The sequence below is a fragment of the Mesoplodon mirus genome (assembly GCF_964341445.2).
Source record: "Mesoplodon mirus genome assembly, chromosome: 7".
Classification (NCBI taxonomy): Eukaryota; Metazoa; Chordata; class Mammalia; order Artiodactyla; family Ziphiidae; genus Mesoplodon; species Mesoplodon mirus.
In genome coordinates this window covers 87056780-87345137 of record NC_138983.1, presented here as the reverse complement: position 1 = coordinate 87345137, position 288358 = coordinate 87056780, and the positions used below count along the sequence as shown (strand labels likewise).

At 42.1% G+C, this 288358-nt stretch overlaps 5 protein-coding genes across 15 annotated transcripts; 2 read left to right on the top strand and 3 right to left on the bottom strand.

The window, feature by feature from the left end:
* Nucleotides 1-76319: 76319 nt before the first annotated feature.
* Nucleotides 76320-94028, bottom strand: LOC309807681 (interferon regulatory factor 6-like). Of its 2 annotated transcripts, none has more exons than XM_082627534.1 (5): nucleotides 93348-94028; nucleotides 85477-85605; nucleotides 83910-84096; nucleotides 79064-79309; nucleotides 76320-78616 (listed from the first exon to the last, which is right to left on the bottom strand). In XM_082627534.1, exons 1-3 carry the CDS (start codon nucleotides 93421-93423, stop codon nucleotides 83999-84001), a joined length of 303 nt encoding a protein of 100 aa, XP_082483660.1. In that variant the 5' UTR covers nucleotides 93424-94028; the 3' UTR covers nucleotides 76320-78616; nucleotides 79064-79309; nucleotides 83910-83998. The 2 variants fall into 2 exon arrangements, with proteins under 2 accessions (XP_082483660.1, XP_082483659.1); XM_082627533.1 differs by lacking the exon at nucleotides 93348-94028 and adding an exon at nucleotides 86634-87033.
* An 8129-nt stretch (nucleotides 94029-102157) lies between these two features.
* LOC309807846 (uncharacterized protein) lies at nucleotides 102158-114939 on the top strand. Its single transcript, XM_082627792.1, has 3 exons — nucleotides 102158-102699; nucleotides 103822-103861; nucleotides 114690-114939. Exons 1-3 carry the CDS (start codon nucleotides 102575-102577, stop codon nucleotides 114843-114845), a joined length of 321 nt encoding a protein of 106 aa, XP_082483918.1. The 5' UTR covers nucleotides 102158-102574; the 3' UTR covers nucleotides 114846-114939.
* A 2451-nt stretch (nucleotides 114940-117390) lies between these two features.
* Nucleotides 117391-273163, top strand: LOC309807115 (uncharacterized protein). 10 transcript variants are annotated; one of them, XR_014294516.1, is made up of 7 exons: nucleotides 117396-117790; nucleotides 157913-157977; nucleotides 192252-192942; nucleotides 193954-194018; nucleotides 263369-263514; nucleotides 268526-268664; nucleotides 272279-273163. XR_014294516.1 is itself a non-coding variant. In XM_082626347.1 (5 exons), the coding sequence occupies exons 3-5, from the start codon at nucleotides 192470-192472 to the stop codon at nucleotides 249416-249418; spliced, it is 588 nt and encodes a 195-aa protein (XP_082482473.1). In that variant the 5' UTR covers nucleotides 117396-117790; nucleotides 157913-157977; nucleotides 192252-192469; the 3' UTR covers nucleotides 249419-249535. The 10 variants fall into 10 exon arrangements, 6 of the variants coding, with proteins under 6 accessions (XP_082482472.1, XP_082482473.1, XP_082482476.1 ...); XR_014294517.1 differs by having other exon boundaries at nucleotides 268424-268664; XR_014294515.1 differs by lacking the exon at nucleotides 268526-268664.
* LOC309808853 (speedy protein E4-like) lies at nucleotides 172495-179624 on the bottom strand (the record flags this gene model as incomplete). The annotated part of the gene is made up of 9 exons (XM_082629425.1): nucleotides 172495-172626; nucleotides 173277-173444; nucleotides 173767-173821; nucleotides 175161-175405; nucleotides 175566-175734; nucleotides 177250-177335; nucleotides 177820-177878; nucleotides 178774-178995; nucleotides 179516-179624. The coding sequence occupies 9 exons, from the start codon at nucleotides 179622-179624 to the stop codon at nucleotides 172495-172497; spliced, it is 1245 nt and encodes a 414-aa protein (XP_082485551.1).
* On the bottom strand, nucleotides 249551-255242 carry LOC309808033 (NUT family member 2G-like). Its single transcript, XM_082628045.1, has 7 exons — nucleotides 254540-255242; nucleotides 253768-253843; nucleotides 253457-253585; nucleotides 252293-252416; nucleotides 251499-251963; nucleotides 250984-251100; nucleotides 249551-250463 (listed from the first exon to the last, which is right to left on the bottom strand). The coding sequence occupies exons 1-7, from the start codon at nucleotides 255225-255227 to the stop codon at nucleotides 249672-249674; spliced, it is 2391 nt and encodes a 796-aa protein (XP_082484171.1). The 5' UTR covers nucleotides 255228-255242; the 3' UTR covers nucleotides 249551-249671.
* Nucleotides 273164-288358: the final 15195 nt, after the last annotated feature.

The following is a 288358-nucleotide window of genomic DNA, read 5'->3' as shown; positions in this document are numbered from 1 at the left end:
GCTTGAAGCCTGGAAAAAAGACAGATACAATGTAATGATTATCCTAAGGATCCGGATAATGATTCCTATGATTTTCTTTTAAATAATAATGGCAGAGGATTCTGGGGAAATGATGGTGGCTACAGAGAAGATTTTTATCCCTGAATATGCCACCCCTCCCCTAAACACACAAGCCCCCACCCCCACAAAGAAGAAAGAAAAGCATCTAGAATAGCAAGATCAAAAACCCACAGACAACATCTACAACAAGGTGTCCACATTAACTGCAACATACAGCCAGGTAGGAACAAATCAACAACAGGAAAAAGACCTACATATGTGTATCCCAAGGTGTGTGGGAGGAAGACGAGGGAAGGACTCTCTCTCTCTTTCAGGGGAGCCAAAGGTTACTATGGTTCAAGAACTCACTGAGATTGAAAAACTCACTGAGAACAGCGACAGAAACCGGGAGTGAACGTTGCAGGCTCCACTTTGCAGCTGAGTGCAAGAACTTTGAAATGTTCTGAGGATGACAAGTGTTCTGGGGTCTGTGAAACCTTGACACCTATCAAACCAAAGCACCATTCCAGAACAAACCCCCATACTCAACAAGGACAAGAAAGAGGAGCCCTGGGTAAATGGGCAGAGGAGGGCCGAGGAGGAAGATTTGAGAAATTTTAAGGTCATTTTTAAAAATTATGTTGTGAAAATAATAGAAGATAGTGAGCCCTGGAGTTCTGAAGCTAGAAATTATATTCTGATCTATGATTCCCTCCTAAAGTGGAAACTTATTTCATTTAAAAATGAGTGACAGAAGAGTATTCCAATCACATCCTGTAGAAAATCAGTGAGAAAAAAAAGAAAAAAGAAGGGTGAAAAGAAAGTTCCAGCAAATCCTGAAAACGTGACAGAAAGACACGTCCACAGAACAAATGAAATTTATTGCCTGATATTGCGGAAAAAGTAAAAGAAATTTTAAAAGGAATAGAAACTGGTTTTAAGAAAAACATAAAAGAAATTAGAAAAAATCAGAAATGAAGTGATTGGAGAATAGCAAGATTTGAAAAGGTGAAAAAATTCAGTAAGTAATTTGTTTAAAAAAAAACATGTCTCGAGAGAAGGTTAAACTAGAAGGAACACAAGTTTGAATAAACACAGTGGATAATGCCTCCTTGGAGAAATAGCTGATTTCAAATCCAGCATAAGAAACGAATTAGATGTTCCTGTTACACCTTGTCGTACAAGAGAGCTGGGAAGACTTCAGACTACTGTGGTTGTGTGGAAAGGACTCAGGAGCCAACTTGAACAGGATCCGTGAACCTAAGAGGGGACAATCTCTGCATCAATATTTACAACAACCTCACTGAAAACAACAACAAAGAAAGAAAATACCTCATTAGTCATCTTTGGAAGCTACTTTGCAGTCAACCTTTCTCTCTCCTGTTCTTTCGTTTTTTGTAAAACTGGTAAATAAAATAAAAGAAACATTTATTCTTCCTTTCCTAATTAAACTGTAACTCAGGGCAACCAAGTAGTTGATGAAATAATCTTCTAGCTAGTAAATGAATAATAATCTAATTAGTAGAATATCACCATTTGGTACCCTTAAGAAATTAATGGATCTAGACATTGATCATTAATGGCTGCAACATCACAGTAAGACAGACACTTTATAGTTCCTTTTGGAATTCATCAATATTATCTATGAAGTAAACGTAACAAAAAATCACACCTGAATTATGTCAGTGCTCTAGATCTATCTACCAACTGACAGTAAATACATGGGCCAAAGGAGCATGATAAATATATAAGCATAAAGGGGATGCAATCAGCATAATCCAGACAGTTGGGAACCCTACTGGATGAATGCTTTGAATTCAATGACAAATACTTGCAAGAAAAATGAGCAAATTGAGTTCTTTTAAACCTATACTTTAAAAGAAATTGTGTTTGGATCAGCAATCAAATAAATAATGGTTATTAAAATAAAAATACGTTTATAGGACAATCAAGGAAACATGAACTGACTGGCTATTTGTTGATATTAAGGAATTATTATTATTTGCGGATGTGTGATAATGACATAGTTGAGCTTAAAAAGGGCAGTTCTTGCATTTTAGAAATATGTATACTGACGTTTTCACTGAGAAAAAGAAATCTGGGATTTGCTTTAAAATTGCTGGGGATTATGGCGGTAGTATTCAGAGAGGGTGTAGAGAAAATGTATTGGCCTGAAATTGACATTTGATGAGAACAATTGATGAAAGTTTCTACTTCTTTCTTTTTACTTCTGTAGATGTTTGAAATTTTCCATACTAAAACATGTTTTATAAATGTAGATGGCTTGCAATTTGCTCTTCTGAGCTCTCAGAAGGCAAAAAGCCATTCTTAAATTAGGAGCTTTCTTCTCTAGCCAAGAATTCTAATGATAATTGTGTCCCAACTGGCCAGTGCACTCAGATTGCTCTGAGATCTGTTGGTGGAAGACAATAAAGAAACTCTTTAGTCTTAGAAGAAAACAACAAAGAGTAAAGGCTGCTGCTAGGTCTAGGGCAATAGTGTAGTATCAGTATAAGGCAAAATATTAGTTCCTTCCAAAATCCACTTGTTACTACTGTGTATACTCTTGCAGCAAAATATCTTTTCTACATTGTCAGCATTAAAGTAAATTTACTATTTAGGTGGCATTTAAATTATCATATGCTCAAAGCCTAGAAAGAATCCCCTAGGCTGAAATGACATTAAATCTTATTTTGGCCATTGTAGTGTATTCTCCAGTCCTACTTGCTTTGTCTATAACTGTCCTAAAAAGGTGTGAGGAGATCTGCCAATATTAATGCCAGGATTCAAAATGAGTTCTTTGCAGCTTGCTTCCTTCAGGATCTTCTGCCCTCAGACCCATGTATTTACTTAATGCCTCGGATTATTGTATATGTCACATCTTTCCAACTAGAAGACAAGCTCCTTTAAGGGCAGTGACTAGTCTCATCAACATCGAATTTACTCCAACACCAGTGCTTTCAAAATGTGTGTTGCTTAGTGTACGTCTGACCGTGAGAAGTTACAGAAACAATTCTACTCTGACTAAATAATAATGATACTGCTGCTACCATTTCTACTACTGCTGCTAATAAAATGTATGAAATAGAGTATACATGGGAAGATAAAGATCACACTGGAAATCCCAGACTGTAAAATGAATGACCCCAAAGCCACTTGCCAATCCATTGACTGTAAACAGTTACTTGTGAATTGGTCAACGTTTAAATGCATAATTGAGAGAAGGGTTAAAACAAATTTTATTACCAAAAAACACAATTTTTATACCTACAATTTTTGAGCTCAACTAACCTGTAGTTTTAACAGAAATAGATGAGATTCAAAGTATTCATTCAGGTTCCTAAATGATCCATTCCCTACCTTTCCTTATGAAACAATCAGTTATACCTCTAATAATTTGTCAAGGATTCACCAATCTCTACTTCCTTTATTTTCCAAGGTTTGGTATCATTACAAAATCAAGTCCTTTGGCGGAATTTAATAGTTTCAAAATCCCTCATCAGTATTATTCACTGGGATAAAATAATATGAAAATTTAACAAACACTGACTATGTGCTGAGAAATGATCCTTCAGTGATTCACTCCAGGTGGAGACTAGCATTCAGGCTGCACCTGAGGTAGAACTTGAATTCCAAAGTGGACCTTTAAACCACGGCTCAGCTTCTCTTTTTAAAACCATCAGAAATAAGCCTGTTGCCTGACCTTTGAGATTCTGCAAAGAGACCATATTTACATCTTTTGTCTCTTTTAACTTCCCTAGTCCCCTTCTCTACTTTCAGAATAGTGATTCCCAGATAAGTACAATGAGTTCAAACAGTGTGGTTAAAGGGGTAATTAGTCTGCTCTGCAGCCAAGTTACTCACAGAATAAATAAGTTGGCTTTCACAGTTGTTAGTTTCTTCCTGGGCTTTGTTTAGAGGGGTCTCAGCTCAAGCAAGCAGCCTGTCAGCAGCCTGAAATAACTCTGTGGAAATCTAATGGCATATATGTAAAATATGTCTATGAAACCTTTTATTCAATCTTAGATCCATAATTTTATTACTTCTTTAGGCCTGGAAAAGGATATTCAGCTACAAAAGGACAGAAAAGAAAATGTGTATAATACCTCATGCCTGCCGCACACCCTAGAACCGTATTTTACCCGTTTCATCAGAAAATGATGTATACTGTAAGAAACATTTTTTAAATTATTTGATCAAATATTTAAGTGCACCAAGTCTCTGTATTTATTAAAGCAAATAGTTACCTTTCTGTCCCTTTCTAAAAGAAAGCAAAAGATACAGTTCTTTTTTCTTAAGACTCAGGGTTTATGGATATTAATTATTACACTATATTGACACCCAGACATGTTTATAGGAGGCTTTTGAGACATACAGAGCTATTTATTCCCATACCAAATGGCACTTCTTTTTCCTCTGCCTTCTCCTTCTATTTTTTCTGTTGTGATTATATCCTACTGAGGCTGCTACATGTCTTTGTTTGATTTGAGGTTCTAAAGGTAAGACTGTATAGTCTCCTTTTTACAGAATAATAATGGGTTTTATGACTGCCTTCAGAAGCCTCCTTTTCCACTCATTCTCATTTCATATCTATGGTGAGGTGTCTAAAACAGATGAGTTAGTTCTGAACTGGTGATATATAAATCAATTATTATTTGATTCATATTCAAAGCAGCTCCTCCTAAAATAGTGGCCTTCCTGCCTGTGGGATGTAGTCTAACCTACTGCCTGGATCTACACCCACCAACATCCATATTTTGTCTATTGTTACCTTGGACACTTGTAGGAACTGAGTGAGTTTCTGTTTCTATAGTGTCCATTGACAGACAAATGAATAAAGAAAATATGGCACATATGTAGAATGGAATGTTATTCAGCCTTAAAAAATAAGGGAATCTTGCCATTTGCAACAACTTGGATGAACCTTGAGGGCATTATGTTAAGTGAAATACTCAGAGAGAGAAAGACAAACACTGCATAATCTCACTTTTACGTGTAATCTAAAAACGCTGCTCTCACAGAAACCGAGTAGAATGGTGGCCGTCAAGGGCTGGGGAGTGGAGGAAATGGGGAGTTGTTGGTCAAAGGGTATAACCTTCCGGTTATAAGATGAATAAATCCTGGGAGTCTGATATACAGCATGGTGACTATAGTTAACAACACTCTATTGCATACTCAAAAGTTTCTGAGATAGTAGATCTTACATGTTCTCATCACACACACACACACACACACACAAAGGTAATTAATTGTGTAAGGTCATGGATGTGTTAACTAACCTTATTGTGGTAATCATTTTGCAACATATACATGTATCAAATTATGATGCTGTACACCTTAAACTTATACAGTGTTATATGTCAATTACATCTCAATAAAACTGGAAAGAAGAAAAAGATTCACATGGAGAAGGGCGAGGCTGGTAGAAAAAAGCCACTGCCTTGAGCAGTACCGAGGTGGGCGGAAAGCCATGGGGCTCTATTAGCACTGCTGGGGAGGCTCTGTTCCCACGTGTGGGGAGGGGGTAGGACAGCACAGCTGTGATCCTCATTGCAGACCCTAGGCAGCCTCAGGCAACTTTTCAAAGTTAGATGCTGAAAACCAATAAATGAAATTATAAGGAAGAATTACATAAATGCCTTTATTCTACTTCTGGTCCTCTTGGCAACCTTTTCCATCTAAAAGCTGCGCCCTGCAGTTCTCAAAGCAGGAACATTAACATGGACCAGAAGTTTCCAAACTTTTCATCATCAACCCCTACACCAAAAGAAAAGTTGAAATTTTATGACCCCTAGTATATGAAGTATCTTGTGTGTTTTTAATATTTATCAAGAGAACATTTAACGGTTACCTACTATGTGCCAAGAGAAAATAAAAATAAGACACAGACTTTAAATGCAGACTTTGTTCCGGTATTATTCTTCCTTTTAACTTCAGTATAAGAACTATTGAGCTATTTGCTGTCCCAGTAAGGGGATAAGCAGACGATTACAGAATCCTGTGATCTCTTCCCAAGTTTGCAACTATAGGGTTGGTCCTAGAATTGCTCAATAACTTTGTATTTTGATTTAAGGGGAAACTAAAAGAACTTCCTGTCCCAAAGTAACTCTGCTTTGCGGAGACTGGAGGTGCCGTGCAACTGACTCAAGATACTGTTTATTTGTTTAAACAGTTAAATAAGTAGTTTCTATTTAACAAGTGAGCACAAATTTTCACAACAGTACCTACCCCATGACATAACTCAGACAAAAACTCTGAGGGAAAGGAAAACTATATGGGCAAAAAGTCCAGGTTCCATCCACTGTACATGGGATATTGATAGGCTTGTAAAACTTACAGAGGTACCTGGGGGTACCCAGGAACCCTGGGTATTTAGTATACAGATCAGCAAAGGATGGTGGAAAATAAGACGACACCAGGTCAGGGGAGAAATTAAGCAGGTGAAGCTGGTCCTTTATACTCTTTTCCCTTCTGATACACCACTGCTCGTTCATGTCCAGAATATGTTCTGTATCCTCAGTAGACCTACACACACACACACACACACACACACACACGTGTGTAGCACACAAACATGCACGCATGCATGCATGTACACATACATGGAGTCCCCAGTCTTCTCAGTTAAAATTCAGCTTGTAGTAACTAAAGAAAATTTATAATGCCCTATATTTTATAGATTTTAAAAATACTTGCACTTTAAGAGAAAACTTTTAATGTCTGAAAATCCCTTCTCACGAAGGAAGTTATTTCTGATATTGGAGGTTGACAGTTTCACAGAGAAAACTTCAGGAGCACAGAGACATGCCTGACCCTCTCCCCACGCACCATCTGGGGAGAATTCACCAACACAGAGGCTCAATCCCTCTGCTAAGTCAAAATCAAGTATACCAACATCATTATTTCACAGAGAATACCCTACCTCATGTTAGGCATTCATATGTATTTTATTTGTTGAAGAGAGGAAGAAGATATAAAGGAGGGAATCATCCGAAATTACAGAGGACAGCATTTAAGTCAATATAGATATTTCAATTTAAGGTAAAATTCAATGATAATTTGAAATTATATGTGGAGTTTTATTTACTAAAAAATATTTTGCAAAGTTCAACTCCTATTTTAACTTATATTTTCAGAGAAGGTATTTGGTCCAAATGAAGAATACCTTCAATCATTGTTCTTTTATTGCAAGCAAAAAAGGATTTATACTTCTTTTCATGAAATATGCTTGTTTGACAACAGAAGGATAAATATTTTATATTTTTAGAAACAACAGTCAGGCTACTGATATTCTTAATTAGTTTTAATAAATATGAATGCTTCTTATCATCTACTCTTGAGCTTGTACCTGAGGAGTTGAATACCTCCGGAAAGATATGTGCTCCAGACCCGTAAATATGCAGTTCACAGAGTCTACCACCAGAGGGCAATAAAGAAGTCAAATCTTGAAACCCTGGAGTGAAAATAGTGGGAGTTTAAATAAAAGCAACATTTCACAGTATGCTTTTCTGACCAACGTTATATCTAATAACTTAATGGATTGTATGTACATGGATTCTGAAAAGTCAGCAGCACACTTCACTGGTCAATTTCTATGATAAGGGGAACATAATTGGAGTGTAGAAAAACAGTATACTTACATCTTAAAATTCCACCCCTACAGAATCTACTACTCACTATTGAAAAATGATAAGAAGAATAGCTTTCTGTGTCTCAGTCACCAGTTAACATTTTCAAGAGTAGAATTTATCTTCCTATGATGCTCAAATACACAGGAAAAATGCATATCTAGGACAATGGATAAACTCTATATGACATGTGAAAATAATTCTTCAAATGGAAAAAGTAAAAGATCTAAAAGGAACAGTTTTATATGCATTAGTGTGGATATATACATAAAGAGGCTCTAAGAAACATAAAAATCACTTCCAGGAAGTAATTTTAGGTAGAAGAGAATTAACATGGATGAGGAAGAAAAGAGAGTTGGTTTTAAGATAGTTTCATTTACTTGTTTTTTTGTGTGTGTTTATTTATTTGTTTTATTTATTTGGTCTTTGGAATATAAGGAAACAGTGGCTTTCACATCCGTATCCCAGTGGAACAAAGGGACCGAGGTCTATACTGGAGCCCAGCCATTGTTTGACTAGCTTGTAATAATACTGGTGAAATACAGCCAAATCATTTGAACTACAAGCATCCTCTCTGACAATAATCTTAAGACATCAACATTATAAATTAAAGAAAGGAAAGAGAGAATACTGTTTTCTTTAGTGAGAAAATACAGATTCTGGATCAAATCAATAATGTCAGCAAACCTCATGGCTATAAAATATTCTGCTGCCTATCATTTAGATCATGCCTCTGGAAGAGGGAAACTGGGTGATAATTTCCCCACATTTTATATTTAATTCAAATATTTTAGGTAAGAGGCATCTCTAGTAAAACAATGTATCATTGATTTTTTCCAATAGGATAGCTCACAGGAGTTCCTCTTTCCTTCTCAAATACATATGGGGAAATGGAGGTGGGTGTGGGTTAGAGGAACTATCTAAATAGAGCATAGTAATCAACAGTTTGTTTTTTTTAAATTGACATTTCTATTTAAATTGTTTCCAGAGACAGGAACACACAGAGACAATTCCATGTGACAACAGTGGAAGAGACCAGAGTGATGCAGCTGCAAATCAAAAAATGCCAACACCAGTGATTGATGGCCACCACCAGAATCTGGTTAAGACAAAGAAGGATCCTCCCCTTGAGGCGTCAGAAAGAACATGGCCCTCTCAACACTCTGAGTTTGATCTTCTGGCCTCTAGAGCTGTGATAAAATACATTTCTGTTCTTTTTTTTTTTTTTTTTGCTGTACGCGGGCCTCTCACTGTTGTGGCCTCTCCCATTGTGGAGCACAGGCTCCGGACGCACAGGCTCAGCCTGTGCCATGGCCCAGCCGCTCCGCGGCATATGGGATCCTCCCAGACCGGGGCACGAACCCGTATCCCCTGCATCGGCAGGCGGACTCTCAACCACTGCGCCACCAGGGAGGCCCTACATTTCTGTTCTTTTAAGCTAACAAGTTTGTGGTATCTTGTTATGGTAGCCCTAGAGATAACAGTATTTGATTCCTGAGATGGCAACTGTATTCTGACTATGTAATGACTATTCCAAGATGATCAACAGACACAAAGATAAAGAAAGGCAAAACTGAGACTAAGCCCAGTTCTTTTTATTCCCAGAATAATAAATGATTTTTTAATTAATTTAGATCTCTTTGTCTAACCTCTCTGCTTTTCAAGACTATGTGCGACCAATCAAGTATTAATATGTTATACTTTCATTTTAATTCATCTCAAATTATTTCTAATTCCCCTTATGAGTTCTTACTTGACCCATGAATTATTTAGGAATATATTGTTTAATTTCCATTTGTGATTTTCAACAAATTTTTTTCTGTTAACGATTTCTTATTGCATTCTGTTGTCATCTGAGAGCACTCTTTGTATTGCTTATATCTTTTAAAATGTACTGAAATTTGTTTTATGGCCTAGAATATAGTATATCCATATGCATTTGAAAAGAATGTATATTCTGATGCTGTTGGGTGGAATGTTTTATAGATGGCTGTTAGGTCTAGTTGATTGATAATGTTGTGCAAGTTTTTTAAATTTCCTTGTTGATTTTCTGTCTGTTCTGCTATTGAAAGAAAGGTATTAAAGTATCCAACTATTATTGTAGAACTGTCTGTTTCTCTTTTCCGTTGTGTCGATTTTGCTTCATTGTATTTTGAAGTTCTGTTGTTAGGTGCATATAAGTTTATAATTATTATACATTCTACATGGTATAATCATTTTATCAGTTTAAAATATCTTTGTCTCATGGACTTGAGGATATGGGGAGGGGGAAGGGTAAGCTGTGACAAAGCGAAAGAGCGGCATGGACATATATACACTACCAAACGTAAGGTAGATAGCTAGTGGGATGCAGCCGCATAGCACAGGGAGATCAGCTCGGTGCTCTGTGACCGCCTGGAGGGGTGGGATAGGGAGGGTGGGAGGGAGACGCAAAAGGGAGGGGATATGGGAACATATGTATATGCATAACTGATTAAATTTGTTTTAAAAAATAAAATGAATAGTGAAAAATAAATAAATAAAAAAAATAAAATATCTTTGTCTCTAGTAAAAATTTTCGTCTTAAAATATAATATTTTTCTGATATTTTCTTAGCCACTCCAGTTTTGTTGTTGTTGTCTTGTTTTGTTTTGTTGTTACTGTTATGGTATATCTATTCCAACCCTTTTACACTTCACTTATATATTTTCTTGACTCTAAAGTGGGTCACTTTCTTGTTGATGTTATATACATATGTAAATGTATATTACATTCAAAAATTACATATATAATAACAAATTATGGCAGACTTTGAACTGGACCTTTTATTTTTTTCGATACGCGGGCCTCTCACTGTTGTGGCCTCTCCCGTTGCAGAGCACAGGCTCCGGACACGCAGGCTCAGCGGCCATGGCTCACGGGCCTACCCGCTCTGCGGCATGTGGGATCTTCCCAAACCAGGGCACGAACCTGTGTCCTCTGCATCGGCAGGTGGACTCTCAGCCACTGCACCACCAGGGAAGCCCTGAACTTCACCTTTAAATGAGTATGATTTAGACAGTAGAGCTTCCCTACCAAATGCAAATAACTCACTTGAACTCTCTTTTTTGTAAAGAACAGACCAATTCTTCCAAGGGGAATTCTTGAACTCATTTGATATGTGATATTCATTATACTTAGTTGCATTTAACACCACAGAAAAGACTTGGTCAAAGGCTATTTTACTCTTTTCTTCCTCACTGGATGATTAGCTAGGTTCATTTTTAAATGGAAGATATACTCTAGATATTTAAATGTAGGGTATCTCTTCCTTTCAAATCTCAGAAAGAAAGGTGTGCTTCAGTTTCCCTGCAGAAACCTCTAGTATCTTGCCCCCCTTTTGAAAGAGGAACTAATCCTTCTTTCTCTATTCTTCTTTGTCTTCTTCCCTTCATCAGCAATGAGCCTCTTTATCATTTTTGTCAGCCCAAAGAATAATTTTTCTCTTTCCGGGCCATTCAAAAATTGTACACTACAAAGTAAACGGAAAGAGCTTTATTTATAAAAATAAAACAGCTATAGCATTAGTTCTTAAAGAGTATAAAACTTTGATCCCTCATTCCAACAAAAAGTCTTGTTAGCATTTAGGGTTCAATGAGAGGCAGTACACAAAAATGTTTTGGTGACTCATTTGACATCTTTACTCAACGGTTTGAATTCATAATGGTGAATATCAGACATATTTGTGTTAGGCAATTAAAATTAAATTATATCTAGACGTATTTTAAATTACCACATTAACATTAGCAAGTAATCTTAGAACTCATCTTGAAAGTAAAAGGTACTTTTATACTTTATAATGAAAAAATCAATAAAATGTGCCTTTATGCAGAGAAAATGTAATTATAATACCAATTAATGTTAACTGGTCACTTTTTATTGAAGTAGAGTTGACATACAATATTATGTTAGTTTCAAGTGTTCAACATAGTGATCCAACATCTAAATACATTTGAATTGGTCACCATGATAAGTCTAGTAACCATATATCACCATACAAAATTATTACAGTATTATTGACTATATTCCTTACGCGGTAGATTGCATCCCCAAGACATTTATTTTATAACTGGAAATTTGTACCACTTAATCCCCTCACCTATTTCTCTCAGTCCCCATCCCCCTTCCCCTCTAGTAATCACCAGTTTGTTCTCTGTATCTACAAGTTTGTTTCTCTTTGGTTTTCTTTTTTAGATTTCACATGTACGTGAAATCGTACAGTACTTGTTCTTCTCCGTCTGACTCATTTCACTTAGCACACCTAGTACTCTAGGTCAAGCCATGTTGCTGCAAGTGAAGAGATTTCATTCTGTTTTAGGACTAAGTACTGTTTCATTATATACGTGTGTATACATACACCACATCTTCTTTATCCACTCATCTATTTATGGACACTAGTTTCTTCCATATCTTGGCTAGTATAAGTAATGCTCCAATGAACAGAGGGGTGCATACATCCTTTCTTATTAGTGTCTTTGTTTTCTTTGGATAGATACTCAGAAGTTGAATTGCTGGATCATATGGTAATTCTATTTTTAACATTTGGGGGAACCGCTGTACTGTTTTCCATAGGGGCTGCACCAATTTACATTCCCACTAACAGTGCACAAGGGTTCCCTTTTGGATGATGGCCATTCTGACAGGTGTAAGGTGATATCTCACTGTGGTTTTGATTTGCATTTCCCAGATGATGAGTGATATTGAGCATCTTTTCATGTGTCTTTTGGTCATTTGTATGTATTCCCAAAGCAATGTAACCCCTATCAAAATACCAATGGCATTTTTCACAGAATTAGAACAAATAATCCTAAAATTTGTATAGAATCATCCAAACAAACAAACAACCTCCAATAACCAAAGCTATATTGAGAAAGGAAAACAAACCTGGTGGTATGACATGCACTGATCTCAGACTATACTACAAAGCTATAGTAATCAAAACAGTATGGTATTAGCATAACAACAGACACATAGGTCAGTGGAATAGAATAGGGAGCCCAGAAATGAACCCACAGTCATGTGATCAATTAATCTACAACAAAGGAGGCAAGAACATACAATAATAAAGACAATAAATGGTGTTAGGAAAATTGGACAACTACTTGTAAAAGAGTGAAACTGAATTATTTCCTTATACCATACATAAAAATAAATTTAAAATGGATTAAAGACTCACATTTGAGACCTGAAACCATAAAACCCCTAGGAAAAATACATTGACATCAATCTTAGCAATATTTTTGGGGGGTCTATCTCCTCAGCCATAGCCAACAGAAGTAAAATTAAACAAGTGTCATTATATCAAACTGAAAAGCTTTTGCAGAGAGGAGAAAACCATCACAAAATGAAAAGGTAACTTACTGAATGAAAGATTTTTTCAAATGATATATCTGATAAGGAGTTAATATCCAAATTATCTAAAGAAATCATACAATTTAATACCAAAAAACCCCAGATATTCCAATTTAAAAATGGGCAGAGAACCTGAACTGGTCACTTTTTAAAGTGTTTGATACAGTACTTAGATGCATTCTTTTTTCATTAGCCTTGAATATCAATACTCTTAACATCTCCGTTTATAAATGAAGAAATTAAGGAATGGAGAGATAAATGACTTGTCTAAGGTACAAAGCTTATTACAAAAAAGATTATACTAAACCAGACCTCTGATTCAGATTCCTATACTTTAATCATTATGGCTTACTGCAGAAGATTAGAGACAGAATTTGACATTGAAAGCTTAGATTCCAGTTTTTAATGAGACTTCTTCACCATGCCTTTATGTCTAAGGGAAAAAATTCTGGTCTGTACTGCCATTAATGGTAATACTGCCTTAGAGAAATGTTCTGGAGGGAAAGGATATTATTCAAATTTATTTTTAAAGTTTTTTTTTTTGGTTTGACTTTGTTTCTTAGTTTTCTCATGCTAGGATGGGAGGGCAAACAAAACCTAAACTAACAATACCAACTATACGTGTGTGTGTGTGTGAGTGTGCCTGTACTTATAAGTATGAAAATACAACTTACAAGCAAAGGCAAGGCCAGAATCTATAAGGCTAAGGATTTTGACTTTATCTTAGATGCAAGAGAAAGCAATTAAATGAAAAGATAGTTGTGTAGATACTAGGCTGTTCAAGTAGAGCAAAGGAGAAATGGTAGTGGCTAAGACGGTGGCAATGAAGATGAAGAGAAACATTATATAAGTGATGAGAGAGAGAGAGATGAGATTCCAGAGGACCTAATGATGCAGTCTATGCAGAAAGTGAAGAAAAGGAAGGAATTGAGGACCATTCCCAGGTTTTTGCATTGAGTTACTTTTTGTGTGAATCATGGCACCATTCACTGAGGAAGAAAAGATTTGCAGGATGGGACAGTTTGGAAGAAGGAATAATTGAAGTTTCATTTTAGACATCTCAGTTGTACAGACGTCAAGCAGTGTTCCTCATATTTCTCCAATGAAAAGAATCACCTGGGGATCTTACTGCACATATGGATTATCACCTTTTCTGCTAGAACTTCTGGTTTGGTAGTCTGAGTTGAACACAAAGTACTGGATTTTCTCACACTGCAGAAGAAAAAAAAACACACTGAAGGAGGTGGGAAAGAGCTAACCTAAGTAACTTTGGAAAACAGTATTTTAATATACTGTAATTAACCATGCACAATATATACTGAAAGGCTAAAGACAAGAAGAAATGTACACAGAACCCGGAGGAAGATGGCGGAAGAGTAAGACACGGAGATCACCTTCCTCCCCACAGATACATCAGAAATTCATCTACACGTGGAACAACTCCTACAGAACACCTACTGAACGCTGACAGAAGACCTCAGACCCCCCAAAAGGCAAGAAACTCCCCACATACCTGGGTAGGACAAAAGAAAAAAGAATAAACAGAGACAAAAGGATAGGGACGGAACCTGCACCAGTGGGAGGGAGCCGTGAAGGAGGAAAGGTTTCCACACACTAGAAGCCCCTTCGCGGGCGGAGACTGCAGGTGGCGGAGGGGGAAAGCTTCGGAGTTGCGGAGGAGAGCACAGCAACAGGGGTGTGGAGGGCAAAGCGGAGAGATTCTGGCACAGACGATCGGTGCCCTCAGGCACACACCAGCCCGAGAGGCTTGTCTGCTCGGCCACCGCGGGGGGGCGGCGGGGCTGGGAGCTGAGGCTCGGGTATCGGGTTTCAGTTGGAGCGCAGGGAGAGGACTGGGGCTGGCGGCAGGAAGAGAGCCTGAAGGGGTTAGTACACCACGGCTAGCCCGGAGGGAGTCCGGGGGAAAAAGTCTGGAGCTGCCGAAGAGGCAAGAGACTTTTTCTTCCCTTTTGTTTCCTGGTGCGCGAGGAGAGGGCATTAAGAGAACTGCTTAAAGAAGCACCAGAGACGGGCGCGAGCCGCGGCTAAAGGCGCGGACCCCGGAGACGGGCGTGGGACGCTGGGGCTGCTGCTGCCGCCGCCACAAGGCCTGTGTGTGAGTGCAGGTCACTGTCCACCCCGCCTTCCGGGGAGCCTGTGCACCCCGCCACTGCCGGGGTCCCGGGACCCAGGGATGGCTTTCCCGGGAAAGTGCACGGAGCGCCTCGGGCTGGTGCAACGTCACGCCGGCCTCTGCCGCCGAAGGCCCGCCCCACACTGCGCGCCCCTGCCTCCCCTCTGCCTGAGTGAGCCAGAGCCCCCGAATCAGCGGCTCCTTTAAACCAGTCCTGTCTGAGCGAAGAACGCACGCCCTCCGGCCACCTACGCGCAGAGGCGGGGCCAGGTCCAAGGCTGAGACCCGGGAGCTGTGAGAGCAGAGAGGAGACAGGGAAATCTCTGTGCAGCCTCGGAGGCAGCAGATTAAAGCTCCACGGTCCACTTGATGTGCCCTGCGTCTGTGGAGTGCATGAATGGACAGCGAATCATCCCAAATTGAGGAGGTGGACTTTGAGGACAAGATTTAAGACTTTTCCCCCTTTTCCTCTTTTTACAACGAATTATCCCAAATTGAGGAGGTGGACTTTGAGAGGAAGATTTTCGATTTTTCCCCCTGCTCTCTTTTTGTGAAGGTGTATGTGTATGCTTCTGTGTGAGATTTTCTCTGTATAGCTTTGCTTCCACCATATGTCCCAGAGTTCTATCTGTCCGTTTTTTTTTCAATAATTACTTTTTAATTTTAATAACGCTACTATATTTTATACTTTATTCTATTTTACTTTACCTGCTCTTTTTTCCTACCTTCCCTTCCTCCCTCCCTCCGCCCCTTCTTTCTTTCCTTCCTCCCTCCCTCCCTTCTTCCTTTCACTCTTTTTCTTTCCTTCCTCCCTCCCTCCCTCCTGTCTGTCTTTCCTTCCTCCCTCCTTCCCACCTTTCTTCCTTTCACTCTTTCTCTTTCCTTCCTCCCTCCCTCCCGCCTGTCTTTCTTTCCTTCCTCCCTCCCTTCTTCCATTCACTCTTTTTCTTTCCTTCCTCCCTCCCTCCCTTTTCTTTCTTTCCGTGCTTCCTCCCTCCCTCCTTTCTTTCTTCCTTCCTTCCTTCCTTTCTTTCTCTCTCTCTTTCTTTCTTCTACTAATTCTTTCTTTCTACTTTTTCTCCCTGTTATTCTGAGCCGGGTAGATGAAAAGCTCTTGGTGCTGCAGCTAGGAGTCAGTGCTGTGCCTCTGAAGTGGGAGAGCCAACTTCAGGACATGGGTCCACAAGAGACCTCCCAGCTCCACATAATATCAAGCGGCGAAAATCTCCCAGAGATCTCCATTTCAACACCAGCACCCAGCTTCAGTCAACGACCAGCAGGCTACAGTGCTGGTCACCCTATGCCAAGCAACTAGCAAGGTAGGAACACAACCCCAACCATTAGCAGAAAGGCTGCCTAAAAACATAATAAGGCCACAGGCACCCCAAAACACACCACCAGACATGGACCTGTCCACCAGAAAGACAAGATCGAGCCTCAACTACCAGAACACAGGCACTAGTCCCCCCCACCAGGAAGCCTACACAACCTACTGAAACAACCTTAGCCACTGGGGACAGACACCAAAAACAACGGGAACTACGAATCTGCAGCCTGCAAAAAGGAGACCCCAAACACAGTAAGAGAAGCAAAATGAGAAGACAGAAAAACACACAGCAGGTGAAGGAGCAATATAAAAACCTACCAGACCTAACAAATGAAGAGGTAATAGGCAGTCTACCTGAAAAAGAATTCAGAATCATGATAGTAAAGATGATCCAAGATTCTATTTCCAAGATCCAAAATCTTGGAAACAGAGTAGACAAAATGCAAGAAACAGTTAACAAGGACCTAGAAGAACTAAAGATGAATCAAGCATCGATTAAAAACACAATAAATGAAATGAAAAATACTCTAGATGGGATCAATAGCAGAATAACTGAGGCAGAAGAACGGATAAGTGAGGTGGAAGATAAAATAGTGGAAATAACTGATGCAGAGCAAAATAAAGAAAAAAGAATGAAAAGAACAGAGGACAGTCTCAGAGACCTCTGGGACAACATTAAACGCACCAACATTCGAATTATAGGGGTTCCAGAAGAAGAAGACAAAAAGAAAGGGACTGAGAAAATATTTGAAGACATTATAGTTGAAAACTTCCCTAATATGGGAAAGGAAAGAGTTAATCAAGTCCAGGAGGCACAGAGAGTCCCATACAGAATAAATCCAAGGAGAAATACGCCAAGACACATATTAATCAAACTGTCAAAAATTAAACACAAAGAAAACATATTAAAAGCAGCAAGGGAAAAACAACAAATAACACACAAGGGAATCCCCATCAGGTTAACAGCTGATCTCTCAGCAGAAACTCTACAAGCCAGAAGGGAGAGGCAGGACATAATTAAAGTGATGAAGGAGACAAACCTGCAACCAAGATTACTCTACCCAGCAAGGATCTCATTCAGATTTGATGGAGAAATTAAAAACTTTACAGACAAGCAAAAGCTGAGAGAGTTCAGCACCACCAAACCAGCTTTACAACAAATGCTAAAGGAACTTCTCTAGGCAAGAAACACAACAGAAGGAATATACCTACAATAACGAACCCAAAGCAATTAAGGAAATGGGAATAGGAACATACATATCAATAATTACCTTAAATGTAAATGGACTAAATGCTCCCACCAAAAGATACAGATTGGCTGAATGGATACAAAAACAAGACCCATATATATGCTGTCTACAAGAGACCCACTTCAGACCTAGAGACACATACAGATTGAAAGTAAGGGGATGGAAAAAGATATTCCATGCAAATGGAAATCAAAAGAAAGCTGGAGTAGCAATTCTTATATCAGACAAAATAGACTTTAAAATAAAGACTATTAGAAGAGACAAAGAAGGAAACTACATAATGATCAAGGGATCGATCCAAGAAGAAGATATAACAATTGTAAATATTTATGCACCCAACATAGGAGCACCTCAATACATAAGGCAAATACTAACAGCCATAAAAGGGGAAATCGACAGTAACACACTCATAGTAGGGGACTTTAACACCCCACTTTCACCAATGGACAGATCATCCAAAATGAAAATAAATAAGGAAACACAAGCTTTAAATGATACATTAAACAAGATGGACTTAATTGATATTTATAGGACATTCCATCCAAAAACAACAGAACACACATTTTTCTCAAGTGCTCATGGAACATTCTCCAGGATAGATCATATCTTGGGTCACAAATAAAGCCTTGGTAAATTTAAGAAAATTGAAATTGTATCAAGTATCTTTTCCGACCACAATGCTATGAGACTAGACATCAATTACAGGAAAAGATCTGTAAAAAATACAAACACATGGAGGCTAAACAATACACTACTCAATAACGAAGTGATCACTGAAGAAATCAAAGAGGAAATAAAAAAATACCTAGAAACAAATGACAGTGAAGAAACGACGACCCAAAACCTATGGGACGCAGCAAAAGCAGTTCTAAGAGGGAAGTTTATAGCAATACAATCCCACCTTAAGAAACAGGAAACATCTCAAGTAAACAACCTGACCCTGCACCTAAAGCAATTAGAGAAAGAAGAACAAAAAAACCCCAAAGTTAGCAGAAGGAAAGAAATCATAAAGATCAGATCAGAAATAAATGAAAAAGAAATGAAGGAAACGATAGCAAAGATCAATAAAACTAAAAGCTGGTTCTTTGAGAAGATAAACAAAATTGATAAACCATTAGCCAGACTCATCAAGAAAAAAAGGGAGAAGACTCAAATCAATAGAATTAGAAATGAAAAAGGAGAAGTAACAACTGACACTGCAGAAATACAAAAGATCAGGAAAGATTACTACAAGCAACTCTATGCCAATAAAATGGACAACCTGGAAGAAATGGACAAATTCTTAGAAATGCACAACCTGCCAAGACTGAATCAGGAAGAAATAGAAAATATGAATAGACCAATCACAAGCACTGAAATTGAAACTGTGATTAAAAATCTTCCAACAAACAAAAGCCCAGGACCAGATGGCTTCACAGGCAAATTCTATCAAACATTTAGAGAAGAGCTAACACCCATCCTTCTCAAACTCTTCCAAACAATTTCAGAGGAAGGAACACTCCCAAACTCATTCTACGAGGCCACCATCACCTTGATACCAAAACCAGGCAAGGATGTCACAAAGAAAGAAAACTACAGGCCAATATCACTGATGAACATAGATGCAAAAATCCTCAACAAAATACTAGCAAACAGAATCCAACAGCACATTAAAAGGATCATACACCATGATCAAGTGGGGTTTATTCCAGCAACACAAGGATTCTTCAATATACGCAAATCAATCAATGTGATACACCATATTAACAAACTGAAGAAGAAAAACCATATGATCATCTCAATAGATGCACAGAAAGCTTTCAACAAAATTCAACACCCATTTATGATAAAAACCCTGCAGAAAGTAGGCATAGAGGGAACTTTCCTCAACATAATAAAGGCCATATATGACAAACCCACAGCCAACATTGTCCTCAATGGTGAAAAACTGAAACCATTTCCACTAAGATCAGGAACAAGACAAGGCTGCCCACTCTCACCACTCTTATTCAACTTAGTTTTGGAAGTTTTAGCCACAGCAATCAGAGAAGAAAAGGAAATAAAAGGAATCCAAATTGGAAAAGAAAAAGTAAAGCTGTCAGTGTTTGCAGATGACATGATACTATACATAGAGAATCCTAAAGAGGCTACCAGAAAACTACTAGAGCTAATCAATGAATTTGGTAAAGTAGCAGGATACAAAATTAATGCACAGAAATCTCTGGCATTCCTGTACACTAATGATGAAAAATCTGAAAGTGAAATCAAGAAAACACTCCCATTTACCACTGCAACAAAAAGAATAAAATATCTAGGAATAAACCTACCTAAGGAGACAAAAGACCTGTATGCAGAAAATTATAAGGCACTGATGAAAGGAATTAAAGAAGATACAAACAGATGGAGAGATATACCATGTGCCTCGATTGGAAGAATCAATATTGTGAAAATGACTCTACTACCCAAAGCAATCTACAGATTCAATGCAACCCCTATCAAACTACCACTAGCATTTTTCACAGAACTAGAACAAAAAATTTCACAATTTGTTTGGAAAAACAAAAGACCCCGAATAGCCAAAGCAATCTTGAGAACGAAAAACGGAGCTGGAGGAATCAGGCTCCCTGACTTCAGACTATACTACAAAGCTACAGTAATCAAGACAGTGTGGTACTGGCACAAAAACAGAAAGATAGATCAATGGAACAGGATAGAAAGCCCAGAGATAAACCCACGCACTGCTCAACTTATCTTTGATAAAGGAGGCAGGAATGTACAGTGGAGAAAGGAAAGCCTCTTCAATAAGTGGTGCTGGGAAAACTGGACAGGGACATGTAAAAGTATGAGATTCGATCATTCCCTAACACCATACACAAAAATAAGCTCAAAATGGATTAAAGACCTAAATGTAAGGCCAGAAACTATCAAACTCTTAGAGGAAAACATAGGCAGAACACTCTATGACATAAATCACAGCAAGATCCTTTTGGACCCACCTCCTACAGAAATGGAAATAAAAACAAAGATAAACAAATGGGACCTAATGAAACTTCAAAGCTTTTGCACAGCAAAGGAAACCATAAACAAGACCAAAAGACAACCCTCAGAATGGGAGACAATATTTGCAAATGAAGCAACTGACAAAGGATTAATCTCCAAAATTTATAAACAGCTCATGCAGCTCAATAGCAAAAAAACAAACAACCCAATCCAAAAATGGGCAGAAGACTTATATAGGCATTTCTCCAAAGAAGATATACAGACTGCCAACAAACACATGAAAGAATGCTCAGCATCATTAATCATTAGAGAAATGCAAATCAAAACTACAATGAGATATCATCTCACACCAGTCAGAATGGCCATCATCAAGAAATCTAGAAACAATAAATGCTGGAGAGGGTGTGGAGAACAGGGAACACTCTTGCACTGCTGGTGGGAATGTGAATTGGTACAGCCACTATGGAGAACGGTATGGAGGTTCCTTAAAAAACTACAAATAGAACTACCATATGACCCAGCAATCCCACTACTAGGCATATACCCTGAGAAAACCATAATTCAAAAAGAGACATGTACCAAAATGTTCATTGCAGCTCTATTCACAATAGCCCGGAGATGGAAACAACCTAAGTGTCCATCATCGGATGAATGGATAAAGAAGATGTGGCACATATATACAATGGAATATTACTCAGCCATAAAAAGAAACGAAACTGAGCTATTTGTAATGAGGTGGATAGACCTAGAGTCTGTCATACAGAGTGAAGTAAGTCAGAAAGAGAAAGACAAATACAGTATGCTAACACATATATATGGAATTTTTAAAAAATGTCATGAAGAACCTAGGGGTAAAACGGGAATAAAGACACAGACCTACTTGAGAATGGACTTGAGGAGATGGGGAGGGGGAAGGGTAAGCTGTGACAAAGCGAAAGAGAGACATTGACATATATACACTACCAAACGTAAGGTAGATAGATAGTGGGAAGCAGCCGCAGAGCACAGGGAGATCAGCTCGGTGCTTTGTGACCGCCTGGAGGGGTGGGATGGGGAGGGTGGGAGGGAGGGAGATGCATGAGGGAAGGGATGTGGGAACAGATGTATATGTATGACTGATTCACTTTGTTATAAAGCAGCAACTAATAAAAAAAAAAGAAATGTACACAAATATTGAACGTTAGTAAATTTATTTTTCACACGTGTACAGGTTAATGATTTTTAAATATTTTATGTGTATTCCAGAATTGAGCAAATGAATAAATAGACTGCAAATAATGAGAATCAGGTTTCTAATTGTTAAAGAAAAGAGTTACAAATAAGGAAAGGGTAAGGGAGGCTAGAATAAACCCTGTGGTGTTGGATTGGAATCAAGGTATCAATTTGAATTCATATATCAATTTGAAGTTATATATATATGTAGATAGATGATAGATAATGTGTGTGTGTGCACACGTGTGTGTGTATACACACACACCCAGATAGATAATATGAAAATAGAGATACTTGTACATTTTTATGTATTCGTATATATATTTTTAGCTCTCTCTGCTGAAAACACAATGAGGTAGCTTGGATAGTGATAAATCCACCTCATACCAAGATTCTGGTTTCTGAATACCATTATTAATGCAAGGAACAAGAACTCCATGGAGAAATGACTGATTCAAGGCTGAGACAGAGGAAAGTAAAAGATGGGTCTGGAGCATTTTGTGGTGTCAGAAAATAAGATATTACTCCAAAAATTGTATGGCCATGTAGGAAAAATATAGGAGACAGCTGGAAGGAGTACCAGTGACCAAATATGGAACACTTTGAGAAACAAAACTATTAATGATAGTAATAAATTTTAACCCGTAGAATAAAATAAATATCCACAAGTTCACACTGATGTATGTATATATATGAACAAATAACCAGATAAATACATAAATGAAGGAGAAGAATAGCTCTTTCTTATACTCAAATTATAGTTAATAAAGGTAGAGGGAATGATGGGAATAGAAAATGAACAATCATCAAACACCACAGTAATGGGTGGAGTCAAAAATTATTGATGGATGCTAAAATTAGTATGCGAAAATTAAACAAGAAGCAGAATATTTGAACAATCTCAAATAATTACAAAGGGAAAAATAGTGATTTTGCAGCTATCATTATAACTAAGTCATCAAAGTTAATATCCCCAGTAGTGAGACATACCTCTAATATTTGTACCTCTAATATGTACTGAAAATGGCATATCTCTCCTGAAGTGTTCTTGTCAAGAAATACATATCCTCAGTCTAACCATGAGAAAATATCAAACAAACCCTATTTGAGAAAAATTCTACAAAATGACTGGCTAGGATTTTCCATTAGTTCAAGGTCATAACAGACAAAAAAAAGACTGAGGAACTATCCTAGATTAGAGAAGAATGGGGAGATATGACAAGCAAATGCAATAAGGGATCCTAGATTTGAATCTGGACCACAAGACAACAGGCAATATTTGAATACGAGTCTATAAATCGTTAGTAGCATTGTGACAATGTAAACTTTCTGCTTTCAATAATTATACTCTAGTAATAGAAAATGTTAACATTTGGGGAAGCTGAGTAAAGGGTATATGGGAACTCATACTGCTATGTTTGAAGTTTTTTGATAAATAAGATTTGATAACACAGTTTTATAAAACCTTAGTTTGGACATTTCTGAACCTCTTTTTTGTTTCCTTATGGAAGAAAGCTGCTTGTTTAGGGTTAATACTAATTCAATGGGGGTAAAATTTACACAGGACCAACCCTAACATTCATAGTGTGTGGCACAGGAAACAACTTTGAATGGCCATTTCAAGGAACAATATACTTAAGTGTATACAATGAGTAAAATGGATGAACTACACAAATTAATGAGTTGAAAAACCATAGAATCATAGAATTTTCTCACTGTAAAGGCTCTTACTTTCATAACTTTTCAGAACTTTTCCGTTCCTATGGGTAAATACCAAAGAGCAGGATTACTAGATCACTGTATGGTAAAAGTACGTTTATTTTGTAAGAAACTGCCAAGTATCCCACTAGCCACAAATGAGAATTCCAATTGTTCTGCATCATCACCAACTTCGGTATTTCAGTTTTGGGATTTTAGCCATTTAAATAGGTGTGTAGTGGTATCTCATTATTGTTCTAACTCAAAATTCACTGATGACATGGAATGTGTAGCATCTTTTCATATGCTTATTTGCCATGTGTCTATTTTCTTTGTTTAACCATAGTAGTTTTGTTGTTTTTTTTTTAACCAAGGCCTGCTAACTCTTGTCCTGCTGTGTCTATTTATGTTGTCTTTTTTCTTTCTTTCTTCTTTTTTTGAACTTTTGATCATTTAGTCTTTTTCCTGGTTATGTCCAATTATTTTTTATACTAAAATTGGGCTTAACTTATTTTAGGAAACTATAAAGATACCTCCACATTCTGGATGTTGTTATTGTTCTCTTGAAAAGATTTACTTTGGCCCAAGGCAGACACTTACTATAGGGACTGGTAACCTTAGTCCATTCTCAGTTTGAGCTCATTCAAAGCCATTTTTCAGTCTGTGTGAAGGTTGGTCTATTTCTGTCTTGTCCTTCCCTACGGGTGTTGCCATTTGGGATTACCATGTGAAAGTTCGGATTCTCCCTGTTCCCAGCTACCCTTGTATTTGTTAGGCTTTAAATGTAATGGTTCCCACAGCCCTGTGAGACTAAAGATACACTTAGCTTCTCATTCCATTAGTTGTTGCCTTTAGCTTGAGCTGTTGCCCTTTGGCTTCTGTGGTTAGAGTCTTTTGAACTCCTTGGCTTTTCAGTTCCTAGGCTGTAAGATTTGAATCAGCAAATGCCCAAAGGAGAAAACCTGCACCAAATGTCAAGCTTGCGTCTGTGTTTCCCTTCTCTCCACAACTTGGCCCACATGTCTTGGTGTCTCTCTAACATTCAGATGCCAGCGAACAGATGTTTTCTTACTTTGTACAGCTTTTCTAAAAGCTGTAGACTTCACCTGATCTTACGTTATTATTGAACTATCATCTCAATTACCCCTAGGAAGAAAATTTACAATTTTATGTTTTATTTTTTATTTTCTATATTACCTCAGTTTCTGTAGAGACCTTTTACCTCACTGTTCGGTCTAGTTCCTGTGTTAGCAGTAAGATGGAGATAAGCTGGAGGCTAAGAATACTGGGGGGAAATCACTGATGAATGATATGTCTCATTCTTTTTGTTTTTCCTCTCCTTATTTATTACTCTGGCAGCCTACACCTGCCTTTCTTCATTTGACCCAGTTGCCCAAATAAGAAACCCACTCTGGTAAAGACCTGACTTTACTCTCATAAATGTCTGCATGTTAGGATTAGCTAGATGATGAACACCATGCCAGAGTTCTTTGTGTGAGACTTTTGCAGACTTTTGTTAGCCCTTTAGTTTGCCTCTTGCCAACGCTGCTCAGATTGTTGAGGTTTTCTAAGATTCTGTAGGTCAAACCTCTCTACCTGCATACCAGATGAGCCCTTCTCTCTTTCCTGACCTCACTTGTGGGAGGTTAGCCCTCGGTTCTTCTTTTTCCCCATCCAATCATAATCGTTCATGAATTCTAAAAGGCCCTCAAAGTATCTGTCATCCCTTTCTCTCTTCTCTTTTCTATCAACACTGTTAAATATTAACCATATATTTGCATACCTCTTTCTTACTTACAGTGGAATATTGGAAGGCTCGATCATTAAGTGTGAGTCCCACCAAACTAGGACTCATACAACACTCTCCTCCAGGCCAAAACTTTTGATATCCACTGGGTTTTTCTTATACTATCTTATATGTAGCTAAATTTGTAATGATTTAGTTAATGCCTGAGTTATGTGACAATTAAGAAATCAGTCAAATTAGCACTACAGAAGTGCAGCTTAGACCTAGGGACCAGAACCAAGGACCACAAAAACCTGTTAACCAATACGTTTCACTTGTACTTCATGTTTAACAACTGCTGAGGGTGAATGGGAAGTGAGGGAAAAAGAGTTTAACTTCATATCACAGAAACTTGCGCTAAAATGAAGAGGAAAATGACCCAGTTCCTGGTTCAAGTCACTGTAATCTGCTTCAATAAATAATAACAGCACACAAGGAAAACAAACACTATATGATAGGAACAATGGATAATTAAATACCAGATCAGGGAGGACAGATTACACTTGCTATGGGATTTCATTAAAGAAGGATTCCAAAAAGTACTGGCTTCTTCTGAGAAGACTTCTCAGAACAGGTAGCATTTAAACTGAGTCTTGAACAAGTATATAGAGGGTAGGGAACAGGCCTTCCGGGCAGGGAACAGGCACAGTGTCAGGAATGGCACAAAGGGCTTATGGAATAGGGGACAAAACTGGCTGAACACAGGACTGCTACGTGTTGGGGAATATGGAGGAAGGCTGGCTGAGGTTGGTTAAATGAAACATAATTAGATGGAAGAGAATGTAGGTGCAAAGACACATGGAAGACTGTGGAAAGCCCCTGAAGATGGAGGTCAGCATAATAATATGAAGAACTCAGTGGTACTTTGACACTGTATGAATGTCTAGGTTTAAAAAATCAGGAAAACACAATAAAACAATAAACTACTGATATAATGATATGTAACCAGAGGCCAGATACCAAAGAATACACACTGTGTCTTTCCATGTATGTCATATATGGTGATAGAGGTCAGCTTAGGTGTTGCCCTGGGAGAGTATGGAACAGAAAGAAGTAACAGAGAACCGTGTAGGGTGTTAGAAATATTTTATAATATCTTGATCTGGTGTTGCATACATGGGTGCATAGAGATGTAAAAATTCAGTTATTAGCAATGCAGTTAACCTACTAGAGTTTTTTTTTTAATGTATGCGTACATTAAAAAAAACTCTAGTAGGTTAATTAGGCTGTCAGTTGTATGAAGTAAATTTTGGTCAAGGAATAGCCAAGGTAGTAATGCAGTAATAAGTTATAAATGTACTCACTGTGCTCTAGAATGTCACAATTGGAATACAAGAAATATGTGTAAGAAAAAAGACAAATATTCAACATTGATGGTTGGATGAGCTGAATCAGTTAGATCACTCTACTTTCAATTTAAGAACTTGGCCAGTGTTTGGATACCTCTGAACAAAGAAAAAAAAGAAATACAATTTTTATTATGCATATGCTATGTATCAATCCCTGACTTATATTTTGACACATATAAACATGGGAAATATTATTGCACCTTGTAACTGAGACAATGAAGATGAGTGAGGTAGCTGGTTTTGACACTAGAGGCTGAGAAAACCATCAGCTCATAATCAATCGTAAGAAGTCTGAAGTCGGAGGAAAAGAATCAAGAGGAAATAGTGGTAAGTGCCAGGAGCTTCTGGAAACTACATCAGAGATGAAGACTCCAGGACTGTTGAGCTTTCTAAGATTCCCAATAACTCAGGTAAAAACAGAGGGCTTAAAACTGAATCCTGGGGATATATGTATGCATATAGCTGATTCACTTTGTTACACAGCAGAAACTAACACAACACTGTAAAGCAATTATACTCCAATAAAGATGTAAAAAAAAAAAAACTCACTCCTGCAAAGTAACAATTGTTACGACAAACAGTAAAGAATTATAAGAAAAATAATCACATGCCTGTCCCAACAGAGAAATATCCTAAGCTCCATCTCACCATTTCTCCGATTGGCCTTTCACAAAATACAGTCCCATCAGCTGAATATAGGTTTGTCAAGTAACTGTAAGACTGAATTAAACAAAAATAAATCAATTCCTTCCTCCAAAACTTTTCAGAGTATGTAATGTAACAAAGTGAAACTTGAATTTCATGTCGGGATGTAGAGTACAGCTCTTCCCAAATGCTTCTGTCTTGTAACTACATTAACATCATCTAAAACCAGTGTTCTGCAGGACAGAGATTGTGAAATGCTGCTCTCATCATGTAAGATATCAAGTCTTTCTGAAAATCCATTCTTCCTTCTGCCCTTTCTCCTGTTGTCCCTGTCACCTGGAATGTCTGTCCTAAGCTCCACCTGCCAAAACCCTACCCATTTTTAGGATCCAAGAGATAATAAAAGGCTTACATTACTGAAAGGCAGAGAAAGAAATCCCTTCCTAGGGATCTACATTTCCTTCCTAGGGAAAAGAAAAATTGTAAAGTATACCACAGTGACCTTAAGTCTATGAATGTAACTATGTTGTGTTACTTGGAGTTCTGTAAAAGTCAATGTGCTACAATATACATGGATATGAATGTTTGATCTCTTACAAGCAGAACTTGCTGATAACTTTCATCATGAGCGAGGTTAATGATTAAGGGAGCCATTGTATTTGGCTCAGCCCTTATAACTAGGGAATATTAAAATTGGAAAGGTCCCTAGATATTAGCAAATCTATCCACCTCGTATTCTAAGTAAGGAAACTGAGACCTTCATAGATTGGATACTTACGTTAACAAAGGAAAAGGATATAAGATTGGCAGACCTACCTTTTAGATTAAGAATTTTGAGATTTTTATAGACTACTAGGACATTATGTCCACTGATATTGAGACAATGTGTTTCTTAGTCATCATTTCCTATTGCACTGACCAAGCGAGGTGCCAGTCAGTAGTTGTACAAAGGGAAAAAGAAAACTTTAGAAACTCCCAATTTATATACACAGGGAAATTCATCATTCATGTTATTTAAGCTAACTGGATGCAGTTTATCAGCTACACTGAGGAATGGTGAAGTGAAGTGTCTATACAATTAACATGTTAGTTTGTGTCATGACCTCCCTGGTGTTCAAGTGAGTTAACGGTTAGCACTCAACTAGGCACTTAAGAGTCCATTATAAATCTGGACTAAACGTTTATTTGTGGCATCTTTGTTCTTCTTTGGTGCCCTTAGGCAGAATTAGCCCTCTTATGTTTTGATAAATTCAAGTATTAAACAGGGCTAAGGTTTCACAAGTTCTTTGGCCTAAACATGGGGGTAAGGGAGACCAATGAGCTGGAGTACTTCTAGATTTAAGAATAGTCAGATTGAGGAAGAAGAGTCTTATGCCAGAGGTGAAAGAAGACTGATTATAATTACCTATTTTTAAAAATTCCAACCCTTTTCAATGTTCTAAAGTGACCAGGAAGTACATGGGTATGCTAGGAAGTAAGGGAGTCAAGCAAGAATATTCTCTAAGAGTTTGTGGATGGCAATGAAGAGGAAAGGAAGATAGAGACAATCCTAGAAAAGGTTTTGGTTGGCCATAATAATGAAGTCAGAAGGAGAAGAAGAAAAAGAAGAAGAATGACACATGCAATGGGAAAGAGAAAGCAAGAATAGAGAAGCAAAAGGGAGAGTAGAAAAATGAGACAAATTTGGAGAAGGAAATGAGGAAGAAAACTGGGTGAAAGGAAGCACTGATGGTAGACCACCTGACACTCAAATATTAACACGATGCACATTTAAGATGTGTCATCAATGGCCATGGTCATTACCCTCAAATAGTTTACAGTATGTGTTTCAGAGACATTTATAAATTGAAAATGCCATTAAAATAAGTGCCAGGGTATAAGTATTCATGCAATTGTATGGGAGAATAAAAAGTCCCCCATCAAAGAGCCTTCTGAGACATTGGAAAAAAAGGAAAAACCTAAAAAGCATAAGACTCTTCCTATTTTCATTTCCAATGATACATCCCAATCTTGATGATCAATCAGCGATTTAAATATCAACTATAAACACAGTATTTTATGAGCTGCTATGCAGTATACTATACTAGAGCAATAGAACAGAGAGGACCTCAAACCCTCTGTTCCCTCAAATTGAAAGGCACGCTTCCTGACCTCTCCAGACCACTACTGGACACAGGGAACACACGCTAATGTTTCAGGACCCCAACCAGCAGTCACCTGCTTTGTGATTACTTCCATGACACACCCTCACTAACACCACTGACTTTCCTGCTCCTACGGGACATGACACATATTTCCTATTTTAACACATACCACAGTGCATTATGATTGCAGGTAGGTGTTCTAACAACTTAAAAGAGAATGATGACTTTTTTCTCTTTACGTCTTGTTATTTCCCTACTCATAATATTTCTTGAAGAGAAACCATAAAAATATAAGCAAACACAAAAAACAGATAATATACAAAACGTGTGCTTTGCACCTTAACACAAACTTAAGTAAAATTAGTTCTGACAGTATCCGGCATGACAAACTTCCATGGTACAAATGAGAATGGACCAAGGTTTGAGCAGGTACAGGAGACAATCCACGCATGAACAACACCAAGGAAAGGTAGACAGGAAGTAACATGGTGTGTAGGAAATCACGAGACCAGTCTGATGGGAAGAGACTTAAACAAGACTGAAACTCACTTTCTAAACCTCCATCTCCAATTGGACAATTCGCAAGACACAGGTGCACCAAAGTGGCCAAATATTCAATCCCTTTAATGGGGAGGAACAGTTTAAAATTTTATAAATTTAGTTTGCCCAAAAGCAACTGTCAAATGTTGGCAGGACACAATGAAGGCTTACCTTTGTTAACATAGTTAAGTCTCTCTCTCTCACAACTAGCCCACTTGGCTCCACGTTCCTTAGCGCACCTGACGCACTTACACAGCATTGATGGGCTTTACACAACTGGAAGGTCACATCTTTATTTCTTATTGCAGGAACACAACATCTGGAAACTTTATTTCTATCAGAAGCTAAAGCAAAATTATTGTAAAATGAGTCATTTAAACCATACATTTTATCACCTTTAAAAAGCATCTGCTCTGTGCTAAGGATTAGAAATGACTCCTGTCCTTAAAGCCTCATTAAGGAGGAAGATCTATAAAGTCAAAATTTCAATCACATGAGATAAAGCACAGAAGCGCCTATGGAGGCCAAAAGTTGTATCTAAGTGACGGCTTCATGATAACCCTGAAGTACAGTCTGGAAAGATGAGGCTACGCAGAGGTGGAGTAGGAGGTGCATTAACTGCACAGGGAGCACCTGTGCAAAGACACTCAAGCCTGACACCTGCTGGGCACTGTAAATACTGCAGGTGGGGATGACTAAAGAACAGGGGTCCAAGTGTGAGAAGAGACAGAAATAAAAATAGAGATGTTGGTCCAAGCAAGCCTGGGAGAGAGCATGGCTTGTATCCCACAGGTGATGAGGCCTGGGGCTACCACTGGCTGAGTAAGGGTGCCTCCGCTGATGAGAAAAAGGCGCCCTGCAGCTGAAGGACCGACTAGATAAAGGGAGTGATCACAAAAAGCTCCCCTTCCTCAGGGCCAAAGAGCCCCAGGAGGCTTGGCAAAGCACAGTTCAGATTACAGGCCTCTGTGCAGAGCACACGCTGGGCGGCTAGTATGCACTAACTCTGTGTGGGCAAGCCATTAGCAGCATTATTTTAGGCATATCTTGTCATGTTAGAAGATCACTCAACCCGAGTAGGCAGATGAACTTAGAGGAACTGAGACCAGGGGCCGCGAAACCACCCAGGAGTTTCTGCCAGAGTCGGGGCAAAATGTAATGTGGATGAAGAAGCAAATTTAGGAGGAGGCCAAAATTTACAAGCTAGACCCACTGGATGAAAGTCATAAAGAAAGTTCAGTGAAGGAATTCTGAAGAGAATGGGCTCTGCATTTTTCTTACAATCAATGTAAAATATTAGGCAAAATTAAGTACAGTGGCTTTTAAGGTCCCTTCCAGCTCTAACTTCTTTTGATTTCTAACTTATTACTCTGGTTAAGTAAAGTCCCTTCAGAGGTACAGAACAGTTCCTACACCTGAATGGGATGCAAAGAATAATCTGACTTCTCTTCACCAGGGAATGAGTTGAACTGTCCTTGCAGAAGAAGTAACACATGGTGAGAACCCCAGATCCTAGAAAAGGGCCAGGCACACGATAAGTATTCAGCTTTTTGAAAACAAATGAACAATCATTTCCTCTCCTAGATCTCCACACCCTTTCTCTGCTGGCTGCTTTCTTTCAGCTTATAAACTTCCTCAGTATACCCACTTAAAAAGCCCTCAGACCTATGATTCTTTGGATCTTCTTGTGGGTAACCTAAGTCTCTCCCATGCCTTCAAACACCTCTCCTCCCCAAAAGCCCACATCTGAACCTTGGGCCCAGACCTGTCTACCAGGCCCCTCTAAAGCACTGAAGATGAAGTAAGATCCTCTCCCCACCCCCAATACCTTCCTACTGTGCTCTGTATCTCTCAAAAAGATGCAGCTGTAAACTGTCACCCGCGCTTGCTGCCCTCCCTTTTCTAACTGGTCACCAGGCCCCACCCATTCTCTCTCAGATCTGCAAAATCCAGTCCAACCTTTTATAACTTAAGTGGGAACCTTAGATTACAATTCACCCTGCACCCAATCAAGTGCCTTGCACATGGAGGTCCAAGTGAGTCTCTAAACCAGAAGTCCATCTCACTGTTCTTTAGGGTTTCCCACAGCCTTCAGGATAAACATCTAAACTTCTGACAGGACAAACAAGGCCCCGTTCTGTTGGGCCCCACTAGGTTTCCAGTATCAACTCTCATTTCTTTCCCAAACCCTGAGTTTGAGTCCTATACCTTAGTTTTGCCATATTTTCTTATATTTCTCAAACTTTGAGACACACTGCTCCCTCCTGCCACCCCAGGAGCTTCTACATATCCTTAGAAAGGATGGCACCTCCTCCAAGAAGCCTACCCTGAACTTTCCCTTCCAAGATTCTGTGCTCTGCAAAGGGGGAAGGTTGGGGGGGGGAGGGATACATTAGGACTTTGGCATTAACATAGACACACGACTCTATATCAAACAGATCATCAACAAGGACCTACTGCACAGCACAGGGAACTCTACACCATGGCCTGGAACAAACTGTACGGGAAAAGAATCTGAAAAGGAATGGATATATGTATAACGGAATCACTTTACTGTACGCCTGAAACTAACACAATATTGTACATCAACTATCCTCCAATATAAAATAATAATTAAATTAAAAAGAAAGATTCTGTGCTCTGTAGCACCAGAACTCACTTCTTCCAGAGCACTGACTACTGTGCTTGTGCTTACCTGCCGCCCAGTAGAAGGGGAGATTACCTAGGGCAGAAGCATCGTCTCCAGCAGCCCTTGGTTCTGACAACTCATTCAAGTGCCAGGCTACTTTACACACATAACCTGCTTAATTAATTCTAAGAACCCACAGAAAGAGTGGTTTTTAATGTCATTTTACAAGTGTGGGGATTGCAGTTCAAAAGAAACCTGCCCAGGCCACAGACAGCATAAGCCCTGGAATTCAAACCCTAGGCTGCCTTCACACCAGTGCTCTTTCCACTATATGATACGACTACTGAAAAACAGATTTTTTTTCCTGAGCCCTGTTTTAATGGAAAGGAAATGAAGCTGGGATATACCAATTTCCTAATCGCTTTGGCGTGTACCAGGCAAAGTCGTTCAACAGACCAGGTAATATCTGTGGAACAATTAACGATGCTCCAAACTGTCCTAAGTGTTCTACATTGTAGGGTCTACAAGCATTAACACAGTTCGACCTTGTAACCTCCAGAGAGAGTGAGTCCTGTTCAGCCCATGCTATAGATGAGAATACTGAGACCTAGAAGCCTTAGAGCACTCGGCCGGGGTCACCGAGCCGGCAGGAGTCCTAGGCCACACGCCCCATCTAGCGCACGCACACCCGGACACTGGGCACCGGTTCTAGTGCCCACCCTTCACCTTGCACCATCTAAAACCCCGCTTCGCAGCGCCCACACAAGAGCCCCTGGAAGCGGGAAGTACAAAGCTGTCTCAAACAGATGAACCAGTTTGCACGGCAGAAGTTGAGACACGGATGTAGAGAACAAACGTATGGACACCAAGGGAGGAAAGCCGTGGGGGGTGGGGATGGTGGTGTGCTGAACTGGGCGACTCGGATTGACGTGTATACACTGATGTGTATAAAATTGATGACTAATAAGAACATGCTGTATAAAAAAATAAAATAAAATTCAAAAAAAAAAAATACTGTCTACTGTCCTCCGCGCCCCCTGGAACACTCACTGTAAATATCCAGGAGGTGCTTGCAGAATGAATGAATCCATGAACAAACAAGCTCACTCATTTCAAACGTGCAGTCACATGCGAAATCTGACCTTCTGAGAAGTTAACCTTCTGGAAGGAGCCCATTTTCTTAATGTATTCAGCATCGAGTCATCACAAAATATGAACTCTTATAAAGTACTGGCCCCTCACTTCCCATGAGAAAGCAAAATTTCTCAGCAGAGAAATGGGAGGGTAGCAGACATTACCCGCAAAGCTTTAGGAAGGCTGCGGCTCGCTGAGCACGTCACTAGGGCCCCTGACCGCCTGCCTGGTAGTAGGACAGACACACCAGGAACGGCTGCTGACCGGCAGAAAGAGCGCCCGGCCAGGCAGGCAGCACACCGCGCACCCTGCCAAGCGAGGTCTGGCCAGCAAGGGAAAGACGCTCTCCACTGCAGAACCGCCCATCACTAGAAAGCCAGGTCCTGCCACGGCCTGGACACACGAGGCCTTCCTTACAAGGGTTACACATCTGTGGCCTTGCTCTGCCTCGAAAAAAAGACAGTGACGGCGACAACGTGACCATCTCCAGATGAACTTTCAACTTCGTTTCAAGTGCCTGGGTGCTGGGTCACAGTGGATTTCTAAACTCTTCCAATATTCAAAAATACCAATTTCTAAGATGCAGAAGGGGTGTTAAACATACACTTAGCACAGACCCCAGTCCCACTCCTGAGTATTTTCTCAAGTGAGGTAAAAACCCAAGTTCACATGGAAACCTGCCCTGGGATGTTTACAGCAGCTTTATTCCTGATCCCCTCAAAACTGGAAACATCCCACAAGTCCTGCCACCCGCACGCGAATGGACAAACGGAAAATGGAATACAACACAGCCAGAAAAAGGAGTGGCTTCTCATACCCGCAACAACAGGGATGACGGACTTCCCTGGTGGTCCAGTGGCTAAGACTCCACACTCCCAATGCAAGGGGCCCGGGGTCCATCCCTGCTCAGGGAACTAGATCCCCCACGCCGCAACTAAAACATACTGCACGCGGCAATGAAGATCCCATGTGCCGCAACAAGACCCAGCACAACCAAGTAAATAACTACCTAAATAAATATTTTAAACAACAGCAAAAAAAACAAACCCGGGAGGAATCTCGCATAGGTTTTGCTGAGCCAAAGCAGCCAGAATCAAAAAGCTACATGCTGTTGTTCCGTTTATCTGACTTTCTGGAAAAGCCAAAACCTTCGGGACGGAGAGGAGATTAGTGGCCAAGAGGCTAGAGGCACCCTGGCGCCAAAGGGCAGCAAATGGGATGACAGGATTGCTCTGCCGCCTGATGGCGATCAAAACTCCTACAACTGTGCACTACAAGTGAACTATGCTTCACGGCTACTAAGGACACACAAATTCGTACATTTTGAAAAATGTGCCGGCCAGCCATCCCCGGCATGACAAGTGCAGTAAGAGGGGCGGGGAGGTGAGGCAAGTGGATCAGCTGGAGTTCTGAAGGTTCTCCCCACTTTCAGTTTCCCTCCCCTGGCATGTCTCCCCGCCCGGCCCACTGCTGCTCAGGCCGCCCACCCGGGCCGCCTGGAGTTACCCAACCGGAAAAGCCAGAGCCCAGGCTCAGCCGCGCCTCCAGGCACAGGAAGGGCAAAAATAGAAAGCGCCAGTGCGCAGTGGAGGGCTGGAAACCCTCGGACCTCAGATAACTGCGGAGAACCGGGGCTCGGAGTCAACATCGGCTCCAGGCGGTCCCAGCGTCCCGACCCCGGCCGCGACACACTTTCCACAAAACTGACACACACGCGCGGGTCGCGCGGGCTTCCCCGCCGGGTCGCCTGGAGGCCGGTCCCCCGCAAGCTGAGCGCACGAAAGGGCGCCGGCCCAAGCCGCCCGCTGCGTTTTCCCTCCGGAAGGTGGGCTGCGGGGCCCAAGCGTAAACCCGGAGACAAGGTACACGCACACCACGCCGCCACAGGGGACGAGAGGCCGGGCGCCCACCTGGCCGGACACCCTGCATTTCTGCAATCACCGGACTTGTGTGTAAATTTCCCTTTGGCGTGTCATTTTCCAAAGGCCACTCAAGATCAGGGGACAGCACGCCTCCTCTCCAAGTGTCCTGCCAGCCCACCCACTCAAGATCAGAGGGACAAAATGCCTAACTAAAACAAAACAAAACAGAAACACAAAAAACTGGAGAGAGGGAGGAAAGGGTGCCCTCAAAAAAAACACACAAAAAACCTAAGCACGTTGACAGCGCTAAGAATAAACTACCAGGCAAAAGAAACCCTACATGTCAAATCCTAAAGTACAGAAGGGCAAGCCCGCCGGCAGTCCAGGCCCGGGGAGACCGGGGTCCCCAGCCCTGCAGAGCCAACCGCAGACCGGCTCGGGCGCCCCTCAGAAGCGCGGGGTCCCCGCGGCCGAGTCTGCGCCCCCGGCCGGCGCCGGCTCCCCTCTGCCCACCCTGCGCGCGGGGGCTGGAAAAGGCCGCGGAGAACCACGGCGGGGCGGGAAGGGGGGCTCCAAAGAAGGTCTGGTGACTCGAGTGGCTCCGTTTCTCGGTGGGCTCAGCGCCCGCCGTGGGGGAAGAGGGGCGGGGGTCCGGGAGGAGGGGACGGGTGGCACTTACGTAGAACGGCAGCGGCCACGGGCAGACGGCGGGCTCGGCCCCCACGAGCGATTCCAGCCTCAGCTCCAGCTTCTCCCCCATGTCTTCGCGCGCCGCCCCCGCACCGTGCTAATCTGCCGGTTGGGGGAGGGGCGCGGCGCCGCCGGCGGGGGCGGAGCAAACAGGTAGGCGGGCAGTGAGGGGAGGGGGCCTGGCCTGGGCCTCAGCCGCCTCCGCCGCGCTCCTGTCCGGCCCCCGGCTCCCTCTTTGTGGTCACAGGCCCCGGGCCTCCAGCGCTGCTGCGAACTCAGGCCTGCGTGAGGCGAGCACAATGAGCCGGGGACCGGGCCGAACCACTCGCGGCGCGCGCGGCCCACCCTGTGGACACGCCCGCTCTCACGCACGCACGCACGCACGTCTTCGGCTGCCCCCAGCCACACCCACCGGCCCGAAGTGGGGACCCGAGGAGACCCCTCGGGGCCTGGGGTGGAGGGTTCGACTCCCGCCCTTGCCGTACCGTGACCCCCCCCCCCCAATAAGAAGACTATAATTCCTCATTAAATATGACAGCTGGAATCCCGGCTTCTGTTCACAAAAATGCCGTGTATTTAGCCTATGCTAGGCACCAGACCGCGGACGCTCAGTACTGGCAAAAAAGGAAATGCCCTGCCCTCGTGGCACTGCCATTTTAATTGGAATAGTAGGGACAATGGTCAAGGGAGAAAATAAAGTGTCATCATCGCCACGGGGATGGTTAATCTCATGTGCGCACTGCGTGGGGCCCCGGCAACCACAAACATTATTCCAGATGTGGCCAGGAAGGTATTTTTCAGAAGAGATTAACACTGAAATTGGTCCACTTTGCCTAAAGGAGACTGTCAATGCCGCGGCGTGGGTGGGCCTCGTCCATCAGTTGAAGGACTGGAGAGAAAAATGAGGTTCCCTAGAAAGAGGGAACTGTTCCTCCAGTGGCCTTGGGACATCAGCTCTTCCCTGTGTCTCCAGCCCAGAGTCCTGCCCGGACTTGCCTGCCTCACAGTCACATGAGTCAACTCCTTAAAACAAAACTATATATGTAAAAATACTGAATATATACAAGCCTATTAATTTGTATATGTGTATACATATTATATATATGTACACACGTTTATATGTGCGTGCGTTTGTATTATATGTGTAAGTACTATATACAGTATACATACAAGCCTATATATTTGTGTGTATATATTGTATACATGTATGTATGTGTATATATATAGTATACATATTATAAATGTGAACATGCTGTATATATACACACACCCATATATTGATATATGGGTGTGTGTATATATACAGTATATGTACGCTGTACGTATGTATGTATACAGTGTATATTTATATATAGGTGGGTATATATGTTGTATACCTGTATGTGTATATGTTGCATAGGTATTATATGTATATATATATATACTATATATAGACACACTTGCATATGTATTTATATGCGTATGTACATGCGCATATTTACACATAGGTGTGTGTGTGTGTATACATTGTGTATATGTATGTGTATATATCTTATATATATGATATATATGTATATATATGATGAATTTATATGTACAGTACATATATATTTTTATGCTACATGCTTTTGTATGTAGGTGTATATATGTGTCTCTATGTATGTACGTGTATTGCATATATTATATATGTATGTATACTGTATATATACACATCTAAATATCTTTGTATGTGTGTATATATGTATGATATATATGTACTAGGTGTGTCTATTGCATATGTTATATGCATGTGTACATACTGTATATATACAAACTATGCATTTTATGTGTGTATGTATAGTGTATATGTGTAATGTATGTGTGTATACATACTGTATATATACAAACGATGCATTTTATATATGTGTGTATATATGTATGTGTGTATTGCATATACTATATGTGTATATGTCTGTATGCATACTGCATATATACACAGCTGTATATTTTTGTATGCGTGTACATATGTATGTGTGTGTATATACACACACACACCCTATGGATTCTGTTTGTCTGGAGAAGCCTCACTGATACGGACACTTATGACAATTGAGCACCTGCTCTTTGCCAGCCAGGGAGCCAAACACTTGTCTTTTCAGTGTCTGCCTTAAGTGTCACAAGTCCCGGGAGGGAAGGTGATGCCGCTCCTACCAGTTGAGGTGCCTCAGGGTCAGAGAGGTGCACAGGGCTGGGGGCTGGAGCCTGGTGGAGCCCAGGTGGAGTTCTAGCAGCAGTACAGCCGAGCAGTGCCACTTCCCCAGGTGCTTCTCACAAAGATGCTGAGGGAGAGACAGGGTCTGAAAGAGGGGATGAGGAAGTTTCCATGGGTCCGCAAGCCCAGACCAAGGCTGACTCGTCAAGGGTGTTAGAGGTCAGGACTGTGGTTTCCCTGGGGGTGGGGTTACACAGAGCCATTCCCATTCTGAAAAAGTATCCATTCTGCTCTTGTTTGTATGTTTACCCCCCTCCCCCAAATCTTTTAAAAACAGATTCTCTTGGCTGCTGGGAGCACACATGGGGAAGTTGTGTGTGAGGCGGTGTGATCCAGGGGACAGGGAGGATAAGCCCCCCACTCGTAGGGCCAGGAGTGGCTCAGCTTTGTGAGCTAAGGATGGCTCGCGAGGTCCCAGAGAGAAGGGTCCCTACTCCGTCCCTGCTCCGTGCATCCCATTCCCAGCCTGAGAAGCCCAGAGCTACCCACACACACACACACCAGGGAGGAGAGCCAGTCACCCTGGCTCACAGGCTGCGGCTCCAAGGCTCCTGGCACTAGGAGCTATTTTCAGCTTTCATGCCCTAGGACATGGCCAGAGCTATTGTCTCCGGAAACTCTCTGTCTGTCTCTCGCCCGCCCTCCCCCCCTCCCTCCTCCGCCTCTTCCCCTCCCACTCCAGCTGTCCTGCCCTCCACCCTGCATTTCTACACAGGATGGCTCACAGAGAGCTGCTCCCCGTGTCCACCCGCCACCATTCGATGGATGTCAGAGCAAGCCCTGGGGACTTCCCTGGAGGTCCAGCGATTAAGACTCCGAGTTTCCACTGCAGGGGGCGCGGGTTCAATCCCTGGTCAGGGAAATAAAATCCCACATGCCGCACGGCACAGCCAAAAAAATAAATGAATAAAAAATAACGTTAGAGTGATGAAACATCCCTAGTGGTGCAAGGATGGGACGTACAGCTCTATGGTATAGAATGAAGGTCCAGAAACAGATATGTGAGAACCGGATATGACAGAAAGTGGGGAAATTAAGGAGTTTCCAATAAATGGCATTTGGACAATTGCATACCCATGTGGGAAAAAGTAAACTAGAAAAAAAAAAAAGCAAGCCCTGGTCAGCTGTGACCTTGGGCCCAGGGCCATTGGCACACATTGTCGTGTGGGATGTTCTTCCTTAGACTCCTCCCTCCCTCCTGTGTCACCTTCCCCGCCAGGTAAAGAACTTTGCCTGGTCAGTAAGACCCTAGAGGTCCTTGGCCATTGCTATTGCAGTTGGAATTGTTACTGTTTACATAGGGTGACCAACACCCACCCCCAGTTTGCCCAGGACCGCTCAGGTTTGAGCGCTGGAACTGTGGGGAAACCCTCATTCCCGGGGAACCCCAGAGGGCTGGTCAGCCTATTTAGCACGGATCTCTCACTTGATCTCCCAACCCCCGAGAGCCAGAAAGGGAATCTCCCCCCTCCTTCCACGGTAACCTTCATTCATTCATCCACTCATCCCTTTATTCAACTCCTTTATTCAGCAAGTATTTATGAAGCATCTACTACACATCAGACACTCCTCTACGTGCTGGGGACAGTAAACTGAGAAGGTGTGATGGATTACATGGGGATGATGTCTCGGAGACCACTGCAGGGCAGGGGAGGTGGGAGAGGGAAGGGGCAGTTCTAAATGCAGCCTCTGACGGGATTGGGGCAGACCTTGCCCTGGGCCAGGCTGGTTGCTTCAACACAGCTGTCCTCACCCAGGGCCATCCTGCCCCCGCCTCCCCCAGTTTTTTGGTGATGTCTGGGAAAATCTGTGGTGGTCACTACTGGGGTGGAGAGGCCCCTGGAATCAAATGGGTGGGGCCAGGGATGCTGCTGAACCCCACACAGTGCCCAGGAGGGGCCCCCAGCAGAGGATGACCCGCCCCAAATAACCCCAGTGCCGTGGGGGAGACCCTGCACTAATATTATTCAGACCCGCTGGTGCCCCTAGATTCCTGCACAGGCAGGGACTCTAACCGGGTCACCTCTGTATCCCGAGGTGACCTAGAGTGGGGCAGCCAGGAGGACTGAGTATCGGGGGTGAAATGACAAATCTCTGTGCCCACTCTCCCCGCCACACCCCAGGGTCGATGGCCTCTATCTCCTCCCTGTGCAGGTAGCTTTTCCCTGAGCCATTTCTTCTTGTCAAGGTCCCTGTCACAGGTTGGGTTCCCCGAAGATGACGTTGAGAGCAAGGATTGGAGTGCAGGTGGTTGATGTGAGACGTGCAGAGAACAGATACAGCTGCCATAGGGTCCCGCAATTCCACTCCTGGGCGTAGACCCGGAGAAAACTCTAATTCAAAAATACACATACAACCCTGGGATTTCCCTGGTGGTCCAGTGGTTAAGACTCCGTGCTTCCAGTGCAGGGAGCATGGGTTCCATCTCTGGCCAGGGAACTAATATCCCACATGCCTTGTGACAAGAAAAAAAGAAAGAGAGAAAGAAAGAAAAAGAAAGAAAGAAAGAAAGAAAAGATACATGCACCCCAATGTTCACTGCAGCACTATTTACAATAGCCAAGACATGGAAGCTACCTAAATGTCCACTGATGGATGAATGGATAAAGAAGATGTGGTACATATATACCATGGAATATTATTCAGCCATAAAAAGAATGAAATAACGCTATTTGCAGCAACATCGTGGATGGACTAGAGATTATCATACTAAGTGAAGTAAGTCAAAAGAGAAAGACAAATATATGATCTCACTTATATGTGAAATCTAAAATACGGCACAAATGAACTTGTCTACGAAACAAAAACAGACTCACAGACACAGAGAACAGACTGATACGGGTTTGGGTCTCTCAGGGCCTTGGCTGTTTTATCAGTTTATCAAGCCTCTCATGAACCATGCTGAGTCTGAAGAGTTACTACGATACAATTTGATTTTACAGCACTATCCCCAAAATTTAAAAACAATCTCAAAAGCAAGCCAATCCCCCACTCCTAGAAGAGTGAAACTAGGCACATTTTTGTTCCCAGAATCCAGTACAGAATTTGACCAAAGAACATAGCAGAAACTCAATGGCATTTGAGAGAAAGAGAAAGTCTCTTTGGTTTTAGCCTCACTAGGATGTCCATTAGTCTATGCCATTTCTTTGAAATTTCTGACCTGCAAACCTCGAACCAGGAGGAATCTTTTAGCCTGACGTTGATTTGTCACCATGAATTTGCCATGTGCAGTGCACAGCCCTGAGCATCTATCACACGTGGACTCTTGAGCTATCCTTCCTGTTTGATGACCTTGTGGTTCATACTGCAGTACTGAACTAATTATGGGTTCTGTCTAGTGACATTACACCTCCAGGTCTGAGGCGTAGATTTGACAGTCCTATGCCGCCATGGCCATTTTCACTGCCTTCTGCTATGGAACTGCCTAGACCAAAGGCAGCTGCCTTGAAGAGAACATTTCTTTCTCCAACATAATTGACAAATCCAGTGTCAGCTTGGGTCCACATGTAAGGGGAGTCACTTGAGCCTACGGTAGACCATATGTGTCAATGCCGACAAGTTCTATAAAACATGTTTTCCTTACAATTGAGTCTTTGTCTCAGTCAAGCCTGCTTGGGAAAAACTGGACCTGAAGGGTACAGTTGGCTGTGGCTGCTATTGCAGCAGCTGGCTGATGGACAGCTGCCTGAGACGTTTCTGCCCTGTAAACTCCTGCACACTCTCAAGTCAAGTGCCAGGTATACTAAAGACCCTCCAGGTGCCTTATTCATTCCACTCCAGGTATTGCTCAGTCACCTGCAACTCCCTAATGCCCCTTTTCTTTATGTCAGACCTTTACTTAAGTGGCTTGAAAGAAACAGCCACTTTCCCACACCATAAGCTGCAGCCATCAGCCAAAATCAAAGTATCTTATGGCTGGTAGAGTGGGTTGGATGATGGCCCCCAAAAGGATATATCCATGTCCTCATCCTTGACGGTTACTTCATTTGAAAAAAAATGTTTTTGCAAATATCATTAAGGATCTTGACATGGGATTTCCATCCTATATTATCTGGATGGGTCCTAAATAGGATGACAATTGTCCTTATTATACAAGAAGGGCAGAGGGACATTTGAGACAGACAAAAGAGAAGATACAGACACAGAAAGGGGGTGATGTGAAGACAGAGACAAAAACTGAGTGATGTGGCCTCAAGCCAAGGAAACTGGCAACCACCAGAAGCTGAAAGAGGCAAGGGATAGAACCTCCCCTAAAGCATCTGTAGGGAGAGCAGCCTTGCTGACACCTTGATATCAGACTTCTGGCCTCTACAACTGTGAGATAGTAAATTTCTATTGTGTTAAGCGTCCAAGTTTGTGGTAGTATGTTACAATAAGCACGGGAGAATAATACAGCATGTCTTAAACCTTTTCTAGGCTTCAGCAGTTTACTGCACAAACTTAAATATTTTCAAACAGTCAAAGGTCCCAACATCCCACCATACATTAAAGACCAAGGCACTGGAATACCTTCCTTGGCAGTACCAAAGTATTTTCCATGTGGGCATTTTCCTCTCCAAAATGTCTGCTCCTTTCTTTTTATTTCTCAGTGTTCCCAAGTAATGCACCAAATGTTAGGGTCTTTTAATTACCTTTCAGCAGCTACAATGCCTTAATTCCATTTGGTTTGGCATAAATTAGAAAATAAGAGAAAAGATGGAGGGCCGAATATTCCTGTTACTGTTGATAACCCTGTCTTGAGAATCCAGTTTGAATGAAATGATCACATAACTGAACCCCAGAATGGGGCAGATTTACTAACTAGTAATACACAGAATGAGAGAAACAGAAGACACTCACTCACTCTCAAGGGAGAGAACAGAATTAGTCAAGGCAAGCATGCACGCTTAATTCTTTTCAAGCTTTCTATATAAGTCACTTGATCACCCTGGGGCAGAGTCAGTAAAGAAGCAGCGCTGATAGGGCCCTACGAGCTCTCTTGACAGGACTAAAACATCACGAGCAGGAAAGGAACATGCCCTCACTCCCCACCACCGCCACCCCCAGCAGTAAAAAATGATCATCCACATTGACAATGTAAAAGAAATCAGAAGCTACGTTAACTCTGATTTACTCTTAGTATACCAAAAGCTTATCAGGAGCCTTGTGCAAAAGCATCTTGATTGGGTTTCTCTGGTGGCGCAGTGGTCCGGGAAGATCCCACATGCCTCGGAGCGGCTGGGCCCGTGAGCCATGGTTGCTAAGCCTGCACGTCCGGAGCCTGTGCTCCGCAACGGGAGAGGCCACAACAGTGAGAGGCCCACGTACCACAAAAAAAAAAAAACCCAAAATCCCATCTTGATTAGTTGCTAATAAAAGTCTTTAGAAGCAGAACCCTCCACATGCAGCAAAGGGAAGATGCAGACCTGTATGCTTCAGGATTTTCTCACCAAAACCCCACACAATTCCTTTACTATTCCAGCCAAGTATGGCCTAGCCCTACTCTTATCCCTGTTTTTCTTGGTGTAGTAATAAAGAAACATAGGTGGAAATAAAGAAGACATATCAGGTAGAAAGATATAAAATAGTGGGGAAAATAATATGTGAAGTCAAGTACCACCACCATTTACTAGCAGTGAACTTTCAGCACCAACATTAATATTTTTTCCTGTTATATCTGTAAATGATAATAACTAATATGTACATAACAATTTTCAATTTAATCAAATCTCATTTTTATAACTAACTACTTCACAACAAGTAACATGCTAAGGCAACATCAATAGATGAAAAAAGGTAGTCCCTGGCCCCAAGGAATGTTGCCCAGGAGAAGACAGAGATATGTAAAAAATACAATTATAATACAGTGTAGCGAGTGCAGCAATCAGGAATGAAGAAGTGCAAGGGTAGCAAAAAGGAGCGTGTGATCACAACACTCAAAAGAAGACTGCACAAAAGACATAATATGTAAACTGAGGTTTGAAAAATGAAGTGGGTTGCCCAGGTACCCCATAGGGAGAAAGGAATTCTTGGAGGAGGGAAAAGCATAAATGAAGACAGTGAATTGTTCATATAATCCAGAAGTGAAGTAGGCAATGGCAGGAGAAATGATTGGACACAGGCGTCATGAATACTTGCAGGTCTGCATTTTAGCAAGTCCATTCTAAAGGAAACTTTGAGGATCAACTCGGGGGCGGGGGACAGTGGGGGGACAGAGCTAGTCATTCCTGCCAGAAACACTGGAACCAGTTTCTACCAACCCACCAATAGAACGGCTTCAAAGGCAACATGGTATCACAGAAAGGGCTTGTTCTTTTGTTTGTTTTTAGTTCATTAGGCCTCACTTAAAATTCTGATTCCACAATGCACTTGCTTTGGGATCTTGAACAACACTCATAACCTCTGCAAGTCTCAGTGTAGTAAGTTTATGTGATTACCTTCATCTGTAATATCCCTGCATTGCAATCTTAATGGAAACTCAAGTTCAGGTCAAAGACAAGTTTCTCTGTGACTTCTCCTCCGAATTGATTCAAAAGCCGTCTCTCCCGTCCTCATATGGCTTCTCTTATGGAATCTCATAAAAACTTCTATGACCTCTTTCGGGTTCTTTTTGTTGTTGTTGTTTGTTTGTTTTTTAATTTAAGTATAGTTGATTTACAATGTTGTGTTACTTTCAGGTATACAGCACAGTGATTCCTTTTTCACATTCTTTTCCCTTATAAGTTATTACAGAATATTGAGTAGAGTTCCCTGTGCCATAGAGGAGATCCTTGTTGTATCTATTCTACGCCTTCTTTGAATGACCACAGCACTTGTTGTCTGTATCAGTTTTATGTCTCTGGTTGCTTTGTGACTGAAAATGAAAAATTTCTATTTGTTCATGTCCTGGCCCTTCCTTAAAAATGTGTTCATTTATGTATTTCATATTTATTTATTGACTACATCTTAGACACCGTGTTAACTGCTGGTTCTAGATGTTAGTAAAATATAGACCTTCCTGCTCAAAAGGTCACAGTATTTGTGGGAAAACAAAAAAATGAACAACCTATGTCTCAAAGAGCTTTGTACTTCCCAAAGAGAACACACCTAGTAGGTACAATAAATACATGTATCATACATAAATGTATAAATAGTTAATGGGATTGAAAACTAGAGATAACTGCTTTTCGATTCTGAGGAAATGATGATTATATTTCACCAGGAGCTCAATACCACTCTGAGAATGAGGGCTTAACCCCCGTCCTCACTCACTGCATCGCTTTTCTGTATAAAAATACACAAGTCTGTATATACGCTCTAGAAAAAGGCTTATCTGGCATGAATTTCAGATAGCAAGAAGAAAACTTCAAGAGGTTCAGAGAAGCATCCGGAAGCTCACGTGATTATCTGGCACTAATACAACTTGCTTGACAGGAAAATAGAGCTGTAAATCTCACAAAATTAGATCATCTTTGAAGAATTTCAAAACCTCCTGCTATTAATTGGAAATCCTAGAAGAACCGCTTCTTTTAAAGCATACTGATAATATGCTTTACAGCTTAATATTCAGAAGCCTATGTTTTGGCAAAGTGAGCTTCAGGAAAGAAGGAAACTTGAGGTTCAGTTCCGTCTACTCTGGAACCTCTGGTCAAGACATCTACTTCTGTGCTCAGCCATCTTATCATCTGTAAAATGGAGGCAACTCGAAGAACACATAGTTACACAGATGTTGCACAGTTTCACGTGTCATTGTCCTCATTTGTTTCAGAAAAACCAGTAACATCTAAGCTACGACTGCAAAGAGTGCAGTGTTCCTTGGGGTCATCTAGTGCAGCTCTGTCAAAGGAAAGAAAAGGAAAGGGGCCTAGAATAACTATAATTTTCCCAAGAGGACACTATTATTTTATGGTAAATCTGAGTCAAGAACCCTGATCTCTTTGATGACATTCCATTGTTCTTTCGCTGGGTTCTGAACAACCCAGAGAAAGAAAGAGAAATAAAACTCCTATATGCTGTGTCACTGGTACAGGACGTGACAAGATTGGAATTGGAGAACTACATATTAACAGGTATTTGGGAAATTCTTCAAACTAATTAAGATATATACCAGGTCCATAAAAAACAGTATGTTTTCTCAATATGATTCTGTGGAATGAACAGAACTGGTAACTGAAGGTGTCTGTGTGCTGCAGTTCCAAACAGGATGGGTGAATGCTTGTCTTCTGGCACCTTGAAGACTCCACCCCAACATACACATTAAAATAAAATTAATATTTCAACTGGGTCATAGTTAATTCTGCATGTTCTTGTAAGTCAGCAAAATATTCCATATATCATTTAAGTTGTCACTCACTTTTTTTTTTTTGTGCGGTACGCGGGCCTCTCACTGTTGTGGCCTCTCCCGTTGCGGATCACAGGCTCCGGACGCGTAGGCTCAGTGGCCATGGCTCACGGGCCTAGCCACTCCACAGCATGTGGTCCGGGATCTTCCCGGACCGGGGCACGAACCCGTGTCCCCTACATCGGAAGGCGGACTCTCAACCACTGCACCACCAGGGAAGCCCCATATCTGATTTTTGTATTAGGACTCTTCTAATTTTTTATATACATTGGAAAATAACTCATATCTTTCTAAGGTGTATATCTTTGATTATATTTTCTATTTTCATAAAGCTTCTTGTATTCTCTACTCAAAAGAGGTATAAATAATGGCTGCATGGAACTAATCAATAATCAGCCATTTTGTCCAGATTTTCAAATGTGTTGGTATAAAGCTACCATAGTATTCTTTTGTAATTAAAAAAAAATTCACTCTGTTTTATAGCTAGTCCCATCTCTATCATATTTGCCAAATACTGCTTATTTTATTGGTCTTTCTAAAGAACAAGCTTTTGGTTTTATTTGTCAAGTTTACTGCTTTTCTTCTCTATTTTTGACTTTTCTCTTGATTAATTTTGTCCTTCCACTCTTTGGGATTTACCTTGTTCTTTTTCTATGTCTACTGTCCATTTCCTATAGCTTCAAGAGCCATTTTCAACAACTCAACGAGTTCTGCCGGCTGTGTCATGGCCACTTCATCATATGCCATTAAAACTTAATCTCATACACGGGGTGAAGACTCAGCAGTCTTATTTTGCTTTCAAAATTGTTCTATAGCCTGGGATCCTTCTTCTTCTCCTAAATTAGCACTATCATCAGGGAAAATTCTAGTGGGCCTAGAATTCTAGGCTTGCCTCTCCTGTAGTTTCATAATCAAAGAAAAAACATTTCCACCCTTTTTTTGATGTTGATTGAAAATTTAGCAACACTTCTTTGCACTGTATTCAAATCCCAAAATATAAGCAAGCCTTCATGCACACAGGCGCACTGAAATGTCATAATTTTAAACTTTGTATGACCTGGAACAATGACCTTTCCAAATACTCCACACTCTTCCTAGGTGTTCAGACTTTTTCATTCCTACAACATCTTTTACACATGGTCGAATTGTGTCATAAGTTCCTCCTCACTCCCACTTCTGAGTATATACCCAAAGGAAACATCATCATGATTTGAAGAGATATCTGTACTCCCATGTTCATTGTAGCATTATGCACAAGAGCCAAGGTATGGAAACAACCTAAGTGTCCATAGTAGATTAATGGATAAAGGAAATATGGTATATATATACAATAGAATATTATTCAACCTTAGAAAAGAAGAAAATCCTATCATTTAAGTCAACATGGATAAAACTGGAGGACACTATGCTAAGTGAAATAAGACAAAGACAAATAGTGCATGATGTCACTTATATGTGGACTCTAAAAAAATAATGAAATAAATCAACTCTTCCCTCCCTGGACATTTTCCTCAGCAGAATCTAGCAGCCTCTACTATGAGTCTTATCTTTTTTTTTTATTGTTGTACCAGATCACAACCCCAGGGAACCTATGTATTTGCCGATGTATATCTACATTATAGTTTACCATTGTTCTTTTTCTTTGTAATTCATTCCTTCCACTTCTGGCATCAGAACCTCATTTTTACTTTGGAGAAGTCCTTGTGATTCAGGTAGGCTGTGTGTCTCCTCCCTAGGCTGTGTGACTTGGGGCTGGCTAGACACAGTGTTTTACATATACTCTATATGTCTTAAGTACTTATTTCTCTGTTTTCCATCATTTTCCCTCCAAATTTTTGTGTAGTTATTTTTTAATTGACATTTGGATTCCTTTCTTTTGTTTGACTAAGGTACTGTTCAACCGATCTTCTGAGTGCTTAATTTCAGCTTTTTTAATTCTAGAAGTTTCTTTTGGTTGCATTTCACAGATCATTTTTGCTTAAATTGTACATGTTGTCCTTTTCTTAATACATAAATCATAATTTTAAATAATAGTTTCATTGAGATATAATTTACTTTCCACATTATTTAAAGTGTACAATTTAATGTGTTATGCATCTACCACCACAATCAATTTTAGAACTTTCATCCACCCCCCAAAAGAAAAAGAATCTATTATAGGTCACTCACTCCCCCATTTCTCCAAACCCTAGGCAGCCACTAATATACTTTGTCTCTACAGATTTGTCTAGACTGGACATTGCTTACAAATGGAATCATACAATTACTTAGCATGTTTTCAAGGTTCATGCATGTTGTAGCATGCATCAGTACTTGATGTCTTTTTATGGCTGAATAATATTCCATGGTGTGGATATTACTATGTTTCATTTATCCATTCACAGTAAATGGCCATTTGGGTTATTTCCACTTTGGGGCTCTTATGAATAATGCTGCTGTGGTTGGATTTACGTGCAAGTTTTGTATGCAGGTCTAGATTTGTTTTTTCAATTAACAGACTATTTCGGAGCAGTTTCTGGTTTACAGAAAAATTAAGCAGAAAGGGCAGAGTCTCATACCTCCTTACCTCTCTACCCAGTTTCCCCTATTATTAACATCTTACATTAGCGTAATACATTTGTTATAGTTACTGAACCCATATTGATACATTATTACTAACTAATGTCCATGGTTTACTTTAAACTTCATTCTTTGTTTTGTACATTATATGATTTTTTGACAAATGTGCAATAACCTGTATCCACCATTACAGAACCATACACAGGAGTTTCTTTGCCTTTAAAATTACGTGCTTCACCCATCCTTTTCTACCTCCCCACAACCTCTGGCAACCACTGATCTTTTGACTGTCTCCACACTTTGGCCTTTTCCTAAGGTTCATATAGCTGCAATCATATAATATACATGTAGCCTTTGCAGATTGGCTTTTTTTCACTTAGCAATATGCATTTAAGCTTCTTCCATGTCTTTTCATGGCTTCATAGCCTTTTCTCTTTATTGCTCAATGCTATTCCTTTGTACCGATATACCATAGTTTGTTTATCCATTCCCCTACTGAAAAACATTTGGTTGATTTCAAGTTTTGGCAATTATGGAAGAAACTGTTATAAATATCCATGTGCAGGTTTTATGCGGACATAACTTTTCAGTTCCTATGGGTAAATACCAAAGAGCATGATTACTAGATCACTGTATGGTAAAAGTATGTTTGGTTTTGTAAGAAACTGCCAAGTATCCTGCTAGCAGCAAATGAGAATTTCAGTTGTTCTGCACTGTCAACAACTTTGGTATTTCAGTATTTGGATTTTAGCCATTTGAATAGGTGTGTAGTGGTATCTCATTATTGTTCTAATTTAAAATTCCCTGATGACATGGAATGTGTAGCATCTTTTCATATGCATATTTGCCGTGTGTCTATTTTCTTTGTTTAATCATAGTTGTTTTGTTTTTTAACCAAAACCTACTAACTCTTGTCCTCCTTGTCTATTTATATTGTCTTTTTTCTTTCTTTCTTTTATTTTTTTTGAGCTTTTGATCATTTAGTCTTTTTCCTGGTATGTCCAATTATTTTGTATATTAAAATTGGGCTTAACTTATTTTAGGAAACTATAAAGATACCTCCACATTCTGGATGTTGTTATTGTTCTGTTGAAAAGATTTCCTTTTGCCCATGGCACACAGTTACTATAGGGACTGGAAACCTTAGTCCATTCTCAGTTTGAGCTCATTCAAAGCTGTTTTTCAGTCTGTGTGAAGGGTGCTCTATTTCTGTCTTGTCCTTCCTCTATGGGTGTTGCCCTTTGGGATTACCATGTGAAAGTTTGTATTCTCCCTATTCCCAACTACCCTTGTATTTGTTAGGCTTTAAATGTAATGGTTCCCCCAGCCCCGTGAAACTAAGGATATGTGTAGCTTGTCATTCCATTAGTTGTTGCTTTTAGCTTGAGCTCTTGCCGTTTGGCTTCTGTGGTTACAGTCTTTTGAACTCCTCGGCTTTTCAGCTCCTAGGCTGTATGAGTTGAATCAGCAAATGCCCCAAGGAGAAAAGCTGCACCAAATGTCAAGCTTGCATCTGTGTTTCCCTTCTCTCCAGAACTTGGCCCACATGTCTTCGTGTCTCTCAAACATTCGGATGCTGGTGAACAGAGGTTTTCTTACTTTATCCAAGTTTTCTAAAATTTCTTTAGACTTCCCCTGATCTTATGTTATTATTGAAGTATCATCTCAATTATCCTTAGAAAGAAAATTTACAATTTTATATTTTATTATTTTATTTTCTATATTACCTCAGTTTCTGTAGAGACCTTTTACCTGATAGTTCAGTCTAGTTCCTGTGTTACCAGTAAGATGGAGATAGGTGGAGGCTAAGAATATTGGGGGGAAAATCACTGATGAATGATATGTCTTGTTCTTTTTGTTTTTCCTCTCCTTATTTACTCTGGCAGCCTACACTTGTCCTTCTTGATTGGACCCAGTTGCCCAAATAAGCAACCCACTCTGGCAAAGACCTGACTTTACTCTCATAAATGTCTGCATGTTAGGATAAGCTAGATGATGAACACCATGCCAAAGTTCTTTGTGTCACCAGTCAGAATGGCTATCATCAAAAAATCTACAAACAATAAATGCTGGAGAGGCTGTGGAGAAAAGGGAACCCTCTTGCACTGTTGGTGGGAATGTACATTGATACAGCCACTATGGAGTACAGTATGGAGGTTCCCTAAAAAACTAAAAATAGAACTACTGTCCGACCCAGCAATCCCACTACTGGGCATATACCCTTAAAAAAACGTAATTAGAAGAGACATGTACCACCATGTTCATTGCGGCAGTATTTACAATCGCCAGGACATGGAAACAACCTAAGTGTCCATCGACAGATGAATGATAAAGATGTGGCACATATATACAATGGAATATTACTCAGCCATAAAAAGAAATGAAATTGAGTTATTTGCAGTGAGGTGGATGGACCTAGAGACTGTCATACAGAGTGAAGTAAGTCAGAAGGAGAAAAACAAATATCGTATGCTAACACAGATATATGGAATCTAAAAAAAAAAAATTGTTCTGAAGAACCTAGGGGCAGGACCGGAATAAAGACGCAGACATAGACAACGGACTTGAGGACACGGGGAGGGGAAAGGGTAAGCTGGGATGAAGTAACAGAGTGGCTTGGACATATATACACTCCCAAATGTAAAATAGATACCAGTGGGAAGCAGCCGCATAGCACAGGGAGATCAGCTTGGTGCTTTGTGACCACCTAGAGGGGTGGGGTAGGGAGGGTGGGAGGGAGACACAAGAGGGAGGAGATATGGGGATATATGTATATGTATAGCTGATTCACTTTGTTATAAAGCAGAAACTAACACAGCATTGTAAAGCAATTATACTCCAATAAAGATGTTAAAAAAACCAAAAAGTTAGAGAGTAAAAAAATTCAAAAGAATTGGCCACACTCCTCCAACAGATTCTCTAACCTTTAGCAGAACAGAATTCAAACTGAATCTGGTTTATGAGTAAAAGACAAGTCAACTTTAAAGTGGATCAGAGATGACAACATTTCTTTTCCATGTGCCTGCTTTGGAGCCATATTTATGCTGACCACTCAAAACCTTCCTCTTGAGTATTCTGTGATATATTAGAACCAGGAATAAGGGGTGTTAGTGCTGCAAGGGTCAGCCAGTGGTCTGCGATTTAATTCACATATCCTTTCTGCACCAGACTCTTTAAGATCATTGAGTTAGCCTAAGAATTTTGAAGCTGTAGAATTCAAGACAGTACATTACAATAGGCCAATATTACTATTCTCCTGCTCTGACATTCTCCACTGATGGACAGATGAAGGAGAAGGAAGGGCAGTCACCAGTAACTGAGAGTAAATGAAACTGGAATATTGTAATTCAGTATCATTTGAGTGACTGAATTGGCTGGCAGAGTGTTCTCCAGTTAAGGGTGAGGGAAGATTAATTCTGCACATGACACCACTACTGTATTTATACAAGTCTACTGGGACAGTTGTTTGCCTTGAATTGTTTTCTTCATTCATTTCAGTCAGACAGTTGTGTTGACTGATTTTCCTTTCTGATGTATGAAATGACTGTTTGACTGAATTTACCATTTAATTTACACTAATGCACTGTAAAAACGATACATTAGTCAAATTGGATTGGCAGGTATGAAAATGTTTACCCCAGAACTAGACAGAAATATAATATTGCCTTCTACAGAAATGTAAGTCATATGCCCTGGATTCTGGGGAAATGTTCCAATTTTAACGATTTTACCACGTTTCAAAAATGTAGGGTCACTGATCCCATAGTAAAAATAAGAAGATCTGTGAAGTCCAGAAAAACAGTTTTGTGTGACTCTGACAATCACATAACACAAAAGAAAAAACTATGATGAGATAAATTTTACTGAGTTTCATACTTATCAAGAGGTGTGTCTATGTTAAACTTCTGAGTCTTATTCTAGAAGTTCTTTAGGAACAAACACTTCAAATATATTCATAGAAAACCCTCTTTATTTGTAATTTCATTCTTCCAATATTTATAGTTACTATGACAGGCCATTTCTCCACGTCCCACCCCATGATTCTCTGCTCCTATTGAACATTTGGAAATTCGTGGCATGAGCAGGAAAGTGAAGCAGTTTTTGAGATTATTGAATAATGCTGATTTTATAAAGACTGCTTTGTTCCATAGTTGACAAACTTATAATGGTACCGATGGTTGGATACTACTCTTAGAGATGAAAAAGGTCTTAAGGAACCTTCCGTATTCCATTCACCAATCTGTGTTCTTATTCAAAGCAAAATTAATTCCTTTGAAAATTATCATATTACCTTAATTTTTAATCTTAAAATAAGATTAAAAATTAAAATAATTAAAAATAAAAAATAAAATTAAAAATCTTAATTTTTAATCTTAAAATAATCTATCTGTGAGAATGGGAATTTTGGGTAGGAAAAAGTGACAGAAGATGGGACAAAAAGAGAATTCATAGAAAGACAAAACAGAATTGCTTAAATGGTGGGTACAAACTTCTGTTTCCAACTATATCAGTTTACCTTAGGAAAACGTACTAGAAAGGCCAAATAAATCATAAGCAACATTGGACTGTGAGCGTTAGAAAGCTACTGAGGTAGCCATGACCTAGAAAAGTAAAATAGAGAAAGAAACTCACTGAAGTGAGAACAATATTCTGCACATGCTTTTCTAGCCCAGTCATTTAGAAACTACTGATGAAGAGCAAAAGTCTGAGAAACCAAATGTGGCTCCTAAGAGGTAGAAACGCCAGTAGATCTTAGGACAATGTCATAGGACTAAGGAAACCAGGTTGGAATTGAGAAATAACAAGGCAGCTAGAATTTTAAGGACCAAACTCACAGAGAGAGTAAAGATTCAGAGAACAGAGCTGGATTCAGCAACAGTGTTCCCTTGCAGTATTTTCCATGTATAATAGGTAGATAAGGCAAGATGCTAAGAAGTCAAACAAAAGCTAACTGAAGTCAAAGCAAAGACTTAGTTGGCTCATAATGCTGAAGAGACAAAATTGGGGTTCAGAACCTATGAAAGATTTGTGGGCCAATGGAAAACGAATGATATGAATTAGGACATTGAAAGTCTCTACATGTGTGTGTGTGTGTGTGTGTGTGTGTGTCTGTGTGTGTCTGTGTGTTAGGAAGGTTGATGCAACATCTACACTGAACCTTATAAAGAAGGAAAATGAGTATGAAGTTGGTCCAGTGACTGAGGTGATCTTCCCCTCTGCTCCCTACCTAAGAATAGGAAATTCTCTCCTCAAGAAAATACAGTTGACCCTTGAACAAGGTAGGGGTTAGAGACACCGACTCCCCGTACAGTCAAAAATCCACATATAACTTTATGGTCGGCCCTTCTTATCTGTGGTTCTGAATCTGAGGATTCAACCAACCACAGATCATGTAGTACTATATTACTTATTGAAAAAAAATCCATGTATAAGTGGATCTGTGCAGTTCAAATCCAGGTTGTTCAAAGGGCAACTGTAACGTCATTCAGGTTCCCTACAACTTGTCATATCCCAAGTCTGGTATTCACTGAAGAACCACCAAGACTACCAAGAAAAGGAGAATTAGAATAAAATACAAAACAGAATCAGAATCATAGATGGCCTAAACATTAAAGTTCATACATATTTTGGTAAATATTATCAAGTTCAAGAAAATAGATGACAAGGTGGAGAACTTAACTTGACAACTAGAAACTATAAACTGATTGAAGTTGAACTGATAGAATTAAAAATTATACAAAATTTAAAATTCGGTAGTGGATTGGACACAGGTAAAGAGAGGTAAGTGAACTGGAAGATAGCATAGTAACAATATTAAGACTAAAACATGGGAAACAAAAAGAATAAAAAGTACACAAAGGCGCATTTGAGACATATGGGCCACAGTAAACATTTTTATCATATGTGTAAGCTGGAGTCCAAAGAAAAAAGGAGAGAGAGATTGGGATGAAAACAATATTTCAGAAATATTAACAGCTGAGAGTTCTCTAAAACTAAAAAGAATATGTGGAGCCATAAATTCAATAAGCACTAAAAAATGCAACAAGAACAAATACAAAGAAAAGCACACCTAAGATCACCACAGTACAATTCATGAATAGTAAAGAAAATCATGACATATTAAAAGCAGCCCAGGAAAAAGAGAGAGATTACTTTCAAAGGAACAATAGGATTAAGATTACAGCTTTCTTCTCAATGAAACTGGATACTAGAAAATAATGGAATAACATTTTTAAGTGCTAAAGAAAAGAACTGCCCATTGGGAATTCTAGAGGCAGAGAAAATGTTGTTTGGAAGGAAAGATGAAATAAGAAATTTGCAGACAAACAAAATTTAGAAAATATGTTCTCATCAGAACTGACTTAATTAAATTATAAAGGGAGACCTGCAGGTAAAAGGAAGATTATCAGAGACGAAAATAAGGACTTTATAAAGAATTATGTATAACAGAAAGGATAAATAAGTGGATAAACCTAAATAAAATCTAACAGCACAAAAGAGTAATAATAAAATATATCAAAAATTAGAATGCATTAAAACAAATGGAAGAGGAAAAGTAGTAAAAGAAATTTAAGATCTCAGCATTGCTTGAGAAGCAGTAAAAGAGCTAATAAATCATGGTACATGTGTAACTGCTACTTATGTAAAAATAACAAGCTAATACAAGGGAAAATGGAATTTGAAGAAATCTAAAAGGAAGAAAGAAGAGCAAAAAGAACATAACAAGGTGGGACAAATACTAAACGAAGAGTAAATGGTCTATAAGAAAATACATTAACTGTAAGTACTCAAATTAAAGGACAAGGATTATTGAAACAAACAAAAAACCTAATTCTATGCCACCTACAAGAGACAAGAGTCAGATTGAAAATTAAAGGATTCAAAACTTACGTCCTAACAACAATAAGTAAAATTAAAGAAGAGTTTTTAATGTTAACATAGATTTGAAAGGAAAAAGTATCACTGGTGATAAGGCAGGATAATAAAACCCACTGTTACTTTACAAGAAATATATTATAAATCTAAACTTCAATGAAATAGATGAAGGGAAATTCCAAAAATCTAAGTAGAAATAGAAAAATCTAAATTACCTAGATCAGTAACGTAGAACCACAAGAACAAATGAGCAGATTAGAGAAGATCTGAATACCATCATTAAAAACTTTGGCCTACATTTACATAAAACACTGCACCAACAATGATGGAATATATATATTATGCAGAAATTTTTAGGTGCATATGGCACATTTATAAAATTGACTATATTCCGGTTATAAAACAAGACTCCGAATAAGCAAGAAATTTAAAAATATATAACCAATATTTTACCAAATAGTTGGATATTAAAAACATACTTCTGATCATTATGTAGGTCAAAGATAAAGTCGCAATGGGAATTAGAATTTTATTAATTGAATGATAATGAAAATATGCCATAACAAAACCTGTGGGTTGCAAATAAAGCTGTGGTCACAGAGAAGTTTATGTATTCAAATTAGATTCTCTAAAGTAAAAGGGACAGGAATAAAGCAACTAGAAGATAACCTATCACCCTGAGGTAGGCAGCTCCTGAACTGTACCTGGTGGGGAAGGCAGGGCAGAACTTCAGGAGGCCAGCTGAGAGCACGGTGAACGCCACGTCAGGAGCAGTCTCCAAGAGAGAGCACTTAATGTACAAAGGGATGACTAAAATATATTTAAGAGCTAGCACCTGACTCCTCTTAAGGATGACTTAACGTTGCTGGGGAAAAAATAAGAAGTGCTCGATGTAGAAGGTAAATAGCTTTATAATTCCCAGGAGAATCTGGGTACCAGGACCACACAATGAAGAACTTGGAGTCCCCGTGGCTAATCCAGCAGAGAGAAAAGGAGAAACAGAGATGCGAGAGAAACTAAAGGGAACTCTTGGTGCAATTTGGTGCTGCTGCAGGCCCAAGTCCAGGTATGTGCTCTCTAGCTCCCCATCTTAAATAAAAGCCACCATGTTCCTTAGTCTTTCAGGTACTTAGAATTTCTCTTTAGAACCTGAAAATGGGGTCAGGTTTCCTGTCTGCATTGCTACAGTTCAAAATAGAGGCAGGATGGTTGAAATAGTTCTCCATCTGGCAGAGGAGGCCTTGAAGATGTGAGCCACTCACTGCAAACCAGCAGGACATGAAGGATTCTTGAGCAGATCTGAAGCTACTGGGAGGCCTTTCAGGAGTTAAATCCCATAGTAAATACTGTACCTTCAATTCTCCCTCTCTGTCCAGTCTTCCTCCACTCCCATGGGGGCCCAAAGGGGCTAAATGAGCACTCTTAGACTTGTACTTGGTGGTCCCAGAACTTGACTAGGGCTTGGAGACTTCCATGAAAAGTCTGCCTTCCACCTACTGGCTTGGGTATCTAGGTCTCTCTGCTCCAGGCTAATCCCTTCAACCTGATTTTTCCATTTCTGGAAAAAATGTCATTTTGTTTTTCTTTAAAAACATAGCTGTGTGACCTTGGGGAAGTTAGATTATTTCCTTGAGACTTGGTTGCCTTCTCTGTGACTATCTGGGTATAATTTTAGTATTGCTCAATAGAATTTTGGGTGATAATGAAAATATTCTATATCTGTACTATGCAAAGCAGTATTCAATAGCTACATGGAGCTAATAAACATCTTTGAAATACGGCAAATGCAACTGAGGAACTGAATTTTTAATCTTAGTTTTAAATTTGTTTACATATGAATAATGCCACATAGCTAGCATCTGTTGACAGTACAGATCTACATATTTTAAGGACACTCTCCACTCAAAAACTCTACCATTCATTAACTCAATCTAAATATTTTTGCCCTCTGACAAACAGAAAATAATTTATGCTTCCCTTGAAATTATCTGTCAAGACCTTTATCAGTTTGGGGACATTATATTCTTAAAATTGACTTTGCTTTATGAAACTTTAATAATGTTGGAGTTCCCTGCCCTTGCTATCACCTTTGTGATGATGGGAAATATTGTGGATGATCAAGGACCATTTCAAGAGATCATGGAGAGAAACCTCCTTCTGGATTTAATTTCATTATGACGATGTCAAAATGCTTAATTACTTAAAATAAAACCCATACCGTTTTTATGCTTATATTCTACATGTAGCTGGAAAAATGTTAAAAATATTTTTAAAGAACTGCACATCTATTTTTGAAGCTGATTTGGCTGTTCAAGGCTTGCTAGCGCTTTATCCATCTCAGTACTATTTCACTTAGTAAATAAATGCAGTTGCCATAATTGCTGCACATGTGTCTGTGTTCCCTTCTAGGTTATATGTTTTTGAAGTTAGAAACTATATTTATATCACAGCCCCTATGTATAGCACAATATCCATTGCTAATTCAGATTGTGTTTTAAGATATGAGACAAAATTTAAGACTTTTATTATAGTCATAAACATCTAGCAAACCAACCAGAAAATAAAAGCTAATTTTCAGTTGGTTGGCCAAGAACAAAAAACAGAGGAATACCTAGTGCAAAGCCATATCTCTAATAACTACTGTTGGATTTAGAGCATGCAGATGCTAAACTTCTTTTAAAATATCTTCTTATCAAAGATTTGAGGTTGGACCTGAAAAAATTATATCAAAAGTGAAAATAATCATGTGGTCTGACCAGCCTGGATCACACAAAGTAAGTGTATACTATATATAAAGTAGATAAACTACAAGGTCCTCCTGTATAGCACAGGCAACTATATTCAATGCCTTGTAATAACCTATAATGGAAAAGGATCTGAAAAAGAAATATATATATCTGAATCACTTGGCTGTACACCTGAAACACAACATTGTCAATCAACTATACTTCTAGTAAAACAAAACAAAACAAAACAAAGTAAGTGGAAAGGGAAGTATAGTTTTATAAATTCACCTCTGATATCCAATGGACCAACTTAAAGACAACAGAAACTACAACTTTCTAGGAGACAGGACATGGACAGCAAACCAGGCTGTTACCCTCGGCCATACCTGCCCAAAAATATACAGACTAGCCTGCATTCATGATTACATAGGAATTCTTCATTTATCTGGCATTATTAGGCAATGAGGTATTGTATGTTAGGAGAAGTTTTTTTAAAATGACAAATTTAAGAGGAGTTATTTTAACCTTCACTCGGTAATTTTTTTCTAAAATTAAGAAATGTATCCACTGGTGTATCTAATGTTTCCGTGATAACTCGGGGCCATCAGTTCAATCAACGTTTGCATGAATAATGCAAATGGAAACAAGAGAGGCATGCTTACTGAAACTGAAAATGACATAACACTGGCTGGAATAACTGATGAGAGAGCAAGAAAACAAAAATGAAAACAAACCGTGATCAAGAAACAATCAGTCAAGTTCTGACTTTCTGTACTTACTTTCAAAAAGAGATACCACAAATCCCAGCGAGAGACTCCAGCAGCCTTAGCTGTCTTTCTCCTTTGTTTCCACCTTCCTTTCCTTTTCCTTCTACCCTAGATTGTTCCAGGAAATGTTTATAGCTGCTTCCAAGACAAATTCTAATACTTTCTCTCACACAAACTTCACAATATTTCCATGGGATAAGTAGTGTGGAGGTAAAAGACAATTCATCACAGGGACATCTCCTATGAAAATAAAATTAGAAACTAGCTTCTAAACATGCAGAGAGAAGGGCGTGGTGTCAGGCACTAATTTCCTTGAGAATTCCTCTCCATTTCTAATAGACCTTCTTATTTACCAAGATCCCTTTTTATTGGTGTCCTATTCCAGACTGTTCCACTCTGCCCATCCTCATCCTGTCAAATACATTCACACTCTTTTGTGACCCTACTTATTTGCCCATTAAATAATCAATCATAGAACTGTCGGAATTAAATATAGAGTGAAATTAAAATACTGGAGTCACTTGGAGGGTTTAAGCAGCTCCACCAGAAAATACTGGGCATGGATTTAAAGAGGCTGTGCGGGACTTGCTCTTGTCCAAGTTCTTTCTCAAGAAGTCTCTGAAATAAGCCTAAATTCAGAGTTAATCACATTGGCCTGCTTTCTCAGGTGGACTGGAATTCACTGCTCTTTCCCCTCAACTCCCTGATGTCAGTGGCACTTTCCGGAGATGAGGTGGACTTCTCTGCCTACTGCAGAAGCTCAGTTCCCCCCGGGCCCACTCCCTGTCTGAATCCCACACTTGAGGCCAGATGCCAGCCTTCCCAGAACATTCGTGGTCTCATTTCCGTTTTTGACCTGCTCAGGTTGAGTCCCTGTAGACTCTTTCTCAGCTTGAAACCTGATCTTCAACCCCTTTCCCTGACCTCGATGGTTACCTTCCTACATTAGGCCTCAGGTGCTTTAGCTATAAAATGATATAGTTGCCCTTAATTCTAAAGTCTTCTTCCTAAAGCTCTACAATGTGCTGGCTCCTTGAAAATGTTTCTCTTTGCTGGTTTTAATTTTGTAGAGAATTAAAACCACAGCTACTCTAAAAGACAGTAAGTTACACTGGATAAGGAAAGTGTCCTTTTGTAGTTAGATTAACAGGGATGGAAGACGACTTAGTATGTTTTAAGATACTCATGATCCATTCTCGTGAGAGTCAGGGGAAGAAGGGCAAGAGAGTTAATAAAATACCAAACGATTGTGACAAATTAAGTTAACAAACATGTAGCTGATTAGTTACTACTTGAATAAGCCACACATATCCAATTCAAGTTTTCCTTTATTTTTCTAAGAAGGGATCCCAGTGAACTGAGTCCCATGTTCAGGAACTCCACGTTCAATGGCTTAGTCTTTAAAAACTGTTCTGTTGCTGGAAGGTGATATATTGCCCATCAGTCCTAACTGATGTTTAGCTATCACGCACATTTGAAATAAATTTATTACTTTGCCTGATCTCAGCGTAATACATTCCAAAGGGGCAAAGAGCACACGAAAATTTATGGAGTCTCCATCTTCTACAATAAAGTGTGCCATAAATTACATAATATTTGGCCATGAAATTCACAAGCCATAGAAACCACACCATTAGCAATGTATACAGTGGTAAACAGCAAGTAATGATAATGATATAAAACAAAATAGACTGTGTATGTTGGCACTGCTGCCAATAAAGCAATCATTAAATACATTCATATGCATCTACGCTAGGTAAGCTCTTTGAGGGCAATTGCTGTGAATTCTACATACCTGTCAGGATATTATATATAGCCCAGTTTCTATGGCCCTTATTCAGAGACGCTGAGAAAGGGTTACTGTGGGTAAATTCAGACCTTTTCTCAATATAGAATTTGGTCAACATGCATTCTGAACAGCAAAATTTCACACTGCTTTCAATTTTCCTACAGTAATTGCCACCTCAACAAATGCAGGATTAAGTAGAATGGATTATAAGAAGTTAGAAAGGAAAGATGGAAGAAAAGAAGGAAGGTAGAAAAAAGGTGGGTATGGAGTACTTCAACATTTACATAAAGAGTGGACCTAAAACTAACCTGAGGTTACCCTAAACTATTAGCATATGCTATAGAAACTTAAATGAAAAAATAAAAAAAACCCAGCAAGGGAAACTCAAAGATTCTTTGTTTTTTTCACTCTATTGCATATACACGTCCAACTTAAACAATCTATATGCTCATGTGCAATAAGAGAGCATTGTTTTGCAAGGCTATTTGGGTTCTATCAGCATGTAAAGGTCGGACAACTCAACTTTAGCAGAGCTAGCCTTCAGGTGAATAACTGCTTCTTTCAGGTTGTGAGCACCTGAATTTTCCGGAAATATTTCCCAAAAACTGAAAACTAAAAGAGTCCTAGGACAGCGTCCTTTAGAAGTTTTATAGTATCAGAGTTTTGGGGGGAAGAGTATCTTTGTCGATTATCAACACGATGATTCCAAGCAGGTCAATTTATGCTGAGAAGATTATATAACAGAACCCACTTCACCTCCATTATACTGACAATGGTCTTCCTTACTTCAACCTTGTGCTTCTTAGTAAAGTTGAAAATACTAAGCCAAGAACAGACAGTGACAATGCCAGAGACTCAGATGTACCTATAGGTGCCTTCAGACAACATCGCCACCCAGGCTAAAGTCCTGGTTTAAAACATCCCAACATGAATGACTCTCAAAAACCGTAGGCTGAGCAAGTGAAGCCAGATCAAAAGGGCACCTACTGTATTATTCAACTTACACGAAATTCTAAACTGGGCAAAATTCATCTCTAATGATAAAAAACAGATCTGTGGTTGCCTTGGGTTGGGAGATGGGGATACTTTGGCAAAAGCCTAGGAGGAAACTTTCTAGGGTTTTAGAATTGTTATCGATCTTTATGGGGGTGGTAGTTATACAAATGTATACATTAATTAAAAGTCACTGAACCGTTGACTAAAAATGTCTGCATTTTATTGTATGTAAATGATACCTTAATAAGGTTGATTACAGAATGAACCAAAACCAAAACAAAGCAGAAGAAAAACCTCTCAAGACCTCAAAGGAAATACACTGTTTTCTTCCAGGGTACCAGATTGGAAATGAGGCATTGGTCTGTTCGACCTCAGATTATCCCTAGGATTATCTAGTCTATTTTAAAGCACTAGAGTCCCGTATCAGAAAAACTCACCCCATGTTTTATTACTTTGATTTCTTCTCTGCCTCTTCTCCCAACATGATGAAGTCATTTACGGAAGAAAAACCCGCTTTTTCCAACTTTGCATCATCACATATTCTTTCCAAAGCTATTATTTATGGAATAAAATTTGGCTACACTTTGTAAAAATCTAGCTTTTTGAGCCTTACAAATCTTAACAGTTAACCTATTGCCTCCATTGGAATTTGGAAAAAAAATATTTTGAAAATGAATAGCTGAGATTTGACATTTTTGTTTTTTGTGATTTTCTCTTTCCCTAAGTGACAAGTGAGTAGGAATGAGAAACACATACATAAAGAAAAAAAATTATCTTGCTGCCTTTGCATGGTTATAATTTATAGGAGGCCCTTTTCAACAATAATCTATTATCAGAATCAATAAAATATAATCTCCATGAAGCCCAGGCCAGGATATTTGTCTCTTTTTCAGCAGATTGCAATACAAACCACATTCATGGATTTGCTTCTTGATGATCTTTGTGATACTGTAACAGCTGACCATTTCCTCATGCCTCTTCACCTTAACTTAAACCTGGTTTTTCACTAATGACCTCACATTTCCTTCTCTATCACTTGGTTGTCGGCCTCTTTTCCAACTCCAACTCCAACTCACATTTCACTCTGGAACCAAAGGAAGACTCCCACCTTCCTGCTTTTTAGTGATACCTCAAGGTCATTACCATATTGTGATCACCCTGAAGAATAGCCAGACAATTGCTATTGCAGAGCCATCTGACAGTTTGTAGCTCTAAAAATTAACTAAGGACCACATTTGTCCAAAATATCCTAGTTTAAGATTTTGGTAATACAGCAACAGTAATTCCGAAGTCGTCTATGACAATCAGTGTGGGAAGCACCCTCCTTCAGGAAGATCCTTTGCCATACAATACTCTTTCCCTGTCAGGTAATAAGGAAGCACGGCCGTGGAAAGTAACCTCCTGTGGAAAGAAATACTTGGCTTCGAGACGGCTTGAAGTTCATACATTTTTCTTGAATTAGATTCCCCATTAATTACTTTATCCACAAAGAGGTAATTATCAGAATTCTGTAAGCAATTAAGGAGACACTACTGCACATTCTTTCAGCTTGGTGACCTTTCTCACTTTATTTCATGTGGCTATCTGAAACATCAGTGATTTACATGTCTTTCTTTTTTTTTTTAGCAGATTTCTGTGTGTGTGTGTGTCCCCATGATGAAAACATCATTAAAATAAGATATCATGAATAGACTCTTAAGAAGCAGAGTCTACTTAAAGTCCCGGAAAATGTGAACGCACTAACATTCATGGACAACTCTACATTCTGAAAGTTACTCCAAATTTTATTGATCTCTATTTTGTCTAGGAGTTTTTCAATTTTATACCATGATCATTTGTTAGTTTTATAATTACATAATAAAGGCATTACATCATACAATCTTTTGTAATCCATTGCCGTTTTAAAACTATTTGTTTCCTTGTCCTCAGCAGATATGTCATAGATTATTAGTACACAAGCCAAGACTTTCAACATAAGAGTACTTTATAGTGAGAAGAACTATACTGAGCTATCTCTATCCTAAGACAATGCACTAGGAAAGCACTAGGAATTCTTAAGCACTAGGAATACAGACACGATCAAGGGGCAAGTTCCTTGCCTTCGAGTATACATAATCATTATAGCAAATGCTTAAATAGCACTTAGTATATAACTCACCACAGCAGTCTTTATACTCCTTTTTAATAGGTGAGCAGAGGAAGCCACAGGGAAGTCATAGGGTAAAGCCAGAATTTGAACCTAGGTAGACTATAGTACACTCTCCACTGCTTTAATTACTACGTTAAAATATGTATATATAAGTTATATATATATATATAACTCCAAGTATTTGAAAGTTACAGAACACTTATCTTCCAAAACTCAAAAAGGAGCACACAAACTTGCATAGAAAATAAACATGTAAAAGTTCATGAATAAACCACAATATAACCTGCTCCACATAATATACTGACTGCAGTGTCCTGGGCCTCTCCCATCCTTAGGTAGCTGGAAATTACAACAAAATAACACTTTTCACCTTTGGAAGCCACACCATCTCTCATACCAACCAACCAATTACTTCCTTAAAGAGAATAGGAAATTAACCAGAATATCATAAATATATATATATATATATATATATATATATATATATATATATATATATATATATATAGCATTACTGATGTAGAATCTTTGTTTAAAGACAATAACTTCAATAGCAGAGGGAACTTTACCATTGCAGGCTTCAGATAACCTCTATATTTCTCAGGTTTTATGCTAAATCATAAAATGCCATATTGTGTCTGAAGCTATTTTTTCAATAGTCCGTTTTCTTAAATGGACTAGCAAAGCAATAAATACTGAGGAACATTTTGGCTCCCAAATCCTAACAAACAATAGAGCAGGGGTCAGTAAATTATGGCTAGTGGGCCAAATCTAGTCCTCTACCAGCTTTTATAAATGAAGCTTTATTGGAACACAGCCATGTTCCTCAGTATATGTATTGTTTGTGTCTGTTTTCACATCACAGCGACAGAGCTAAGTAGTTGCAAAAGAGATTGTATGGCTTGTAAAGCCCAAAATATTGACTGTCTGACACTTTATGGAAAAAGGTCTCCAACGCCTGCAATAGTATTTAATGAAAGTGATGCTATGTAACATCTAAGACTAGGTCATAAAAGGTCATGCAGCTTTTGCATGATTCTCATGGAATGCTTGAACCCTGGACACTCATTCTTGGGATACTCTACCTTGAATCCTAACTACCACATTATGAGAAGTCCAAGCCACATGGGCAGCCATCTATAGGCACTACAGTCAACAGTCCTTGTTGGGCCCAGTCTTCAAGTCATCCCATCTCAAGGGCCAGAAATGGGAATTAAAATTATCTAGATGATTCCAGCCCCAGCCATTTCAATCCTCATGAGCTGAGGTTTCAGACATCAGTCATGGAGTAGAGACAAGCCATCTCCTCTGTGTACTGTTTGAATTGCTGACCCACAGAATCTGGGCACATATTAACATTTTTTTTTTTTTCAACACTAAGTTTGGACTTCTTAATTATGTAGCAGTACATAACTGTATTATCTATTAGATAACACAGTTAGATATCTATTATCTAATAGATAATATAGCACTGTGTCTGTACACAGGAGATCTACATTTCACAGAGCACATACTTTTAGATGTGAACGTTAACTGCTCAATTTCTAAGAAGAAAGTATACACACATCTAGGTAAAAAATGTTTATGTATATGTAAATATTAGACCTATATAAACTAATCTATATTATCCATAAAATGAGGGGCCCTTGATAATGGCTAACATTTCTTTCTGGTATTTATTGTGTTCCAAGAACTGATAAATTCTTTCATTGTATGAATTTTCTCTTTTAACCCTCATAGTAACTCGCTGAGAGAAGTAATGTTATCTCTATTTTATAGATGAGAAAACTGAGGCAAAAACAGATAACATGCTCAAGAGTACTCAACAAGTAAATTTGAGAGTCAAGATTTGAACCCAAGTTCTCAAGTTTTAGATCCCTTACTCATAGTCACTAAGCTATATATTGAGGGAGGGGATGAAAGCTGAAGCCATTACCTCATGCTCAAGAAGTTAGACAGAAACTTAGCAGGTATGGTTGAAAGAAGACAGGACTCGGAGTCGTAAGTCCAGAGCCTGAGTGATGAAATGAATTCTCCTCTCATCTAGATCTAGGTTTGTGTTTAGAAAATGAAGAAGAGCACTGCACGTTTGGATTGTTGATTTCTGGACTTAATGATGACCAAAGAATGGAAGTTTACCAGGTAGCTATTTTGCAATGACATAAATTATTGATTCAAAATCAAACCTTTATTATAAATTACTGATTCAAAATCAAATCTTTATCATGTCTCCCTTGCATCAGAAGTCTTTCCCACTCTTCATTTCTTTTTAAACCCTTTCCTGTCTACTCTTGGCCAAAGCTTGAAGCCTGATTTAACATTTGGAAATAAAATAATGAAATAGTCATAACACAGCAATTCCAATGCCTACTGAAACAGAAGCTCTAAATAATTTTTCAGATAATTTAGGAAATTAAAAATATTTACATCATAGATGCAAAGACAGAAGTTACTTGTGTAATAAAATAAATGGTGAGACAAAAGGTTTCTGGTCAAGTAGATTTGTTTAAATAGGAACACTAATCTGAGTTGTACCCCTGTGCTAAAACCCAGTGACAGGTTGCATACAGCTTCTAAAGGGATAGTTCAGTGGATTGGGTCAAATTCATGCCCCAAAATGTGGTATTATTAGTAGTACTAGAAGACAGAGTGTGACTGTCTTCTTTGGGACATAGATGAAGACCCCAAGATAGACAATATCAAGGACAAGTTATGTAGAGTAAGATATTATCTCAGTCCTTGGGACATGTCATCCAGGATAGAACAAGAAGTAGATTTATTATCAAGTACATAAAGCCAGAGACAGTAAGCAATGAGTGGTAGTTGGTTCAAATAGACAGGTGTTAGAAGTAGAGGCACGGATGTAGAAAACAAACTTAGGGTTACCAGGGGATTGTGGAGGGGAGGTTAAAATGGGAGATTGGGACTGAAATATACACACTACTCTACATAAAATAGATAACTAATAAGAACCTGCTCTTCTTATTAGCACAGTGAACTCCACTCAGTACTCTGTAATGGGCTATTTGGAAACGACTCTAAAAAAAAATACATGTGGGGCTTCCCTGGTGGCGCAGTGGTTGAGAGTCCGCTGCCGATGCAGGGGACACGGGTTTGTGCCCCAGTCCGGGAAGATCTCACATGCTGTGGAGCGGCTGGGCCCGTGAGCCATGGCCACCGAGCCTGCACGTCTGGAGCCTGTGCTCCACAACAGGAGAGGCCACAAGAGTGAGAGGCCCGCGTGCCGCAAAAAAAAAAAAAAAAAAGTGGGTATATGTATAACTGTTTCACTTTTCTGTACACCTGAAGCTAACACAACACTGTAAATCAACTATACTCCAATAAAGTTTTTCTCAAAAATAGGTTTTAAGAACCATAGTCAGGGAGCAGTGTGGATTGGAAAGACCTGACAAGAAATATTTCTGCATCCTCAGACGGTGCTCCCCAAGCTGGCTATTGCAAGGGTGAGCATTTAAGAGATCTTTGACATAAGGAGGACATGAGATTAACAATCTATCCCAATGTGCATGAATTATTCTCCTCGGGGCTATCAGAAATCAGATGGCATCCTAGAGCAAGGGTCAGCAGATCTTTTCTGTAAAGGGTCAGAGAGTAAATATTTTGGATTTTGTGTACCATACGTATCCGTTGCAATTGCCTATCTGCTGCTGTAGCACAGAAACAGCCATGCACGATACCTTAATGAATGGGTGTGGCTGTGTTCAAGCAAAACGTTATGCACAAAACCAGGAGTCAAGCGAGATCTGATCAGTGGGCCAGAGTTTGCGGACCCCAGTTCTGGGTCAGTGTTCACAGCTGAATGAGTCATGAGGCCTTAAGTTCCAGTTCTCATTGTACTACTTTCTACCTGGGTGAACTTGGGTTCATCCTTGTATTTATATGGGCCACTATGTTAGTCAAGTTTCTCCAGAAAAACAGAACCAACAGCAGGTCTATACAATGTGCCCATATATATTGATATAGATCTAGATATCAATATTGATACCTAGATCTATATCCATATCTATATAAAGATAGAGAAAGAGAGAGAGAGATTTTAAACAATTGGTTCACACAATAATAGAGGCTTGGTAAATTCATAATCTGCAGGTTAGGCTGTCTAGAGACTCTAGGAAGAGTTGCAGTTCAATTTCTGTAAGTCTTCTGGCAGAATTCCTTTTTGCCACAGGGAAGTCAGTCTTTGTTTTATTAGAACTTTAACTGATTGGATGAGGCCCACCCATATTATGGAGGATAATCTGCTTTACTCAAAGTCCACCACCAATTTAAATATGAATTTCATCCAAAAACACCATCACAGGGACTACCCTGGTGGCACAGTGGTTAAGGATCTGCCTGCAAATGCAGGGGACACGGGTTTGAGCCCTGGTCTGGGAAGATCCCACATGCCGTGGACCAACTAAGCCCATGCACCACAGCTACTGAGCCCATGCACCTAGAGCCCATGCTCTGCAACAAGAGGAGGCACCGCAATGAGAAGACCGTGCACCACGACGAAGAGTAGCCCTCACTTGCTGCAAATAGAGAAAGCCCACGGGCAGCAACGAAGACCCAACACAGCCAAGAAAGAAAGAAAGAAAGGAAGAAAGGAAGGAAGAAAGAAGGAAAGAAAGAAAGAAAGAAAGAAAAGAAAGAAAGAAAGAAAGAAAGAAAGAAAGAAAGAAAGAAAAAGAAATTAAAAAACACAAAAACGCCATCACAGAAATATCCAGAATAATATTTGACCAAATAACTGGGCATGGTGGCCCAGACAAATTGACATGGAAAATTTACCACCTAAGCCATAGTTTTGGCATCTTTTACTGAGAAATTTGACTTATCTGAACTATTTTCATACCTAGAAGATACCTTCCACAGGTAACATGATTTGGTGCCCAAAGCCATAAGCTAGAGCATTTCATTCCAGGTCCCTCCTCAAATATCCATGATAGGTAGAAATTGGACATCAGTAGTTCTTTAAATCTCCCCAGTGAATATAATATGCAACCAGGGCTGAGAATCTGGAGATGTAGAGAGAATTTAAATTGAACTTTAGTTAAACAGGAAAACAAGCTCTGACTCTACTGGCTGGAGCTAGACAAGGGATATGCATTTAGTGGGATGAGAAGATAAAGAACACTAGGGAGTAAATCAAATGCTTTACACCTGTGCTTAGCTAATTGTTACTCAGATAATTCAGACAATCTTACAGCATCTGAACCCTGAAATTCCTTAGTTCTGTTTACAAAAAAGTAACTCTTCAAGTAACTGAACTCTGAGAATCATGTAAATCATAAAGAAAAAGAAGAAATCTTATTTTCTGAAGTAGTTGATTTCATATATACTGTTTCACTTTCATGATATTAACTAGTTATCTTTCTTTCCATTTTATGTTTGAGGAAAGTAAGGCTTTAAAAATCTCAGTCATTTTCTCAAGGTCACTTGTTAAGGGTGTGGTAGGCAGCATAATGGCTCCTAAAAATGCCCTCACCCTAATCCCTGGAACCTATTAATATGTTACCTTACATGGTGAAGAGGACTTTGCAGATATGACTGAAGTTACAGACCTTGAGATAGAAAGATTATCCTGGATTACCTCATGGAACAAATCTAATTGCATGAGTCCTTAAAAGCAGAAAACCATTCCCAACTGTAGAAAGAGAAAGATAGAGATGACTTAATAGAAGCAGAATCACAGCGATGCAACATTTTGGGTTTTGTAGGTGGAGAAAGGGGACTCTGAGTCAAAGACTATAAGTGACCACTGGCAGCAGATAAAGTCCAGGGAACAGAAACACCCCTAAGAGCCTCCAGAAAAGAATGTAGCTCTGCCAACACTTTTTTTTCTTTTTTAACCATCTATATTGGAGTATAATTGCTTTACAATGGTGTGTTAGTTTCTGCTTCATAACAAAGTCAATCAGCTATACATATACACATATCTCCACATCCTCTCCCTCTTGCGTCTCCCTACCACCCTCCCTTCCCTATCCCACCCCTCTAGGTGGACACAAAGCATAGAGCTGACCTCCCTGTGCTTTGTGGCTGCTTCCCACTAGCTATCTATTTTACATTTGGTAGTGTATATATGTCCATGCCACTCTCTCACTTCATCCCAGATAACCCTTCCCCCTCCCTGTGTCCTCAAGTCCACTCTCTATGGCTGCATCTTTATTCCTGCCCTGCCCCTAGGTTCTTCATAACCAGTTTTTCTTTTTTTTTATATTCCATATATATGTGTTAGCATATGGTATTTGTTTTTCCCTTTCTGACTTACTTCACTCTGTATGACAGTCTCTAGGTCAATCCACCTCACTACAAAAAACTCAATTTCATTTCTTTTTATGGCTGAGTAATATTCCATTGTATATATGGGCCACATTTTTTTTTTTTTTTTTGTGGTACGTGGGCTTCTCACTGTTGCGGCCTCTCCCGTTGCGGAGCACAGGCTCCGGACGCGCCAGCTCAGCAGCCGTGGATTATGGGCTCAGCCACTCCGCAGAATGTGGTATCTTCCTGGAGCGGGGCAGGACCCGTGTCCCCTGCATCAGCAGGCAGACTGCCAACCACTGCGCCACCAGGGAATCCCTGTGCCACATCTTTATCCATTCGTCTGTCGATCCTGCCAACACTTTTACTTTACTCAATTGAGACCAATGTCAGACTTGTAAGGTAATAAATTTACCTTGTTTTGAGTCACTAAGTTTTTGGTAACTTGTATGAAAGCAATAAAAAACAAATACAGAGGTTCTACAAGAGCCAGGCTATATATTTATACTTAAGTATTTCTGAAATGAATTTAACATTGTGACTGAGAGCAACAGCAGCAGCTTCCATGGGATCCCATCACACACCTGAGGAAAAGCAGCCTAATACAAAGCAGTGACAGCAGCAGGTCACTGCCCCACACTTGGAGTAGAGGGGCACTTGCTCTACTGTAGCAGCAGCATAGCCTGAATGGGAGCCCATCCTCCTGTGGCACTAGTCCCATCAACATTAGTGTAATCTGCTAGCATCTGATGAGCCAACAGGCCCCACATATACAAACCCTCCAACTCAGCAACATTAGGTGAGCCAGGCTCAGGGTTTCCTGAAACTCATATCCAATGGCACTGGAAAGACCAGATATCACCTACACTTATGAAAACATAAAAAAACAAAAACAGAACACTGGGAACTTCAGAAAGAAAAGGGGAACAATGGAATGGGTGAAAACAAATGGGGTAAATAGAAGAGACTATCATTAGTCTCATGAGTTTCTTAAATACTATATGATGGTCCAAGCAAAAATTAGGACACCATCTGATGTGGTTCTCAATGTAGAGAAAGGAAATACTACAGAAAAGCATACTTTAAAACTGGGGAATATTAAGAGACCTAAATGGAAGTAAAATTTTGAAACTTCACTTGAAGTCATAAAACACTGATTCCAGTAGACTATGATACAGTATACATATGTATACTGTAATGCCAAAAGCAACCACTAAGAAAACTATACACACGATTATAAATAAATAAATTAAAATGGGCTTATTAAAAAATGTTTAAGTAACCCACAAGAAGGCAAAATAAGAGAAACACAAGATTGAGAAACTAAGGTAAAAGACAAAACAAAAAATAAAATGGTAGACCTAATCTTTAACATAGCAATAATTACATTATCTGTAAATGGTCTAAGTAACCAAGTCAAAGACAGAGATTGGAAGAGTAGATTAAAAAATCACAAGCATGATCCAAGTATACACTGTCTATAAGAAGCTTACTTTAAACATCATGATATAGGTAGTTCAGAGTAAAAGGATGAAAATGATATATCATGTGAACATTAATCAGAAAAAGCAGGAATGGATAAATTAATATCAGATAAAGTAGATTTCAGAGCAAAGGAAATTATTAGGGGCAAACAGGGTCATTACATAAAGATAACAGGAATAATCCACCTAGATGACCTAGTGATACGAAATGTGTGTGCACCAAACAACAGAACTTCAAAATACATGAAGCAAACACTGAAAAAGGTAGTAAAAGGAGAAAATTTTAAATCCACAATTATTATTGGAGACTTCAACACAGCAATTAATAGAACTACCAGACAGAAAAATCAGCAAGGAGATGGAAGAGCTGAAAACATCATCAATCAACAGGACATAACTGACATTTAAAGAACACACTCAATAAGAGCAGAATACATATTCAAGTATCCGTGGAACATTCACTCATATACCATATACTGGGTGATAAAAAAACATTAGCAGATTTAAAAGAATTAAAATCATAGAGTATGTTCTCTAGCCATAATGGAATCAGACTAGAAATCAACAACAGAAAGACAACAGGAGAATCTTCAATCACATGAAAACTAAACATCACAATTCCAAAGAACTCATGGGTAAAAAAGACAGCGTCAAGGAAAAAATTTGTAATGCATAGAATAAAAGAAAATGGAGATATAACAGATCAAAGTTTGTGGAATGAAGTGAAAGTAATGCTAAAAGGGAAGTTTATAGAACTAAATTGGGAAATAAAATATTTCAAAGCAATAATCTCATTTTCTATATTACAATAGTAAAAAAGGAAGAGGAAAAAACACTAAACAAGCAGAAAGAAGGAAATAACAAAGATGAAACAGAAATCCATGAAACTGAAAACAGGAAAATGGGGGGGAAAATCAATGAAACAAAAGGCTGGTTCTTGGAAATAAACAATTTAATCAATAAAGATCTAGCAAGACTGATAAAGGTAAAAACAGAGATGGCACAAATCACAGATGTCAGATATGCAACCAGGGATACCATGACATATCCTGCAGGTTAATAAGGGACAAGTTATTATGAACAAGTCTACACTCTAAATTCAAAAATGTAGATGAAATGGGCCAATTCTTCTACACCCAAAACTACCCAAACTCAGCCAAGATGAAATAGATAATCTCAATTTTCCTGTAACCATTAGAAACACTGATTTTTCATATAAAAACTCCCAAAAGAAATATTCAGGCTTAGATGTTTCACTTTTACCCAAGACTTAAAGAATGAAAACCAATTTTACATGATTTGATAAGAAATAGAAGTAGAGGGAACCGTTCCTAATTAATTTTATGAAGCCAGTATTACCTTGATACCAAAACCAGACAGGAATAGTATAAAAAGAAGAAGACTATAGACCAATATGTTTTATGAAATTGCCTGTAAAGATCTTCAGCCAGATATTAGCAAATTAAATCCAGAAATATATAAAAATAATATATCATGACCAAGTGGTATTTATTCCAGTTATGCAAAGTTGGTTAAATATTTGAAAATCAAACAATGTAATCTACCATATCCAATAGATTAAGGGGGAAAAGTCATGTGATCCTATCCATTAATGCAGAGAAAGCATTTGACAAAATCCAATCCCATTCATGATTTGGCACATATATACAATGACATATTACTCAGCCATAAAAAGAAACAAAATTAAGCTATTTGTAATGAGGTGGATAGACCTAGAGTCTGTCATACAGAGTGAAGTAAGTCAGAAAGAGAAAGACAAATACCGTATGCTAACACATATATATGGAATCTAAGAAAAAATATGTCATGAAGAACCTAGGGGTAAAACAGGAATAAAGACACAGACCTACTTGAGAATGGACTTGAGAATATGGGGAGGGGAAAGGGTAAGCAGTGACAAAGCGAGAGAGAGGCATGGACATATATACACTACCAAACGTAAGGTAGATAGCTAGTGGGAAGCAGCCGCATAGCACAGGGAGATCAGATCGGTGCTTTGTGACTGCCTGGAGGGGTGGGATAGGGAGGGTCGAGGGAGGGAGATGCAAGAGGGAAGAGATATGGGAACATATGTATATGTATAACTGATTCACTTTGTTATAAAACAGAAACTAACACACCATTGTGAAGCAATTACACTCCAATAAAGTTGTAAAAAATAAAAATAAAGTTAAAAAATTTAAAAAAAGAAGAAAAAAACCCCCAAGCAAACTAGGAATAGAAAAGGAACATACTGAAACTCATCAAGAGCATCTACAAACAACCTACACCGACATTATATTTAACTGTGAAAGACTGAATGCTTTCTCTGTAAGATCAGAAACAAGGCACCGATATCTGCCCTCACCACTTTTATTAAATATATTAATGGAGGTTCTAGTAAGAAAATAAAGCAAAAATAAATAAATACATAAATTTAAAAGGTAAATTTTTAAAACATTTATTTAAAAGATAAAAGGACTATTCCTACTACGTTGAATAGGAAGGAATATATCCTACTGAATGTTGAATAGTAATATATACTACTATATTAAATAAGAAAAAGTAAAACGGTATCTGAACAGGAGATGATAATCTAAATGGAGAAAATACCAAGGAATTCACAAAAAGCTTGAGAAATAATATTAGTTTGTAAATGTTTTAGAGTACAAATCAACACAGTTTTATCAAATTATATATTAATAACAAATGTGTAGAAGCTTAAATAAAAATGTGATGCCATTTACAACTGACCTAAATAAATACTTAAATATAAGCCCAATAAGACATTTATAGGTCCTCTATACTGAAAATTACAAAATGCTGATGAAGAAAAATGTAAAAGTCCCAAACAAATAGTGAGACATACCTTGTTCATGGATTAGAAAACACAACATAATAAAGATGTCAATTCTCCCCAAGTTAAGAGGCTTAACAGAGTTACTCTTAAAAGGCCCTCAAGGTTTTTGTGGATATAGACAAGCTTATTCTAAGATTTATATGGTAAGAAGAGGCTGAAGAATAGCTAAAACAATTTGTAAAGGAAGATTAAAATGGGAGGAATTCATCTACCCAATTTCAAGATTTTGCAGTAATGATGGAGGGTAGATACACAGATCAATGGAATGGAATAGAGAACCCAGAAATAGACTGACATAAATACATTTAACTTGTTTTTGACAGCAGTGTGAAAGCTATCAAGGAAGAACAGACTTTTCAAAAAATGGTACTGAAACAGTTGGACATCCCTCCACAAAAACAAACAAACAAAAAATGAACCTTAACCTAAACCTCCACACCTTACACAAAAATTAAATCAAAGTGGATCATAATCTTCAATGTAAAAGCAGGACATTTTGAGAAAAAAAAAATAGGAGAAAATCTTTGGCATCTAGAACTACGTGAATAATTCTTAGACTTGACACCGAAAGTATGATCAATAAAAGCAAACATTGATAAATTGGATCTCATCAAAATGAGTTAAAAAGGCTTCATAGAAGATCATTTTAAGTGGATGAAAACTCAAATTACACAGTGGGATAACATATTTGAAAATCCCACATGAGACAAATGACTTGTATCTATAATATACAAAGAACTCTCCAAACAACTTAAAAAACCCAACTAGAAAATAGGCAGAAGACAGGAACAGACATTTCATGGAAGAGAATATACACATGGCAAAGCAGCACATGAAAAGATGCTCAACATCATTAGCCATTAGGGAAATGCAAATTAAGACCATAATGAGATATCAGAGAATAACGAAAATTAAAGTATAGTGACAACATCAAATGCTGGTGAGTACATAGAAAAATGATATCACATCACTGGTGGGAAAATAAAATGGTTTAGCCACTCTGAGAAACAGCTTGACAGTCTCTTTTAATCCTAAAAGTAGATTCACCCTACAACACAGTAATTGTACTCTTGAGCATTTATCCAAAAGAAACAAAAACTTCATTAAGTTCCCACAGAAACTTACACATAAATGTTCATAGCAGTTTTATTTATAACAGCCCAAAACTGGCCACTACCCAATTGTCTTTCAATGGATGAATGTTGAAACAAATTGTGATAAAATCTTATGATAGAATACTACCGAGCAACAAAAAGGAACAAATTATTAATATATGCAAAAATTGAAATGAACTTCAAGGGAATGATGCCGAGGGAAAAATTTTAAAAAGCCAATCTCCGAAGATGAAGTAATTCATGATGATATTTACATATTATTCTTAAAATAACAAAACTGTGGAGATGGAGAACAGATTAGAAGTTGCCAAGGGTTAGAGGTAGAAAGGGGGTAGAAAGTACAGCGGGGGATCTTTGTGAGGTTTTTGTGGTCCCAGTACAAATAATACAGCAATCTTGGTTTTAACCCCGAAAGATGTTTAAAAGCAATTCCTAATAAGAGGTGTCCAGATATTTAGCAATGGCAGCAGATTAGAGGTATAGCTACCCAACATGACAGCTTCAAAACAGATGGTACTAATTCAATGCATATGTTCATTTTAAAAAGGCCAATCACAATACTTAAATGGTATATATCTTAACGATATTATTCTAAGGATCCAGCTATACCAGATGGACTAGCAGGATTTTCTGTACATTCAATCTTATTTAAGACAGTAAATCTTATAATAAGACAGTTAAAAAAAGAAAAAGAAAAAAAACCAAACAAACCAACGACAGTTGGATATTCTCATAGGAAGATGAGGTGAAAATATGTAGCAGCGGTTCAAAAGCTTAAGCAGTGGCCCCTAAATTTGGCTGCACATTAGAATCATCTGAAGCACTTTTTTAAAACCCTCACACCAACAGTTGGTCATCCTAAACCAATAAAATCATTTTAAATCTCCTCAGACGATGCCATTGTCTAGCCAGAAGTGAGAACCAGCGGACTAAGCAGAAGGGGATGTTTCTACAAAGATTTCTTAACAATAAGTTCTTTCACCCCATCAGATTTACCTTCCTGCAAAGGGGTAAAGAAGGCTAGATGTTGTCCATACTTGCTTAGCTTTAATGAGCACTTGTGACTTGCCCAAAACCTAGATCATGTTTCCCCTAAATTTCATGTTATTTCCTAAATTTTTCAAATCCAGGGCTAAGGGGTTTGCCAGGATGAGATTTTAAGTGCTCACACAGGGGAAGTCCCTGGCAAACCAGGACAGAGGTCACTCTACATTGAAATGTAAAGCATCCTAAAGAACCCTGCCACTGCCCCCAGATACTCGTCTGTGCCAACCAGTGGAGAAAAGGCATTCTCCATTACCACCACGGCAAATGCTGCTCTACTTGCCTTGGCTACTCCCTATCTTTTCCAGGCGTCTCTCCCCTTCACCTGCTGGTGGACGCTTTGGCAGCTGACAATGCAGATATTTTCAAACTTTAAGGTGAATAAAAATCATCTGGAGGGCCGGTTATAACAGAGATCACTGAGCCCCACTAGAGTTGCTGATTCCATAGGGCTGGGACAGGGCCCTAAAACTTGAATATCTGACACATTATCAGGGGACGCTGGTAAAGCTGGTCAGGTTGTGACCGAATGCACGTTCGTGTGTCTGAAGCACAGTGAGGCCAACCAAACCGAAAGGTTGCAGTCTGGAGCAGAGAAAGGTTTATTGCAGGATCGAGCAAGGAGAGGGGTGGCCCGTGTTCCAAAAACCCTGAAATCTCCAAAGGATTTCAGCAAAGCATTTTTAAAGGCCACGTGAGGGAGGGACGTCCCAGGGAATGTGATCAGCTCGTGCACAATCATCTGACTGCCGTTTCCCATAGAGGGCGGGTGATCCACACTCCAGGAGCGCCCCCCGCCCCGTGCGTACCTTGTTCATTGTCACTGCATTTAAGGGACTCCTCCAACCAGCTGCTGTTGCTTTTGGCCTCTGCCCTTTTCCTGCCAGGTTTCTCTTCGGAGATGCTATTGCCCTGGGGGGTGACCGTAGGGTGAACCGCCTGGGTCACTTCCTTCCTGCCCTGCCGGCCAGGTTTGCTCTCTGCTCCCGCAGTCCTCTAAGGTGCAGCAAGCGGCGCTGCTTTCTGGGATGGAGCCCTGTTAATTCAATGCACACCTCAGGTTGGTCAGCTCACTATAATGTGGCTCTTCTAAGTGGTTAGAGGAACTGTTTGTCATTTCCTTCTCAGGCCAGTCAGCTAATGGAGAAATAACTACAAATTAATGAAGAAGCCCCCCGGGGCGGTGGGGGAGAACAAACTGTCTTACACATCACTCACAGGGGTGGGGGAGGGGAGGGGTGTGGTCACTGTGTTGGCTGGAACTTGTCACCAAGTCTCGGGAGGGGGCCTATTTGCCTTTGGCCACCTTTGGGCTCCAGCCCCGGCACCCGGCTTTGGGGGGGTGGGGGGTGGGATGAGGGTGGGGGGTGGGGAGGTGTGAGTGGCTCCCCCCAGGGATCCAGGGTGGGACTGGAACTTTCCACTGCTCCGCTCCAGGACTTCCGTAGGGTGCCCTGCGGGCCCGAAGCCAAACCGAGCTCACCTTTGGAGACCCGTCTCCGCTTGGCTTTCAGCAGAGAGTCCTCCGGGAGCACAGTGGTCTCAGTGTGGTTCCTATTGCCAGAGACCTTGCGCTTTCTGTTCAGCCGGAGGGTGGGGCTGCGTGACGCGTCCGGGGCCGCCTGGTCAGCAGGGGACTCTCTGGAGGGCTCCGTGTCCATGTCCTCAGGAAGATCACTGTCTTCTGGGGCTTCAAAGCGGTCAGCTTTGCTTCCATCATAACACTCCCCTAGGGGAGGGGAGACAACCCGGAAAGGAGGGAACAAAGGTCACCAGGAGCAGGCAGGACCCCCATGCCCAAGGCAATCTGCTACCAACAGACCGCCCCCCTTTGGAGACCAGGGGCCTCACGCGCCGGAAGCACAAAACCCTCAGAAAGACGTCCCAAAGGAAGGACAGCTGAACACAACCAGCAAAGAAAGCAGAAAATGAGGCGCGTAGCCCACTCACAATCCATCCTTCAAGGGTCAAGGTGAGGCATCTACACCATCCGTCTATAGGCATGTGAGATCACTCCCTAACTGCTTAACTCTCCAAGGTGGCTTACTTTTAAAGGGGGGGGTGAGTGACCTCACAGTAAGATCCAACCAATCAGGGCAGAGCTACAAATGACTATGGAAACAGCTGCTAGTCAACAAAAAAGGCTGATGTCATCAAGAGACCAAATAGCCCCCAACTGCCATCTACACAGACATAGCACCAATGTTCACTTGGGTCAGCAGGGGCGAGGGTGAAGAAAAAGGGTAGGGAAAGAATGGTGGGAGGCTGGGAAGCTGGGGAGACCAAGGCAAGAGGAGCCTGGCAAAGGGAAAGGAAAGGCTTCCTGGTGCACACACAAGGGTCAAGGGCAATTTCAAAGAACTCAACCAGATTGCTACAAGTCCGTCTGTCCTCTTTCCACACCCGTGGGGGGAAAAGCATTTCACTGCCATCGAGGGGCTGCTCCTATTTCCTGTCTAGGAAGAAGGCCCTCAGTGACACCAGTCACCCACCTGGCACGTCTCCACGCCTTCCTTCCCAGGCAACAAGCATCTAAGGACATTTCAAAGACAAGACTCCAACCCCCTTCATGGGGGTGGGGTGGGGGGCTGCGGCGGGCAGGGCTGAACTGCTCACACCCCAGCTCCGCCTGTGTTGCTCCTGCTCCCTCTGCTCAATCTAGCATCCACTTGGGGCTTTTCCTCCAATCAGCCCAGCCTAACATCACTCCTCACTTTTGCTCTAGCCAAAGAAACAGTTCAACTGCTTTGCTAGTCACATTGTTTCTAACACACAAAGAATTCCATAATGATCACTGTGCTGTTAAAGAGTTCCCCGAAGATGACCCTGTGTCCATCACTGGCCGGGGGTGGGGGTGGGTGTATGAGTTTGGTATTTCGTTAACACCTGAGCTAAGCTCCCACAGCCCGTTTTTCTAGATGAAATCATGGACACACCCCTCACATGCTGCTCGCATTCCTCCTCTCCCTAGACCACTTCAAGTATCACTCCCACTTCTGCCCAGCCGGCTGGTCCCCTGATCAGACTCTCTTGGGGGCATTCCCAGCATTTAATGGCAGCCAGTTGTGGGGATGAACCTCACCCTGGCCTGGGCTAGCCTGACCTGTGCTCTCAATGGTGGAACACATTTAGCTTTTCTCCAAGGGTATCCCAAGGTGGGGCAGATCCCCATCTACTCTTTGCCGGAATGGTGGAATCACCCCAACCGCGAGGGTCTCCTGCCATGGCAGCAGGAGAAACCCCAAACTCCTGGCCTGTGCTCACGGGTGATGCAGCCCAGGCTACCGCAGGCCCGGTGAAGACGGCGTGCTGCAGCTCTCACTCCGGCTGCTCTGTGACCCTCTTAAACACTCGGGCAGGAATGGCGCCGCTTTACAACTCAGCCCCCTTCACTTGTAAAGTGGGAATGTTACTGCTAGCCTCCCTCCAGGGTGGGCTTCATCATCACGGGCCGGGCTCAGCACAGAGAAAGGCTGGAAAAATCCCTTTAACCAAAAGATGCCAAGACTTTCAGACCAGCCTGAATCTCAGGCCTGAAATGTAGGAAATTTTAAGAGGTGAGCCCTGCTGGTTACACCATTGGACTTCTCGGGTCCAATCTGGTCCAATCAGCCTTCCCTAAAAGCTCCGTGGGAGGGCATCCATGGAGGAATGGAAGGGCTACCTTAAGAACCCCCATGTCCAATTTGAAAGTTTCTTTTTCCAAACTAGGTCCATCCACCCTTCCCCCAACCCCAGAGCCTTTTAGGGCAAAGATCTCAATTCCCCTCAGCTAAGGCCCCCCAAGACCTTACGCTAGTGTGACCTTACCCAGGCCACTAATAACCCTGAAGGACACCCACCCTGACTGCCCAAGATGCCCATGGCCACCAGCTATGGGGCAGAGGCTCCGTGTCACTTGGAGCTTCTCAAAGACTGTTCTAACCACGACCCACAGGAGGATGACTGACCCTTGAGGGCAAAGGAGATGGGGAGGTAAATAGATACACGGGGATCCTAACCATCAGGCTTTGCCATCATTGCTACTTTTGGCCCTTCTAAAAGTGGGAAGCCATGTGCCCTTGGTCACCCAGTCTAAGCAAGATGTGAACGTGGTCCCTGCAGCATGGTCCTATGACTCACAGCACCTATATCCCAAATGCATTATGGTTGTACCATAGCATCACCTCACAGAAGCATCACCACAGCAACATTTACAAGTCACTGTGGCAGCAAAGCACCCTCACCACTGTTGAGCCATGCCCAGTGAGGCCTAAACGAGGTGAGAGGGTTCTGAGTCGCTGGAAGGCTCCCCAGGATTAAAATCCCCTTCTCTGTAGCTTAACTATAGCACCTCCAGTCAGGGCTAACCTTGTTCAAAGTTACACCCGCTACACAAGGAGTGCAGGGGCCTCTGTTCCAAAGGAGTTTACAAACGTGCAGGTGCTCAGCTGGAAGAGAAGTTCCCTGAGCAAAGAAGTTTCATGAAGCCCCTCGACTGAGGCTTCCTCCAGCTCCTGGCCAGGCACTGCCACTGAGCAGGTCCTAGGCCTGTCCCAGCCAAGTGGTTGGCAAGGGAGATGGTTACTCCAAGTTTGAGAAGGAAGGGACCAATGCCTCCTTGCCCCGCCCCATCTTCAAATGCCACTGAGGGTTCCTAGTGATGAACTTCCAAGTCTGAGGAACCTCCAAACTCATTTGGTGAACTTCCAAAATAAAAATTTCACTCAGCCACCCATGTGATCATAAAGAATAAATGAGTATCTCGGCCACTGTGTTTTCAAGTTAATTTCTTTTTTAAACAAGCCCCTAGCAACAAGATGCACCCGCACCAGGACAACCAGGGCCGCGCAAACAGCACCCACCTCCTTAGAAGTGCATCCCCGTGAACTTGGCCTTGCCCACTTTCATCACATCTCTCTGAGAAACTTCCCCAAGGGCTGAGTTATGAGGCCACTCAGGAGGGTAAGGGCTGCGTGTCAGCTGTGAGCACAGGCAAGGAGGGAGGCCTTCTTGCTGCTTCACTCCAGGGTGGCCTGGACCCTCCGTTTTTCATTCCAATCCCGAGGGGGAGGAGCTCGGAATCGTCTACTCCAGGCACATCAAGAGCCCCATCCCTCGGGTAAGGCCGCCACTGACTAGCCCCAGAAATCCCCTTCTACGGGAGCCACGTAGGACACACCGGTCCCGGTGTGGCTTACCCAGAACCCTGGCCACAGGCCTTTGTCTGACCCCAAAGATGAGCTGGGGGAGGGTAGTGCTCCAAGCAGCAGAGAGAAGCACACACTGTGGCTGACCACAATTTTCCCAAACTGCATCAGGCACCCACGACCTAAGCGTGTGGGCGAACGCCGACCCTACGACTGGGTCCAAGGGCCTGGGCCTCCCAAACGTGCCCACCACCCCCGACTGTCCCGTCTCAGGAGGATTTCACGCCCACCCTGTCCTCGACGTTCACCTAGGTGCCCTCACTCACCATCACCGGTGAGGTTTCTGGGGTCCGGAGCAGGCTGCAGGCCACAGGCCACAAGCACGCACACTGAAGAAAGCGGCAGAAAGACCTCCACTTGCTGCCAACACATCTCATTAGCCCAGGAAGTCTCGAGGGCAAAGCCCGAAGTCAACCCCAGTGGGGGAGCAGCTGATGGGACCGCAGAGTGTGACTCGAGGCAAACACTAGCTTTCTCTCCAATTTGGCCTCCAAAACAGAATACACCCCGTCTGGTAGGAAGAACGCCCTCGTTGATCCCACGCCCTTGGAGCGTGCTGTCAACTCCTAATGACTGCAAACAAGCCTGCCACAGAAAATAATTATGCTCATCTTTCTGGTGCCTTCATCAGCCCTCACCTCATTTTAACGAAACCTCTGCCTTTGGAGGGAGAATCCGAGTACTCTCCACTCCCTCCCATAGGACACTGTCACTCTGGAGGGTCTGGCTCTGGCTGCAAGTGTCATTCCACTGCTACCAAAACCCCGTATCCGTACCTGCTACAAAACAGAACACATACCTGCTACGCTGGAGGTCTTGCACCGCCATTCCTCTGCTCTACTGTATCAGACTATTACTAACTACAGGACTAGCATTGCTCCGGAAAAAGGAGATGCGTGCCAGGAAACAGCATTTCATAGGTGCTTCACTCCTGGATGCCGCAACGCTCAAAAGGACAACCAGCCTTGCAATCCACAGCTGGGAAGGGTGGCCAAAGCAGCCCGTTCTCCGAACAGCCAGCACCCAGACGCTGGGCCGTCGGAAGCGTACTGTTTCCTCTCACCTCCCTCGGCACTGGGAGCGGAACCGCCCCGTTCCCACCGACGTGGTACCACACGCGAGCCGCCTGGGTTCACTTACATCTCTCACTGTCTTTCTGGTCGGCAATGGCCTCCTCCGGGGCGACCGACTTTGGCTTTTTGTCCTGACTTCCTTTCAGCCTTTCCCAGTCAGCGGGGCTGAATTTGCGCACCTTGGAGTCTTTGGTCGTGGGGTGGCCACCTTCTCACTCTTTCATCTCCAACTCTGAGAAGCGCATCACTGCACGCTAGAAAGAGAACGGAGATGGAAAAAAGACACACCTTACCACCAAAGCTATTTCACTGCCCTTACCTTAAAGGAAAGTATCTTCAAAGAAAAGTTTGCCCAAAACCAACCACAATTTATGATACAACTGAGATATTTTAAAATTGAACGATAAAAATGTAAGAGTGTCTATGTGTAACTAGTCACACACTCTTTCTTCGTAAAGCCATACGTATGTAGAGATATATGTGGTGTGTATGTATAGCCATACATACACTGTGGCATACAAACAGACATTCTCTTTCGAAGGTAAATAAAACAAAACAAAAACACAACACAAAGAAAGCGAAACAAAAACACAACAGAAAAGAAAACAAATGCACAATGAATAAAGACGACCATGGCCCACAAACGTCCCTTTGTATATTTGGAAATGAAATTTAACTCAAAAGGTTTATGTAAGATTCTAGCTACTCAACTGAATGCACGTCATATGACTAGGAGCATGTCAGTGAAAAGTTCAAGGGAAGATGCTGTGGAAGAGCAGTTCACCTTGTGGTTGAGCGTCCTCAGAACGTGCAACGGGAGGTGCAGTACCTGCTCTGTCTCACAGGGACCCTCCAACCTCTAAACGCATCTTTCCTGGGAAGCTGAATTCAAAAAGTCAATTTAAAAAAAAGATAGGGCTTCCCTGGTGGCGCAGTGGTTGAGAGTCCGCCTGCCGATGCAGGGGACACGGGTTCGTGCCCCGGTCCGGGAAGATCCCACATGCCGCGGAGCGGCTGAGCCCGTGAGCCATGGCCGCCGAGCCTGCGCATCCGGAGCCTGTCCTCCGCAATGGGAGAGGCCACAACAGTGAGAGGCCCGCGGACCACAAAAAATAAATTAACTAATTAATTAATATAAAAAAGATAAAAGTCTCTAGTAGAGAAATTTTATCAGAGCCTAGTATTAAGAGCTGTAGAGCCACAAGTTTCCCACGATACAGCCTTAGCAGAGCCTGTTAAGGCAGTGACAGAAAATTTGTACCGAGGGAAATAGCAGAAGAGTTTGCCTACAATTCACGAAAAGGATCCCTGCACTTGGCCTGAAGGAAATCAGCAAAATTTGTAACAGCTTGTGTATTTGTATGCGGGATTGAGAATGAATTTCATTTTTTAATTTCTCTGAATTATCACATAAGATTCAGAAGATGCTCTCTCTGCCTAGAAGCCACGCCACTGGGATAACTATGCCTACGGAGTTCCTTTGCCTATGACTCCGACTTGCTAACAGACTGGCAGCCTGGCCCCAGGGCCTGGTCGCTGCTCCCAGTGCAATGGTGGATATGGTGTCAACGCTTGCAAAATCAAAGCCCCTTACATCCTCTCCATGCCTCGGTCCCACCCCCCACCCCACTCACCATCGATGTTCAGGAAGGGGAAGGTGTCCCGGATGGGAACGTGGTGCTGTGACTGGTCCAGCTCATCTTCCTCATCTTCTTCATCCACATCATTATCTTTCTCATCCCAAGGAGCAGATCCAGTGGATCCTACCCGAGAAACACACACACACACACACAAAGGTCAAAAGTGAGGCGCTCACGTTGCACTGTCATCCCTGCAGCTGACCCACTGTTCAAGCTAGGCACTGCCAACACAGAGGTTCCTTGGGTTCAGTGTGCACCCTCAATGCCAAAGAGTGGGAACCAAGGGTGTTCACCCCACTCCCAGCTTCTCCTACGGAGCCCCAGTGCAAGCTCTCATCCCCTCCCCTATCCAGGAGCTGCAGACCCTGCTCCCTTCTCCTAGGAATCTTTTAATTCCTACTCTAAACCCCTTTCTACACATTCGCATCCCTTCTAAGGACCCAAGGAGCACAGCTTCTCTCCTTTATAAGCTTACTGTGAAGACAGACCCTTCCCTCATGGCAGAGCCTCACTAGATGCACTGGAGGTCAAGTCTAAATTATCTGGCTCTTAGTCGGAACTGGCTCAACATTGAGTAAATATAGGGATCAGGTGGTATTCTCCTAGGAAAAATACCATACAAATTAAATGATCACTTACCCATCATTTATAAAGAGAACTTAACAGCCTTCATAATGTCATGGCAATTGATTCTTAGAACAGCCTTTGAAATACGCAGGAAAGATGAGACCCCAGATTTTATAGTGGAAGAAGCTGAGGCTCAAAATGTTGAATGACTTGATTCAATGTCCCACAAGTAGTGAAATGGAAAGACCGAGGTTTATAACTCAGACCTTCTAAGTTTTAAGCCCTCCTTCTTCTAAACTACCTGGCCTCTCTTCTCAGTGTTGAGTCCCAAGAGAAGTTATTTTTTATAGAACTCAATACCCCCTCTTCTTTCTAATGCTTTACTGTTCCACTGGGTGGGCAGGAAGACTGTGCTGAGTTTATATCTTTTGTTCTCTGGGTTCTTTCTAGGGACAGGATTTCTTGCTTTATTTACCAGTCTTCAACTTTGTAAGCGAGGCGACTTTCAAGTCGACTATCGCTTTAAGGGTCCAGCCCGGAACCTGGCACACTGTCCCCCTTCTCCCCAGCAGCTGGGGCCTCACCTGGGTTAATGATAGAGCCCTGGGGCTGGGGGATGTCACACACTTGATATATCTTCACTGGGTTCATGGGCACCTCCTTGGTGCCGTCGTACATCAGGTTGAATTCCCTGCTCTTGTTGAGCGCACAGCGGAGCTGGGCCTTCCATTTAGCTGGGTCGGGGTCGTCCACCCCTTCCTGGTACTTCCCCTGTCTCCACAGCTCAGGCCAGAGGGATAGGAAACTGCAGTGAGTGCCTGCTTGTTGCCCAGAAACACTGGAAAGTGTGGCCACCCTCCCTCGTACAGACACAGATACACACAGCCCTGCCTGACCGCCCCATCACCCCAACTCCAATTTAGAGACTGCAGCAGAAAACACCACGCTGGGGACCAGGCAAGGCAGGGCCCGAGAGAAATTAAACCAAATGCAAATACAGTATTTTAAAAAGAGGAGCCTCATCTCAAGTGCTTGTGCCAACATCATCTGTCAACACTACAATGGCCTTAATGAAGGGTTGAAAATAAAGAAAAATCTGGAACAAGTATACACCAAAATACTAATGGTAACTTTTGGATAGCAAGATTTCAGGTAATTTTGTTCTGGTTTGTTTGCCTTATTTGTTTTTCACATGAATTGCTTATATAATAAGAAGAGAAAGGGAGGTGGCGTATGATATGAAGAATTTAGGCTTGCTGTTCCCTCTCCCTTCAGTCTTTAACCTGATGCACAAATAACTGTTGAAACCAAGTACCTTTAGGAGTAGCAGCCCATAGGAGGGCAGGAAGCACGCTCTGGGGGTTCAGCTGGCCTCGGTGCGAGGCTGAGGGCCTCAAGTCCTAATAAACTCACACCACCTGCCTTTCCCTGCTTCCTCAAACTCCCACATTGGGAACATTTTGCTGGGAACACCAGTGGCTGGTGGCCTGGGCCAAAACCAGTGTGGCCCCGCCTCTCTGGTTTTCAATTTCCAGGTCTAACAGGCATTTATGTGTCTGTTCACGGGATATCAGCCCTCCCCCACTGTTAACGTATCTCAGATGTCTACACTTTCTTCAGGGCTGTGACGTATGTGCTGGTGCAGAAAAGGGGGAGGTCTTTGGCAGAGGACTCAAGATCAAGAGAACGAGATGGACCGGCCAGACTGCTCCCACTTGATGTTAGGAAGATAAGGTGGCCATGTAGTTAGAATTCTGCAGGGGAACATAGCCTATAGAGTCTATGGGTTTGTGGATCCACAACTTTTATTTTTTCAGTAATGCCAACCAAGCTCGTAAGAGACTGACATATAATCCAGAATGACAGTCTACTCGTTTTCAAAGGGGGATAAAGCTGGTCAGTGACCAGCATGGTTAAGTCCAATAACCTGGACATAACCATGTATGATCTCAACCAGTAACTCCTGTATCTGGTTTCTAATGACAATTCCAAGAACATAAGACCCACTCAACATTTAAATCCAAATTTTCAGATGACTCCAAAGCTAAATGGAAATGATTTGATATTGAACTCTAAATCTGCATTATCTAGACTATCTCTTACCCAGTTGGGTAACCCAGAATCGACAGTAAAAGGCTCCTGCTTTCCCAAAAATCACAGGGCATAAAAATGAAAAGCACTGGAAAGGCAAGACCCCCAGTGAATTTGCAAAGCTGCTTTTGTGTCTTTTTCTTTTTGACCTTGAAGCCAGGAGAAATTCTAAAAATACAAATGTATTAATTTTTAAAACTTGACTTTACTGAATATTGTTCAGATCCCCAAGCCTACAAAAATAATTTTATTTTTTAAAAAATGCTCCCTCTTCAGACTATACTACAAAGCTACAGTAATCAAGACAGTGTGGTACTGGCACAAAAACAGAAAGATAGATCAATGGAACAGGATAGAAAGCCCAGAGATAAACCCACGCACATATGGTCAACTTATCTTTGATAAAGGAGGCAGGAATGTACAGTGGAGAAAGGAAAGCCTCTTCAATAAGTGGTGCTGGGAAAACTGGACAGGGACATGTAGAAGTATGAGATTAGATCATTCCCTAACACCATACACAAAAATAAGCTCAAAATGGATTAAAGACCTAAATGTAAGGCCAGAAACTATCAAACTCTTAGAGGAAAACATAGGCAGAACACTCTATGACATAAATCACAGCAAGATCCTTTTGGACCCACCTCCTAGAGAAATGGAAATAAAAACAAAGATAAACAAATGGGACCTAATGAAACTTCAAAGCTTTTGCACAGCAAAGGAAACCATAAACAAGACCAAAAGACAACCCTCAGAATGGGAGAAAATATTTGCAAATGAAGCAACTGACAAAGGATTAATCTCCAAAATTTATAAACAGCTCATGTAGCTCAATAGCAAAAAAACAAACAACCCAATCCAAAAATGGGCAGAAGACTTAAATAGGCATTTCTCCAAAGAAGATATACAGACTGCCAACAAACACATGAAAGAATGCTCAACATCATTAATCATTAGAGAAATGCAAATCAAAACTACAATGAGATATCATCTCACACCAGTCAGAATGGCCATCATCAAGAAATCTAGAAACAATAAATGCTGGAGAGGGTGTGGAGAAAAGGGAACCCTCTTGCACTGCTGGTGGGAATGTGAATTGGTACAGCCACTATGGAGAACAGTATGGAGGTTCCTTAAAAAACTAAAAATAGAACTACCATAGGACCCAGCAATCCCACTACTAGGCATATACCCTGAGAAAACCATAATTCAAAAAGAGACATGTACCAAAATGTTCATTGCAGCTCTATTCACAATAGCCCGGAGATGGAAAGAACCTAAGTGTCCATCATCGGATGAATGGATAAAGAAGATGTGGCACATATATATAAAACAGAATATTACTCAGCCATAAAAAGAAACGAAACTGAGCTATTTGTAATGAGGTGGATAGACCTAGAGTCTGTCATACAGTGTGAAGTAAGTCAGAAAGAGAAAGACAAATACCGTATGCTAACACATATATATGGAATTTTAAAAAAATGTCATGAAGAACCTAGGGGTAAAACGGGAATAAAGACACAAACCTACTTGAGAATGGACTTGAGGATATGGGGAGGGGGAAGGGTAAGCTGTGACAAAGCGAAAGAGAGGCATGGACATATATACACTACCAAATGTAAGGTAGGTAGATAGTGGGAAGCAGCCGCAGAGCACAGGGAGATCAGCTCGGTGCTTTGTGACCGCCTGGAGGGGTGGGATGGGGAGGGTGGGAGGGAGGGAGATGCATGAGGGAAGGGATGTGGGAACAGATGTATATGTATAACTGATTCACTTTGTTATAAAGCAGAAACTAATAATAAATAAATAAATAAATAAATAAATAAATAAATAAATAAATAAATAAATAAAACACAAAAAATACAAAAATAAAAATGCTCCCTGCCTCAAAGGAGTTTACAATCCCTTAAAGGAGACAGATGAGTCAATAGATCAGAAATACAGATACTATGTGAACACCAGTAAAACTGCCTAATAAATAAAGAGTCGGGGGGTAGGTATGGTTGGCCAAGTTTATCGGAATTTATGATTCTAGGGCTGAATCTTGAACATGGGTAGAAGTTAACCAGGTGAGAAGCGTGGGTCACGATACTCTAAGCAGAAGAAGCTTTATGGGCAAAGGCAGAGGCTGAAAAGCACAGTGCTTAGGGGGCCTACAAGCAGTTCAGCTTGCGTGGAGGCAGCATGAGATGAAAGTCTGGGCTTCTAAGTAGGAACCATGCCAAGGAGTTTGGACCTGATTCTTAGAACACTGAGAACCACTGAGAGATTTAAGCAGGTTGTGATGGGATCAGATTTAAGTTTTAGAAAGAACCCTCTAGCTGCAGGACTGAAAAGGGTTTGGAGGGAGGCAAGGCATGAAGATAACACATAGTCTCTATATAATCCATATAATAGTGTCACTAGGGTCTGAACTAAGGAGGTGGCGGTAGGGATAGAGGATACAGGTAACGAAGGAACCGTTAAAGACGCTGACTTGACAGAGCTTGATGAGGAACTGAGTCCTTGAAGAAGGTGAGAGAGAAATCAAGGATGATTCCCTGGTTTAGGGTTTAGGAGACTGGGTGGGGGGTGATGCTGACCACTGAGATAGGAGCAGGTTTAGAAAGATGATTTCCCTTTGGAAATGTCGGATTTCAAATGCCTGTGGAAGGCCTAGGGGAGAATGCCCAGCATGCCCAGGGCAGTTTTTTATCCCCACTCACCTCTCACATCACCTGAGGGACTCTCCCTGCCTGCCTCCAGCCTGGAAGAAGGTCCACCAGATTACTGACATCTCTGCCCTGTGGGCAAGGACCAATTTCTTTTCATTTCTGTATCCCTGCTCAGGCTTTAGCACACAGTAGGTCAATGTGTATTTGTTGAATTGCCTCAAATTTACAGAAATACACTTCTTGGGGAATGAATAAGTTGCTATTACACATGGAAGACCAGAAAAACAGCTATGAGCAGAAGGCCAAGGAGACACTGCAGAAAGTGCTGGAGGAGAAAATGCGTGCAGGACAGCAACTGCAGAGCAAACAGGTGTGGGGATGCTCCATAATCCTTGGGGCTGGGAACCCTGGGGCAGTCTGGGTGGCAAGGGAGCCAGCTGCACAACCCCCTGGAACCCCCAAGGCACCACCCTCTCCTCTGATCTCCCTCAGCGGTCCCTGGCCCTGGCCGAGCACAAGTGTGAAGAGTGGAAGAGCCAGTACGAGAGCCACCCCCAGCATGCAACTGTCCCCTACCCTGCCAGCCCAGTAATCATGAATGCCGTCTTCCTTCTCTTTTTTACAATGTGGTACATATGGATTTTTTAAAAATGAGATTTAACCAGCTTTTCAACCTTTCTTCTTTCTAACAATATCAGTACTCTCTGACTCTCCAAATGCGCCTTTTAAAGTGGATTTAATTTATGGAAAAATCACCCTTCATACTTTCCCTTTCTTTTTTAAACCTCCCCATGGTAGTGTAATGTAGTAGAAGGAGATTTGGCCTGGGAGTTTGGACACCAGGGTTCTAGCGGCAGTAACCCACAGTTACACACGTTATATTATTAAAGAAAAAAAGTCACTTACAGAAATGTATGAGGCCATTATGCACATACACACAAATATATATTCACTCATATATCCATAAAAAAGTAGTCTGGAAGGTTCTATAAAATGTTAAAGGTGTTCATCCCAGGGTGGAGGAGATATACGTTAACTATATTACCCTCTTAAATTTTTACAGTAAATATATATTACTTTTATAATTTAAAAAGCCAAACTTTTCATTTTTAAAAACCTAAAACATGAAAGAAAACTGGAAAACCAACAAAATTAAAACAATCCCTAAGTCTGAGGCAATGATTTTTGTATCCGAGTACAAGTGATGAATGAAAATACTAAGAATGGTGTGTGACACCTTAAAGTATAGAAAAAAATACAGTAAGGCAAGTAGGCATTAAGATAATAGAATATAAAAAGTTACCCAGATATATTCAGACAATGGACTACTATTCCAGTAATAAAAAGAAATGAATTACTAATATGAGCTACACGGATGAGTCACAACAACATGAGGAGCCAAAGAAGCCACGTGCAACAGGGTACTTATTGTATGCTTCCATTCATATGAATTTCTAGAATAGGAAACACTAATACATAGTGAAAGAAAGCATGTCAGTGGTTGCCTGATGCCAGGCCTGGGAAACTGACTGTAAAAGGACAAGAAGGAACTTTTTGCAGGTATTGGAAGTGTTCTGTATCTTGACTTTGGCGATGACAATATAGATATACACATTTGTCAAAACTTATCAAATTACATGCTTAAAATGGGTACACCTTGTTGAATGTAATTCATACTTCAATAAAGTTGATTTTAAAGTTAAATTAAAAGTCACCTATGGGGACTTCCCTGGTGTCACAGTGGTTAAGAATTCGCCTGCTAATGCAGGGGACGTGGTTTCAAGCCCTAGTCCGGGGAGATCCCACATGCCGCCGAGCAACTAAGCCCGTGCGCCACAACTACAGAGCCTGTGCTCTAGAGCCCGTGAGCCACAACTACTGAGCCCGTGTGCCACAACTACCGAAGCCCACGTGCCTAGAGCCCATGCTCCACAACAAGAGAAGCCACCACAGTGAGAAGCCGGCGCACTGCAACAAAGACACAACGCAGCCAAAAATAAATAAATTAATAATAATTTTTTTAAAAATAGTCCCCTAGACGTCTGAGTGAGACAGAGTTCCTTTAAGCTTTCAGTCCCAGCTCTTCTCTGAAGCCTCCCCTCATTCACCCTGGCAGCATGTGACCACTTTGCATCTCTTTAACACCTTATATTTATCGGTTCCATTCAGATTTGATGCTTGAAAAGTTTTGTATATTTTATGTCTATCTTCCATTCAACTTGGTTCCTCTAAGGCAGGAACAATAATCTCTTTCATAAATTGAGACCATTACAAAAACAGAATTATGTTCCCTTTCCTCCCAATCAGGGGAATTTGAAGTAGGATTGATGAAATCCTGGAAATCATAAGCAAAAATGTCATTTCTGCATTTTTATGGCCACAGGGTCCTGTGTTTTCATCAGATTCTGGAAGATATCACAGAGCCCAACAATGTTAAGAATCTCTGCTTTGAATCCATGTGCTTTCACCCAGCTCTGTGGTACAAGGCACCCTGCCCCTGGGGCAATCTGTCTGTGGTCCCTGCAAAGATGATAAACCCACATCAAAGACACTTACTCTTGTGCATGTCAGTGGACTCTACTGCCATCTCTTCCTCCACAATGACGTCACTATCGCCATCTTCAAGATTCATTTCTGTCTCATCTAGAACACTGTCTTCTTCCTCTTCCTCCTCCTCATCTTCCTTGGAGACATCCTTTAATGTGGCAAGTAGTCTGTTGTAACCAGAAACTTGTTCTGGTTCACTCTATGCTTCACTTTCAGAACTTGAAGTATCTATAAACTCTCTGACTAAAAGGAAAATGGGGATTTTAAAAACAAAACTTATACTGTTCTTGTTGCTACCCCACGACTATCATCAGGCCCACAGTGGAACCAAGTTCAGACTTTTCTAAATAAAAACTAGCTTTTCTGCAAATATGCAACCCTATCTATTCAACCAGACCTAGCACCAAATTTGTTTAAAACAGCTAATCTAGCTATGATTCTAGAAGCGCTTCCTCTTCTTTGAACTGCTCATGTTCCACATGGGAAGACAGCAAACTAAACACATGGAGCTTTAGGTTATAAGGCGATCTAACCTATGTGTCAGACATTTGGCACCTTTAAAGGAGCAACAGGAAAACTTACAACAAAAAAGTGTACTTTATTTCTGAGTCTGTGGTAATGAAATAAGACCTTTGATGATTTTGCACTCTATTTTATGTTAAGCAAACATGACATTCCCTCTTAGGATTCACCAAGAGCCCCCTGGTAAGCCTCCTTAACAGGTTCTAACAGGCTAATCTCTCAGGACAGTTTCATACTTTATACGATATTAGTTATCACAATGGCATTTTAACAGACATCTGCACTTAAAACTAAGCAATATTACTAAAGTATAGCTTACATCTAAAATCAAAGAGAGTGGAAATGTAGCCAAACTTTAGTACCATATATAATCTTAAAAGTAACAGTCCAGAATCTACTATCATAAAGAAGGTATAAAGCATTACCAGTTGACAAGTCTGTGGTTTTGCTTCCTTTCTGGAAACCCTGAGAAGAAACAGGCAATGTTAAACTTTAACTACTAGTATGTAGCAATTAGGAAAAGTCTAATGATACAACTTTAAATGAACGTGGCAGACTATACCGTTATAAATACATTATATCTATTGTCAAGTAAAAACTCCATATGCATTTGGACAGGTTTTGGAAGGATATGCCAAATAGATAATAAGAGACGAATGAAAAAGTCTAACAAGACCACATGACAAATACTACAGTCACACAGTAACAGGCTCTCATCCAAAAGATGGGAAATTTTGGCAAATAAAAGCCCTCGGGGTTCACCTTTTCTAGCAAATTTCTTAAGTAGACTATCCCTCTAACTGTTGATAAAGCAGCCCAAAGGGGTGGGTTGAGCACTAAGATCATAACTGAGAGTCTGGACACTTAGAGAGGAACCCACAACTACCCAAACATTAGTTTCCTCATGGTCATTGAATAGATAGGTGATGTCGAGGGTCCCAAGCAATTTTTTTTTCATTTTTTTTAACTTATTTAATTTATTTATTTTTGCCTGCTATGGGTCTTCGTTGCTGCGCCCGGGCTTTCTCTAGTTGCGGCGAGAGGTGGCTTCTCTTGTTGCGGAGCAGGGGCTCTAGGCTCGCGGGCATCAGTAGTTGCACCACCCTGGCTCAGTAGTTGTGGCTCGCGGGCTCTGGAGTGCAGGCTCAATAGTTGTGGCGCACGGGCTTACTTGCACCGCGGCATGTGGGATCTTCCCGGACCAGGGCTCGAACCCCTGTCCCCTCCGTTGGCAGGCGGATTCTTAACCACTGCGCCACCAGGGAAGCCCCCAAGCAATTCTTTAAAAACATAGAAAACGGGGCTCCCCTGGTGGCGCAGTGGTTGAGAGTCTGCCTGCCAATGCAGGGCACACGGGTTCGAGTCCTGGTCTGGGAGGATCCCACATGCCGCGGAGCAACTGGCCCCGTGAGCCACAATTACTGAGCCTGTGCGTCTGGAGCCTGTGCTCCGCAACAAGAGAGGCCGCGATAGTGAGAGGCCCGCGCACCGCGATGAGGAGTGGCCCCCACTTGCCGCAACTAGAGAAAGCCCTCGCACAGAAACGAAGACCCAACATAGCCATGAATAAATAAATAAAAATTTAAAAAAAAACATATAAAACGAACACAAGCTTATAAAATCTCTGCCCAATCGCCACACAGGAGGCGTGCCGTCTAGCATCAAACTACAGGCTCAACAAAGGGTAGGAAGACCGGCGAAGAACCCCATCTCAGGCGGGAAGCCGCCAGGATCCCCGGGCGAGCTAGGCCGGCGCCGGGGCAGCGTGGCACGCGGCGGGAGCTGCCCTGTCACTACCCCCGGGGCACCGGCGGACCAAACGCGGGGACACGCGGGCTCCCACCGGGAAAGGACGCCGGCAGGGCCGGTCCCAGCCTTGCCTCTCCATACCTGTCATAGAAGGGATGCTCCTCGCCGAAATCCCTCAGATGCTTCTTCTGCTTTTTAGTTAGGGAGTCGAGCAGCTGGCTCTGGCTCCGGCTCCGGCGCCGGCTCCCGCGTTTGCCCATGGGGAAGACGTCAAGTCAGCCAACCTCCAAGAATCGCGTTTTTCACCTGGAAGTCGTCTCCTCAACCCACTCACGCGGGATTGCCAACGGCGCTTTACGGCGGAAGCAGGGTGCCGTAAAGCAGACCCGCTTTACGCCGCGCTTGTACGACAGGCGTTAGAACTTCCTGTTTCCCATTTCGCCCCCGAGCGAGGCTCTTTGGAAGCACGCGCACGCATGCGCAGCTTTTCTCTGAGCCCCGTAAGGCAGGCAGGCAGGGAGGCTTCGAGCTTCCCCAGGTGGGTAAATGGGTGGGTGTACTTTGTGCGTCTGTTTTGGCTGTGAGAATCAGCCTGCATAAACGTGTAGTAACTGAGATGGTTGAATGCAGTGCCTTTCTATTATGCCATAATACAAATACCAACTAACATTTAAGGCTGCCGGTGCATCTCAATTCATCCTCACAACAGTAAACAACTAGGCCTTGTTAATAAGCCTGATACTGGAGATGAGAAAGCTGATGCTTACAAAAGGTTACACACACACTAGCAAGAGAGGAGATGGAAACCTAATTCTCTCTGATGCGACCACAGGCTTTTCCCACTAGGATCTGCCACATGCGTGTGCTGTGTGAAGAATGAGGACGCAAGGCTGAGATTCCCGCCCTTACCCTACCCCCTCATTTTCTGAAAGTATTGCAAGGGCCCTTGGTAACACATCTGTTCTGGCATTTTTCATGTTATAAAAGCAAAAACACATCCAGAGAGGTAAAGTGACTTTCCTAAATCACCCGGAGAGTCGATGTTAGAGAAAGCAGTCAAACTCAATAAAGTGTCTCAAAACTGAATTGGGGCAAATTGGGATGGAAAACTTTTAAAGGGTAAGTAACTTTTCTATATCTGGGTCGTGGTGGTGGTTACACCTGGTATACAATTACCAAAATTAATCAGACTGTACCTTTGAAATTGGTACATTTTAATGCAAGTAAATAATAATCTCAATAAACAAAGAGGTCAAAACAGCGCAACTGGACTTAATACTCTAGAGACAGGCAGAGTGTGCAGGGATACTTAAAAACCACAGGATAGGGCTTCCCTGGTGGCGCAGTGGTTGAGAGTCCGCCTGCCGATGCAGGGGACGCGGGTTCGTGCCCCGGTCCGGGAAGATCCCACGTGCCGCGAAGCGGCTGGGCCCGTGAGCCATGGCCGCTGAGCCTGCGCGTCCGGAGCCTGTGCTCCGCAACGGGAGAGGCCACAACAGTGAGAGGCCCGCGTACCGAAAACAAACAAACAAAACATGAAAATGTCTCCAAAGTCTTTTGGAGGTGGGCAGCATCAGTAGCGAATCGGCTGCTCCAGGAAGGCGTCGGAAAGGAAGATTTAATGTCCTTGTCACCCATACAGACATCACCGTGATTTCGCTGAAGTCCAAATCGGTTCACATAACCCCCTTGCTTGAAATCCTTTAAGAGTTCCTCACCTTACATGGGATTGGGCCTCAATGCCCCAGCAAGGCATGCAAGGCCTTTAGTGGGCTGAATCCTCACCTGTCCGTCTCTCCAACCTCTCTACTCCCACCCACCCACCTCAGCAACAGGGTCCACAGGCAGTTCTCCAAACACATCCTTCCACCTTGCTCATGCTATTCCCTCTCCCTGGAACCTTCTTTCCCAGGAAACCCTGACTCGGTGCATCCTCTGTGCAACTCCCCATGACCTTTCCTCTCTCCTCCACAGCAAGAGGAGCTTCTTTATCTTCTGGGTTCCTAAAACCCTTTGTAGACACCCTTCTAATCTAGCCCATGACAACATAATTATTTGTTAATTGCTTTGTCTCCCCCAACTAGACTATGAGGTCTTTCAAGGGGAAAGCCGGAGGTCTGAGCTTTTTAAATCATTAATGCCTAACATTATGACAGGAACATGGTAACTGTTTAGAAAATGTTTGATAAATGAATGAAGGTTTGCCTGCTAAGCCTCTGCCAGAAAAATGTGAAAAACAGAATGTAGTTACACCAACATTCCACTAGAGAGAGGGAGGTAAAACTTTATCCCCTCTAGTGTAGCATTTTAGCCTTGTTCTCAGTCAGGTGAATATAATCTGATAAAATATTTCAGTTTTAGGCTAGGCCTAATATAAAACAACCTCTGATAAGCTTGAGGAAACATAATTATTACAGGTCACTCTATGCCAGGCTCTGGGTTTGACAATGGATAGTTCTTCTGGGTACAGATGAATACAAAGTGAATGAATAGGCACTATATATAATATGAATAGGCACTATATATAATAGTGTTTTACATTTTCAAGTTATGTAGAGTGCATTGAAATGCATTACAAAGCTTTTCTCTTTTCAGACATAATCTCGTTATCTAAAACATGTTCCACCTAGAAAACTCATTGCTCCTTACACAATAAACGCTGTGGAATCCGATGACTACCCAGCTCTCTAATTTCCTGTTCCCCTATATCCCTCATACCCTGTCTTGAACACACACACATGCTGTTCATGAAGTCAGCTGAAACAACTCATACAGCCTAAAATCTAGAATCTAGATTAATCTCAAGTTCAATACCGATGTTCAATGAGCGTGACAGGCTGACAAACGCTCAAAGGCAGCAGATGACCCTCCCCCACCGGCCCCCAACCCCCAGCAGCACCAAAACTCTGACTGAGCTGCTTCCTTAGCACCCAGCATCTATCAGTTTAGCATTTATCACAGTGTATCGTAAGAGTCTGCGTACTTATCCATACCTGGATGAGGCTGAGAGCTCCTTGAAGAGGCTAGAATGGATCTTATTCTTTCCCCCAGCCTCAGCTACTAGCACAGCACCTGGCACGTGGTGTTTAGTACTTTTTTTTTTCAATGAATAAACAAGCTCATTTCATTATACAGGTAGCGAGAGACTGATTTCTGCCAGCACTCTCAGGAAGAGGCTGGATGGCTTTGGGGTGTATACAGACATGTATGCATACATGTGGTGGAGGAGACTGTCTGATTTGAGGCATCTAGGAGGAGACAGATGTGTGGGTGCACACACACCTTCCCCAGAATCTTCCCAAATCAGTAGCTGAGGTGTCGGAGCTTTCATAATTAGAGAGTCATACCTTTGGATTATTTATGGCTCCCTGTCAACATATCTTGAACACATGTGCCCTTGTTACCACTTATATTATCACATAAATTTCAAAACTCAAACTTCCCCAGCATCTGATCTGTATCCTCAAATTGTGCTCCTTCCCCACCTTCCCATCCCTGCTCTGTTGAGAATCTCAGATAGACTCCTGTTTACTTTCTGTGGTTTGTATTAGGACATAGTTTGTCTTTTCAAATACATCACTATATGTCAAATATGCTCTTTCAAATCATGTACACCATAATACTTGCAAGGGATTAAAACACATCAATTTGTATAATTCCATGAGTTCATAATGATACTAAAAATTAAAAAAAAAAACTTGATTGGTCAACATGAGAAGATCCAGTGAATTGACTCCTTGTGTTGAAAATTAGTAAATGAAGGGAGAGAATCAAGCATTTCTTCTGCTTTTCCTATACAAACAGTACCACTGGGTAAGCAAAATTTAGGGGAAGGAAAAGCTTCCTTTCATAGAAATAGTCCAGCAAGTAAGTGAAGAAGAAATGATAGAATTAGAATATCACCTCATGATAGAATTAGAATGTGACCTCTAATGAATTAACGAATTTAGACATTGACTACCAATGACTGGTAACATCACAAAATGAAAGACAACCAGACGGTATACGCCTCCTGATGGAAGTCTAAAATATCAGCTATAATGAAATCTGATCAAAGTTCTAAATCCCACAATGTATTCGCGAGAGACACAGAGAACAGCAGAACATGTTCAACTGACAGTGTAAAAAAAAAAAAAGACGACATTTATGAGACAATCAGAAATCTGAATACTGACTGGTTACATGATGATATTAAATAATTGTTATCATCTTTTTTTTTAGGTGAAATAGTGCCATTGTAGCTATGTTAAAGAAAGAACCCTTATCTTTTAGATATTTAGAAATAAATATTTACAGATAAAATAATACAATGTCTGGGATTTGCTTCAAAAATAATACAGGGGCGGGAGTTAGGGGTAGTGGGTGGGCATACCTTGCATTGAAGCCGAGGGATGGGAACATGGGAGTGTATTATACTGTTTTGTCTACTTTTGTATATACTTGAAATTTTCCAAAGAAAAAGTTTTTAATAAAGAAAAACTAACACTTTTCTGAATACTCTGACCATCTTGTCTTAAGGGACAGCCACCCCCCTCCCACCCCTTGAGATCGTTATCCTAGGGAGTCTCCCCGAATTGAAAATACCCAAGTAACATTAATTCATCAGCCTCTCTTTACAAACTAGTATAAAAGATTATTTCCTGGATTGTTTTTACCCCTGAAAATACTGAGTCCCTGAGGGCAAAGGGCAAAGAAAACCCTGCAGAGGGAAAAGGAAGGGCTGAGCGTGAGAAGAAGAAAGGGAAGAACAAATTTTGCCTTTATTACAATTTTCCCAGGGCCTTCACTAGTTGGCACATGCATCTTCTTTGTGTGGGTTTTACTAAGAGAACTTTCACTGGAGGCATGAAAAATATGTTTCAATTCCAAACTCTCAGGTTAAAATTTCACAAAGCATCCCCTTTTATGTTGTCAAAGGCTAATATAAATATTTTCAGAAGCGGGCTCAGTGAGCCAATGATGAGAGCACTTGGGTGGAGCTAGGGCACAGTTGTGTCTGAACCTGGGAACAGTCTAGAGCTGTCCATAGGACTACAATGACATGGAAAGCAGGAGAGAGTAAAGAGTCACATCAAGTGCTCAAGAGTATAGCTTTTTATAGCAGATCTCTGGAAGAACACCAAGAAACTGGTTGCCTCTGGGGAGGGAAGCTGGGGCACTTGGAATAGGGTGGGAGGAGAAAAAACATTGTATGACTTTATTGTCATAGCCAGGTTATACTGTGGTTAGTGCCTTAGTATGTATGATGACATTTGCAAGCAGCCTTTTGTTTACGTAAGTGACTGTACTTTTTATCTTGAAATGAGACAGAAGACACATGTCTGTTTGTTTATGGGTTCCTTGGCTGGGCCACCTGCTGGCACTACCTGCTGTTTGCACATTTTCTTGATACTCCCTCCCCTTGCCTCCGTACGCCACCCTAAGCTCCCAGAATCTAATTAGGAGTAGATGGTCCCCAGAACGACAAAACTAGGATTTTAATAGTTGTAGTGCGACTTCTATAGGTGTGACATGGTATTGGACAAGGCTCCAGTTCTCTCACAGACGCTCCTCTAATAGCAGAGGCAGTGAACACTATCTTTGATGGCTCCTATTTTTACCTTAAATATTCAGGTGAATTCTGTGGTTTATGATTGACATTGTAAGTTACTATTAGAAAAAAAGTGTCTCTGTGTTTATCCTGTGGTTTTTGTTTTGTCTTGTTTTTTCGGTACGCGGGCCTCTCACTGCTGTGGCCTCTCCCGTTGCGGAGCCCAGGCTCCGGACGCGCAGGCTCAGCGGCCATGGCTCACGGGCCCAGCCGCTTCGCGGCACGTGGGATCTTCCCGGACTGGGGCACGAACCCGCGTCCCCTGCATCGGCAGGCGGACTCTCAACCACTGCGCCACCAGGGAAGCCCTATCCTGTGGTTTTTAAGTATCCCTGCACACTCTGCCTGTCTCTAGAGTATTAAGTCCAGTTGCGCTGTTTTGGCCTCTTTGTTTATTGAGATTATTATTTACTTGCATTAAAATGTACCAATTTCAAAGGTACAGTCTGATTAATTTTGGTAATTGTATACCAGGTGTAACCACCACCACGACCCAGATATAGAAAAGTTACTTACCCTTTAAAAGTTTTCCATCCCAATTTGCCCCAATTCAGTTTTGAGACACTTTATTGAGTTTGACTGCTTTCTCTAACATCGACTCTCCGGGTGATTTAGGAAAGTCACTTTACCTCTCTGGATGTGTTTTTGCTTTTATAACATGAAAAATGCCAGAACAGATGTGTTACCAAGGGCCCTTGCAATACTTTCAGAAAATGAGGGGGTAGGGTAAGGGCGGGAATCTCAGCCTTGCGTCCTCATTCTTCACATAGCACACGCATGTGGCAGATCCTAGTGGGAAAAGCCTGTGGTCGCATCAGAGAGAATTAGGTTTCCATCTCCTCTCTTGCTAGTGTGTGTGTAACCTTTTGTAAGCATCAGCTTTCTCATCTCCAGTATCAGGCTTATTAACAAGGCCTATTTGTTTACTGTTGTGAGGATGAGTTGAGATGCACCGGCAGCCTTAAATGTTAGTTGGTATTTGTATTATGGCATAATAGAAAGGCACTGCATTCAACCATCTCAGTTACTACACGTTTATGCAGGCTGATTCTCACAGCCAAAACAGACGCACAAAGTACACCCACCCATTTACCCACCTGGGGAAGCCCGAAGCCTCCCTGCCTGCCTTCCCTACGGGGCTCAGAGAAAAGCTGCGCATGCGTGCGCGTGCTTCCAAAGAGCCTCGCTCGGGGGCGGAATGGGAAACAGGAGGTTCTAACGCCTGTCGTACAAGCGCGACGTAAAGCGGGTCTGCTTTATGGCACCCTGCTTCCGCCGTAAAGCGCCGTTGGCAATCCCGCGTGAGTGGGTTGAGGAGACGACTTCCAGGTGAAAAATGCGATTCTTGGAGGTTGGCTGACTTGACGTCTTCCCCATGGGCAAACGCGGGAGCCGGAGCCGGAGCCGGAGCCGGAGCCGGAGCCAGCTGCTCAACTCCCTAACTAAAAAGCAGAAGAAGCATCTAAGGGATTTCGGCGAGGAGCATCCCTTCTATGACAGGTATGGAGAGGCAAGGCTGGGACCGGCGCTGCCGGCGTCCTTTCCCGGTGGGAGCCCGCGTGTCCCCGCGTTTGGTCCGCCGGTGCCCCGGGGGTAGTGACAGGGCAGCTCCCGCCGCGTGCCACGCTGCCCCGGCGCCGGCCTAGCTCGCCCGGGGATCCTGGCGGCTTCCCGCCTGAGATGGGGTTCTTCGCCGGTCTTCCTACCCTTTGTTGAGCCTGTAGTTTTATGCTAGACGGCACGCCTCCTGTGTGGCGACTGGGCAGAGATTTTATAAGCTTGTGTTCGTTTTCTATGTTTTTAAAGAATTGCTTGGGGGCTTCCCTTGGTGGCGCAGTGGTTAAGAATCCGCCTGCCAACGGAGGGGACAGGGGTTCGAGCCCTGGTCCGGGAAGATCCCACATGCCGCGGTGCAAGTAAGCCCGTGCGCCACAACTATTGAGCCTGCACTCTAGAGCCCGCGAGCCACAACTACTGAGCCAGGGTGGTGCAACTACTGATGCCCGCGAGCCTAGAGCCCCTGCTCCGCAACAAGAGAAGCCACCTCTCGCCGCAACTAGAGAAAGCCCGGGCGCAGCAACGAAGACCCGTAGCAGGCAAAAATAAATAAATTAAATAAGTTAAAAAAAATGAAAAAAGAATTGCTTGGGACCCTCGACATCACCTATCTATTCAATGACCATGAGGAAACTAATGTTTGGGTAGTTGTGGGTTCCTCTGTAAGTGTCCAGACTCTCAGTTATGATCTTAGTGCTCATCCCACCCCTTTGGGCTGCTTTATCAACAGTTAGAGGGATAGTCTACTTAAGAAATTTGCTAGAAAAGGTGAACCCCGAGGGCTTTTATTTGCCAAAATTTCCCGTCTTTTGGATGAGAGCCTGTTACTGTGTGACTGTAGTATTTATCATGTGGTCTTGTTAGACTTTTTCATTCGTCTCTTATTATCTATTTGGCATATCCTTCCAAAACCTGTCCCAATGCATATGGAGTTTTTACTTGACAATAGGTATAATGTATTTATAACGGTATAGTCTGCCATGTTCATTTAAAGTTGTATCATTAGACTTTTCCTAATTGCTACATACTAGTAGTTAAAGTTTAACATTGCCTGTTTCTTCTCAGGGTTTCCAGAAAGGAAGCAAAACCACAGACTTGTCAACTGGTAATGCTTTATACCTTCTTTATGATAGTAGATTCTGGACTGTTACTTTTAAGATTACATATGGTAATAAAGTTTGGCTACATTTCCACTCTCTTTGATTTTAGATGTAAGCTATACTTTAGTAATATTGCTTAGTTTTAAGTGCAGGTGTCTGTTAAAATGCCATTGTGATAACTAATATCGTATAGAGTATGAAACTGTCCTGAGAGATTAGCCTGTTAGAACCTGTTAAGGAGGCTTACCAGAGGGCTCTTGGTGAATCCTAAGAGGGAATGTCATGTTTGCTTAACATAAAATAGAGTGCAAAATCATCAAAGGTCTTATTTCATTACCACAGACTCAGAAATAAAGTACACTTTTTTGTTGTAAGTTTTCCTGTTGCTCCTTTAAAGGTGCCAAATGTCTGACACATAGGTTAGATCGCCTTATAACCTAAAGCTCCATGTGTTTAGTTTGCTGTCTTCCCATGTGGAACATGAGCAGTTCAAAGAAGAGGAAGCGCTTCTAGAATCATAGCTAGATTAGCTGTTTGAAACAAATTTGGTGCTAGGTTTGGTTGAATAGATAGGGTTGCATATTTGCAGAAAAGCTAGTTTTTATTTAGAAAAGGCTGAACTTGGTTCCACTGTGGGCCTGATGATAGTCGTGGGGTAGCAACAAGAACAGCATAATTTTTGTTTTTAAAATCCCCATTTTCCTTTTAGTCAGAGAGTTTATAGATACTTCAAGTTCTGAAAGTGAAGCATAGAGTGAGCCAGAACAAGTTTCTGGTTACAACAGACTACTTGCCACATTAAAGGGTGTTTCCAAGGAAGATGAGGAGGAGGAAGAGGAAGAAGACAGTGTTCTAGATGAGACAGAAATGAATCTTGAAGATGGCGATAGTGACGTCATTGTGGAGGAAGAGATGGCAGTAGAGTCCACTGACATGCAGAAGAGTGAGTGTCTTTGATGTGGGTTTATCATCTTTGCAGGGACCACAGACAGATTGCCCCAGGGGCAGGGTGCCTTGTACCACAGAGCTGGGTGAAAGCACATGGATTCAAAGCAGAGATTCTTAACATTGTTGGGCTCTGTGATATCTTCAAGAATCTGATGAAAACACAGGACCCTCTGGCCATAAAAATGCAGAAATGACATTTTTGCTTATGATTTCCAGGATTTCATCAATCCTACTTCAAATTCCCCTGATTGAGAGGAAAGGGAACATAATTCTGTTTTTGTAATGGTCTCAATTTATGAAAGAGATGATTGTTCCTGCCTTAGAGGAACCAAGTTTAATGGAAGATAGACATAAAATATACAAAACTTTTCAAGCATCAAATCTGAATGGAACCGATAAATATAAGGTGTTAAAGAGATGCAAAGTGGTCACATGCTGCCAGGGTGAATGAGGGGAGGCTTCAGAGAAGAGCTGGGACTGAAAGCTTAAAGGAACTCTGTCTCACTCAGACATCTAGGTCACTAGTTTTTAAAAAATTATTATTAATTTATTTATTTTTGGCTGCACTGTGTCTTTGTTGCAGTGCGCCGGCTTCTCACTGTGGTGGCTTCTCTTGTTGTGGAGCATGGACTCTAGGCACGTGGGCTTCGGTAGTTGTGGCCCACGGGCTCAGTAGTTGTGGCCCACGGGCTCTAGAGCACAGGCTCTGTAGTTGTGGCGCACGGGCTTAGTTGCTCGGCGGCATGTGGGATCTTCCCAGACTAGGGCTTGAAACCACGTCCCCTGCATTAGCAGGCGAATTCTTAACCACTGTGCCACCAGGGAAGTCCCCATAGGTGACTTTTTAATTTAGCTTTAAAATCAACTTTATTGAAGTATGAATTACATTCAACAAGGTGTACCCGTTTTAAGCACGTAATTTGATAAGTCTTGACAAATGTGTATATCTATATTGTCATCGCCAAAGTCAAGATACAGAACACTTCCAATACCTGCAAAAAGTTCCTTCTTGTCCTTTTACAGTCAGTTTCCCAGGCCTGGCATCAGGCAACCACTGACATGCTTTCTTTCACTATGTATTAGTGTTTCCTATTCTAGAAATTCATATGAATGGAAGCATACAATAAGTACCCTTTTGCACGTGGCTTCTTTGGCTCCTCATGTTGTTGTGACTCATCCGTGTAGTTCATATTAGTAATTCATTTCTTTTTATTACTGGAATAGTAGTCCATTGTCTGCATATATCTGGGTAACTTTTTATATTCTATTATCTTAATGCCTATTTGCCTTACTGTATTTTTTTCTATACTTTAAGGTGTCACACACCATTCTTAGTATTTTCATTCATCACTTGTACTCGGATAAAAAAATCGTTGCCTCAGACTTAGGGATTGTTTTAATTTTGTTGGTTTTCCAGTTTTCTTTCATGTTTTAGGTTTTTAAAAATGAAAAGTTTGGCTTTTTAAATTATAAAAGTAATATATATTTACTGTAAAACTTTAAGAGGGTAATATAGTTAACGTATATCTCCTCCACCCTGGGATGAACACCTTTAACATTTTATAGGACCTTACAGACTACTTTTTTATGGATATATGAGTGAATATATATTTGTGTGTATGTGCATAATGGCCTCATACATTTCTGTAAGTGACTTTTTTCTTTAATAATATAACGTGTGTAACTGTGGGTTACTGCCGCTAGAACCCTGGTGTCCAAACTCCCAGGCCAAATCTCCTTCTACTACATTACACTACCATGGGGAGGTTTAAAAAAGAAAGGGAAAGTATGAAGGGTGATTTTTCCATAAATTAAATCCACTTTAAAAGGCGCATTTAGAGAGTCAGAGAGTACTGGTATTGTTAGAAAGAAGAAAGGTTGAAAAGCTGGTTAAATCTCATTTTAAAAAAATCCATATGTACCACATTGTAAAAAAGAGAAGGAAGACGGCATTCATGATTACTGGGCTGGCAGGGTAGGGGACAGTTGCATGCTGGGGGTGGCTCTCGTACTGGCTCTTCCACTCTTCACACTTGCGCTCGGCCAGGGCCAGGGACCGCTGAGGGAGATCAGAGGAGAGGGTGGTGCCTTGGGGGTTCCAGGGGGTTGTGCAGCTGGCTCCCTTGCCACCCAGACTGCCCCAGGGTTCCCAGCCCCAAGGGTTATGGAGCATCCCCACACCTGTTTGCTCTGCAGTTGCTGCTCTGCACGCATTTTCTCCTCCAGCACTTTCTGCAGTGTCTCCTTGGCCTTCTGCTCATAGCTGTTTTTCTGGTCTTCCATGTGTAATAGCAACTTATTCATTCCCCAAGAAGTGTATTTCTGTAAATTTGAGGCAATTCAACAAATACACATTGACCTACTGTGTGCTAAAGCCTGAGCAGGGATACAGAAATGAAAAGAAATTGGTCCTTGCCCACAGGGCAGAGATGTCAGTAATCTGGTGGACCTTCTTCCAGGCTGGAGGCAGGCAGGGAGAGTCCCTCAGGTGATGTGAGAGGTGAGTGGGGATAAAAAACTGCCCTGGGCATGCTGGGCATTCTCCCCTAGGCCTTCCACAGGCATTTGAAATCCGACATTTCCAAAGGGAAATCATCTTTCTAAACCTGCTCCTATCTCAGTGGCCAGCATCACCACCCACCCAGTCTCCCAAACCCTAAACCAGGGAATCATCCTTGATTTCTCTCTCACCTTCTTCAAGGACTCAGTTCCTCATCAAGCTCTGTCAAGTCAGCGTCTTTAACGGCTCGTTCGTTACCTGTATCCTCTATCCCTACCGCCACCTCCTTAGTTCAGACCCTAGTGACACTATTATATGGATTATATAGAGACTATGTGTTATCTTCATGCCTTGCCTCCCTTCAAACCCTATTCAGTCCTGCAGCTAGAGGGTTCTTTCTAAAACTTAAATCTGATCCCATCACAACCTGCTTAAATCTCTCAGTGGTTCTCAGTGTTCTAAGAATCAGGTCCAAACTCCTTGGCATGGTTCCTACTTACAAGCCCAGACTTTGATCTCATGCTGCCTCCACGCAAGCTGAACTGCTTGTAGGTCCCCTAAGCACTGTGCTTTTCAGCCTCTGCCTTTGCCCATAAAGCTTCTTCTGCTTAGAGTATCGTGACCCACGCTTCTCACCTGGTTAACTTCTACCCATGTTCAAGATTCAGCCCTAGAATCATAAATTCTGATAAACTTGGCCAACCATACCTACCCCCCGACTCTTTACGGATTAGGCAGTTTTACTGGTGTTCACATAGTATCTGTATTTCTGATCTATGGACTCATCTGTCTCCTTTAAGGGATTGTAAACTCCTTTGAGGCAGGGAGCATTTTTATTTTTGTATTTTTTGTATTTTATTTATTTATTTATTTATTTATTTATTTATTTATTTATTTTTTATTAGTTTCTGCTTTATAACAAAGTGAATCAGTTATACATATACATCTTTTCCCACATCCCTTCCCTCATGCATCTCCCTCCCTCCCACCCTCCCTATCCCACCCCTCCAGGCAGTCACAAAGCACCGAGCTGATCTCCCTGTGCTATGCGGCTGCTTCCCACTATCTATCTACCTTACATTTGGTAGTGTATATATGTCCATGCCTCTCTTTCGCTTTGTCACAGCTTACCCTTCCCCCTCCCCATATCCTCAAGTCCATTCTCAAGTAGGTTTGTGTCTTTATTCCCTTTTTACCCCAGGTTCTTCATGACATTTTTTTTTTAATTCCATATATATGTGTTAGCATACGGTATTTGTCTTTCTCTTTCTGATTTACTTCACACTGTATGACAGACTCTAGGTCTATCCACCTCATTACAAATAGCTCAGTTTCGTTTCTTTTTATGGCTGAGTAATATTCCATTGTATATATGTGCCACATCTTCTTTATCCATTCATCCGATGATGGACACTTAGGTTGTTTCCATCTCCGGGCTATTGTGAATAGAGCTGCAATGAACATTTTGGTACATGTCTCTTTTTGAATTATGGTTTTCTCAGGGTATATGCCTAGTAGTGGGATTGCTGGGTCCTATGGTAGTTCTATTTTTAGTTTTTTAAGGAACCTCCATACTGTTCTCCATAGTGGCTGTACCAATTCACATTCCCACCAGCAGTGCAAGAGTGTTCCCTTTTCTCCACACCCTCTCCAGCATTTATTGTTTCTAGGTTTCTTGATGATGGCCATTCTGACTGGTGTGAGATGATATCTCATTGTAGTTTTGAGTTGCATTTCTCTAATGATTAATGATGTTGAGCATTCTTTCATGTGTTTGTTGGCAGTCTGTATATCTTCTTTGGAGAAATGCCTATTTAAGTCTTCTGTCCATTTTTGGATTGGGTTGTTTGTTTTTTTGCTATTGAGATGCATGAGCTGTTTATAAATTTTGGAGATTAATCCTTTGTCAGTTGCTTCATTTGCAAATATTTTCACCCATTCTGAGGGTTGTCTTTTGGTCTTGTTTATGGTTTCCTTTGCTGTGCAAAAGCTTTGAAGTTTCATTAGGTCCCATTTGTTTATCTTTGTTTTTATTTCCATTTCTCTAGGAGGTGGGTCCAAAAGGATCTTGCTGTGATTTATGTCATAGAGTGTTCTACCTATGTTTTCCTCTAAGAGTTTGATAGTTTCTGGCCTTACATTTAAGTCTTTAATCCATTTTGAGCTTATTTTTGTGTATGGTGTTAGGGAGTGATCTAATCTCAAACTTTTACATGTCCCTGTCCAGTTTTCCCAGCACCACTTATTGAAGAGGCTGTCCTTTCTCCACTGTACATTCCTGCCTCCTTTATCAAAGATAAGTTGGCCATATGTGCGTGGGTTTATCTCTGGGCTTTCTATCCTGATCCACTGATCTATCTTTCTGTTTTTATGCCAGTACCACACTGTCTTAATTACTGTAGCTTTGTAGTATAGTCTGAAGTCAGGGAGCCTGATTCCTCCAGCTCCGTTTTTCGTTCTCAAGATTGCTTTGGCTATTCGGGGTCTTTTGCTTTTCCAAACAAATTTTGAAATTTTTTGTTCTAGTTCTGTGAAAAATGCCAGTGGTAGTTTGATAGGGATTGCATTGAATCTGTAGATTGCTTTGGGTAGTAGAGTCATTTTCACAATGTTGATTCTTCCAATCCAAGAACACGGTACATCTCTCCATCTATTTGTATCATCTTTAATTTCTTTCATCAGTGTCTTATAATTTTCTGCATACAGGTCTTTTGTCTCCTTAGGTAGGTTTATTCCTAGATATTTTATTCTTTTTGTTGCAATGGTAAATGGGAGTGTTTTCTTGATTTCATTTTCAGATTTTTCATCATTAGTGTACAGGAATGCCAGAGATTTCTGTACATTAATTTTGTATCCTGCTACTTTACCAAATTCATTGATTAGCTCTAGTAGTTTTTCGGTAGCCTCTTTAGGATTCTCTATGTATAGTATCATGTCATCTGCAAACAGTGACAGCTTTACTTCTTCTTTTCCAATTTGGATTCCTTTTATTTCCTTTTCTTCTCTGATTGCTGTGGCTAAAACTTCCAAAACTATGTTGAATAAGAGTGGTGAGAGTGGGCAGCCTTGTCTTGTTCCTGATCTTAGTGGAAATGGTTTCAGTTTTTCACCATTGAGGACAATGTTGGCTGTGGGTTTGTCATATATGGCCTTTATTATGTTGAGGAAAGTTCCCTCTATGCCTACTTTCTGCAGGGTTTTTATCATAAATGGGTGTTGAATTTTGTCGAAAGCTTTCTCTGCATCTATTGAGATGATCATATGGTTTTTCTCCTTCAACTTGTTAATATGGTGTATCACATTGATTGATTTGCGTATATTGAAGAATCCTTGCATTGCTGGAATAAACCCCACTTGATCATGGTGTATGATCCTTTTAATGTGCTGTTGGATTCTGTTTGCTAGTATTTTGTTGAGGATTTTTGCATCTATGTTCATCAGTGATATTGGCCTGTAGTTTTCTTTCTTTGTGACATCCTTGTCTGGTTTTGGTATCAAGGTGATGGTGGCCTCGTAGAATGAGTTTGGGAGTGTTCCTCCCTCTGCTATATTTTGGAAGAGTTTGAGAAGGATGGGTGTTAGCTCTTCTCTAAATGTTTGATAGAATTTTCCTGTGAAGCCATCTGGTCCTGGGCTTTTGTTTGATGGAAGATTTATAATCACAGTTTCAATTTCAGTGCTTGTGATTGGTCTATTCATATTTTCTATTTCTTCCTGAGTCAGTCTTGGCAGGTTGTGCATTTCTAAGAATTTGTCCATTTCTTCCAGGTTGTCCATTTTATTGGCATAGAGTTGCTTATAGTAATCTCTCATGATCTTTTGTATTTCTGCAGTGTCAGTTGTTACTTCTCCTTTTTCATTTCTAATTCTATTGATTTGAGTCTTCTCCCTTCTTTTCTTGATGAGTCTGGCTAATGGTTTGTCAATTTTGTTTATCTTCTCAAAGAACCAGCTTTTAGTTTGGTTGATCTTTGCTATCGTTTCCTTCATTTCTTTTTCATTTATTTCTGATCTGATCTTTATGATTTCTTTCCTTCTGCTAACTTTGGGGGTTGTTTGTTCTTCTTTCTCTAATTGCTTTAGGTGCAGCGTCAGGTTGTTTACTCGAAATGTTTCCTGTTTCTTAAGGTGGGATTGTATTGCTATAAACTTCCCCCTTAGAACTGCTTTTGCTGCATCCCATAGGTTTTGGGTCGTCGTGTCTCCATTGTCATTTGTTTTTAGGTACTTTTTAATTTCCTCTTTGATTTCTTCAGTGATCACTTCGTTATTGAGTAGTGTATTGTTTAGTCTCCATGTGTTTGTATTTTTTACAGATCTTTTCCTGTAATTGATGTCTAGTCTCATAGCATTGTGGTCGGAAAAGATACTTGATACAATTTCAATTTTCTTAAATTTACCAAGGCTTGATTTGTGACCCAAGCTATGATCTATCCCGGAGAATGTTCCATGAGCACTTGAGAAAAATGTGTATTCTGTTGTTTTTGGATGGAATGTCCTATAAATATCAACTAAGTCCATCTTGTTTAATGTATCATTTAAAGCTTGTGTTTCCTTATTTATTTTCATTTTGGATGATCTGTCCATTGGTGAAAGTGGGGTGTTAAAGTCCCCTACTATGATTGTGTTACTGTCGATTTCCCCTTTTATGGCTGTTAGTATTTGCCTTATGTATTGAGGTGCTCCTATGTTGGGTGCGTAAATATTTACAATTGTTATATCTTCTTCTTGGATCGATCCCTTTATCGTTATGTAGTGTCCTTCTTTGTCTCTTCTAATAGTCTTTATTTTAAAGTCTATTTTGTCTGATATAAGAATTGCTACTCCAGCTTTCTTTTGATTTCCATTTGCATGGAATATCTTTTTCCATCCCCTTACTTTCAATCTGTATGTGTCTCTAGGTCTGAAGTGGGTCTCTTGTAGACAGCATATAGATGGGTCTTGTTTTTGTATCTATTCAGACACTCTGTGTCTTTTGGTGGGAGCATTTAGTCCATTTACATTTAAGGTAATTATTGATATGTATGTTCCTATTCCCATTTCCTTAATTGCTTTGGGTTCGTTATTGTAGGTATATTCCTTCTGTTGTGTTTCTTGCCTAGAGAAGTTCCTTTAGCATTTTCTGTAAAGCTGGTTTGGTGGTGCTGAACTCTCTCAGCTTTTGCTTGTCTGTAAACGTTTTAATTTCTCCATCAAATCTGAATGAGATCCTTGCTGGGTAGAGTAATCTTGGTTGCAGGTTTCTCTCCTTCATCACTTTAATTATGTCCTGCCACTCCCTTCTGGCTTGTAGAGTTTCTGCTGAGAGATCAGCTGTTAACCTGATGGGGATTCCCCTGTGTGTTATTTGTTGTTTTTCCCTTGCTGCTTTTAATATGATTTCTTTGTGTTTAATTTTTGACAGTTTGATTAATATGTGTCTTGGCATATTTCTCCTTGGATTTATTCTGTATGGGACTCTCTGTGCCTCCTGGACTTGATTAACTATTTCCTTTCCCATATTAGGGAAGTTTTCAACTATAATCTCTTCAAATATTTTCTCAGTCCCTTTCTTTTTGTCTTCTTCTTCTGGAACCCCTATAATTCGAATGTTGGTGCGTTTAATGTTGTCCCAGAGGTCTCTGAGACTGTCCTCTGTTCTTTTCATTCTTTTTTCTTTATTTTGCTCTGCATCAGTTATTTCCACTATTTTATCTTCCACCTCACTTATCCGTTCTTCTGCCTCACTTATTCTGCTATTGATCCCATCTAGAGTATTTTTCATTTCATTTATTGTGTTTTTAATCGATGCTTGATTCATCTTTAGTTCTTCTAGGTCCTTGTTAACTGTTTCTTGCATTTTGTCTATTATATTTCCAAGATTATGGATCTTGGAAATAGAATCTTGGATCAGCTTTACTATCATTATTCTGAATTCTTTTTCAGGTAGACTGCCTATTACCTCTTCATTTGTTAGGTCTGGTAGGTTTTTATCTTGCTCCTTCACCTGCTGTGTGTTTTTCTGTCTTCTCATTTTGCTTATGTTACTGTGTTTGGGGTCTCCTTTCTGCAGGCTGCAGATTCGTAGTTCCTGTTGTTTTTGGTGTCTGTCCCCAGTGGCTAAGGTTGTTTCAGTAGGTTGTGTAGGCTTCCTGGTGGGGGGGACTAATGCCTGTGTTCTGGTGGTTGAGGCTCGATCTTGTCTTTCTGGTGGACAGGTCCACGTCTGGTGGTGTGTTTTGGGGTGCCTATGGCCTTATGATGTTTTTAGGTAGCCTCTCTGCTAATGGGTGGGGTTGTGTTCCTGCCTTGCTCGTTGCTTGGCATAGGGTGACCAGCACTGTAGCTTGCTGGTCGTTGACTGAAGCTGGGTGCTGGTGTTGAGATGGAGATCTCTGGGAGATTTTCGCTGCTTGATATTATGTGGAGCTGGGAGGTCTCTTGTGGACCCGGGTCCTGAAGTTGGCTCTCCCACTTCAGAGGCACAGCCCTGACTCCTGGCTGCAGCACCAAGAGCCTTTGTCGTTCTTCTTAAAGTCTAGGACTTCAGAAGATCATCTCAAAGGCCGCCCGGCACAAGCTTCAGAGGACCATGCACAGTGAAGTAAGTGCAGCTCAAATTAAGACGAAAGGCCAAGATTCAGCTCTTCGGTCCATTCACTCCCCTCGTGATGAGGATAGGTTTCAAAACACCCCACTTAGCCTTTGGGCACACCAGAAGCCAGTTAAACCTGATGAGCTAAATTGGATACACTTGATGGTGAAGGGCACGGTGGGCGTGAGTCGTGGCTGGTGGCTGCGTGGAGGTGGGCGACGGAAGCGGCGTCACCAAACGTTGGCTGCCCTTGCTCCGGCCTGCTGTCACTGCCCCAGAGTCGGAGCTCTACAGTGACCATGGGAGAGAGCTCTCACTTGGACTGGGAGTCCAGGGGACACTGGCCTCGCTGGGTTCGGGCTGAGCGATCTCAATATCTTGTAATAACCTGATTGGAAAACTTCTTGTCCTCAATTCATTGGCTATACTGGATTTTTTTTCTTGGGTCAGACCTTCAGACTTCTACCAGAAATCGTTCCTTTGGGGAAACCAGGCCTTCCCAGAAATTCAGGAAACTTGAACAAAGTAGCTTCAGGTGCTTCCACTTTTGAAGCTGAAAGACACCATAAGCAAGGCCAGTGGTGGTCGTCAGGGATGGTCCTCTTCCATGTGCTGGGCCCACTTCTCCTCCTCTTGAGCTTCCTTTCTCCAGGGTGCAGACACCATCTGGTCTCTCTCCGTAGACCCGGAATTCAGCACCTCACAGGCCGAGAACCAGAGAATGAGAACCCAGGGCGCTACGCAGGTTAAGTGAACTCGCAACCTCTAACTTTATTTTTTATTCATTTATTTTTTTGGTTGTGCCGTGCAGCATGTGGGATTTTATTTCCCTGACCAAGGATCGAACCCGCGCCCCCTGCAGTGGAAACTCGGAGTCTTAATCGCTGGACCTCCAGGGAAGTCCCCAGGGCTTGCTTTGACATGCATCGAATGGTGGCGGGTGGACACGGGGAGCAGCTGTCTGTGAGCCATCCTGTGTAGAAATGCAGGGTGGAGGGCAGGACAGCTGGAGCGGGAGGGGAAGAGGCGGAGGAGGGAGGGAGGGAGGGTGGGCGAGAGACAGAGAGTTTCCGGAGACAATAGCTCTGGCCATGTCCTAGGGCATGAAAGCTGAAAATAGCTCCTAGTGCCAGGAGCCTTGGAGCCACAGCCTGTGAGCCAGGGTGACTGGCTCTCCTCCCTGGTGTGTGTGTGTGTGTGGGTAGCTCTGGGCTTCTCAGGCTGGGAATGGGATGCACGGAGCAGGGACGGAGTAGGGACCCTTCTCTCTGGGACCTCGCGGGCCATCCTTAGCTCACAAAGCTGAGCCACCCCTGGCCCTACGAGTGGGGGGCTTATCCTCCCTGTCCCCTGGATCACACCCCCTCACACACAACTTCCCCATGTGTGCTCCCAGCAGCCAAGAGAATCTGTTTTTAAAAGATTTGGGGGAGGGGGGTAAACATACAAACAAGAGCAGAATGGATACTTTTTCAGAATGGGAATGGCTCTGTGTAACCCCACCCCCAGGGAAACCACAGTCCTGACCTCTAACACCCTTGACGAGTCAGCCTTGGTCTGGGCTTGCGGACCCATGGAAGCTTCCTCATCCCCTCTTTCAGACCCTGTCTCTCCCTCAGCATCTTTGTGAGAAGCACCTGGGGAAGTGGCACTGCTCGGCTGTACTGCTGCTAGAACTCCACCTGGGCTCCACCAGGCTCCAGCCCCCCGCCCTGTGCACCTCTCTGACCCTGAGGCACCTCAACTTCCCTCCCAGGACTTGTGACACTTAAGGGAGACACCAAAAAGACAAGCGTTTGGCTCCCTGGCTGGCAAAGAGCAGGTGCTCAATTGTCATAAGTGTCCGTATCAGTGAGGCTTCTCCAGACAAACAGAATCCATAGGGTGTGTGTGTGTATATACACACACATACATATGTACACGCATACAAAAATATACAGCTGTGTATATATGCAGTATGCATACAGACATATACACATATAGTATATGCAATACACACATATATACACACATATATTAAATGCATCGTTTGTATATATACAGTATGTATACACACATACAATACACATATACTCTATACATACACACATATAAAATGCATAGTTTGTATATATACAGTATGTACACATGCATATAACATATGCAATAGACACACCTAGGTACATATATACATACATATATACACACATACAAAGATATTTAGATGTGTATATATACAGTATACATACATATATAATATATGCAATACACGTACATACATAGAGACACATATATACACCTACATACAAAAGCATGTAGCATAAAAATATATATGTACTGTACATATAAATTCATCATATATATACATATATATCATATATATAAGATATATACACATACATATACACAATGTATACACACACATACACACCTCTATGTAAATATGCGCATGTACATACACATATAAATACATATGCAAGTGTGTCTATATATAGTATATACGTATATACATATAATACCTATGCAACATATACACATACAGGTATACAACATATATACCCACCTATATATAAATATACACTGTATACATACGTACAGCGTACATATACTGTATATATACACACACCCATATATCAATATATGGGTGTGTGTATATATACAGCATGTTCACATTTATAATATGTATACTATATATATACACATACATACATGTATACAATATATACACACAAATATATAGGCTTGTATGTATACTGTATATAGTACTTACACATATAATACAAACGCACGCACATATAAACGTGTGTATACATATATATAATATGTATACACACATATACAAATTAATAGGCTTGTATATATTCAGTATTTTTACATATATAGTTTTGTTTTAAGGAGTTGACTCATGTGACTGTGAGGCAGGCAAGTCCGGGCAGGACTCTGGGCTGGAGACACAGGGAAGAGCTGATGTCCCAAGGCCACTGGAGGAACAGTTCCCTCTTTCTAGGGAACCTCATTTTTCTCTCCAGTCCTTCAACTGATGGACGAGGCCCACCCACGCCGCGGCATTGACAGTCTCCTTTACGCAAAGTGGACCAATTACAGTGTTAATTTCTTCTGAAAAATACCTTCCTGGCCACATCTGAAATAATGTTTGTGGTTGCCGGGGCCCCACGCAGTGTGCACATGAGATTAACCATCCCCGTGGCGATGATGACACTTTATTTTCTCCCTTGACCATTGTCCCTACTATTCCAATTAAAATGGCAGTGCCACGAGGGCAGGGCATTTCCTTTTTTGCCAGTACTGAGCGTCCGCGGTCTGGTGCCTAGCATAGGCTAAATACACGGCATTTTTGTGAACAGAAGCCGGGATTCCAGCTGTCATATTTAATGAGGAATTATAGTCTTCTTATTGGGGGGGAGGGGGGGGTGTCACGGTACGTCAAGGGCAGGAGTCGAACCCGCCACCCCAGGCCCCGAGGGGTCTCCTCGGGTCCCCACTTCGGGCCGGTGGGTGTGGCTGGGGGCAGCCGAAGACGTGCGTGCGTGCGTGCGTGAGAGCGGGCGTGTCCACAGGGTGGGCCGCGCGCGCCGCGAGTGGTTCGGCCCGGTCCCCGGCTCATTGTGCTCGCCTCACGCAGGCCTGAGTTCGCAGCAGCGCTGGAGGCCCGGGGCCTGTGACCACAAAGAGGGAGCCGGGGGCCGGACGGGAGCGCGGCGGCGGCGGCTGAGGCCCAGGCCAGGCCCCCTCCCCACTGCCCGCCTGCCTGTTTGCCCCGCCCCCGCCGGCGGCGCCGCGCCCCTCCCCCAACCGCCAGACTAGCACGGTGCGGGGGCGGCGCGCGAAGACATGGGGGAGAAGCTGGAGCTGAGGCTGGAATCGCTCGTGGGGGCCGAGCCCGCCGTCTGCCCGTGGCCGCTGCCGGTCTACGTAAGTGCCACCGGTCCCCTCCTCCCGGACCCCCGCCCCTCTTCCCCCACGGCGCGCGCTGAGCCCACCGAGAAACGGAGCGACTCGAGTCGCCAGACCTTCTTTGGAGCCCCCCTTCCCGCCCCGCCGTGGTTCTCCGCGGCCTTTTCCAGCCCCCGCGCGCAGGGTGGGCAGAGGGGAGCCGGCGCCGGCCGGGGGCGCAGACTCGGCCGCGGGGACCCCGGGCTTCTGAGGGGCGCCCGAGCCGGTCTGCGGTTGGCTCTGCAGGGCTGGGGACCCCGGTCTCCCCGGGCCTGGACTGCCGGCGGGCTTGCCCTTCTGTACTTTAGGATTTGACATGTAGGGTTTCTTTTGCCTGGTAGTTTATTCTTAGCGCTGTCAATGTGCTTAGGTTTTTTGTTTTTGTTTTTTTTTTTGAGGGCACCCTTTCCTCCCTCTCTCCAGTTTTTTGTGTTTCTGTTTTGTTTTGTTTTAGTTAGGCATTTTGTCCCTCTGATCTTGAGTGGGTAGGCTGGCAGGACACTTGGAGAGGAGGCGTGGTGTCCCCTGATCTTGAGTGGCCTTTGGAAAATGACACGCCAAAGGGAAATTTACACACAAGTCCGGTGATTCCAGAAATGCAGGGTGTCCGGCCAGGTGGGCGCCCGGCCCCTCGTCCCCTGTGGCGGCGTGGTGCGCGTGTACCTTGTCTCCGGGTTTACGCTTGGGCCCCGCAGCCCACCTTCCGGAGGGAAAGCGCAGCGGGCGGCTTGGGCCGGCGCCTTTGGGGCGCCCTTTCGTGCGCTCAGCTTGCGGGGGACCGGCCTCCAGGCGACCCGGCGGGGAAGCCCGCGCGACCCGCGCGTGTGTGTCAGTTTTGTGGAAAGTGTGTCGCGGCCGGGGTCGGGACGCTGGGACCGCCTGGAGCCGATGTTGACTCCGAGCCCCGGTTCTCCGCAGTTATCTGAGGTCCGAGGGTTTCCAGCCCTCCACTGCGCACTGGCGCTTTCTATTTTTGCCCTTCCTGTGCCTGGAGGCGCGGCTGAGCCTGGGCTCTGGCTTTTCCGGTTGGGTAACTCCAGGCGGCCCGGGTGGGCGGCCTGAGCAGCAGTGGGCCGGGCGGGGAGACATGCCAGGGGAGGGAAACTGAAAGTGGGGAGAACCTTCAGAACTCCAGCTGATCCACTTGCCTCGCCTCCCCGCCCCTCTTACTGCACTTGTCATGCCGGGGATGGCTGGCCGGCACATTTTTCAAAATGTACGAATTTGTGTGTCCTTAGTAGCCGTGAAGCATAGTTCACTTGTAGTGCACAGTTGTAGGAGTTTTGATCGCCATCAGGCGGCAGAGCAATCCTGTCATCCCATTTGCTGCCCTTTGGCGCCAGGGTGCCTCTAGCCTCTTGGCCACTAATCTCCTCTCCGTCCGAAGGTTTTGGCTTTTCCAGAAAGTCAGATAAACGGAACAACAGCATGTAGCTTTTTGATTCTGGCTGCTTTGGCTCAGCAAAACCTATGCGAGATTCCTCCCGGGTTTGTTTTTTTTGCTGTTGTTTAAAATATTTATTTAGGTAGTTATTTACTTGGTTGTGCTGGGTCTTGTTGCGGCACATGGGATCTTCATTGCCGCGTGCAGTATGTTTTAGTTGCGGCGTGGGGGATCTAGTTCCCTGAGCAGGGATGGACCCCGGGCCCCTTGCATTGGGAGTGTGGAGTCTTAGCCACTGGACCACCAGGGAAGTCCGTCATCCCTGTTGTTGCGGGTATGAGAAGCCACTCCTTTTTCTGGCTGTGTTGTATTCCATTTTCCGTTTGTCCATTCGCGTGCGGGTGGCAGGACTTGTGGGATGTTTCCAGTTTTGAGGGGATCAGGAATAAAGCTGCTGTAAACATCCCAGGGCAGATTTCCATGTGAACTTGGGTTTTTACCTCACTTGAGAAAATACTCAGGAGTGGGACTGGGGTCTGTGCTAAGTGTATGTTTAACACCCCTTCTGCATCTTAGAAATTGGTATTTTTGAATATTGGAAGAGTTTAGAAATCCACTGTGACCCAGCACCCAGGCACTTGAAACGAAGTTGAAAGTTCATCTGGAGATGGTCACGTTGTCGCCGTCACTGTCTTTTCTTCGAGGCAGAGCAAGGCCACAGATGTGTAACCCTTGTAAGGAAGGCCTCGTGTGTCCAGGCCATGGCAGGACCTGGCTTTCTAGTGGTGGGCGGTTCTGCAGTGGAGAGCGTCTTTCCTTTGCTGGCCAGACCTCGCTTGGCAGGGTGCGGGGTGTGCTGCCTGCCTGGCCGGGCGCTCTTTCTGCCGGTCAGCAGCCGTTCCTGGTGTGTCTGTCCTACTACCAGGCAGGCGGTCAGGGGCCCTAGTGACGTGCTCAGCGAGCCGCAGCCTTCCTAAAGCTTTGCGGGTAATGTCTGCTACCCTCCCATTTCCCTGCTGAGGAATTTTGCTTTCTCATGGGAAGTGAGGGGCCAGTACTTTATAAGAGTTCATATTTTGTGATGACTCGATGCTGAATACATTAAGAAAATGGGCTCCTTCCAGAAGCTTAACTTGTCAGAAGGTCAGATTTCGCATGTGACTGCACGTTTGAAATGAGTGAGCTTGTTTGTTCATGGATTCATTCATTCTGCAAGCACCTCCTGGATATTTACAGTGAGTGTTCCAGGGGGCGCAGAGGACAGTAGACAGTATTCTTTTTTTTTTTTTTGATTTTTGAATTTTATTTTATTTTTTTATACAGCATGTTCTTATTAGTCATCAATTTTATACACATCAGTGTATACACGTCAATCCGAGTCGCCCAGTTCAGCACACCACCATCCCCACCCCCCACGGCTTTCCTCCCTTGGTGTCCATATGTTTGTTCTCTACATCCGTGTCTCAACTTCTGCCGTGCAAACTGGTTCATCTGTTTGAGACAGCTTTGTACTTCCCGCTTCCAGGGGCTCTTGTGTGGGCGCTGCGAAGCGGGGTTTTAGATGGTGCAAGGTGGAGGGTGGGCACTAGAACCGGTGCCCAGTGCCCGGGTGTGCGTGCGCTAGATGGGGCGTGTGGCCTAGGACTCCTGCCGGCTCGGTGACCCCGGCCGAGTGCTCTAAGGCTTCTAGGTCTCAGTGTTCTCATCTGTAGCATGGACTGAACAGGACTCACTCTCTCTGGAGGTTACAAGGTCGAACTGTGTTAATGCTTGTAGACCCTACAATGTAGAACACTTAGGACAGTTTGGAGCATCGTTAGTTGTTCCACAGATATTACCTGGTCTGTTGAATGACTTTGCCTGGTACACGCCAAAGCGATTAGGAAATTGGTATATCCCAGCTTTATTTCCTTTCCATTAAAACAGGGCTCAGGAAAAAAAAATCTGTTTTTCAGTAGTCGTATCATATAGTGGAAAGAGCACTGGTGTGAAGGCAGCTTAGGGTTTGAATTCCAGGGCTTATGCTGTCTGTGGCCTGGGCAGGTTACTTTTGAACTGCAATCCCCACACTTGTAAAATGACATTAATAACCACTCTTTCTGTGGGTTCTTAGAATTAATTAAGCAGGTTATGTGTGTAAAGTATCCTGGCACTTGAATGAGTTGTCAGAACCAAGGGCTGCTGGAGACGATGCTTCTGCCCTAGGTAATCTTCCCTTCTACTGGGCGGCAGGTAAACACAAGCACAGTAGTCAGTGCTCTGGAAGAAGTGAGTTCTGGTGCTATAGAGCACAGAATCTCTTTTTTCTTTAATTTAATTTTTATTTTGTATTGGAGGATAGTTGATGTACAATATTGTGTTAGTTTCAGGTGTACAGTAAAGTGATTCCGTTATACATGTATCCATTCCTTTTCAGATTCTTTTCCCGCACAGTTTGTTCCAGGCTATGGAGTAGAGTTCCCTGTGCTGTGCAGTAGGTCCTTGTTGATGATCTATTTGATATAGAGTCGTGTGTCTATGTTAACGCCAAAGTCCTAATGTATCCCTCCCCCCCCACACCTTTCCCCTTTGCAGAGCACAGAATCTTGGAAGGGAAAGTTCAGGGTAGGCTTCTTGGAGGAGGTGCCATCCTTTCTAAGGATATGTAGAAGCTCCTGGGGTGGCAGGAGGGAGCAGTGTGTGTCAAAGTTTGAGAAATATAAGAAAATATGGCAAAACTAAGGTCTAGGACTGGAACTCAGGGTTTGGGAAAGAAATGAGAGTTGATACTGGAAACTTAGTGGGGCCCAAGAGAAGGGGGCCTTGTTTGTCCTGTCAGAAGTTTAGATGTTTATCCTGAAGGCTGTGGGAAACCCTGAAGAACAGTGAGATGGACTTCTGGTTTAGAGACTTACTCGGACCTCCATGTGCAAGGCACTTGATTGGGTGCAGGGTGAATTGTAATCTAAGGTTCCCACTTAAGTTATAAAAGGTTGGACTGGATTTTGCAGATCTGAGAGAGAATGGGTGGGGCCTGGTGACCAGTTAGAAAAGGGAGGGCAGCAAGCGTGGGTGACAGTTTACAGCTGCATCTTTTTGAGAGATACAGAGCACAGTAGGAAGGTATTGGGGGTGGGAAGAGGATCTTACTTCATCTTCAGTGCTTTAGAGGGGCCTGGTAGACAGGTCTGGGCCCAAGGTTCAGATCTGTGCTTTTGCGGAGGAGAGGTGTTTGAAGGCATGGGGGAGACTTAGGTTACCCACAAGAAGATCCAAAGAATCATAGGTCTGAGGGCTTTTTAAGTGGGTATACTGAGGAAGTTTATAAGCTGAAAGAAAGCAGCCAGCAGAGAAAGGGTGTGAGGATCTAGGAGAGGAAATGATTGTTCATTTGTTTTCAAAAAGCTGAATACTTACCGTGTGCCTGGCCCTTTTCTAGGATCTGGGGTTCTCACCATGTGTTACCTCTTCTGCAAGGACAGTTCAACTCATCCCCTGGTGAAGAGAAGTCAGATTATTCTTTGCATCCCATTCAGGTGTAGGAACTGTTCTGTACCTCTGAAGGGACTTTACTTAACCAGAGTAATAAGTTAGAAATCATAAGAAATTAGAGCTGGAAGGGACCTTAAAAGCCACTGTACTTAATTTTGCCTAATATTTTACATTGAATGTAAGAAAAATTTATTGTAGAGCCCATTCTCTTCAGAATTCCTTCCCTGAACTTTCTTTATGACTTTCATCCAGTGGGTCTAGCTTGTAAATTTTGGCCTCCTCCTAAATTTGCTTCTTCATCCACATTACATTTTGCCCAGACTATGGCAGAAACTCCTGAGTGGTTTCGCGGCCCCTGGTCTCAGTTCCTCTAAGTTCATCTGCCTACTCGGGTTGAGTGATCTTCTAACATGACAAGATATGCCTAAAATAATGCTGCTAATGGCTTGCCCACACAGAGTTAGTGCATACTAGCCGCCCAGCGTGTGCTCTGCACAGAGGCCTGTAATCTGAACTGTGCTTTGCCAAGCCTCCTGGGGCTCTTTGGCCCTGAGGAAGGGGAGCTTTTTGTGATCACTCCCTTTATCTAATTGGTCCTTCAGCAGCGGGGCGCCTTTTTCTAATCAGCGGAGGCACCCTTACTCAGCCAGTGGTAGCCCCAAGCCTCATCACCTGTGGGATACAAGCCATGCTCTCTCCCAGGCTTGCTTGGGCCAACATCTCTATTTTTATTTCTGTCTCTTCTCACACTTGGACCCCTGGTCTTTAGTCATCCCCACCTGCAGTATTTACAGTGCCCAGCAGGTGTCAGGCTTGAGTGTCTTCGCACAGGTGCTCCCTGTGCAGTTAATGCACCTCCTACTCCACCTCTGCGTAGCCTCATCTTTCCAGACTGTACTTCAGGGTTATCATGAAGCCGTCACTTAGATATAACTTTTGGCCTCCATAGGCACTTCTGTGCTTTATCTCATGTGATTGAAATTTTGACTTTATAGATCTGCCTCCTTAATGAGGCTTTAAGGACAGGAGTCATTTCTAATCCTTAGCACAGAGCAGATGCTTTTTAAACGTGACAAAATGTATGGTTTAAATGACTCATTTTACAATAATTTTGCTTTAGCTTCCGATAGAAATAAAGTTTCCAGATGTTGTGTTCCTGCAATAAGAAATAAAGCTGTGACCTTCCAGTTGTGTAAAGCCCATCAATGCTGTGTAAGTGCATCGGGTGCGCTAAGGAACGTGGAGCCAAGTGGGCTAGTTGTGAGAGAGAGAGACTTAACTATGTTAACAAAGGTAAGCCTTCATTGTGTCCTGCCAACATTTGATAGTTGCTTTTGGGCAAACTAAAGCAATAAAATTTTAAACTGTTCCTCCCCATTAAAGGGATTGAATATTTGGCCACTTTGGTGCACCTGTGTCTTGTGAATTGTCCAATTGGAGATGGAGGTTTAGAAAGTGAGTTTCAGTCTTGTTTAAGTCTCTTCCCATCAGACTGGTCTCGTGATTTCCTACACACCATGTTACTTCCTGTCTACCTTTCCTTGGTGTTGTTCATGCCTGGATTGTCTTCTGTACCTGCTCAAACCTTGGTCCATTCTCATTTGTACCATGGAAGTTTGTCATGCCGGATACTGTCAGAACTAATTTTACTTAAGTTTGTGTTAAGGTGCAAAGCACACGTTTTGTATATTATCTGTTTTTTGTGTTTGTTTATATTTTTATGGTTTCTCTTCAAGAAATATTATGAGTAGGGAAATAACAAGATGTAAAGAGCAAAAAAGTCATCATTCTCTTTTAAGTTGTTAGAACATCTACCTGCAATCATAATGCACTGTGGTATGTGTTAAAATAGGAAATATATGTCATGTCCCGTAGGAGCAGGAAAGTCAGTGGTGTTAGTGAGGGTGTGTCATGGAAGTAATCACTAAGCAGGTGACTGCTGGTTGGGGTCCTGAAACATTAGTGTGTGTTCCCTGTGTCCAGTAGTGGTCTGGAGAGGTCAGGAAGCGTGCCTTTCAATTTGAGGGAACAGAGGGTTTGAGGTCCTCTCTGTTCTATTGCTCTAGTATAGTATACTGCATAGCAGCTCATAAAATACTGTGTTTATAGTTGATATTTAAATCGCTGATTGATCATCAAGATTGGGATGTATCATTGGAAATGAAAATAGGAAGAGTCTTATGCTTTTTAGGTTTTTCCTTTTTTTCCGATGTCTCAGAAGGCTCTTTGATGGGGGACTTTTTATTCTCCCATACAATTCCATGAATACTTATACCCTGGCACTTATTTTAATGGCATTTTCAATTTATAAATGTCTCTGAAACACATACTGTAAACTATTTGAGGGTAATGACCATGGCCATTGATGACACATCTTAAATGTGCATCGTGTTAATATTTGAGTGTCAGGTGGTCTACCATCAGTGCTTCCTTCTTTCACCCAGTTTTCTTCCTCATTTCCTTCTCCAAATTTGTCTCATTTTTCTACTCTCCCTTTTGCTTCTCTATTCTTGCTTTCTCTTTCCCATTGCATATGTCATTCTTCTTCTTCTTCTTCTTCTCCTTCTGACTTCATTATTATGGCCAACCAAAACCTTTTCCAGGATTGTCTCTATCTTCCTTTCCTCTTCATTGCCATCCACAAACTCTTAGAGAATATTCTTGCTTGACTCCCTTACTTCCTAGCATACCCATGTACTTCCTGATCAGTTTAGAACATTGAAAAGGGTTGGAATTTTTAAAAATAGGTAATTATAATCAGTCTTCTTTCACCTCTGGCATAAGACTCTTCTTCCTCAATCTGACCATTCTTAAATCTAGAAGTACTCCAGCTCATTGGTCTCCCTTACCCCCATGTTTAGGCCAAAGAACTTGTGAAACCTTAGCCCTGTTTAATACTTGAATTTATCAAAACATAAGAGGGCTAATTCTGCCTAAGGGCACCAAAGAAGAATAAAGATGCCACAAATAAATGTTTAGTCCAGATTTATAATGGACTCTTAAGTGCCTAGTTGAGTGCTAACCGTTAACTCACTTGAACACCAGGGAGGTCATGACACAAACTAACATGTTAATTGTAAAGACACTTCACTTCACCATTCCTCAACGTAGCTGATAAACTGCATCCAGTTAGCTTAAATAACATGAATGATGAATTTCCCTGTGTATATAACTTGGGAGTTTCTAAAGTTTTCTTTTTCCCTTTGTACAACTACTGACTGGCACCTCGCTTGGTCAGTGCAATAGGAAATGATGACTAAGAAACACATTGTCGGGGCTTCCCTGGTGGCGCAGTGGTTGGGAGTCTGCCTGCTAATGCAGGGGACACGGGTTCGAGCCCTGGTCTGGGGGGATCCCACATGCCGCGGAGCAGCTGGGCCTAGTGAGCCATGGCCGCTGAGCCTGTGCATCCGGAGCCTGTGCTCCACAACGAGAGAGGCCGCGGCAGTGAGAGGCCCACGCGCTGCGATGAAGAGTGGCCCCCGCTTGCCGCAGCTAGAGAAAGCCCTCGCACAGAAATGAAGACCCAACACAGCCAAAAATAAATAAATTAATTAATAAAAGAAACACATTGTCTCAATATCAGTGGACATAATGTCCTAGTAGTCTATAAAAATCTCAAAATTCTTAATCTAAAAGGTAGGTCTGCCAATCTTATATCCTTTTCCTTTGTTAATATAAGTATCCAATCTATGAAGGTCTCAGTTTCCTTACTTAGAATATGAGGTGGATAGATTTGCTAATATCTAGGGACCTTTCCAATTTTAATATTCCCTAGTTATAAGGGCTGAGCCAAATACAATGGCTCCCTTAATCATTAACCTCGCTCATGATGAAAGTTATCAGCAAGTTCTACTTGTAAGAGATCAAACATTCATATCCATGTATATTGTAGCACATTGACTTTTACAGAACTCCAAGTAACACAACATAGTTACATTCATAGACTTAAGGTCACTGTGGTATACTTTACAATTTTTCTTTTCCCTAGGAAGGAAATGTAGATCCCTAGGAAGGGATTTCTTTCTCTGCCTTTCAGTAATGTAAGCCTTTTATTATCTCTTGGATCCTAAAAATGGGTAGGGTTTTGGCAGGTGGAGCTTAGGACAGACATTCCAGGTGACAGGGACAACAGGAGAAAGGGCAGAAGGAAGAATGGATTTTCAGAAAGACTTGATATCTTACACGATGAGAGCAGCGTTTCACAATCTCTGTCCTGCAGAACACTGGTTTTAGATGATGTTAATGTAGTTACAAGACAGAAGCATTTGGGAAGAGCTGTACTCTACATCCCGACATGAAATTCAAGTTTCACTTTGTTTCATTACATACTCTGAAAAGTTTTGGAGGAAGGAATTGATTTATTTTTGTTTAATTCAGTCTTACTCACAGTTACTTGACAAACCTATATTCAGCTGATGGGACTGTATTTTGTGAAAGGCCAATCGGAGAAATGGTGAGATGGAGCTTAGGATATTTCTCTGTTGGGACAGGCATGTGATTATTTTTCTTATAATTCTTTACTGTTTGTCGTAACAATTGTTACTTTGCAGGAGTGAGTTTTTTTTTTTTACATCTTTATTGGAGTATAATTGCTTTACAGTGTTGTGTTAGTTTCTGCTGTGTAACAAAGTGAATCAGCTATATGCATACATATATCCCCAGGATTCAGTTTTAAGCCCTCTGTTTTTATCTGAGTTATTGGGACTCTTAGAAAGCTCAACAATCCTGGAGTCTTCATCTCTGATGTAGTTTCCAGAAGCTCCTGGCACTTACCACTATTTCCTCTTGATTCTTTTCCTGCGACTTCAGACTTCTTACAATTATGAGCTGATGGTTTTCTCAGCCTCTAGTGTCAAAACCAGCTACCTCACTCATCTTCATTGTCTCAGTTACAAGGTGCAATATTTCCCATGTTTATATGTGTCAAAATAGAAGTCAGGGATTGATACATAGCATATGCGTAATAAAAATTGTATTTCTTTTTTTTCTTTGTTCGAAGGTATCCAAACACTGGCCAAGTTCTTAAATTGAAAGTAGAGTGATCTAACTTATTCAGCTCATCCAACCATCAATATTGAATATTTGTCTTTTTTCTTACACATATTTCTTGTATTCCAATTGTGACATTCTAGAGCACAGTGAGTACATTTATAACTTATTACTGCATTACTACCTTGGCTATTCCTTGACCAAAATTTACTTCACACAACTGACAGCCTAATTAACCTACTAGAGTTTTTTTTAATGTACGCATATATTAAAAAAACTCTAGTAGGTTAACTGCATTGCTAATAACTGAATTTTTACATCTCTATGCACCCATGTATCCAACACCAGATCAAGATATTATAAAATATTTCTAACACCCTACACGGTTCTCTGTTACTTCTTTCTGTTCCATACTCTCCCAGGGCAACACCTAAGCTGACCTCTATCACCATATATGACATACGTGGAAACACACAGTGTGTATTCTTTGGTATCTGGCCTCTGGTTACATATCATTATATCAGTAGTTTATTCTTTTATTGTGTTTTCCTGATTTTTTTAAACCTAGACATTCATACAGTGTCAAAGTACCACTGAGTTCTTCATATTATTATGCTGACCTCCATCTTCAGGGGCTTTCTACAGTCTTCCGTGTGTCTTTGCACCTACTTTCTCTTCCGTCTAATTATGTTTCATTTAACCAACCTCAGCCAGCCTTCCCCCATATTCCCCAACACGTAGCAGTCCTGTGTTCAGCCAGTTTTGTCCCCTATTCCAGAAGCCCTTTGTGCCATTCCTGACACTGTGCCTGTTCCCTGCCCGGAAGGCCTGTTCCCTACCCTCTATATACTTGTTCAAGACTCAGTTTAAATGGTACCTGTTCTGAGAAGTCTTCTCAGAAGAAGCCAGTACTTTTTGGAATCCTTCTTTAATGAAATCCCATAGCAAGTGTAATCTGTCCTCCCTGATCTGGTAATTAATTATCCATTGTTCCTATCATATAGTGTTTGTTTTCCTTGTGTGCTGTTATTATTTATTGAAGCAGATTACAGTGACTTGAACCAGGAACTGGGTCATTTTCCTCTTCATTTTAGTTCAAGTTTCTGTGATATGAAGTTAAACTCTTTTTCCCTCACTTCCCATTCACCCTCAGCAGTTGTTAAACATGAAGTACAAGTGAAACTTATTGGTTAACAGGTTTTTGTGGTCCTTGGTTCTGGTCCCTAGGTCTAAGCTGCACTTCTGTAGTGCTGATTTGACTGACTTCTTATTGTCACATAACTCAGGCATTAACTAAATCCTTACAAATTTAGATACATATAAGATAGTATTAAAAAAAACCCAGTGGATATCAAAAGTTTTGGCCTGGAGGAGAGTGTTGTATGAGTCCTAGTTTGGTGGGGCTCACACTTAATGATCGAGCCTTCCAATATTCCACTGTAAGTAAGAAAGAGGTATGCAAATATATGGTTAATATTTAACAGTGTTGATAAAAAAGAGAAGAGAGAAAGGGACGACAGATACTTTGAGGGCCTTTTGGAATTCATGAACAATTATGATTGGATGGGGAAAAAGAAGAACCGAGGGCTAACCTCCCACAAGTGAAGTCAGGAAAGAGAGAAGGGCTCATCTGGTATGCAGGTAGAGAGGTTTGACCTACAGAATCTTAGAAAACCTCAACAATCTGAGCAGCGTTGGCAAGAGGCAAACTAAAGGGCTAACAAAAGTCTGCAAAAGTCTCACACAAAGAACTCTGGCATGGTGTTCATCATCTAGCTAATCCTAACATGCAGACATTCATGAGAATAAAGTCAGGTCTTTACCAGAGTGGGTTTCTTATTTGGGCAACTGGGTCAAATGAAGAAAGGCAGGTGTAGGCTGCCAGAGTAATAAATAAGGAGAGGAAAAACAAAAAGAACGAGACATATCATTCATCAGTGATTTCCCCCCAGTATTCTTAGTCTCCACCTTATCTCCATCTTACTGCTAACACAGGAACTAGACCGAACAGTGAGGTAAAAGGTCTCTACAGAAACTGAGGTAATATAGAAAATAAAAAAATAAAACATAAAATTGTCAATTTTCTTCCTAGGGGTAATTGAGATGATAGTTCAATAATAACGTAAGATCAGGTGAAGTCTAAAGAAATTTTAGAAAAGCTGGATAAAGTAAGAAAACATCTGTTTGCTGCCATCTGAATGTTAGAGAGACACCAAGACGTGGGCCAAGTTGTGGAGAGAAGGGAAACACATACACAAGCTTGACATTTGGTGCAGCTTTTCTCCTTTGGGCATTTGCTGATTCAAATCTTACAGCCTACGAACTGAAAAGCCAAGGAGTTCAAAAGACTCTAACCACAGAAGCCAATGGGCAACAGCTCAGGCTAAAGGCAACAACTAGTGGAATGACAAGCTAAGTGTATCTTTAGTCTCACAGGGCTGCGGGAACCATTACATTTAAAGCCTAACAAATACAAGGGTAGTTGGGAATAGGGAGAATCCAAACTTTCACATGGTAATCCCAAAGGGCAACACCCGTAGAGGAAGGACAAGACAGGAATAGACCAACCTTCACACAGACTGAAAAGCGGCTTTGAATGAGCTCAAACTGAGAATGGACTAAGGTTACCAGTCCCTATAGTAAGTGTCTGCCTTGGGCCAAAGTAAATCTTTTCAAGAGAAAGATAACAACATCCAGAATGTGGAGGTATCTTTATAGTTTCCTAAAATAAGTTAAGCCCAGTTTTAGTATAAAAAATAATTGGACATAACCAGGAAAAAGACTAAATGATCAAAAGTTCAAAAAAAGAAGAAAGAAAGAAAAAAGACAACATAAATAGACACAGGAGGACAAGAGTTAGCAGGCCTTGGTTAAAAAAAAAACAACAAAACTACTATGGTTAAACAAAGAAAATAGACACACGGCAAATAAGCATATGAAAAGGTGCTACACATTCCATGTCATCAGTGAATTTTGAGTTAGAACGATGATGAGATACCACTACACACCTATTTAAATGGCTAACATCCCAAAACTGAAATACCGAAGTTGGTGATGATGCAGAACAATTGGAATTCTCATTTGTGGCTAGCGGGATACTTGGCAGTTTCTTACAAAATAAACGTACTTTTACCATACAGTGATCTAGTAATCCTGCTCTTTGGTATTTACCCATAGGAACGGAAAAGTTCTGAAAAGTTATGAAAGTAAGAGCCTTTACAGTGAGAAAATTCTATGATTCTATGGTTTTTCAACTCATTAATTTGTGTAGTTCATCCATTTTACTCATTGTATACACTTAAGTATATTGTTCCTTGAAATGGCCATTCAAAGTTGTTTCCTTTGCCACACACTATGAATGTTAGGGTTGGTCCTGTGTAAATCTTACCCCCATTGATTTAGTATTATCCCTAAACAAGCAGCTTTCTTCCATAAGGAAACAAAAAAGAGGTTCAGAAATGTCCAAACTAAGTTTTTATAAAACTGTGTTATCAAATCTTATTTATCAAAAAACTTCAAACATAGCAGTATGAGTTCCCATATACCCTTTACTCAGCTTCCCCAAATGTTAACATTTTCTATTACTAGAGTATAATTATTGAAAGCAGAAAGTTTACATTGTCACAATGCTACTAAGGATTTATAGACTCGTATTCAAATATTGCCTATTGTCTTGTGGTCCAGATTCAAATCTAGGATCCCTTATTGCATTTGCTTGTCATATCTCCCCATTCTTCTCTAATCTAGGATAGTTCCTCAGTCTTTTTTTGTCTGTTATGACCTTGAACTAATGGAAAATCCTAGCCAGTCATTTTGTAGAATTTTTCTCAAATAGGGTTTGTTTGATATTTTCTCATGGTTAGACTGAGGATATGTATTTCTTGACAAGAACACTTCAGGAGAGATATTATGCCATTTTCAGTACATATTAGAGGTACAAACAAATCTGTATGTCTCACTACTGGGGATGCTAACTTTGATGACTTAGTTCTAATGATAGCTGCAAAATCACTATTTTTCCCTTTGTAATTATTTGAGATTGTTCAAATATTCTGCTTCTTGTTTAATTTTCGCATACTAATTTTAGCATCCATCAATAATTTTTGACTCCACCCATTACTGTGGTGTTTGATGATTGTTCATTTTCTATTCCCATCATTCCCTCTACATTTATTAACTATAATTTGAGTATAAGAAAGAGCTGTTCTTCTCCTTCATTTATGTATTTATCTGGTTATTTGTTCATATATATACATACATCAGTATGAACTTGTGGATAATTATTTTATTCTACGGGTTAAAATTTATTACTATCATTAATAGTTTTGTTTCTCAAAGTGTTCCATATTTGGTCACTGGTACTCCTTCCAGCTGTCTCCTATATTTTTCCTACATGGCCATACAATTTTTGGAGTAATATTTTACTTTCTGACACCACAAAATGCTCCAGACCCATCTTTTACTTTCCTCTGTCTCAGCCTTGAATCAGTCATTTCTCCATGGAGTTCTTGTTCCTTGCATTAATAATGGTATTCAGAAACCAGAATCTTGGTATGAGGTGGATTTATCACTATCCAAGCTACCTCATTGTGTTTTCATCAGAGAGAGCTAAAAATATATATACGAATACATAAAAATATACAAGTATCTCTATTTTCATATTATCTATCTGGGTGTGTATGTATATACACACACGTGTGCACGCACACACATTATCATCTGTCTATCTACATATATATATAACTTCAAATTGATATATGAATTCACATTGATACCTTGATTCCAATCCAACAGCACAGGGTTTGTTCTAGCCTCCCTTACCCTTTCCTTATTTGTCACTCTTTAACAATTAGAAACCTGATTCTCATTATTTGCAGTCTATTCATTTGCTCAATTCTGGAATACACATAAAATATTTAAAAATCATTAACCTGTACACGTGTGAAAAATAAATTTACTAACAAGTTCAGTATTTGTGTACATTTCTTTTTGTCTTTAGCTTTTCAGTATATATTGTGCATGGTTAATTACAGTATATTAAAATACTGTTTTCCAAAGTTACTTAGGTTAGCTCTTTCCCACCTCCTTCAGTGTGTTTTTTTTTCTTCTGCAGTGTGAGAAAATCTAGTACTTTGTGTTCAACTCAGACTACCAAACCAGAAGTTCTAGCAGAAAAGGTGATAATCCATATGTGCAGTAAGATCCCCAGGTGATTCTTTTCATGGGAGAAATATGAGGAACACTGCTTGACGTCTCTACAACTAAGATATCTAAAATGAAACTTCAATTATTCCTTCTTCCAAACTTTTCCATCCTGCAAATCTTTTCTTCCTCAGTGAATGGTGCCATGATTCACACAAAAAGTAACTCCATGCAAAAACCTGGGAATGATCCTCAGTTCCTTCCTTTTCTTCACTTTCTGCATAGACTGCATCATTAGGTCCTCTGGAATCTCATCTCTTTCTCTCTCATCACTTATATAATGTTTCTCTTCATCTTCATTGCCACCATCTTAGCCACTACCATTTCTCCTTTGCTCTACTTGAACAGCCTAGTATCTACACAACTATCTTTTCATTTAATTGCTTTCTCTTGCATCTAAGATAAAGTCAAAATCCTTAGCCTTATAGATTCTGGCCTTGCCTTTGCTTGTAAGTTGTATTTTCATACTTATAAGTACAGGCGCGCACACACACACACACACACGTATAGTTGGTATTGTTAGTTTAGGTTTTGTTTGCCCTCCCATCCTAGCATGAGAAAATTAAGAAACAAAGTCAAACCAAAGAAAAACTTTAAAAATAAATTTGAATAATATCCTTTCCCTCCAGAACATTTCTCTAAAGCAGTATTATCATTAATGGCAGTACAGACCAGAATTTTTTCCCTTAGACATAAAGGCATGGTGAAGAAGTCTCATTAAAAACTGGAATCTAAGCTTTCAATGTCAAATTGTGTCTCTAATCTTCTGCAGTAAGCCATAATGATTAAAGTATAGGAATCTGAATCAGAGGTCTGGTTTAGTATAATCTTTTTTGTAATAAGCTTTGTACCTTAGACAAGTCATTTATCTCTCCATTCCTTAATTTCTTCATTTATAAACGGAGATGTTAAGAGTATTGATATTCAAGGCTAATGAAAAAAGAATGCATCTAAGTACTGTATCAAACACTTTAAAAAGTAACCCGTTCAGGTTCTCTGCCCATTTTTAAATTGGAATATCTGGGGGTTTTTGATATTAAATTGTATGATTTCTTTAGATAATTTGGATATTAACTCCTTATCAGATATATCATTTGAAAAAATCTTTCATTCAGTAAGTTACCTTTTCATTTTGTGATGGTTTTCTCCTCTCTGCAAAAGCTTTTCAGTTTGATATAATGACACTTGTTTAATTTTACTTCTGTTGGCCATGCCTGAGGAGATAGACCCGCAAAAAATATTGCTAAGATCGATGTCAATGTATTTTTCCTAGGGGTTTTATGGTTTCAGGTCTTCAATGTGAGTCTTTAATCCATTTTAAGTTTCTTTTTATATATGGTATAAGGAAATAATTCAGTTTCACTCTTTTGCAAGTAGTTGTCCAATTTTCCTAACACCATTTATTGTCTTTATTTCATTGTATGTTCTTGCCTTCTTTGTTGTAGATTAATTGATCACATAACTGTGGGTTCATTTCTGGGCTCTCTATTCTATTCCACTGACCTATGTGTCTGTTGTTATGCTAATACCATACTGTTTTGATTACTATAGCTTTGTAGTATAGTCTGAGATCAGTGCATGTCATACCACCAGCTTTGTTTTTCTTTCTCAATATAGCTTTGGTTATTGGAGGTTTTTTGTTTGTTTGGATGATTCTATACAAATTTTAGGATTATTTGTTCTAATTCTGTGAAAAATACCATTGGTATTTTGATAGGGGTTACATTGCTTTGGGAATACATACAAATGACCAAAAGACACATGAAAAGATGCTCAATATCACTCATCATCTGGGAAATGCAAATCAAAACCACAGTGAGATATCACCTTACACCTGTCAGAATGGCCATCATCCAAAAGGGAACCCTTGTGCACTGTTAGTGGGAATGTAAATTGGTGCAGCCCCTATGGAAAACAGTACAGAGGTTCCCCCAAATGTTAAAAATAGAATTACCATATGATCCAACAATTCAACTTCTGAGTATCTATCCAAAGAAAACAAAGACACTAATAAGAAAGGATGTATGCACCCCTCTGTTCATTGGAGCATTACTTATACTAGCCAAGATATGGAAGAAACCAGTGTCCATAAATAGATGAGTGGATAAAGAAGATGTGGTGTATATATACACACGTATATAATGAAACAGTACTTAGTCCTAAAACAGAATGAAATCTCTTCACTTGCAGCAACATGGCTTGACCTAGAGTACTAGGTGTGCTAAGTGAAATGAGTCAGACGGAGAAGAACAAGTACTGTATGATTTCACTTACATGTGAAATCTAAAAAAGAAAACCAAAGAGAAACAAACTTGTAGATACAGAGAACAAACTGGTGATTACTAGAGGGGAAGGGGGATGGGGACTGAGAGAAATAGGTGAGGGGATTAAGTGGTACAAATTTCCAGTTATAAAATAAATGTCTTGGGGATGCAATCTACCGCGTAAGGAATATAGTCAATAATACTGTAATAATTTTGTATGGTGATATATGGTTACTAGACTTATCATGGTGACCAATTCAAATGTATTTAGATGTTGGATCACTATGTTGAACACTTGAAACTAACATAATATTGTATGTCAACTCTACTTCAATAAAAAGTGACCAGTTAACATTAATTGGTATTATAATTACATTTTCTCTGCATAAAGGCACATTTTATTGATTTTTTCATTATAAAGTATAAAAGTACCTTTTACTTTCAAGATGAGTTCTAAGATTACTTGCTAATGTTAATGTGGTAATTTAAAATACGTCTAGATATAATTTAATTTTAATTGCCTAACACAAATATGTCTGATATTCACCATTATGAATTCAAACCGTTTAGTAAAGATGTCAAATGAGTCACCAAAACATTTTTGTGTACTGCCTCTCATTGAACCCTAAATGCTAACAAGACTTTTTGTTGGAATGAGGGATCAAAGTTTTATACTCTTTAAGAACTAATGCTATAGCTGTTTTATTTTTATAAATAAAGCTCTTTCCGTTTACTTTGTAGTGTACAATTTTTGAATGGCCCGGAAAGAGAAAAATTATTCTTTGGGCTGACAAAAATGATAAAGAGGCTCATTGCTGATGAAGGGAAGAAGACAAAGAAGAATAGAGAAAGAAGGATTAGTTCCTCTTTCAAAAGGGGGGCAAGATACTAGAGGTTTCTGCAGGGAAACTGAAGCACACCTTTCTTTCTGAGATTTGAAAGGAAGAGATACCCTACATTTAAATATCTAGAGTATATCTTCCATTTAAAAATGAACCTAGCTAATCATCCAGTGAGGAAGAAAAGAGTAAAATAGCCTTTGACCAAGTCTTTTCTGTGGTGTTAAATGCAACTAAGTATAATGAATATCACATATCAAATGAGTTCAAGAATTCCCCTTGGAAGAATTGGTCTGTTCTTTACAAAAAAGAGAGTTCAAGTGAGTTATTTGCATTTGGTAGGGAAGCTCTACTGTCTAAATCATACTCATTTAAAGGTGAAGTTCAGGGCTTCCCTGGTGGTGCAGTGGCTGAGAGTCCACCTGCCGATGCAGAGGACACAGGTTCGTGCCCTGGTTTGGGAAGATCCCACATGCCGCAGAGCGGGTAGGCCCGTGAGCCATGGCCGCTGAGCCTGCGTGTCCGGAGCCTGTGCTCTGCAACGGGAGAGGCCACAACAGTGAGAGGCCCGCGTATCGAAAAAAATAAAAGGTCCAGTTCAAAGTCTGCCATAATTTGTTATTATATATGTAATTTTTGAATGTAATATACATTTACATATGTATATAACATCAACAAGAAAGTGACCCACTTTAGAGTCAAGAAAATGTATAAGTGAAGTGTAAAAGGGTTGGAATAGATATACCATAACAGTAACAACAAAACAAAACAAGACAACAACAACAAAACTGGAGTGGCTAAGAAAATATCAGAAAAATATTATATTTTAAGACGAAAATTTTTACTAGAGACAAAGATATTTTATTTTTTTTATTTATTTATTTTTCACTATTCATTTTATTTTTTAAAACAAATTTAATCAGTTATGCATATACATATGTTCCCATATCCCCTCCCTTTTACGTCTCCCTCCCACCCTCCCTATCCCACCCCTCCAGGTGGTCACAGAGCACCGAGCTGATCTCCCTGTGCTATGCGGCTGCTTCCCACTAGCTATCTACCTTACAGTTTGGTAGTGTATATATGTCCATGCCGCTCTTTCGCTTTGTCACAGCTTACCCTTCCCCCTCCCCATATCCTCAAGTCCATGAGACAAAGATATTTTAAACTGATAAAATGATTATACCATGTAGAATGTATAATAATTATAAACTTATATGCACCTAACAACAGAACTTCAAAATACAATGAAGCAAAATCGACACAACGGAAAAGAGAAACAGACAGTTCTACAATAATAGTTGGATACTTTAATACCTTTCTTTCAATAGCAGAACAGACAGAAAATCAACAAGGAAATTTAAAAAACTTGCACAACATTATCAATCAACTAGACCTAACAGCCATCTATAAAACATTCCACCCAACAGCATCAGAATATACATTCTTTTCAAATGCATATGGATATACTATATTCTAGGCCATAAAACAAATTTCAGTACATTTTAAAGGATATAAGCAATACAAAGAGTGCTCTCAGATGACAACAGAATGCAATAAGAAATCGTTAACAGAAAAAAATTTGTTGAAAATCACAAATGGAAATTAAACAATATATTCCTAAATAATTCATGGGTCAAGTAAGAACTCATAAGGGGAATTAGAAATAATTTGAGATGAATTAAAATGAAAGTATAACATATTAATACTTGATTGGTCGCACATAGTCTTGAAAAGCAGAGAGGTTAGACAAAGAGATCTAAATTAATTAAAAAATCATTTATTATTCTGGGAATAAAAAGAACTGGGCTTAGTCTCAGTTTTGCCTTTCTTTATCTTTGTGTCTGTTGATCATCTTGGAATAGTCATTACATAGTCAGAATACAGTTGCCATCTCAGGAATCAAATACTGTTATCTCTAGGGCTACCATAACAAGATACCACAAACTTGTTAGCTTAAAAGAACAGAAATGTAGGGCCTCCCTGGTGGCGCAGTGGTTGAGAGTCCGCCTGCCGATGCAGGGGATACGGGTTCGTGCCCCGGTCTGGGAGGATCCCATATGCCGCGGAGCGGCTGGGCCATGGCACAGGCTGAGCCTGTGCGTCCGGAGCCTGTGCTCCGCAATGGGAGAGGCCACAACAGTGAGAGGCCCGCGTACAGCCAAAAAAAAAAAAAAAAGAACAGAAATGTATTTTATCACAGCTCTAGAGGCCAGAAGATCAAACTCAGAGTGTTGAGAGGGCCATGTTCTTTCTGACGCCTCAAGGGGAGGATCCTTCTTTGTCTTAACCAGATTCTGGTGGTGGCCATCAATCACTGGTGTTGGCATTTTTTGATTTGCAGCTGCATCACTCTGGTCTCTTCCACTGTTGTCACATGGAATTGTCTCTGTGTGTTCCTGTCTCTGGAAACAATTTAAATAGAAATGTCAATTTAAAAAAAACAAACTGTTGATTACTATGCTCTATTTAGATAGTTCCTCTAACCCACACCCACCTCCATTTCCCCATATGTATTTGAGAAGGAAAGAGGAACTCCTGTGAGCTATCCTATTGGAAAAAATCAATGATACATTGTTTTACTAGAGATGCCTCTTACCTAAAATATTTGAATTAAATATAAAATGTGGGGAAATTATCACCCAGTTTCCCTCTTCCAGAGGCATGATCTAAATGATAGGCAGCAGAATATTTTATAGCCATGAGGTTTGCTGACATTATTGATTTGATCCAGAATCTGTATTTTCTCACTAAAGAAAACAGTATTCTCTCTTTCCTTTCTTTAATTTATAATGTTGATGTCTTAAGATTATTGTCAGAGAGGATGCTTGTAGTTCAAATGATTTGGCTGTATTTCACCAGTATTATTACAAGCTAGTCAAACAATGGCTGGGCTCCAGTATAGACCTCGGTCCCTTTGTTCCACTGGGATACGGATGTGAAAGCCACTGTTTCCTTATATTCCAAAGACCAAATAAATAAAACAAATAAATAAACACACACAAAAAAACAAGTAAATGAAACTATCTTAAAACCAACTCTCTTTTCTTCCTCATCCATGTTAATTCTCTTCTACCTAAAATTACTTCCTGGAAGTGATTTTTATGTTTCTTAGAGCCTCTTTATGTATATATCCACACTAATGCATATAAAACTGTTCCTTTTAGATCTTTTACTTTTTCCATTTGAAGAATTATTTTCACATGTCATATAGAGTTTATCCATTGTCCTAGATATGCATTTTTCCTGTGTATTTGAGAATCATAGGAAGATAAATTCTACTCTTGAAAATGTTAACTGGTGACTGAGACACAGAAAGCTATTCTTCTTATCATTTTTCAATAGTGAGTAGTAGATTCTGTAGGGGTGGAATTTTAAGATGTAAGTATACTGTTTTTCTACACTCCAATTATGTTCCCCTTATCATAGAAATTGACCAGTGAAGTGTGCTGCTGACTTTTCAGAATCCATGTACATACAATCCATTAAGTTATTAGATATAACGTTGGTCAGAAAAGCATACTGTGAAATGTTGCTTTTATTTAAACTCCCACTATTTTCACTCCAGGGTTTCAAGATTTGACTTCTTTATTGCCCTCTGGTGGTGGGCTCTCTGAACTGCATATTTCCGGGTCTGGAGCACATATCTTCCCGGAGGTATTCAGCTCCTCAGGTACAAGCTCAAGGGTAGATGATAAGAAGCATTCATATTTATTAAAACTAATTAAGAATATCAGTAGCCTGACTGTTGTTTCTAAAAATATAAACTATTTATCCTTCTGTTGTCAAACAACCATATTTCATGAAAAGAAGTATAAATCCTTTTTTGCTTGCAATAAAAGAACAATGATTGAAGGTATTCTTCATTTGGACCAATACCTTCTCTGAAAATATAAGTTAAAATAGGAGTTGAACTTTGCAAAATATTCTTTAGTAAATAAAACTCCACATATAATTTCAAATTATCATTGAATTTTACCTTAAATTGAAATATCTATATTGACTTAAATGCTGTCCTCTGTAATTTCGGATGATTCCCTCCTTTATATCTTCTTCCTCTCTTCAACAAATAAAATACATATGAATGCCTAACATGAGGTAGGGTATTCTCTGTGAAATAATGATGTTGGTATACTTGATTTTGACTTAGCAGAGGGATTGAGCCTCTGTGTTGGTGAATTCTCCCCAGATGGTGCGTGGGGAGAGGGTCAGGCATGTCTCTGTGCTCCTGAAGTTTTCTCTGTGAAACTGTCAACCTCCAATATCAGAAATAACTTCCTTCGTGAGAAGGGATTTTCAGACATTAAAAGTTTTCTCTTAAAGTGCAAGTATTTTTAAAATCTATAAAATATAGGGCATTATACATTTTCTTTAGTTACTACAAGCTGAATTTTAACTGAGAAGACTGGGGACTCCATGTATGTGTACATGCATGCATGCGTGCATGTTTGTGTGCTACACACGTGTGTGTGTGTGTGTGTGTGTGTGTGTGTAGGTCTACTGAGGATACAGAACATATTCTGGACATGAACGAGCAGTGGTGTATCAGAAGGGAAAAGAGTATAAAGGACCAGCTTCACCTGCTTAATTTCTCCCCTGACCTGGTGTCGTCTTATTTTCCACCATCCTTTGCTGATCTGTATACTAAATACCCAGGGTTCCTGGGTACCCCCAGGTACCTCTGTAAGTTTTACAAGCCTATCAATATCCCATGTACAGTGGATGGAACCTGGACTTTTTGCCCATATAGTTTTCCTTTCCCTCAGAGTTTTTGTCTGAGTTATGTCATGGGGTAGGTACTGTTGTGAAAATTTGTGCTCACTTGTTAAATAGAAACTACTTATTTAACTGTTTAAACAAATAAACAGTATCTTGAGTCAGTTGCACGGCACCTCCAGTCTCCGCAAAGCAGAGTTACTTTGGGACAGGAAGTTCTTTTAGTTTCCCCTTAAATCAAAATACAAAGTTATTGAGCAATTCTAGGACCAACCCTATAGTTGCAAACTTGGGAAGAGATCACAGGATTCTGTAATCGTCTGCTTATCCCCTTACTGGGACAGCAAATAGCTCAATAGTTCTTATACTGAAGTTAAAAGGAAGAATAATACCGGAACAAAGTCTGCATTTAAAGTCTGTGTCTTATTTTTATTTTCTCTTGGCACATAGTAGGTAACCGTTAAATGTTCTCTTGATAAATATTAAAAACACACAAGATACTTCATATACTAGGGGTCATAAAATTTCAACTTTTCTTTTGGTGTAGGGGTTGATGATGAAAAGTTTGGAAACTTCTGGTCCATGTTAATGTTCCTGCTTTGAGAACTGCAGGGCGCAGCTTTTAGATGGAAAAGGTTGCCAAGAGGACCAGAAGTAGAATAAAGGCATTTATGTAATTCTTCCTTATAATTTCATTTATTGGTTTTCAGCATCTAACTTTGAAAAGTTGCCTGAGGCTGCCTAGGGTCTGCAATGAGGATCACAGCTGTGCTGTCCTACCCCCTCCCCACACGTGGGAACAGAGCCTCCCCAGCAGTGCTCATAGAGCCCCATGGCTTTCCGCCCACCTCGGTACTGCTCAAGGCAGTGGCTTTTTTCTACCAGCCTCGCCCTTCTCCATGTGAATCTTTTTCTTCTTTCCAGTTTTATTGAGATGTAATTGACATATAACACTGTATAAGTTTAAGGTGTACAGCATCATAATTTGATACATGTATATGTTGCAAAATGATTACCACAATAAGGTTAGTTAACACATCCATGACCTTACACAATTAATTACCTTTGTGTGTGTGTGTGTGTGTGTGTGATGAGAACATGTAAGATCTACTATCTCAGAAACTTTTGAGTATGCAATAGAGTGTTGTTAACTATAGTCACCATGCTGTATATCAGACTCCCAGGATTTATTCATCTTATAACCGGAAGGTTATACCCTTTGACCAACAACTCCCCATTTCCTCCACTCCCCAGCCCTTGACGGCCACCATTCTACTCGGTTTCTGTGAGAGCAGCGTTTTTAGATTACACGTAAAAGTGAGATTATGCAGTGTTTGTCTTTCTCTCTCTGAGTATTTCACTTAACATAATGCCCTCAAGGTTCATCCAAGTTGTTGCAAATGGCAAGATTCCCTTATTTTTTAAGGCTGAATAACATTCCATTCTACATATGTGCCATATTTTCTTTATTCATTTGTCTGTCAATGGACACTATAGAAACAGAAACTCACTCAGTTCCTACAAGTGTCCAAGGTAACAATAGACAAAATATGGATGTTGGTGGGTGTAGATCCAGGCAGTAGGTTAGACTACATCCCACAGGCAGGAAGGCCACTATTTTAGGAGGAGCTGCTTTGAATATGAATCAAATAATAATTGATTTATATATCACCAGTTCAGAACTAACTCATCTGTTTTAGACACCTCACCATAGATATGAAATGAGAATGAGTGGAAAAGGAGGCTTCTGAAGGCAGTCATAAAACCCATTATTATTCTGTAAAAAGGAGACTATACAGTCTTACCTTTAGAACCTCAAATCAAACAAAGACATGTAGCAGCCTCAGTAGGATATAATCACAACAGAAAAAATAGAAGGAGAAGGCAGAGGAAAAAGAAGTGCCATTTGGTATGGGAATAAATAGCTCTGTATGTCTCAAAAGCCTCCTATAAACATGTCTGGGTGTCAATATAGTGTAATAATTAATATCCATAAACCCTGAGTCTTAAGAAAAAAGAACTGTATCTTTTGCTTTCTTTTAGAAAGGGACAGAAAGGTAACTATTTGCTTTAATAAATACAGAGACTTGGTGCACTTAAATATTTGATCAAATAATTTAAAAAATGTTTCTTACAGTATACATCATTTTCTGATGAAACGGGTAAAATACGGTTCTAGGGTGTGCGGCAGGCATGAGGTATTATACACATTTTCTTTTCTGTCCTTTTGTAGCTGAATATCCTTTTCCAGGCCTAAAGAAGTAATAAAATTATGGATCTAAGATTGAATAAAAGGTTTCATAGACATATTTTACATATATGCCATTAGATTTCCACAGAGTTATTTCAGGCTGCTGACAGGCTGCTTGCTTGAGCTGAGACCCCTCTAAACAAAGCCCAGGAAGAAACTAACAACTGTGAAAGCCAACTTATTTATTCTGTGAGTAACTTGGCTGCAGAGCAGACTAATTACCCCTTTAACCACACTGTTTGAACTCATTGTACTTATCTGGGAATCACTATTCTGAAAGTAGAGAAGGGGACTAGGGAAGTTAAAAGAGACAAAAGATGTAAATATGGTCTCTTTGCAGAATCTCAAAGGTCAGGCAACAGGCTTATTTCTGATGGTTTTAAAAAGAGAAGCTGAGCCGTGGTTTAAAGGTCCACTTTGGAATTCAAGTTCTACCTCAGGTGCAGCCTGAATGCTAGTCTCCACCTGGAGTGAATCACTGAAGGATCATTTCTCAGCACATAGTCAGTGTTTGTTAAATTTTCATATTATTTTATCCCAGTGAATAATACTGATGAGGGATTTTGAAACTATTAAATTCCGCCAAAGGACTTGATTTTGTAATGATACCAAACCTTGGAAAATAAAGGAAGTAGAGATTGGTGAATCCTTGACAAATTATTAGAGGTATAACTGATTGTTTCATAAGGAAAGGTAGGGAATGGATCATTTAGGAACCTGAATGAATACTTTGAATCTCATCTATTTCTGTTAAAACTACAGGTTAGTTGAGCTCAAAAATTGTAGGTATAAAAATTGTGTTTTTTGGTAATAAAATTTGTTTTAACCCTTCTCTCAATTATGCATTTAAACGTTGACCAATTCACAAGTAACTGTTTACAGTCAATGGATTGGCAAGTGGCTTTGGGGTCATTCATTTTACAGTCTGGGATTTCCAGTGTGATCTTTATCTTCCCATGTATACTCTATTTCATACATTTTATTAGCAGCAGTAGTAGAAATGGTAGCAGCAGTATCATTATTATTTAGTCAGAGTAGAATTGTTTCTGTAACTTCTCACGGTCAGACGTACACTAAGCAACACACATTTTGAAAGCACTGGTGTTGGAGTAAATTCGATGTTGATGAGACTAGTCACTGCCCTTAAAGGAGCTTGTCTTCTAGTTGGAAAGATGTGACATATACAATAATCCGAGGCATTAAGTAAATACATGGGTCTGAGGGCAGAAGATCCTGAAGGAAGCAAGCTGCAAAGAACTCATTTTGAATCCTGGCATTAATATTGGCAGATCTCCTCACACCTTTTTAGGACAGTTATAGACAAAGCAAGTAGGACTGGAGAATACACTACAATGGCCAAAATAAGATTTAATGTCATTTCAGCCTAGGGGATTCTTTCTAGGCTTTGAGCATATGATAATTTAAATGCCACCTAAATAGTAAATTTACTTTAATGCTGACAATGTAGAAAAGATATTTTGCTGCAAGAGTATACACAGTAGTAACAAGTGGATTTTGGAAGGAACTAATATTTTGCCTTATACTGATACTACACTATTGCCCTAGACCTAGCAGCAGCCTTTACTCTTTGTTGTTTTCTTCTAAGACTAAAGAGTTTCTTTATTGTCTTCCACCAACAGATCTCAGAGCAATCTGAGTGCACTGGCCAGTTGGGACACAATTATCATTAGAATTCTTGGCTAGAGAAGAAAGCTCCTAATTTAAGAATGGCTTTTTGCCTTCTGAGAGCTCAGAAGAGCAAATTGCAAGCCATCTACATTTATAAAACATGTTTTAGTATGGAAAATTTCAAACATCTACAGAAGTAAAAAGAAAGAAGTAGAAACTTTCATCAATTGTTCTCATCAAATGTCAATTTCAGGCCAATACATTTTCTCTACACCCTCTCTGAATACTACCGCCATAATCCCCAGCAATTTTAAAGCAAATCCCAGATTTCTTTTTCTCAGTGAAAACGTCAGTATACATATTTCTAAAATGCAAGAACTGCCCTTTTTAAGCTCAACTATGTCATTATCACACATCCGCAAATAATAATAATTCCTTAATATCAACAAATAGCCAGTCAGTTCATGTTTCCTTGATTGTCCTATAAACGTATTTTTATTTTAATAACCATTATTTATTTGATTGCTGATCCAAACACAATTTCTTTTAAAGTATAGGTTTAAAAGAACTCAATTTGCTCATTTTTCTTGCAAGTATTTGTCATTGAATTCAAAGCATTCATCCAGTAGGGTTCCCAACTGTCTGGATTATGCTGATTGCATCCCCTTTATGCTTATATATTTATCATGCTCCTTTGGCCCATGTATTTACTGTCAGTTGGTAGATAGATCTAGAGCACTGACATAATTCAGGTGTGATTTTTTGTTACGTTTACTTCATAGATAATATTGATGAATTCCAAAAGGAACTATAAAGTGTCTGTCTTACTGTGATGTTGCAGCCATTAATGATCAATGTCTAGATCCATTAATTTCTTAAGGGTACCAAATGGTGATATTCTACTAATTAGATTATTATTCATTTACTAGCTAGAAGATTATTTCATCAACTACTTGGTTGCCCTGAGTTACAGTTTAATTAGGAAAGGAAGAATAAATGTTTCTTTTATTTTATTTACCAGTTTTACAAAAAACGAAAGAACAGGAGAGAGAAAGGTTGACTGCAAAGTAGCTTCCAAAGATGACTAATGAGGTATTTTCTTTCTTTGTTGTTGTTTTCAGTGAGGTTGTTGTAAATATTGATGCAGAGATTGTCCCCTCTTAGGTTCACGGATCCTGTTCAAGTTGGCTCCTGAGTCCTTTCCACACAACCACAGTAGTCTGAAGTCTTCCCAGCTCTCTTGTACGACAAGGTGTAACAGGAACATCTAATTCGTTTCTTATGCTGGATTTGAAATCAGCTATTTCTCCAAGGAGGCATTATCCACTGTGTTTATTCAAACTTGTGTTCCTTCTAGTTTAACCTTCTCTCGAGACATGTTTTTTTTTAAACAAATTACTTACTGAATTTTTTCACCTTTTCAAATCTTGCTATTCTCCAATCACTTCATTTCTGATTTTTTCTAATTTCTTTTATGTTTTTCTTAAAACCAGTTTCTATTCCTTTTAAAATTTCTTTTACTTTTTCCGCAATATCAGGCAATAAATTTCATTTGTTCTGTGGACGTGTCTTTCTGTCACGTTTTCAGGATTTGCTGGAACTTTCTTTTCACCCTTCTTTTTTCTTTTTTTTCTCACTGATTTTCTACAGGATGTGATTGGAATACTCTTCTGTCACTCATTTTTAAATGAAATAAGTTTCCACTTTAGGAGGGAATCATAGATCAGAATATAATTTCTAGCTTCAGAACTCCAGGGCTCACTATCTTCTATTATTTTCACAACATAATTTTTAAAAATGACCTTAAAATTTCTCAAATCTTCCTCCTCGGCCCTCCTCTGCCCATTTACCCAGGGCTCCTCTTTCTTGTCCTTGTTGAGTATGGGGGTTTGTTCTGGAATGGTGCTTTGGTTTGATAGGTGTCAAGGTTTCACAGACCCCAGAACACTTGTCATCCTCAGAACATTTCAAAGTTCTTGCACTCAGCTGCAAAGTGGAGCCTGCAACGTTCACTCCCGGTTTCTGTCGCTGTTCTCAGTGAGTTTTTCAATCTCAGTGAGTTCTTGAACCATAGTAACCTTTGGCTCCCCTGAAAGAGAGAGAGAGTCCTTCCCTCGTCTTCCTCCCACACACCTTGGGATACACATATGTAGGTCTTTTTCCTGTTGTTGATTTGTTCCTACCTGGCTGTATGTTGCAGTTAATGTGGACACCTTGTTGTAGATGTTGTCTGTGGGTTTTTGATCTTGCTATTCTAGATGCTTTTCTTTCTTCTTTGTGGGGGTGGGGGCTTGTGTGTTTAGGGGAGGGGTGGCATATTCAGGGATAAAAATCTTCTCTGTAGCCACCATCATTTCCCCAGAATCCTCTGCCATTATTATTTAAAAGAAAATCATAGGAATCATTATCCGGATCCTTAGGATAATCATTACATTGTATCTGTCTTTTTTCCAGGCTTCAAGCTGCCTGTGGCTCCCCACGTTAGTATACTGACATGACTGGGCAATGCCTAATTTGACAGGTTCTTTCTGTACTACCTTCCTCCTAATCATGACAGCCTTGTACGCTATACGTAGTCTTCTTTACTGATAGGGAATTTAGAAAATACAGGAAGCCATGGGTTTAATAGCTGAAAGTGGAATTAATGTATTATTTTTCTCAGGTAAAATATCATAAGACTCCTTAGGCCCAAGTTGTAAAATGAAATCGCAAATTTCCTGGAATCATTTTGCAAACGTGAATGCCCACATAAAGTACACTAGGACTTGAATCCAAGGAATAACACATTTTTAGAGCCTCCAGATTTATAAACTTAGTACAATTCTGCATTACTTCTTAAGGCAACTGAAGAAAATAATTTTGTGATCAAATAAATATTGATTTTATTAACATAGTTATTTTAAAAGTTTATAAAGCTTTTAAAAAATGTTAAGGCTCTGTCAGCCTCATCAGTTGTTATTTCTTTTCTAGAATCTTGGATAAAGGAACAGTCGTTTGAGGGGAAACATGGTATAAAATGGGAAGATAATCTAACAGTGAAGATAGTTATATCTCTTCCTGTGTGATGAACTACTCCTAAGCTTGGTGGTTTAAAACAGCAGGCACTTTATCTCGTCACAATTTGTGAATCAGCAGAATGGGCTGGGATCCCCTGGATGGATCTATCTTTCTTTCACCTGAGGTGACTACTGAGGCTGCCATCATCTGGTTGCTGGACTGGGGCTGGTTGCTTTCACATGTCTGGCCATTGGTGCTGGCTGTGGCCTGGGCCTATTCTCCACTAGGTTAGCCAGGCTTCCTAACATGTCAGGTTTCCATGAGGACAAGCCCTAAAGCACGAGTACTCTCCAAGCTTCAGCTCTTGATATGCCATTGGGCCAAAGCAAGTCATGTGACCAAACCCAGGTCAAGGTGGAACAAAACTACACAGGGTGAGAAAACGGGGGGGAGGGGCATTTTCACTGGGGGTCAGTAGTCTAACAAACTGCTGCAATAACTATATAAAGAAAAGGCCCCCGGAGGACAACTGGCAAAAAATAAATGTGTGCGGGGTGGGGTGGGGGTTTGGCATGCGGGGGCAAAGGCAGTAAACAGGGACTACCAAAATCTGAAGATTCTGGAATTTTTGGAAAATCCACTGGGATTAAAGGAGTTACACAACCATGTTCTGACACCAGAAGAAAGGTCCCAGTTGAGCATCAGGGAAGTCTAGCGCTCTTCCTCCATCGCATCAATTTCCACATTTCTTTGACTCAGCATATTTGTAGAATGAATCATGACTTTCTATACATTTTTAGTTCAGTTTTTCAAAGAAATAGTGACCTCGCTTCTATCTGCTGTGCCACAAAAATGCCGTCGAAAAAAATTCCTTCTGTTAAATCGCTCACTAGGTGAAATTGTATGTGTAACCTAGTACCAAAGAGGTATTAAGAATCGCCACAGCCGAGCCGGCCCTCCGCACCACGCACCCTATAGCAGCCAGTGGGTGAGCCGGGAGTCGAGGAGGTCACCGTGGGAAGGAGGGGCGCGGGCAACGTGTCAGCCTCCTTCCGTCTCCGTGGAGCCACCTCCTGCCTCTGGTACAGGGAGTCGTCCACAGCAGCCGTCGGTGGCCAGCCTTGCAGCGCTGTGTTCTAGGTCAGTAGCTTCCAAGACTCCAGTTGGATTCATTGGAGTAGGCAACGTGGGGAATCCAATGGCAAAAGAGCTCTTGAAACATGGCTAGCCACTCACTATTGCTGATGTGTTCCCTGATGCATGCAAAGAGCTGCTAGATGCAAGTGGACCCGGTAGTGTCTTCTGCAGCGGATGTAGCCGAAAAAGGTGACAGAATTATTACAGTGCATCAATGTGCTAGAAGCTTATATTGAAGCAAATGGAATTCAAAAAAAAGTGAAGAAAGACTATTAATAGATTCCAGTACTGTTGACCCTATGGTTTTGAGAGAATTGGCCAAAGAAGTTGAGAAAATGGGAGCAGTTTTCTCGGATGCCCCTGTTTCTGGTGGTGTGGGAACAGCTCGGTCTGGCAACCTCACATTTAGGATGGGAGGGGTTGAGCTGCTGTGGTGCATGGGCTCCCATGTGGTGCATTGTAGAGCTGTTGGGACTGGCCAGGCTTCGAAGATCTGCAAACACTTGCTGTTAGCTATTAGTAGGATTGGAACTGCTGAAGCTATGAATCTGGCACTCAGGTTAGGGCTTGACCCAAAACTCTTGGCTAAAATCCTAAATACGAGCTTAGGACGATGTTGGTCAAGTGACACTTAAAATCCTGTACCTGGGGTGATGGATGGAGTTCACCTGGCTAATTACTATTAGGGTGGATTTGGAGCAACACTCATGGCTAAGGATCTGGGATTAGCATGAGGCTCTGCTACCAGCACGAAGAGCCCAATCCTTCTGGGCAGTCAAGCCCATCAGATCTGCAGGGATGTTGTGCGTGAAGGGCTACTCTAAAAAAGACTTCTCATTCGTGGTCCAGTTTTTGCAAGAGGAGGAGACATTCTGAGTTTGCCCTCTGGCTGTGAACACTGAAACATTGAAACCAAGCTGTGTCTTGGAGCCCCTTATGGCTCACTCCACAGGAAAATGGGCTTAATCAAAGGTCAACTGTCTGCTTTTGAGTGTCTAGGTCAGGGGTCCCCAACCCCTTGGCCTTGGACAGGTACCAGTCCACAGCCTCTTAGGAACTGGGCTGCACAGCAGGAGGTGAGTCGCAAGCAAGCCAGCTATAAGCTTCATCTGCCGCTCCCTATGGCTCACATTACCGCCTGAACCCCACACACCCCGCCTCCCCTCCCTGGAAAAATTTGCTTCCAGGAAACCGGTCCCTGGTTCCAAAAAGGTTAGGGACCTCTGGTCTAGGTCACAATAGATCCTGGGATTTTTCACCCATTTTAAACTGCTTATTCTTTTTATCTATTTAACAAACATATCATCTGTAATTTTTTTTTCTGCAAGCCACTGATGGTAACTGCTAGCTAGCTAGCTGATTGGCCTTTTTCAAAAGTTTGATTCCTGAGCATCTTCAGCTAAAACGCTGCCTACTTCACTCAGGATATTATTTACTCCACTTTACAAATAAAACTAAAATTGTTTTCAACAGGATAAAATCTATCCTCGAGGAAAGAAAAGAAATTGGTGTGAGAAAAGGTATTAGAGAAAGGGGAAGTATAGTGAATTACTACCTGTGTGCCTCAGAAAATTTGTCCTGTTATCCCAGTGGTGATATTCTTGCATTGAGATTACTGGTTTATTTTCTAGGAGTTGTTAAAGCAAGAGAACTCCTTGCTGCACGTTATGTAATTTGGACTCTTACAATTATCTTGGTGTGCCCCTCTTGTAACAACTTCCCATACTCAGCAAACTGTTTTTTTCATATTTTTGCTTCCTTGTACATTTTTACTGCATATTTTTTACTTCAAAAGAATGACATCTTTAGAACTGTTTCAGAGCCAGCGATGATACGTGCTTTAGATAATTATTACACTATGCTAAATATAACCATATTCTTTTGAATTGAAATAAATTTCTATGCTGATAAAAAAAGAGAGGCACATTTCATTAATGTTTAAATAGTATCCTTCCTCCTCTAAAACTTAAAATAGGATTCAGTCTGATTCCTAAAGGGTTATTTTCTTCAACAACAAGAGCTGACTTAGGCCATTTCTTGGCAGTGGAATCTGAGCGTAGAGGTCTCTGTCTCACTGCCCTTTGATTCTCACTCACGGTATCCTGGGTGAATGTAATGGATGGGCGTGCCCTTATGACTTAGCCCACTGCTACTGCTCCTGATGAGGGTTAGTGGTGTGGACCACTTTAAATCTTGCCCAGCAAAGTGCTGACATCTGGGGTTTCCTATCAAGTTTACCAGATATTCCACAGTAATTTCATAATTTACACAACATAAAAACACTGATCTTGAGCTTAGGAAAGCATTTCATTTGAACAGATACAGAACACTACAAAATGGTTTAAAATTTGTGAGCAATTACATTAAATAAACTCTAATATAAATTAATCTAATACAAGTAAAGTAGTAGTCGCAAAGCTACTGGTCGCTTCAGAAGTGGTGGCTACGGATAACTTCAAAGTTGTTTCCTCAGTGCATTAAGAGGCGAAACTATTTGCTGTCAACTTCTTGGGGAAGCTTTTTTCCTTAGTTTGATGCTGATTCGCGTTATGAATGTATAGGAACCATTACTGGTTCTTCCTTTCCATATTCAGTGCACCATTATACTTCTATCCTCTTAAGATCTGGATATCTGTTACTGCTACTGTTGGCTGGAGCCTGGCAGGAGGAAAGCTATCAAGAAAAAAGGTCAACAAGTGTTCAAGAGTTTTAGCATACTACTGAGACTTTTTATCTACCATAATCATAAGAAATAATAATTAAAATTACAGCCTGGTCAGTGAGACCTTGAATAAATTGTGGAAGCATCCATGTTTCCTACAGTTTCAGGGGATGGATATTTCCTGTTATTAACTCTATATCCTCTTCAACTGGAACAGAGAAACCTTTCTCTGTTGAAGCAGTTTTGTCTTTTTCCTGGGCATTTTTAGTTTTCTCTTATGAGAGACTTGTAAAGCTTACCTACACAAACTTACACATACACGTATAAAGCAAAGAAGGGATAGAGCAGTCTTGAGAGGACACTGTTTTGTAGCAGGCACACAAGACAGAGGTAATACTCCCTGATTGCATTTGCCTCCCTAGCCCCATCTCCTTTGTGGAAAGCATCAGCATTCTGAGTGGTCTCTGCACCCCACTAACTGGACGGAACACTGCATTGGCATTCTTAGGGAGCACTGATGGTCCCTCCGGAAACTGGTTAGAGCTTGTGCAGCCACAGTGCACAGGAAAGAATCAAATATACTTCATATGACATGCTTACTCTGCTTTGCTTAATTAGCACTTATTCCCTGTAAAAGGCTGATTTCTGCTTTGACAGGGAGTAATCGAACTCTGTATTCACCCAAACCATAAAATTAAAGTTAACATACCTCAGCTTTTCATCCTACCGGAAGAAATGTATGAAATCTAGAGTTATTTTTTAATTGCTGCTGTTTAGAATGCCTGAGGCCCATTTGCTGAACTTGTTAAAGAGCAGTGTTAATGAGGGTAGTTTTCGTTTCTTTCTTTTCCGACCACAGCATGAATTCTCAGCCCAAAGTGTGCCCTGTTTCCCACAATAGAGACGGGGAAAAGTGAGAGTCTCTCACCACAAAGCATGAGACAACTACAAATACTTTTCTCCCAGAGTTAACATTGATGACAGTCTTTGTGGAAAAGGACTTCCTCTTTTTGCGGGAATACAGTAGAAATGCAAGTCATATTCTCCATAATTTCACTACTGGAAAAATAATTTCATAGTCCATATATATGTATGTGTGTATATATATATATATACACACACATATATATATATATATATATATTTTTTTTTTTTTTTGCGGTACGCATGCCTGTCACTGCTGTGGCACTTTCTGTTGCAGAGCACAGGCTCCGCACGCGCAGGCTCAGCGGCCCTGGCTCACGGGCCCAGCCGCTCCGTGGCATGTGGGATCTTCCTGGACTGGGGCACGAACCCGTGTCCCCTGCATCGGCAGGCAGACTCTCAACCACTGCGCCACCAGGGCAGCCCCATAGTCCATATTTTTTATTGGTCTTCTTAAAAACATATACAGTGTTTACAATAAGGAGTAAAAGAGAAGATTTTCAATGCGATATTTCAAGGAGCATTTTGTAAAGGCGGGATCCAGTCCCAACTTTGGAAAATTAACACACACCTATGAGATCAAAGAGTCACCTGCAAAAAATTTGATTATGTTTTTCTTTCATACTAGTTTCCTAAAGGTGCATTGTTACTTCTTGGTAATGTAATAGTCAGAAATGACTATATGGTGGCCATTTGAGGAAGAAGTAGCTCTTACATAAGTGTCTAGTGACCTTATCTCTTTTGATACAATACCTCTTGGTTTCAGAGGCTTGCACAAATTTCCTCTAAATGAATAAACTTAGTAAGATTTTTCTAACTATCAATTAATCTAAAAGTAGATTTAGAAATCTACTTCTGAAGCAGTTTTGTTAAGTAATTATTGGTCAGTTTTCTTTCTGATTGGTACTTCTTTCTGCAAAACAAATCCCTGTACTTAGAACAATGAATACCACCATCCCTGGCTCCTTGATTATTACACAATGATGTTTCTTGAGAAAAAAGCTTACCCTTTTTGGGGGGAAACTTCAGTCCATGAAGTAAAACTTCATTAAAACTAGATCTGCTTCTAATGCCAGTGTGATGCAGATCAGTATCCCCTTTCTTTTGACTTTCCAGGCTGTGTGAAGAGAATGGTATGATTTGGTTTAGGAAGGGTTGTAGCTTAAGAGGATTGCATTATGTTTCTGTGTCACTTTGGGGGGTTTTATTTCAATATTATATCCTGTTCTGTAAAAACACCATAGTCATTCTCTTACTTATTATTAAATAATTAAACGCTGCCCTTTGTTTACTTTCCCCTTGTGATCAGAAGACTCCTCTCCACTCTAGGCCTTGATCTGAGTTCCAATTCATCAGCTTGTAGTAGCTACGCTTCTGGTTTCTTTTTTTCTTTTTTTTTTTTTTTTGCTGTATGCGGGCCTCTCACTGTTGTGGCCTCTCCCGTTGCGGAGCACAGGCTCCGGATGCGCAGGCTCAGCGGCCATGGCTCACATGCCTTGCCGCTCCACGGCATGTGGGATCTTCCCGGACCGGGGCACGAACCCGTGTCCCCTGCATCGGCAGGCGGACTCTCAACCACTGCGCCACCAGGGAAGCCCTATACTTCTGGTTTCTGAAGTCAGTCAGATATGGGTCCCATTTCTGTCTTCATCAGTTATAATTTATTCTCTGATATATGCATACCAGAGCTGGCAGTGACAAACATTTTGCTTCTCCTTATAGGGTTCTGTGCATTTTAATAGAGGATCACAATATTTTAAGTAGAGCTGGGATGGGGTGGAAAGAAAGAGCAGGAAAACATGCTTTTAGGAAGGTCTGAAATACAAATCACATGGAGGTAACTGCTTGAGAGAAAACCACCCCTACCTGAGTATTGTCAATAAAGTAGCACAGGGAGGCAAACGAATCAGTTGTTCACTAAAAATGTTTTTCTTTAGAAGAATAAAATTCACAAGAAAGCCTCATTGCAAATAAAATATATTTGTTTTCCTAAAGGAAGATATTTGAAAAGTCGTAGTAAATACCTGCTTTGACCTTCTGTGTCCCTAGTGTTCTATCTCCACTAAGTTTTATGAACACTACATAGAGGAGGAGCCTGAGTCTCAAAGACCATAAGTAAGAGATGGATTCCAGAGCCTTTGCAAGGTCCATTATGCCCCATGACTTCCCATTGCTTGTGCTGTTCATCCAGATAGGTGCTTAGGATACCAGAATGAATACATCTCTTTCGAGAGGTTTTTAACAGACATTAGATACTAAACAAGTACAACACCTAACAAATAGAACAGAATGCTTTATTTAAAGCAGAAACAGAATAAATGCTCACCTAGTATCGTTTAAATCCCCTTTAAATTATTTTTTGAATGAACATGTTTATATTTGAGGGTATTTTCTTATTTTTTCCTAGTTCCCTTTACTTGCACCTCCTTTCTTTTTCTCTTTTCCCAACTGAAACGTTTATGGTTTCAAAAGTAACTACTTCTTGAAGAAAGTTTTCGCGTATACTAAGTGCTACCTAATGGAAGCCATAAGCATAGAGTCTGCTAGCATTTAGAGTGGTATAATACATAGCCAGGTTGAATCAAGTGGGAGAGAAGGTTAATCATTCTTTTAAACTGGCAGTGTTGCCGGAGGTGGATTAATATGCTTTTTGAATCTCTTATGTCCTGTAAGTCCCCTTGATCACAATCACTATGTTAATGGTTGAGGTTTTGAATTAGAGGTGTCTCCTGGGCTCAGCTGGGCCAAGTCCCTTCATCTCTCTGGCCATATTAGGTGATAGTTTTCTCATTTCAATACACGATCTATGTTAGAGGGAGTGTTGACTATACCAGACTTTCAACGTGAGCACCCAGAAAGTGGAAGAATCTCACTATTGGTGATTAATCATAACTCTTTTCATTGTGAATATAGTCCTTCCCTTAGGTAAGGCAGGAAGACCATGAAAAATAGAAAGTTCTCGGGTGTCTGTGGAAGCTGGAGTGCTCTCGACCTGTCAGCTCCCTGGCAGAGCAGGCTTCGTCCGGACACTAGAGAACAAAATGTGAAATTGGCACCAGCCAGCCTCTCCATTGCACAGGATATCCCTATTTAAATTTGACAACCAGGATATTTTACAATTTGAAATTCTTGTCATCTGGTTTTCTTTAGTTTTTTCTTTGGGTTGAAAAGACTGAGAAGCTTGTTAAAAAATCTGGAATTCTGATGGTGAGGCTTAACCAGATGTATTGAGTCATCAATCAGCAAACATTGACCAACGCTTACCATTCCCCCAGTTACTATACTAAGGACCCAGACACGTCTCAGGTAGTGGCCTTGCTCATTCACTGTATTTACAGTACTTTTTTCTAAATGTAACCAGAGCTCAGGTAAAGACAAGACATTGATTTGAGTCTGAAGTAAACAAAGCTGACTGGTCTGATCCCTTCAGTTTCCAGAATTATTTTGTTTCAGGTAGTAATTTTCCCAGACCAATAGAACAAAGTTCTATCGTCTATTTATTTAATATTTTATCACAATAGTCCTTGCCCCTTTGACCTCTAGTGAGGAAACTTGCATAAGAAACTGAAATATGCTTAGGTTCTATGGGTAAGTGCAGATAATGATATGAATGAAATTGAAAATGAAAGCCAAAGGTGGAAAAGGCAGTTCTGAATAGTTGAAGTAAGACAGAGGTATTTGAAAAATCAAGTAGAAAAGATACCATAAGGAATGGAGAGCTTTTGGAAGTTTTCTAATAGGTGAGGGGTTGGTACATCTTTTTTTTTTTTTTTTTTCCTTAATAACATGTCTGGCAGTTGTATGCCAGAGAAAGTTATAAGGGGGTTGACTATATGCATGAAGTCCAGTGAGAACACTGTTTCTGTAGGCCACTGACGATGTTCTGAGTGTACATTCTATAGTACTAGAAATTAAGTTAGGAAACAAAGGGTAATCTGATGTCATTTTAAATGAAATTTCACAAATGATTAGAGCTAAAAGGTGTCTTTTTTCACTCATCAGCCAACACGTTGAGCACGTACTATGGGGCAAACACTGTGCTTATGGGTAAGAGATAAAAGAAAAAGGCCAGAGGAACTCAAAAGAGAGTGTGAGAGATGCATGAACAACTCATTACAATCGAATAGGGATAAGCTATTAAATAAATAGATCATAAAAATATAAATTTGTAAAACAGAACTTGGAGTCAGTAACCCTTCTAGGGGATATTAAAGAGAATGCCAACAATGAGGGGTCTTGGAATTAGGTTTTGAACGTCAGTAGGAATGTTCCACGTGGAGAGAAGGTCGGGGCATACTAGGCAGAAGGAACACCCTGGACTTGAGAACCAACACAATATATGTAAGTGACTGTAAATGAGATTCTTTTTGACTAGAGCATAGGGTATAAGTTGCCAAATGGTAGAAAATAGAGTATAAAAGTTAGGCTGGAATGAAAGTATAAAGTGTCATAATTCTTAGGATGAAAGATAGGTGTTTTCTACAAAATGGGTTACTTATAAATATTTTAAAAATAGAGACCCGGGAGAGAGGAGCACGCCCGAGGAGCAGCCCCCGGACCGGAGCCTCGGGAGCCCGGGGCTGGTGAGTGAGTCCCGACGGGGTAGGTGTTGCGTCTGCAGGCCTGCAGGCGGTTGTGGAGCCTGCGGCCCTTGGAGAGCAGGGCTTGCGAGACCGCGGCTTGGAGAGCGGGGCTTGGCTTTGCCCGCCCCAGGGCCCGCGGTAGAGCCACCGGGAGGGTTTGACCGCTTCCCGGAGGTGGAGGGGCCGGGCTGGAGGACAGGGCTGGCTGCTCCGGATGGGGCTCCCCTGGGACTTGTGAGCTCCGGGTGTCCTGGTGGAGCAGGGTCCACAGGCTCGGCCGGGACGTGCCGCGTCCTCCCCTCCGTCCAACCCCGATCCTCCTCGTCCTCCCCCTCCTGTCGCCGTCTCGGCATCTCGCACGTGTGTCTCAAGGCGCGTCAGCACCTTGGTTGTCTACTGTAAGCGTCCGCCGCCCCCCTGGGTTGTGCCCTGTGGAGTCGCCCAGTGTAATCGGTGCAGGACGAGTCTGCAGGGCTTCTGTCCTGCTGCCTCGGGTGAGGAAGGAAGCGATGGGGCCTGAGAAGGGAGATGACTTGTCCTGGATCCTCACCGGGTGTGCACGTGGGGTCGCTCACAGGACTCCAAACTCCTAGGGCAGGTGTTCTGTCCACTTAAGGTCAGTTTTAATAAAAGATGTTTTTGAGCGTCGCACTTAAGTTTGTAAAGTTTGTACAAATCATTGCAAGACTGAAGCGTACCTGAGTGTGTCCCTTTATTCTGGGTATCCTGTGGATGTTCTGATCTAAGTTGTTAACAGACTGAGAAGAGGTAAACTATAAGCGTTTTTAAATTTCATATTTAATGACGGAGGTTTATTTTAATAGGATTCAATGTACACTCGCTACGGAAAAATAAAGTATCCCCTCAGGTACCAGAGTCACGTGGGAGTTACAGACCTGAGGGTGGTTGCTCCCTCCTTATTCTCACAGGCCCTTCTGAAGGTGAAAGGATGGGTCTCCCACAGGTGTCTCTTGTGGAGCGCGGGGCGGGTGCTCGTGCACCCCGAGCCGCTTCAGTCGTAGCTTCACTGCCTGCGTTTTCCTTCTCCAGGTCCGCCTCCACTGTCACAGTCCTGCACGTTGTTCCAAGAGCAGCGGAAAATGAATCAGCCTCTGGTGAGTTTTGCTGTTTATGTGTTTACCTGCTGCTGTTCTTTTGTGATAACACCTTGGGAGGCGAATAGTTCAAAAGTTAAAATGGGAAAGTAGGAGTAGGTAAAAGATGTGGTTAGACAAAGCGTAGAGGAGCAGGTCAGTACCAAGTGTTTCTGGCAAGTTCTACGTGTAGATCCCAGGATCCTCTTAGAGCCACAGTACAAGCCTCGTGTTCTTGACATTTGTGGCAAAACACCATCCCTTGCTTGACTTACATTGTCCTGCCGAAGCACTTTTGTTCTCGAGCGTTAAAAGGTTTCCTTGAGGATCCCGCTGTAGGCCGCAAGCCTTCCTGAGTGACAGCCCCTAACGTGTTGACGTTGGTGCCTTCCTTGTACTTCCTGTAAGCTGAGAGCGTGCTGTCCAGGGAGCACTCAGTACATATAACTTGTCTGTTCAGTAGAACACCGTTGTCACATAGGTACATTGTTTCCAGTGCTCAGTCGAGGGATGCAATGAGGATCATCTGGAAGAACAGCCTTGTCACCCTTCCAGTAAATTGCGCTCTTTGTCTCTTACAATCTCAGAGGGTCGCGTTACACACCATGCAGTGAGGTCTCTGGCAAAGATTCTTGTTTCCCAGCTGAATTGTATCGTGCAGCCTGCGGTCTTGGTTCTGCCCCTCCACGGAACCTGATCCGGTTGAGGTGACCTGGCATCCAGCATACAAAGCAGTGGAGATTTGCCAGTCGTCACCTCAGACCACTGTCGCCTTGCCATCTGCAGAGTCTGCTCTGTTGGTTTCTGTGACAGAGCTCTCCTTGCTGTCTTCCTGACTGATTCTTTCTTCCGCCCTCTTTGTGTGTTGTCTTTTCCCCCTTGGTTCATGACTCTTCAACCTGTCTGATCTCACCCTCTGGTGCTTTTCACCTCCAACTCTGTCAGTTCTCCCACCTGGACCAGATAGATGCCTCTGTCCAGCCACTTGCCAGCATCTCTATGGAGTTTGTCCAAAGGGCACCTCGGATTACTAGATCCAGTAGATCCAGAAACGATTATTTACAGCTCCCCTGCCCCTTGCCTTGTCCTGTTGTCCCTGGCGGCTCATCGTTGCATCATCCAGCCTGTCACCTGCCCAGAAAAATGAGTTCATTGTAAAGTCCTTCTCCATCCTGTTACCACGTTGTGGTGTGAGGCTTGTTAATGTCGTCTTCTGAATGGTTTTTATTCGTTCTCCTTCATCCCATACTTGCTACCATTAAAACAGCTTATCTGTTCATTCCTGTAGTTACAGAAACTTTTCTTCTGTGCCGCTACCTCTTTCGTCCAGCAGCTCAAGTGTATTCTCCACGCTGAGTATTTCTCCTAAAATATTAATCACAGCGTTTTGTCTGCATGTGGGAAGCACTTTAGAGGTTCCCTGGGTGACTGGACAAACGAGGTTGCCGTTCTGTGGAGCCATTAACCATCGAGCCCAGCACTGGGGGGAGGTCGTAACTCGCCGATGATGCGTTTGGATGGATCTGTGGGGTAAAATCCTGATCGGAGAGGCTTGGGAGAGAGGAGTGGGAGAACTGGGTTTGTTCTGGTCCCAGCTTTTTCAAGACATTTTGCTGTGACGGGGAAAATAGAAACTGGACAGTAGCTGGGGTAGGAGCTGAGGTCCGGGGAGGATGTTGTGTTGTGTTGTGTTGTGTTGTGATGGGAGAAATAACAGTGGGAATGATCCAGTAGATGCGTGTGGGGGAGGGGAGAGCTGCTGCCCGTGGTCCTGGAGTGGGGAGGGGATGGCAGAGCAGGGTTGCAGGTGGGGAAGCCCTCCGATGGCTTCTGTGTTCTCAGGGAAGCAGCTCCTCAGCTGAGGGTGAGGGTGAGGTTGGGGGTTTGAGGGGAGAGCAGAGCTCTGGGGCCCAGCTCCGTCGTGACCATCAGCACACAGTGCGTCCAGCTGGGAAGACTGTACTTGCCTTCCCTGCCTGAAAAGCCATCTCCTTTCTTAAATGTGGGAGTAATTACTCTTTGGGGAGCCTGTGTAATTACATGGGTGCTTCTCAGCTCAAAGCGAATTGAGTGCCAGTTCTGGCCATGGACATTTTCTTCTCTGCTGATGGAAGGGTCCCCAGAGGAAGTGTCCTGCTTGCCTGGCTCTTGGCCTCGAGGACCCTTCACACCATCTAGTGTTGTGTCTTTTATCTTTGACATAAGCATCAGATGTCTTCAGTTTCTGCATGTGATCTTAAGAAGCAATTCTCTGCTTCCAGGAGCTTCTGTGCTCCTCGGGAAAGGCACTTCACAGACCTAATTAGGGGAGAGGACGGGAATCCTGCCCGTCGATACGTAGGGAATGCCAGAGTGCTGACAAAGCAGAGCCTGCTTTTATTTATTTATTTATTCATTTAAATTTTTTATTTGTTTACTATTTAACTTATTCAGTTTTGGCTGCGTTGGGTCTCTGTTGCTGCGCGCGGGCTTTGTTCTCTAGTTGCGGCGAGTGGGCGGTACTCTTCGTGGTGGTGCGCGGGCTTCTCATTGCGGTGGCTTCTCTTATTGCGGAGCATGGCTTCTAGGCATGTGGGCTTCAGTAGTTGCGGGTCCCGGACTCAGTAGTTGTGGCATGCAGGCTCTAGAGTGCAGGCTCAGTAGTTGTGGCGCACGAGCTTAGTTGCTCCGCAGCACGTGGGATCTTCCCGGACCAGGATTCTAACCCGTGTGCCCACCATTGGCAGGTGGATTCTTAACCAGTGTGCCACCAGGGAAGTCCGAGAGCCTGGTTTTAAATGCATTGTCAGAGCACATGGCTCAGTGACTCGGGGAAGGGGGACGGCCCTCAAGTGCCCAGGACTTGGGTAGCTGCAGAGGTTGGCGAGGCTCTCAGAGCAGCGTGAGGTGGACTGGATGAGGCTCCTGAGGTGCTGGTAAGGACCTCCTTCCTTAGGATGTGGGCCTCCCGTCAGGAAGAGCGGGACGTGAAGGCAGGCAGACCCTGAGTTTGACTGAAGAGCCTCCCCTCTGTGCTGGTTTTGGTTTCTTCCTGTGGAGAAACTGAAACCTTGTAATTGGGACAGTGAGTCATCTGATCAAAAGATGTCATGTGTAGAGACTGTGGACGGCGTGAAACGCGGGGTTGGGTGCGGTGGGTCAAGTCAGGGGGACTCTGGGCTCCAGCGCGATGCCCGACAGGAAGGGGCGAGGCCGCGGCGTGTTCCCGCTCATCCTAGGCCCCAGTAAGCAGTATGGACGTTCCCTTGGGGTTTTTCTGAATCGTGAATGAGGTTGAGTATTTTCACGTGCTTAGAAGCCGTTTCTTCTTTTTAATTCGTAGACAGTCTTTAGAGCAGTTTTAGGGCTATAGGAGAACCAGAATCGAGCAGACCGCACTTTCCTATACCCGTCCCTCTGGGTTCCCTCCCTTGGTAACATCTCTGGCCTGTGTGGCGCGTCATCTCAGGGATGGATCGGCACTGACACCTAATTCTCCCCTGGAGTCTGTAGTCTCAAGGCTCACTCTCTGTGTCCTACTGTTCAGGTTTGGACAGGTGTGATGACCTGCAGCCACCACTGCAGTGCCACCCAGAACCATTTCACTGCCCGAAACATCCCTGGGGGCCACCTTCCCTACCAGTGCCCTACCAGAACATCCTACCAGTGCCCCCAAGCCCCCGACAGCTGCTGGTCTTGTTACTGTCTGTGTTTTTTTGCCCTTTTGAGAATGTCACGTAGTTGGAGTCCTTCATTCTGTGGTCTTTTCAGACTGGTGTCTTTCTGTTTTTATATGAAGGGCCTGTTCATGTCCACTGCCTGTCTTCCTGCCCCAATACTGTCTTGTTTTGTTTTGTTTTGTTCTGTTTTGTTTTCCTTGTCTTACTGGCTTTCAGAGTCGTCTTAAATGTTTCTAAATTTTTCCAGTTGGGGTCCTGTTAGTAAACATTGTTTTCCAAGGTTTATTGTCATTTTCCTGTATTTTCCAGCATTGCTATATAATTTATTACTTTTTTTTACTTTGAGAGGTTGAATACCATGCATTTCAAAAGCTTCTCAAAATCAGCACATTTGTGTGGATAAGATTCCTAGTTGAAGAGCACCCTCCTTGGTCATTACTGGGGTGCAGCTTCTTTGCGGGGGGGAGGAATGCATCGGTCTTGTGGTTCCCTTTCTGTTGGGTCTCAGTTCCCCTTTCTGGTTCTGGGCACTGCATCAGCCACTCTCCTGGGATAGGCCAGGCAGGTGGGGTCCTCACTTCCTGGCTCCAGAAGTTGTGTGTGTGTGAGAACACCTTTGTTTTTCCCTGAGGAGCAAGAGGACTCTTTTGGTTGGGGAGCGGCATCCTAGGACTGCAGCCCTTGGGCCCCCACTGTTCTGTGTCATTTGGGCCCCAGCCATGCGTGGGAGATCTCTGACACAGGGATGCAGCTGTTAAAGTCCTCTTGGGGTTGTGTCATTTACAATCCTCTGAGGAATACTCCTTTTCTTTAATGAAATTCCAGTGCTTAAGCTTTCTAGCCACTCATGAAAGGAATCTCAGAAAGGAAAGGAGACCGGTCCTCTCTGCCCCCAAGCAGGGGAGTGAGCCGACACTGTTAACCTAACAGTGAGAAAGTGGCTTGTGGGAAATGTGTAACCAGTTCTGAGTTCTGTGATTACAAGGCTGTCTGTGGCATCTTACTGTACCAAGGGGTCTTTTAAGACACATACATCATGGGTTGTTCCCTTGTGTTTTGAAACTAACCTAAAACCCCTAAATATTTGCAGTTCTGATTGCTTTCTTAATTTGTTATCCAGGTTTCCTGAAATCCATTTTCTTAAAGTTTAAAGTGCAAGAAGAGTGCAATTTTCTCATCTTCCTTTTACATAAAAGTGAATGTGGTCAAGCCGCTTAACCCATCACCAGATAGAAAATCATCTGGAACATTCACATTAATGCTCTTTTCAAGCAGGAACAGTGCGTATATTTTTATGCCCATTACCAGTGAAAACTATAATGTTTTCTTATTGTGCTGTTTTTTTCGCATCAGGCAAAATGACAAGCAATTAGAAAAGCCCCACAAATCACACATTTCGTGAAATTACAAATGCAAAACCGGAAAGTAGAATAAGGTGCACGTGATTCTACTTAGGCATTAAAATTAGAGTAGTTCATGGTCTGATCCCTCACTCTCTTGCATTTGGTAGTAACTTTCAGTGTGTGAACGAGTGGGCCCCCAGTCTTCATCCGGGCAGCCACAGATGTGGCCAGTGACACCTGAATGGAATATGCGCAGAGCTTCTGGAAGACTTGCTGTCGATTTCTGAGCCAGGCTTCTCGAGGCTGAGCCGAGGCAGTTCTGCACAGACGCTCGTCTGCCTTGGGCGGCAACCAACTCTTTCCCCCGGCCCCCCTCATCCCCCCACCTCCTGTGTCCTGTCAGCAGCTGGGCACCCTCAGCCTTCCCAGGCCAGCAAAGCCTGGGTCCCAGACATCTCTGCATCTGGAGCTGGGGGTCAGGTGACCTGGCATCTCAGGGGACCTTGCTAACAGAACCCATCCTGCCTCTTCGATTGTTCCACATAAAGAACTTTGATTTGCAGTCAATGTCAGGAGTTTGTTGCCATCTGAAACGGCCTCTGAGCTTGGCATGGTCTTTTCCTTAACCTCCTCCACACCATTCCTTAGTTACACTGTGGCACGTGGGGTCTCAGTGTCCTGACCAGGGATTGAACCCAGGTACCCTGCATTGTAAGGCAGATTCTTTAACCCTGGACCACCAGGGAAGTCCCTACCCTTATGTTTTAACAGTTTTGGAGGTCTTCACAGAGATCTTGGATGGATTCACCTAACATCACCAGGTAAACTTCGTTTCAAAAGTAGTGCACCTCATTCCTCAAAACTTTTAAAGTAGAACTATTATAAGATCCAGAAATTCCACTTCTGTGTATTTTTTCGGAAGAAAACAAAAACACTAGTTCAGAAAGACACATGCACCCCTATGTTCATTGAGCATTATTTATAATAGCCAGTGTATAGCAGCAACCTAAGTGTCCATCCATAGATGAATGGATAAAGAAGATGTGTCATATATACATATATATTTATATGTATACGTATATATATATATACACATATATATGTATATATATATAACTGTACACACACACACAATGGACTATTAGCCAGAAAAAAAGAAAAGAAGAAGAAGAATGAGGGGCTTTCCTGTGGATGCAGTGGTTAAGAATCCGCCTGCCAGTGCAGGGGAAATGGGTTCAAGCCCTGGTCCGGGAAGATCCCACATGCCACGGAGCAGCTAAGCCCGTGTGCCACAACTATTGAGCCACGCTCTAGAGCCTGTGAGCCACAACTACTGAACCCATGTACCACAGCTACTGAAGCCCGCTCACCTAGAGCCCATGCTCTGCAACAAGCTAAGCCACCGCAATTAGAAGGCCATGCACCGCAAGGAAGAGAAATCCCCGCTCGCCGCAACTAGAAAAGAGGCTGCGTGCCGCAACAAAAACCCAATGCAGCCAAAAGTAAAATAAATAAATTTTTAAAAATTAAAAAGAAATGAAATCTTGCCATTTTGTGGCAACGTGGATGGAGCTAGAGTGTATTATGCTAAGTGCAATATGTCAGAAAGACAAATACCGTATGATCTCATTTGTATGTGGACTCTAAAAAACAAAACAAATGAACTAATGTCACTAAACAGAAACAGACTCATAGGTACAGAGAACAAACAGGTGGTTGCCAGAAGAGGGTAGGTGGATGAGTGAAATAGGCGAGGGAGATTAAGAGGAACAGATAAGCAGTTAGAAAATAAATGAGTCATGGGAATGAACTATACAGCATGGGCAATACAGTCAATAGCATTATAACTTTGTACAGTGACGGATGGTAACTAGACCATAACTAGAGTTAATCTTGGTGATCATTTTCTAATGTACAGAAATATTGATATTATGCACCTGGAACTAACATAGTGTTGTAGGTCAGTTACACTTGAATTAAACTTTTTTAATTCAAACGAAAACAATCGTGTGCCTCGTTAACTAGAGATGCTTAGTCATACAGCAGTTCTCTAGAACGTATTCATCCTGTGTAACTGTAACTTTATACCCGTTGAACAACTCCCCATTCTCTCCTCCCCCACCCCTGACAATTTTTGGGTGACTCTTTTAGATACCTCACCTCATATAAGTGGAAACACACAGTTTTGTCCTTCTGTGACTGACTTATTTCACCTATCATAATGTGTTCTGTTTATATCCCCGTTGTCACAACTGGTAGGATTTCCTTCTAATAGGAAAGTCTGAATAATATCCTATGTATATACCCCATTTTCTTTATCCATTTCTCTGTGGATGAAAATTTGCATTTTTTTCCTACCTTGGCTCTGGTGAATAATGCTGTAATGACTATAGAGGTGCATGTATCTCTTCTAGATATTGATTTCCTTTTCTTTGAATATACAGGCTATATTATATTGTATTATATTCTATTACATTATATTCTATTACAGTTATTGTGCCTCCCGGATCTTGTGTTTTTCACAAATTGAAGGTTTGCGGCAACTCTTTGTTGAGCAAGTCTGTTGGCACTGTATTTCCAACAGTAGTTGCTCACTTCTTGTCTTTGGGTCATATTTTAGTAATTCTCACACTATTTCAAACCCTCCATCAGCAAAAAGGTTACTACTCGCCGAAGGCTCAGATGATGGTTAGCATTTTTTAGCAGTAAAGTATTTTTAATTTTCTTTTTGTTTCGGCTGTGCTGCACACCACATCACGTGGGATCTCAGTTCCCCGACCAGGGATCAAACCTGCGCCCCCTGTAGGAAGGCGGATTCTTAACCACTGGACCACCAGGGAAGTCCCTAAAGTATTTTGTTTTAACATCTTTATTGGAGTATAATTGCTTTACAGCGTTGTGTTACTTTCTGCTGTATAACAAAGTGAATCAGTTGTATGTATACCTGTATCCCCATATCCCCTCCATCTTGCGTCTCCCTCCCACCCTCCCTTTCCCACCCCTCTAGGTGGACACAGAGCACTGAGCTGATCTCCCTGTGCTATGCGGCTGCTTCCCACTAGCTATCGGTTTTACATTTGGTAGTGTACATGTGTCCATGCCACTGTCTCACTTCGTCCCAGCTTACCCTTCCTCCTCCCCGTGTCCTCAAGTGAATTCTCTATGTCTGCGTCTTTATTCCTGTCCTGCCACTAGGTTCATCAGAACCACTTTTTTTTTCCTTTGGTTTCCATCTCGCTTCGTCCCAGCTTACCCTTCCCCCTCCCCGTGTCCTCAAGTGCATTCTCTACGTCTGCATCTCTATTCCTGTCCTGCCACTAGGTTCATCAGAACCACTTTTTTTCCTTTGGATTCCATAAATATGTGTTAGCATACGGTATTTGTTTATCTTTTTCTGAGTTACTTCAGTCTGTTTCACAGACTCTAGGTCCATCCACCTCACTACAAATCGTTCAATTTCGTTTGTTTTTATGGCTCAGTCAAATTCCATGGTATATATGTGCCCCATCTTCTTTATCCATTCATCTGTCAGTGGACGCTTAAGTTGCTTCCATGTCCTGGCTATTGTAAATAGTGCTGCAGCGAACATTGTGGTACGTGTCTCTTTTTGAATTATGGACTTCTCAGCGTATATGCCCAGTAGTGGCATTGCTGGATCATATGGTAGTTCTATTGTTAGTTGGGTTTTTTTTGTATAAATTTATGTATTTTTATCTATTCATTATTTTTGGCTGTGTTGGGTCTTTGTTGCTGTACGCGGGCTTTCTCTAATTGCAGCAAGCAGGTGCTTCAGTGTTGTGGTGCGCGGGCTTCTCATTGCGGTGGCTTCTCTTGTTGTGGAGCGCGGGCTCTAGGCATGCGGGCTTCAGTAGTTGTGGCATGCGGGCTCAGTGGGTGTGTCTCGCGGGCTCTAGAGTGCAGACTCAGTAGTTGTGGCACACGGGCTTAGTTGCCCTGCGGCATGTGGGATCTTCCCGGACCAGGGCTCGAACCCATGTCCCATGCATTGGGAGGAGGATTGTTAAACACTGCACCACCAGGGAAGCCCTATTTTCAGTTTTTTAAGGAACCTCCATACTGTTCTCCGTAGTGGCTGTATCAATGTACATTCCCACCCACAGTGCAGGGGGAGGGTTCCCTTTTCTCCACACCCTCTCCAGCATTTATTGTTTGTAGATTTTTTGGTGATGGCCATGCTGAGTGGTGTGAGCTGATACCTCACCGTAGTTGTGATTTGCCTTTCTCTAATGGTTAGTGTCGTTGAGCATCCTTTCATGTGTTTGTTGGCAATCTTATATCTTCTTTGGAGAAATGTCCATTTAGGTCTTGTGTCCACTTTTGGATTGAGTTGTTTGTTTTTTTGATATTGAGCTGCGTGAGCCGCTTGTATATTTTGGAGATTAATCCTTTGTCAGTTGCTTCATTTACAACTATTTTCTCCCACTCTGAGAGTTGTTTTTTTGTCTTGTTTATGGTTTCCTTTCCTGTGGAAAAGCTTTTAAGTTTGAATAGGTCCCATTTGTTTATTTTTGTTTTTATTTCCATTTCTGTAGGGGGTGGGTCAAAAAGGATCTTGCTGTGATTTATGTCATAGAGTGTTCTGCCTGTGTTTTCCTCTATGAGTTAGACAGTGTCTGGCCTTACCTTTAGGTCTTCAATCCATTTTGAGTTTATTTTTGTGTTATGGTGTTAGGTAGTGTTCTCATTTCATTCTTTTACAGGTAGCTGTCCAGTTTTCCCAGCGCCACTTATTGAAGAGGCTGTCTTTTCTCCATTGTATATTCTTGCCTCCTTCATCAAAGCTAAGGTGACCATATGTGCGTGGGCTTATCTCTGGGCTTTCTATCCTGTTCCATTGATCTATATTTCTCTTCCCCAAAGTATATTTCAATAAAGGTATGTACATTGTTTGTTTAGACACAAGGCTGTCGCACACTTAACAGACTACAGTATAGTGTAAACAGAAGCTTTTCATGCATGGGTACACCAGATATTTCATGTGACTCGCTTTATGGCGGTATTGGCTTCATTGCAGTGTTCTGGAACTGAAGCTGCAGTGTCTCTGAGCTGGGCCTGTACACCCAGAAGTGGGATTGCTGGATCATATGGAAATTTTATTTAAAAGATTTTGAGAAAACTCCATACTGTTTTCCACAGTGCCTGCACAATGTTACATTCCTGCGTACAATATGCAAGGGTTACGATTTCTCTACCACCTTGACAACTCTTATCTTTAAAAAAAAATAAAAAATTGTAGGCATTCTAACAGATGTGAGGTAGTATCTCATGATGATTTTGATTTGCATTTCCCAGATGATTAGTGACGTTGAGCACCTTTTCATGTACCTGGTGCTGTGTTCCGTCTTTCTAACACACATACACACACACAGAGGGATAGAAGGAATCTTTTGGAAGTGATGAGTATATTACCGTGATGGTGGTGATGATATCACAGGTGTGTGCATATGTCCAAACTCATCAAGTTATATACATTAAACATGGGCTAGATTTTGTATATCAGTTCTACGTAAATAAAGCTGTAAAAGCCCAGCAACAAGTGGTGTATTTCATGAGCCAGTGAAGCCCAGGTACATCTTGTCTCCTCTCCCAGGGGTGAACCCAAGCAGCCTTTGAACTTGGCTCACTTTCTGTTTCTTTAGTTTCCCCTTCTATTACTTTTGTGTTTCTCCTTTGTTTTCAGATTCCAGCGAAGTGGTTCCCCATTGGTGGCAGCAGTGGTTCTGAGTTTGGCTCTGTCGTTTGAAGACTTGATGGTCTCTAAAGGGATTAAGTTTCTACAGAACTGATCTCAGTTAGGTGAGAGGTAACAGAGGATCTAGTTTGTTAGTCTTTTCTTAGTCTTTTCTGTTTGTCTATTTGTCTACTTTGACAAGCTCAAATCAATTAAGAATCTCTTGCCCAATGGGATGAGAACGGCTCTTTAATATCTAGACTGGTGAGTGTTTATTCCTGACTCAAGTCTAAGACTTAAAACTGCAGGTAAAAGTTCCATTTCTCTGTATGTCTGTGTGTCTGTAATTCAAAGAGGTCTTTACCTCTGACAGTGCGAGTATGTAATGTTTTCCTACTTCTGGATCTATTAAAGTAGATTGTAGAGTCTGTTAAATTAAAGGGTTTCTGTCCTGATTGGCTTACAAAGATACAAATGTGCTTATAAAAATTATATATCCCTAAAATTCTCAGAGAGAAAGGAATTAGAACTTCTAATACTTTAAATGTGCTAGAAAAATATTCTTATTGAAATCAAGTCAGGGAATTCCCCAGCGGTCCAGTGGTTAGGACTCGGTGCTTTCACTGCCAGGGTCCAGGTTCAGTCCCTGGTCAGGAACCTAAGATCCAGCAAGCCCCTCGGTGCAGCCAAAAAAAAAAAAAAAAAAATCAACTCAGAAATTTAAAGACTTCAAGTTTACATAATTTAGGTAAATCTTTGACACATGAAGCTAGTTTAATATTTTTGGTTTAATAAAAAGTTATTCGTATCTTATTTATCAGTATTAGGCATACATTTAAAACAATTCTACTTGGGTGTGTTCTTCCTAAATTTATATAGGTGTGCCCATCAACTAAGCTCATATTACTTCTACTTAATGTTTAAGGTTATGAAAAATGTAAGTTTGTGTTTAACCACATTTAGTTTTTATTCTGACAGACTTTCTTTCAACAGTAACTATGTTTTCTACTGTGTTAGCTTGTCGATAAATTCCCAGATCTTCAGTTTACGTAAACCCTTGAACTGATACTAAATTGTGTTACTTACTGGATAATCATTGGATACCGAGGTCATTTGTAAGCAAGACAGAAACCTGAGGCATTGATTACTAAGCATAATCTCAAGTTATATGCTCTTGCTGCATATGTTTACTTGTTACCTAGAGGCTCTGTCTGTGGGTGTGTTAATGAATGTGTTTGTCTCTGCCACTTGAATAAGTTGTGTAAGGGATGTTTGTGGCTGTGTAAAGTTGTGTTATGTGTGTTCATGAGCTCTGCTAGCCTGAAATGCTGATGTGTGATGGGCAGTTGTCGATCATTCACTCCTAGTTTTCTTTGTGAAATGGAAGTAACTTTGGTTCCAAGTTAGTATTAATATACTATGAATGAGACTTGACCCATAGTGATGTTATCGGCTGGAACAGAACTCAGGTTCAGCTGCTCATCGCTCAGAAGTCAGTGTTCCAGAGACAAAGGTTGGTGGAAGAAGAAAGATGCTTTATTCAGGAAGCTGGCAACCTGGGAAGATGGTGGGCTAGTGTCCCCAATACCATCTCCCAGTTGCCAATGAGAGGGAAAAGGGGTTGATAGGGAAAAGACGGGAAGTCTCTGGGCTGTGCCGGTGGGGGCTCCGTGCAGAGTAGCACAGTCAGCTCTGACCATCCTCTTGAAATTGGTCATGCAGCGGTGTGGTCAGTGTCATGTTGATTGTTTCAGGCACAGTTAATCTTCAATTCCAGTGTTGGTTTGTTCCCATTTCCTTGAGGCCAGTTCCTGGAATTGTGTAAGCCATCGGTTCAGGTCTGCTCAAGATGGAGCAGCTTGTGTCATAGCTCCAGTCTGGTCATCATACAGTTAGCTTTCTCCTCTTGTAGTGGTTTTAGTATCTGCAAAACAAGTTAGGAATGTGTGTCTGACACTGTTACTTATGTCCTTCGGGAGGAACTAAAGATTCTGTGACTGCTGTTGTCCTAATCAGTAACTGCTTGAACCTGTTCTTTGGTGACTCAGGGGAGGCCTGGGAGACTGCAGCTATTTTACAAACAAGAGGCAGGGGACATGGAAGGGCCCTGCATGGTCCTGCTTGGTTCCAGCAACCGAGAGGTACAACTTTGTATGCAAGATAATGCGATGTAGTTTTGTTTATTAACAGGAACAAAAATAGTTTGGTCCTAAAGTAAAATGACTGATTGTTCCAGCACCGGAAAGAGGATAGTGAAGGACACAACCTGAATGAGTATAGAAAGTTGTAGGAGACGGGTAGAAAGGGAATTTTATTTGTCTGAGCCGAAGGCAGCTCAGTTTTGATGTTTATTCCAGAGATTTTCAAAAAAGAGCTTATGGTTCTCTTAGTAGCAAATATTATATTGATGCAAAGCTGGAGTTTGGTTTTCTCTCTGTACAAATGATAAATTTTTTTCATGGAGTATTGGTCTCTTTAATAAGTGGTTGGAAAAGTTGTTCTCTAAATCTGCCTAAACAGCAGAGATTCTGTATCTCACTGGAAGAGGTTTCTGCACCTAGTTCTGAATTCATCCGGCCTTATTATTTTTTTGAAAATGAATGCACAGGGACTTCCCTGGTGGCTCCTTGGTGAAGAATCCGCCCGCCAGTGCAGGGCACACTGGTTCAAGCCCTGGTCCGGGAAGGTCCCACGTGCTTTTAGAAACTAGAGCACGGAAAGACTAAGGTCATGTGAAATTTGAAACGCTAAATATTGTCATAGTGTTAAGCAGTTTGAAGATTGTTGGAAGAAATTATTTGTCATTCATTCAAGCAATAAACATTTGATGAATACTTGCAAAACATAAAAAACCTCTAGAGCCCGTGAGCCACAACTACTGGAATCGACGTGCCTAGATCCCATGCTCCGGAACAAGAGAAGCCACCGCATGGAGACGCCGACGCACCGCAATGAAGAGTCGCCCCCTCTCCACTGCAACTAGAGAAAGCCCACGTGCAACAAGGAAGACCCAACGCAGACAAAAATAAATAAATATATAAATAAATGTATTGGGGGAAAAAAAGAAAGAAAATAAATGCACAACAAAATTTCTGCATTTCTGAGAAAGTTAAGCTTCCTTAAAACTGTGTTCCTTTTGGTCTGGTTTTTTTTTTTTTTAAAGTCTACTGTCAGGAACTCCCTGGCACTTCAGCGGTTAGGATTCTGTGCTTCCACTGCTAGAGGCCTGTTTTCGATCCCTGATCAGGGCACTAAGATCCTGCAAGCTGCGTGGCGAGGCCGAAAAAACAGCCAAGACAAAATAATCATCTCTTGGCTGTTAAACAAAGTCAAGGACCTTTAGTTCCTCCTCAAGGGCTATTGGGTAATATTCTGAGCCACGTCCTTGGAGCTGTTTGGCAGAGACTGAAACCCCCAGCAGGTGGAAGAAGTTAACTGCATGTTGCCCACAAGCACGTAGACCCCAGACCAGTTGGAACCAGAAGGCTGATGATGTTGAGTCCCCGTTACCTCACCACTGACCAATCAGAAGAATGACCGTGAGCTGATCACGCACCCTGTAACCCTCTCTTCAACATGTAACCCCTTTCTCTTTTCCCTGTATAGTCCTCAAGCAAAACTTCAGGAGGGGAGAGTTGGTTCTTCGGGACATGAGTCCACCTCTCTTCTGGACTGCCGGCTTCCTCAATAAAGCTATCTTTCCTTTTACCCAAGAGTTGTCTCTCAGTATTGGAGTCCTGAATGATGCAAGACCTGCCTTATCTTCTGTAGTTTTCTCTACATGAAAAATAATTGAGGACTATTTTTCAGAGTTAAGAAATGTGGTTGGATAATCACAACGCCATTAAGCAACACCTCGTTGGACAGCAAAGAGGCGAAGCCGACTGCTAATGACCACACACATCCTGACTGTGAGAAGACTTTCATCTTTATTGTAGTTCCCCAAAAGCTGCATCGCACGGTACTCTTGAACAATCTAAAATAACATACAAACATGCTGAGGCAAGTTAAAAAATTAGGACTGAATTCCCACAATTCAATAATGAGAACTAAAAAAATACAAATTTATGCTTACAAGAATTGGGAGGAAATACCCACTATGCTATAAGTAGAATGGAAATATGATGTAATAGATAAAATCAACAATCTCTCTTGAAAATGTGAGTAAAATTGTATATATGTGTAAATATACAACAGCTACAGTTCTCATCACAAAAGTTTGTAGTAATAAGATGTTTCAAAATGAAGACTATTTCAAAACTATTTAAAATAAATATATAGATATAAAATATAAAAATACAATAATTTTATAGGTGACATTTTCAAAATAAGCCAGTGAAACTTAAGTCATGAGTCATGACCCTGTGGCTGTAATTATATATATATATATATTTTTTCTAATTATATATTTTAATGTTATTCCCTCCTATTCTGAGCCGCTACACTCCACCTTCAAATGCTTCTAGACTGGGGCAAACAAGTGTATAAAAAATGGGACCTCCAATGTTCGTCTCAGGGGAGATGGAAATGAAATGATCTGAAAATTGAGGTGGTGCCTTCCAAAAGGGTGGAATCTGAATAAACCCTGTTTTCTTATTGTCCTGCCACAGACTCCTAGAAGCACACCCCGCTCCTAGGAGTATAACACGAAAACTGGCCTCCGCTCATTCTAGAAGATGCTGGCTTCTTCTCGCTGATCTGCACAAGAGGCTTCTCCCTTCCTTCTTCACGGCTGTCGTCAGTGTCCGGATTGACCTCTTGTTGAACATCCTCATCTCTCCTGGGCTCTGTGATCTGGAAGTAAGAGAAGGAGCAAGGATGTCAGATTTCAAAGTGGCAACTGTCCAGATATAAAGGTTTTCACATTCTTAGTCAATTCTAACCAGAATTGAGACTCATTTATGACTGGAGTTTTATCTCAAATTCTCCATTCTGAACCCCAGTCCTGAACCATTCATTGTTTTCAAGTGCGATTCTTGGACTTTGGTGACCCTGACTCCAAAAACTACTGAATGCACCCAAGGTCAGGCCCAGTAATCTGCTTTATAGCCCAGACTCCAGGTGATTCTGCTCAGGGAGCTGGCATTTGGAGAATGCTGCTTTAGTCTTAACTCACCTTGGTCCTTTGGCACCACTTAAATTCTGAACTTGGAAGCACACTACAGACATCACTGACAAGTCAACATCGTGGACCAGGAGACCTGAGGCCGGATCCCTAACCCTAACCCTGCATCCTAATGTCTATGTTATTATTAAGTTTTCATTTATTTACTTATTTTCTTTCTTTTATTTTTGGCTGCATTGGGTCTCTGTTGCTGTGTGTGGGCTTTCTCTAGTTGTGGTGAGCGAGGACTACTCTCCGTTGCTTCTCCTGACGGCTTCTCTTGTTGCGGAGCACGGGCTCTAGGCGCACAGGCTGAGTAGTTGCGACTTGCGGGCTCTAGAACGCAGGCTCAGTAGTTGTGGCTCGTGGGCTCTAGAGCGCAGGCGCAGTAGTTGTGGCTCGTGGGCTCTAGAGCGCAGGCGCAGTAGTTGTGGCGCACGGGCTTAGTTGCTCCGCGGCATGTGGGGTCTTCGCGGACCAGCGCTCAAACCTGTGTGCCCTGCATTGGCAGGCGGTTTCTTAACCACTGTGCCAACAGGGAAGTCCCTGGGTCCTAATGTTTAAATAATACTCAGCCCTAAACTTGGTTAGTGTTATGTGCTGAATGTTTGTGTCCCCCAAAATTCTTATGTTGAAATCTTAAAATCTTAACCCCTAAGGTGCTGGTATTAGGAGGTGGGGTCTTTGGGAGGTTATTAGGTCATGGGGTAGAGCCCTCATGAATGAGATTATTGCCCTTGTAAAAGAGACCGTGCTGTGTTGTTTCTAAGCAATGCGGTCTGTAGTAGGGCAGGTTGAATGGACGAAGACAGCTAGTTTGCAAGATTTAAACCAAATGTTTGCTCAATCCTCTGCCCGCATCTAGAACTCTAATGTGTCAATTGTAATAAGCCATGCTGAAGATGGCATTCCTTAACCTTCAGTCGTTGTGATAAACCCCCTTGACCATAAACGTGAGGGGGAAAAGGTGAATTGTACTAGAGGAATCATTGGTCCAGAAGTGGTGAGTCAGGGGGAATAAAGAGTCACAGGTGATCTGGCCATAGGCAATTTGAAAGTAAATTTGGAGGAATATAAAGCTAGTCATAATTCATCTTTTCTTATTGAACGTGTGGGCTGTTCTATCTAATATCCTGTTTGTAGACATGTACTTTGTTGTAGATAAATGCTAGAACCCATAACCCTGAGGGATGTAAGGCCAAAAATGAATGAAAAAGAGAAACTGGAAACACAGTATATGGAAAAGAATCACCATCTCGTCAAAGCTGTTATTTGGACCCAATTGCTTTGGGTGAAATAACTTTAGTGAGACCCATGCGTCTGGGACAAACTGGTTTCCCCGAGGTCTGGTGCCCACGGGCCTCGCGGTGCTGGTGTCTGTGTGTGGCTGTCAGTCCATGGCTGGCGCAGAGTCGGCACGTGGCTGTGTGCCTGGCTGGCCCCCTTCACAGCGTGAGAGGTGATGTGGGTCCAGCAGTGGGATTCCTCCGATTTCCTCAGTAGACAACACGTCATTCCACCCGCACCTTTGCGCACGCAGACCTACCTTTGCGCAGGCCGATGACCTCAGGCCTGCGTGGTCCTGGGGCCTCTGGGGCAAGAGGGCGCGATCTCTTCCCCACACCCAGAGCTCTGGATCAAAAGCCTGGATCTGGAAAGACAAACAGCCCCTGGCAATGAGGATGCCGCTGCCTCCCGTTGCCCCGCCTCCGGTTCTTTCTCGTCTGTCCCCAAGTCCCAAACCGAGTCCCCCATGATCCCCACCTCCTCTCCGTCCCTCCCCCTCCCCGAGACCGCCACAGCCCACCCACCTGCTCGCACTCTTGCCGAGTGACCCATGTCTTCCAGCCCATGGAACGGATGAACTGGGAACGCAGTTTGTGGAACAAGGCATGCTGCGAGCCGTTCTTTCCATAGAGGAACGAAACGATGGCCTGCTTGGGGGCCTGGTTGTTCTCTTCCATGTCGCTGGCCACATAGCTGGGGAAAGACATCAGGTCGCTGTCATCAGGACAGGAAGGGCCTCCACTTGAGATCAGCTTCCCAGAAAAGAGGCAGGCTGAGCATCCTCACACGACCCACCCAGCCCTGCCCAGCGTCACCGGGAGCCGCCCAGTCATCAAGGAGCCACTGCCAGGCAGGACCTTTGGAAGGGTGCCTCTCACACCTTGATGATGAGGACACGATCCAAACCCCCCGTTCCCTTCAACTTGTTTTATGTGCACACACCTCTCTTCCTATGTTGTAGGTACATGTACAGTTCCTGAGGGCAGGAGCTGATCTGATCTGTTTCTGCATTCATCCCTCTCCTAGCAAATGACACATTTAGGGCTTGGTTCATATTGATGCATGAATTCAACAGCCTTTTGTGAATCTCTGTTCCCACCACCTCATATTCCCCAGCATGTAGGGTGTACTTTATAAGGTTTGTTAGATGAATGAATGAATGAATGAATGAATGAACATTTTATCTCATGGCCAAATGCAATACTGATTACCTAGAAGTCTCACAGTAACAAACATTTGCCCAATGAAAAGAATTGTGCTGAGTGTTTTGGGAATGCATTGACATTTTGACGAGACCTGCCTTCCACATGGTGTCTAGTCTAGTGGGACCGGGGAAGGGGGGAGATAAGAAATGACTATAATGCAAAGCATCCCATTATAATACAATTTGAACTAAAGTGCCTCTGGGATGCAGAAGTTAGGGAGGTCGGGCATCGTGAAGGTTTTGGTGTTTGAACCCACTTTAAGGATAAGGTCGTTTTCTTCAGATCAATGTATGGCAAAGATACCTGGATAGAAAGCTCAATAGAAACTTAGAGGGCAGGGTATTTGGAAGGAGCAGTGAAACACAGGAATAAAGTATCAGGACGGTGTGCTGGAGATTGCAGAGAGAGTTAAATCCCAACGCAGAACTCTGGCCTTGATTTGGCATGTCATTAGCCAATGCAATTGTGTGAAGCGGTCAGACCTGTGTTTTGGAAGGATGTTCAGGCAAATAGAGCCAACTGGCTTGGGAGACTTGGAAGAAACATCAGTGGGGAGCATTTGACACCAAATCCGCGCTATGTGATACGGGCCCCGATTGTGGCATTTGTCGTGGGAATGCAGAAACGGAAGATAATCACACTTGGTGCTGATGTCGGAAGACCCGAGACCGGAGAATTCGAACCGGAAACGTCTCAAGTCTGTTACTCGGGGGCAGGATGGTGTCAGTTCTTTCTTCCTCTCCTCCTAGGAAAGTTTCGCGTTTTGCTTTGTTTCTTTCAGTGTTTTAATTGACATTAGGGTAGTTTGTTTTGACAATGAATGCTATAAAAAACAGAACATGGTTTGAAAAAGAAACCACGGTACCGTAATCCTGTCATTTTCACACCTAGAGTCAGTACAAAGGGGTTTAAAAAAATAGATGAAAGGTCAGAGCCCCACGTCTCTCCCTCTGCCCTCCCAGGGTGTTGAATATTGATGGCGGGGATGGAGCAAGGTACTCACAGAGCTATGAAGAAATGGATTCTCTGGAATTGCCAGGAGAGGAGCCCGGCCCGGCTGACATACGCTATCACCATCGACAGGAGATACTGATGGAAAGAGGGGAAAAAACGTAGGAGAGAGGTCACATCCTGGAAGAGGAGAAAGAGTGGGAGGGAGAAGGGAGCAGGGGACGAGGAATGGGTGGTGCCACTTGGAGGAGAGACCCCCGTGTGGGGTGAGCCTGATTGTTTGGGGAAGGGGAGAGGACAGAAGGTCAGAGTTGGCGGCGCTCCAAGGATGGGAGGCTTTGGGATTGAGGGCGTGGACTTAGGGCCGCGGGCACAGGACGGTGTTCGATGAACCGGAGCCAAGGCGAGTCCCCAGGAGCTGAGAGGAGAGGGGACTTAGGCAGCAACCACCAAAGGGGCACTCCTGGGGCTCAGATCCCAGAGGGGACCTCGAGGCCCCTGGAGGGAAGTGTTGACAAGGCATGAGGTTAGGAGGGGAGTGGAAACGTGGGTGTAGAAAGCACCCAGCGCGCCCACCTAGAACAGGCGCTGGAGCAGGAATCCATCTCAGTGGGTGACTTACCTTGTCAGATACTTCCAGGTTTTTGTCCCAGGCGAGGAATTTCTTAACGACGGGATCCTCTGTGAAAAAAGGGCAGATGTTGCCAGTGGGAACAGGGCTGTCGTGGGAGCATTCCAGAGCCAAGAGGGTGAACCGCGCCCCCCTGGGGAAATGCCAAGATGTGGCCCAGGGTGAAGCTGACGGAAAGAGGGGAGGGAAGACCATTCACTGTGGGAGGAAAGGGGGTGACTCCCCTTCTGGGGGGGCCGAGTGACAGGGAGTGATGCCCCTTCATCATGCATTCACGTACCTGCAGAGGGCATCAAGATACTCTCAGCCCATGTCTCAATTGACAGTCATGTCAGGGGGTGAAGATGGCTTGTCAGCCCCTCCTCCCCCCACCCCGAACATGCCAGTAAGATTCAAAAGGCCAGTAAGAGCTAGAGTCTCGGGTACAGTTGAAACCAAGCGAACCTAATCCTGTATCATTTCTAAATCTAACCTAGTCTTGTATCATTTCTAAGTCTAACCTCATCCTGTATCTTTTATGTGTCCCCCGTATCCTGTATCCGTAGACAGTCCGCCAGGGACGGAGAGCGCACCAAGTAGCAGGGAATTCTTTTCCACTGGGAAAGTGTAGTCATGGGAAGTTTTGGTTTGTTTGTTTTTCAAGTATAGGATTGGAGGTTGCTGGGCAGGGCGGTGGGTCCTTACCAAGCATCCACTTGAAGACCTTGTGGTGCTCAGGCAGCACTGAAGACACCCGCTGTCGCTTCAGCTTCATCTTGAGCCCACTGAACAGCTCCACGACCCAGGTGTCGGCCTCGTGGTGCTCAGGCAGCACTGAAGACACCCGCTGTCGCTTCAGCTTCATCTTGAACCCACTCAGCAACTCCACGACCCAGGTGTCGGCCTCGTGGTGCTCAGGCAGCACTGAAGACACCCGCTGTCGCTTCAGCTTCATCTTGAACCCACTCAGCGACTCCACGACCCAGGTGTCGGCCTCGTGGTGCTCAGGCAGCACTGAAGACACCCGCTGTCGCTTCAGCTTCATCTTGAGCCCACTCAGCAACTCCACGACCCAGGTGTCCTGGGCCTCAGCGGCCGTGTTGCCCTCCACCTCCGCTCTGAACGCCACTGACCTCTTCCTCTTACAGCCGGGGCGCTGAGGCGGGGGGCTGCAACCAGCCCAGGGAGCTGACGAAGGAGAAGAGACTACAGTATGACGCTCTCGTCTTGGGAATTCAGCCACTGGTGACCACCCAACCCCACCCCGACTCCGCCTCCCCCCCCCGAAGCACCCCCGTGCTTTCCAGTCTCACAGACCGCTGACCTTGCCCCAAGTCATCTTTCCATCTTTCTCTGTCCACATCTACCTATCCCTCCCCTGACTCTTTTTGTCATTTGTCCAGCTTCCCGTCCTCGAAACTCTTTCTCATGGTAGATAATTTCTCCCACCAGGAATAAAAAAAAAGAACCCTCCCCTTGTTTCCTCTCTCCCCTTCTCTCATCCTTGGATCTCATCTCCTAACCCTGTTTCTCGCTCCCCAGGTGTTCCGTGTCCCCAGCTCCTGTGCTCTCCTCCCTCAATCCCTGGCTTTCTGAATGTCTCCTTTCTTTCATAGGCACCTTATGCAGGTGCTCCTTCCCGACCTCTGTACCCTTTCCTCCTTACTGGTCAAATCTCTGAAATTCCTTCTCATGCCAGCTCCCTCACCTGACGGTCCTGGGCTTTCTTCATAGACAGTCAACTCCAGGGGGTACCCTGAAGAGCTGGACTGGGAATTCAGCTCCTCAGCCTGGGAAGTCGGTTGACGATTGTCCATGATGTCTCCCAGACTCTTCCCTTCCTCGAAGCCTAGACTCTGCTTTGTCCCAACTCTTCTTCTGGACTTGGGCTAAACACAAGTGGTCGTCCCTTCTCCAAGCTGCGGGGCAGCTGTCAGTGGAGAGAAGCTCTGGCGAGATTCTGTTGTCTACTACTGCTGCCAAGCACCAAGGAGTCTGGTCCATCCAATCGGGAAGGTCGGAAGCCTCTGATGTCATCATCGGAGTTTGAAGGAAACCAGTTTGAAGGAAAGCACGAGTAACTGTCAGACCTAGGCGTGCACTTGTCCCAGAGATCAGGGGTAGATGGTATCTCCTGCCACTGACCCAACCTCTGCCCATCCTCCAAAACCCCCCTCAAGGTATCCGGACCCCTCTTTTTTTTTGTCATAAATGGCAAAATTTTATTCTTTTTTTTTTTTCTTCATCTTTATTTTTAATTTTTTTTTGCTTTATAACAAATTTAATCAGTTATACATATACATATGTTCGCATATCCCCTCCCTTTTGCGTCTCCCTCCCACCCTCCCTATCCCACCCCTCCAGGCAGTCACAAAGCACCGAGCTGATCTCCCTGTGCTATGCGGCTGCTTCCCACTAGCTATCTACCTTACGTTTGGTAGTGTATATATGTCCATGCCGCTCTTTCACTTTGTCACAGCTTACCCTTCCCCCTCCCCATATCCTCAAGTCCATTCTCTAGTAGGTCTGTGTCTTTATTCCTGTCTTACCCCTATGTTCTTCATGACATTTTTTTTTCTTAAATTCCATATGTATGTGTCAGCATACAGTATTTGTCTTTCTCTTTCTGACTTACTTCACTCTGTATGACAGGCTCTAGGTCCATCCACCTCATTACAAATAGCTCAATTTCGTTTCTTTTTATGGCTGAGCAATATTCCATTGTATATATGTGCCACATCTTCTTTACCCATTCATCCGATGATGGACACTTAGGTTGTTTCCATCTCCGGGCTATTGTAAATAGGGCTGCTATGAACATTTTGGTACATGTCTCTTTTTGAATTATGGTTTTCTCAGGGTATATGCCCAGTAGTGGGATTGCTGGGTCATATGGTAGTTCTATTTGTAGTTTTTTAAGGAACCTCCATACCGTTCTCCATAGTGGCTGTACCAATTCACATTCCCACCAGCAGTGCAAGAGTGTTCCCTTTTTTCCACACCCTCTCCAGCATTTATTGTTTCTAGATTTTTTGATGATGGCCATTCTGACTGGTGTGAGATGATATCTCATTGTAGTTTTGATTTGTATTTCTCTACTGAGTAAAGATGTTGAGCATCCTTTCATGTGTTTGTTGGCAGTCTGTATATCTTCTGTGGAGAAATGTCTATTTAGGTCTTCTGCCCATTTTTGGATTGGGTTGTTTGTTTTTTTGTTATTGAGCTGCATGAGCTGCTTATGAATTTTGGAGATTAATCCTTTGTCAGTTGCTTCATTTGCAAATATTTTCTCCCATTCTGAGGGTTGTCTTTTGGTCTTGTTTATGGTTTCCTTTGCTGTGCAAAAGCTTTGAAGTTTCATTAGGTCCCATGTGTTTATTTTTGTCTTTATTTCCATTTCTGTAGGAGGTGGGTCCAAAAGGATCTTGCTGTGATTTATGTCATAGAGTGTTCTGCCTGTGTTTTCCTCTAAGAGTTTGATAGTGTCTGGCCTTACCTTTAGGTCTTTAATCCATTTTGAGCTTATTTTTGTGTATGGTGTTAGGGAGTGATCGAATCTCATACTTTTACATGTCCCTGTCCAGTTTTCCCAGCACCACTTATTGAAGAGACTGTCCTTTCTCCACTGTACATTCCTGCCTCCTTTATCAAAGATAAGGTGAGCATATGTGCGTGGGTTTATCTCTGGGCTTTCTATCCTGTTCCATTGATCTATCTTTCTGTTTTTGTGCCCGTACCATACTGTCTTGATTACTGTATCTTTGTAGTATAGTCTGAAGTCAGGGAGCCTGATTCCTCCAGCTCCATTTTTCGTTCTCAAGATTGCTTTGGCTATTCGGGGTCTTTTGTGTTTCCATACAAATTGTGAAATTTTTTGTTCTAGTTCTGTGAAAAATGCCAGTGGTAGTTTGATAGGGATTGCATTGAATCTGTAGATTGCTTTGGGTAGTAGAGTCATTTTCACAACGTTGATTCTTCCTATCCAAGAACATGGTACATCTCTCCATCTATTTGTATCATCTTTAATTTCTTTCATCAGTGTCTTATAATTTTCTGCATACAGGTCTTTTGTCTCCTTAGGTAGGTTTATTCCTAGATATTTTATTCTTTTTGTTGCAATGGTAAATGGGAGTGTTTCCTTGATTTCACTTTCAGCTTTTTCATCATGAGTATATAGGAATGCCAGAGATTTCTGTGCATTAATTTTGTATCATGCACCTCTACCAAATTCATTGATTAGCTCTAGTAGTTTTCTGGTAGCCTCTTTAGGATTCTCTATATATAGTATCATGTCATCTGCAAACAGTGACAGCTTTACTTCTTTTCCGATTTGGATTCCTTTTATTTCCTTTTCTTCTCTGATTGCTGTGGCTAAAACTTCCAAAACTATGTTGAATAAGAGTGGTGAGAGTGGGCAACCTTGTCTTGTTCCTGATCTTAGTGGAAATGGTTTCAGTTTTTCACCATTGAGGATGATGCTGGCTGTGGGTTTGTCATATATGGCCTTTATTATGTTGAGGAAAGTTCCCTCTTTGCCTACTTTCTGCAGGGTTTTTATCATAAATGGGTGTTGAATTTTGTCGAAAGCTTTCTCTGCATCTATTGAGATGATCATATGGTTTTTCTCCTTCCATTTGTTAATATGGTTATCACATTGATTGATTTATGTATATTGAAGAATCCTTGCATTCCTGGAATAAACCCCATTTGATCATGGTGTATGATCCTTTTAATGTGCTGTTGGATTCTGTTTGCTAGTATTTTGTTGAGGATTTTTGCATCTATGTTCATCAGTGATATTGGCCTGTAGTTTTCTTTCTTTGTGACATCCTTGTCTGGTTTCGGTATCAAGGTGATGGTGGCCTCGTGGAATGAGTTTGGGAGTGTTCCTTCCTCTGCTATATTTTGGAAGAGTTTCAGAAGGATAGGTGTTAGCTCTTCTCTAAATGCTTGATAGAATTCGCCTGTGAAGCCATCTGGTCCTGGGCTTTTGTTTGTTGGAAGATTTTTTATCACAGTTTCAATTTCAGTGCTTGTGATTGGTCTGTTCATATTTTCTATTTCTTCCTGATTCAGTTTTGGCAGGTTGTGCATTTCTAAGAATTTGTCCGTTTCTTCCAGGTTGTCCATTTTATTGGCATAGAGTTGCTTGTAGTAATCTCTCCTGATCTTTTGTATTTCTGCAGTGTCAGTTGTTACTTCTCCTTTTTCATTTCTAATTCTATTGATTTGAGTCTTCTCCCTTTTTTTCTTGATGAGTCTGGCTAATGGTTTATCAATTTTGTTTATCTTCTCAAAGAACCAGCTTTTAGTTTGGTTGATCTTTGCTATCGTTTCCTTCATTTCTTTTTCATTTATTTCTGATCTGATCTTTATGATTTCTTTCCTTCTGCTAACTTTGGGATGTTTTTGTTCTTCTTTCTCTAATTGCTTTAGGTGCAAGATTAGGTTGTTTATTCGAGATGTTTCTTGTTTCTTAAGGTGGGATTGTATTGCTATAAACTTCCCTCTTAGAACTGCTTTTGCTGCATCCCATAGGTTTTGGGTCGTCATGTCTCCATTGTCATTTGTTTCTAGGTATTTTTTAATTTCCTCTTTGATTTCTTCAGTGATCACTTCGTTATTAAGTAGTGTATTGTTTAGCCTCCATGTGTTTGTATTTTTTTACAGCTCTTTTCCTGTAATTGATGTCTAGTCTCATAGCATTGTGGTCGGAAAAGATACTTGATACAATTTCAATTCAAAAAAAATTTTTTTTAGCTAAGTAGTATTCCATTGTATGTATATATATCACATCTTCCTTACCCATTCATCTCTTAATAAACACTTAGCTTTCTTCCATATGTTGTCAATTGTAAATAATGCTGCCGTGAACATTAGGGTGCATATATCTTTTCAAATTAATGTTTTTTGGTTTTATTTTTTTCGATATATATCCAGGAGTGAAAATGCTGTGTCATATGGTAGTTCTAATTTTTTTTACAAGTTTATTGGAGTACAATTGATTCACAATGGCGTATTAGTTTCTGCTTTATAACAAAGCGAATCAGTTATACATATACACCTGTTCCCATATCCCCTCCCTCTTGTGTCTCCCTCCCTCCCACCCTGGACCCCTCTTTACCGCTTCCCAGCAGGTGCACTGTCCTCTCCCTGCTGGACTCTCCCCCTCCCTCCCATTCCTCTTCCACGGCCTGGTGGGAGAGTGGGGAGAGGGACAAGGAAACTTAGGGGAAGCAGCAACGTTTCAGCCTTATAAGAGTGAGATAATGGCTTCCGTGGTGGTGCAGTGGTTGAGAGTCCACCTGCCGATGCAGGGGACACGGGTTGGTACCCCGGTTCAGGAAGATCCCACATGCCGCGGAGTGGCTGGGCCCATGAGCCATGGCTGCTGAGCCTGCGCGTCCGGAGCCTGTGCTCCGCAACGGGAGAGGCCACAACCGTGAGAGGCCCGCGTACCCCCCCCCAAAAAAAAAATAAATAAAGAGTGAGATAAGTATGTAAAAAAAGATCCCAGGTACATCAACTCACTGGATTAAAAAGTTATGTTAAAATACGCCATTTGGCAAAGCTCTTTGGCTGAATGTTTACTGACACTGCGTTCAGAATTCTGTAGTGGGGGAGTACACGTCCGCTCCCCTCAGGCACCTTTGAGTCCAAGAGCCATTTGGAGAAGCTAAAATCATAGAAAACTACAGGTGCTCACGCACCCTTCAAAGGGTGTCTACAAACACACACACACACACACACACACACACACACACAAAGGGCACCTTTGGATGTCACAAAGTCCATGGATTGTCCAAAGCCTGCCCCTTGATTCCAGTTAAGAAGTTCTAGTCTACTTATCAAAATCTTGAGAATGTGGTATCACTGTTGACCCAGAGATTTCACTACCTGAATAAAAATGTCACATGTACAAAATACTAAATGGAAAAAACTCCAGTTCAACACAGATTATTTTTCTGAATAAAAATGTCACATGCACAAAAAGACTAAATGGAAAAATTTCCAATTCCAGACAGGTTATTTTTCTATGAGGGTAGGAAGTATATGGTAGCCGAGATGCAGAGAAGAAAATAGCCAACTCAGGGTCATGCAGTGTCACTGGAAGCTTCTTCTGAACCTCCCAACTCGTACTTCCACTCCTCCCCTTTGGGTCTGAGTCTTGCTTTTTTTCTTGGGTTTCCCTGGTGGCACAGTGGTCAAGAATCCGCCTGCCGATGCAGGGGACACAGGTTCGAGCCCTGGTCCGGGAAGATCCCACATAGCACGGAGCACCTAACGCCCATGCGCCACAACTACTGAGCTTGCAAGCCATAACTCCTCAGCCCGTGAGCCACAACTACTGAGCCCATGCGCCTAGGGCCCATGCTCTGCCGCAAAGAGAAGCCACCTCAATGAGAAGCCTGCACACTGCACCGAAGAGTAGCCCCCGCTCGCCGCGACTAGAGAAAGCCTGCGCACAGCAACGAAGACCCAATGCAGCCGAAAATAAGTAAAACAAAAATCTTAAGGAAAAATAAAAGAATTCTCATTGTTGTGCAACCATCCCGACCATCCATCTCCAGAATGTTTTCATCCTGTCCAAGTGAAACTCTGTCCCCATTAAACACTGACTCCCCATCCCCCTCCCAGCCCCTGACACCCACCACTCCACTTTCTGTCTCTCTGAATTTGACCCGTCTGGGGACCTCACAGAAGTGGAATCATGTAACATTTGTCCATTTGTATCTGACTTATCCACTTAGCTTAATGTCTTCGCATGTCATCTGTGTGGTAGCCTGTGTCAAAATTTCCTTCCTAGACCCCAAAGCCAGTGTGGACAGTACACAGTACACAGTGAGTGAGAAGGAAATAAAACCGTGGGTCTGAAGAAGTTCAGATGTTTGCCAAGTGCAGTGGGAAAGCAGTGAATGAGAGGTGTCCTGATCCAGTTTGCACTGAAAGGGGAACAATTGATTTTGGCTGCTGCATAAATGGATGGGGTGGGGATTCAGTAAGAGTGGAAGTCGGGAGACCCAGATAAGGTTAGGAATTTGGCGTGGTAGTCCAGGAAGACGATGTCTGAGAAGATGGAGAGAAGTAAACAGGTTCTCTATATTTGGAGGGAGAATCAGCAGGGCTCATCGGGGGATCAGATTGCGGGGAGGTAGTGGGGCGCTGTTCTGTTTACTCTGTGTGCACGTGTGTGCTTATGCCTCTACTGCTGAGACTTAATTGTTTCTACAAAGAAACACTAACCTTTCCTCTTAAAAGTGGAATTGTTAAATTTTCACTGTTCATACAAAGAAATGTCAATCTTTGAAAAATACATAAATGGTCTTTGTATCAATTAGAAACTTTCCTTCCTGTTTGTGGGTGAATAATATCTGTTGTGTGAATATACACACTACATTTTCTTGATCCATTCATCTGTCAGTGAACACTTGGTTTGTTTCCACATTTTGGCTCTGAATCTTGCTTTTGAATTATTGTTTGGACTTTGATGAGAAGTATCTGTGTTGTTCAGGATGTGCCCAGAGGTTTATTCTGTCTTCTGATCACTTCCATATTTCTAATTAGCCCAAGCAATGCATACGTAGAGTCAAATCAGTTCATCCAAGGTGCAGGGACTGAGTGTCTCTTTGGTTTGCACTCGTGGACTTTCTGAGATGTTCTAGGTCTCAGAGGCCGTGCAAAGAGTGTCTGAGGTCCTCCAGAGCTGCCACAGCCTGGCTCTCCTCAGGGTCTGCACTGCTGGGAAAAGCACTGCTGCTTGAGGACCTGTGTCCCTCTGCTGTAGACGTTGCATTGTTAGGAGGCAAATGAATTCAGATTTGCGTTCCTCATGCTTTCAACCATCACAGCTGATTGGGTCCTTGTATAACAAAACAGAAGTTCACTCTCCCTCTTGGCTAACAGGCTTTCAAATATTAGAAGGTTGGTATTCTGTCCCCATGAAAATTTCTCTTGTGTACTGTGAAATACCCTGATTGCTTTATCTAGTCTTCAGATCTGGATTTGCATAATCCCACCCCACCGCACCTTGTCCAAATGTGCTACAGTCGGGTGGGACCCATCTTAAGATGTGTTGGTATGTTGTCCAAAAATGGCGTAAACAGCCCAGATTGAATGTGATGTTGTAAGTGAGCAGGACCTTGTGGGGCCTTCCTGGGACGGATTCTCCCCATGTCTTCTGCCTGCTTCTTGTCTTTAGAAAATTTTAGCCTCCTAGCCTTCCGTGAGTTGGAAACAAACAATTTAATCAGAGAAGGGAGAAAGTGCCAAAAGCAAGGAAAAGAGTCCCAAAAGACCAAATAATACTAGTGTAGCCGTTAAACAAAGTCAAGGACCTTTAGTTCCTCCTCAAGGGCTGTAGATACTCTTCTGAGCCACGTCCTTGGAGCTGTTTTGCAGAGACTGAAGCCCCCAGCAGGGGGGAGGAAGGTAACTGCATGCTGCCCACAAGCACGTAGACCCCAGACCAGCTGGAACCAGCCGGTTGATGATGTTGACCTCAGATTACCTCACCACCAACCAATCGGAAGAATGTCCACAAGCTGACCACACACGCCTCAACCTCCTCTCCCTCACCCCACTCGTTTGTAATTCACTTTAAACATTTTTTAAATTTTATATTGGGAGTATAGTTGATTTACAGTGTTGTGTTAGTTTCCGGTGTACAGCAAAGTGATTCAGTTATATGGACACAGATATCTATTCTTTTTCAGATTGTTTTCCCATTTAGGTTATTACCGAATTTTGCTTTTTTTTCGTGGTGCTGTGTGACTTGTAGGATCTCAGTTCCCTGACCAGGGATTGAACCCGGGCCACGGCCGTGAAAGACCAGAATCCTAACCTCTGGGCCACCAGGGAACTCCCTAGGTTAATACAGAATATTGAGTAGAGATCCCTGTGCTCTACAGGAGGTCCTTGTTGATTTCCTGTTTTATATATAGTTGTGTGCATATGTTAGCCCCAACCTCCTGATCTATCCCTCTCCCCCACCTTTTCCCTTTGGTAAACCTAAGTTTTTTTTCTATGTCTGTGAGTCTGTTTCTGTTTTGTTAAGAAGTTCATTCGTATCACTGTTTTAGATTCCACATAGGAGTGATAGCATATGGTATTTGTCTTTGTCTGACATCCTTCACTTAGTATGATAATCTCTAGGTCCATCCATGTTGCTGCACATGGCATAATCTCATTCTTTTTTATGGCTGAGTAGTATTCCATCACACATATGTACCACATCTTCCCTATCCATCCCTCTGTCGATGGACATTTAAGTTGCTTCCATGTCTTGGCTATCGTAAATCGTACTGCTGTACATATTGGGGTGCATGTGTCTTCTTGAATTATGGTTTTCTCTGGGTATATGCCCAGGAGTGGGATTGCTGGGTCCTACGGTAGCTCTAGCTTTAGTGTTTTGAGGAACCTCCACACTGTTCTGCACAGCGGCAGCACCAGTGTACATTCCCACCAACAGCCTCACCCCATCTGTAAACACCTTTCCCTGAAAGCCACTGGGGAGTGGGGGCCTTTTGAGCCCTAGATACCTGGACCCCTTGCTTGTTGCCCTGCCATAAACGTGGCACTTTCCTTCACCGTGACCCGTGTCAGTAGATTGGCTTTAGTGCGTGCGGGCGAGTGGACCCAAGTTTGGTTCAGTAACAGCGTGTTTGGAGATAAGCAAAACTATCACCTCTCCTCCTCTCTTTTCCTCCTGTGGATGCAGTTTAATATAACAACGGCTGTAGCTCTCGTGCAGAAATATCAGTAGGGTGAAGCAGAAGTGCTTCGTCAATACAATCCTTTGGGCATGAGAGTCACGTGGAGAAAATATTCCAACACAGATGCCTGGACCCAGCCTCACAGATTCTAATTCCACAGCACTGAGCCAGGGCCTAATTTTAACCTTCTCAATTGACATGCTTCTGATTTGGAAATGACTGGGTGGGATGTGCCACCCAGGCTGGTGCAGTAGGGGGTCTTCAAGGCGTCGTTGAATGCAATAAGCAGGAGGGAGGTGAACCGTGACCTGGATTTCAACCAGGCAGCCTCTGTCAGGGCTGTGGCCGGGCCATGGGTCCACAGCTGAGCGGACGTCTGTGTCAGCCTGCAGTCCTCCTGCCAACGGGTCCGTGACAAGCCCTCCGGCGGCCTGGTGCTGCTGCGGATGAGCAGCCCTGGGATCGGAGTTCAGCCCAGGCACCTACGTGGTACATACATAGTGCATGTGCTTGTGAGGAAACCGCCCTCTCCACCAGGAAGCCTGGAGCACATCCTCCCGTACAGCCCTCAGAGGGGACCAACCCTGCTGACACCTTGATCTCAGACTTGCAGCCTGCGTAAATGTCGGACAGTGCATTTGTGTTGCTTAAGCCCGCCAGTGTGTCGTATTTTGTGACGCAGCCCAAGTAAACTGCTACGACCTGTATTTTGAATAAGAAGGAATTCACATGAGACGGTCACTTTCCTGCTTCCCCTGCCTTTATTTTTTTAATTTTTATTTGTAAAAAATTATTTATCTCTCTTAGGCTGCATCGTGTCTAATTGCAGCACGCGGGCTTAATTGCCCCGTGGCGTGTGGGATCTTAGCTCCCGGACCAGTGTTCCCAGGCTTTGAACCCACGTACCCTGTATTAGAAGGCGGATTCTTTACCACTGGAACACCAGGGAAGTCCCTCCCCTGCCTTTAAATTAAGACGTGTCGCTGAGCTTCAAAGAAGAGCCTGTCCTTTTCTGTTAGATTACAAACTTGAGTTTTCTTCTTAAACATTGCGTTTCCTGGTTGTGGTAGATGTGTTAGTGTTGAAAAAAATGGTTGAGAGACTTTAAGAGGAAAATGATTTTACAAATCCTGAAGATGGGTGCCAGTTATCTTGATAAAATTGGTATGTTAAGAGACCCAAAATAAACAGGAGAAAACACAGGCAACTACTTAGGAAATGCAGGATGGGAAAGGCTTCTTCAAGTACAGTGTCCAAGCTGATGAAAAGTATGAAGTGAAAGTGAAAGATTTGAACACAAAATATCTTTTTAAGTGTCTGTATAACAGAATGTGAGAGTAAAAAATTAAGTTAAAAAGATAACAGGGATTGACAGATACACACTTTTATATGTAAAATAGATAAACAGTAAGGACCTACTGTATAGCCCAGGGAACTATGTTCAATATCTTGTAATAACCCATAATGGAAAAAAGAACCTGAAAAAGAATACATATATTCTTACATAAATACATGTAACTGAGTCACTTTGCTGTACACCTGAAATATTGTAAACGAAGTATACTTCAATAAAAATAGATAAGTGACCAAGTAGGGAAAATATCTGTATTTAATAGAAATGCAGATACAAAAAGAGAAAGCTTTATATTGTAAATCTCCATATATATGAAGAGATCTTAATGAAAGCAAACTAAAAGGTGGCCATTGCTGCTTCTGGTCAAGGTGAAATCGCAGGGTCCAGGTTTACCCTCCTAGCTTCAACAACTTTAAAAAGGGGGAAATGTATGAAATGACAGTTTTTCACCTTTTGGAGAGAGGGGTGAGTCGTGAGAGACATCAGCTCACTGCTGGACATCCTGTTCATTGGGATGACTCTGTACTTATTATTCCCTTTTTTAGAGCATTTCCTCAAGACAACTTGTAATAGAAAGACTTGCAGAGAGTGTCCAGGGCAGGGGGCTGGGGAGCCCAGCATGTCTCTGGGCTGGAGGGATAGAGTGAGGTGTTGAGGTGGGCACAGCAGCTGGGGTTCACAGGCCACCCCAGTCTTCTGCTGAGACACGGTCAGTGCACGTGGGTGAGGTGAGAACTGGAGGCCTGGTGGCGTGCTCATGGGCGCACTGCCCTTCCAAGGCGCTTCCCAGCAAGGTACTCCGTGTAGCTGATGTCCTTACGTGGTGAACTTGGAAAATGCGAGAAATGCGCCCTGGAGGTTTGCCAGGCTCAGGCTCAGAGGAGGTGTGGTCGCTGTCATTCCCACACAAGCAGCATTTCATCAGTGAGAATTCAGGCAGAGGCCACAGTCAGCAGCAGCAAGAACTGGAAAAGACCATTCTTGGCTCTAAGCAGCCACTTCCAAGAGCAGTTTTGGAGAAGCACACATTTTGTGCAGGATTCATTTAATGTGGCAGTTCAGCTGGGGAAATCAGGAATGGGTTAGGTGCTTATTCATTTGCATGAATCATCACTTCTTATTTCCGTTTTTAGAGGATTTCCTCAAGACGCTTGTAATAGAAATACTTCCTCTGTCCTTTTCGTAAGTATCTAAATCTTTTTAAAAGCTAAATCAGTCTCTTGCCAGCATTACAACCCAGGAATGTTTATGTTAAGGACCTGAGAGCTATCTTCTTTATCTCTCTGTCACCAGGGGAGTTTAGGCTAGGTGTTAGGCACTTTCCTCTGAGCTATAAGTACGTGCTTGTCCTAGAGATAGGAGAAGTTGTCTTTCTCCTTTGGATAAAGGGTATTAACTAGCATGGACAACCACCGAGATGACCAGGTGAATTTAGGATGTACTCTGAAAGAATGTATGCCATTTTTATGGTGGTGTCAAGTCTATTCCCATGAGGCAAGTTCCCGTTTATCTTGAGAACCTGTATGCAACAGATTTTATCTGCTGAGCTATAAAAAAAAAGGTGAGGTTGATTTCATTTGCACAAACATTAGTGGTTCACCTGTGGGTGCACAGCACAGTCTGGTTTAATGGTTATTCAACAGTAAAACCGTTTTCTTTATCTCTACATTTGTGGAGAGGATTTTCTCGGTTGGCGAGAGATTTTATTTTTATTTTTATTTTGTGTGTTCGTTAATTAATTAATTAATGAGACTGTGCTGCGCAGCATGCGGGATCTTAGTTCCCCAACCAGGAATCAAACACGTGCCCCCTGCAGTGGAAACTAGGAGTCTTCACCACTGGACCACCAGGGAAGTCCCTGGAGATTTTATTTTTAACTTTTCCCCTAGCAGCTTTTGAGGAACAGTTGGCCAAGAACACAGTTATATTATTTCACCCCCAGTGATAAATAGTGATAAATCATTACCCTTCTGATTCCATTTTTGAAAAATGATATTTTTACCTAACATAAACAGTATCCTCTTTAAGAGGTAAGATCCCAGGTATCTGTTTTCTGTTTTCGGTTTGTGTGTACGTTCTGATTTTCGTAGTTTTTAATGTGTTGGTTGTGTAATCTAAACAGCTACAGTTTCTATTTTCCTTTCCTTCCGTGGGCAATATTAGTTTGTGTCATGGCTGGGCATTTATTGTATTCTAGGATTTGAATGAAAGTTGTAGCGTTTCAGTTAAGCGAACATGATACCCTCCTTCCCCTCTCCTGGTGGTGGGGGAATCTCAGATGTAACCCGAAATGTCCCAGGGCCGGGAAGGGACCAGGGACCCTGGAGACCATCACACAGCCCCCACTTGAGGCCACACCTTTCCTTGATCCCTAACAGGAGTGAAGACAAATGGGCAATGGAGTCCCTGGTCCAGGCGGCACACCCTCGCAGCACAGCAGCACTTGAGCGCCAGATGAGATGGAGACATTTCATACGCTCACTATCTTGACGGCACGGAGACTTCTGGGAGGCTTCTGGAGTCCGGGTACTTGTCCCGCGCTCCTGGCGGGCTTTGGCAGGCGGACTTCGGGCGTCCGCCTGCGCAGGTGCGCCTCATGATGTGTGCGTGTTGGCGCACGCGCACCGTCGCCGCCCCGCCCCCGCTTCCTGTGCGTGCCCAGGTCGTCGCTGGCCGTGGTTCCCCCGTCTTGGCCTCTTGCGGGCGAGCATTTCGGGGCCTGCGGGACGGTGCGCTGTCCGGGCCGGCCGGCAGCCCGCGGGAGCGGGCTGTGCGGGCGAGGGTTTGCGTGGGCCGGGCGGAGGCTGGAACTGTGACCTCCGAGCTCGAGCCGTGGAGCCCGCGTTTGGGCCGGAGTGGCCGGGCGGCCGGCGGCGGTGCAGTGCCCGACCATGTGCAGCGCGGGGCCAAGCGAGGTCCCGGGAGGGACGTGGGCCCAGAGCCGGCTCCTCTGGCCCAGTGGTCTCGGGAGGCGGAGCGGAGGGACCCCGAGAGAGGAGCGCGCCCGAGGAGCAGCCCCCGGACCGGAGCCTCGGGAGCCCGCGGGGCCGGTGAGCGAGTCCCGACGGGGTAGGTGTTGCGTTTGCAGGCCTGTAGTTGGTTGTGGAGCCTGCGGCCCTTGAAGAGCAGGGCTTGGGGTAGCCCGCCCCGGGCCCCGCGGTAGAGCCACCGGGAGGGTTTGACCGCTTCCAGGAGGTGGAGGGGCCGGGCTGGAGGACAGGGCCTGCTGCTCCGGATGGGGTTCCCCTGGGACTTGTGAGCTCTGGGTGTCCTGGGGGAGCAGGGTCCACAGGCTCGGCCGGGACGTGCCGCGTCTTCCCCTCCGTCCAACCCCGATCCTCCACCTCCTCCTCGTCCTCCCCCTCCTGTCGCCCTCTCGGCATCTCGCACGTGTGTCTCGAGGCGCGTCAGCACCTTGGTTGTCTACTGTAAGCGTCTGCCGCCCCCCTGGGTTGTGCCCTGTGGAGTCGCCCAGTGTAATCGGTGCAGGACGAGTCTGCAGGGCTTCTGTCCTGCTGCCTCGGGTGAGGAAGGAAGCGATGGGGCCTGAGGAGGGAGATGACTTGTCCTAGACCCTCACCGGGTGTGCACGTGGGGTCGCTCACAGGACTCCAAACTCCTAGGGCAGGTGTTCTGTCCACTTAAAGTCAGTTTTAATAAAAGATGTTTTTGAGCGTTGCACTTAAGTTTGTAAAGTTTGTACAAATCATTGCAAGACTGAAACGCACCTGAGTGTGTTCCTTTATTCTGGGTATCCTGTGGATTTTCTGATCTAAGTTGTTAACAGACTGAGAAGAGATAAACTATAAGCGTTTTTTAATTTCATATTTAATGACGGAGGTTTATTTTAATAGGATTCAATGTACACTCGCTACGGAAAAATAAAGTATCCCCTCAGGTACCACAGCCACGTGGGAGCTACAGACCTGAGGGTGGTTGCTCCCTCCTTATTCTCACAGGCCCTTCTGAAGGTGAAAGGACGGGTCTCCCACAGGTGTCTCTTGTGGAGCGCGGGGCGGGTGCTCGTGCACCCCGAGCCGCTTCAGTCGTAGCTTCACTGCCTGCGTTTTCCTTCTCCAGGTCCGCCTCCACTGTCACAGTCCTGCACGTTGTTCCAAGAGCAGCGGAAAATGAATCAGCCTCTGGTGAGTTTGCTGTTTATGTGTTTACCTGCTGCTGTTCTTTTGTGATAACACCTTGGGAGGCGAATAGTTCAAAAGTTAAAATGGGAAAGTAGGAGTAGGTAAAAGATGTGGTTGGACAAAGCGTAGAGGAGCAGGTCAGCACCAAGTGTTTCTGGCAAGTTCTACGTGTAGATCCCAGGATCCTCTTAGAGCCACAGTACAAGCCTCGTGTTCTTGACATTTGTGGCAAAACACCATCCCTTGCTTGACTTACACGGTCCTGCCGAAGCTCTTTTGTTCTCGAGCATTAAAAGGTTTCCTTGAGGATCCCGCTGTAGGCCGCGAGCCTTCCTGAGCAACAGCCCCTAACGTGTTGACGTTGGTGCCTTCCTTGTGCTTCCTGTAAGCCGAGAGCGTGCTGTCCAGGGAGCACTCAGTGCATATAACTTGTCTGTTCAGTAGAACACCGTTGTCACATAGGTACATTGTTTTCAGTGCTCAGTCGAGGGATGCAATGAGGATCATCTGGAAGAACAGCCTTGTCACCCTTCCAGTAAATTGAGCTCTTTGTCTCTTACAATCTCAGAGGGTCGCGTTACACACCATGCAGTGAGGTCTCTGGCAAAGATTCTTGTTTCCCAGCTGAATTGTATCGTGCAGCCTGCGGTCTTGGTTCTGCCTCTCCACGGAACCTGATCCGGTTGAGGTGACCTGGCATCCAGCATACAAAGCAGTGGAGATTTGCCAGTCGTCACCTCAGACCACTGTCGCCTTGCCATCTGCAGAGTCTGCTCTGTTGGTTTCTGTGACAGATCTCTCCTTGCTGTCTTCCTGACTGATTCTTTCTTCCGCCCTCTTTGTGTGTTGTCTTTTCACCCTTGGTTCATGACTCTTCAACCCGTCTGATCTCACCCTCTGGTGCTTTTCACCTCCAACTCTGTCAGTTCTCCCACCTGGACCAGATAGATGCCTCTGTCCAGCCACTTGCCAGCATCTCTATGGAGTTGGTCCAAAGGGCACCTCGGATTACTAGATCCAGTAGATCCAGAAATGGTTATTTACAGCTCCCCTGCCCCTTGCCTTGTCCTGTTGTCCCTGGCGACTCATCGTTGCATCATCCAGCCTGTCACCTGCCCAGAAAAATGAGTTCATTCTAAAGGCCTTCTCCATCCTCTGTTACCACGTTGTAGTGTGAGGCTTGTTAATGTCGTCTTCTAAATGGTTTTTATTCGTTCTCCTTCATCCCATACTTGCTACCATTAAAACAGCTTATCTGTTCATTTCTGTAGTTACAGAAACTTTTCTTCTGTGCCGCTACCTCTTTCGTCCAGCAGCTCAAGTGTATTCTCCACGCTGAGTATTTCTCCTAAAATATGAATCACAGCATTTTGTCTGCGTGTGGGAAGCACTTTAGAGGTTCCCTGGGTGACTGGACAAACGAGGTTGCCGTTCTGTGGAGCCATTAACCATCGAGCCCAGCACTGGGGGGAGATCGTACCTCGCTGATGATGCGTTTGGATGGATCTGTGGGGTAAAATCCTGATCGGAGAGGCTTAGGAGAGAGGAGTGGGAGAACTGGGTTTGTTCTGGTTCCAACTTTTTCAAGACATTTTGCTGAGACGGGGAAAATAGAAACTGGACAGTAGCTGGGGTAGGAGCTGAGGTCCGGGGAGGATGTTGTGTTGTGTTGTGTTGTGTTGTGATGGGAGAAATAACAGTGGGAATGATCCAGTAGATGCGTGTGGGGGAGGGCAGAGCTGCTGCCCGTGGTCCTGGAGTGGGGAGGGGATGGCTGAGCAGGGTTGCAGGTGGGGAAGCCCTCCGATGGCTTCTCTGTTCTCAGGGGAGCAGCTCCTCAGCTGAGGGTGAGGGTGAGGTTGGGGGTTTGAGGGGAGAGCAGAGCTCTGGGGCCCAGCTCCGTCGTGACCATCAGCACACAGTGCGTCCAGCTGGGAAGACTGCACTTGCCTCCCTGCCTGAAAAGCCGTCTCCTTTCTTAAATGTGGGAGTAATTACTCTCTGGGGAGCCTGTGTAATTACATGGGTGCTTCTCAGCTCAAAGCGAATTGAGTGCCAGTTCTGGCCACGGACATTTTCTTCTCTGCTGATGGAAGGGTCCCCAGAGGAAGTGTCCTGCTTGCCTGGCTCTTGGCCTCGAGGACCCTTCACAGCATCTAGTGTTGTGTCTTTTATCTTTGACATAAGCATCAAATGTCTTCAGGTTGTGCATGTGATCTTAAGAAGCAATTCCCTGCTTCCAGGAGCTTCTGTTCTCCTCGGGAAAGGCACTTCACAGACGTAATTACAGGAGAGGACGGGAATCCTGCCCGTCGATACGTAGGGAACTCCAGAGTGCTGACAAAGCAGAGCCTGCTTTTATTTATTTATTTATTCATTCATTTTAATTTTTTATTTGTTTACTATTTAACTTATTCAGTTTCAGCTGCGTTGGGTCTCTGTTGCTGCGCGCGGGCTTTGTTCTCTAGTTGCGGCGAGCGGGCGCTACTCTTCGTGGCGGTGCGTGGGCTTCTCATTGCGGTGGCTTCTCTTATTGTGGAGCACAGCTTCTAGGCATGCAGGCCTCAGTAGTTGCGGGTCACGGGCTCAGTAGTTGTGGCACGCAGGCTCTAGAGCGCAGGCTCAGTAGTTGTGGTGCACGGGCTTAGTTGCTCTGCAGCATGTGGCATCTTCCCGGACCAGTGTTCGAACCCGTGTGCCCACCATTGGCAGACGGATTCTTAACCAGTGTGCGACCAGGGAAGTCCGAGAGCCTGGTTTGAAATGCATTGTCAGAGCACGTGGCTCAGTGACTCGGGGAAGGGGGACGGCCCTCAAGTGCCCAGGACTTGGGTAGCTGCAGAGGTTGGCGAGGCTCTCAGAGCAGCGTGAGGTGGACTGGATGAGGCTCCTGAGGTGCTGGTAAGGACCTCCCTCCTTAGGATGTGGGCCTCCCGTCAGGAAGAGCGGGACGTGAAGGCAGGCAGACCCTGAGTTTGACTGAAGAGCCTCCCCTTTGTGCTGGTTTTGGTTTCTTCCTGTGGAGAAACTGAAACGTTGTAATTGGGACAGTGAGTCATCTGCTCAAAAGATGTCATGTGTAGAGACTGTGGACGGCATGAAACGCGGGGTGGGGTGCGGTGGGTCAAGTCAGGGGGACTCTGGGCTCCAGCGCGATGCCCGACAGGAAGGGGCGAGGCCGCGGCGTGTTCCCGCTCATCCTAGGCCCCGGTAAGCAGTATGGACGTTCCCTTGGGGTTTTTCTGAATCGTGAATGAGGTTGAGAGTATTTTCACGTGCTTAGAAGCCGTTTCTTCTTTTTAATTCGTAGACAGTCTTTAGAGCAGTTTTAGGGCTATAGGAGAACCAGAATCGAGCAGACCGCACTTTCCTATACCCGTCCCTCTGGGTTCCCTCCCTTGGTAACATCTCTGGCCTGTGTGGCGCGTCATCTCAGTGATGGCTCGGCATTGACACCTAATTCTCCCCTGGAGTCTGTAGTTTATATCAAGGCTCACTCTCTGTGTCCTACTGTTCAGGTTTGGACAGGTGTGATGACCTGCAGCCACCACTGCAGTGTCACCCAGAACCATTTCACTGCCCGAAACATCCCTGGGGGCCACCTGTTCACCCGCCCAGTGCCCCCAAGCCCCCAACAGCTGCTGGTCTTGTTACTGTCTGTGTATTTTTGCCCTTTCGAGAATGTCACGTAGTTGGAGTCCTTCATTCTGTGGTCTTTTCAGACTGGTGTCTTTCTGTTTTTGTATGAAGGGCCTGTTCATGTCCACTGCCCGTCTTACTGCCCCAATGCTTTCCTGTGGTTTTTTTTTTTTTTTTTTTTTTTTTTTCTGTGCGCGCGCCTCTCACTGTTGTCTCCTCTCCTGCTTCGGAGCTCAGGCTCCGGACGTGCAGGCTCAGCAGCCATGGCTCAAGGGTCCAGCCGATCCGCGGCATGTGGGATCCTCCCGGTCCGGGGCACGAACCCGTGTCCTCTGCATCGTTTGGCAATGGAAGGCTTCCAGAAGCCTCCCCCTTCCATTGCAGCTGAGGAAGCAGCTCCTCAGCTGAAGGTGTGGGTGAGGTTGGGGGTTTGAGAATAGGCAGTTGGAAGAACTCCTCAGTCTGGAAGACACGATGTGGGAGGGAATCTGAGTAGCTCATGTAACGTGTGTATATTTTATTCACTAAATCTTGAGTTAGCTCTTAAGATTGAGAAGAAGCAGCATTAGGGAATAATAAGCGAGCTGTCCTCCACATCCTAAGACACGGTACCAACTGAGACTATAAATCTGCAGGTCCAGATTCATTCACAGATGGTAGGCTGATGGGAAGCTGTTAGCCAGAGTTAGGGGGTTAGGGAGCAAATCCCCAACTTAGATTCTGTAGAGGGTAACGACCTGCCTCTCTCATGCAGGGGGAGATGGAATTCTCAGCTCGATGCCTCAGGACTCCGGTCCGTTATCATAGCTGTTCTAATCTGTTTCTGAAGTGGTCTTTTCTACAACATTGAAAAAAGTGACTGCATTATCCTGAACATTTTTATCAAGTAACAAATCAGCTGATATAAATGCATAAAGTTGGCTGAAAGCGGGCCAGGATTTCAAAGCCCCTTCGGCATGTCTAGGTTGGGCACACGTCATGGAGCCTAAGAGTTTATTTAGATGGGGAATCTTAAAAAGCTGCGACTAAAAGTGACCATGAAATGATCCAACTTTTAAGTTTGAAAAAGGCTCATTCTTTTTCATATGTAAAAAAGCATTAACTGAGTCATTAAATGAGCTTTTAAAAAAGCCTCCTGTCAAGAGAGTGACAGATACAGAACTTTAAACCCATGCCTCTGGGGCCAGTGCTCTTTCTGTCATAAAATGTTTCTCCCTAACATTTGATGAATCAAAACATACACACACACACACACACACACACACACACACACACACAATGTTAAGACCCAGTGTTCACTCTTCAACTTGCTTTCAACCATATGGAAACTTTATGGATTGAGTCTTTCAGATATTATTTCAGAGCAGATAAGCCAAACACTATTTCTCTCACCTGGCTCCAAGCACTGTTTAGTCTTCTCCAACTGGGTGTAATTATTCACTAGGGATCTCACCTATTGTTCAACACTCAAACTTGTGATGGCCATGCTGTGGACTCCATTGTCTTGAGAGGAAGGTTTACACACCAAAACATTTGGGTGGGTGAAAGGAACACAGGAGAGGAGACTAGAGGAAAGGTATCGGTAAATATGTAGTGAGTTGTTGCTCTTCTACCTTGATTATGCCTGAATGGCTATTTTTATTAACATGAGCTTGTGCTACATGCTTGATGCATGACACACGCAGACTCCCTTAACTTAGAACATAATTGTGGCACATGTATCTCCAGCTACAAATATAGATACCAAAGAGCCTAAGGAGCTCTGAGAGTCACATACCTTCATTTATTTTTTTGACTTTTTCTTTTTTTGTGAGAATTGAATAGAAATAAAAGCTAAAAAATATCCCTTATTCACCTAGCAATTTCTTCTTATCTTCCTTTTCTCAGGTAACATCTCTAGGAATCCTCCCATACCCAGGAAAAGATAGTTTCTCCTGCTCTTTACAATCAAAACCCCCTGGGCAACCCTTTCTCATACCTTTTATAGTAGAGTGTTAAATTGTGGATTTACTTGTCTGAATCTTCTTTAACCTGTGAGAAAATTGAGTGCAGGGGCTGAATCTTCCAACAGTGTATCTTCCAGTGCCAAGCACAAAAGAGTCAACTGACATGTAGCTTTAAAAAAAAAAGTATCTTGTACATATTGTAAGTGTTCAATACATTTGTACATCAAGTACATGAAATAATCAAGGCTGAGAAATATGATAGGAAAAAATTAATATTAAGGAGGATTTATAAATGAGTAGAAAGGGGATTTTAGGGAAGAAATCATGGTTTAAGATTATTGGTTTTTTTTAACCTGGTATATGTTGCGGATTGCTATACAAGAAAAGGCAGTTCAATACTTTGAAAATGTGTGAAGTCTGTATTCATTAGTTCATCAGCTAAAATAAGGTGGTATGCCCATAGCTGCTCATCTTTCAAAAATTTTCATAAATGTCAACTTGTTGAAAATATTTTTGAAACTAATTTTTCTTTACCTTTTAAATTCTCTTGGAATTAAACATGGTGATTTACCACTAAGACCTTCAAGATGTATTAATTTATTTAGGCCACCATAATAAATTTGAGAGAGTCTTTGTACAGAGATGCATTTTAAAAAACACAGTTAATCACCCAAAAGTAATTTATAAAGGAATTCAAATTTTAACCATTACTCATAAAAAAAAGGTGAAAAAAGGAATTAAATTCATAAAAAGTTGAACATTCCTAAATCTTCATCCCCCTACTCAATTTTCTTGTAGTTCACAGTGCTGCAGAATTCCTAATGCAGAAATCCTCAATTATATCCAGCACTTTTTGGCTTTTCCGTTTTCTTTACAAACCCTCCATTATTTTCTTTTTCTTTTTTTTAAATATCTTTTTTGGAGTATAATTGCTTTACAATGGTGTGTTAGTTTCTGCTGTATAACAGAGTGAATCAGCTATATGTATACATATATCCCCATATCCCCTCCCTCTTGCGTCTCCCTCCCACCCTCCCTATCCCACCCCTCCAGGTGGTCCCAAAACACCGAGCTGATCTCCCTGTGCTATGCGGCCGCTTCCCACTAGCTCTCTAGTATTCTGTACTTGGTAGTGTATATATGTCCATGCTACTCTCTCACATCGTCCCAGCCTCACCTTCACCCTTCCTTGTGTCCTCAAGTCCATTCTCTATGTCTGTGTGTTTATTCCTTTCCTGCTCCTAGGTTGATCAGAACCATTTTTTTTTTAGATTCCATGTATATGTGTTAGCATACAGTATTCGTTTTTCTTTTTCTGACTTACTTCACTCTGTATGACAGACTCTAGGTCCATCCACCTCACTACAAATAACTCAATTTCGTTTCTTTCTATGGCTGAGTAATATTCCGTTGTATATATGTGCCACAGCTTCTTTATCCATTCATCTGTTGATGGACATTTAGGTTGCTTCCATGTCCTGGCTATTGTAAATACAGCTGCAATGAACATTGTGGTCCATGACTCTTTTTGAATTATGGCTTTCTCAGTGTATATGCCCAGTAGTGAGATTGCTGGGTCGTATGGTAGTTCGCTTTTTTAGTTTTTTAAGGAACCTCCGTACTGTTCTCCATAGTGGCTATACTAATTTACATTCCCACCAACAGTGTAGGAGGGTTCCCTTTGCTCCACACCCTCTCCAGCATTTATTGTCTGTAGATTTTTTGATGATGGCCATTCTGACCGGTGTGAGGTGATACCTCATTGTAGCTTTTGATTTGCATTTCTCTAATGATTAGTGATGCTGAGCATCGTTTGATGTGTTTGTTGGCAATCTGTATGTCTTCTTTGGAGAAATGTCTGTTTAGGCCTTACGCCCATTTTTGGATTTGTTTGTTTGTTTTTTTGATATTGAGCTGTGTGAGCTGCTTGCAAATTTTAGAGATTAATCCTTTGTCAGTTGCTTCATTTGCACATATTTTCTCCCATTCTGAGGGTTGTCTTTTCGTCTTGTTTATGGTTTCCATTGCTGTGCAAAAGCCCCATAGCAGTATTGTGAGTGTCACTGAAGCAGACTTGGGTCCACTTATCCACGTGCAATAAACCCAATCTACTGACACTGGGTTGTGGTGAAATAAACTGCCGTGATTTATTGTAAGGCACCATACAAAGAGTCCGGGACAGCTAGTACTCAAAAAGCCTCATTTTCCTGATGGGTTTCAGCAAAGTGTTTTTAAAGGCAAGGTGAGGGAGGGGAGTCCCAAGGTATGTGATCAGCTTGTGCACAGTTCTCTGTTTGGTTGATGGTGAGGTTTCAGGACAGTGTCACAGGGGTTAACGTCATCAATTCTTTGGCTCCAGTAGGCCTGGGGGCTATGTGCTCATGGTCATTAAGTAGTTAACCTTCCATTTGGTGGGAGTTTTAGCATCTGTAAAGCAGGAAATGTGCATCAAATACTGTTATCTATGTACTTCAGAGAGGAGCTAAAGTAGAGGATATGGGGGAGGGTTCTATCCTAGGAAGGCCCCATAGGGTCCTCCTCTGTTACATGAGCCCTGATGTTCTTTCCAAAATCCTCTTAAAGTTGAAGACAGACAGATTGGGTTTCCATTTTTTTGCTACCAAAAGCATCCTAACTTATACACTTGGCATAAAAATACTCTACTAATTTGGTACCTGCTCAGAGGTCTTGCTCAGGGCTGTACACAACTCCAGCTTGTGTCATTCACATTGACATTATTATGAATGGTACCCACTGGAGTTGTGCAGTCCCCAACTTTCATAGTTGTAAAAGGCTGTGCTGCTTTGTATCTGCTCATCTTTCCAGCTCCCCTTCAGTTGTCTTACATATGTGAGCTACAGTTGAGTCAGTTCCAACTACTTTTGCTCTCCAGAGGAACCATGGTATTACTTGGGCTTTTTGTGATCACTTTGTTCCCAATGCCAAATACAGATTCTTCACAGTTTGTTCATCTGACAGAGTCGTGTTTATTCTTTGATGGTCTTCTCAGATATCACCTTTACTCTAAAACTTTTCTGGTCACATCATTTTCCTGCCATAGACCCTAGGCACTCATAGTAAATGACTTTATCAAATGTAAACATAGCACTTTGTGTACATTTCTATCAATGCATCTCATGATGGTTTTATGTTAGTCTTCTGTACTGACCTATGTGCTTTTTGAGCAAACAGATTTTTCTAATTGTGGCCTAGTAGAGGAAACCCTAGCACACAGCAGATGCTTAAAGGACTCTCTCTTTGTGGACTGTTTAATGTATTCATTAACACTCATAATTCACTGAATGAACCAAATCATTTAATATTTACAGTTTTCCACAGCAAGATCTTTTTCGACCCACCGCCTAGAGTAATGAAAATAAAAACAAAAATAAATAAATTGGACCTAATGAAACTTAGAAGCTTTTGCACAGCAAAGGAAACCGTAAACAAAATGAAAAGACAACCCTCAGAATGGGAGGAAATATTTGCAAACAAAGCAACTGACAAGGGATTAATCTCCAAAATATACAAACAGCTCATTCAGCTCAATATCAAAAAGACAAACAACCCAATCAAAAAATGGGTGGAAGACCTAAATAGACATTTCTCCAAAGAAGACATACAGGTGGCCAACAAACACATGAAAAGATGCTCAACATCACTAATCATTAGAGAAATGCAAATCAAAATGACAGTGAAGTATTACCTCATACCAGTCAGAATGGCCATCATCAAAAAATCTACAGACAATAAATGCTGGAGAGGGTGTGGAGAAAAGGGTACCCTCCAACACTGTTGGTGGAACTGTAAATTGGTACAGCCGCTATGGAGAACAGTATGGAGGTTCCTTAAAAAACTAAGGATAGAGCTACCATATGACCCAGCATTCCCACTCCTAGGCACATATCCAGAGAAAACCATAATTGGAAAGGATGAATGCACCCCAGTGTTCACTGCAGCACTATTTATAATAGCCAGCACGTGGAAGGAACCTAAATGTCCATCAACAGAAGAATGGATAAAGAAGGTGTAGTACATATATACAATGGAATATTACTCAGCCATAAAAAGGAATGAAATAGTGCCATTTGCAGAGATGTGGTTGGAGCTAGAGATTGTCATACAGAGTGAAGTAAGTCAGGCAGAGAAAAGCAAATATTGTATAGTACCATTTATGTGTGGAATCTAGAAAAATGGTAGAGATGAACTTATTTGCAAAGCAGAAATAGAGTCACAGATGTAGAGAACAACCTTACGGTTACCAAGGGGGGAAGGGGTGGATGGGATGAATTGGGAGATTGGGACTGACATATATAACTACTATGTATAAAATAGGTAACTAATGAGAACCTACTGTATATCACAGGGAACTCTACTCAGTGCTCTGTGGTGACCTAAATGGGAAGGAAATCTAAAAAAGAGCGGATATATGTATATGTATGACTGATTCACTTTGCTGTACAGCAAGAAACTAACACAACATTGTAAAAGAACTATACTCCAATAAAAATCAAATAAAAATTTTAGAGTTTTCAGTCCCCCATTATCACATATATCCAGATGCAGCAATATTTACTTCTTCTATCAGTTGCCAATGTCAACTAAAAAAACCCAAACAATAGCAGCATAGTAAGGAGAAACTTTACTCAAAAGGGTAAGTGCAAGGAGGGGCCTATTGCAATTGGGGGAGGAGAACTATTGCATTAGGGAGAATGCTGTGACCCTAAGATCTGCAAGCCTCTCAGTGGTTAATCAAAAGGGGTTTTTCTTCTCTTGAGAGGAAGTAACAAGGGTATTAAGGGTAGGGTGTGGGCAAATGGGATAAAAGAGTAGCTTGAGTGGGTGGTAGATCAGAGAATATTTTACCCTGAGGTCAGCCTGTTCTTAGGAGAGATTATCTGTTGACTCAGTCTGACAGTGAGTCCGAGTTCTGGAGCCTGGAGGAAGGAGTGAAACTTTACAGTTTGATTAATAAGCAGTTTGTTCCAATTGATTAGTAGGAATAAACACTTCAGATGATAATTTATGAGACAAAAAAAATGGCAATTTGGAATATCTTTGTCTGGCATTGCCATAGGTAAACAAGAGGAGGCATCTGTGGTGGTTCTTAGGAATAAGCTGTTTTCCACAACACAAAGGGCAGAGGGATATCTTAACTTTTGCTGTTTTCCAGGATTCGAGGGCTCAGGTAAAATTCCACATTGTCACTAATAATAGTTTTCAGTATCGAAGGACACAATTAGACTATATAAAACTTTATTTTCTTTTGCAGTGGTCATCACACAGCCAAGCAAATGTATCCACTTGTTAAATTTAATTACCTTTTATCTTAGAGAGTTCCCCCATATTAAATAGGTCGGAAATTTTTATAAAGAATCAAATATTGCTTTCCTGTCTGAAAAGTGTGGACTGAGTATCAGAGACTTATCAGATTCCTTGCAAGCTAAAGTCACCTTCATTCACTTGATAAGACTGTAGAGGGCACAGTTGGACTGAAACAAAGCTTGAGTGAAAGAGTGTGAGAACTTTATTACACCTAGCTAATACCCAAATGTGTGCTGTCAGTGATTCATATCTGCCTTTCAGAGCAAAGGTCTTTTAAAAAATCTTTTTGAAAGAGGGTTTTCTTATTTGTCACTTTACTTTCTTTTTAATTAATCCTAACAACATTTCATGTGAGAAAGTGTGTTTGAAGAGATAGAATTATAAATGAGTCCAGCATTATTGTTATAGTCCCTGTATTAAAATGTTACTGTAAGCTAAGGCAAGGAAGTCAAAGATAGTAGATTAAGAGAAAACTGCTGGGGCAATGAGCAAGCATTATTAAAAACAAGTGACAGGTTTGTATTACTCTATTGGAAGTAGCATATAGTAGTGGAAAGACTAAGGAATTAGTTGGGCTATCCGTAAGCTATTTGAAGCACAGCTTTTCCAAAGCTAAGTAAAGTTTTCTCTAATCATCAGCTAATTTGTGGTTTCAAAATCCTGTAGTGTTCTTGATGCAGTTACCACCAACATGAAGCATGCCCTTCTTCCTAATGGTCTAGTCCTCCCCTTCCTTGTACTATATGTGCAAAACAAATGACATATACGAACTCTTTATGTTCTCTTTTCACCCTGCTTTCATTCCACATTGCACCAAGATTTCATTTTCCACATCAGTAATGGCTTTATAATTTCCAAATTCAAAGGTTTTTCTTCTGTCTCATTTACCTTAAAATCTCAATTGCTTTTGATGTTTTGCTCCTCACAGATGACTCTTATCTTTTTGCTGTAATTGTGTTGACTATGTACTACCTGTTACTCTTTTCACATATTTAGCAAATCAGTTTGTTACTTTGAGTGCTTCTTTTTGATTTTTCCCATTCCACTATTTTGGGAATTCACCATACTTCTGTATTTTGTGTGCTGGTTCTCCTCTATCAGACTATTGATTGAATTTTATGTTTCCAGCTAAAACCTGCCATTGGATTGGCTATTACCTCAGTGGGAAATGGCTATGGTATCCATGTAATGTACTCTCACTAAAGCCCCAACTTTGTATTGCTAATTGCCTTCTAAATATTCATAAATGGATGTCTTGCTATTCCTTGAAAGATAGCTATTCAAAATCATTTTTCTCTCCAAACCTAGTCCCGCTTTTTGATTTTCTCATTCTTCTATCTCTGCCATAGCCTTTAGATGGAAAAAAATTTGACTGTTTTTTCAACTAACACTCTGTAGGCTCCTTGCTAGCCTCCTAGGCCAGGTCTTTGGGCCAAGGTAACTAGTCTCTGGATCCATTAGAAAGTCCAAGGGGGCAGAATTTTCTTTATGCTTTGTTCATTAATGTAGCCTAATCACAAAGGATGATAACTAGCTCAATTAATATTCATTAATAAATGAATGAGCCCAAGTACCCAAAGTTAGGTTCTCCTATTATTTATTTTACATTAATTACCAGATGAATATTTTTAATACCACTTTTGTATTGCTGCTTTTCTGATCAGAAACTTCATTGAGTCTATTTTGTCTCTTTTTTTCTGACTTTTAAGATTGTCCATTTTTCTATTCTAAGGAGGTCCTAAGAAAGTGAATTAATGTTGTGGGTAAGAGTGAACGTACTGGAGTTAAACAGCCTGAGTTTGATTATTGTTCTTTCATTTACTAACTGGGACAGGTATTTAATTTTTCTGTGCCTTGATTTCTACGTCTTTAAAATTGAGATAATGATCACTGGATTGATGTTAGGATGAAATAAGTTAGTGCGTCTTAAGCACTCAAACAGTGCCTGGTATTTAATGAATGCTCAATATGCATTATTATTATTATTATTATTAACCTCTACATTTGAAAAGCGTCTGTACAGTCAGTGACATCCAGATGTTTAATAGAACATATCCCATCTTTCAAACAAAATTTTACATGTAATCCCAATAACTTTATGAAATACAAAATAAGTGTGGCTTTGATTATTTGTACCCTCCGCTCTTTCATAAACTCATAAATGTCCTTGACAAAATCCCCAAACTCCAAGAACTACAATTTAAAAACCCCTGGTCTCAGTAACTTTTTTTCTTTTTTTTTAATATTTATTTTTTTGGCTGCACTGGGTCTTAGTTGTGGCATGCGGAATCTTAGTTGCAGAATGTGGACTCCTAGTTGAAGCATGCATGCGGGATCTAGTTCCCTGACCAGGGATCAAACCCGGGCCCCCTGCATTGGGAGCACAGGGTCTTACCCACTGGACCACCAGAGAAGTCCCTGGTCTCAGTAACTTTTGATGTAAGTATTTACTGATTGACTAAGTCATGTTGAAAACCATTAGATTGTAGAAAGAGCAGGCGTTTTAATAATACATCTATTATATTGCCTGTCTCAAGTGAGGGTATTGTAAGACAAGGAAGTTACATTTGAAAATATTATGTAACACAGACAATTTATATCTATTTTAGTAAATTTAGATCAAAGGAATAAACTTTTTTTATAATAAATGAGGGGTAAGTTTGAATTACAAATCATACTTAAGGAATCAAAGTGTTGTGTTATTATAATTGTCATATATAGAATAAATTATTTGCCCTTTGAGCATTTGGAGATGACTTAAAACATTATTTGTTTCTGAACTAAACCTAAAAGATGTAAAAAGCATTTTCTAAATGATAATATTGATATTAACAATACTTATCCTTTTACTTTCAACTCTGTAAGCTTAGTAAAACTTCAGTCTTTATTGATATCCCCATATCTAAAAGATATTTATCTCTACTGCTTAACTGGAAATTTTTGAGAAAAAATTAATTGATGTTATTAAAAGAAAGGTGTCATCTAAAATTATACTGTCTTATTCTTAGAAAGAATTTGCTGAGTGATCCAGTGAACATCTGACTAAGAGTCATGTACTCTTAAAGGGGTTGAGAACAGGTTCATGAGATATTTGAGTCCCTTCATTTTACAAATGAGAAAAATATGAGCCTGCTTAGCTAAGGAATTTACCAAAGATAGATGATTGCATATTAAATATTAAGAAGTATTAAAATCTCTGTTCTCAATCCAGTACTCTTTCCACCATTTGGAAAATTAATCATACAGTCTCAAACATCAAAATATTTTTTCCTGTATCCAAAAGAGAACAGAATGTCATGTTTTAGAATCCAGATGTCATATCAACTTAAAAAGCAACATAAAAAACAATTGTAAAGTAAAACTTTGGATTAAGCAGATGATGACTGCTTGATTGGTAGTGGCTTATACTGGAATATAAAGTAAATCAATAAGCAGAAATACTGCAGTCATCTGTTTTTCTGAATGTCAATCAACAGAGCTGTTCTAAGAAGGATTGAGAAATAGCAAAAGGCTGGTCTTTCTCCAATCTGTGGTTGTCTTTATTGAACTCATTTTCTTTTTTCCTTGCCCTTTTTGGTGCCTCTTATCTCTGTTCTCTCCTTCTCCTACCAAAACTTCTTCTAGGAAACTTGTATCAAACTTGTACTGAAATGTAAATGGCTTACAAGCCTTAAGGTGCTGCCTCTCCCAGGGAAGTGTGAGGAGTGAGATTTAAGAGGGGCAAAGAAAGGTAAAGTTATAGAATGTATATCTAAATATGAAATTTTAAGCATCAATGAGGAAGAGAGTAGCAGTTTTAAATTGTAGGAGGACACACTTCCCAGTGATTTTAAAACCATTGTTAATCTCCCCAAAGAAATAAAAACCAAACAAACAAATATGCAACAAATATAACAGCCAAACACAAAAACAAAAATAAAAAACCCCAAATTAATGGGACTTGACTATGTTGAAACTGAGATTAATATGTGGAGTATTGATTTCTCTAATAAGTTGAGTCCCTCAGTCCATGAATATGGTATATCCCTTTATCTAGGTATTCTTTAATTTTTCTCAGTACTGCTTCATAATTTTGCATATAGAAGTCTTCGTACCTCTCATTAGATTTATTTTTATGTGTTTCACTTTTTAGATATTACCATCAAGAGCATCGTTTTCTGAATATCCTATTTGCTGTTGGTCTGTACAAATACAATTGATTTTTAAAAATATTGACCTTGGATTCAGCAACCTTGTTAAATTATCTTATTCAAATGGCTTACCTGTAGAATTTGTTTCAAATACCATAAGGATTAAAAGATCAATTCTCTAAAACAATGTAATAAATCTAAGATTTCATACAAAAAGTAATGTTTTTAAAAATTCATACAGCAAAACTTGACAGGAAAAGAAGAATAAATATGTAAATCCACAATCATCGTGGGAGATTTTAACACAACTCCCTCAGTAGTAGGTAGAACAACCAGCCAAAAGTCCATGGAAGATTTTTAACACAAATATGAAACTTGATCAATTTGAAATATATAAAACGCTCTATGCAACAATGATGATGGAAATCACACTTTTAACAAGTATATATAGACTATATTACAAAATTGATTATATGGTTGTACATAAAGCAAGTCTCAACATATTTCAAAGACTGAAATACAATAAAAGATGCTTTCTGACCATTGAGATGTTGAGTTAGAAATCAGTAACAAAAATTATTTTAAAATAGATCCAAATGTTCAGGAATTAAGCATTTTACTTTAATAATCCACAAAGAAGAAATCACAATTAGCATAAGAAAAGCAAAATTTTAGCTATACTCCCATGGTTTATTACATATGTGTGTACTCTAACACCATCACAGTTTCCCCCACAAGCATATGCACTAACAGAGTTTGTATCCTATCTATCTAGTTTCCTTTAGGGTCTGATAAGGCCAGTTGAAGATGCTTACTAAATGCTAATTGGGTGTATCGGCAGAACTCTTGGTTTTAAGCAACATGATATGACTTAGATAACTTTAAGAAAATGAATTTATTACAATGATACAGAGTAGCTCACAGAATGGTTTGGAGAGTCAGAGAACCGTGGGTCTAAACTATCAGCCAGGAGAAATGTCTAAACTTATTTCATGGTCTGATGTGGTGAAGACGAGATTGCCACTACTGCTGGATTACTTGATTACTCTGCAGATCGTAATGCTGAGCTCACAAACACAGAATTTAGATGCTGCTGGAAAGAGGGTATTGCTTCCACTAGGGTTCTTTTGTGTGACCAGTATAGACTCTACAATTACTGTTTTCCACTCACTCACTGGCAGCTTTTAATTGCAAATCTGGGGCATATGCATCCAACTGATAGAATTCCGTTTTTGTGCTAATGCCCTAGTTTCAAAGGAGGCTGAGAAAACAAGTACTTGAGATGTTTAGCTTCTATGGTGAAAGGTGGATTTGCCTCATAAAGTGGGAGATTCCTAAAACATAGGGAATGGACAAGGTTCATGCAATGTATCTATGACTTTCAGGCAGACATGGGTCTTGCCAAGACACTTTGGGTAGTCTATTTACTGATCTGTAGGTTCTCTGAGCATGATGTCATTAAAATAGAGGATAAGTGTGATGTCAGAAGGTCAAGGTCTCTATGAACTAAGCTGTGATGTAGAATGAATAAGTTGAGACAATACAGTGAAATTAATACTGCTGCCTTGTGATTTGCAAGCAAATTGTTCTGATGTTCTCAGCTTTTTAGAGTAAAGGAATAAAAGCATGTGCCTAATCAATAACTATTGATTACTTAGAAAACAAAGCAGGTTCCTTAGAACCTTACTGATTTGTTCTAGTGAAGAGACCACATATAGAATAACGGCCTCAATTTGCTGTCTCTAGCTGATCAAATTTATAACAATCTTCTGTTTTACTCCTGAATACTCTGACTTCTACACTAGACAAATTGAAATTTTAAAAGGGAATATGATAGAAATCACCAACCCTGAATTTGTAAAATCTTCAGTAGTGAAACTAATCACTGTGATTCTCTTAGGGATTTAATCATGCTTTTGATATATTATTATAATAAATAGAGGAAGCTCTTGGGGCTTTTAGTGGGCTCTTCCTAATAAAAATATTATTCCCTGAGACATGCAGCCAAGATGGTGATTCTGCTTGTGGCTGAGTGTACTACTTTAATGATATACTAAGAAACTAATGAAATATTTATGGAATTTTGGGGCATCCTACTAGTCCTACTGGGAGGCAGACTTAAGTCAAACTGCCATTTATCATTTCATCTTCATGTCACCACCCTGACTAGTGGAGAATAGTGGTATCGAAGGTACCAAGAATCAATACAGGGAAGGGTAAAGAGGTTGGGATGGGAAAAATTGACTTCCATTTTCTAGGTAACTCGTCTTGGCTAAGTCATTACATGTCTCCAATCATGGCGAAAGAAATGTTACTATATATCGTAAAATTGACTTCTCTTTAGAAAGATGGCAAGTGAGGGTTGGAGAGTCCTTTCTTTATTGGAATCTACCATTATATCCTCATCCCACTACAAAGAAGTCCAGTTCTTTTTCAGTCAATGCCCCATTCCAAGATGCCAATTAAACTCTCATAATAAAGCAGTCATCAGAATTAAATGTTTAGTGTTATTCTATCTCAACCTGTGGATGCAAGAAGTAAGACTTTTATCACATTCACAGAAAGTTAATGATATTTTGGCATTATCTTGAGCTGGGAATTTAAGACTGGAATATTACATTCTTATTATATTGGTTTATCCTGTTGTCTTTATTTTTAATTTATTTTATTAATTTATGAAAAGAAATTTTATTGTGGTAAGAAAACAATATGTGATCTACTCTCACATTTTTAAGTGTATAATACAGCCCCTGGCAACTATCATTCTATTCTTTGTTTCTACAAGTTTGACTATTTTAGATATCTCATATAAGTGGAATCATGCAGTATTTGTTCTTCTGTGACTGGCATATTTCACTTAGCATAACATCTTCAGATATATCTATGTTACTGCACATGGCAGATTTTCCTTCTTTTTTAAGGCTGGACAATATTCTATTGTATGTATATATCACATTTTAAAAATGTATTCATACGTTTTGTCCATATCTTGGCTATCATGAATAATGCTACAGTGAGCATGGTAGTGGAGAAATATCTTTTAGATCTTGATTTCAAATCTTTAGACTATCTACACAGAAGTGGCATTGCTGGGTCACGTGATAATTCTATTTTTAAGGTTTTCAAGACCCTCCATACTATTTCATAGCAACTGTACCATTTTACATTCTTACCAACAGTACACTGTAGTTCCAATTTCTCCACATCCTTACCAATACTTTATTTATTTTTATAATAGCCATCCTAACAGGTTCAGGATGATATCTCATTGTGCGTTTTCTTTTGTTGTTTTTTGGGGGTTGTTTTGGTCTGTGCTGTGTGGCATGTGGGATCTTAGTTCCCTGACCAGGGATTGAACCTGCACCCTCAGCAGTGAAAGCACAGAGTCTTAACCACTGGACCACCAGGGAATTCCCTCATTGTGGTTTTGATTTACATTTTCCTGATGGTTAGTGATGTCGAGCACCTTTTCATATATCTGTTGACCATTTATATATCTTCTTTGGAAAAATGTCTGTTCAAGCCCATTGCCCATTTTTAAATTGGGTTATTTGGGGTTTTTTTTTTTTTGCTATTAAGTCATAGGAGTTTATAAATTTTGAATATTAAGCCCTTATCTGATACAGGGTTTGCAAGTATTTTCTTCTCTTCCATAGGCTGCCTTTTCATTTTGTTGATTGTTTCCTTTGCTGTTCAGAGGGTTTTTAGTTTGATGTAGTTCTACTTGCCCATTTTTGCTTTGTTGCCTGTGCTTTTGGTGTCATATAGATAGGACATCATTGCCAAAATTAGTGTCAAGGATCTTTTCCCCTATGTTTTCTTCTAGGAGTTTTACAGTTTCAGATCTTATGTTTAAGTCTTTAATCCATTTAGAGTTGATTTTTGTGTATGATACAAGAGTCCAGTTTCATTCTTTTGCATGTGGATATCCAATTTCACCAACACCATTTGTCAGTTTTGAGAAAGAACAAAGTTGGAGGCATAAGAGTTTCTGATTTCAAAAAATATATTACAAACCTACAGTACTCAAAACAGCATGGTACTGGCAAAAAGACGAATGGAACAGAATAGAGAGACTAGAAATAAACATATGCATATACAGCCAACTGATCTTTGACAAAGGAGCTAAGAATACAATTGGGAAAGGATGCTCTCCCAGTGCCCTTAGAAGTAACCATGACACCCTACAGATTTGGAATATTCAGGGCCTCCATACTTTTTTAAAAGATAAATTTATTTATTTATTTTTGGCTCCATGGGGTCTTCGTTGCTGTGCACGGGCTTTCTCTAGTTGTGGCGAGTGAGGGCTACTCTTGATTGCAGTGTGCGGGCTTCTCATTGCCGTGGCTTCTCTTGTTGCAGAGCACAGGCTCTAGGCTCATAGGCTTTAGTAGTTGTGGCACACAGGCTCAGTAGTTGTGGCTCGTGGGCTTAGTTGCTTCCCGGACCAGGGCTCGAACCCGTGTCCCTTGCACTGTCAGGTGGATTCCTAACCACTGCACCACCAGAGAAGTCCCAGGACCTTCATCCTTTTACATGTGAGTTACTACTTGATTTTCCCTAGTCAGGTCACTAGTAGGCTTTAAGTTCCAGGAGACTCTAAGGTTAATTTTTCTCAATTTGTTTCTTATTGCCAACTAGAGATTTACTGTCTCCAGTGCCAACCAGGCTAGATAAGTGATGGCAATTTCCCCTATATCCTCAATGATCTGTTGTCTCTGATCTCTCCTGGTATCAATTTTTATGTTAGAGCAATAGATGACTTACTCTGGGTTAATTAAGTAGAAAATAAACGATTAAAAATATATTGGACAGTTTATGGAATCTCTAAATAAAAGATTCAAGAACCAGGATTGGTGTTTGGAAGTTTAAACTTATGCCTAGGAATCATGCTGTAGAATTGGTCCAGGGAACAACCTAGTGCAAGAGTCACTGGGCAGAGACACTTCAGCTAGAACTACAAATATCAATGATAGGGGATGCTAAATACAGTAATATGAATCACTGATACATTTGTTCTGGATACTGAAAACAGTGTGTGCTTTCCACTTCCAGAATATATTCTAAGCAGTCTTTTCTTCTTGTCAGTAGCTTCTAGTCCAGTCTCCAGAATGGATATAACTGATTGTCAGAGCTAAGGTCATATGCTAGCCTATGGCTTTAAAGGTTACTCAGAGATTAAGTAGCTGGCATTTTCAATCTCAATAACGAGAGACAGATTCTTCCTCATAAGATGGGGATTTCCATAACTTATATATGGGTTCATACACTGGACAAAAACGAAGAGTAGAATTCTCCATTAGAGTTTATTCATGAATAAATACCACATAAGTCATAATTTTCTTTACAATATTTTGGAAACAAGAATAAGGAAGTTTTATATATATATATATATATACACACACACACACACACATATATATATACACACACACACACGCATATATGTATATATGGGTGTGTGTGTTTATAAATTCTGACTTTATATAAAGTAGGCCTTTGTTTTTTACTGTGACTGTTCTGAATGCAGAATGGGGATTCTTTTAGTTACAAAGAGGAAAATGAAAACTTTTTTCTGAACTAAACTACATGAAATGTGAACATGAAGATTAACATCGTCTCTGAGGCAGGAACCTCAAAATTATACTCCTTCTCAATCAATGTTATTGTCAGTTCTTAGTTTTATTAATTATTAAAGGAAAATATATATCCAAGACATTACTGCAAATAAATATTTTAGAATATGTCTGGCTTTTCCTGTACAGTGAAAACATTTGTATAATATGAAATGTAAGAACAGATATTTTTCCAACGTAAGTTCTCGTTGCACATTCTCACATATTATAACCATATGTAATTACTGTTAAGTGAAAAGCCTGAATTAGATGAGTAAATTGTTAGAGCCAGTGGTAAGAAAATTATTATATATATTTTTAGCACAGTATTTAAATTTTATATTTAAGAAACTTTTGAGGGACTTTTCATCTAGCTAGTAAGTGAGTTAATTAAAAACAGAGGAACGTTGTGAAGAGTGACACCATGGTGTTTTTAGAATCAGAGGGGTATGAATTCAAATTATTCAATGATAATTTTTGAGATCCTACCACAGCCAGGTACATGGCTTTTACATTTTCTCTAGGAATTTCATTTTCATCATCTAAACAATAGATATAAAACATTTAACTAATGAAGTTTTTGAGAGCAGAACAAATCTTCAAGGCAAGACACAAAAAGGTGAAAACCTTTCCAAGTAACTTGACTATGTTCCAGAGCAAAACTCAATAATATTTATAGAAATACAAAAATATTCATCACTACTACAAGGCAAAATTAATAAGTTATGGCATCCAACCAAAGATTACCAGGCATACAAAGGGTCAGGGAAAGATGAACTATAATAAGAATAATCACTTGAGAGTGACCCAAAACTGGCCCAGATGTTAGAATGAGAAGATAAGGAAGTCAAAATAGCTTTTATAATTGTACCACACATGTTAAAAAAAGTTATGTCGAAATATAGAAGATATAAAAAAGAACCAAATTTAACTTCTAGAGATGAAAGCTACAGTTATTGAGATCAAAACAAAGCAAACAAATCATTTGATAGGTGTTGTGTGTTTGAAAGTTTGTTGTTTGAAAATTTGTTTCATTTGCTCTACCAATCAGACCTGGTAGAAGAAACAGTGTTTCTGGGTAAGAGATGATGAAATACCAGTCCTCCAGTTAGTTCACTGTCACTCTCAGAGAGCTTAAAAGAGAACTCAGTGTGGTCGAACAGTAGCCCAGAGAATAAGTTGGAGGGGGTTATTGCTGGAAGTGACAAAAGTTAAGACATGGCTTCCACTTTGGGGTGTCTTCTGTTGTAAAAGAGGCAAGAATGAGGATGAACCTTAAACTCTTCCCATGCTGAAGCCACAGAGTGAACCCATCCCATGTTATTAGAGGCCACTGATATCAGAGGCCGAAGACCAGGATCATAACTGCTAATGGGCAGCTAATTGTGCTTGTAGTCAGAGGAGGGTCTCCCTCTTTTCCCCTTTTTCTTTTTAATTCTAAACTCAGGGTTATAATTAAACAAAACAGGAATTTAGAGAAGAGCATGTGGGAAGCTTTTTGGCTATTTGGAGTTGTTGCTTTGAACAAATATCCCCCCAATAAAAATAATAACATAATAATAGTAGTACATGAAATGTCCATATATTTACTTAAATGAATTCTTTAAAATTAGATGTAGTTTTTGGTCTAGACTGCAAAAGCATTAAATTTCCCTTGTAGCAGTTACTGAAAAAAAATTAAACATTTAAATTTCTTTACTTCATCAAGATTGAATTTCTCAATCAAACCACATATGATTAACCTGGTTTTCCAATGTATCTTTTATAACAGACACATAATCTGATAATAAACATGGCATTGTTTTCTGAATTATTTTTAATGACATACATGATAGAACATGAGAGGATCTTGGCCCATTTAGCAACCCCCATACTTTTATTTTAATGGAACATATAGTTTAGGTAGAAAATATAGCCTAGTGGATTTAAAAAAAAATTATCTTTGGAAATGAAAAATAATGGAACTGAAAGATTATGTATAAATTAGAGACTATAAGGATTTGATTTATTTGAAGTACAGAGTCCTTAAATTGTGCTTCTGGTTAATAAACTGGCTTTAGACATTGGACAAAGGTCTGTCATTTCTTCTACTACAGTCTGGTATTTCAAGAGCTACCAAGAAAACACTGCTGAATGGCTTTAGGTCTCAGAAGTTAAGACACAAGAGAAGTCAGATATCACCACTATGGTGGTAAATTCCCTCTATGCAAAACAATTTTTAAAAATGCCACTTCTCTCATTAGAATACCACAGTGCAGAACTTCCGTGGTGGCGCAGTGGTTAAGAATCCGCCTGCCAAGGCAGGGGACATGGGTGCGAGCCCTGGTCCAGGAAGATCCCACATGCCCAGAGCAACTAAGCCCGTGTGCCATAACTACTGAGCCTGCATGGCACAACTACTGAATCCCACGTGTCTAGAGCCCGTGCTCCACAACAAGCGAAGACACCGCAATGAAGAGTAACCCCCACTCGCCGTCACTAGAGAAACCCCACGCGCAGCAATGAAGACCCAACGCAGCCAAAAATAAATAAAAATTAATTAATTAAAGAAGAAAAAAAGAATACCAGAGTGCAATGTCATCATCTCCTCAAGAAAAAGTGCCATATAATTCTGTTCTCTGTCTTCAGTGTTATGCAGTAAGACAAGATTTGTTTTCTCCAAGTCCCCCCTCCCTTTTTTTGGTCATTTCCCCCTCCTAGAAGAGAGCCTTAGCTTAGATGAGAAAATAAAGTTTCTATTATCATAACACCAAATAAAGGCTATCAACATTTGCAAGGGAAATTTTGATTGTAGATGTTTAACTGAAAGATTAAAACGTATTTCCGTAGGACCTTCAAGGTACCTGACCTCTCCCACAGCGTATCTTGCTGAGAAGATGAAAGGAGCCTATTGACTGCTAATCAAGCCTTGCAGAGTAAGAAGAAAGCTGAAAAAACCAAGGTCATGGTGAAGAGGAGAAAAGTTAGGGAGAACCTACAGAGATGCAGCTTTAAGCTGAAACCTGTATAGACTTTAAATGGAAAAGAGGAAAACACTATCCGTGCTCTCCACTGTTCTCTATGTGTTTTGTATTGTAACGTCGGCTTTTCTTCTAGTAACAGACCCACTTTCATGCTCTTCCAGATATTCAAGTCTACATAAATAAGGATTTATATACTTGTGGTCTTGTCTGAGATTACTGTACTGTGACATAACATATGGCTGTGCCTCCATCTAAGACTCCCATAGAAATTAGCCAAGAAATACTCCACCGTTTATCTAAACTACCAGATTGTTGCTGAGGAAGGGGAGTGCTCACAGCTTTTGTAAATTGATGTAATGAATACTCTTTCAGCAGGGGAGTAACTTGAGAAAAGTAGTAATCTTGGCCTGGAAGCACTGGCCGAGAGAATGCATGGTTTAACATGAATGCCTAGGTTAATGCTTTCTTGTGAGTTTATTAGTTTCCCATAGGAAAATTTCACAAGCTGTTATCAGGCTATGAAGAGAGGGAAGAAGCCTGGGGAAGGTCATATGTGTGCCTGCATCATCCAAAATGGATGATAGAAGGGAAATTAGATTGTTTATGAAGACGGAGGAAAAGTCCCTGAATGATATGGCAATATTGATGGGGGCAATGCAGTTGATACAGTATTTGGCTCCAGCTACATTTGAAAGAGGGCTTGAAACTAGTGAAAAGACAGCCAGTAGGTACGTGAGAAGAAGAATGCATTATTTAGGAATTCATGATTCTCTACCATTCTCAAATAATTCATTGAATAATTAATTGAGAGGATGGGTAAGGGAAATTGATTAAGCTTTAGAGAAACTGATATAAATTATTTAGTGGACAGTGTATGTTATGATTGATTTAAGAGATTTTCAAGGGTAATTTTGACTTTACTCCCTTAAACACTATTTTCCACTGATTTTAGCACCTAATCAAATATCAGAGTAATATTTGACTCCAAGTTATGGACAGATTTGAATATACAAAATCTTAAGTAACCTAAGAATGGAAGGCAAGTTTAAAGAGAAGTTATAAGGTATGAATACAAATTTTTCCTCTCAATAAGCAGTGCAAAAGGAGAACTACAGCTGTAGAACCCTAGAGTTTGTAGAGCTTTTCAGTGTGATTGAGCCATCAGAGATCAATGTTTTATGGTACCATAGTAGGAAATCCTATATTATGATATCACAGTATCGAAGTTAGTAATCTTATTCAATTGTGATGGTATTTTAAAAGACTAAGAAAATTAGGATGTGTGTGTGTTTGTACTAAAGGAAGTTGAAGAAGAAACTATTAATCATTAATTTACTGTATCCCAAATTCAGAATTCAGAAGTTGGCATGGTATAGATTCAGGAATTTTTTTGTCTGTGTTAGATTTAAGGAAGGAGTGAATATTATTTGATACCCATAGGAAGACTAAACCTAAAGAGAATATAAATACTTTTTTCTAGGGAGATTTTTTTTCCTTTGAAAAAATGCTTCAGGGTAACACTTGAGTCTAAACTCTTTGGGGACAGTGGCTATTGGTGAGAGTATTTGGAAGTGTAGGTATAGTTAAATAATAAACTTGATTCTTGGAGTTAAGGACTCTGAAAAGGCAAGAAAAGTTACTTCTCTAAGGGCAAGATCACCTTAAGGAAGTTAATTTGAAAATGTCATTTAACAGGTGTGAGTTTTGACACACTTCAGTGAATATGTGCACCATGTTGTTTATTGACAAGGGGAAAAAGTATTACTATGTCATTAACAAGACCACTTCTTACCAATCTGAAAGAACTAAAGATATTTGGAGAGTTCAGATGGTATTATAATTGATTCATCCAAGATTACTCCTAGAGTGAAATAAGTGGATTGGCACTCAGCATCTATTTGATCTATAGTCATTTCCCTTTATTCGAGGTTTCATTTTCTACTGTTTCAGTTACCCACGGTCAACTGAAGTCCAAAAATATTAAATAGAAACTTCCAGAAATAAACAATTCATAAATTTCTGAGTAGTGTGATGAAATCTTGTATCATCCATCCACCCACCGGGGTATGGACCATCCCTTTGTCTGGCGTATCTCACCCCTTAGTCACTTAGTAGCCATCTTGGTTATAGAACTGACTCTCAGTATCACAGTGCTTGTGTCCAAGTCACCCTTATTTTACTTAATAATGGCCCCAAAGCAAAAGAGGAGTGATGCTGGCAATTTGGATATGCCAAAGAGAAGCTGTAAAGTAGTTTCTTTAGGTGAAAAGGTGAAAGTTCTTGGTTTAATAAGGAAAGAAAAAATCATTTGCTGAGGTTGCTAAGATCTATGGTAAGAATGAACCTTCTGTATGTGAAATTGTGAAGAAGGAAAAATAAATTCATGCTAGTTTTGCGGTCACACCTCAAATTGCAAAAGTTATGGCCACAGTGCATGATAAGTGCTTAGTTAAGATGGAAAAGGCATGAAATTTGTACAATAAGATATTTTGAGAGAGGAAGGGACCACATTCACATAACTTTTATTATAGTATATTGCTATAATTTTTACATTTTATTATTCGTTATTGTTAACCTCTTACTGTGCCTATCTTATAAATTTTATCATAGGTATGTAAGTATAGGAAAAAAACACAGTATATATAGGATTCGGTGCTATCTGCTGTTTCATGCAACCACTGGGGTCTTGGAATGTATACCCTGAGGATAAGGGGGCTACTGCATTTTCTAGTATACCTTCCTAAGGCAGAGGTTAGAAGTTAAGAAAAAAAAATCCCAAACCCTCTTTCAGCTTGGGATCTTTATATAAAAGAAATTCCACAAACTCAGTGCATTTATGTGAGACTTGGAATTTGAAAATAAGGAAAGGCAGTTATCCTGCTGCTTTAGCTTTTGTGGCCAGCAAGCATCGCTGTGGAGACATAAGTATTCATCTGTAGCATCATTCCTGTGTACTTAACTCCCTAGGTAGTAAGCACAATAGCTGTTTCTCTTTGTGAGTTTGGATGGAAAATCTATAGACTCTATGTACATTTAATGAAAATTATGAAGCAGTAACAATTGTTACAATCACACGGGTCAAGAAATGGAACATTGGCAACAACCAAGAATCCCCTCCATGCCTTGCATCATCACAAAACCCTCCCATAGCACAAACAATAACCACTTACCTAACTTTTATGTTAACCCATTCATTGTTTTTCTTTGTAGATTTATTACTTATGTGCACATTCCTGTAATACTGTTGATAGATATTTGTGTTGTTTTCTATTTATGGCTGTCATGAACAATGCTGAACAAGATACATGTTTATATATGTATCCTAGTACACAGGAGAACACGTTTCTCTAGGGAGTGAACTACTGGGTTACAGGGAAGTTTCAGGAATGAGATGCTGAGTCACAGAGAAAATATGTCCTTAAACCACAAGATAATGACAAGTGGTCAAATCAACTTACACTTCCAACAGTGGTGGTGACTCATATTTAAATTCCTTGACATTAGTTGTTATCATTTATTTTAATATTTCCTATCTAATCTGTGTGTAGTGGTACCTCATTATGGTGTGAATTTTAGTTTTCATGATTACTAGTGAAAATATAAATATTTTACAGTTTTAAATATAGTTATTGGCTTTTGGGATTTGCTGTTTTTTGAAGGGTCTATTGAATTTTTGGCCTACTTTTCTATTGGGTTATTTGCCTTTTTATTCTTGCTTTTAAGAGTTTATTTCATTTTTTAATTGAAGTATAGTTGATTTACAATATTATATTACTTTCAGATGTAGAACATAGTGATTCAATATTTTTACAGATTATACTCCATTTAAAGTTATTATAAAATATTGGCCATATTTCCTGAACTGTAAATATATCTTTGTAGCTGATTTATTTTACACATTTTATACCTCTTTATCCCCTACCCCTATCTTGCCCCTTCCTCCTTCTCTTTCCCCACTGGTAACCACTAGTCTGTTCTCTATAACTGTGAGTCTATTTCAGTTTTGTTATATTCATTCATTTTATTTTTTAGATTCCACATATAAATGATAACATACAGTATTTGTCTTTCTCTGTCTGACTTATTTCACTAATCATAATACCCTCCATGTCCATCCATGTTGTTGCAAATGACAGGATTTCTTTCTTTTTCATGGCTGAGTAATATTTCTCTGTGTGTGTGTGTGTGTGTGCGTGTGTGTGTATCATACCACATGTTATTTATTCATTTGGCTGTTAGCAGGCACTTAGGTTTCTTCCATATCTTGGCTATTGTAAATAATGTACATAATGCTGCTGTGAACATTGGGTGCGTTCATCTTTTTGGATTAGTATTTTCGTTTTCTTTGGATATATACCCAGGAGTGGAATTGCTGGATCTTATGGTAGTTCTAATTTTAGTTTTTGAGAAACCTTCATACTGTTTTCCATAGTGGCTGCACCAATTCATATTCCTACCAACAGTGTACTAGGGTTCCCTTTTCTCCACATCCTTGCCAACATTTGTTATTTGTAGTCTTTTTGATGATAGCCATTCTGACAGGTATGAAGTGATATCTCATTGTGGTTTTGATTTGTATTTCTTTGTTGATTAGTGATGTGCATCTTTTCATGTGCCTATTGGCCACCTGTATGTATTCTTTGGAAACATGTCTATTCAGGTCTTCTGCCCATTTTTAATTGTTTTTTTAATATTGAGTTTTATGAGATGTTCATATATTTTAGATATTAATCCCTTATAGGTCAAATCATTTGCAAATATTTTCTGCCATTTAGTAGGTTGTCTTTTCATGTTGTCAGTGGTTTCCTTTTCAGTGCAAAAGCTTTTAAGTTTATTTAGGTCCCATTTGTTTATTTTTGCTTTGGTTTCCTTTGTCTTAGGAGACAGATCCAAAATAATATTGCTATTATTTATGTCAGAGTGTTTTGCCTATGTTTTCTTCAAGGAGTTTTATGGTTTCTGATCTTGTATTTAGGTCTTTAATCCATTTTGAATTTATTTTTGTATATGATGTGAGAAAGTGTTCTAATTTAATTGTTTCACAAGTAGCTGTCCAGTTTTCCCAGCACCACTTATTGAAGAGACCTTTTTCCTATTGAACATTCTTGCCTCCTTTGTCTTAGATTAATTGACCATAAGTGTATATAGGTTTATTTCTGGTCTCTCTATTCTGTTCCATATGTCTGTTTTGGTGTCAGTACCATACTGTTTGGTTTACTGTAGGTCTGTACTAGAGTCTGAAGTCAGGGCGTGAGATACCTCCAGCTTTATTCTTTTTAAGTTCTTTTCATATTTTGAATAGTAGTCTCTCTATTGGTTTTATATGTTGCAATGATCTTTTCAAGCTCTGTGGCATGACCTCTCTTTTAACTACCTTTGTGTTTTCTTTTGTTGGAAAATATTTCTTAATTTAATGTGGGTAAATACATCAATCTTTTCCTTTAAAGCTTATACTTTTTTCCATCTTTCTACTTTGTGGCTTAAAGATAGCCTCCTATATTGTCTTTTAAAATATGTTTGGTACCATTTCACATATAGATCATTAATCCATCTGGAAATAATTTTGTTTACAATATGATACAATTTTAATTATTTTTTCTTTATGGATACCCTAGTGCTCAGCATTTTTTAATTGAAAAGTTTGTTATGTCTTTGTTGAGGTGCTGTGGTACCTCTGTTATACAGAGGTGCCATATGTATGTGTGTGTGTGTGTACATATATATACATATGATTTTGTTTTAATAATATATGTTTTGGTTTGTTTTTCTGTGTCTCTATTAAGTCTTCTTTTGGTTCATTTGTTTGTCTCTATATCAAAACTGCACCCTCTTTGTTACTATAGCTTTATAAGAACACTAAATATTCAGTAGAACAAGTTTTCCCACATTTATATTATTCTTCAAGTGTGTGGTGGGCTTTTGTAATCTGTATAAATTTTTAAAGAAGTTTTTCAGGTCCAAAACAAAATCTTTGGCATTTTCACTTAGATTTTGCTTACCCTATAACTTAATTTTTAGAGACTTAACATCTTTTCACTATTAAGATATCCAACTTATAAACACAAAATATATCTCTATTCATTTCTGATTTCTTCAAGGTCTTTGAAAAACTATTATAATGTTGTCTGTAAAGGCTTTGTATATCTTATTGGATTTATTGCTACTTCAGCTTTTTGGTGCTATCTAAAAGGATTTCTTTCTTTTTACTATCACTTTCTGTTTGATGCTATTATATAAAAACACAATTTATTTTTATTGATTTTTATCTAGAAATCTTAAGCTCTCTTACAAATCCTAGCAATTTCCTGTACATTATTTTGTATTTTCTCTGTACACAACAATATCATATATAAATAGAACAAGTTGTGTGTTTTCTTTTCTAATCCTTAGACATTTTAGTTCTTTTTCTTGACTTTCCCCACTGGCTAAACTCTCAAGTACAGTACTGAATAGAGTGGTGACAGAGGGCATCCTTGTCTTCTTCCTGATCTTTAAATCTTTAATCATCTCACCTGTATCTATAATGTTACTCTATGGTAGATAGCTAATTTTCATTTAAGAAAGTTTGTTTCTACTCTGATAAGATTAGCTGCAGGTTTTTGTAAAATCATACATGACTGCTGAAATTATAAGAAACTTTTGATTTAATTTTTTTGTATGTTTAATTTTATTAATTTTGTTGTGTAAAATAATTTTGGTTGTCTGTCATGAAATTAGCTTATGTTGGACTCAGTTTGCTTATATTATATTTATCATCTGTTTTCCTGGGTAAGGTCACCTCTAATTATGCTTTCTTATACTGCCCTTTCCTGTCTTGAAATGAAGAAAATATTAAAAAGTAGTTGAATAGTGTTCCCTCTTTCTATTCTCAAAGAGTTTGTGTACTACTGGAATTCTTCCTTTCTTTAGAACACACTAGTGAAAAATCTTGGATTTCAGCTTTCTTCATGGTGAGAGTAGTGAGTGCTGATTCAGTGTCTGTAATGTATAAATGTATGTATAAATTTCTATTTCTGTTTGAATCTATTTTGATATTATATTTTTCTAGGGGACTGTAATTTTTATAAAATTTAAAATTTATTTGAAAACACTTTGTTCATTTTTTCCTTTGTAAAGTCTGTAACATGTATGTGATATATGACCCTTTTACCTTTCTGATACTGGCTTCTTATCCTTTCTATCTTTTTTTTTTCTTTTTTGGTCTTGAGAAGACTCTCAAGTAGATAGCCATTTTTATTAGTATTTTCAAAGAGCCAAATGTTAGGTTTTGAATTTGTATTGTTTATTTTCTATGTCATTAATTTCTGCTCTTGCATTTATTATTTACTTCTTCCACTTCCTTTGGGTATGTCTCTTGAAGATAGCACATAGTTACATGTAATTTTATACAATCTGACACTTATTTTCTTTTCATTTGGAGCAGCCAATCCATTTGCATTAAATGTAGTTACTAATTTGGTTTAAATCTTCCTTTTTTTCCTACTTGTCTAAATTCTTTCATATTTTTCTTTTTCTTCTGGAATCGTGAAATATTTATAGCAGTCTACTTTGACTCTATTAAGTTTGAAACTGTAAGCTCTATTTTATTATTTAATGACAATTTCTGTCAGAATTTACTAAATATTTATAAAAATATTTTTTTTTTTTTTTCTTTTTGCGGTACGCGGGCCTCTCACTGTTGTGGCCTCTCCCGTTGCGGAGCACAGGCTCCGGATGCGCAGGCCCAGCGGCCATGGCTCACGGGCCCAGCCGCTCCGCGGCATATGGGGTCCTCCCAGACCGGGGCACGAACCCGTATCCCCTGCATCGGCAGGCGGACTCTCAACCACTGCGCCACCAGGGAGGCCCTATTTTTATTTTTATAAATATTTTTATAACAAACCTTGCTGGGAACCTGTAAATCAATACTTGTAATCTGTGTCACACACACACACACACACACACATATTTGAAAGGAAACTTACTAGAAATTAATTAAGTTTGCAACATAAGAATTAAATAGATTGTGCCATAGAAGAAGAGATAATTAATAAAACAAGTAGGACAAACAGAAAACAAACTATAGAGGGTATCAATAATCTCCAATTTGTAGGAGGACTCACACTTCACACTATTTAAAACAATAGTGGTAGGACAGTAAAATGGCGTCACTCAATTGAAAACCATCTAAGCAGTTCCTCCAACAATTAAACATGAAATTACCATATGACCCAGCAATTCTACTCCTAGATGTATACCCAAGAGAAATGAAAACATATGTTCACACCAATTGAACAAGAATGTTTATAGCAACATTTTTCATAGTAGCAAACAAGTGGAAACAGCCAAAATGTCCATCAACTGATAAATGGATGAACAGAATTGGTATGTCCATACAATGAAATATTACTTCGCTATAAAAAGGAATGAAATACTGATGCATGCTATCACCTAGATGAACCTTCAAAATATTATGCTAAGTAAAAAAGTCAGTCACAAAAGACGTTATATTGTATGATTCTCTTTCTATGAAATGTCCAGAATAGTGAAATCTACAGAGACAGAAGATAGATTAGTGGTTGCTTAGAGCTTGTGGTAAGTAGGGTGGGAATATAGGGAGGTGATGCCTAAAGAATATTAGATTTGTTTTTTGAAGTGATGAAAATGTTCAAAATTGACTGTAATGATGGTTGCACTTATATGAGAATATACTCAAAATCACTGAAATACATAAATAGGTGAATTCTATGGTATGTGAATTATATGTCAGTAAAAAATGGGACCTAAATAGACAATAGAGAGGATCAGTAAACTTCAATTTTGTTTCTTTGAAAATATAAAGAATGGTATTTTTATATGTTCATAGAAGAGGAAGGCACAAACAAAACTATGAAAGAAAAGGGGTTTTATTTACATATATTTGGAGTTTTACTAATTATAGGAATAAAGTAAAGAGTATTATGCCATTAATATGAAAATTTATAAAAAATTGAATTAAAAAATAAAATTAGCAAAATTGTCTTAAGAGGAAATAGAGAAACATAGTATACTAACAACTTTTACATTTTAGTCTGGTCAAATGTCTACAAATCAGCAAACAAAAACACCAGGACCAGACATTTTTAAAGTGACTTTGCAGATCCTTCAGGGATCAAATTAACCTTTATCTTATATAAAATTTTTCAGAGAGTGAAACAAGAGGGTATACTCACTTTTTCAATATACAATAGCCAAACCAAAACAAATAAATAAATAAAATATATAACACATCCATTTATAGAAATCAATAAAACTATTCCAAATAAAATATTAACACAAGATTAATTTATATGTACAGAAGCAAAAGCCAGTGGAAAATATATTTGAAAACAAAAAAGAGGTGGAAAATGTCTGCATACAAAATACAAGAAAATCTGTAATCTCTGAACTTGCTGGATACAAGACTGACGTACAAAAACCAATAAGAATTTAAAATATTAGCAACAACCAGTAAGAAAATGTACTACTATTAGTAAATACTATTCCATTAATACTTTTACTATTAAGTAAAAATATCATTCACAATAAAATAATAAATATCAGGTATTTGAGAATAACTATAATAACGTGAGTCAAATATTCATGGAGAAAATGAAGCTTTCTTAAAGGATGTAAAAAATTAAATGGAACACTTTGTAATATTCTTTGAAAACATGAATCAATATCTTATAATTGACCATGCCACTAACTTGTGTATGCATTGCTATCGCAATGAAAATTGCAATAGATATTTTCATAAGCCATGACAAGCTAAATCTAAAGTTTATATGGGAGAGAAGTGTATTAGGCAGAGTTCTCCAGAGAAACAGAAGCAGAGCCAATAGGAGATGTGTATGTGCAAAAAATCTGCAGGGCAGGGCAACAGGCTGGAGACCCAGGGAAGAGCTGATATTTCAGTGTGAGTCCAAAGGCAGTCTGCTGGCAGAATTCCCTCTTTTTGAGGGGACGTCAGTCTTTTCTCTATTAAGACTTTCAACTGATTGGGTGAAATGTTAATCTCATCTAAAAAAATTCTTCACACAAATATCATGAATAATGTTTGACCAAATGTCTGGTTACCATGTCTTAGCCAAGGTGACCATTACGTATAAGTAGGGAGTTGAAAGTAGCCAAAAAATTTTGAAGAAGATATGAAAACATTAAGAAACATGAAGAAAGGGCAACCTGTGCTACCTGATATAAACATTTAAAGTCATATTAATTAAAACAGTGTGGTACTGGCACAGCAAAGGTATAGACAAACAAAATTGAACAGAATATAGGGCCCAGGAACATAGATAGATTAAAAAAAAGACTAATGTGGTAACACTACAGATTTGTGGAGAAAGGATGAACCTTTTAATAAGTGGTGTTGAGATTATTGGAAATTCATATGGACAAAGGATTAGACCCCTATCTTAAAGAAATGAGAAAATAAATTCCAGTTGAAATCAAAAATTAAATATGAAAGAAAAAACATGAATACTTTAAGAGCAAAATATGGATATAGCTTTATGAAATCAGGTTAGGGAAAGGTTTCTTAAACACAACATTTAAAGAATCACAAAGGATGAAGAAAAGCTGAACAGATTATATGACATTCATATTGAAACATTTCCACAGCAGTATAGACAAATGGACAAATAAAAACACAAAAGAATAAATCTGGGTGGCCACGAAACTTATAAAAGAAAGGTCAGCCTCTCTATCATTAAGGAAATTCTTATTTATCTACATTAGAAGCTATGTGCATTGGAATCTTAATGTAGTGCTGTTTATAATAAGGTGGATGTTACCTAAATTCCCTTCTTAAAGGTAATAAATAAATTATGGTTTGTTCTCAAAAGTAATATTATACAATAGGTAAATTGAATGAAATGTTTTTGTGTGTATTAACATGGGTGGATCATAATAACATAATGTGAATTTAAAAAATAAATTGCAGTTACAAAAAGAGTATGTAGGTTTACAAATATATGAACTGAAGGGATGGGTTTGTGTGTGTATGTGAGAGAGCGAGCGACAGTGTTTACATGAGTTTTTGTGTGTGTTAAATAAGAATATATATGTAGTCAGATATGGCAACATGAACATAGAATATTCACATACCTTTTGGATAGAGATCTCTCTAATGATTGGGGATGATCTGAAGCGAAATGCAGGAATCAGATCTTTGGAAATACCCGTCAGGCTCCACGTGAAGTTTTGAAAAATTTACCACTTTAAGTAAACATTTTCTTCTCTGAGTCTGTTAAGATTTATTGCAAGTTCGATCTAATGAGCTGTATAGTAGAATGAACTTTTCAAAGTATGCTTGGTGAGCGATAGATTTCAGATCATTGATTGTTCCCCTAAAGACTAAGGCTATTTGGTGAGGAGGCTCCAAAACAAGGATTTTGTCCATATATAAATCTGTTTTCTTGAAGAGCTAATTCTTTGTAGTTATGGCAGTATAATTTATTGAAGCTTTAATTTGTGTTTGTTTTCCCCAATAACTCTATTACCACCACTTCAAGATGGTAGTTAACATTTGCTGTTAATTACTTCAGGGGAGATTTGTGTTAGGGTGAAAAGCTGGTGTTTCCTGGAATTGACCGATTTTCCTTTGTTCTTTGAAAAGCACAAATACTTTGAAAGAATAATGTTAGGTGAGAGAGAGAGAGAGGAAACAGAGGAGAGCCATTGAGACTCCAAAGGAAGAGGGATAGATGTCCCCGAGGCTGGAGAGAGGGACATATCTTCATGTAGCAGAAAACTTAAACATTCACTATGGCAGTGTGAAAATAGGGCATGTCTCCAGAGATACAGAAAGATTTCAGAAACAGTGGTTATGCACTTCATGCAAGTAATGTGGGTTCAGGCACCAACTTTCCTGTTATTCCAGTTTATCAGTGAAGCAGTAGAGTCAGCAGATTTAAAGCCACCATGAAAGTTCAACAAGATGTATCTTTTGTTTAAGGCCCAAATACAGAGCCTCTACCACACTTTCTAGGGTTATTTTAAGCCTCTAGAATGTTCATGTGACCTAACGAAAGAAATGGATTCTTGAATGATGACAAATGGTAGAGTTTCTTCTTTGCCTGATGGGATGAGGGCTTACATTATTATTAAATTTGAAATAAAAGAAGTAAATGAGCCTCTTCTTTTTTTTTTTTTTTTTAAGATGTTGGGGGTAGGAGTTTAGTAATTTATTTATTTATTTTTGCTGTGTCAGGTCTTTGTTTCTGTGCAAGGGCTTTCTCTAGTTGTGGCAAGCGGGGGCCACTCTTCATCGTGGTGCGCGGGCCTCTCACTATCGCGCCCTCTCATTGCGGAGCACAGGCTCCAGATGCGCAGGCTCAGTAGTTGTGGCTCACGGGCCTAGTTGCTCCGCGGCATGTGGGATCCTCCCAGACCAGGGCTCTAACCCGTGTCCCCTGCATTAGTAGGCAGATTCTCAACCACTGCACCACCAGGGAAGCCCGAGCCTCTTCTTGACCAAACACTTGAAATTCACTTTAATGAGAATACCAATATGGTGTTGTAGAATAACAAAATCTCATGCAAGAAGGGAGCCTAGTGATCACTCCATCCAGCCTACCATTTTGTAAATAAGGAACCTGAAATTGATCAAATGTGGACAACTTGCCCGAACTTAATATTCTGTTAATTAATCAAGCTGCGATTCAAACTCAGGTCTTTTGATTCCAGGTCTAGTTTATTTTTCCCATTATATTAGGCTTTGTTTAAATAGATACAATTTTAAAAGTACATGATACCTTTACTCACTGTGGGACAGTATTCCAACATGAAGGTTTTATTTCTATTTGCCTTTCCTTGAACCTAGGACAGTTGAGGAACACACACACACACACACACACACACACACACACACTCAGTAAATCTTCATTGCTTGGACTATCAATCCATTGGTATTTTAGCGTTTCCTTCAGAGATATGATGCATCCTAAGAAGCTATATTTTCAAATAGCATAGTTCAGATAAATTATCTAAATGTGTGGGGGTTAGTTCCTGAAAATCTATTTCTCAGTTAATTGCTAGTTAATGTTTTTCTATTTTTACCACTTTAATCTGCTATCCTTTACCTAGACTCTTAAAGAGGGCCTTCTAAAGTTTCTTCTTGAATCCTTGTTTACTTGTCTATAGGAAACTCCCCATAGATAATCTTTTTTTTTTTTTTTTTTTTTTTTTTGCCGTACGCGGGCCTCTCACTGCTGTGGCCTCTCCTGTTGCGGAGCACAGGCTCCGGATGCGCAGGCTCAGTGGCCATGGCTCGTGGGCCCAGCCGCTCCGCGGCATGTGGGATCTTCCCAGACCGGTGGATGAACCCGTGTCCCCTGCATCGGCAGGCGGACTCTCAACCACTGCGCCACCAGGAAAGACCCCCCCCAATAGATAATCTTAAAAAAATAAATTAGATCATTTTTCTCCCATGTTTAAGCCTCCAAACCCAACTCTGCATTGCACTATCCTACTGTAATTGAATAAAATCAATATTTCTCACCATTGACTAAAAAGCTTACATGATATGGCATCTCCCAAATACTCCTTTGTTTGGTCTGCTATGACAAAAATACCATAGACTGTCTTTTTCTGTCTTATATCACTTATATATGGAATCTAAAAAAGCCAAAGTCATAAAAGCAAAGAGTAGAATGGTGGTCCAGGGGCTGGGAGTGGGGAAATTGGAAAAATGTTGGTCAAATGATATAAACTTGCAACTGGTATTGATAGATAAATAAGCCCTGGAGATTTAATGCACAACATAGTGATTACAGTCAACAATACTGTACTATAAACTTCAAAGTTGCTAAGAGACTAGATCATAATTATTCTCACCACAAAAAAGAAATGATAATTGCATGACATGATAGAGGTGTTAGCTAATGCTACTGGTGGTAATCATACTGCAATATACAAATGTATCAAACCAACAAGTGTACACCTTGCACTTACATAATGTTATATTTCAACTATATCTCAATAAAAAATACTATAGGCTGGGTGGCTTAAACACAAATATTTGTTTCTTATAATTCTGAAGTAGTATTTCCCCCAAATACTACTTCACTATTGAGTTGTAAGATCATCTTACATATCCTGGATGCCAGTCTATGTTATGTATATATCTATATCTATATCTCATGAATATTTTCTCGAATCTGTGGCTTGCCCTTTCATTTTCTAATGGTGTCTTTAAAAGTGCAGAAATTTAAAATTTTAATGTAGTTATAATTTTTTTTATAATTATCCAAATGCTATTTTTAAAATTCTGAGGTAACATGGTTTTAATTATAAATTGAAAAGCAGATAGTATAGGTATGTGATTTTGTATCTCATGCAGAATTTGGCAGTCTGGTAGCTTGTGAATATTTTCTATTTGTACTATTATTGCATGTATGAATTTATTTACGATAAATATACTTATGTGATATATAGAGAATATTTAAATTGTCAGGATTTGCTATTTCCCCATAACCTTTCTCCTCTCAATACTCTGAAGACTTGAAATGTTTACTTTCTTAATTGGTACAAGGCCTTTGTTGAGGTGGGGGGTGGACGGGAGAGAGATATAAAGAATGTAAAGAATACAAATAATAGCCCAGGTTGTTCTCTATGAGGAAGAATGAAAGAGGGCAGAGGGGTAAGAAGGATAGGGAACAATAAAGGAAGGGTGAGGACAGGAGAGAAGAGGTAAAAGGAAAGAGCAGTCACTATCAGGAATGGGATTTAGGAAAGGGAGTGTGTAACAAATCTTTCGGAATCCTAGCTGTGTGCTGCCTGCATCTTTAAAACAAATCAACATGATTTTCAGTGCTTTCTGGAGGTTGGTTTCTGTTTGTGTGCATTATCATACTTAGGCTGTGATATATTTGACATCCTAAATTTTCATGGAGTTTATTTCCCACTCTGACATCTGTGTATCTTACTGACACAACTTGAGTTCCTCCTACTTTTTCTCATGTCCAATCACCATAAACTCATCAATACAATGGACTATCATAATGCTTTGGTGATATCCAGATGACTAATCTCCCTATGGACTATAATATTATAGACATCGGGAGACTTGGCATAGCACTCAAGTAAGACAAAGTTTGAGTGTACTTCTGTCTCTGTCAGATAGAAGTGAACTGCTCCATTACCTTTGCTGTTTGATGTGGAGACAACTATTCGCCAGATGAATAGCTGTGTATCAGGAGTTAGAGATGTTTTGATTTGTTCCGGGAAAAAAGGCCCATAAAATCCAGCAGCTTTGATTAGAATTAGTACCTCATTACCTTATGATAATCAACAATCATTGTCCATGACTTACTTGCCTTTTTTACAGGCCAAACAGATTATTTAAATGGGGCAGGTGATGGAGATTCCCATCCGCATGGTTATTTTAGTCTCTGCCAATTCCCCAGATAATGTGCTATTGCTATTTTTTGGTATCGTTTTCATGTAGGGACAGTTCCAGGAGCTTCCACTTGGCCCTTCCTATGTATTTTTTTCCAGTTGTGGCAAAATATGCATGACATAAAAGTGACCATCTTAACCATGTTTAGGTGTACCATTTAGTGGCATTAAGTCCATTCACGTTGTTGTGCAACCATCATTACCATTCATCTCCAGGGCTTTTTTCATCTTCCCAAACTGAAACTCTGTACCCATGAAACAACACCTCTCCATTCATCACTGCACCCAGACCCTGGCAATCACCATTCTATTATCTGTCTATATAAATTTGACTACTCTAGTACCTCATATGACTGGAATCACAGTATTTGTGTTTTCGGTTCTGGCTTATTTCATTTAGCATAATGTCTTCAAAGTTCATCCGTATCGTAGTGTGTGTCAGAATTTTTTACCTTTGAAGGGTCATTAATATTCCATTGTATGTATATACTACATTTTGTTTATCCATTCCTCTGTTGATGGACATTTAGGTTGTTTCCATCTTTTGGCTATTGTGAATAATGCTGCTAAGAACGTGAAATTACAAACATCTGTTCAAGTCCCTGCTTTTAATTCCTTTGGATATATACTCTGAAGTAGAATAGCTAGATCGTATGGTAGTTCTGTTTAATTTTTTGAGGAACTGCAATGTAGAAGGGTTCAGATTTCTACACATCCATGCGAATACTTGTTACTTATTATTGTTTTAATAATAGCTATCCTAATGGATGTCAGGCAGTAGCCGTTCTTAATAGCACTGACCTTGGTTGAGAGTTCTGTCATTTTCCAAGTATGTGTACTCCAAAAATACATTCAGATATGGGGAAATACAGTGTAGGTCACTGCACAAGACTTCTAGTGAGGTGAGCTTGTGTCAAAATTCCAATTATCACATGGCTTCCATAAGCCCTATTATGACCTGAAGACCACAGTGATGTTTTGGAACCTCAGGTGTGTAAGTTTATCTTAATAATCTCTGAAAAATTCTGAGTTTTCCACTTTTCCTTCTAAACATTCCCCCTGGACATTGTAAACCCCTTCGAGGTGGACCTGGAGGAAAAACATGATCACACTCTGTCCTTCTGACAATGTTGCAGCAAAGTTCCTGGAGCTGTTGTACCACCTGGTCTCTGGGTTAGGTCTGGGCGAGGCTGTAATTTTCATTCCTGGAAAATCAATGCAGGTTTCTGCTCATTGTGCTTGAATTTTATTTTCATTTATACAGGTCAAGCCTGCTCATCAATGTAATTCCCAGTGTAAATGTGATCAATCTGTTACTGCTGGAAGTCACTTTGGGTCAAAATACTGCCACTCTGCCCTGCTGACCTTTATGATAATTGCACTCACCTTGTTTCTCATATTAAATGCTACCACTTAACCTCTGCTACTTTGTAACCCAATGTTCCTGTTAAAAGGCACGGGGGGGCTTCCCTGGTGGCGCAGTGGTTGAGAGTCCGCCTGCCGATGCAGGGGACACGGGTTCGTGCCCCGGTCCGGTAAGATCCCACATGCCGCGGAGTGGCTGGGCCCGTGAGTCATGGCCGCTGAGCCTGCGTGTCCGGAGCCTGTGCTCCGCAACGGGAGAGGCCACAACAGTGAGAGGCCCACGTACCGCAAAAAAACAAACAAAAAAACCCAAAAAAAACATATGCCACACACACATTCTACAGGTTTCTGCTGATACACGTTAGCAGGATATAGCATTTCTTTTGATGTATATGCTAACTCCTACCAGGGTGGACATTATACTTGCCTACTGGGGCCTGGTAGAATCTGGCTGTAGTTATTAGGATGCAATAAGTGCTGATGTGGGTGGGTCTTGAGAAAAGTAGAAATTTCCTTGAAAACTAACCTATTTAGATAAGGTCTTTAGAGAGATGTTAAGTAAGGGAAGGTTAGTTTCCTCAAATGGGGAGGAAGAAGGGTGGCTTCCTTTGGCGAGGAAACCACAGGAAGATTTGGGTTAAAAATTTTCATATGAATCTGAGTCTGCCTACCTGCACTTATCCTAAATACTCAATATATCCTTATCTTAATACCCAACTCTTCCTGATCAACGTCCTGATATTAATCTGTGAGGCTTAGCACAAATGTACGTTGAACTTGCATTTTAATTCTGCAACCCACACTTTTAGATTTGAAACTTGATCCTCAGCCATGTCTGCTGTGTGGCTCTAAGACATGAGAAAATTTTAAGGCCCTCAGTGTGGCTCTCTGTGTCTTCCCATGCCTCGATCTGAGAGTTTAAACACCTAACACCTTTTAACATTAAGTGTAAACATTTGTAAGCTCTCTGGTGCTATAAGAAGCAGCTAATGGTCCCCGTGGTGCTTGTAGGTATTACTGCTGTAATAGACAAAATCAGCTGCCGCTTGAGATGTAAAAGTATTGTCTTCAACTGGCAATATGTTCAAAGCAAATATTGTCGGTAATTTATTTATTGTTTCCACTACTCGGAAGAAGCACTTGTCTTTGCATTGGCAATGGAGTCACTACTACATTCAAGCTCAAAACTTTATTCCAGAGTCCCATCTTGAGCATCTTTTTCCTGGGATTACTCATGCAGGACAGGAAATCTGCTTCAGGAAGTTTAGAAAGTAGATTTTAATAAAAGGAGCTTGTTTCAAAAGTTATAAAAGCTGGAGTCAAATGAAATAGGAAGGCAACCTAGAGTTTGGAAAGACTGAATCCCCTAAGCAGAACTGGAATGAATGTAGAGACTGCTGGTGGGTGCTGGGAACATGGAGGGAGAAGCCCTTGAGCAGGAATTGGACGCATGAGGGAGACGAAGCCTCAGTTGTATGTACAACTCAAAGAAAGAGGGCATTCTGGGTTCTCCCCTATCCCCTTCCTCCAAACTCTCACCAGTCCTTCCTTTACTCAAAATTAATTGGAAGCTAGTTGTCAGTGAATCCTGGGAAACCGAGTTTTCAGGAGTCAGTCCTCTAAAATAAAAATCAGAGCTGGAAAAAGAAATAGTCTTTCAAAATTATTCACACAAATATGCCATCCCTTTACAATAACTTCTCACATTCCAGTTCACTTGTTCAAATACCCCACCACTATGATAGTACTTTGACGCAAGTCTGTTTACTCCCTTGCTTTCTCCTGATACTGCCTTTGTATCTCCCCTTACTCTCTTACATTCCAATGTCCATTATCTAATAGTGTGTTTGTCCCTAGCCCTGTTCCAGTGTCTTTTAATTATGCTGGATCAACCCAAACCATTGCTTTCTCTTTTCTTGATCTCCAGCTTTCAAAGTCTTCCCAAGTAAAGTGTATAATAGTTTAGATTGTTTGCTTTATAAATTCATGATCACTAACCTAAAAGGTCCTTTAATATTGCCCTTTAATTCTGCTACATTAATCTGGACCCATCATTTCCCACTCTTTACACTTTGTTCTCTCTTTCTGCACTATTCTTTTTTTTTTTTTAATCTTTATTGGAGTATAATTGCGTTACAATGTTGTGTTAGTTTCTGCTGTATAACGAAGTGATTCAGCTATTGCACTATTCTTAAATGGCATGTCCCCACCATTTGCTATAATATCAGGAGATAATCTCTTTTAATTCACAGAAAAGAAAAGAAAAAACATGAGGAGAACTTTCCTGTTAATTAACATAATAGAGTTACTACATCTGCTGCCATCTTTATCTCCTTTGGTAATTTAACAGAACAGAAACTCTATTCCTACTAAACCCAATTCCCTTACTCCTGATTTGGATTGCATCACCTTGCACTCTCTAAGGATCCTTATTTTGTTCAATACCTTCTCTAATCTGGATCTTTTCCACTATCTTTTTTAAACATTCTAAAATCTTCCAAATTGGGAAAAATAATAAAGAAGAGTAAAGCAAAAAAGAAAAGCAAAACCAAACTCACCTTTCTCCACCTGACTTCTGTTACTAATTACCACACTATCTCTTCTTCAAAGGCACAGTTTTTAAAATAATTCTTGAAAATGTTTTTCTATATCTTGGCAATTGTGAATAATGCTTCAATGAACATGAGAGTGCAATCTTTTTGAGATCCTGATTTCAGTTCTCTTATACATATATATATACACACACACACACATATATATACATATATATATACATATATCCATTCAGAAGTGGGATTGCTAAATCATATGATAGTTCTATTTTTAATTTTTCGAGAAGCCTCCATACTGTTTTCCATAGTGACTCTATACCATTTTGTATTCCCACCAACAGTGTACAAGAGATCCAATTTCTCCATATTCTCCCCAGTACTTGTTACCTTTATATTTTTGAAACTAAGCATCCTAACAGGTGTGAGGTGATATCTCTTTGTGATTTTGATTTGCATTGCCCTGATGATGAGCGATGCTGAGTACCTTTTCATATACATTTTGGCCGTTCATATGTGTTCTTTGGAAAATGTATATTCAAGTTCTTTGCCCATTTCTTGATGGAGTTATTTGGTTTATTTGCTACTTAGTTGTGGGAATTCCTTATAAATTTTGGATATTTACCCCTTACCAGATATATGATTTGCAAATATTTTCTCCCATTCCATTGGTTACCTTTCCATTCTGTTGGTTGTTTCCTTTGCTGTGCAGGAGCTTTTTATTTTGATGTAGTTCTACTTGTCTATTTTTGCTTCTGTGGTCTGTGCTTTTGGTGTCATAGCCAATAAATCATTGCCAAGATCAGTGTCAAGAAGCTTTTCCCAGAATGTTCATCAACAGATGAATGGTTCAAAGCATGTAGTATATATTTACAATGGAATATTTTCAACTTTAAAAGAAGAAGGGGGGCCTCCCTGGTGGCGCAGTGGTTGAGAGTCCGCCTGCCGATGCAGGGGATACGGGTTCGTGCCCCGGTCTGGGAGGATCCCATATGCCGCGGAGCAGCTGGGCCCGTGAGCCATGGCCGCTGGGCCTGCGCATCCGGAGCCTGTGCTCCGCAACGGGAGAGGCCACAACAGTGAGAGGCCCGCATACCGCAAAAAGAAAAAAAAAAAAAAAAAAAAGAAGAAGGGGGTTCTACCATTGTGGCAACAGGGATGAACCTGGAGGACAATACGCTAAGTAAATAAGCCAGTCACAGAAGGACAAATACTGCATAATTCCATTTATATGAGGTATCTAAAATAATCAGACTCATGGAAGCAGAGAATAGAATGTTGGTTGCCAGGGGCTGGGGAAAGGGAGAAATGGGGAGCTGTTGTTCAACAGGTATGAATTTTCAGTTATACAAGATGAATAAATTCGAGAAATCTGCTGTACAAATAGTGTCTGTAGTTAACAATAATGTTAAGCACTTAAAATTAGTTAAGAGGGTCAATTTCATGTTAAGTGTTCTTACCACACACAGAAAAAATGGGACACAAGGAAGCTTTTGGAGGGGACAGATATGTCTATTACCTTGATTGTGTTAATTGTCTCATGGGTTTATGCATATGTCCAAACTCATCAAATAATATACATTAAGCATGTGCCATTTTTTGTGCATCAGTTATACCTCCATAAAGCTGTTTAAAAATGTTTCTCTATATTTGATATCTTCACTTTATGACTTCCTTCTCATGCTTCAACCCACTCCCAATAGAATCCATCTTTTATTACTCCAATAAAAAGGTACTTCATAAGCTATTTCCAAATCCATGGATGCGACGTGAAAATTTTATTTCCTAGTTACTTGACCTGTAAGTAGGATTTGCTTCTGTCTTTGAGACTTGATTTTCCTTGACCCAAAAACTCCTCTGGTTTTCTTCTAATCTCTGCGGCAGTTCATTCTCTATCTTCTTTGCAGGTACGTATGCTTCTCCTCAGACATTAAATGTTGAAATTCTTCAAAATTCAGTTTTAGGCCATTATGTCCTCTCACTCTGGAACTCATAATATGATTTCACAGAAACACACAGCTTCAGTTACCAACTCCATAAACTTTGGACATTTGTGTACCTGAGACCTCTAATCTGAATTCTGTAAATCCAGTTGCCTATTTAACATCTAAATCTGTTCATTTAAAATATACATAAAGCTAAATACTCACGGTCTCCCTAAACTGCCTAATCTCTCCTCCTTCATTTTCATTTGTCTTAGTGTATAGTGACACCATTCACCCAGTTGTATAAACCAGGCACCTAACAATAATCCTTGAGTTCAACCTCTCGCATCAGCCACTATATCCTATCCATTATCAATCTTATCCATTTTACCTCCTAGATACTTCCTTAATCTATCTAATATCCTCTATCTACTCATCGTTGTAAGTGGTAAATTAATGCATGAATATATATTTCCCTGATTGCTTTGCTTGGTACCTATAGTTTTTATGGCAGAAAAATTTATATTAAAAAAAATCCGTTCATCTTCCGTATATCTTCGCTTCTGTTCCTCCATCCTCCTGTCCCCATTTCAAGCAAGTATACAGGACTCCCTAGAAACCTCTTCCTCAGGAAATATGCCATTTCTAAGCCTCAAGGTGTGAAGGAGGAGATTACAAGGCAGTTGGAGGATTAAAAGCCAGTGAGTACAACAAGCACTGCCTGACACTACCTTGTTACTGGATAGAGCCTTGGAGCTGCACCAACTCATTAGAGGGATGTAGTTGAGAGAGATATAGGGAAGGCATGTAATAAGCATGAGGTATCTATCTCATCAAATATTTCAGCATCCCAAACATTATAGAGGAACATTTATAAATGGGACATAAAGGTACAGGTGTCCCGGTCTCAGAAGACCAGAAGGACCTCCACAACACTTTCATGTTACAGGGTTTTTATACCACTTTGGTTGTATAAGGTACCTCTAATAATGGCTGAGTCTAAATTCTCTACTTGCTCAGTTATTTAAAGAATTAAATTCATTTAAATCAAGTAAAGAAACAGTAGGTTTATAGCAGCTCATAACTGCTTACTTTTTTAAAAAAATGTATTTATTTATTATTTTTGGCTCTGTGTTGGGTCTTCGTTGCTGCACGCGAGCTTTCTCTAGTTGCGGAGAGTGGGGGCTACTCTTTGTTGCAGTGTGCGGGCTTCTCATCACGGTGGCTTCTCGTTGCGGAGCATGGGCTCTAGGTGCGCGGGCTTCAGTAGTTGTGGCGCATGGGCTCTAGAGCTCAGGCTCAGTAGTTGCAGCACATGGGCTTAGTTGCTCCGCGGCATGTGGGATCTTCGGGAACCAGGGCTGGAACCCGTGTCCCCTGCATTGGCAGGTGGATTCTTAACCACTGCGCCACCAGGGAAGCCCCTTAACTGCTTACTTTATGTAGAAAGGCTGTCACCAATATATGGCAAGAACTTTGCTTGTATAATTTACACTAACTGGTATAATACACCTTCTACAAGAAAACTGAACAAGAATGAACTAGGGAGCAAAACATTTTTATCCTTTGAGCCATTCTGTTTTTAAGGGTTCTTGTAAGCTCTGATGTTTTATCTCTGAGAGAAAGAAAAAAAATTTTTTTAATTGGAAATTTAGAGATTTTTTTTTTAAAGCTTAAAATGAAAGATCTTGGTAGTAATTGAGTGTATAGTATTGTGTCATATGTTTTATTATTCATTTTATAGAACTAATTGCCCATGTGTTCCTATAATAGGGGAGGAAAAAATAACGGTTTTAGTCCCAGTATAGATATTGCATGATAAAAGGAGAATGATGACCATCTCCATTTCCAAAGGGAGAACAGGAATTCAAAACATGCTATGCCATAAATCGTTTAATTCAGCATTTTAAAATATTTTGAGCATTTTGAACTCAATGTTTTGTAACTTCTAAAAAAGTATAATGTATGTACATAAGTTCCACACATTTAAAATGAGTTGTTAAATTGTTAAGACCTGACTTCTTTCTCAAAATTAAGGTATGCTAGTCGGACCTGAGAATAGCCTCCAGAGGGCGACCAAGTTTCATCCCTGCAAACAATTGCATCAAAATTTAACATTGCTTCCAACAAAAGCAAGGACTTTCTAAAGTTAAAATTTGAAAAGCCAGTGATAATAGTTAATCCTTGAAAAAATACCATGACCCAAAGTCTGAATAGCTCTGCAAATATTGGTTGTTTCAGAAGGAGACCACCTCTAATTTGATGGTTTAGTAGAGCAAGGGCCTTTGAATCTAGACAAATCTCACAAAGCTACTAGATCAGCAGAACTTGTCATCAGTTCACGCATGCTCTGATTTTCCTGCTCACTGAAGTCTACCTCTTCTAAGCACCTTGTATTAGCAGGGTTTGGCTCTTGCATTTCCACAGACTTAAGGCCTTAAATTCAAGGGTCAGCTCTACAAATGGTTGATATATTACTTTGTAAATAGAGTTTCATCTATGGAATGGGATAAATATCTTCCTTATGTCTCATTGTTTTGTGAGTATTAAATTAGATAAATATATGAAAACACTTGACACAATGACTGGTAGGTAAACTTACTTTCTGCCCATTTCTTTTGCCCTCCCTTTTTTTCTCCTTAAATTGAGAAAGATAGGATCTTATTATGTCATTCACTTCAATGTTTTAGTGCTATATCACTCTTCCATTACTTTTCCCCAAAGTATATTTTTAAAAATCTCACAGAAATAAAGTAGTGATTAAGTTTAAATAATTGATATTTCTCAATCCCTAGACACAAGTATATCTAATACAAGTAGGTTTGTTAATCCTTGACTGATAATGACTAGAAAATAAAGAAGTATTTCTAATTGGGCAGTCCATCCAATTGGCTCTCACCGTGTACCAATGGATTATTTTTTTTCTACTTATTTCATCTTTATTAAAGCTACAACACAGAGAACATTAGTTGAGTTTACTTTGTAACTGCCCTTTCTCATTATTCCTGACCTGTATCTAACTAGCAGACAGTTACTTTTGATTCTTCTGAGAAAGTTCCTAAAGCATTGCTTTTCTTTATAAAATAACCTTCCTGAAGGTAATGCTATTTTTAACTACTGATCAAGATGGCCTTAATGTGTCCCTCAGTTTGGCTAAACTTCAGACAGGATTTTTCTTTACCATAGGCCCCTAACCTCCCTTTTCTGAAAACATTTACTTTAAGAAACTTGAAATTATAAATTCTTTCTCTGCCCCTTTGAGATGTAAATTTTCTCCTAGTCACTTGATAATTTTCCAACCCAGAAATGTCTTTCTCAAGGACCTGGGAGTCAGCTCTTTGAAATATAACCTTCAAGAAAGGTATTGCCCTTACTTCCCAGTCTCTGTGGGGAGTATAGGAGCCTAACTTTGATAAGAGCCAAAGCAAACAGAGATGGTCTAATTATATTGACCAACCTCTTCCCCAGCATCCTCTACTATTTTTCCTACAGCTCATCCTGGCATCTAAAAACTTCCATGCCTTTTGTTTCAGCAGAACGGAGTTCAGTCTCTCTCCCCTATTACAGAATCATCTTGAGTAAAGTACTCCTTGCCTGCTTAACCATCTGGTGCAATTTTTCTTTGACATCACTCCATCACATACTCCAAACTGCCTACCACTTTCAGATTAATCTTATAAAACTTTGTATATGTGCTGCTGAAGTGAGCACAATCTTTATAGAACTTTGAATCACTCCCTATTTCCTGTGGCATGAAGCCCACCATTCAAACTTTTCCACAGTCTTATACCTTCCAAACTCATTAGTGTTATCTTCCAATTCCTGAATTCTCTCCTCCAATAATATTAGTACATTTTCTTCCTAAACGTGGCTCTAACATTTCCCCATTTTGAGATTTCATGTGTCTTCTAATTTTTTTAATATTTGGAAATTTTATTATACTGTATTTGCCCATAACAAATAAAATAGAAATTGTTTCAAGTCTTTGCAAATAAATTTAATACAGGGTATTAAGAACACCAGTGATGAAACTTCTGAGAAGTAAAGAAGGGCCACCTAGATAATGGAGTGATTAGTAGGAATAGGAATTTACTTGTACCCCTATGCTGGAAAGGCAAAGTTAAGGAGAGGGTTGTAAAGGTGTCCAGGGCCAGGTTAAATGATCATCAATGTCAGACCATACCAGTTCTGTCTCATTGGAGTTGGAGCCGTGGAAGTTACACAGTTGCTGCTGGAGAATCTTCACAAAGTAGAGGAAGAAAGGGAGAAATCTCATAGCTTATCCCTAAACTTCCATATACCATCAGTTGCTTCTTTTTGGCTGCGCCTGATCAGAAGTAAGCTGCCTGTATGAGTCTGCTATCATGTGATACAAAACAGATTCAAGAAGGAACAATGACTAAATTCAAGAAAAAGCAGTTCCAAACTAGTATTTTTGCTTGAATGTTGTGCAACAGTTTGTTTTCTGTATTTTTTCTAACTTTATTGAGATGTAATTGACATATAGCATTGTGTAAGTTTAAGGTGTACAACCTGTTGGTATGTTACATGTTGTGAAATGATTACCACAGCAGAGCTAGTTAACACACCTCCGTTACCTCGCATAAATACCATTTTTTTTGGTGAGAACATTTAAGATCTCTCTTAGCAACTTTCAAGTATATAATACAGTTCTGTTAACTGCAATCACCATGCTGTAGATTAGATTCCCAGAAATTCATGTGCTAACTGGATATTTTACCCTTTGGTCAACATCTCCCCATTTCCCCCAACCCCAACCCCTAGCAACAACCATTCTATTCTCTGTTTCTCTGGGTTTGGCTGTTTTAGAGTCTACAATTTAGTTACATCATACAGTATTTATTTTTCTCTCTCTGACTTATTTCACTCATCATAATGCCCCAAGGATCCATAAATGTTGTTGGAAGTGGCAGGATTTTCTTCTTTTTCGTGGCTGAATAATATTCCATCTATGTACCTACCATATCTTCTATATCCATTTATCCATGTATGGACACTTTGGTTGTTTCCATTTCTCGGCAATTGTGAATAATGCTGCAATGAACGTGCGAGTGCAGATATCTCTTTGAAATAGTGATTTCATTTCCTTTAGATATATATATACCCAAAGCAGGATTGCTAATGTATGGTAGTTTTCTTTTTAATTTTTTGAGGAGACTCCATATTGTTTACCATAGCGGCTGTACCGATTTACATTCCCACCAACAGTGCACAAGGGTTTCCTTTTCTGCATGCTTGTCAACATTTGTTACGTCTTAGTCTCTTTGAGGTGATACCTCGTTGTAGTTTTGATTTGCATTTCCCTGGTGATTAGTGATGTAGAGCATCTTTTCATGAACCTGTTGGTGATCTGGATGTCTTCATTGGAAAATTTTTTATTCAGTTCTTCTGCCCAAGTTTTAATTGAATTGTTTGAAAATCTATATCTATCTATATCTATATATCTACATATAGATATAGATATAGATATAGCCACTGTATGAGTTCCTTATATATTTTGGATATTAACACCTTATCACGTACATGATTTGAAAATATTTTCTCCCATTCTGTAGCTTGCCCTTTCATTTTGTTGATTGTTTATTTTTCTGTGTAGAAGCTTTTTAGGTTGATGTAGTTATATAACAAGTTGTATAACCAGTTGTATATAACAAGTTATATAACAAGTTGTATTTCTCTTGGTGATTTTAAGATTCCCTTGTTATCTTTAACGTTGACATTTTAATTTTAATATTTCTTGGTATGGATCTCTTTAGGTTGATCTGCTTTGGAGCTCTCTGGGCTTCCTGTATCTGGATGTCTGTTTCTTTCCCCAGGTTAGGAAAAGTTTTCAGATATTATTTCTACAAATGTTTCCTGCCCCCTTTTCTCTTCTCCTTCTGCAGTTCCTATAAGGTGAATGTTATTCCATTTGATGTGCCATAAATCCCTTAAGCTTTATTCATTATTTTCATTCTTTTTTCTTCCTTATTCTCTGATTGGATGAGTTCCTCTGACCTGTCTTTGAGTTCACCTATTCTTTCTTGTGCTTCATCTACTGTATTTCTAAGTTCAGTTATTGCATTCTCCAGTTCTGTGACTTCTATTTGGAACTTTCTTATATCTTCTATTTCTTCGTTGAAGTTCTCACTGTTTTCATCCATTTTCCTTCTGAGTTCAGTGAGCATTTTTATGACCATAACTTTGAACTCTTTATCAAGTAAATTACTTATGTTCATTTCATTAAGATTTTTTCCTGAGGTTTTATTTTGTTCTTTTTTTGGAGTATAGTCCTCCCTTTCTTCATTTTGCTTGACTCTCTGTGTTGGTTTCTATGCATTAAGTGAAATAGCCACATCTCCCAGTCTTGAAGAGCTGTGTGACAGATGAACCTTGTCATTTAACCCTGTCTACTCTTGGTTGCCTCTCAAACCTTTGTGATTGTCTAAGCAGTTTATTTTTAATAGACCTGGCACACCATTCCAGCAGTTGAGGGTGTGCCAAGACAAATGAGCAACCCAAAGTGGAGGATCTCGGGCAGCACCTAGATTTAGGTTGATAGGAAGCCAGAAAACTTGGTAACAGCTTTTAAAGAATGCAAATATATTTAGTCTTGTGAGATTGCAAGTGGAAGCCCTGCTGCGCCCCAGAAGCAAGCAATCTGAAGGTGTTCCCTGGGGAGCAGTCACAAGAAAACAGTGCTTCAGATAAGTGTACAAGCTCCATTCTGGGAGATACCAGTGAACTGTAGTAAGGCAGAGTGAGGGTGGAGAGATGGCACCCCAGCCTACCTTCCCCGAGAGCACATCCGTAGCCTCTAGATGTGTGCTGAACCTGAAGCCTGCTCTTAAGTCTTGTCCCTACTAGCAAATAGGCCTTTTTCATGTAAAGGCTGGGGCTGTGTCTCAGTCTGATGGGTAGTGGTACATCCTGGGGGTGGTATCCTGCCAAGAACTGTCTCTCCAATTGTTACAGTCCCATGGGACCCAGAAAAGAAATCCCTCCTGGCCTCCAGAGCCAGGTGATCAAGGAGCATCCCCTGAGTGGAGGCCACAAAAATGGGATCTCCTGTCTTGGAGATTCTGGCTCTCTGGAGCACATCAGAAGGAAAGTGTGAAGATGATGCTTACTGGCTGAGTGAGGCGGTGGGAAGAGTGCAAAGATGACACCATTTGAATAAAGGGAAAGAGGGAAAAGAAGAAAAGAAGAAAAAATATATATATATATAGCAAGACAGAGGAAGAGCAGGGAAGAAGGAGCCAGCTGGCTGGAGCACAAAGCTGTCACCTGCAGGAAAGGAAAAAGGGGAAAAAAGATGGCACCTTTCAGTTTTATCAAGGCAGAGAGAGAGCAGGAAGATGGCACCCGCCAGCCTCTGTCCCTGGGGAGTATTCCAGCAGGCCCCTGTTCCTCAGATTAATGCTTTAAAATTGGGAAGTGAGTCTCTTTCACCAAAAGTCAGAGTGCTTTTCAAAGGGCTGCTTCTACACTTGGCCCTGGGACAGGTGAGTCTGTGCACAGGCCCTTTAAGAGCTGTTCCTCAGTTCACCACAGCCCTGTGGGTCTCATGGGATGTGCCTTGTTGGTCTTCAAAGTCAGATGTTTTGAGGGTCTATCTCTCAGGTGCCAGCCTTAAAATTTGGAGTGCCCAATGTGGGGTCCATACCCTTCACCTCTCAGGAAGAAGCTCCAGGTTTTGAGTTCCTTCCTAATTGTGTGTCTCCACACCAAGGATGGGGTTTATGGCAAAATTGTGTCTCAGCCTTTCCTACTTGTTTTGATGTGGTTTCCCTCTGGTTTTCCTGATGTGAAGGGGTTGCTCCACCATCTTTTAGTTTTCTTCAGAGGAAATTTTTCCATATGTAGCTGTAGCTTTGGTGTGTTTGTGGGAGGAGGTGGGTTCAGGATCTTCCTATGTTGCCATCTTGAACTGGAACCTATTTACTATGTTTTAAATTTTGGTTTTCAATCGTTCCGTTTGTTACTAGTATATGGAAATATGATCAATGTTGTGTATTAATGTTTATGTATTGATTTTATATTCTGAGATCCTGCTAAAGCAAGTTATTATAATTTATTATGAGTCTACTTATACATTCCTTGGAATTTTCTATGTAGACAATTATGTCATCTGTAAAGAATGACAGTTATATTTCTTCTTTTCTAATATGTATGCCTCTTTTTTCCTTTTCTTGCTGTACTACACTAACTAGAATCTAAAGTACTAAGTTGAAAACTAAGATTAGAGTGGACATTCTAACCTTGTGTTTGAACTCAGGGAAAAGCATTCATTCTTTCACCATTTGATGTGATGTTAGAAGTAGGTTTTTTGTAGATGTTCTTTATTAGGTTGAGGTAGTGACCTTCTATTCCTAGTTTTCTGAGCATTTTTAATATAAATGGGTGTTGAATCTCGTTAAATGCCTGTTCTGTATTAATTGGTGTGACAGTATGTGTTTCTTCTTTAGACTCAATATGGTAGATTACATTGATGATTTTTTACCATTGAACAAGGCTTGCATCCCTGGAATAAATTCCACTTGGTCATAGTCTATTATTCATGTGGATTCTGATGGTAGGTATTTTTGTGGATTTCTTCTAGTAGGGTAAATTATGGTTCCCCAAAAACGTCCGTGTTTAACCCCTCGTATGACAATATGTGAACGTTACCTTGTATGGAAAAATGGACTTTGCCGCTGTGACTAAGTAAAAAATCTTGAGATGAAGAGATTATCCTAAATTTTCTGGGTGGGCTATATATAAACACAAAGAGCTGTATAGGAGGGACACAGGGAGAGTCAGAGCTGGAGAGACCATGTGATGAGGGAAGCAGAGATTAAAGTGATGCACTTTGAAGATGGAAGAAGGGACTAATTCCAAGGAATGCAGGCAGCCTCTAGAAGACAGAAAGGGAAAGGAAACAGATTCTCCTGTAGGGCTTCAAAAGGAACAAGCCCTGAGACACCTTGCCTAATATCAGACTACTAAGCTGCAAAAACTTTCTTTCACAAAGGGTCAAGGAGGGCTGGGAGCACATATGTGCTGCCCACCTGGACAGAGGGGGACCTGTGAGGCTGACCTGCGGATTCTGTGGAGGTGGAGAGACATGAGCCCCTTTCTTCTCCAAGCTCTTTGCAGGGTCCAGCAGAGAGTCAGGCCACCTGTGGACGCCTGCGGCCCCAGTTCTGCATGCTGGTGGTGTAGGGGTCATGTTCAGGGAATCTCTGTTGTCCTAACACCTGCCTGGGTCCTGGGGAAGGAATCAGAACTCAGAAGCAGGAGAAGAGCCTTTGGCCAGCAGGGAAGGGGGGGTGAGGCCCAGGGCAGGTCCATAAAAGATCAGAGCACCTCAGTGCTTTAGGAGGAAGGGGCTTCAGAGGTGGGCCAGCACAGGCTGTGACAGAGGCTAAGCAGACTGGGAGGGGAGGCACTTCCGGGAGACAGCAGGGGTCTACTCCCTGCCCCTCATTGTTTGCTCGTCTCACTCTAATGAGGGGGTCATTTCCCCTGCTCTGATGATTCGAAGCCTCTGCTGGCACCCACAGGACGGTGACTGAGGCCTTCACACTCCTCAGCATGGATCCCAGCTCCCACTCAGATCTGGGGCCACAGACACCTCTCCCACACCCTGCCGCCCCTGTGAGCAAGCTGTTCTTGTGAAACGTGGTCATAGTTTGTTAGGAGGATCTGTTTTCTATGGGGATACAAACCAGTGTTGATACCAGTACACACACATGTCCAGCCATGGGTGCAAAGGGAAGGGACAGTAGTTCTGGGGTGTCTTTGCAGACCCGTAGGCCCCTAACGCCAGTCCCCACAGCCACAGCCAGATGGGTCCTCCTCCCTCAGTTGAACGAGATGCTGCTGCACAGAAATCCCACAAGTTCCACAAAGGGGCCCAACTGTCCTTTCCCTTATACAGACCTTTAACGGGTGCCCCATGAATTTCCCCACACCCATTCTCCTTGTTGCATCCTCATTGGGATTAAGAGGTAGCTGCCTCCACCACTCTCCACATTGCAATAATCCCAGTGGAACTAGAGGATGCTCCCGCTACGATGAGGCAGACAGTCCTGTCCCCATGGCCAAGACTTTTCGTCTCTGGTCAGGCCACCCACACAGGAAACCCTAGATGAGCGGAGGGTCATCCCAGCGCCGTTGTCTGGCTGCTTCAGGAAAGCAGAGAGAAGCTCCATAATGACAAGGGCCGTCTCCAGGCTCCATGCTAGAAACTGGTGAGTGTCCAGAGGGCTGAAAGGCACAAGAGCAGCTCTGCCTCCCCAGAAGGTCCAGGGATGCAGAAGACGGTACAGATGCCCCAGAAGGGCCCTAGCCAAGCAGGCGTTAGAGAAGGGGCTGATGAGGGGGTCCCTGGGGAAAGTGAGAGCTGTGCGTTCCCAGGGGCAGCCTGAGGAGTCCTTGTCTATGTGGAGGAAAGGTGTGGCCACCTGTAGACCCAGAGCTCCTGTGACCTCCCTCATCCTTCCTTCCTCTCAGGATCGCTCTCTGTGGAGCAGCTCAACACCAACAAGATGACAGTGGCCTGAGAGCATTTCCCACGAAAACGATCTTTGTTCACAATTTACATACATCACTCCAAAGGTCCTGCTCCCACCCACACCTGGCCACACCCACCTCCCTAACCCCCCACAATCCCGCTCCCCCTCCCCACCCTGGTGGTCCTGCCCCCCTCCCTTCCCCCCACATCATCCAGGATCAGCACTGGGAGGAGGAGGAGCCCCTAGGCTCCCCAGGGGGCTGCCCTGGGGCCTCGCCCTGGAGGGCCGGCCCAGCTGTTCCCTACTGGCTGCAGTGCTTCTTCCTCCTCTTCCCACGCTTCTTTGTGTCAAACGGGTCACGCTTTCTCTTTCTCAGCTGTGAGGGGCGAGCCAGCCCCAGAGCCAAGGCTGGCCTCCCAGAGACGCCGAGGCCAGCCCCGGGGATGGGCAGCTTCTCAGCAGCGGCTGGGCGTCCACACACAGCCCGCTTCCTCGACTTGGGAGCGGCTGGTGGAGCTGGGCTGAGGCCTCTTCTCTGAGAGGAGGGGGACTGGGGAGCACTCTGGGCCCCCCAACCTCCAGAGGAAGCCAGGGCTGAGACATGGGCAGGACTGAGGGACATCCCGAAAGGCACCAGTATATTCTGAGAGTCTACGATGAAGACGCTTTGGAGCACCTCCTCGTTCTCACTGGACCCGTCCCCGGGCACTCGGGCCTCCCGAAGAGGAGAGGCCTTTCTGAGAACAGACGCATCCCTGGATCTCAGTAGAGGGCCGGTGCGCCTTTGACCCTGGGGAGGGGAGAGCCGTACGGGCCGGAATATAGAGAACTCCTGACGTCCTCCAGAGGGAACAAAGACTTTGGGCCTGCACAGGGCAGTGTCTGTTTGGATGAGCCTATGAAGAGCCTCAGAATCAATCTCTGGTGGGCAGGCTTCATCACTGACCCCTAGATGGGGGTCTTGGTCGTGCCTCTGGGCACCTTGGCTGGCGTCGGACTCAGAAGGACTTGAGGCCATTCCGGGTGCACTGTGACTCGGGGCTGCCCGCACACCGTCGTCCTCTTTCAAGGCCAGGAGTCGTTTCTGCACCAGCTGGTAGGAGGGAGGAGGACAGTGACGGCTCCACGCACACGTGTGAGAGGAGGAGCACTGGGCAGTGGGACAATGGCCCTGGGGGGGAGGAGGGGACGGGCGACCCCAGGACTTGAATCCAAATACAGACACTGTGGCAGTCCTGCCATCCTCCTGCAACTGATTCCCAGCTTTGTGACCTTCCCTCCCCTCCCGGCTCCCTATCCTCTCCTTCCTTTCACCCTGCACTGCACCCACCCCAGAACGGGCCCTTCCCCATGCCAGGCGTCCCAGGCAGGGGAGGGATGGACAGCGCTATGTGGCCCTCCTGTTCTGGGGCCCTATCTCTCCCCTATTCACTGGGGTCCCTCCGTGCCCTGGTCTTCCTGGGTGTCCCTTGTGTCCCCTGTTCTACCGGGGATCCCTCCCTCCTCTGGCTCCCCTGGGTCATCTGGGTTCCCCTGTCCCCTGGATCACCTGGGGTCCCCCTCCCGTGGGGTCCCCTGGCTCCCTGAGTGTCCCTCTCCCTCCCCTGTCTCACTTCTTCGGGGGTGAGCCCTTCCTCCTGCTCCAGCTCCTTCTCTAGGGCCAAGAGATCCAGCTGTGGGTCTGGGGAAAGCAAATCTGCCAGGAATCCAGGGTGAATGACTGCCTCCACCTAGAACAGAAAGAAGAGGCTGTGAGCATCCTTGGCCAGGAGTGGCCTGTGAGACAAGAAGGCCAGGAGGGAAAGTGAAAAGCAGAGACCCACCCCACTCTCCTCCACAAGGCGGGGATGGTCAGCGCGCACACACACACACACACACACGCAAACATGCACATACACAGTCACACACAAAAGAGCACATATACAGAGGCACAAACACAGACACAAAGGCATACACACAGATAGACACAAACATACACACAAACATCTGCGTAAACCTCCCCTAACACCAGGCTCAGGAACAAGGAGCTGAGCTTAAGTCCCAACGGCCTGAGCAGAACCCAGATCTTGGGTGCTGAGAGTTCCATGCCCTGGCATCTTGCAGACCCCAGTCTCCAGGCCTAGCCTACTTTGGTGACAAAGTCCTCCTGGGAACACAGCTTGTCGATGTAGCTTAAGAGATCCGGGTCCGAGTAGGTGCCGTCCTCTTCCTGCTGCAGCTCATTTCCGTCCTCTCCCCATTCTGCATCTGAGTCGCCTGTGGCTGAGTGGACGGGCCCCACCAGCACCTCCATGATGTCCATATACTCCCTCACAGCCTCAGGTGGAATCTCCTCGGGTGCCTTGGGCTCCGGGGGTCGCTGGGACCTGTGTGGCTTCGGGCGGGAGGGCTGGGCGCTGGGGCCGGACATGCTGGGAGCACAGGCTGAGGCAGAGCAGGAGGAAGGGGAGGAAGGTGAGGGGCTCCCGGTCCACCTCCTGACCACCGAGCGCACGCTGGTGAGGGCATTGTTGGGGGACATTGATGTGGGTGTGGGGGGGTCAGGACCACCTGAAGCTTCATGCACAGTTGGAGGGGGGCGGTAAGGGGGCATCTAAGAGAGTCACATGTAAGGAAGTGGGGAACCTCCAATTTTCCAGGGGTGTCCCCATCAAGCCCACTTCTTAGGCAGACTTTGTGTGCAGTCCTTTGACAGGGAGGCGTGAGAGAAGTTACAAAATTGACCAAGTCAATACCCCGTAGTGACAAAGGGCATCTGAGACCCCACCCCCCACCCCCCGCCTCGGTGGTTGTTTTGCTTGAAAGACCAATGCCCCTGTCTTGAAGGAAAATGATCCACATGGGAACAGTGGCCAACCCTGGGCCCCTGTTACCTGTGCGTTCAACTCCAGTGGGAACCTGGGTGGCTGGCTGAAGGCCCACTTTCGGGGCTGGGGGCCCCCGAGGATCCAGCTTCGGTGGGGCTGGAGGAGGCAGGCCCTGCGCGCACTGCATCCACTGCAACTGCTGAACCTGCATCTCCTCCTCGGCCTCAAATTCCATGAACCTGGGGAGTGACGGAGGCACAGGCCACCCTGAGAAAATGGCCTGGGTTCTGGAGCCCAACAAAGGCAGCCAAGAATGAGGGATTGGGAGAGGATGTGCCTTGGGGCTGTCAAGGCCCTGTGAGGTGCTGTCCACAGCAGAGAGCTGCTCCTGGAACTGATACAAGATCTGGGACCCTTCCGGCCTCACCAGCACTGGAGAGCATTCAACAGCATAGAGCCAGGTCGCTGCACTGAACCAGGTCAACGGGACACGTGGCTGACCCAGGGGGCACCCTCCTCATGCCCCCCATCCAGAGCCACATGAAGGGCTGACAGCCAGAGGCTGGAACAGGCATGTGTTCCCCACAGGGGTCCTTGCCCAAATCCAGGACCCTGGGTTGGGACTGAGAGTTCTGGAACGTAGACCTGGAGACAGGGCTCAGGAGAGGCTGGACGATGTGGATGCTGAGCTTAGAGGACAGGCCTTCCTTTCCTCTGAGAGGTGCTTGTTTGTTTGGTTTTGTTTCTTAAACCAAGGGGATTACCGTGGAGCAAACACTGGAAGGGCCAGAGACCCTTGGGCTGATGACAGCTGGCTTCCCCAGCCTCTTGAGGGATGCCAGGGTACCCACTCAGGCCACTTTTCGTGAGGAGAGGGGGTCCCAAATGTATGTCAGTGGCCGCCAGCCAGCCACCACTAAGGAAGCAGCAGGCTGGCAGGTGGAGCTCTTTCCCCAGCCCAGCCCATATGGCCGGAGATGGACCCCTACTGGACTCACAGCTTCACCCTGCCCCGTCCTGAGACCTTCATGTCAGGGCACGGGTAGGTCAAACTCAGGGGAGGGCAGAGCTCGTGGTGGAGGAAGGACAGAAGACCCAAACTCTCAAGGTGAGGGAGGGGTTTCTGGAGGACTGTAGGGCCTCTGGGCTGCGGGCCCCCCGTTTCGAGCGACAGCCCTTCTCCTTTGTCCTCTCTGATGAGCACCCCCACGGCCAGACCCTGCCCTCACCCACTCGCCTCACCCCCCACGCAGACCCTGGGCCCAGGACGCTGACTCACTTTTGCGCCATCTCGTAGTAGATCATCCGGTCAGAGTTGCTAATGTGCTGCCATTCCTGCACGGCCCTGCACAGTCCCTCCTCCAGTGTCATGGTGGGCTTCAGGCGGGCCAGGGATCGAAGCGCTGGGCTGTAAGCACTCGGGGTCAGTCTCTGTGCCCAGCCCAGCCCCCACCTGCCTGACCCCACCCACCAATGTGGACCACACATCACTCATCACAGCATGACTGAGCAACAGGAGAGTGAGAGGCAGGTGTCCGGGAGAGCAGAGACAAGCCTTCCCGGCTACGGCTGTCACCACCTCACACTCACTCGAGGATGACCATCCACTCCCAGGCTACAGCTGGGACACTGTGCCTTGGGGAGCTCTTTTCCTCTTCAAGGCTGCCTTTTCATAATAAAAATCACCATCATCAATGAGGCGTGGCATGTGCCAGGCAATCTGCTCACACTTCGTAGATTAGCCCAAGGAGTCTTCTGCACGGTCCTCTGAATGAAGTGTGGTTGTCCCCTTTTTACGAGGGACCGCAGGTTTAGGATGGAAATGCCTGCCAGGCTCACAACTCTAGTGGGAGAGAGCCCATGCCCTTAGGAGAGCTCTACCATCACCCTGTTCCTAGTGGAATTCTCCACATCAACAAAGTCGAGGCGTGCATGAAGCGCTCTCCTGGGCCCCGTGCTCCTCCCCCTTCTCCGAAGTGACCTCCCCGGCCATGTACACTCAGGTGCTGTATGAAAGGAGACGTCAGCACAGGAGAGTGTGGCATCCACTCCTTGGCTCCTCAACTTACACCACGACCCTCTCTGACTGCAAGTCTTCAGGCCGTATTACCAGGAGAATCATGGAAGAGCAAGCTGGCTAGACTCACAGGGGGGTGGGGTCAGTTGAGATAAGGCACATTTCAGTCATGATGTCATGGACTGGCAGGCTCGCCCATATGACCGACAGTGTGCCTTCTCATGGCGTGGACATCGCCCTCACACCTTGCTTCCAGTATCCCTAGAAACCTAACCTGCGAGTCCATCCCCAGTTCCTCTTTATCTAAGAGCTCCGATAAGCTCATGACCCCCTGAGCGTTCACTCACATGAGAAAGCAGGAAAGAGCTTCCGCATCAGGCCTCTGGGGAAGGTGTCTCCGGGCCAGTGGCTTGAGGCGCTGCCACCGTCGGAAGTTACTGTACACGCTCTGGTGGTTAGAGCAGTCCTCCTGCGAGGCATAGGGCTGGTTGGTGTCCAGGCTGCCCTCCCTGGAAGTGCCATGTGGCCATGGCCCAGAGTTCACTGGGCGAATGTTAGGGGCCATCTGGGCAGCTGGTGGTGGAGCTTGAGGAGGAAAGCCTAGGGTCCAGCCTCCCTTGCCAGCCTGAGTAACTCCAACAGCTGGAGCAGTCACAATGGTCTCCATCGCAGGGGTTGCTAAGAATATGGGTGCAGGACATGCAGCACTCCCGCTGAGGGCCCCTGGAGCGCTCCAGTTGAGGGGGCCCTGAGGAACGATAAAGGTCTGAGTCTGGGGGGCCTGCACTGGCCTCCCTTGTGACCTGACTTGTACAGTGAAGTTGCAAGCCCCAGGGGCACCAGGGCCACAGCCACCATTAGCCACCAAAGGCATCCTGGGGAAAGCTGGCAGCCACAGGCTGCTGCCGGGAGGGAATGCGGGGGCGATGAGAGGTGGCAGGTGCTGCTCCCAGGGTGGCCAGTGCTGGGCGCCAGGAACGGGTGGAGGAAAGGACACTGCCGTGAAAGTAGACAAGGAGGCACCGGGGTTCATGGTGACATCCGTTCCCAGCAGTGCAGATGCTGTTGAGGCAAAGGAGAGGAGTGAATGGAGGAGGAGAATGGGCAAGTGGGACTGAGGCTTTCTGCGGCATCAGAGTGTAAATCTCCACAGATGAGAGACTCTTGGACAAGGGAAACTGCAGCGTGCAACTGTCTTCAAGTGATTTTCATGCCCTGACCTCCAGTTGAGAATTATTCCACTCGTGACCCCACGCCCATCCACCAAGCTCCCTGACCCCTGCCTGCCGAGAAGAAACTGCCTCAGCAAGCACTCACTTGGAGAGCCTCCCTAAGGCACACCCTGGCACCTAAGCCTCACAGGCTGTCTCCCAAGACCTGGAGCTGTGTGGACATCCGCTCTGTGAGAAATGCCCCTCAGCCGGCGTACTAGCAGGTAGGGGCCTTCTGCAAGGTAAGTTCTAGGCCCCCAAAGGCCCTTTGTGGACAGGCACTGTGTAAAATATTAGGGCCCCACCTCCTCCTCAGTCCTCCTTTTCCTGATGCTCAGTATAAATCCCCTCTTTCTTTCCTAGCCTCACAAAACAAAACAAAATGCTGGAAAATATCTCTAATGGAATCCTGATACAAACCCATGACACTGGCCCAGAAAGCACCTGCATCTCCGAACAACCCACAGCAGATACGTAACATGGGCCAGGTCCTGCCACCCCTTCCCCAGTGCCCAGAGTCACTGTCATCAGTCAGGAGTTCTGTTCCTAGGGGCTTGGCGTGGTCTGAGAAGTAGGCGCGTGTCCCTTAGATTCTGTCATTTCACAGCCAGTGATGGCTGCAGAGGATTAAACAAGGGCCAGGGAATTGTCATGTTACATTGGTCGTGGGAGTATAGACTGCCTGTGGTCCTTCCCCTTCCAGCTCCCAATAACGGAGAGACAATCTGAGATGCAGGCATAAGCCAGATGCCATGGCGATCAAGTTGTCTGAAACACATCCCTGTTCAGGAGAACAAGGTACACACCACGGTGCACCTAACTAACCGGAACAGATGTCATAGGACGTTTAATAGTAACACAGAAGATCATCTTCCTGATCCTGGGCTACACTCCTTCCCCCTTTAAAAGAGGAAGCAGCCTTCATAGACATTCCACCCGAACCAACCCCACTCCACATCTGTTCCCTGTCCATGAAGGAGTGACATGAAATAGGAACAAACTCTTCCTCTCAAGGCAGCCTGAGGGTCCACCATGAGATACGGGACAAGATGAAGTAGGTCTGAAGTACTGCCATTCCACAAAAGGAAGAACAATTCAGAGCAACTCAGGAACCTGAGCCCTCTCTTGGCTGAAGTTACACGTAACGGTTGCCCATCCCCTGTTGAATCCAAGGCAACAGTTACCTGAACTGACAAGTGAGCTCTGGGCTGGGAGGAGTGGACGAGGTGTGGGCTGCGGCAGTTAGAGTAACCCCCTGCCTAGCTCTCGGAGAGGACACTTCACTGCAGGTGTGGCCACACACAGCCCCATTGAATAGTTTTCTCACCAAGACCATCTCTCCCCACGGCCCCCTGAGATATAGTATGCTCCTGTTCAAATCCCTTTGAAAGATATGGTGAGGCAAGCTTCAGGTGCCTCAGGAACACAATACAGCTCTAGGCTTTCCTCATGACCCTCCCTGTGTCACCACCAGGACATCACACACATCCTTACACACACGTTTCAAAGTGGCTTGTCTCCCTTCTAGAAAGAATCAGACTGCTGCCATCCTTTCTCCATTGCCAGGGCAATTCCTCTTGATCCACCTCCAACGACCCCTCCTCCCCAGGGCAGTCTCAGGTTTCTTCAGGCTCCCCAGTCTCCCCAGGTGAAATGTCCTTGTGCGTCCAGTGCTCTCTTCTCCCTCTACTTCAGTCCAGCTGTGTGCCCACAGTTAAGTGTAACGTGTGAACCTGAAGGATGTGAGGATGGCAGGGTCTCTGAGAACACACCCCCAGCCTATAGGCTTACCTCCTATTGAAGCCATCCTGCAGGCTTGGGCACGGACTACTGCTGCCTGGTAGCCTCAATGAGAAAAGTCAAGACCAGGAGCCAGAGAGCGACCTGCTTCAGCAAACGCTCGGGATCCAAGTCAACGAGGGACACGTTTGAAAGTAAACCGGAAAATGCGGGCTGAACCGTTCTGCGGTGGGGGAGGGGCAGAGGGCACGTGGGTCGGGGTGGCGTGCGCTGGGGGGACATTCCACGAGGGCTCTGGCAGGTAGGCAAGAACCGGAAGTTCCTTCCACCTCCCACAGTGGCAACACAATTGGCGTGTGCCTCTTTAGGCAGTTTATAGACTGTTGTTTTGATTCACGGCACCGAGGTTGAACATGACAGTCCCTTCCTTTCACGTCTTTATCCATCAACCTAGGGTTTTTTTTTTTTTTTTTTTTTTGCGGTACGCGGGCCTCTCACTGTTGTGGTCTCTCCCGTTGCGGAGCACATGCTCCGGGCGCGCAGGCTCAGCGGCCATGGCTCACGGTCCCAGCTGATCCGCGGCATGTGGGATCTTCCCAGACCGGGGCACGAACCCGTGTCCCCTGCATCGGCAGGCGGACTCTCAACCACTGCGCCACCAGGGAAGCCCTGGAGCTTTAATAATGAAGGAAAACTTAAATGATTTGCAACCAATAACTTCATACTAGAGGAATGGTGAGGCAAAATATTGTACCCAGGCACTCGAGAAAGGCAGGCTGCCTTGTTGCTTCCTCCCTTTGTTCAGTCATTCAACCAATTATTTACAAGATTCTCACTCATAATTCTGATACAGTATTTGAAGGACTCTTCTCAAGGCCACTGATACAAAAATTGCACTGTGCAAAAATTAGCCAGTCCCAATTCTGCAATCACTTTTGTAATACTTCAAAATCCTACACCCCACAGACAGAGAGAATCAAATTAGCCCAAATGTAACTTGGGAAGACCAGTCACAGAAGGGAGTATCTAAAAGTCCTTTGGATCATGATCTCTGACTATTCCTGCACAGAAGGTGGGGGCGGGCATTGACTACTGAGAAAAAACATCTCTGGACATGCATCACAAGCCTCAGAAGACAGTTCCATCTTCCACTCAATCATGAAACATTAAAGAAACGAAGAGATACCATGTTTGTGTCTTGTGGAGTTTTCAAGTCTGCACTTGGAGGCGCTTAGTGCTGTTACATGGGAGGGGTCTTCAGAGGCATCCTGTTGAGTGAGAAATGCTCTAATCTTGCGTTTGACCAGAAAGCGGATCTGATGACTGACGTCTCTTCGGGAAGTTTACAAAGTCAGGTCAGTGAGTCGATCCCGCTACTGTTTTTGTTGTTGTTTTATTGTCAACTGAAATTCTGCAAGATATTATAAAAAAGGAGGGAGGGAAAATAAAATTGTTCCCATACTACCTGTTGAAATTGGCCCAGATGGTCAACTCTTTCTCAAAATTATTTTTTAAAAAACCCCAAAACCGTACAAAGGAAACACCTGTGAACACTGAGAAAAAATATTCTAGTAGAGTAAATGCGTTGGAAAAACTCTAGGAACGGAGTCAGGAGACAGTATCTTAAGAGTGTTTCCCAGGTCTGAAATTCTTTGCTAGCATTGTTCTTTAACGGAAACTTCAGGTGTGCTAGGAAAAAGGACCTACTGTTTTTTGAAAGACATTAACAAGAACCAAGGAACGGCAGTCCAAAGGACATGAAAGTACTTGGCCCAATTTGAGGCCACTGTGCTTACAGCGGAGCTCTCCAGAACTCTTTGTAGCTAAGTGCATGGGTTTCACGAGTGCAATATAAAACTCACGAGTGCACATTTCCCAAGAGCTGGTTTTAAGAAGAGACCGTCACGAAGGTTCCCAGCGAGGAGCGTCGCCAGAGAAGTTCCGCAGCTTGCCCGACCCTCCATTTCTGTCCTCTCCTGCAGAGACCTCCTAGGCCCGCGCACCCCGCGCCTGCACGCCCGCGCACGCCTGTGCACGCCCACTGGGGCGGGGCTCTCGGGCACGCGGACCGCCGTCGTCCAACAGCTCCCGGCGTCTGCTGGGGCAGTTTGCTCCGGAAGACAGGAGCGCATGCGCGAGCGCCGAGGGTGGGGCCCCAATGGCTGTCCGGCGGGGAGGGGCCTGTCATGGCGGCCTGTAGAGTCAATTCTAGGAATCCTGAGGTAAGGGGTACGGGGACTTTTCACCCCTCAGGTGTCACCGCTCTGCACTGTTGTTCACCCTGTGGGTTATTTGTGCCCTTGTCCATGTAAGGAGACTCCCCACAATGTGGATTCACGCCCCCATAGAGCTCGATTCCCTTGAGATGTTTACCCCAGGATTATCGGCACCACTGGGGAGCCGGCTGCATGAAGGGTTCAGTGATTGCGGGGCCTACAGTGGGGGCTAAATAGTGTGTGCGAGCTATTAAACAGGTGCCGTTCTAGTCTGCGCGTTGTGAAGAGTACAAAAGCTAGAGGGAAGTTCTTGCGAGTTGAAAACCCTCATCTGGTTCCGAAGGTGTAGCTCAGGTGATTGGAAAATGAGTGAAGATGGAAGGAACACACTCATCGTTTCACTAGTGTCTTCCTTCTTATCATAAAAACATCAGTCAACACTTGTGTTCAAACTGCATTCTTTTGTCAGTGATGCGAGCAACTTTGCTGAATGTGGTAATAAACATGTATTTGTAGTCTGGTGTCAAATCATGATTGATTTGCAAGCATAGATGGGGTCTGTACATACTTAATTGGTTGGTGGGAATCTGATAGGTAGTCAAATGTGTGGGTTGGTTTTGTCCGTGGATATTTGTGTTTGAAGGGAGGTCATGCCTGTGTTTTTGTGAGAGTGTGTAAGAGTGAGTGTTGTATTTGGAGGGTGTTGAGATGTGACGCAGGCCTACTCAAGGAGTTGGTGGTTAGGTGTTTGTAATTTGGTGTTTGGGGAATATGTTTACATGTGTTTTTTTCACCCATGAATTTGGGGATTTGTGTGTGTCTAATGGTGGATTTGGAAGGATTATCTGCATATGCATAAGGGCAATGTCAGGAAAAGTAGTGGTGTATATTACTTTGGGTGTCCAGTCTGTTAATTTTGTATATTTGGGGAATGTAGGCTGATCATTTGTGTATTCAGGGCATGTTGTATGGTTATGGGGTGTTTGTGGGTGTGCATGTTCAGGAGCTGTGTATGTATATTTGGATGTGTAGAGGGCAAGTCTGTGACTATTTTATGGGGCTGGTGGATGTTGAATGTGTAGGTATGTTGTGTTTGTATGATCCTGTATTCTGCAAGATGGCAGAGTTCATTCTGCGTGAGAGGTTGGGAATGTGGGGTTATGTATACGCCAGTAGTGTGGTACTGTATGTGTATTTGGAACAAAGGGCGTATAGGGTGACATTATTGCCTATTTGTAGTGTACTGGGTAATTGTGGTTCTATTTGGGACTTGTGGAGAGTTGTGTGTTCAATGAGTTTGTGTGTGTATTCAAGGGGCATGGCCACTTGGAGGAATATTTGCTGAGGCTGTGCATTTGTAATTTTCAGTAGGAGCCTCTTAGGCTTATGTATTTTGGGAAGTGAGTGTATCTGATAGAGAGGTAGGGTTCTATGTTTCTACAGGGAAGATGGACAATTGCATTTGTATGTATTAGAAATATGTGATACGGGTATTTGTTAGTACTTGCATATGTGTGAGCTGGCTCCTGATAGCTAGGGATAATTTGATATATGGAAGTTGTTTCATAAATGGTTTGCTGGAGATATTTTCATGTATCTTACTTGTGTATTCTAATCCGTGTGCGTGTCCATCATCAGGTGCATGCATTATCAGAGTTTGTTCATAAGGTATGGAGTTGTTAGGAGTATTCAAAGTGTATTTCTTTGGAGAACGCTAGGGTGTCTATACATGTGTTTGGTAGGAGTAAGAGGTGGTCTGTCTATATATTCAGGGTGAGGGTAGAAATGTATATATACACACACACACACACCTATACAGTTTGTATGTTGGAGTAGTGGTGGGGAGCTTGTATTCTGGAGAGGTAGCATAATGTATAGTGTTTGGGAGGGGATCCATATATTCAGGGGTTAGGAATATTTGCATGTGTGTGTCCATAGGTGTGTGAGAATTGTGTATGTATCTTAGTAAGACTGCAGAGGTTGTCGGTGTTTTTCTGTTTTGAATGTGTCTGAGCATTTGGGGTGTATACTCATGAGTAGTTTGTGGATGTGTGTATTTGTGATTTGTGAGTGTAGCAGGAGGCTTCGAGTCCTCTATGTGTCTATTTCAAAATGTAATGCCTGAAGAATTTAGTGGTGTTGCTTGTATGTGTGTTCTCAGTATTAGTGAGGTGGACTTACATGTACAGTTGACCCAAACATGGGTTTCAACCACACGGGTCCACGTATAGTGGATTTCTTTTTCAGTAACTACTACAGGACTACTACAGGATCCATGGATGCAGAGCCACTGCATGGAGGGTTGGCGCCCTAACCCCCAAGTTGTTCAAGGGTCAGCTGTATTTGATAAGTATAGATTATTTGTGCCTGTGTGTGTTTTTGAGTTCCTGGGGCTTCTGGGGTATGTATTCTGTGGGATGTGAGAGTTTAGTTTGTGTGTTTGGAAACCAGTGGGCTGTGTAGGTTATGTGTGTGTGCAGGAATCCTGCAGTATATGTATTTTAGGGCTGTGGGATTGCATATGGGTCTTTTTTGGGGTTGCACATGAGACAGTTGTGTACTTGGTGACCCTGTGTGCTTAGGTACTCAGTGTGTACATCTGGATGGCATATTGGTTGCACATGTTTGTTTTCAGGCCCATGTTGTGTGTGTATATATAGTTGTGAGAGTGGAATGTGAATATTCAGGGTGAGTAAGGTTTCATCTGTAAAAATTTAGGTAGTAAGAGGTGGTCTGTTTGTGTATTTATTCAGGGTGAGGGTGTGTGTTCAGGATATATATATATATATATATATATATATATATATATATATACAAACACAAATGTATATGTGGTATCCTTTTGGTTATATATCTGTGGTGGGAGTTGAGAGTTCTCCTTGGGGTGTAAGTGGATTCTGTGCACATATTCACAGGAAAAGTTATGGGATGTGCTGGAACTGGTTCATACTGTCTTGGGAGAGTCAATGGTGCATATCTCTTCCCATCTGTGTGTTTAGTGATGTCAGGTGGGTAGCTTGAAATTGGTCATGCTGGGAATATTTATACCATGTAGATACCATAAGTGAAGTCTTTCCCGCCTTTCTCGGAGAGCTTTTTATCAAGCACTTAGCAGCGTACCACTGATGTGCGTGTTTGGATTGTGTATGAATGAAGCAAGAATATTTGGGCATCGGTGGGTATGTATGGGACACTCATGTGAATTGTGAGTGGGGCTTCTGGGGCTATGGGCCCTTGTATATGTGCATTGACCCTGGTAATTGTGAATCATTGCATTGCTCCTATCAGGTTGGTCTGTTCTTTAGGGCCAGAGAATCCCCATAAATGTTGTTGATTCCCAGTAGAAATCATGCAGATGGATACAGGGGTGTCTGTACCTTAGGCAGGTGGACACTCCTTCAGCATTTGTGTGGTCCTAGCGTCTGGGTCCCTAGAAGGGGGCGCCTGGCGGACAGATGGCCATGCAGAGCAGAACCTTCACAGGTGTGTTGTTGGCATGACAGGCAGCAATCAGAAAGTCATGGGGCTTCCTGGATAGGAGGTCAGGTGACCAAGGGTTCTCCCAGGAAAACCCCCTGAGAATCAGTTGGACAGCTACAGGCATTCCTGGCTCTTCTGTGGCACAGCGGACGTGCAAGGACACCCTCCACATGGGGTCCAGAGCCATGTGTCCCTGAGCCCAACTGCCCCAGGGTGGTGGGAACTGTTGCATATCAGGCTGGTCAACTGTATCACTAGGTCTCAACCAACCTGTCTCATGGAAACCTAAGTCCTCACGGATAGGCAGGACCTCTAGGGATCACTGAGCTGACAAGGACAGAGGTAGGGAGGCTTTGTCACTGAGGGAGAGTTGGGGACTGAGACCTGGAGAGCCTGGGGAGTCCCACTCTGAGGAGATACGGCTCTGATGTTCCCAAACCCTTTAGACATGTTCTCTGTTCTTTTCTGAAGGCTCAAGATGCTTCTAGCAGTGGGAAGCTTATCTCAGTTTCATGTTTCTCTGATAGGATGAACTGACCCTTTTATTCACTCTTCCACATCGAGCTGCAAACCCATCAGAGGGAACCATGTGATCGTTGTAGCCACCAGCTGACCCCACAGCCACCTTGTGCCTCCCTTGGACCCACCCAAGCATTTCTGAGCCTTCTTTATGGTGAGTCTTGTGGCCTTTTCTCCCTCATTGTGACTCCTCCTGCCAATAAAACATGCTGTGAATGTTAACAAAAGGAAACCTGCACTAGAATTGGAGTCTGGAAGGCCCGTAGAGGGAGCTCTCATGCCGTGCCACTCATCATCAATTACCCCAACAGGAAGAGGTCATTTACTGACCCCAAAGAGGAAGTGCAACCACTTTACTACCCCAGCTGGAGGAGGGAAGACTTCCTTCCTGGCCAGCAACAAGAAATAGAAAATAGAAATAGCTAATAGAAAATTCCGCAGTTTAGCCAATGAGACGCCGTTGTCACCTGAAGTTTTACTTTCCTCCAGTGAACTTCCATTTTTTCCCTTGATGATGACTTTCTTTCCTTGTCCCACCCTCCTTACTATACAAGTCTTCTGGGACTTCCCTTGTGGTCCATCAGCCAAGACTCCGCGCTTCCAGTGCACGGGTTTGATCCCTGGTCGGGGAACTAAGATTTCCACATGCCATGTGGCATGGCCAAAAAAAGAGAAAGCCTTCCATGTTGTGTAACCCGTTGGAGTATCTCCCTTTCTATCAGATGAGATACTGCCTGATTCATGAATCGTTTAATAAGGCCAATTTATTCAAAATTCAAAGTAAATCTTCCAATTTACTCAGTTAAATTTTGTTTTTTAATACATTGGGGGCATGCAGAGGTGGCCACTAACAGTTTAATATGTATCCCTCCAGAAATGTTCTGTATAAAAATATGTATGTGCACTTTTCTAAAATCCACTCTTATGATTGCTACTGCTAACAAGATGATTTTATGATTAAATGCTTATCTTTTTAAAAAGAAAAAGGTAAATATATTGGTGGCAGTGATGGGATCTGAAGCAAATTTCTGATTAACATTTTGGGACAAGGAGAAACAGGTGTGGTGCCCACAACTCCTTTGAGTTCACTGTCTTTCTTGCCATTCCTGAAGGTTGTTGGTAAGCTCCTCTTGGTTTGAGCTCCATTCTCTTTGCGTTTGTGCTCCCAATCTAACTGGCTTTCCTTTACAGGGCAGGTCAGTTTGGCTGGTAGAGGATTCTCCTTGAGGCCAAACCCCTAGCCTTTCAGATGGAAATTCCCAGGACACAGTAACATCTCTTGGTTATTGCCAGTATATTTTTGAGTGGTAAACCGTAGCCCCTAATTTTGTTCCCTGGATTCCACACTGGGCACTGCTGACAGTGTAGTCTGCACTTGCCCATCTGTTTGGAATCAGCCCCCAGTTTCCATGCTTGGAGCTGTTGGTGGTGGCTATAGTTCTCCATTTTGTTTGGAATCAGTTTGCAGTCCCCCTTCCTTGGGATTTGCCGTTTGGATCTTTTTCCTCAGTCCAAGGATCCCTGGGAATCGGTGGTGGTGCATACCAGGCCTTCTTTTGTCCAGGACATAGTAACATCTCTTTGTTACTGCTGATATATTAAGGCGCAGGTTTTTTGTGTGTTCTTTTGGGTTGACAAAGGCTAGCTAAGGAAATGAGATCCTTTATCGCCAAAGAGTTGAGAATGCCAGCTTCTGGCACACCTGCTTATTTTATATTTAAGAACTATGGTCCTGGAGGTTGTAGATATTTAGAAAGATGGAAAAATTATACTAATATTGATCTAGAATTACAGTGGTCATTGTGGGGCATGTTCCAGTTAGACAAGATTGTACATTTAAGGAAAACACTAGAGAGCAAGGGTTCACAGATTGCACAGGGAGAATGAGATGCCTGCTTTACTTGGTATGTAAAAGTTTACAGACGGTTTCAAGATTCCAAAATAGCTTCGTTGAGAGACTTAGAACAAAAAGCTAATGAAAAATTAAAGAGACAAAAGGTACCTGAAACAAAAGACCATAGGACGGATGTGACTGCAGATTTAACTCCTACTGTCCCCCCCTTTCCTTTTTCACCTGAGTACTCTTGTTTTACTCATTTTCTGTCTGAAATACTTTTCTATTCCAAAAAGAATATTTAACAATTGCCATTTAAAGTAAAACTACCTGAGATTGCAGGTGAGCCCCCTCAGGTGTCCTTTACCCCTTGGTCAAAGACTGAACTGAGAGCTGTAGTCAAAGAATTCTCTAAACCTTGGAGGAACCCCCAACATTTTTTAAAGACTTCAGAGTCACTGTCAGGGCGTATGTCCCCAAACTGCTAGATCTTTATCCACTTGTACACATGTTGGTAGGACTGGGGGAAGCCCCAGAATGGATGTGGGAAGCAAAATGACATAATCCCTAGGATGATATTCAAGATCCTCAACCTAAAAAGGCTTGCAGAATAACAACTAACCTTTTATAAGCTATTCCTAAAATCTTCCCTGCTCACACTTGGTCTATTATTAATTGGCCTAATAATGATTGATGTATTATTCACTTGTACAAACAAAAGAGGGGTGAATCTGTGGAAGACTTTAGAGCCAGTTTGGAAGCTCTCTTTTTACAGCAGTTGGTGTTCCAAGGAATAAAAAGGCCACTCAGCCTGCTTTAACTGCCCTCTTTGTAAGTGGATTATCTTCTGAGATTAGTGGATTGATAAAAGGGCAGAAAAGAGGGTGGGAGGCTATAGGCCTGACTGAACTCGTGACTATAGCTGAGCATTTTGAAAGGACCTTGGAGCAAGATCACAAACAGAAATCCACCAAGCTCATAGCCTTACAGTTACAACAGCTCTAAGGCAAGGGACACAAAATGACACCTGGGCCTCCCCCATTACAACCTCCTAGGGGTCCATGATCAATTTGATGACCCAAAGTTGATGTTTCATTTGTAATCAGTGAGGACACTGGAAAAAGAGGTGTCCTCAAAAGTCCTATGCAAACTCTTCACAATTGCTCTCATATCTGTCTCAAAGGGAGGGCCCCCCGTGACCCTCTCGCCTAGTTGGCAGAACTCCAGAGGTTCTCTGGTAAACTATTACCAGCAATGACCTTAAACAGCCCAGAGGAAAATATAATGAAAAACGGCCAAATTTTAGTTGATACTGGAGCTATGCTTTCTACTTTAAACCCCACTCTCATATTTTACTTTGAAATCTACATTAAACTCTAACCCTAACTGTAAACATAATTACCTAACCGTTCAACACCCTACCCCTAGCCCTAACCAGAGCTGTGCTTTCTACTCTAAATCCCACCCTCAAAGAACAACAGGTCCCTCTGAGTAAAGAGGATGTTTCCATAGTGGGAGTACCTAATACAGTTCAGAGAGAATTTTTTATCTCAACCAAGATTCCTTTCTGCTATGCAGTATAGCCCCAGTTAATCTACTCAGTAGAGATCTCTTTTCTAACTTCAAAGGGCCAGTACATTTTGCCTCCAGTGGAGATCTCACCTTAAAATTTCCTGATCAACGTGAACCTGATCAGTTATGTTCCTTACAATCTGTCCTGGACCTAAAAGCGGAAGTTCAACAAAAGTTCCCTAATTGGATGGAGATGCCTGCAAATTTGGGGGCTACTTCTGACAGTGTTAACATGAGAAGAATAAAAAAATGCAAACCTATAAAGATTCAGATAGATGTAGCTAAGCCTCTCCCTAGGTTTCCTCAACAGCTATTAAAGCCTGCGGTCATACAAGGTCCCATAGCTATTGTAGAAGACCTAATTGCCCAGGAGGTAATCATTCCTGTACTCGTCCCTGCAGCATGCCAATCTTGCCTGGTTGGAAACCTGGCAGGATGGCCATTTGTCCAGGACTTGGGAGCTGTTAATAAAAATAGTTTTTCCCTGTTTTCCTGTTGTTCCAAACCTAGCCACCCTTGTGTCACAAGCTTGAACTGACTTGAAATGGTTTACAGTTGGAGACCTTTGTTCACCTTTCTTCAGCATCCCGGAGACCCAACAGCCAATATCTACATGGCTTTACTTGGAACAATCAACAATATACCTGCACTTTTATGCCTCGAGGGTTCACTGGGACTCCTTCTTTTTTCCTCCCAAGTACTTCACCAAGATTTAAGTACCCTCTAGTTCCCTGAGAAATCAGCCTTTTTACCATATGGAGATAACCTCCTGCTGTACTCAGCTACTGTAAAGGTTCCATAAGGCATTCATAAAAGATTCCATTTATTTGCTGCAACAGTTAGCTGAGAAAGAACACAAAGGAAAAATTACAATTATCCGTAGACGCTGTTCATTACCTAGGACGTAATCTAAGCACTGAAGGAATTCAGCTATCTCCAGAGAGAATTAGGCTGATACAGGAACTTCCTAGACTCACAACTAAGTGCTAGCATTGTGGATTTCTAGGTTTAGCTGGTTATTGCAAGCTCTAGGTTCCAAATTTTTCTGTTACCTCTTCCACTCTGTGAACTTATTAAAGGTTTAGTTCCTGAAGCCTTTGCTTGGGAAGATAAACACAAGCAGGTTTTTATAAGGCTAAAGCAAGCAGTGCAGGAGCTGCCTGCCTTAGGGTTACCCAAATGATCAGGTTCAGGTTGATCCGGAAACTTTTTTTTTTTTTTTTTTTTTTTTGCGGTACGCGGGCCTCTCACTGTTGTGGCCTCTCCCGTTGCGGAGCACAGGCTCCGGACGCGCAGGCTCAGCGGCCATGGCTCACGGGCCCAGCCGCTCTGCGGCATGTGGGATCTTCCCGGACCGGGGCACGAACCCGTGTCCCCTGCATCGGCAGGTGAACTGTCAACCACTGCGCCACCTGGGAAGCCCGATCCGGATACTTTAATGTGAGATCTCCACTGGAGGCAAAGTATATTAGCCCTTTTAAGTTCGAAAAGAGATCTCTACTTAATAGATTAACTTTAGGTTATTCAAAACCTTTTACTTTATTTGTGCATGAAAGGCATAATCAGGCCGTGCAGAACTGTGTGAGCATGGTAGTAAACACAGGCCCATTGCCTGTTATAGCATACAACTTGATTCAGTTGCTTTTGCCCGTCTCAGGTGTCTTAAGGTTATAGCCACAACTGCAAATTTAGTGGAAGCCTTGGCAGATTTGACTCTAGAAAATGAAGTTTATTTGCAAACTCCACACCTTGTCCACAGTCTTCTTAACGCTGAATTGACAACATTTCTCTGCAAGTATCACTAGATTAACTTCCTGTGAAATCCTGCTTTCACCACCTCATCTTTAAACGTCACAACGTTCTCAATCCTGCTACACTACTACCTCTGTCTCACAAAGGTGAGGGCCGTGACTGCCAGGTAACAGTGTCCCATGGGAATTCCCTGGTAGTCCATTGGTTAGGACTCCGAGCTTCCACTGCAGGGAGCGCGGGTTGGATCTCTGGTCGAGGAACTACGATCCCACGAGCCACATGGCACGGCCCAAAACAAAAACAAAACAAACAGAAAACAGTGTCCCGTTTTGTGAGTAAAGATGTTACCAAGTAAAGATGTCCTGAGTAAAGATGTTACCAAGTCCAAGCTTGCTCTGCTTGCCGCACGACAGGCCATAAATCGGAGATGAGGTGTTGAGGCAAGGAATATGAGTTTATTCAGAAAGCCAGCAGACCGAGAAGATGGCAGAGTAAAGTCTCAAAATAACCATCTTATCGGGGTTTGGGTGCCAGTTTCTTTTATAATACAGAGATGGGGAGGAGATGAGGAGGTAAAGTAAGAAGGCCATAAGTTTTGCGAATAGCCCCTGGAATGGCCAGCCTCGGGGAGGAGATGTGTTAATTTCTTCTTAATTGTAGCCATCCACAGGTGGAAGGAGTCCATATGTTTCCCTGAACAAAGGCACTTTGGTTTAACATTCAGACAGAGGGACAGGGTTCCCCGAGGCAGGCCATTATGTACAGGTACAGACAGTATCCTTTTAGTGAACAAAAGCAGCAGAAGGCAAAGGTTAAAGTAAAAGGAACAGATCCAATGTGGAGTCCGATATGGCTCTTCCCTGTTACAATTCCCTACTGTCAATGTCCATTCCACAGTCTTGTGGATAAAAGGGGGTGACGGCCCTTCTAATTGCTTCATCAGATGGATCTTTCCGGGAGTGTCCACCATTGGTGCCAGTGTTCCAAACGTTGGGTTTTTGTTTTTTTTTGTTCCTCTCTGGAAAGTGTGTCCTTTACACCTGTAGCCTTAAAAAAATATTCTCAGCCTAAAAGTTGAGAGTTACGATCTCTTTGATGGGAACTTTGAGGGCTTCAAGCCTGGGAGGCAGCATCTCAAGTTAAGGAATTCAGCACTTTTCTATGGACGGGAAGATGCAAGAGTCTGGGCTCACTGAAGTCATTCATTTGATATGTGCCTCAGCTATCCGGGGCCTGTATCCTATATTCTCATATCCTGAGTTTCGTCAGGGCTCACCGGCTCACGTTGGGGGGCTGCAGTCGCTAATGACTGATGTGTCAGGAAATATTCCATTTCTCAGATCCTCTTCTCTTGGTCAGGATTTTGACCCATATTTGGGAGACATTTCAGGATCAAATTTTGTCCCACAGCGCTGGGAGGCTCATCCCAGGTCAGGGGAGAATTCTTGATATGCCACTCCAGGTGCTAGTCTTTGGATTAGGCCCTATTGCTAATTAAAGATCTTCTGGATCCTCTATCTAATTATGATCCAGGAGACATTTTCCCTTGTTGCTTCCTCCTGTACCTAGAATCACACTATTACAATTATTTCATGTTATAAATGTGGTCTATTTCCTCAAGATGTTTAGCCATTGAAGTATTGTTGGAGGCCTGGTTCCATACTGGGTACTGTAAGAGACACCAATCTTATAAAGTAGACAGGATATAAGTAATGCAGCTAGTAACGTTAACAAAGACACAGTACAGCAGGGAGACACAAAGAGCAAACAATCTGGAAACAAAGAACAATGATCAGTATAACTACTTGTAATCCAATTGCAATAGCGAGCGACCAGAGGTACCCTAACTGATTTAGTGAGCCATCCGCTGTTTCAGTGTACCAGCGGTGCGGACTTAGACGTGCATGGCTTAATCTTGGAGACAAGCATATGCTACTGGCAGGATCACCCAGGTAGAGAGAAAAAGATAAATGTTTCAATTCTGCTTACAAGGGTATAATTTAACAAATGACTGTAAATCATAATGAGTTTAAGGGGAGCGTTTTGCTTACACCTGGAAAACACAGATTGAAAACAGTCATTTTTCAGATAGAAACCATAAAAATTATAACCATAATTATAACCAAAATTATAACCAAAATTATAACCCTTTTACCCAGGCATGTGCAACTAATCGTTTTTGTTAACAGCTTTATGAAGCCATCAGGTTTCCCATTAGAATTCTTCAAGTTCTTACCCAGTTCACCTTTATGGTTTGAAAATCAGAAACTTGTATTTATGCAAAGGTCCTTTCTATAAATCTTGTTGAAGAGGAAGCATTTTTGCAAAGGCATCAGAGTGAAACCATGACTGTGTACAATGGTGAAAGACTTAAGAAGGCACGTGTAAATCTGATTACAGTGCAATTGAGAAAGTAACGTGGTTACTGCGGTGACATGCAACACTTTCAGCTAATAAAGAGAATTCTGACTGGTAACATTTTACCAGGACATAGCAAATTTTAGGAACTCCATATAATCTGTAGAATACCTGTGTCATTTGGCATACAATAGAACCTAAGAAGATTTATTGCTTATTTGACAACACTTCCCGTGTCATTCAACCTAATTAGTTAATATGTCTCTTGGGGTGTTTCAGGGGCCCTTTGAAGCACCCCAAAGTTAGCTAGAGGTCAAAGGAACTTCATTATAATTTGAGTTGGGAAGTTTTGTCAAAAAAATAAGAAAAGGGTTTAAAACAGATAGGATGCCATGTCACTGTGAAACAATAGTTATTCACTTAGCCAAAGTAACAATAAAAGATTTCAAAGGCAAGTACAGAACAGATCTCTTAAAAGGTAGAAAAACTTAAAATCTGGTATCAAAGGCAGTCCAAAATCTTAAGAAACCTTGTCTTCTTAACAGAGAGAAAAGCGAAATTCAAGTTGTGCACCAGCTTACTTTTAAAATGTATTTACCCAATTAAACTTATTTTAAACTTAGTCCTGACCACGTACAGAACTCTTTTTTTCAGGGTCCACTTTCCATAAACCTTCTGTCACTTACTTTAGCACAATTCTGACTTTCAAGTGGTCAAATATCTGGAGAGATTAATTTTAGATAGACCTTCCTAAAAGATAAGTATTTTAAAAAGTTCACCTAAAGCTCTTACCTCATTTGCATTTTCTTTCCTTAAAAGTTTCTTCACATCAAGTTATTTCCTTGCTGACAAATTTGCAACAGATATAACAAGATTTTATTTAGCTTATATTAAACCTAGGCACAATAAAAGTATTATACTTAATGTTGATGACTCTAACAGCATGTCTATATTAATTAGATCAACAAACGAACGTTAATACCAGGTCTTAATTAATACTGAATATTTCCCAGTTCACATGAACCTGAAGCTCATGTAGCTCAGTTTCTCTTGTATTTAGAATAGTTTGGTGTGTAAGTGCTTACTTTTCTTTAAGCCAATTAAATAGAGCTCATCCACAAATCAACCTCAGCAATGTTATCCAAAGACAAAGACACCTACAAGGACACAAACATACAGAGACGTCATGGTTGTCATTTCAGAATTTCAGCACTGAGTCAGGTACAGCCATGTGAAGCCCATCAGTTTACAAAAAGAGGTTGGATTCAAATTAGGTTTCTGGCAGATGGAACAAATCCAACTCACTTGTCTAGATGGCTGAATTTTTACAGAAAAGACACTTAGGTTTTTTATTTATCCTTGATAAGTCAGTTTCTAAATTACTTTACCCTCTTTCAAAAAGGTGCATTTTAGAAAGATGGCAGAGATGAGAGTTCCTGAGAAGACCAGAAAGGACATTTGCATCTCAAAGATACAGGCAAGTTTTTCCTAGGATGACTTTGTTTCCCCTTTGTTTAATATTTACAAGCCTCTTAAGATAAACAGGGAGGGTTTGGGGAGTGGTATCTATTGGAGAGTCAATCAACTCGTTCCCCACTGTCAAAGTTCCCCGGGGCTCCTGTGGGGAAATTAGAATCGGACGCCTCAAGGCCAAGGGAGTCCCCTGGCCTCTTATAGGATGTCCGCACAAGGGAACTTGCCCTGCTGTGGATGTGGCTCCCAGTCCAAATTGGGTGGCTTGTGGAGTCTTAGATGGTGATACTAAATCAGGCTCCTGTCCTCTGGGGGTTAACACAGAAACTTCTATTTGATCCCCGTGGGTAGGGGAAACAGGAGGTGGTGAATATGATGGCGGCATGGGGGGAGGGTGGGCAGGTGGAACAACTGCGGGTGCAGCTTGCTGTTTTGCAAAACACTTCTAACTGCGAGATCCTATAAAAATTGAGTGAGCCATTTAGGGGCTACCGCCCTTGTGATCCTATATTTTGGGTCCACACCCTATTACAATAGTATACATGTCTTTCTTAGTCATAGGCTCAGGGCTATGTTACACCCATTTATCTACTATAGGCCCCACCCAAAGGGCTCTCCTTCAGGGTTGATGGAGTATTTCCCATTTTGTACACCCAAACGCAAAAGACGCAAACAAAGTCTGGCATCAGTGCACACAAAACCAAGACCAAAACCAAGGAACCAGTTCCCAAATCGGTTCTGAGGGGGTGTAGTGGTGTAGAGAGCAGCCGTCTGGTGCAGAAGCCCACAGGCAGCTAGGAGGAGCTGTGTTAGTCCAAAGGGTCCGGGACACAGAGTCCATTCTCAGCCCAGAAGGAGCAGCCAGGGGGAACCAGTGGGAGGGCTTGACTAATTGAGCTTTGTGCCTGCTATAAAGCTTATTGTTTAGCTCTTGGCCAGTAAACTATGGAGGGTTTGTACGTGGCTGCATAAATGGGTCTAAGAATGATGGACAAGTGTGGTATTCGTTGCCTCCAAAGTGTGGAGAGACCTAAGTAAGATGTGTTGGGCTTGCTATAGTGTGTTGGGTGGCTGAATAGTTAACAGCTGAGGTTTAGCTGCAAAAGGAATTTCCTGGCTTTTAGAGGATCAGTTAATGCCCAGAAATTTAATAGTTGTGGACAGCCCTTGAATTTTATGTGGGGCAATAAATAGCCCACCTGTATGTTATAGATGGGTCACCAACCATGTTAGGGCCTTGTGCACCAGTCTCCTGAGGGGCTGTGGATTAGAACCTCAGTATAGTGCCAGACGGTGCAAGGGGACACCAGGTCTTGCCAGCAAAGACTGTGGGCAATAGCTGGGCTGTTAAGATAGCCAGTAGGCAGACAGGTTAAAACATACTGGGTGCTTTCTGAAGTAAAAGTAGACTGCAGCTGGGACTCCTTAATAACTGGTACTGAATAGAACATAATAGCTAGATTGTCACAGCAAAGTAATTCCCTGGAGCCCTTTGGATATCCTTATCCTTAATGAACTGGACAGTGTTGGAAATGGGAGCCTTAATAGTGGGGATCAGCACTTATATTTCAGTAGTTGATTATAAGTCACCACTCATTAATAGCAGGCTTTAATAGCAGCCAAATGGGGAAATTGAAAAGGAGAAATGGTGTGTTTAATGACTTCTTCTTTTCCTAAAATCTGAATTATGGGCTGCAATCCCACAGCCCCCTGTCATACATGTTATTGGGAGATATTTACTGTCTTAGGTGGCAGTCTTATGGGCTCCCAGTTTCAGCTTCCACCAGGAAGGCCAGGAATTTGGGTTTGTTCCAAATGGCGTTGCAGTACATCAAGGCATCCATAGCTGTAACGGGAAAGGGTAGGGCCAAAGGGGCTACCACCACTAAAAGATTTTTAATAAAGATTGTTTCAATAGTGACATTCAATGGAAGTTGAATGCTTTCTACTCCCCTGACTACTATGCCTTGTAATCTAAAGTGTGGTCCTTGCTTATAATTGGAGGGGTTCCCAGGAGGCACTGTAATTTGAGCTCCCGTGGTCAATGAGAGCCATAAGAAAATTTGTTTATGTGTGTCCCAAGGAAAATTAGAGAAGTATATGGGCAAGTGTCCCAGAGGAGGGCCACGCTCCAGGGATCTGCCAGGTCCCTAAGGCAGAGGTGTTGGCAGAGGTCAGGGTACAGGATTCGGAGAGGTGACAGCTACCCATCACTCCAGTCTCCTGAAGAGTCTGCAGCGCCTGAGCAAAAATTTCTAACTTGTGCTTGGGCGGTCTCAAGTTGACATCATTAGGGACCCCCGATCTCCAGAGCTGCCAATACAGGGAGGTCTGTTAGTCATCTCATGAAGGATGGAGCTGTGTGATGGCACCACCCCTTGGTGGAGATCAGTAAGGGTCCCAGAAGTCCCTATATCCCTTAAGGGTCCTCTGCTGGGTTCCTGGCCAATGGGGCAGCAGGGCCCATGTGCCTTTACCGGCAAGCGAGATTTGGGGCTTCCGAAAACTTATCTTTTTCGTATCCAGATACAACATGGATGCAGCCCCACGCCTGTTGGACTGTATCTGCCGTTTCTTTGAATCGTAACCGCGTGGCTCTACAATTAGGGGGAGCACCCTTCTCCCCCTTCCCTTGGACAAATGTTTTCTAGAAAAATTTGCCTTTCAACCATGGTATAGTTACATGTCTCTGTTTCTTGTTCATGCTGGTCATCTGATGTTTTGGTGCAATGGATGGTGACAGGGAGCACCTGGAATGGAGTTTCCTCTTCCTGACTCCTATGCTGCCACTTCCTGTTTAGGGTGTCCCAGTCAGCCTGGGTGGGGTCAAGGGATGATTTGCAACAGCAGCAAGAAATGCAGCAACATAGGAGGCACTTACCTCAGCGGCATTTGCCCGTTCAGGGTACCGTGATGCCCCTGGTACAGCTGCCTCTATCATCGGTTAGGGCTGTGTGGGGAACTCTTGGATGTATGTTTAGGGCATAGGATGGTTTGGGGTAATAGTAAAGCTGTGTAGAGACTGTGTATGTGTGATCTGGGGAGAGATGAGGGGCGTGAGTGCCTTTGTGAGTGTACGGTTGGTGTAGCATGGTGTGGCTGGGTGGTGGGCTGCTTCTGGGTGTTTTGAGGCTACGTGTGCAGGCATTTGAGAAGAGGTAGGGGTGTGCATTTTAATGCTTTGTGTGTTGGATCTGTGTGTATTCAGAGTGCAGGGGTTCTACACATGCTCATCCTGTAGGGTAAGAGTCCAGGGAGTGTATTTTTGATGTGGAGGAATTTGCAGAGATTGGGGTTGTCAGTGTAAATTGGGGCTGCCAGCTGTGTGTGTATAATCAGGGGATGTGACAGAGGCTGTTTATAGTATTTCAAGAGGGAGATGGGTGTATGTTTGTATTGGGGGTGTGAGGTCATGGTGTGTTCTGGGGGGAGTATTTAGGAGAAGGTTGGAAACATTGTGTCTCTCTGATGGTATTTTGTGTTTGTCTCAGCTTCTGAGGCATTGTACATACGTGGATGTTGACAGCTGTGTGCGGACTGTATGTGTTCTGTTTGGATTTGGGGGGTTGTGTCTTCTATTAAGAAGTATGTGAGTTTGGTTTGAATATATTTGGCTATTGTTGAAGGGTTTGTGTGTTTGCATTGAGGGGTTATATGGGGTTGGGTGGATTTTTGTGGGGTATGAGGATTTAGGTGTTTGATTATCAGGGGCCGTTGGGGGTGTGATTTTGTATTCAAGACTGTGGCTGTGGTTTTATTGGGGTTTGTAGTGCATGTATATTGGAGCAGGAGGGTTCTGGGCACACAGGCATTTGCTTATAAGTAGGGAGTTTGTGTGTTTGAGGATGTTTGGAGCTCTGTGGGGCTCTGTGATGGTGGCACAGGTGACTGTGGGCAGGTGGAGTGTGTGTTGGGCTGGAAGGGAAACTCGAGGGCCTGTTGGGGACTGTGAGGCACCCATGTGAACTCCCACGTGGACTGACCTTTGTTCCTTCTGATCTTCTGTGGCTTGTCCGCATCCTGATCTTCTGTGGCATCTACTCCCCTGGAGTGGTCAGCGATACTCTGCTCATTCTTAGCCAGATGAGTCAGGAAATGTCACTTCCTCTGGCAGCTGGATGTGCCTCTTGCAAGTGAGTGGTCCTGGAGTCCAGGGTGCAGGACTGGTGGACAGATGCAGAGTGAAGCTGATTCCCCCATGAGCCCTCTCCTCAGTGAGGTGGCCAGGAGGTCAGGGCTGTATCTCCAGAAGGTCAGACCTGGCCAGTCCTCTCTAGAATGTGCTGGAGCGGCCAACTCGTTGAACGCACCCTGCCAGGAGATAAACAGACCCTGAGGACAGTTCCTAAGGGAGAAGTCTATACCTACCCATCTTCCACTTTCTCCTTTGGATGGCCTCTACCACAACGTAAAAGCTAAGCCCCCTCACACGGCCTTTCTTGGCCTGGTCTTACTGAGCGGCCAGTCTCTCCCCACATCCTGGCTCACTATGGGCCCTCTGGTGATACCAGCAAGAGGGCTCCCTGCATGTCAGTTCTCACCTCCTTCCCTTGGCCCACGCTGCCCTTGCTGTTTGTCCTGCTCTTACTCTCCCAAGGCTGTTATGTTAAGTCACCCTGTCCAGGTGGGAAGGATCCACTGAAAATGCACATTTGAGTAATTACTGCATCACCTGAGTCTCTAGCATGTACCAGGCACTATGACGCTCGCCAAATCCCTAAAAACCCCACAAAGCGGATATGCTATTAGTTGAACTTTGCAGGTGATGAAGCTGAGGTTCAGAGGTGAGCAACCATGACCAAGTACCCTGTATGTACCAGAATATCAATCAGACTGGTCAACGTATCCAATAAAGCCAAACATTAGTCTGATCAGTACGCCTAGATGCAAGGCTGTAAAGGCGCAAACTATGTCCCAGCACGAGAAAGAGCAGTGCCAAGTACCCCAGCAAAGAAGCAGTGTTCATATCTTGCTTTCTTAATCGAAATAACTGCACATCAACCCACAATTTCCTACTCTGTTAATAGGAGAAAAATACCAATGTGTGTTGTCCTGTAAAACTACCTTAAAAGAATATGTATGATCCCGAGTGCTTTAGTAATGACCCCAAATCACCATCATGAAGTTGAGATACTTCTTGAAACACTGCAAGTCTTACACACTGGCATATAGAATCTGTAAAGTCAGTTCTTTGGGTAATGATGGTAGATAGAAGTGGCCCAGAAGGACAGAAGACAGAAAATAGAGCAGAAACTATTTGTCCAGAGGTGACAATGGGTCATAGCCAAGGTTCAAGCATTACGAGGGAGGTGGTGAAAATAGTAATGGGCATAGAGTGTAATAAGTCAAGGATATCTAATGTAGTTGTGGCTCGCAGGCTCAAGAACGCAGGCTCAGTAGTTGTGGGGCACGGGCTTAGTTGCTCCGCGCCATGTGGGATCTTCCTGGACCAGGGCTCGAGCCTGTGTCCCCTGCATTGGCAGGCGGATTCTTAACCACTGCACCACCAGGGAAGCCCCTCATTTACTCTTAATGCTTCCCCCTGTTGAGGACAAACAGGAGGAAGAAAGAAAGGGCAGGGCTTCCTTGGTGGCGCAGTGGTTGAGAGTCTGCCTGCCAGTGCAGGGGACACGGGTTCGTGCTCCGGTCCGGGAGGATCCCACATGCCACCGAGCGGCTGGGCCCGTGAGCCATGGCTGCTGAGCCTGTGCGTCCAGAGCCTGTGCTCCGCAGCAGTAGAGGCCGCAACAGTGAGACCCACGTACCGAAAAGAAAAGAAGAAAAAAAGGCAATAGCAAGGTTCCAAATGAGCTGAGAAATGACCTTCTAAAAGGGCTCTCAATCTGCCATCTGGTAGATGTCTGTCGGGGTTTCTGCCCAGCCTAGACCCTCCTCAGGAGAGAAGACGTTTAGGGCTTACAGTGGGCTGACTGGTGGCCCCAAAGATCTCAGGCTCTAATCCCTGGGACCTGAGAATGTTACCTTACAAGGTAAAGTTTTGCAGATATAAGGATTTTGAGTTGAGACTATCCTCGCCCTAAGTGCCATCTGTAAGTGTACTTATAAGTGAGAGACAGGAGGAGATTATATACAAAGAAGAGGCGGAGGCAGTGACCACAGAGGCAGGACTAGAGTGCTGCACCTACAAGTCAAGGGATGCCAGCAGCTTCTGTGGTTAGAGTCTTTTGAACTCCTTGACTTTTCAGCTCCTAGGCTGTTAGATTTGAATCCGCAAATGCCCCAAGGAGAAAAGCTGCACCCAATGTCAAGCTTGCGTCTGTGTTTCCCTTCTCTCCAGAACTTGGCCCACATGTCTTGGTGTCTCTCTAACATTCAGATGCCAGCGAACAGATGTTTTCTTACTTTATCCAGGTTTTCTAAAATTTCTTTAGACTTCACCTGATCTTATGTTATTATTGAACTACCATCTCAATTACCCCTAGGAAGAAAATTTACAATTTTTAGAGAAAATGGAACCCTGGTACAGTGTTGGTAGGAATGTAAACTGGCACAGCCACTGTGGAAAACAGTATGGAGGGTTCTCAGAAAACTAAAAATAGAACTACCATATGACCTCGAAACTCAACTCCTTGGTATAAATCCGAAAAAAACAAAAACACGTGTTTTCAAAAACATGCATTTGAAAAGATACATGCACCCCAATGTTCAGAGCATCATTATTTGCAATTACCAAGATACGGAAGCAACCTAAGTGTCATCAAGAGATGAATGGATAGGGGCTTCCCTGGTGGCGCAGTGGTTGACAGTCCGCCTGCCGATGCAGGGGACACGGGTTCGGGCCCCGGTCCGGGAAGATCCCACATGCCGCAGAGCGGCTCTGCCCGTGAGCCATGGCCACTGAGCCTGCCCGTCCGAAGCCTGTGCTCTGCAATGGGAGAGGCCACAACTGTGAGAGGCCCGCATACCGCAAAAAAACCACACAAAAACCCCAAAACAAAACTAAAAAACACCCCGTGGGTAGTCAGAGGAGAGGACCGTCACAGCTCATCCCCCTGTGCCGTGTGCCAGGCATGATCTGAGCACCTGTACACATGTTAACTTATTAAAATACTGCTAACAATCCTATCAGGTTGGGACTACCATCACCCCGCATACAGACTGAACAAAAGGAAAGAGAATATGGTGTCCTCCTTGTGTTCACAAAGCCCGTTAACTGGCAGAGGCAGGACTTGAAGGCCACAGTCCGGCTCCCGAGTCCATGCCATGCTTTACAGCCTCCAGCTTCTCACGCTCATTCCTAGAGCCACCTGGGAAGGAGGAACCAGGCAACTAAAGACTGGGTTTGAATCAGACTCCACGTCTGACCAGCCGCGTGATCCCGAGCAGGGGGCCTCGCCTCTCTGAGTCTCAACCTGGCTCCCTTGCAAAATGGGCACATTAATGGGAACGTCAGCCTTCAGCAACGCTGTGACGAGTATCAGTGTAGCATGTGTGAACGGGCTCTGTAAACTCTGGAGTGTTCTGTGAGGTATAAACTACCCTCTATTCTCATTAGAGGGAATTCATTTCATAACCTGCTCCCGGCTCTTGAACTTTGCTGTGCATCCAGTCAGTGCTGGATGATCTGGAACCAACAGCTGGTCTATTTATGGCTGAAAACCCACAGGTCATAGGAAGACAGCAGCACCCGAGCCCCTGGGTGGCCACAAAGATAAGGTCCGCGTCTCGAGGACCGATGACATGGTGGTCACTGAAGGAACAGGCCCCCTCCTGCCCCTTCCACTAGTGACAACTGAAAACCTTGGTTTCCCCAACACCCCGATCCAAGATCAACCCGACTCTGCCCAATGTTGGAGAAGTACCGGCGTGTCCTGCAGGCCTGGCTGGCCCCCTCTGACTGTGTGTTGCCTCTTTCCACAGATCAGTGCCCTACAGCAAGGCTACAACCAGGTGCTGTGCCAGACCCTGTCTGAGAGAAACTTAGAAATCACCTCCCTGAAGCACGAGACCGAGAACTTAAGGAGGGAGGCCGCCATCACGTCAGGTGAGGCCCTTCTGCATTCAGGCCCCAGAGCTTCTGCCCTCCCCCTGCAGACATCACCAGTCAACCAGCACACCTGTGCCCGTGACCTGGGTGCAGCCTCAGGGATCACCCGTGTCGGTGCATTAGAGTTCTCCCTCAGTGGAGGTTTCTTGCCACCCAGTTCCGAGGGCAGGGCCTGGTAAATATTTGAGAGAATGGTATCTCTTGGCTACAAGGTCTCCTGAGCACTGGCCCCACCAGGGAGAACACAGGTCGCCTTGTGGCTTGGGTGGTTCCACAAAGCAGCCTGAGTGCAAACTAGAGCGTGGACAAAATGGGGTCACTCCTTTAAGGCACCCATGGTCTCACCCATTTCAGCCGAGTGCACTTGGGCCTAAGGGAAACCATTTTCTAATTTTATCAGAGGTGGTTGCCTGATAAAGGGCTTGGGTTGGGAGAGGGGCAGCCAACGCACAGCTGTAGCTGAGCTTTGATTCCCTGGATTCCTTCATTGCTTCCACATGTTTCTTGAGCTCCTACTAGGTGTCAGGCCCCGTTCCAGGCTCCGGGGAGGGAGAGCCAAGCAAGACAGTCAGATTCCTGTACTCACAGATTCGGGAGGGGGTGACAGACAATAAAAGTAAACGGATGAATAAACAAGCCCACTTCAGAGAGCAGTGGTGCTGTGGAGAAAATAAACTGTGTGTCGTGGTGGCCAGCGCTTCAAGGGGGGAGGCCAAGGGGGACCAGCTTAGTGGGTGTGCAACCATGGAACTCAGGTGGGACTTGAACCCGTGGGCTAGGACTCGAACCCAGTCAGAACCCACTATCTTTTAATCGAGATCACGCATCTGGTCTCGGGACTTAATAAAGCTCACTCAGGTTCTTTATGTCTCATCGCAGAAAGCATTCAGTGAGAGACAAAGTAAGAAGTGGATTTCTTTAGAGAGAAACACACTCCACAGAGTGTGGGCCATTTCAGAAGGCTAGAGGCCCCCAAATATGGGGCAGTTAGTTTTTATGGGCTGGGTAATTTTATAGGCTAATGAGTGGGAGGATTTGGACAACTCTAATATTTTGGGGAAGGGGCGGGGATTTCCAGGAATTGGGCCAGCACCCACTTTTTTTTTTTTTTTTTTTTTTTCTGTACGCGGGCCTCTCACTGTTGTGTCCTCTCCCGTTGCGGAGCACAGGCTCCGGACGCGCAGGCTCAGCGGCCATGGTTCACAGGCCCAGCCGCTCTGCGGCATGTGGGATCTTCCCGGACCGGGGCACGAGCCCGTGTCCCCTGCATCGGCAGGCGGACTCTCAACCACCGCGCCACCAGGGAAGCCCCCCCACCCTCTTTTTGACCTTTATGGTCAGCCTCGGAACTGTCCTGGTGCTGGTGCGTGTGTCATTTCGCTCATGTGTTACAATGAGCCTGTAATGGGGCTCCAGTTCCCCTGGAAGTCGAATCTTATGCCCCCTTGGACCTAGCCGATTCTAACCAGTTCATATTGTATCCTCCACCGCTATGTCCTTCTTTTAGAGTGGACCTGTTTCAGGTGGGAAGGGACAAGCCAAGGGCAAGAGAGGCTGCATGGAGTGAACAGGGGATTGTGGGGCTGGGCAGGGTCGGGGGGTCTGGGTTTTTATTCCAAGGGTGTTGGGAATCCAGTGGAGGTTTTTAAGCAGAAACTGACATGCCTAGAGACCTGAAGAGGATGGGACCACTCACAGACGAGGGGAGGGAGAGAAGCAGGTGACAGGGAGGAGGCAGTGAGCCTCGGAGGGGCACATCACTCTGAAAGCAGCCAGCGCGTGGCAGGAAACATGCCCACAGCTGTAAAAGCCAGGCATAGCATTGAGTCGCACGTGAATCCCCATCTCTGTATGAGTCTGTGCTTCTCTTCTGCCTCACTCTGCAACTTAATCACACCCAGCCCCACCCCCTGCTGCCCCCAGGTCTCTGCTTATTCTCCTCCCTCACTTGGGATGTCCTCAGATATTTTCTGAGCACCTCCCCCAGGCTAGGTGCTGTTCTGGGCACCAGGAATGGAAGGATGAACTCGCTGGTCCTCACCTTCCTCCCGTATGTCGGCCAGTGAAACCTCATCCAAGCATCAAGCCTGTCTCAGATCCCACCTTCTCCGATCAGGGAGTCGGACAGACCTGGGTTGGGATAACGCTTGAGATGGGCTGGACCCACTCAAAGTGTGGCAAGCCCCAGAGGGATTTCCAAGTAACTGAACTGTGTCCTGGAGGCAAAGCTCATTTTTAAAATGAAATTCTGGAGCATTTTGTGCTTTATTTCATAGACATTCTTGATTGAAACCTACCACTAAAACTGGGCCTGATGTTCTTTCAAGAAAAGAACCGTAGGAGATAACCCAATACCACTGCATTTATGCACCCTTCTTCCCACTTTTATTCAAAATGATACTACAATGCAAGAGGGAAGAGATATGGGGAGATATGTATATGCATAACTGATTCACTTGGTTATAAAGCAGAAACTAACACACCATTGTAAAGCAATTATACTCCAATAAAGATGTTAAAAAAAATGATGCTACAGTAATGGAGTAGTTATCTATTGCTGCATAACAAGTTACCCCAAAATGTAATGGATAAACCCCCAACCAATATTTATTATCTCCCCCAGTTTCTGTAGTTCAGGAATTTGAGCGGGGGGTGACTTAGTTCTCGTGAGTTGCAGGCAAGATGTCGGCTGGGGCATCAGTCATGTCATCTAAAGCCTCGGGGGGAGCCGGAGGATCCCCCTTCAGAATGGCTGCTCATGTGTCTATTGGCTGGAGGCCTTAGTCCCTGAGCACACATGCTTCTCTCTAGGGCTGCTTGAGTGTCCTGACAACACAGCAGTTGGCTTCCCCCAGAGTGAGTGATTCAAGAGGGAGCAAAGAGTTGGCCACAGTGTCTTTTATGACCAAGCCTGAGAGGAAACAGTCCGTCATTTCCACAGTATCATATTGGTTACCCATGGCAGCCCTATTCAGGGTGGGAGGGGCTACACAGGGCATGAATTCTAGGCGGCAGGGATCATTGGGGCCATTTTGGAAGCTGGTTGCCGAGAAAAATCATAGGCGCCATGGAACAAACATAATTTAGCCACTTTGTGTTCTTGGGACATACCGTCTCATTTGACCCTTACAATAACTCTGTGTGGGACAGACAGTGGGAGGTGAAATAGCTTGTCCAAGACCACCAAGCTAATAAGTGGTAGAGAGGGTTCCAAACTCAGAGGACTGTGAAAACAGCCACCCCATCAATAGCGTCCAGCAGTGCCCTCTGGCACACGCCCGTCTCCTGGCCTCTGGAGAAGAATTCCTGGACCTTCCGTGTGCTGGGCCTCTGTTTCCCAGGCCCATGGTGTGGCCTCTCCTCCCAGCTTTGCCTGGCGTGTGCCCACAAGGGGCCCCCAAAGGTTTCTCCTCTCGCTGGTGCTGACTGCCCCTCATTCTCACTGAAGCCTCAAACCCTGTTCCGTGGACTTTGCTCTCATTCCCATTCCTGCTCTGGGACCCTTGGAAAAAGCCTCCCCAGTTCTAAGCGGGCACCGGTGGTGGCCCAGGCTTGGAAGGTCTTGTCCGAACGTTGGCTGACAGCCACGGTGTTGCCAATAATCCTTCCTGCCTCTTTGACCTCCATGAGTCTTTTGTTTTGGTTTGTTTGGTTCTTTTACAGAGATGGTGTCATCTTTGCAAAGAGACGTGTTAGTAAAGGATGGTCAAGTTCAACAACTACAACAGGAGGTGAATCAACTGAAAAGTGAGAACAAAGAAAAGGATCACCAGCTCGAAGCCCTCAGCTCCAGAGTGAGTGTCGGGTCATCAGCAAATTGTAGCTGCGAAAAGCAGACACAGTGGAGTCACATGACACACGGTGGTGAGATGAGGCCAGTGCCCAAGGACACAGGGAGGGTAGCTGCTGGGCAGGTGGCCAACTTCTCTGAAGCCTTTCAAAGGACAGCGTGTATGTGGCTCAGAAGAAGCATAATAGATTTTCAAATCCAGCAAACATTTTCTAACCCCTATTATAAATGAGTTTGTTTAATCCCAGCAACAAACCCACCTATGAGCATATACTGCCATTGCAAAGTTTAACATTAAGCAGAATACGATCTCCCTGTGAGCACGGATGACCACACGGCTGCATCGTGGTCCCAGCACCGCTGGTTCTCATAACTGTCTTCAAAGCAGAACGTCTGAAGATCCAGATGCAAACACGCAGACGCTCATTTCTTCCTTAGACTTTAGTGTGTGGAATGTCTCTAGGGAAGATGAACGTGGTAGGCAAGCAAAGAGCTTTTTACATGTAACTTTGACCCTTTGCAAATCTTGCCTTCAATGCTAACTTTAGAATCCTGCCTCTATAGGATAAGATTTCTCAGTATTTGCATGATGTGCCTGTTTCTGTGAGTCAAGGTAAAACCTCAAAGCTTTCATCTCAGGTGGCAACTCAGAGATTCCCAGAGGCTACCCGATAGCTAGGTCTGCATGGGGGTGGGGTGAGAACAGATCTTGAGGTTCCAAGGAAAAGGCACAGTAAGTAATACCTGGAACGTAGTACCATACCCAGTTTGGAGCTGGTGAAAGGCACTGCATGAGCTTTGGGATCAGACAGACCAGGGTCCCATCCCAGAGCTTTCTTTTATTGTAACTTATTTGGCCTCCATTTCCCCATCTGTGAAATGGGGATGACAAAATCGTTTTCCGAGAAGTGGGAGGCTGGTTTTAGTTGTGCTCTTCTGCCTCTGCCCGAGGTCAGCTGCCTGGCCAAGCCCTCTGCATTCGTTTCTCCCAAGCAGAGTGTCTTCCCAGGCATGTGCTATAGCTGTTTAATGTGGTGTGTGTGTGTGTGTGTGTGTGTGTGTGTGTGTGTGTGTTGGGGACGGGAAGGGGATGCAGAGCTGGTGCTAAGTAGAAGGAATCTGCAAAGACAGCACCTGCTTGGCTCTTCTACCTCCTGAAATGCATTTGGATGATTTATGTCCCCGTTTCCCCTTCCTCGTTGACCTTGGAATGAGGTCCCTTCTCCTCTAGACTGTGCTGGCCAATAGCACAAGGGTTCATTACCACCAAGGGTACTGCTCTTGTGAACATTTGAGATGCCTTTTTTTTAATGACATACATCATGTGTGTTAATTTTAGAAAAATAAGTAGATGACATTGAGAAGAAAAAATAAAAAGAGAGGAGAGGAAATGCTACCTTGAGAAATCAGTGTTAATATGTTCATGTCTGTTTTTCCAGTCTTGTTTCTATATATTGCCTAGAAATCAATCAATCAATCATTTTATAGTTAATTTATACTATGCACATTTTTTAAATTTTTAAATACTTATTATTTTTCCATTCTAATAAATCAACGCTCTTATCATTCGTCTTAAAAGCTACATACTTTCTCCTGGATGTACCCAGTGTTATAAGTGGTCTGCTGTTCTAAACAACACTTGGGTTGTTTCCTCTTTTTTTTTTTTTCTTCCACTGTTACTGACAATTCTGTGAAGAGCATCCTTGAAACTACAGATTTACTTATTTCTCCAGTCATTGTCCTTAAGGTACATTCCTAAAGTGGGAATTGCTGGGTCAAAATAAGGCACATCCATCCTTATGCCGTTAATGCCTGTTGCCAAGCCGCCCTCGGGCAAGACAGCTCCTTTTACCCCTCCACACCAGTCGGGGCAGTTGTGTCTTTGAGATGCAACCTGCACAAAAGCCCTAAGATGGACCCCAGCTCACTGCCTCGGCCCCCTCCACCCTCACCAGTCACAGCGTGAAAACATCCCAGTTCCTGCACCCTAAGTACCCAGAGTCTACAAAGCTGGATTTCCCCTGCAGTGAAGTTTGCTGGCTTTTGAAGAGGAATTTAGACGCTCTGTTCCTCAGAACTCATGAGAGGCATGAACTGGGAACAACTGCAGGATCCCGTGCTCCCATCACACAAATGGTCTCGCCTCTCAGAATTCAGAGGTGTGATTGGGTTATACAGCAGGAAACACTCCTGGGCGTGAACACAGGTACTTGGGACCCCCAGCCAAGCCCCCGTGGCCTTGTCCTTTTTCTCCACAGTGCTCAGTGCTGAAAGAAGAGTTACAGAAGGAAGATGCCCAGAAGGAGAAGTGGGAAGCCCAAGAGAAAGAGTTAAAACTCTGCAAAACCGTGCGTTGAACCTCCTGACCCCTCGGTGTCCACTGAAAGCCTAGATTGTGGCCTTGAGTGTTTTGGAGTGGTTCCTTAGCCCATTAGCTAGCACAAGCTCTGGGGCTTTCTGGGTGTTTGTCTGTTAATTTAGTCTCCTAATTCTTTGATTTGCTGGCCTCAAAGAGATGGGTGAAAAGACCATGGAAAACACACTCTCCCCAGATTTTCTGGGCAGTTGGCTCAAGGCCCCTCATCAGGTTTCCCCTGGGGAAAGGGACGGGAGGTGGCCACCATATGCTGCTGGAAATTCACCGTGGTCCCTACCCCTGGACTTGTGATGCCCAGACTTTCATGATCCACTGTCACAAGTTTTATCACAGCCCTGAGCACTGCTATTAACACAACTCTTCTTGAAGTATTTTTGCTTAAATACATTCAATTTTACAACAATTCATAAAACCAAAATAAAAAGCAAATGTATCACTGGCCTTGTATGGAAGGTGAACATAAAAATGAATACAATGAAAAGATGACCACTCAATGTTAATGTTCACCCCCTGTACCGGCCCGAACCCTCGTGCACATCACCAGGCATACGTTTTCCATCCGTTGGGAAGGACGGTGCCTGGGACGGGGGCAGGAGACGTGTGTTCTTCTCTCTGGCAGGAGCACACTTCTCTGCCTCAAATGAGAAAAAAGAAAAATGTCATTGTTCTTTTCTTCCAAACTGTGCCCATTGTGTCTTCCAAACAGCCCTTATTTAGATTGAACTCAAAAATGTGCCCCAAGGAAAGAGACTCTAATGAGTGGATAGGTATCTTGTACTGTTTAATCCAGGATCCATGCTGATCTTCAAAAGAAACTCAAATTTTCCCTCACCCAGCCCTTTCATTGCATCCGTTGAAAGAAAGTCTACTTTGCCTCAAAGATGTGGAATTGTCCCCCAAGGGAAGGAATGAAGCGAATCCCAGACTAGGTTTCTGCCTTAATGAACCAGATGAAATGAGTTGTGAAGTTGACTTCCCTGTTGTTGGAACTCTTTCAGCAAATCCATGACATGGAAAAAGAAATGAGGAAGCTCAGGGTGGAGCTGAAAAGGAGCAGTACCGAGCAGAGCCTGATCTCTATGACGCTGCGGGAAAAGAGCAAGGTATGGCAGGGACAGGTCGGCCTGGGAACCACTCTGGGGCCAGCACTCCACCTGCATCATCTCTGTTCATCCTCACAATGACCCCATGCGGTCTATACTGGTATTAACCCCACTTTACAGTCGGGAAAACTGAGGCTCACAGAGGTGAAGGAAGTTATCCAAGTTCACTTGCATAAAGTAGTTGTGGCAGAACTTGAATCCAGGTCTGCCTGACTCCAAAGCTCCTGTGTGTAACCACAACCCTAGACTGCCTTCAGATCTTAATTGTGAAATTATCTAAGAAAGAATTGATCCATTAAACCAAGTTTGCCAATGATGTTCCAACTTAAATTCTCATATTGATTTTTTTTTCTTTTTCTTCCATCATTGAGAATGTTTTTAAAAATCTCAACATGTTTGTCATTTGTGTGTTTCTTCTTTTAATATGAACGATTTTTGCTTTATATATTTTGAGGCTGTGTTACTAGGTGCATATAAGTTTAGAATCCTAATACTTCCTGTAGAGCAAAACTTTAGATCATCATGAAATGTCCCTTTTCATCTCTAGTAGTGTTTCTCCCTTAACGTCTCCTTTGTCATTTAGCTTCATCACTGGCTTTCTCTTGGTTAGAGTTTTCATACCATATCTTTTTCATATGTTCTCTGTCAATTTTTGTCTTAAGGTTTAGACATATGCCTTCAAATAGCATATCATTTTTACAAAATCCAGTTTGACAATTTTGACTTTTAGT

Excerpts from the sequence above, each read along its gene's own strand:
- LOC309807681 (XM_082627533.1), bottom strand. The coding sequence starts at position 86,727 with ATGTACGACGGCACCAAGGAGGTGCCCATGAACCCAGTGAAGATATAT. Across the intron at positions 85,606-86,633 it reads GGGCTCTATCATTAACCCAG|GATCCACTGGATCTGCTCCT; the intron begins GTGAGGCCCCAG and ends TTTCTCGGGTAG. Across the intron at positions 84,097-85,476 it reads CCCCTTCCTGAACATCGATG|CGTGCAGTGATGCGCTTCTC; the intron begins GTGAGTGGGGTG and ends TTCTCTTTCTAG.
- LOC309807846 (XM_082627792.1), top strand. The coding sequence starts at position 102,575 with ATGGGCAAACGCGGGAGCCGGAGCCGGAGCCGGAGCCGGAGCCGGAGC. Across the intron at positions 102,700-103,821 it reads GAGCATCCCTTCTATGACAG|GGTTTCCAGAAAGGAAGCAA; the intron begins GTATGGAGAGGC and ends GTTTCTTCTCAG. Across the intron at positions 103,862-114,689 it reads AACCACAGACTTGTCAACTG|CATGTGGGATTTTATTTCCC; the intron begins GTAATGCTTTAT and ends TGTGCCGTGCAG.
- LOC309807115 (XM_082626346.1), top strand. The coding sequence starts at position 192,470 with ATGATGTGTGCGTGTTGGCGCACGCGCACCGTCGCCGCCCCGCCCCCG. Across the intron at positions 192,943-193,953 it reads GGTGAGCGAGTCCCGACGGG|GTCCGCCTCCACTGTCACAG; the intron begins GTAGGTGTTGCG and ends TTCCTTCTCCAG. Across the intron at positions 194,019-217,499 it reads GGAAAATGAATCAGCCTCTG|GACCTTCAAGGTACCTGACC; the intron begins GTGAGTTTGCTG and ends GTATTTCCGTAG.
- LOC309808033 (XM_082628045.1), bottom strand. The coding sequence starts at position 255,227 with ATGAACCCCGGTGCCTCCTTGTCTACTTTCACGGCAGTGTCCTTTCCT. Across the intron at positions 253,586-253,767 it reads GAGTGGATGGTCATCCTCGA|CCCAGCGCTTCGATCCCTGG; the intron begins GTGAGTGTGAGG and ends GAGTGCTTACAG. Across the intron at positions 251,964-252,292 it reads GGGGGCCCCCAGCCCCGAAA|ATGCCCCCTTACCGCCCCCC; the intron begins GTGGGCCTTCAG and ends TGACTCTCTTAG.